The sequence below is a fragment of the Hibiscus syriacus genome, unplaced genomic scaffold (genome assembly GCF_006381635.1).
Source record: "Hibiscus syriacus cultivar Baekdansim isolate YM2019G1 unplaced genomic scaffold, ASM638163v2 tig00002237_pilon, whole genome shotgun sequence".
NCBI lineage: Eukaryota > Viridiplantae > Streptophyta > Magnoliopsida > Malvales > Malvaceae > Hibiscus > Hibiscus syriacus.
In genome coordinates this window covers 13,629,968-13,918,325 of record NW_024061918.1, presented here as the reverse complement: position 1 = coordinate 13,918,325, position 288,358 = coordinate 13,629,968, and positions in this window count along the sequence as shown.

The window sequence follows — 288,358 nt, the reverse complement described above, 5'->3', positions numbered from 1 at the left end:
CATACTCTTGTGAGTTATTTCTCTTCAAAGTTCTTTGTGAACTTTATCGATTAAACAAGAATAGTTCCTATACTTGTGGCGTCATTCCTTTCATTTTGATTCCTAAATTCCTAGATTATTATCTAGTGGGTTGAAGACACTATCACCACCCCTCAAGCAAGTTTGTGAAGACCGGGATTGTGCTTCATAGCATAGTTTCCTCTTTGGCGTGTTTGGGATACAAATCACCACCATCTCTATTTCATCATTTCCATCATCAACAACATCCATCAATCCATCAATTCCGCAGCCATCTTTATTATATCTTTATTTCATTTCCATTACTTATATTATCATCCATTTCTTAATTCCATCATTAATCTTATTTCCTTTTCTTATCTTATTTTGCAGCCCAAGCTTATAAATTCAAGGACATCAGTACTTGTCAATCCTAGATCGGGACACAATAAGGCTATCTACTCTTTTCCATTAAAGCGTGTAGATTCGCCTTACATCACTTTGAATAAGTGCTTTGAACGTACATGACCTGAAAAGAAAGATAATTCTCATAAGTAAAAACATGATTAAATACAAATAAAGGAAAATTGTACTTTCTGTTGGTGTTTGATGGTTGGTTAAAAATCATGTCTGTTGAAGACATGTTGCTTTGAATGATCATGTTCCTTGGCATCCCAAAAGTCATGTCCATTGGATCATGAAAATTCACGATTTTATGCTCTTGAAGGGTCATGTCCATTAAGCCTTTATGATTCACGTCTCTTGGCTCTTTTCCTTGACAAATTGTGTCTTTTGAATCATCCTTGTCATCACAAATTGATAAGATAACGCCACAGACATGAATTGAATTGCTGCAAAAATGAATCTAAATAAGTAAATGAAAAACTATTGACAAGATGAATGGACATATCAAACCAGGGTGGATGTTTAATGGGAGTTGGTTGCTGAATTCTTTTCATACTTGGCAATGCACTTGGAATTTCAACGAACACAACTCTTGGCACTTCAAGTGACGCTTCTCTTGGAACTTCAAACGACGTTATCTTTGAAACAACAAGAGATATGTTTCATTGACCACCAAAAGTAACAACTATTTGTTCTTCAAAAGTCACATCTTTTAGTCCTCCAAAAGCCATTATTCTTGAATCATCACCTTGAAAAGATACGTCTCTGAAATTACCCTGCAAAACAGAAAGAAGGATAGGAGAAGAAAGGTTAGATAAAATTTGTTCTTCACTCTCCTCTTTTTCTCCAAATTTATCTTTCTCATTTTCAACTCTAATGTTTTCTTCATCTACTCTTTGATTCTCATTATTTTCAACGTTTTTGAATGATTCCATTCTTTTCTTCAAATGGTGATGCTCTTCATTCACTTGACTAGGAGAAAGTGGTGTCAAAGTGAATTTCTTGCCATTATGGGTTATAGAAAATCTGTTTGTAAACCCATCATGGATTGCTCGTCTATCGAATTGCCATGGTCTTCCCAAAAGTATATGTCCAGCATCCATTGGTACAACATCACAAAGAACTTCATCTTGATATTTGCCAATTGAAAACGGGATGACAGCTTGCATTGTGACTTCTAACTCTTCATCTTCATTTAATCCTTGCAAAACATATGGACTGGGATGTTTGAATGTTGTAAGTCCCAACTTCGTGACCATGTATGTGCTTGCAAGATTTGCACAACTTCCTCCGTCAATAGCTACAAGACATACTTTACCATCTACATGGCAACGAGTGTGAAATGTATTCATTCTTTGCTGTTCATACTTCATTGAAAAGTTGAAAAATTGTCAGTGCAATAAAGAATGAAAATGTGTAAAAGGACCTTACCAAGAATACTCTTACAAAACCTCACAATAACACTCCAAAGAAAATTCAGATTGTACTCCACTCACTCTAGTGTTTGCACTCGGGGATATGATCCTTGGCTTTTTCTTGATCCCCCTTCTGATCTCACCCTATCGTTTGCCTTTTACCGCTCGATTCTCTTTTGTGGGTCCTTTTTAAGAACTAACTCAAGATTGAGCAAGTTTATTTAGTTTGTGCGTCGGTTTAGAAAGGAAATGGTTATGGTATAGAATGATAAAGGTAAGATAGAATGGTTACGAAAGGATAAGATAGTGAAATAAGAAAAGATGAAAGAATAAAGAAATGAAATGATAAGAAAAAGGAAGATAACTTACAACTCAAGTTGCAACACTTACTATCTTCCTTCACAAGAAACAACAAGGATACCTCCTTCAAGTTTGATGTTGGGCAGATTGTAATATGATTCTCTTTGAGTGTACTTTGCAACTTTGCTTAACTTTTTCTTTTACTTTGAATTTTCTTCTTTTTTTTCTTTCTTTTGCACTTCAAATTTGTTGTAGGAGTCTTTTCTTTTCTTTTTCTTTTCTTCTTTCTCGTTGCTTTTTGTTGTAGCACTTTGAATGTCAATCCACCAAAGCTCTGATTACTGCTTGATGTAAGGCTAACCAGGCTTCTTCAATAATGGAGAAGATGGCAACCTTGTTATTTCACGATCTAGGAGAGACACCAAATGCTACACCTTGAAATGAAAAGTAATCTGCACAAAGAAGAATGATTGGTTAAGTAAATGAGTAATTAAGAAAGGAAATGGAAAGAATTGAAATGGATAGAATAGTTATCAAAGAAGGGTTGCGGAAGTGTTATAGAATGATCCTTCAAGTGATGATGGATTCGGCCTCCAATGGTGGCGATGGACGAATGCTTTGTTGAGGATGAAGGATAATTTCAAAGATGAAGAAATGGAAATTTAGAAGTTGGTGATAATATAGGCGTGATATGGTGATGGAATATAGTGATTATATAGGCGTGATAATGGTGATGGACAGATTGTATCTTATAAAAACTAAGAAGGAACCAATGCTATTGATGTAAGGCTAACCAGGCTTCTTCAATAATGGAGAAGTTGGCAACCTTGTTGTTTCCCGATCTAGGAGAGACACCAAATCCTACACCTTGGATTGAAAGTAATCTGCACAAAAGAAGAAGAATTGATTAAGTAATATGATACTTAAGAAATGAAAAGTAAATGGAAATGGAAAGAATTGAAATGGATATAATAGTTATCAAAGAAGGGCTGCGGAAGTGTTGTAGAATTATCCTTCAAGTGATGATGGATTCGGCCTCCAATGGTGGTGATGGACGAATGCCTTGTTGAGGATGAAGGATAATTCAAAGATGAAGAAATGGAAATTTATAAGTTGGTGATAATATAGGCGTGATATGGTGATGGAATATGGTGATGATATAGGCGTGATAGTGGTGATGGACTATGGTGATGATATAGGCGTGATAATGGTGATGGACAGTTTGTATATTATAAAACTAAGAAGGAACCAATGCTATAAAGGAGCAAAGACCCGTTTCTTATAAGTTTTATAAGGGATGGTATGAAAGGACTTTGACCCACTAGTTATTTAAACTAGGAACCAGAAGTATTAAGGTGAAGGAATGAAGCCACAAGCTTTAGAAAGGCTTGCTTAATCGATATAGTTCTAAAAAGAACTTGAAGAGAGAATAATCTCACAAAGGATTTTTAATTGATCAAAGGGTTCTCTTACAAATGAATGCCAAAGCCTATTTATAGATTTGTAAAGGCTTGGCCGAATAGATATATGCCTTTTCAGCAAAGTACATGTCTTAAAACGAAAATAAATGATGCTTGGATGAGGGGAGATGTCTTTGGCCGAATGGTTCCCTTGTCTCTTCATCTTGGCGCCAATTTGAAACAAGATGATGCATTGGTCGAATGGTTAGAAGCCTCTTCATTTTGGCGCCCATTTCATCCACATGCATGGCACATGTGTGGGCTGTTCATGAGGCACTCACATGGGTGGCATAGGGACTTATGGTGTGGCTTCTTCTTGGTGATACAGTTCAACCTAGCCTCACTTGGATGGATGGTGAAGTCAAGGTTGTACCTTTGATTGTTTCGATCTAGGAAAGCAACAAGTATCTTACACAAACAAGAAAGCTAAAAAAATGGTTAAATGGAAGTAATGAAATGGAAAGATAAATAAGGCAGCGGAAAATATATATAAGTTGGTGATATGTTTAAAGGAAATAATGAAGTATGGTAATGGAAGTAGAATGAAGGTGATGGAGATGAATATGAAAAGTAGTATCTCAAAGAAGACTCAAAGAAGAACCAATGTTAAAGAACAAAGACCTAGACTTTATATTGCTTCTTTAAGGGATGGTAAACAAGGACTTTGACCCACTATCTATAAAGAGATAGGAACTAGAAGTATCAGGGTGACATAGATAGGGGTGACGCCACAAGCATAAGCTTGATAAGTCGATAAAGTTCACATAAGAACTAAAGAGAGAAACTCTCACAAATATTTGATTAAACAAAGTGAATTCCCTTCTATAAATGAAATGGAAAGCTATTTATAGGCCTAAGAGATGTCTAGAATGCACCTACAAGATTTAATGATTTAACATTCATGGATGAATGTTCATCCTTAAGTAGATACAATGTACGTCCCCTATGCAAGTTCTTGGACTAATAAAATAAATGAATAGTCATCCATTTAAGTGAATACATCTTCATAGCCGAATTCATCCTCTCTTGATGTGAACATGTTGGTTCATTTCCTTGCATGAATTTTCAGGAATGTTTCATTGTATGTTCGGCCCTGATGTGAGTACACCAACACCACCTTCAAAGGATATGGAAGTAATGCCACAAGGACCAATAACTCGATCAAGAGCCAAACTTTTCAGGGAAGCTCTTACTACCAAATGCATTAAAACCATTGAATCATTTAGAAATGCATCCCCAAACAATAGATTATATAATATGTTTTATGTTGACATATAATATAATCTATGAACCATATATTTATATCTTATATTACTTAGCTTATAAATGTTTTCTTTTGTAGGTACATGTTCGGCCACATCATGGGAGCTGACTTAAAGCTAGAATTGGAATCAATAAGCTAGGAAATCTTACATAGGATGACTCGGGAGATCATGAAGAACAAATGGTGAAAAGTTGCTAGCTGACCCCCGAGCTCCTAGCTCACTTGAGCTGGACTTTTGAGCTAGCTAGAGACTTCATTTCAGCTGGAGAGTTGCACCATCATCTTCACCACATAGAGCACTACAAATATGGTCTAGGTCAAATTTTATGAATTCGTACCTTTCCGCGGAGAGTTGCCATTCCGAGAAGTGCCTTTTCACAAGGAGCTATCCTATGACTTGTACACATGTCCTTCATCTATGGCCAGCTCAACTTCAGCTCAAACTCATTGGAAGTAGCTCAAATGATGAAAGGTTGTTTCACACAAATGTGACCTTTCATAATTAGTTGCTGCCCCATTGATGCCATGTCACCTAGACACATGTTTGATGCCAAGTCACGCCTAAGTTGCTGTTCATCTTCACGCCATGGAGGAGTCCACGCCTTAAGCATTCTACACCATCCATGTGAGTGCCACATGACCAGCCACCCATGTTCTTTGCATGTGAATAAAATAGGCAGCAAAATGAAGAGGGTCCTCTCTATTCGGCCTAAACATCATCAAGCTTCAAGTTGGCGCCAAGATGAAGAGATATGAGAACCATTCGGCCAAAGACATCTCCCCTCATCCAAGCATCATTTATTTTCGTTTTAAGACATGTACTTTGTCGAAAAGGCATGTATTTATTCAGCCAAGCCTTTACAAATCTATAAATAGGCTTTGGAATTCATTTGTAAACAACCCTTTGATCAATTATAAATCCTTTGTGAGAATATTCTCTCTTCAAGTTCTTTTTAGAACTATATCGATTAAACAAGCCTTTCTAAAGCTTGTGGCGTCATTCCTTCACCTTGATACTTCTGGTTCCTAGTTTTTATAACTAGCGGGTCAAAGTCCTTACTACCATCCCTTATAAAACTTATAACAAACGGGTCTTTGCTCTTTTATAGCATTGGTTCCTTCTTAGTTTTATAAGATACAATCTGTTCATCACCATCTTCCATCACTATTATCATGCCTATATCATCACCATAGTCCATCACCATTATCACGCCTATATCATCACCATATTCCATCACCATATCACGCCTATATTATCACCAACTTCTAAATTTCCATTTCTTCATCTTTGAATTATCCTTCATCCTCAACAAGGCATTCATCCATCACCACCATTGGAGATCGAATCCATTATCACTTGAAGGATCATTCTACAACACTTCCGCAGCCCTTCTTTGACAACTATTCTATCCATTTCAATTCTTTCCATTTCCTTTCTTAATTACTCATTTACTTAACCAATCATTCTTCTTTGTGCATATTACTTTTCAATTCAAGGTGTATCATTTGGTGTCTCTCCTAGATCGGGAAATAACAAGGTTTCCATCTTCTCCATTATTGAAGAAGCCTGGTTAACCTTACATCAAGCAGTAATCAGAGCTTTGGTGGATTGACATTCAAAGTGCTACAAAAAAAAAGCAACAAGAAAGAAGAAAACAAAAGAGAAAAGAAAAAGACTCCTACATCAAATTTGGAGTGCAAAAGAAAGAAAAGAAAAAGAAGAAAATCAAAAGCAAAAGAAAAGTGAAGCAAATTGCAAAGTACACTCAAAGAGAAGCACCATACAATCTGCCCAACATCAAACTTGAAGGAGGTATCCTTATTGTTTCTTGTGAAGGAAGATAGTAAGTGTTGCAACTTGAGTTGTAAGTTATCTTCACTTATTTACTATTTCATTTCCTTTTTCTTTCATCTTTTCTTATTCCATTACCTTATCATCTTTCTTAACCTTTTCTAGCCTATCCTTTATCATATACCCTAACCATTTCAAAACCGATGCACAAACTAAAGAAACTTGCTCAATCTTGAGTTAGTTCTTAAAAAGGACCTACAAGAGAGAATCGAGCGGTAAAAGGTAAACGAGAGGGTGAGATCAGAAGGGGGATCAGAAAAAGCCAAGGATCATATCCCCGAGAGCAAACACGAGAGTGAGTGGAGTGCAATCTGAAATTTTCTTGGAGAGATCACGTGAGGTTTTTGTGAGTGTGCTGGTAAGGTTTTAATTTATTCTTTTATTTTACTAACCATGTCACAAGATTTGTTTGATTTCCATTCAGTTTCAAGATAAGCTTTTGTCATCAAAAAGGCTTTAAGCACTCAAATCATAGAAGATATACCAAGAGGACTTCCACCTCTTTCAGGAATTGAACATCAAATCGATTTCATTCCTGGTGCCACCATACCAAATAAACCAGCCTATAGAAGTAACCCGGAGGAAACAAAGGAACTTCAAAAACAAGTTGGTGAGTTAATGGAAAAGGGTTACATTCGAGAAAGCCTAAGTCCATGTGCTGTTCCTATTTTTCTTGTACCAAAGAAGGATGGTTCATGGAGAATATGTGTAGATTGCCGAGCAGTTAATCAGATCACTTTCAAATACCGACATCCAATTCCAAGGCTTGACGATATGCTGGATGAACTAAGTGGTGCCACCATCTTCTCCAAAATTGATCTTAAAAGTGGATATCATCAGATTAGGATGCGAGAAGGAGATGAATGGAAAACTGCTTTCAAAACAAAGCAAGGATTGTACGAAGGATTGGTAAGTTTTAGGTGGTATATTTCGATGATATTTTGATTTATAGCCATACTTTGGATGATCATGTGCAACATTTGAGGTCAGTACTTGAAACTCTCTAAAAAGAGGAACTTTATGCTAACCTTCAAAAATGTTCTTTTTGCACTAACAAGCTTACATTCTTAGGATTTATCGTAAGTTCACAGGGACTTGAAGTAGATCTAGAAAAGATTAAAGCAATTCAGGACTGGCCAAGACCTACATCAATAAGCCAAGTCAGAAGTTTTCATGGACTTGCAAGTTTTTACCGGAGATTTGTGCCCAATTTTAGTTCTATTGCCTCTCCCTTAACTAGGGTAATTAAAAAGAATTCTACCTTTGAATGGGGCAAAGAACAAGAAGAAGCATTCACGGCCATCAAGGAATGCTTGGCTAAAGAACCGCTTCTGGTACTTCCTAATTTCGATAAAACTTTTGAAATAGAATGTGATGCTTCTGGAATTGGTATAGGTGCCGTTTTGACTCAAGAGGGACGACCAGTTGCATACTTTAGTGAAAAGTTAAGTGGTGCTTCACTAAACTATCCTATTTATGACAAAGAGATGTATTCTCTTATAAGGGCATTAGAGACGTGGCAACACTATCTATGGCCCAAGGAATTTGTCATTCATACTGATCACGAGGCATTGAAGCATATTAAAAGCCAACACAAACTCAACAAACGACATGCCAAGTGGATAGAATTTCTTGAGTCCTTTCCATACGTCATTCACTACAAGAAAGGTAAAGAGAATGTTGTTGCAGATGCCCTTTCACGAAGGTATGTTCTTCTTAACACCTTAAACTCTAAGTTACTTGGTTTTTCTTTCCTTAAAGATTATTATGCTAATGATCATGATTTTGGAGAGAAATACAAGTCTTGTGAAAAGGGAGCAGTAGAGAAATTCTATAGACATGATGGGTACCTATTCAAGGAAGAAAGGCTATGTATTCCACAAGGTTCCTTTTGAGAAGTATTGGTACGAGAACCACATGAAGGAGGGCTCATGGGACATTTTGGAATCGGTAAGACATTGGAAATCTTGAAAGAACATCTCTATTGGCCTAAGATGAAAAGGAATGTTGAATGGGTTTGTGATAGATGCATCGTTTGCAAAAAGGCTAAGTCAAAGGTCATGCCTTATGGACTTTACACACCTCTTCCCATTCCTATAGCACCATGGGTTGATATTTCCATGGATTTTGTGATGGGTCTTCCAAAAACAAGAAATGGGCGAGATTCTATATTTGTGGTGGTTGATCGGTTTTCCAAAATGGCCCATTTCATACCATGTCACAAAATCGATGATGCAACCCATGTGGCTAATCTATTCTTCAAAGAAGTTGTGAGATTGCATGGCATACCAAGGACCATTGTTTCTGACCGAGATGTCAAGTTCCTTAGCCATTTTTGGAGAACATTATGGAACAAACTTGGAACTAAATTGTTGTTTTCAACAACTTGTCACCCCCAAACTGATGGGCAAACGGAGGTAGTCAACAGAGTATTATCAACATTGTTGAGAGCCATCATCAAAAAAAACATAAAGACTTGGGAAGACTGCCTACCACATGTTGAATTTTCTTACAACCGGTCAGTACATTCAGCCACAAAAATTTCACCATTCGAGGTAGTGTATGGGTTCAATCCCTTAACTCCTTTGGACCTTCTTCCTCTACCTCAAGAACAAATGGTTCACAAGGATGGCAAGAACAAGGCTGAGTTCATCAAGAAGTTACATGAACAAGTTCGGCACAATATTGAGAGAAGAACAAAGCAGTATGAGCAACAAGCCAATAAGGGACGTAAGCCACTCCATTTGGAAGTTGGAGATTGGGTATGGGTGCATTTGCGAAAGGAAAGGTTTCCTACTAAAAGGAAATCTAAGCTTTTACCAAGAGGAGATGGTCCCTTTCAAATCATTGAGAAGATTAATGACAATGCATACAAGTTAGATCTTCCCATAGAATACAATGTAAGTGCCACCTTCAATATAGCAGATCTATCTCCAATCAAGGATGATGACAATTTGGGGACAAATCGCATAAAAGAAGGGGGGGATGATGTGAGTACACCAACGCCACCTTCAAAGGATATGGAAGTAATGCCACAAGGACCAATAACTCGATCAAGAGCCAAACTTTTCAAGGAAGCTCTTACTACCAAATGCATTAAAACCTTTGAATCATTTAGAAATGCATCCCCAAACAATAGATTATATAATATGTTTTATGTTGACATATAATATAATCTATGTACCACATATTTATATCTTATATTACTTAGCTTATAAATGTTTTCTTTTGTAGGTACATGTTTGGCCACATCATGGGAGCTGACTTAAAGCTAGAATTGGAATCAATAAGCTAGGAAATCTTACATAGGATGACTCGGGAGATCATGAAGAACAAATGGTCAAAACTTGCTAGCTGACCCCCAAGCTCATAGCTCACTTGAGCTGGACTTTTGAGCTAGCTAGTGACTTCATTTCAGCTAGAGAGTTTCACCATCATCTTCACAACATAGAGCACTACAAATATGGTCTAGGTCGAATTTTATGAATTCGTACCTTTCCGCGAAGAGTTGCCATTCCGAGAAGTGCCTTTTCACAAGGAGCTGTCCTATGACTTGTACACATGTCCTTCATCTATGGCCAGCTCAACTTTACTCAAACTCATGGGAAGTAGCTCAAATGATGAAAGTTTGTTTCACACAAATGTGACCTTTCATAATTAGTTGCTGCCCCATTGATGCCATGTCACCTAGACACATGTTTGATGCCAAGTCACGCCTAAGTTGTTGTTCATCTTCACGCCATGGAGGAGTCCACGACTTAAGCATTCTACACCATCCATGTGAGTGCCACATGACCAGCCACCCATGTGCTTTGCATGTGAATAAAATAGGCGCCAAAATGAAGAGGCTTCTCTCTATTCGGCCTAAACATCATCAAGCTTCAAGTTGGTGCCAAGATGAAGAGATATGAGAACCATTCGGCCAAAGACATCTCCCCTCATCCAAGCATCATTTATTTTCGTTTTAAGACATGTACTTTGTCGAAAAGGCATGTATTTATTCGGCCAAGCCTTTACAAATCTATAAATAGGCTTTGGCATTCATTTGTAAACAACCCTTTGATCAATTATAAATCCTTTGTGAGATTATTCTCTCTTCAAGTTCTTTTTAGAACCATATCGATTAAACTTGCCTTTCTAAAGCTTGTGGTATCATTCCTTCACCTTGATACTTCTGGTTCCTAGTTTTTATAACTAGCGGGTCAAAGTCCTTACTACCATCCCTTATAAAACTTATAAGAAACGGGTCTTTGCTCTTTAATAACATTGGTTCCTTCTTAGTTTTATAAGATACAATCTGTTCATCACCATCTTCCATCACCATTATCACGCCTATATCATCACCATAGTCCATCACCATTATCACGCCTATATCATCACCATATTCCATCACCATATCACGCCTATATTATCACCAACTTCTAAATTTCCATTTCTTCATCTTTGAATTATCCTTCATCCTCAACAAGGCATTCGTCCATCACCACCATTGGAGACCGAATCCATTATCACTTGAAGGATCATTCTACAACACTTCCGCAACCCTTCTTTGATAACTATTCTATTAATTTCAATTCTTTCCATTTCCTTTCTTAATTACTCATTTACTTAACCAATCATTCTTCTTTGTGCAAATTACTTTTCAATTCAAGGTGTAGCATTTGGTGTCTCTCCTAGATCGGGAAATAACAAGGTTGCCATCTTCTCCATTATTGAAGAAGCCTGGTTAACCTTACATCAAGCCCCCTTTGGAATGCATGCACCAAGTGCGAACGTGACTCATAGGCTCCCTTTATGCACTTGGATTTGGTGAATGAGTTTGAAAATAATGCATCCATCTCCCTTGAATATGAACAAGTCCTTTAGCCTCCTTGTATGATTTTACACGCCATAAATGGATTCATGAAGGTGGAAATGCATCAGGTGTGAACATGGCTCTTCATTTGGTGTAAATCCCGTACTTATTTCCAGCCTGCACTGTCTTAATTAATCTGGGTATATCTTGAGTTCCCAATATCGGATTGATATGATTCAAAGTACGTTGGAAAGCTAAGAGATAGGGGATTAAATGTTAAGAGACTTCATCACCCAAAGATACTCGGAACATGTTCAAAAATTACGATCAATCTGACTGACGTGAACTGTCCATCCAACTCTTCAATTGCCTTTAGTCTACTTAGCATCCAATGTACCTAGACAAAGTATGTAAACAAATAATTAGATAGGAATTGAGCTATTATAATTATGAATTCATTTTGCCACCTGTGTTATGAATGCAAATGAGCTAACTATGAATGCATATGCATTGAATGAGTTATATAAAGATGTGAATTAATAAGTCATGCATGAATATCATATATTATACATATAAATGACAGCATATAATATTCAAGCAAAAATTAAGAATAAGATAAACATATTCACGTGACATGTAATGCATAAATGAGTAAATAAATAATAAAATAAGGTAAGACTCCCTTAGAATCAACAAGGCAGAACATCCATGAAGTGATCATGTGTTGAAGAAGTTTGGTCCTTGGCATGATCGCATCACTTGGCGTGAATTTGAGCAGCAACTTAGGAATGACTTGGCATCAAACTTGCATCTAGGTGACATGGCATCAATGGGGCATAACCTATTTATGAAAGGTCACATTTGTGGAAGGCAACCTTTCATCATTTGAGCTACTTCCCATGTGTTTGAGCTGAAGATGAGCTGGCCATAGATGCAATACATGTCAATGAGTCTTAGGACAGCTCCTTGTGAAAGGACACTTCTCGGATTGGAAACTCTTCGCGAAAAGGTACGAATTCACAAAATTCGACCTAGACCATATTTGAAGTATTCTGTGTGGTGAAGATGACGGTGCAACTCTCCAGCTGAAATGAGGTCTCTAGCTAGCTCAAAAGTCCAGCTCAAGTGAGCTATGAGCTCGGGGGTCAGCTGGCAACTTTGTCCCAAAATGTTCTTGAACTGTCCTGGAGTTGTCCTAGTTAAGTTTCCACAGCTCTTGGACTCCAATGCTAGCTTTAAGTCAGCTCCCATCATATGGCCGAACATGCACCTACAAAAGAAAGCATAATATAAGCTAAGTATATAAATTATTATAAAGTAATAAGAATGTGCATATTATAAAGATGTGAACTATAGATTATAATAATAACTCATGCATCATATGATAATGAATGAATATTATTATTATAACTATAGATTATATGCATGAATATCAATCAATGATGCAAACCATAGGACATAATGAATGAATGCACATGTTATGATAATTCAAGCATAGTCTAATATGAAATTGTATGCTTATAATAATATATAGTGCATAAATAAGTAAATATAAGATAAAGTAAGGTAGAACTCCCTTAGAACCAGATTTGAATAACCTCCATGGTGTGATCAAATCATGGAGAAATTTAGAGCTAGACAGGATCACATCATCCTCCCCTTCTTTTGAGCGATTTGTCCTCAAATCGAAAGGTGACTTCTCCTTAGTGTCCTCCCATCTGATAAATGCAACAGGGATCTTTATGAAATGATTCTTTTCAATCATATCCTTTGAATAAGTGCTTTGAACGTACATGACCTGAAAAGAAAGATAACTCTCATAAATAAAAACATGATTAAATACAAATAAAGGAAAATTGTACTTCATGTTGGTGTTTGATGGTTGGTTTAAAATCATGTCTGTTGAAGACATATTGCTTTGAATGATCATGTTCCTTGGCATCCCAAAAGTCATGTCCATTGGATCATGAAAATTCACGATTTTATGCTCTTGAAGGGTCACGTCCATTAAGCCTTTATGATTCACGTCTCTTGGCTCTTTCCCTTGAAAAATTGTGTCTTTTGAATCATCCTTGTCATCACAAATTGATAAGATAATGCCACAGACATAAATTGAATTGCTGCAAAATGAATCAAAATAAGTAAATGAAAAACTATTGACAAGATGAATGGACATATCAAACCAGGGCGGATGTTTAATGGGAGTTGGTTGCTGAATTCTTTTCATAATTGGAAATGCACTTGGAATTTCAATGAACACAACTCTTGGCACTTCAAGTGACGCTTCTCTTGGAACTTCAAATGACGTTATCTTTGAAACATCAAGAGATATGTTTCGTTGACCACCAAAAGTATCAACTATTTGTTCTTCAAAAGTCACATCTTTTAGTCCTCCAAAAGCCATGATTCTTGAATCATCACCTTGAAAAGATACGTCTCTGAAATTGCCCTGCAAAACAGAAAGAATGATAGGAGAAGAAAGGTTAGATAAAATTTGTTCTTCACTCTCCTCTTTTTCTCCAAATTTAACTTTCTCATTTTCAACTCCAATGTTTTCTTCATATACTCTTTGATTCTCATTAATTTCAATGTTTTTGAATGATTCCATTCTTTTCTTCAAATGGTGCTGCTCTTCATTCATTTGACTAGGAGAAAGTGGCGTCAAAGTGAATTTCTTGTCATTATGGGTTATAGAAAATCTGTTTGTAAACCCATCATGGATTGCTCGTCTATCGAATTGCCATGGTTTTCCCAAAAGTATATGTCCAGCATCCATTTGTACAACATCACAAAGAACTTCATCTTGATATTTTTCGATTGAAAACGGGATGACAACTTCCTTTGTGACTTCTAACTCTTCATCTTCATTAATCCTTGCAAAACATATGGACTGGGATGTTTGAATGTTGTAAGTCCCAACTTCGTGACCATGTATGTGCTTGCAAGATTTGCACAACTTCCTCCATCAATAGCTACAACAAGACACACTTTACCATCTACATGGCAACGAGTGTGAAATGCATTCATTCTTTGCTGTTCATACTTCATTGAAAAGTTGAAAAATTGTCAGTGCAATAAAGAATGAAAATGTGTAAAAGGACCTTACCAAGAACACTCTCACAAAACCTCACAGTAACACTCCAAAGAAATTAAAATGTCACTCCACTCACTCTCGTGTTTGCACTCGGGGATATGATCCTTGGCTTTTTCTTGATCCCCCTTCTGATCTCACCCTCTCGCTTGCCTTTTACCGCTCGATTCTCTTTTGTGGGTCCTTTTTAAGAACTAACTCAAGATTGAGCAAGTTTCTTTAGTTTGTGAGTCGGTTGAGAAAGGAAATGGTTATGGTATAGAATGGTAATGGTAAGATAGAATGGTTATGAAAGGATAAGATAGTGAAATAAGAAAAGATGAAAGAATAAAGAAATGAAATGAAAAGAAAAATGAAGATAACTTACAACTCAAGTTGCAACACTTACTATCTTCCTTCACAAGAAACAACAAGGATACCTCCTTCAAGTTTGATGTTGGGCAGATTGTAATATGCTTCTCTTTGAGTGTACTTTGCAACTTTGCTTCACTTTTTCTTTTTCTTTGAATTTTCTTCTTTTCTTTTCTTTCTTTTGCACTCCAAATTTGTTGTAGGAGTCTTTTCTTTTCTTTTTCTTTTCTTCTTTCTCGTTGCTTTTTGTTGTAGCACTTTGAATGTCAATCCAACAAAGCCCTGATACCACTTGATGTAAGGCTAACCAGGCTTCTTCAATAATGGAGAAGTTGGCAACCTTGTTGTTTCCCGATCTAGGAGAGACACCAAATCCTACACCTTGGATTGAAAGTAATCTGCACAAAAGAAGAAGAATTGATTAAGTAATATGATACTTAAGAAATGAAAAGTAAATGGAAATGGAAAGAATTGAAATGGATATAATAGTTATCAAAGAAGGGCTGCGGAAGTGTTGTAGAATTATCCTTCAAGTGATGATGGATTCGGCCTCCAATGGTGGTGATGGACGAATGCCTTGTTGAGGATGAAGGATAATTCAAAGATGAAGAAATGGAAATTTATAAGTTGGTGATAATATAGGCGTGATATGGTGATGGAATATGGTGATGATATAGGCGTGATAGTGGTGATGGACTATGGTGATGATATAGGCGTGATAATGGTGATGGACAGTTTGTATCTTATAAAACTAAGAAGGAACCAATGCTATAAAGGAGCAAAGACCCGTTTCTTATAAGTTTTATAAGGGATGGTATGAAAGGACTTTGACCCACTAGTTATTTAAACTAGGAACCAGAAGTATTAAGGTGAAGGAATGAAGCCACAAGCTTTAGAAAGGCTTGCTTAATCGATATAGTTCTAAAAAGAACTTGAAGAGAGAATAATCTCACAAAGGATTTTTAATTGATCAAAGGGTTCTCTTACAAATGAATGCCAAAGCCTATTTATAGATTTGTAAAGGCTTGGCCGAATAGATATATGCCTTTTCAGCAAAGTACATGTCTTAAAACGAAAATAAATGATGCTTGGATGAGGGGAGATGTCTTTGGCCGAATGGTTCCCTTGTCTCTTCATCTTGGCGCCAATTTGAAACAAGATGATGCATTGGTCGAATGGTTAGAAGCCTCTTCATTTTGGTGCCCATTTCATCCACATGCATGGCACATGTGTGGGCTGTTCATGAGGCACTCACATGGGTGGCATAGGGACTTATGGTGTGGCTTCTTCTTGGCGTGAATTTGAGCAGCAACTTAGGCATGACTTGGCATCAAACTTACATCTAGGTGACATGGCATCAATGGGGCAGCAACTATTTATGAAAGGTCACATTTGTGGAAGGCAACCTTTCATCATTTGAGCTACTTCCCATGTGTTTGAGCTGAAGATGAGCTGGCCATAGATGCAATACATGTCAATGAGTCTTAGGATAGCTCCTTGTGAAAGGACACTTCTCGAATTGGAAACTCTTCGTAAAAAGGTACAAATTCACAAAATTCAACCTAGACCATATTTGAAGTGTTCTGTGTGATGAAGATGACGGTGCAAATCTCCAGCTGAAATGAGGTCTCTAGCTAGCTCAAAAGTCCAGCTCAAGTGAGCTATGAGCTCGGGGGTCAGTTGGCAACTTTGTCCCAAAATGTTCTTGAACTATCCCGGAGTTGTCCTAGTTAAGTTTCCATAGCTCTTGGACTCCAATGCTAGCTTTAAGTCAGCTCCCATCATATGGCCAAACATGCACCTACAAAAGAAAGCATAATATAAGCTAAGTATATAAATTATTATAAAGTAATAAGAATGTGCATATTATAAAGATGTGAACTATAGATTATAATAATAACTCATGCATCATATGATAATGAATGAATATTATTATTATAACTATAGATTATATGAGTGAATATCAATCAATGATGCAAACCATAGGACATAATGAATGAATGCACATGTTATGATAATTCAAGCATAGTCTAATATGAAATATATAGTGCATAAATAAGTAAATATAAGATAAAGTAAGGTAGAACTCCCTTAGAACCAGATTTGAATAATCTCCATGGTGTGATCAAATCATGGAGAAATTTGGAGCTAGACAGGATCACATCAGCTATAAGAGAGCAAAGACCCGTTTGTTATAAGTTTTATAAGGGATGGTAGTAAGGACTTTGACCCGCTAGTCATAAAAACTAGGAACCAGAAGTATCAAGGTGAGGGAATGACGTCACAAGCTTTAGAAAGGCTTGCTTAATCGATATAGTTCTAAAAAGAACTTGAAGAGAGAATAATCTTACAAAAGGATTTTAATTATCAAAAAGGTTGTCTTACAAATGAATGCCAAAGCCTATTTATAGATTTGTAAAGGCTTGGCCGAATAGATATATGCCTTTTCGGCAAAGTACATGTCTTAAAATGAAAATAAATGATGCTTGGATGAGGGGAGATGTCTTTGGCCGAATGGTTCCTTTGTATCTTCATCTTGGCACCAATTTGAAACAAGATGATGCTTTGGCCGAATGGTTAGAAGCCTCTTCATTTTGGCGCCCATTTCATCCACATGCATTGCACATGTGTGGGTTGTTCATGAGGCACTCACATGGGTGGCATAGGGACTTATGGTGTGGCTTCTTCTTGGCGTGAATTTGAGCAGTAACTTAGCCATGACTTGGCATCAAACTTGCATCTAGGTGACATGGCATCAATGGGGAAGCAACTATTTATGAAAGGTCACATTTGTGGAAGGCAACCTTTCATCATTTGAGCTACTTCCCATGTGTTTGAGCTGAAGATGAGCTGGCCATAGATGCAATACATGTCAATGAGTCTTAGGACAGCTCCTTGTGAAAGGGCACTTCTCGGATTGGAAACTCTTCGCGAAAAGGTACGAATTCACAAAATTCGACCTAGACCATATTTGTAGTGCTTTATGTGGTGAAGATGATGGTGCAACTCTCCAGCTGAAAAGAAGTCTCTAGCTAGCTCAAAAGTCCAACTCAAGTGAGCTATGAGCTCGGAGGTCAGCTGACAACTTTTCATCATTTGTTCTTCATGATCTCCCGAGTCATCTTATGGAAGTTTTCCTAGCTCATTGACTCCCATGCTAGCTTTAAATCAGCTCCCAACATGTGGCCAAACATGTACCTACAAAAGAAAGCTTTTATAAGCTAAGTAATATGAATTATTATAAAGTAATAAAAATGTGCATATTATAAAGATGTGAACTATAGGTTATAATAATAACTCATGCATCATACGATAATGAATGAATATTATTATTACAACTATAGATTATATGCATGAATATCAATCAATGATGCAAACCATAGGACATAATGAATGAATGCACATGTTATGATAATTCAAGCATAGTCTAATATGAAATTGTATGCTTATAATAATATATAGTGCATAAATAAGTAAATATAAGATAAAGTAAGGTAGAACTCCCTTAGAACCAGATTTGAATAACCTCCATGGTGTGATCAAATCATGGAGAAATTTGGAGCTAGACAGGATCACATCAAATCCTCATAAGACACGTCCTTTGGATGATAAAATGTCTCCCTTTGCCTCGCATCTCTTGGCTCTTTGAAGGTCATGTCCCCTAGCCTCCCAATTTGACAAGTTGTGTCGCTTGGAACATTCGAAAAATCAAAGAAAAAATCTACAATTACATGGTTAGAATAATCATCCTTGATCTTTCGTTTCATCAATAGGCATTCTCTAATGACCATGCCATCACAAATTGATAAGATAATATCATATACATGAATTGAATTGCTGCAAAATAAATCAAAACATGTAAAGGAAAAACTATTGTCAAGATGAATAGAAATATCAAACCAGGGTGGATGTTTAATGGGCGTTGGTTTCTTAATGATGGAAAACTCCATTTGTTGCTGAATTCCCTTCAATATGTGCAATGTACTTGGAGTGTCAACGAACACAACTCTTGGCACTTCAAGTGATGCTTCTTTTGGAACTTCAAGCGGCATAACTGTTGGAACGTCAAAGGACATGTCTTGTGGAATACCAAAGGTCACACCTATTGGTTCTTCAAAAGACATGTTTCTTGAATCATCAACTCGAAGTGATATGTCTATTGGATTATCCTGCAAAACAATAGGAAGAATAGATGAAAGAGTAAGGTTAGTTAAAATATGTTCTTCATTCTCCTCTTTATCTCCAAATTCATCACTTTCAACTCTCTCATTTTCAACGTTTTTTAATGATTCCATTCTTTTCTTCAAATGGTGCTGGTCTTCATTCACTTGACTAGGAGATAGTGGAGTCAAGATGATTTTCCTTTCATTGTGAAAGAAAGAGTATCGGTTTGTGAAACCATCATGAACAGCACGCTTGTCAAATTGCCATGGCCTCCCCAAGAGTAAATGACTCGTATTCATATGTACCAGGTCACATAGAATCTCTTCTTTGTAACTTCCAAGTGAGAATGGAACAAGTACTTGTTCAGTAACCTTCAATTCTTCATTGCCATACAACCATTGCAATTCATATGGGCTGGAATGTTTAATCGTTGTAAGCCCCAATTTGTTCACCATGTATGTGCTTGCAATGTTTGTACAACTTCCTCCGTCAATAGCTACAAGACACACTTTACCATTTACATGGCATCGAGTGTGAAATGTGTTTGTTCTTTGTTGTTCGTTCTCCATTGTTTGGAAAGATGAAAGATCATAAGACATTGTTAGTAGAAAAAAAAATTAAAACCTTACCAGCACGCTCTCAAAGCCTCACAATCTTCACTCAAAAGAAAATTAAGAGATCACTCCACTTAACACTCGTGTTTACTCTCGGGAATATAATTTGGCTTTTAACAATTCCCCTTCTGATCTCACTCTCTCAATTAGCCTTTTTCCACTAAATTTCTCTTGTTAAGTCCTTTGAAAAACTTACTCAAGATTAGAACAAGTTAATTCTTTCCTTGTGTGCGTCGGCTGCAAATAGGTTAGGGTAGAAAGAATAGAAGAAATGGAAAGGTAGAAGAAAGGATTTAAAGGTATTAAAAGATAAAAATGGTTGAAGACAAGGAAAATGAAAGGATAGAAAAGGAAGAGGTGACTTACAATTCAAGAAACAACACTTACTGCAACCTTTCTCAAGAAACAATAAGGTTATCTTCTCTTAGTGTATATAGGCCTCTTTGATGTACTTTGCAATGGTAGAGCACTTTCCTTGGCTTGCTTTCTCTTTTTGAACTTCTCTTTTTCTTTCCTTTTCTTTTTTTCTTTTTTTCTGATTTTTCTCTTCTTTTTGCACTCCAATTTATTGAAGGAGTCTTTTTCTCTTTTGAACTTCTTTTTTTGCTTTGCACGCCAATGACACTTTTATTGTCAATCCAACTATGCTCTGATTACCGCTTGATGTAAGGCGAATCTACACGCTTTGGTGGAAGAGAGTAGATATCCTTATTGTGTCCCGATCTTGGATTGACAAGTACTAATGTCCTTGAATTATAAGCTTGGGCTGCAAATAAGATAAGAAAAAAATATGTTTGGTAATGGAAGGATAAATAGAATAATAAGATAAGAAATGAATTTAAAAGAATGATATAGAGATGGTTGCGGAATTGATGGTCTTGTTGGTTGATGTTGATGGTGTTGATGGTGCAATGGTGATGGTGATGTTGTATCTCAAGCACGCCAAAGAGGAAACAATGCTAAGAAGCACAATCCCGTTCTTCACAAACTTACTTGAGGGGTGGTGATAGTGTCTTCAACCCACTAGATATCAATCTAGGAATTTTGGAATCAGGATGGAATGAATGACGCCACAAGTATATGAATTATACTTGCTTAATCGATAAAGTTCACAAAGAACTTTAAAGAGAAATAACTCACAAGAGTATGTTTTATATAAGAGATGAGATGATCACAAATAAAATGCACTAGCCTATTTATAGTTTTTAAAGGGTGTAGGCCGAATAGACACATGATGGTTCGGCCAAGGTTGAAACCCCTTTGAAAATACATGATTTTTGATGAAAATACATGATTTTAATGAAGATACATGCTCTTGGCCGAATGGTTATGTGTTGGTTCGTCCCTAAGGATGATTTGAATGCATTTGAAAGTTATTTGGGCGCCAAAATGAAGAGGAAAGAGTCTTTGACCGAATAGGAAGCATCCCTTGGTGTTTTGGCACCAATTTGATGTAACATGGAGTGTACATGCTTCAATGATGCACATGGCAGCCTACTTGAATGCACATGGGTCTTCTTGCAAGGCTTTGGTGAGGTTGCAACCATAGGATGATGTCTTGAAGTCCATGGGCAGCCTAGAGATGAACTAGCTTCAAGGTAAGCTAGGTGAGTGTCTTGGTAGCTAACTAGGTGAGTTATAGATTGATGAACTCAAGCTAGTTAGCTTTGGTCTTTTCAGCTCCTCAGCTACTCTCCCAGCTACTTCCAGCTACTTTTAGTCCACTTTTCAACAATTTGGTCCAAAGTTCTCCTCCAACTAGGTTCAGCTACATGCTAGCTCCTCCAGCTAAGTTAAAGCTCCTTAAGTGATGAAATGAGCTGCCATAACGTTCAAGAGCTAGTGTGAGCTGCTATGTTTATCCTTTTAGCTAACAAAGCTACCATAATATGCCTTGCTTTATGTTTCACCTATAGGAATTAACAAACAAACCAAGTAAGCAATGTGTGAGCTCATTTAAGGTAAAATGCATGCTGTCGTGAGGTGTTTGAGTGATATAAGCTATGAATGATCATCTAGAAGCTAAGATAACATGTATATAAGCTAGATAAAAGGCATAGGACGTTCATGAGCTTTAATAAAACATATATGAGCTAGAAAAATGATGCATGCATGCAAATGAGCTAAAGAATCATGGATTTAAAGCTAGTGAGCTAATGTAAACATAACATGAGCTAGAATAACATGACATGAGTTAATGAATGAATGAATACATGCTGCCATGATATCTAAATGATATACAAAAAAAATAAATGAATCTAAAACATATGTAAACATAATATAAAGCTAAGTAAAGATGTGAAAACATATGTTATGCATGAAAATCATATAGTTGCAAGTGAATGATAACATATGATTATTAAAGCATAGTTTAAGATTCAAATGTATGCTCATAATAATATATAGTGCATAAATGAGTAAATATAATATAAAGTAAGGTATAACTCCCTTATATTGAGCATGATGAATCTTCAATGATGTGAGTGTGTCATGGAGAAAGTTGGTGCTAGATATGATCACATCAATTGCCAATCCAGAAAAGAATTCAGTAACCATGATGTGAGTACACCAACGTCACCTTCAAAGGATATGGAAGTAATGCCATAATGACCAATAACTCGATCAAGAGCCAAACTTTTCAGGGAAGCTCTTACTACCAAATGCATTAAAACCTTTGAATCATTTAGAAATGCATCCCCAAACAATAGATTATATAATATGTTTTATGTTGACATATAATATAATTTATGAACCACATATTTATATCTTATATTACTTAGCTTATAAATGCTTTCTTTTGTAGGTACATGTTCGGCCACATCATGGGAGCTGATTTAAAGCTAGAATTGGAGTCAATAAGCTAGGAAATCTTACAAAGGATGACTCGGGAGATCATAAAGAATAAATGGTGAAAAGTTACTAGCTGACCCCCGAGTTCACAGCTCACTTGAGCTGGACTTTTGAGCTAGCTAGAGACTTCATTTCAGCTGGAGAGTTGCACCATCATCTTCACCACACATAGCACTACAAATATGGTCTAGGTCAATTTTTTTGGATTCGTACCTTTCCGCGAAGAGTTGCCATTCCGAGAAGTGCCTTTTCACAAGGAGCTTTCCTATGACTTGTACACATGTCCTTCATCTATGGCCAGCTCAACTTCAGCTCAAACTCATGGGAAGTAGCTCAAATGATGAAAGGTTGTTTCACACAAATGTGACCTTTCATAATTAGTTGCTGCCCCATTGATGCCATGTCACCTAGACACATGTTTGATGCCAAGTCACGCCTAAGTTGTTGTTCATCTTCACGCCATGGAGGAGTCCACGCCTTAAGCATTCTACACCATCCATGTGAGTGCCACATGACCAGCCACCCATGTGCTTTGCATGTGAATGAAATAGGTGCCAAAATGAAGAGGTTTCTCTCTATTCGGCCTAAACATAATCATGCTTCAAGTTGACGCCAAGATGAAGAGATATGGGAACCATTCGGCCAAAGACATCTCCCCTCATCCAAGCATCATTTATTTTCGTTTTAAGACATGTAATTTGTCGAAAAGGCATGTCTTTATTCGGCCAAACCTTTACAAATCTATAAATAGGCTTTGGCATTCATTTGTAAACCAACCTTTTGATCAATTAAAAATCCTTTGTGAGATTATTCTCTCTTCAAGTTCTTTTTAGAACTATATCGATTAAGCAAGCCTTTCTAAAGCTTGTGGCGTCATTCCTTCACCTTGATACTTCTGGTTCCTATTTTAAATAACTAGTGGGTCAAAGTCCTTTCATACCATCCCTTATAAAACTTATAAGAAACAGGTCTTTGCTCCTTTAATAGCATTGGTTCCTTCTTAGTTTTATAAGATACAATCTGTCCATCACCATTATCACGCCTATATCATCACCATAGTCCATCACCATTATCACGCCTATATCATCACCATATTCCATCACCATATCACGCCTATATTATCACCAACATATAAATTTCCATTTCTTCATCTTTGAATTATCCTTCATCCTCAACAAGGCATTCGTTCATCACCACCATTGGAGACCGAATCTATCATCACTTGAAGGATCATTCTACAACACTTCCGCAGCCCTTCTTTGATAACTATTCTATCCATTACAATTCTTTCCATTTCCATTTACTTTTCATTTCTTAATTATCATATTACTTAATCAATTCTTCTTTTTTTGTGCAGATTACTTTCAATCCAAGGTGTAGCATTTGGTGTCTCTCCTAGATCAGGAAACAACAAGGTTGCCAACTTCTCCATTATTGAAGAAGCCTGGTTAGCCTTACATCAAGTGGTAATCAGAGCTTTGGTGGATTGACATTCAAAGGGCTACAACAAAAAGCAACAAGAAAGAAGAATAAAAAAAAAAGAAAAGAAAAAGACTCCTACATCAAATTTGGAGTACAAAAGAAAGAAAAGAAAAAGAAGAATCAAAAAGCAAAGAAAAAGTGAAGCAAAATTGCAAATACACTCAAATAGAAGCACAATACAATCTGCCCCAACATCAAACTTGAAGGAGGTATCCTTGTTGTTTCTTGTGAAGGAAGATAGTAAGTGTTGCAACTTGAGTTGTAAGTTATCTTCACTTTCTTACTATTTCATTTCCTTTTCTTTCATCTTTTCTTATTTTTTTACTTTATCCTTTTCTTAACCTTTTTTATCCTACCTTTACCATAACCATTTCTATACTCTAACCATATTGTTTTAAGCCGACGCACAAACTAAGAAACTTGCTCAATCTTGAGTTAGTTCTTTAAAGGACCCACAAGAGAGAATTGAGCGGTAAAAGAAAAACGAGAGGGTGAGATCAGAAGGGGGATCAGAAAAAGCCAAGGATCATATCCCCGAGTGCAAACACGAGAGTAAGTGAAGTGCAATCTGAATTTTCTTAGAGAGATCACGTGAGGTTTTTGTGAGTGTGCTGGTAAGGTTTTAATTTATTCATTTATTTTACTAACCATGTCACAAGAATTGTTTGATTTCTATTCAGTTTCGAGATAAGCTTTTGTCATCAAAAAAGGCTTTAAGCACTCAAATCATAGAAGATGACCAAAGAGAAAACATCTTCCATACTCGTTGTCATGTAAACAACAAAGTTTGTTTTATGATCATCGATGGAGGAAGTTGTACGAATGTTGCAAGCACTCTTATGGTGGAAAAACTTGGCTTGAAGACTTCTAAGCATCCAAATCCATATAAACTTCAATGGTTAAATGATGGTGGGGAAGTAAGAATCACCAAGCAAGTTGTCACTCCATTCTCAATTGGCAAATATCAAGATGAAGTCCTTTGTGATGTTGTACCAATGGATCCTGGACATATACTTTTGGGAAGACCATGGCAATTCGACCGATGAGCAATCCATGATGGTTTTACCAACAGATATACTATCATTCATAATGATAAGAAATTCACTTTGACGCCACTATCTCCTAGTCAAGTGAATGAAGATCAAATTCATTTGAAGAAAAGCATGGAGTCAATCAAAAACAATGAAAGGAAACGACTAAAGCATTGAACATATATGCTGGAAGAAAGGAGATTCGGAAACATTTGCTGTCACATAAGGCTTTACTTGTACTAATGTACAAGGAAAGTCTACTTTTAACTAATCTCCAAGAAGGTTTGCCTTCTTCTGTTGTTTCTCTTTTACAGGAATTCGAAGCCATGTTTCCATAAGATATACCAAGAGGACTTCCACCTCTTCGAGAAATTGAACATAAAATCGATTTCATTCCTGGTGCCACCATACCAAACAAACCAGCCTATAGAAGTAATCCGGAGGAAACAAAGGAACTTCAAAAACAAGTTGGTGAGTTAATGGAAAAGGGGTACATTCGAGAAATCCTAAGTCCATGTGTTGTTCCTGTTTTGCTTGTACCAAAGAAGGATGGTTCATGGAGAATGTGTGTAGATTGCCGAGCAGTTAATCAGATCACTGTCAAATACCGACATCCAATTCCAAGGCTTGACGATATGCTGGATGAACTAAGTGGTGCCACCATCTTCTCCAAAATTGATCTTAAAAGTGGATATCATCAGATTAGGATGCGAGAAGGAGATGAATGGAAAACTGCTTTCAAAACAAAGAAAGGATTGTACGAATGGTTGGTTATTCCCTTTGGACTAACCAATGCACCTAGTACTTTCATGAGGTTAATGAACCATGTACTTTGGGCTTTTATTGGTAAGTTTTGTGTGGTATATTTCGATGATATTTTGATTTATAGCCATACTTTGGAATAGAATGTGATGCTTCTGGAATTGGTATAGGTGCCGTTTTGACTCAAAAGGGACGACCAGTTGCATACTTTAGTGAAAAGTTAAGTGGTGCTTCACTAAACTACCCTATTTATGACAAAGAGATGTATTCTCTTATAAGGGCATTAGAGACGTGGCAACACTATCTATGGCCCAAGGAATTTGTCATTCATACTGATCACGAGGCATTGAAGCATATTAAAAGCCAACACAAACTCAACAAACGACATGCCAAGTGGATAGAATTTCTTGAGTCCTTCCCATACGTCATTCACTACAAGAAAGGTAAATAGAATGTTGTTGTTGATGCCCTTTCACGAAGGTATGTTCTTCTTAACACCTTAAACTCTAAGTTACTTGGTTTTTCTTTCCTTAAAGATTATTATGCTAATGATCATGATTTTGGAGAGAAATACAAGTCTTGTGAAAAGGGTGCAGTGGAGAAATTCTATAGACATGATGGGTACCTATTCAAGGAAGAAAGGCTATGTATTCCACAAGGTTCCTTTCGAGAAGTATTGGTATGAGAAGCACATGAAGGAGGACTCATGGGACATTTTGGAATCGGTAAGACATTGGAAATCTTGAAAGAACATCTCTATTGGCCTAAGATAAAAAGGGATGTTGAACGGGTTTGTGATAGATGCATCGTTTGCAAAAAGGCTAAGTCAAAGGTCATGCCTCATGGACTTTACACACCTATTCCCATTCCTATAGCACCATGGGTTGATATTTTCATGGATTTTGTGATGGGTCTTTCAAAAACAAGAAATAGGCGAGATTCTATATTTGTGGTGGTTGATCGGTTTTCCAAAATGGCCCATTTCATACCATGTCACAAAACCGATGATGCAACCCATGTGGCTAATCTATTCTTCAAAGAAGTTGTGAGATTGCACGGCATACCAAGGACCATTGTTTCTGACCGAGATGTCAAGTTCCTTATCCATTTTTGGAGAACATTATGGAATAAACTTGGAACTAAATTGTTGTTTTCAACAACTTGTCACCCCCAAACTGATGGGCAAACGGAGGTAGTCAACAGAGTATTATCAACATTGTTGAGAGCCATCATCAAGAAAAACATAAAGACTTGGGAAGACTGCCTACCACATATTGAATTTGCTTACAACCGGTCAGTACATTCGGCCACAAAAATTTCACCATTCGAGGTAGTGTATGGGTTCAATCCCTTAACTCCTTTGGACCTTCTTCCTATACCTCAAGAACAAATGGTTCACAAGGATGGAAAGAACAAGGCTGAGTTCATCAAGAAGTTACATGAACAAGTTCGGCACAATATTGAGAGAAGAACAAAGCAGTATGAGCAACAAGCCAATAAGGGACGTAAGCCACTCCATTTGGAAGTTGGAGATTGGGTATGGGTGCATTTGCGAAAGGAAAGGTTTCCTACTAAAAGGAAATCTATGCTTTTACCGAGAGGAGATGGTCCCTTTCAAATCATTGAGAAGATTAAGGACAATATGACTTAAGGCGAATCTACACACTTGAGAGAAGAGAGTAGATAGCCTTATTGTGTCCCGATCTAGGATTGACAAGTACTGATGTCCTTGAATTTATAAGCTTGGGCTGCAAAATAAGATAAGAAAAGGAAATAATATTAATGATGGAATTAAGAAATGGATGATAATATAAGAGATAAAAAAAAATGAAATTTAGATATAAAAGAGATGGCTGCGGAATTGATGGATTGATGGATGTTGTTGATGATGGAAATGATGAAATGGAGATGGTGGTGATAGTATCCCAAACACGCCAAAGAGGAAACTATGCTATGAAGCACAATCCCGGTCTTCACAAACTTGCTTGAGGGGTGGTGATCGTGTCTTCAACCCACTAGATAACAATCTAGGAATTTAGGAATCAATTTGGAAGGAATGACGCCACAAGTATATGAATTATACTTGCTTAATCGATAAAGTTCACAAAGAACTTTGAAGAGAAATTAACTCACAAGAGTATGTTTTATATATGAGATGAGATGGGTACAAATGAAGGCAAGCCACTCTATTTATAGGAAATGAGAGGGCTTGGCCGAATGGTTACATGATGTTTCGGCTAAATACATGACTTTAGGAAGATACATAATGTTTTAAAATGAAAGATCAAGTCATTTGGGCTTGTGATGGTTCGGCTAACCCTTCATAAAGGGACTTGATGATTCGGCTAAGGATGGGAAGACATCTCCCTTGGCCGAATATGTATGTTGATTCATCTTGGCGCCATTTTCTCCCTTTGGCCGAATGGTGGTGTGCCTCTTCATGCTTGGCGCCAAAAGCTCTCATGTGTATGGCATGTGATGTGGCCGAATATGTATGGAGCCTCTAGCTCATGTTTCTTGATGATTTTAGCATCCAATAGGCGTGATCTCTTCACCGATGTGTTCCTTGTTGAAAAGGCATCTTCATGGGCAACATCATTCATGAAAGGTCACAATGTTTGAGAAATGTAACCCTTCATGTTTGAGCTACTTCGGGTGTGAATGAGCTGGTGGTGAGCTGACCATAGATGACTTGTAACATGATGAACGTTTGGGCAGCTCCTTGTGAAGAGGTACCTCTTGAAATGGCAACTATTCGCGAAAAGGTACGATTTCACAAATTTTGATGTAGGACATATTTGAAGTGTCCTAAGTGGTGATGATGATGGTGCAACTCCCCATCTGAAATGAGTTCATCTTGTAGCTCAAATCTTCAGCTCAATCCAGCTATGAGCTCGCAGCCTCAAAACAACTTTTCACCAAATTGCTCCTTAAGCTCCCCTGATCGTTCCTATGTAAGTATCCTTGCTTTTGCATGTTCCATTTAGCTCCAATGTAGCTCCCAAGTATTTGGCCGAATGTGCATACATGCATAACATAAAGAAATAAATTAAGTATATAAACTTATACAATGTAGTATATAATAATGTGGACTATAGTATATAATAACTTATATCTCATATATTAAGGATTAAGTTATTATAATATCCATAGATATTATATGTATGAAAATAACTATGAAATAAACATATATGTATGTAAAGTTAGAAAGTTTCTTCCCTTGTAAGGGTGGAATAGTCATGATAATCATGATGCTGAATTGGATCACATCACAATATATACAAGTTAGATCTTCCCGGAGAATACAATGTAAGTGATGTAAGGTACTTGTACCTTTTCAAATGATTGTGGATCTAAGAAGGAAGCAAAACAACCTGCAAAGTGAATGACTCAAAATAGAATGGTTAAGGGTGGTAGACGTATGGGTGAATTGGTAGGCTATTTAAATAATGAGTAATGGAAGCGGAAGATAGTTGATAAGGCTATGGTTATGGTGATGAAATAAAAGGATGGTTGTGAGGATAGTATCTTGAAGCGATCTCAAAGAAGAACCAATGCTAATAGAGCAGAGACCCATTCTTTATATTGTTTCTTCAAGGGATGGTGTTAAGTACTTTGACCCACTAGTTATATGAACTAGGAACCAGAAGTATCAAGATGAAAGGAAGGGGTTGACGCCACAAGTATAAAATACTTGATAAGTCGATAAAAAGTCACCAGGACTTAAGAAGAGAATAATCTCACTTTAATTGAATAAAAGGTCTGCTTACAAATGAAATAGGAAAGCCTATTTATAGTTTTTGAAGGGATTTGGCCGAATAGATACATGTTGGTTCGGCCAGCCCTTGTGCCTTCCTAAAATGACATGATTTTTGTGTGAAAATACATGACTTAATGCAAATACATGCTCTTGGCCGAATGGTTATGTGTTGGTTCGGCCCTAAGGATATTTTGAAAGCATTTGGAAGTTATTTGGGCGCCAAAATGAAGAGGAAAGAGTCTTTGGCCGAACAGCAAGCATCCCTTGGTGTTTTGGCGCCAATTTGATGTCACATGGTGTGCACATGCTTGAATGATGCACATGGCAGCCTACTTGAACGCACATAGGTCTTCTTGCAAGGCTTTGGTGAGGTTGCAACCATAGGATGATGTCTTGAAGTCCATGGGCAACCTAGAGATGAACTAGCTTCAAGGTAAGCTAGGTGAGTGTCTTGGTAACTAATTAGGTGAGCTAAAACTTAATGAACTCAAGCTAGTTAGCTTTGGTCTTCTCAGCTCCTCAGCTACTCTCCCAGCTACTTTCAGCTACCTTTAGTCCACTTTTCAGCACTTTGGTCCAAAGCTCTCCCCAGCTAAGTTCAGCTACATGCTAGCTCCTCCAGCTAAGTTGAAGTTCTCATTGTGTTCCACGAGCTGTCTTGATGTTTGTGAGCTAATTGTGAGCTGCATATGGATCCCAAATAATCTACCAAGCTTCCCCAACGTGTGCCATGCTCCAATGTACCTACATGTGCAAGGAAACAAGGTAATTTCATGGTATTGAGCCAAAACGAGCTAAATACCTTGCTGCCACGTTTGTTTATGGTAATGTGAGCTAAGTTTGATGGCCATGAGCTAAGTACATCATCTCCTAATATGTGTAAGATAATGTATAAGGCCTAAGAGTTAATATGAATGTAAATAAACTAATGAAATGCATTATAAGTATGCTGCCTTGATGTATATAATAATCATGCTTAATATGATAATAAAACTATCCTAACATGCTTAACATATTTAAATAACAATGTGTATCAATCATAAAGATGTGAATATGTTGTATGCATGAATATCATATAACATGGTATTCATGATAAATGATAAATGGAAACATGTAATAATAATATCCTAGGAAATGATATGTAATCATAGCATATATTTGAATGATATGAGAGACATGATCAAATAAGCATAGGATAGAAATAATAAGATAATAATTTATACTAACATGTGAATGCATGGTTATGATAGAAATAATGTATAAATGATATAATATAAGATAGGGTAAGGAAGAACTCCCTTAGAAGCAGTAGTTAAAAACGTCCATAGACCGATCAAGTCATGGAGAAAATTGGAGCTAGTTTGGATCGTATCATCCTCCCCTTCTTTAGAGCGATTTGTCCTCAAATCGAAGTAGTTTCTTATTGAAGACATTCTTAGTGTAGGAGAGATTGATTCCTCATGCTTTCCCCCAATAAATGATTTGCACGACATGTTTAACCTCTTGGCTTCGAATCTGGTAACTCCATGTCTCCTTGAATCATCTATCCTTTGATCTCCATTGAAGTGGACGTATTTGATGCACCAATCAAATTCAAAATGAAAAATGATCTTATCATCATATATTACTTGGACAACACCACTTATACGAATCCAATTGCTACGAAAGAAATCAAAATTAGTAAATGAAAATCTAATAACAAAATGAGTAGAGTTAGCAAACCATGGTGGATGTTTAATTGGAGCTGGTCGCTGAATTCTCCTAATAATTGGCATTGCACTTGGGATGTCAATGATTCCATTTCTTAGCACTTCAAGTGACACCTTTAATTGGAAATTCAATGGTATAACCCTCAAAACATCAATAGACATGTCTTGTGAATCACAAAGAGTCACACCTATTGGTTCTTCAAAGGTCACATCCTTTAGTCCTCCATAATTCATGATCCTGGATTCATCCTCCCGAAAAGATACATCTCTTGAATTGTCCTGCAAAACAATAGGAAGAATAGATGGAAGAGAAAAGTTGGTTAAAATATGTTCTTCACTTTGCTTCTCTTCTCTACACTCATCAATTCCAACTTTTGTCACATCAATATGATTTTTCGGTTGTTAAACTTGTTGCTCTTGCAAGACTTCTTTTTCAGTTCTCTTCATGGCTTTACTTTTCTGCCATTCTTCTATTCGAGATTTAAGTTGAGTTTGGTCTTCATGCACTAGATTTGGCATCATTGGCACCAATGTAATCTTCTTTTCATTATGGATGAATGAAAAGCGATTGGTGAAGCAATTATGTGTTGCTCGTTTATCAAACTGCCAAGGTCGACCAAAAAGAAGGTGGCTCGAACTCATGGAGACAACATCGCACAAGACCTCATCTTCATATTTTCCAATTGAGAATGGTACAAGTACTTGCTCTATGACTTTTAACTCTTCATCTTCGTTAAATCCTTGCAAAACATATGGCTTGGGATGTTTAAATGTTGCAAGTCCCAACTTCTCTATCATATATGTGCTAGCTAGATTTGCACAACTTCCACTATCAATGGTTACAAGACATACTTTACCATTGCTTACATGGCAACGAGTATGAAATGCATTCACTCTTTGTTGTTCGCACTCCATGGAAGAAATTAAAATTTTGTTAGTGAAATAAAAAAAATGGAAAATGTGTAAAAGGACCTTACCAGAGTATACTCTCACAAAGCCTCACGAGTCACTCCAAGAAAACTTGATGTCACTCAATCCACTCGTGTTTGTACTCTAGGACTTTAATGGCTTTTACTTGTCCTCTTCTGATCTCACACATGCTCCAGCCTTTTTCCCTCAATTCTCTTGTCTCAAGTTCTAATGAACTTTTATTCAAGACTATATCGAGTAATTTCACTTTTTTAGCGTCGGCTGCAAATGGTTAGTAGGAATGGAAAGCAAATATAATTGAAAATGTGGCTTAGAAATTAGAAAGAAGAGAATGAAAAGGGTTACTTACACAAGTCACTTCACAACCTTCTATCACCACAATCAATTTTAAAGGCTTACTTGAAAATGCTTCGTGATGAGAATTGTTGATGAGTGCTTCCAACTTTTCTTTCTTTTCTTTGCTTTTTTTTTTCTTCTTTTTGAGTGCTTTGACTTTTGAGTCCTTCAATTTTCTTTGCTGTTTTTTTTTCTTTGACTTTGCACTTCACTTTTGCACTTCTTTTTGTATTTTTCTTTTTGTTGTTGTTGCACGTTGCTTCTTCCACTAAAGCTCTGATTACCGCTTGATGTAAGGTACTTGTACCTTTTCAAATGATTGTGGATCTAGGAAGGAAGCAAAACAACCTGCAAAGTGAATGGCTCAAAATAGAATGGTTAAGGGTGGTAGACGTATGGGTGAATTGGTAGGCTATTTAAATAATGAGTAATGGAAGCGGAAGATAGTTGATAAGGCTATGGTTATGGTGATGAAGTAAAAGGATGGTTGTGAGGATAGTATCTTGAAGCGATCTCAAAGAAGAACCAATGCTATATAGAGCAGAGACCCATTCTTTATATTGTTTCTTCAAGGGATGGTGTTAAGTACTTTGACCCACTAGTTATATGAACTAGGAATCAGAAGTATCAAGATGAAAGGAAGGGGTTGACGCCACAAGTATAAAATACTTGATAAGTCGATAAAAAGTCACCAGGACTTAAGAAGAGAATAATCTCACTTTAATTGAATAAAAGGTCTGCTTACAAATGAAATAGGAAAGCCTATTTATAGTTTTTGAAGGGATTTGGCCGAATAGATACATGTTGGTTCGGCCAGCCCTTGTGCCTTCCTAAAATGACATGATTTTTGTGTGAAAATACATGACTTAATGCAAATACATGCTCTTGGCCGAATGGTTATGTGTTGGTTCGGCCCTAAGGATATTTTGAAAGCATTTGGAAGTTATTTGGGCGCCAAAATGAAGAGGAAAGAGTCTTTGGCCGAACAGCAAGCATCCCTTGGTGTTTTGGCACCAATTTGATGTCACATGGTGTGCACATGCTTGAATGATGCACATGGCAGCCTACTTGAACGCACATAGGTCTTCTTGCAAGGCTTTGGTGAGGTTGCAACCATAGGATGATGTCTTGAAGTCCATGGGCAACCTAGAGATGAACTAGCTTCAAGGTAAGCTAGGTGAGTGTCTTGGTGACTAATTAGGTGAGCTAAAACTTAATGAACTCAAGCTAGTTAGCTTTGGTCTTCTCAGCTCCTCAGCTACTCTCCCAGCTACTTTCAGCTACCTTTAGTCCACTTTTCAGCACTTTGGTCCAAAGCTCTCCCCCAGCTAAGTTCAGCTACATGCTAGCTCCTCCAGCTAAGTTGAAGTTCTCATTGTGTTCCACGAGCTGTCTTGATGTTTGTGAGCTAATTGTGAGCTGCATATGGATCCCAAATAATCTACCAAGCTTCCCCAACGTGTGCCATGCTCCAATGTACCTACATGTGCAAGGAAACAAGGTAATTTCATGGTATTGAGCCAAAACGAGCTAAATACCTTGCTGCCACGTTTGTTTATGGTAATGTGAGCTAAGTTTGATGGCCATGAGCTAAGTACATCATCTCCTAATATGTGTAAGATAATGTATAAGGCCTAAGAGTTAATATGAATGTAAATAAACTAATGAAATGCATTATAAGTATGCTGCCTTGATGTATATATAATAATCATGCTTAATATGATAATAAAACTATCCTAACATGCTTAACATATTTAAATAACAATGTGTATCAATCATAAAGATGTGAATATGTTGTATGCATGAATATCATATAACATGGTATTCATGATAAATGATAAATGGAAACATGTAATAATAATATCCTAGGAAATGATATGTAATCATAGCATATATTTGAATGATATGAGAGACATGATCAAATAAGCATAGGATAGAAATAATAAGATAATAATTTATACTAACATGTGAATGCATGGTTATGATAGAATATAATGTATAAATGATATAATATAAGATAGGGTAAGGAAGAACTCCCTTAGAAGCAGTAGTTAAAAACGTCCATAGACCGATCAAGTCATGGAGAAAATTGGAGCTAGTTTGGATCGTATCATCCTCCCCTTCTTTAGAGCGATTTGTCCTCAAATCGAAGTAGTTTCTTATTGAAGACATTCTTAGTGTAGGAGAGATTGATTCTTCATGCTTTCCCCCAATAAATGATTTGCACGACATGTTTAACCTCTTGGCTTCAAATCTGGTAACTCCATTCTCCTTGAATCATCTATCCTTTGATCTCCATTGAAGTGGACGTATTTGATGCACCAATCAAATTCAAAATGAAAAATGATCTTATCATCATATATTACTTGGACAACACCACTTATACGAATCCAATTGCTACGAAAGAAATCAAAATTAGTAAATGAAAATCTAATAACAAAATGAGTAGAGTTAGCAAACCATGGTGGATGTTTAATTGGAGCTGGTCGCTGAATTCTCCTAATAATTGGCATTGCACTTGGGATGTCAATGATTCCATTTCTTAGCACTTCAAGTGACACCTTTAATTGGAAATTCAATGGTATAACCCTCAAAACATCAATAGACATGTCTTGTGAATCACAAAGAGTCACACCTATTGGTTCTTCAAAGGTCACATCCTTTAGTCCTCCATAATTCATGATCCTGGATTCATCCTCCCGAAAAGATACATCTCTTGAATTGTCCTGCAAAACAATAGGAAGAATAGATGGAAGAGAAAAGTTGGTTAAAATATGTTCTTCACTTTGCTTCTCTTCTCTACACTCATCAATTCCAACTTTTGTCACATCAATATGATTTTTCGGTTGTTAAACTTGTTGCTCTTGCAAGACTTCTTTTTCAGTTCTCTTCATGGCTTTACTTTTCTGCCATTCTTCTATTCGAGATTTAAGTTGAGTTTGGTCTTCATGCACTAGATTTGGCATCATTGGCACCAATGTAATCTTCTTTTCATTATGGATGAATGAAAAGCGATTGGTGAAGCAATTATGTGTTGCTCGTTTATCAAACTGCCAAGGTCGACCAAGAAGAAGGTGGCTCGAACTCATGGAGACAACATCGCACAAGACCTCATCTTCATATTTTCCAATTGAGAATGGTACAAGTACTTGCTCTATGACTTTTAACTCTTCATCTTCGTTAAATCCTTGCAAAACATATGGCTTGGGATGTTTAAATGTTGCAAGTCCCAACTTCTCTATCGTATATGTGCTAGCTAGATTTGCACAACTTCCACTATCAATGGTTACAAGACATACTTTACCATTGCTTACATGGCAACGAGTATGAAATGCATTCACTCTTTGTTGTTCGCACTCCATGGAAGAAATTAAAATTTTGTTAGTGAAATAAAAAAAATGGAAAATGTGTAAAAGGACCTTACCAGAGTATACTCTCACAAAGCCTCACGAGTCACTCCAAGAAAACTTGATGTCACTCAATCCACTCGTGTTTGTACTCTAGGACTTTAATGGCTTTTACTTGTCCTCTTCTGATCTCACACATGCTCCAGCCTTTTTCCCTCAATTCTCTTGTCTCAAGTTCTAATGAACTTTTATTCAAGACTATATCGAGTAATTTCACTTTTTTAGCGTCGGCTGCAAATGGTTAGTAGGAATGGAAAGCAAATATAATTGAAAATGTGGCTTAGAAATTAGAAAGAAGAGAATGAAAAGGGTTACTTACACAAGTCACTTCACAACCTTCTATCACCACAATCAATTTTAAAGGATTACTTGAAAATGCTTCATGATGAGAATTGTTGATGAGTGCTTCCAACTTTTCTTTCTTTTCTTTGCTTTTTTTTTTCTTCTTTTTGAGTGCTTTGACTTTTGAGTCCTTCAATTTTCTTTGCTGTTTTTTTTTCTTTGACTTTGCACTTCACTTTTGCACTTCTTTTTGTATTTTTCTTTTTGTTGTTGTTGCACGTTGCTTCTTCCACCAAAGCTCTGATTACCGCTTGATGTAAGGTACTTGTACCTTTTCAAATGATTGTGGATCTATGAAGGAAGCAAAACAACCTGCAAAGTGAATGGCTCAAAATAGAATGGTTAAGGGTGGTAGACGTATGGGTGAATTGGTAGGCTATTTAAATAATGAGTAATGGAAGCGGAAGATAGTTGATAAGGCTATGGTTATGGTGATGAAGTAAAAGGATGGTTGTGAGGATAGTATCTTGAAGCGATCTCAAAGAAGAACCAATGCTATATAGAGCAGAGACCCATTCATTATATTGTTTCTTCAAGGGATGGTGTTAAGTACTTTGACCCACTAGTTATATGAACTAGGAACCAGAAGTATCAAGATGAAAGGAAGGGGTTGACGCCACAAGTATAAAATACTTGATAAGTCGATAAAAAGTCACCAGGACTTAAGAAGAGAATAATCTCACTTTAATTGAATAAAAGGTCTGCTTACAAATGAAATAGGAAAGCCTATTTATAGTTTTTGAAGGGATTTGGCCGAATAGATACATGTTGGTTCGGCCAGCCCTTGTGCCTTCCTAAAATGACATGATTTTTGTGTGAAAATACATGACTTAATGCAAATACATGCTCTTGGCCGAATGGTTATGTGTTGGTTCGGCCCTAAGGATATTTTGAAAGCATTTGGAAGTTATTTGGGCGCCAAAATGAAGAGGAAAGAGTCTTTGGCCGAACAGCAAGCATCCCTTGGTGTTTTGGCGCCAATTTGATGTCACATGGTGTGCACATGCTTGAATGATGCACATGGCAGCCTACTTGAACGCACATAGGTCTTCTTGCAAGGCTTTGGTGAGGTTGCAACCATAGGATGATGTCTTGAAGTCCATGGGCAACCTAGAGATGAACTAGCTTCAAGGTAAGCTAGGTGAGTGTCTTGGTGACTAATTAGGTGAGCTAAAACTTAATGAACTCAAGCTAGTTAGCTTTGGTCTTCTCAGCTCCTCAGCTACTCTCCCAGCTACTTTCAGCTACCTTTAGTCCACTTTTCAGCACTTTGGTCCAAAGCTCTCCCCCAGCTAAGTTCAGCTACATGCTAGCTCCTCCAGCTAAGTTGAAGTTCTCATTGTGTTCCACGAGCTGTCTTGATGTTTGTGAGCTAATTGTGAGCTGCATATGGATCCCAAATAATCTACCAAGCTTCCCCAACGTGTGCCATGCTCCAATGTACCTACATGTGCAAGGAAACAAGGTAATTTCATGGTATTGAGCCAAAACGAGCTAAATACCTTGCTGCCACGTTTGTTTATGGTAATGTGAGCTAAGTTTGATGGCCATGAGCTAAGTACATCATCTCCTAATATGTGTAAGATAATGTATAAGGCCTAAGAGTTAATATGAATGTAAATAAACTAATGAAATGCATTATAAGTATGCTGCCTTGATGTATATATAATAATCATGCTTAATATGATAATAAAACTATCCTAACATGCTTAACATATTTAAATAACAATGTGTATCAATCATAAAGATGTGAATATGTTGTATGCATGAATATCATATAACATGGTATTCATGATAAATGATAAATGGAAACATGTAATAATAATATCCTAGGAAATGATATGTAATCATAGCATATATTTGAATGATATGAGAGACATGATCAAATAAGCATAGGATAGAAATAATAAGATAATAATTTATACTAACATGTGAATGCATGGTTATGATAGAATATAATGTATAAATGATATAATATAAGATAGGGTAAGGAAGAACTCCCTTAGAAGCAGTAGTTAAAAACGTCCATAGACCGATCAAGTCATGGAGAAAATTGGAGCTAGTTTGGATCGTATCAGTAAGTGCCACCTTCAATATAGCAGATCTATCTCCAATCAAGGATGATGACAATTTGGGGACAAATCGCATAAAAGAAGGGGGGATGATGTGAGTACACCAACGCCACCTTCAAAGGATATGGAAGTTATGCCACAAGGACTAATAACTCGATCAAGAGCCAAACTTTTCAGGGAAGCTCTTACTACCAAATGCATTAAAACCTTTGAATCATTTAGAAATGCATCCCCAAACAATAGATTATATAATATGTTTTATGTTGACATATAATATAATCTATGAACCACATATTTATATCTTATATTACTTAGCTTATAAATGCTTTCTTTTATAGGTACATGTTCGGCCACATCATGGGAGCTGATTTAAAGCTAGAATTGGAGTCAATAAGCTAGGAAATCTTACAAAGGATGACTCGGGAGATCATGAAGAACAAATGGTGAAAAGTTGCTAGCTGACCCCCGAGCTCACAGCTCACTTGAGCTGGACTTTTGAGCTAGCTAGAGACTTCATTTCAGCTGGAGAGTTGCACCATCATCTTCACCACACAGAGCACTACAAATATGGTCTAGGTCAATTTTTGTGGATTCGTACCTTTCCGCGAAGAGTTGCCATTCCGAGAAGTTCCTTTTCACAAGGAGCTGTCCTATGACTTGTACACATGTCCTTCATCTATGGTCAGCTCAACTTCAGCTCAAACTCATGGGAAGTAGCTCAAATGATGAAAGGTTGTTTCACACAAATGTGACCTTTTATAATTAGTTGTTGCCCCATTGATGCCATGTCACCTAGACACATGTTTGATGCCAAGTCACGCCTAAGTTGCTGTTCATCTTCACGCCATGGAGGAGTTCACGCCTTAAGCATTCTACACCATCCATGTGAGTGCCACATGACCAGCCACCCATGTGCTTTGCATGTGAATGAAATAGGCGCCAAAATGAAGAGGCTTCTCTCTATTCGGCCTAAACATCATCATGCTTCAAGTTGGCGCCAAGATGAAGATATATGGGAACCATTCGGCCAAAGACATCTCCCCTCATCCAAGCATCATTTATTTTCGTTTTAAGACATGTACTTTGTCGAAAAGGCATGTATTTATTCGACCAAGCCTTTACAAATCTATAAATAGGCTTTGGCATTCATTTGTAAACCAACCTTTTGATCAATTAAAAATCCTTTGTGAGATTATTCTCTCTTCAAGTTCTTTTTAGAACTACATCGATTAAGCAAGCCTTTCTAAAGCTTATGGCGTCATTCCTTCACCTTGATACTTCTGGTTCCTAGTTTAAATAACTAGTGGGTCAAAGTCCTTTCAAACCATCCCTTATAAAACTTATAAGAAACGGGTCTTTGCTCCTTTAATAGCATTGGTTCCTTCTTAGTTTTATAAGATACAATCTGTCCATCACCATTATCATGCCTATATCATCACCATAGTCCATCACCATTATCACGCCTATATCATCACCATATTCCATCACCATATCACGCCTATATTATCACCAACTTATAAATTTCCATTTCTTCATCTTTGAATTATCCTTCATCCTCAACAAGGCATTCGTCCATCACCACCATTGGAGACCGAATCTATCATCACTTGAAGGATCATTCTACAACACTTCCGCAGCCCTTCTTTGATAACTATTCTATCCATTACAATTCTTTCCATTTCCATTTACTTTTCATTTCTTAATTATCATATTACTTAATCAATTCTTCTTCTTTTGTGCATATTACTTTCAATCCAAGGTGTAGCATTTGGTGTCTCTCCTAGATCGGGAAACAACAAGGTTGCCAACTTCTCCATTATTGAAGAAGCCTTGTTAGCCTTACATCAAACCAACTCCCATTAAACATCCACCCTGGTTTGATATTTCCTTTCATCTTGTCAATAGTTTTTCATTTACATGTTTTGATTTATTTTGCAGAAATTCGATTCATATCTATGGTATTATCTTATCACTTGGTGATGGCAAGGTCATTCGAGAATGCCTATGGATGAAACGAAAGATCAAGGATGATTATTGTAACCATGTAATTATAGATTTTTTCTTTGATGTTTCAAATTTACCAAGCGACACAACTTGTCAAATTGGGAGGCTAGGGGACGTGACCTTCAAAGAGCAAAGAGATGCGAGGCAAAGGGAGACATTTTATCATCCAAAGGACGTGTCTTATGAGGATTCTAAGGACACTTCCATTCCAAGAGTTATATCCTTTCATGATTCAATGAATACACCTATTGGAGGACCAAGGAATATGACTTTTGGGGACATGATCGTTCAAAGCAACATATCTTGTGATTCAAAAGACACCACTTTTGGCCAGCCAAAAGATGTGAACAGGGAGTATACCTTTAACTTTCTAATGATTAATATTTCCCTTACTTATAAAAGTCTTCTTTCTTTTCAGGACAAGGAGGTCCAAAGTACTTATTCAAGATTCATGACCTTTCACGAGGATCCTTTCATAGATCTTTTCAAAAGGAAATGTCTTGAACAATTTGCTATTGAATGGATATATTTTGAAGTCAAATCAGCAACATTTGAATGGAAAGACACTAAGGAGAAGTAACCTTACGATTTGAGGACAAATCGCCTAAAAGAAGGTGATGTATGGTACTTGTACCTTTTCAAATGATTGTGGATCTAGGAAGGAAGCAAAACAACCTGCAAAGTGAATGGCTCAAAATAGAATGATTAAGGGTGGTAGACGTATGGGTGAATTGGTAGGCTATTTAAATAATGAGTAATGGAAGCGGAAGATAGTTGATAAGGCTATGGTTATGGTGATGAAATAAAAGGATGGTTGTGAGGATTGTATCTTGAAGAAATCTCAAAGAAGAACCAATGCTATATAGAGCAGAGACCCAATCTTTATATTGTTTCTTCAAGGGATGGTGTTAAGTACTTTGACCCACTAGTTATATGAACTAGGAACCAGAAGTATCAAGATGAAAGGAAGGGGTTGATGCCACAAGTATAAAATACTTGATAAGTCGATAAAAAGTCACCAGGACTTAAGAAGAGAATAATCTCACTTTAATTGAATAAAAGCTGTAGTTACAAATGATGGAATGTTTTCCTATTTATAGGAAATGGAGAGACATGGCCGAATAAATACAAGATGATTCGGCCAGCCTATGTATCTCCCTATAAAGACATAATTTAAATGCTAAAAGAGAGGATGGTTCGGTCCTAGATGGAGGGAAATGATCCTTGGCCGAATAGTTCTTGTGTCTCCTCAAGTTGGCGCCAATTTGGATGGAAGATGATGCTTGGCCGAATAGGTAGAGGGCTCTTCATCTTGGCGCCTAAATGAGTTCACATGCAAGGCACATGAGGGCTGGTCATATGCACGGCACATGGGTGTTCTAGGAAGCCTTGTGGTGCACCCATGTGCATTGGATGATGGCTGGTCATGTGCTTCTTCTTATGCGTGCATGTGTCTCCTCCAAGCTAGCTTGAGTGTTGAGCTAGCTAGCAAGCATGGGGCTGTTTGTGAATGATCTTCCTAGCCGAGTCCTTTTGAGCTCCATAACAGTATGTTCAGCTACATTCAGCTACCTTTGTCATCACTTTTAGCAATTCAGCTTCAAGTAGTCCAACTAGCTAAGTTTAGCTAGCCTGAAGTTTCTCCAGCTGAATTGAGCTTCCCTTAGCATCCCATGAGCTGCCTTGTACTTTGTGAGCTGTTTGTGAGCTATATATGACGTCCAAATCATTCACCAAGCTACCTCAACGTGCATCACACTCCATTGTACCTATATGTGCAAGGAAACAAGGTAAGTTCATGATATTGAGCTAAAACGAGCTAAATACCTTGCTGCCATGTTTGTTTATGGTAATGTGAGCTAAGTATGATGGTCATGAGCTAAGTACATCATCTCCTAATATGTGTAAGATAATGTATAAAGCCTAAGAGTTAATATGAATGTAAATAAACTAATGAAATACATTATAAGTATGCTGCCATGATGTATATATAATAATCATGCTTAAATGAATGCAAGACTAATATAACATACTTAACATACTTGAAATAACATTGTGCATCAATTATAAAGATGTGAATGCATGAATATCATATAATATGGTATTCATAAATGATAAATGGAAACATGTAATAATAATATCCTAAGAAATGATATGTAATCATAACATATATTTGAATAATATGAAAAACATGATCAAATAAGCATAGGATAATAATATGATAATTTATACTAACATGTGAATGCATGCTTATGATAGAATAGAATGTATAAATGATATAGTATAAGATAGGGTAATGAAGAATTCCCTTAGAAACAGCTTTGAAGAACATCCATGGTGTGTTCAAGTCATGGAGAAAGTTGGAGCTTGTTTGGATCGTATCATCCTCCCCTTCTTTTAGGCGATTTGTCCTCAAATCGAAGTAGTTTCTCATTGAAGACCTTCTTGATGTAGGAATGATTGAATCCTTATGTTTTCCTCCAATAGATGATTCACACGATATGTTCAACCTCTTGGCTTCAAATCTGGTAACTTCACATCCTTTGATGGGAGGACACAATGTTTGGGAATCATCACATGTCCTTTGAACAGGAGAGACATAGCCCTTCACGAACCAACTTGATCCCTTTTCTTTATTCTTTGAATTATCACAATGCTTGGAAAGGACCTCTATATCTTCAATTCCTCCTTTTAATTCACCATGGTTGTTGGTGAAAAGGTTTGTCTCTTGGTTGGAGTCATCACGTCTCTTGGTGAAGATAAGTGTTTTTTGAATGACTTTTTGGGGCTGATTTAAATCATCGTGTCCTTTCTCCATTGTGCCTCTCCAAATGATTGCCTTGAGGGTTGGTATGATTTCTTCACCATAAGGATGAAACAAGTTGCAAAAAAATAAATCAAAGTTAATAAATGAAAAATTATTAACAATATGAATGGAAATAGCAAACCAAGGTGGATGTTTAATGGGCATTGGTTGTTTAATGATGAAAAACTCCATTGGTTGTTGAATTCCCTTCAATATGTGCAATGTTCTTGGAGTCTGAATGATCTCAACTCTTGGTATTCCAATTGGCTCATTCTTTTGAATTTCAAGAGGTACATCCTTTGAAATGTCAAAGGACATATCTTGTGCATCACCAAAAGTCACGTCTATTGCTTCTTCAAAAGACATATTTCTTGAATCTTCAACTTGAAGTGACATGTCTATTGGATTGTCCTGCACGTCAAAAGAAAGAATAGGAGTAGGATTAGATAAAATATGTTCTTCACCCTCATTTTCCTTTTCCTCTTTGCTCCCATATTCAATCCTTTCATTTTGTTTATTTTCAACTCTATCCACTCTTTTCTCATGCAAAAAATCTCTTTCAACTTTCTTCATGGCTTTAGCTTTCTCCCATTCCTCTATACGTGATTTTAGGGTAACCTGACATTCATGGACTTGATTTGGAAGCATAGGCACCAATATGATGATTTTCTTTCCTTGATGTTGGAAAGAGTACTTGTTAGAAAATCCGTCATGGGTAGCCTTCTTATCATATTGCCAAGGACGCTCGAGTATAAGGTGGCTTGCACTCATGGGAACCACGTCACAAAGGACTTCATCATTGTATCTTCCAATTGAAAAAGGAACAATAACTTGTTTGGTTACCTTGGCTTCCCCCACATCATTGAGCCACTGAAGTTTGTAAGGATGAGGATGCTTGGAAGTCTTGAGACCCAACTTTTCCACCATGTGAGTACTTGCTACATTTGTACAACTTCCTCCATCAATGATCACCACACAAATTTTATCTCCCACGTCACATTTGGTATGGAAGATGTTTTCTCTTTGTTCATCATCTTGACTTTGAATGTTCAAAGTCCTTTTGACTACAAAAATGTTGGATGGAAGAGACATGTTAGCAAATAAGGAAAAAAATTGAAATGTGTGTAGGACCTTACCAGAATATACTCTCACAAAGCCTCACGAGTCACTCCAAGAAAACTTGATGTCACTCAATCCGCTCGTGTTTGCACTCTAGGACTTTAATGGCTTTTACTTGTCCTCTTCTGATCTCACACACGCTCCAGCCTTTTTCCCTCAATTCTCTTGTCTCAAGTTCTAATGAACTTTTACTCAAGACTATATCGAGTAATTTCACTTGTTTGGCGTCGGCTGAAAATGATTAGTAGGAATGGAAAGCAAATATAATTGAAAAGGTGGCTTAGAAATTAGAAAGAAGAGAATGAAAGGGTTACTTACACAAGTCACTTCACAACCTTCTATCACCACAATCAATTTTAAAGGCTTACTTGAAAATGCTTGGTGATGAGAATTGTTGATGAGTGCTTCCAACTTTCTTTCTTTTCTTTGCTTTTTCTTCTTTTTGAGTGCTTTGACTTTTGAGTCCTTCAATTTTCTTTGCTGATTTTTTTTCTTTTTCTTTGACTTTGCACTTCACTTTTGCACTTCTTTTTGTATTTTTCTTTTTGTTGTTGTTGCACATTGCTTCTTCCACAAAAGCTCTGATTACCGCTTGATGTAAGGTACTTGTACCTTTTCAAATGATTGTGGGTCTAGGAAGGAAGCAAAACAACCTGCAAAGTGAATGGCTCAAAATAGAATGGTTAAGGGTGGTAGACGTATGGGTGAATTGGTAGGCTATTTAAATAATGAGTAATGGAAGCGGAAGATAGTTGATAAGGCTATGGTTATGGTGATGAAATAAAAGGATGGTTGTGAGGATAGTATCTTGAAGAAATCTCAAAGAAGAACCAATGCTATATAGAGCAGAGACCCAATCTTTATATTGTTTCTTCAAGGGATGGTGTTAAGTACTTTGACCCACTAGTTATATGAACTAGGAACCAGAAGTATCAAGATGAAAGGAAGGGGTTGACGCCACAAGTATAAAATACTTGATAAGTCGATAAAAAGTCACCAGGACTTAAGAAGAGAATAATCTCACTTTAATTGAATAAAAGGTGTAGTTACAAATGATGGAATGTTTTCCTATTTATAGGAAATGGAGAGACATGGCCGAATAAATACAAGATGATTCGGCCAGCCTATGTATCTCCCTATAAAGATATAATTTAAATGCTAAAAGAGAGGATGGTTCGGTCCTAGATGGAGGGAAATGATCATTGGCCGAATAGTTCTTGTGTCTCCTCAAGTTGGCGCCAATTTGGATGGAAGATGATGCTTGGCCGAATAGGTAGAGGGCTCTTCATATTGGCGACTAAATGAGTTCACATGCAAGGCACATGAGGGCTGGTCATATGCACGGCACATGGGTGTTCTAGGAAGCCTTGTGGTGCACCCATGTGCATTGGATGATGGTTGGTCATGTGCTTCTTCTTATGCGTGCATGTGTCTCCTCCAAGCTAGCTTGAGTGTTGAGCTAGCTAGCAAGCATGGGGCTGTTTGTGAATGATCTTCCTAGCCGAGTCCTTTTGAGCTCCATAACAGTATGTTCAGCTACATTCAGCTACCTTTGTCATCACTTTTAGCAATTCAGCTTCAAATAGTCCAACTAGCTAAGTTTAGCTAGCCTGAAGTTTCTCCAGCTGAATTGAGCTTCCCTTAGCATTCCATGAGTTGCCTTGTACTTTGTGAGCTGTTTGTGAGTTATATATGACATCCAAATCATTCACCAAGCTACCTCAACGTGCATCACACTCCATTGTACCTATATGTGCAAGGAAACAAGGTAAGTTCATGATATTGAGCTAAAACGAGCTAAATACCTTGCTGCCATGTTTGTTTATGGTAATGTGAGCTAAGTATGATGGTCATGAGCTAAGTACATCATCTCCTAATATGTGTAAGATAATGTATAAAGCCTAAGAGTTAATATGAATGTAAATAAACTAATGAAATGCATTATAAGTATGCTGCCTTGATGTATATATAATAATCATGCTTAAATGAATGCAAGACTAATATAACATACTTAACATACTTGAAATAACATTGTGCATCAATTATAAAGATGTGAATGCATGAATATCATATAATATGGTATTCATAAATGATAAATGGAAACATGTAATAATAATATCCTAAGAAATGATATGTAATCATAACATATATTTGAATAATATGAAAAACATGATCAAATAAGCATAGGATAATAATATGATAATTTATACTAACATGTGAATGCATGCTTATGATAGAATAGAATGTATAAATGATATAGTATAAGATAGGGTAATGAAGAATTCCCTTAGAAACAGCTTTGAAGAACATCCATGGTGTGTTCAAGTCATGGAGAAAGTTGGAGCTTGTTTGGATCATATCAGAAGGGGAGGATGATGTGATCATATCTAGCACCAACTTTCTCCATGACACACTCACATCATTGAAGATTCATCATGCTCAACATAAGGGAGTTATACCTTACTTTATATTATATTTACTCATTTATGAACTATATATTATTATGAGCATACATTTGCATCTTAAACTATGCTTGAATAATCATATGTTATCATTCACTTGCAACTATATGATTTTCATGCATAACATATGTTTTCACATCTTTACTTAGCTTTATATTATGTTTTAGATTCATTTATTTTGTTTGCATATCATTTAGATATCATAGCAGCATGTATTCATTCATTCATTAACTCATGTCATGTTATTCTAGCTCATGTTATGTTTACATTAGCTCACTAGCTTTAAATCAATGATTCTTTAGCTTATTTTCATGCATGCATCTATTTTCTAGCTCATGTATGTTTTATTAAAGCTCATGAACGTCCTATGCCTTTTATCTAGCTTATATGCATTTTATCTTAGCTTCTAGATGATCATTCATAGCTTATATCACTTAAACACCTCACGACATCATGCATTTTACCTTAAATGAGCTCACACATTGCTTACTTGGTTTGTTTGTTAATTCCTATAGGTGAAACACAAAGCAAGACATATTATGGTAGCTTGGTTAGCTAAAAGGATAAACATATCAGCTCACACTAGCTCTTGAACGTTATGGCAGCTCATTTCATCACTTAAGGAGCTTTAACTTAGCTGGAGGAGCTAGCATGTAGCTGAACCTAGTTGGAGGAGAGCTTTGGACCAAATTGTTGAAAAGTGGACTAAAAGTAGTTGGAAGTAGCTGAGGAGCTGAGAAGACCAAAGCTAACTAGCTTGAGTTCATCAAGCTATAACTCACCTAGTTAGCTACCAAGACACTCACCTAGCTTACCTTGAAGCTAGTTCATCTCTAGGCTGCCCATGGACTTCAAGTGATGTGATCCTGTCTAGCTCCAAATTTCTCCATGATTTGATCACACCATGGAGGTTATTCAAATCTGGTTCTAAGGGAGTTCTACCTTACTTTATCTTATATTTACTTATTTAAGCACTATATATTATTATAAGCATACAATTTCATATTAGACTATGCTTGAATTATCATAACATGTGCATTCATTCATTATGTCCTATGGTTTGCATCATTGATTGATATTCATGCATATAATCTATAGTTGTAATAATAATATTCATTCATTATCATATGATGCATGAGTTATTATTATAACCTATAGTTCATATCTTTATAATATGCACATTCTTATTACTTTATAATAATTCATATACTTAGCTTATATTACGCTTTCTTTTGTAGGTACATATTCGGCCACATGATAGGAGCTGACTTAAAGCTAGCATTGGAGTCCAAGAGCTATGAAAACTTGACTAGGACAACTCCGGGACAGCTCAAGAACATTTTAGGATAAAGTTGCCAGCTGACCCCCGAGCTCATAGCTCATTTGAGCTTGACTTTTGAGCTAGCTAGAGGTGTCATTTCAGCTGGAGAGTTGCACCATCATCACCACCACACAGAGTACTTCAAATATGGTCTATGTTAATTTTTGTGGATTCGTACCTTTTCGCGAATAGTTGCCATTCCAAGAGGTGCCTTTTCACAAGGAGCTGTCATATGACTCATCTTCATGTAATTCATCTATGGCCAGCTCATCTTTAGCTCAAACACATGGAAAGTAGCTCAAATGATGAAACGTTACCTTTCACAAATGTGACCTTTCATGACAAGCTGCTACCCATTGAAGACCATGACACCTAGATGCATATTGGAAGCCAAGTCACGCCTAGTTACTGCCATCTTCATTCCATGGACTTCAAGACACCATCCTATGGTTGTAACATCACCAAAGCCTTGCAAGAAGACCCATGTGCGTTCAAGTAGGCTGCCATGTGCATCATTCAAGCATGTGCACTCCATGTGACATCAAATTGGCGCCAAAACACCAAGGGATGCTTCCTATTCGGCCAAAGACTCTTTCCTCTTCATTTTGGCGCCCAAATAACTTCCAAATGCATTCAAATCATCCTTAGGGACGAACCAACACATAACCATTCGGCCAAGAGCATGTATCTTCATTTAAATCATGTATTTTCATCAAAAATCATGTATTTTCAAAGGGGTTTCAACCTTGGCCTAACCATCAAGTATCTTTTCGGCCTAAACCCTTTGAAAACTACAAATAGGCTATTGCATTTCATTTGTAACTCAACCCTTTGATCAATTAAAAATCCTTTGTGAGATTATTCTCTCTTCAAGTTCTTTTTAGAACTATATCGATTAAGCAAGCCTTTCTAAAGCTTGTGGCGTCATTCCTTCACCTTGATACTTCTGGTTCCTAGTTTAAATAACTAGTAGGTCAAAGTCCTTTCATACCATCCCTTATAAAACTTATAAGAAACGGGTATTTGCTCCTTTATAGCATTGGTTCCTTCTTAGTTTCATATGATACAATCTGTCCATCACCATCATCACGCCTATATCATCGCCATAGTCCATCACCATTATCACGCCTATATCATCACCATATTCCATCACCATATCATGCCTATATTATCACCAACTTATAAATTTCCATTTCTTCATATTTGAATTATACTTCATCCTCAACAAGGCATTCGTCCATCACCACCATTGGAGGCCGAATCCATCATCACTTGAAGGATCATTCTACAACACTTCCGCAGCCCTTCTTTTATAACTTTTCTATCCATTTCAATTCTTTCCATTTCCTTTCTTAATTACTCATTTACTTAACCAATCATTCTTCTTTGTGCAGATTACTTTTCAATTCAAGGTGTAGCATTTGGTGTCTCTCCTAGATTGGGAAATAACAAGGTTGCCATCTTCTCCATTATTGAAGAAGCATGGTTAACCTTACATCAAGCGGTAATCAGAGCTTTGGTGGATTGACAATCAAGTGCTGCAACAAAAGCAACAAAAAAAAGAAAAATAAGAATCAAAAAGCAAAGAAAAAGTGAAGCAAAATTGCAAATACACTCAAAGAGAAGCACAATACAATCTGCCCCAACATCAAACTTGAAGGAGGTATCCTTGTTGTTTCTTGCGAAGGAAGATAGTAAGTGTTGCAACTTGAGTTGTAAGTTATCTTCACTTTCTTACTATTTCATTTCCTTTTCTTTCATCTTTTCTTATTTCATTACTTTATAATTTCTTAACCTTTTCTATCCTACCTTTACCATAACCATTTCTATACCCTAACCATATTGTTTTAAGCCGACGCACAAACTAAGAAACTTGCTCAATCTTGAGTTAGTTCTTTAAAGGACCCACAAGAGAGAATTGAGCGGTAAAAGGCAAACGAGTGGGTGAGATAGAAGGGGGATCAAAAAAAGCCAAGAATATATCCCCAAGTGCAAACACGAGTGTGAGTGGAGTGACATTTTAATTTCTTTGGAGTGTTACTGTGAGGTTTTGTGAGAGTGTTCTTGGTAAGGTCCTTTTCACATTTTCATTCTTTATTTCACTAACAAATTTTCATCTTTTCAATGGAGTATGAACAGCAAAGAATGAATGCATTTCACACTCGTTGCCATGTAGATGGTAAAGTGTGTCTTGTAGCTATTAACGGAGGAAGTTGTACAAGCATTGCAAGCACATACATGGTGAACAAATTGGGGCTTTCAACGATTAAACATTCCAGCCCATATGAATGGTTTAATGACGAGGAAGAGTTGATGGTCACTGAACAAGTACTGGTTTCATTCTCAATTGGAAAGTACAAAGACGAGATTCTATGTGATGTGGTTCATATGAGTACAAGTCATTTGCTATTTGGACGACCATGGCAATTTGACAAACGGGCTATCTATGATGGATTTGCAAATCGCTATTCATTCATCCACGATAAAAGAAAATTTGTCTTGCCACCACTATCCTCTAGCCGAGTAAATGAAGATCAAAACACCTTGAGAGAGCGCATTGAAGCAATGAAGGAGGAACTTGAAGAAGAACATTTGGAAGAAAGTTCAAGTGAAGGAATGCAATTTGAAATTGAAAAAAAATGATGAAAATCAAAGAGTTGATGAAGAAGACTGATATAGTCACGTCTACACCAGATCCGGAGGTCATGCCACATGGTCCCATTACTAGGTCAAGGGCCAAACAATTCAGGGAAGTGCTCTTAACTAAGTGTCTTGAAGCTTTTAATTCATTTGATAACTTAACACTCTCTAATGTTATGTTATATAATGTTTTAATAGCTAAAGAGTAACTTAGTATGAATTCATATTACACATTGTTATCTTAATATGTTAAACATGTTAGGATAGTTTTATTATCATATTAAGCATGATTGTTATATATACATCAAGGCAGCATACTTATAATGCATTTCATTAGTTTATTTGCATTCATATTAACTCTTAAGCTTTATACAATATCTTACACATATTAGGAGATGATGTACTTAGCTCATGACCATCATACTTAGCTCCCATTACCATAAACAAACATGGCAGCAAGGTATTTAGCTCGTTTTAGCTCAATATCATGAACTTACCTTGTTTCCTTGCACATGTAGGTACATTGGAGCATGGCACACGTTGAGGTAGCTTGGTGAATGATTTGGACTTCATACATAGCTCACAAACAGCTCACAAAGTACAAAGCAGCTCATGGAATGCTAAGGGAAGCTCGGTTCAGCTGAAGAAGCTTCAGGCTAGCTAAACTTAGCTAGTTGGACTATTTGAAGCTGAGTTGCTAAAAGTGATGACAAAGGTAGCTGAATGTAGCTGAACATGTTGTTATGGAGCTCAAAAGGACTCGGCTAGGGAGATCATTCATAAACAGCCCCATTCTTGCTAGCTAGCTCAACACTCAAGCTAGCTTGGAAGGAGACACATGCACGCCTAAGATAGAACCCATGACCAGCCATCATTCCATGCGCAAGGCTACACCACAAGCATCCTAGAGAGACCATGTGCACGCCTTGTGACCAGACCACCATGTGATTGGCGTGTGACTTTATTTAGGCGCCAAGATGAAGAGTCCTCTTACCATTCGGCCAAGCACTCCTTTCTCTCCAAATTGGCGCCAACTTGAAGGGGTACAAGCACTATTCGGCCAAAGGATATTTTCCTTCAATTAAACCGAACCATCCTCTCTATTTGTAATTAAATTATGACAATTCATAAGAGGCACAAGGGCTGGCCGAAACCTCTTGTAATCATTCGACCATTTCCTTCCATTTCCTATAAATAGGAAAGCATATTTCATTTGTAAGGAGACCTTTTTATTCAATTAAAGTGAGATTATTCTCTTCTTAAGTCCTGGTGACTTTTTATCGACTTATCAAGTATTTTATACTTGTGGCGTCAACCCCTTTTCTTTCATCTTGATACTTCTGGTTCCTAGTTCATATAACTAGTGGGTCAAAGTACTTAATACCACCCCTTGAAGAAGCAATATAAAGATTGGGTCTCTGTTCTCTATAGCATTGGTTCTTCTTTGAGATTTCTTCAAGATACTATCCTCACAACCATCCCTTTATTTCATCTCCATAACCATAGCCTTATCAACTATCTTCCGCTTCCATTACTCATTATTTAAATAGCCTACCATTTCACCCCTACGTCTACCACCCTTAACCATTCTATTTTTGAGCCATTCACTTTGCAGGTTGTTTTGCTTCCTTCCTAGATCCACAATCATTTGTAAAGGTACAAGTACCAGTACATCAAGCGGTAATCAGAGCTTTGGTGGAAGAAGCAACGTGCAACAACAACAAAAGAAAAAAATACAAAAAGAAGTGCAAAAGTGAAGTGCAAAGTCAAAGAAAAAAAAATCAGCAAAGAAAATTGAAGGACTCAAAAGTCAAAGCACTCAAAAAAAAGAAGAAAAAGCAAAGAAAAGAAAGAAAGTTGAAGCACTCATCAACATTTCTCATCACCAAGCCATTCAAGTAAGCCTTTTAAATTGATTGTGGTGATAGAAGGTTGTGAAGTAACTTGTGTAAGTAACCCTTTCATTCTCTTCTTTCTAATTTCTAAGCCACCTTTTCAATTATATTTGCTTTCCATTCCTACTAACCATTTGCAGCCGACGCCAAACAAGTGAAATTACTCGATATAGTCTTGAGTAAAAGTTCATTAGGACTTGAGACAAGAGAATCGAGTGGAAAAAGGCTGGAGCGTGTGTGAGATCAGAAGAGGACAAGTAAAAGCCATTAAAGTCCTAGAGTGCAAACACGAGCGGATTGAGTGACATCAAGTTTTCTTCGAGTGACTCGTGAGGCTTTGTGAGAGAATATTCTGGTAAGGTCCTACACACATTTCAATTTTTTTTTATTTGCTAACATGTCTCTTCCATCTAACATTTTTGTAGTCAAAAGGACTTTGAACATTCAAAGTCAAGATGATGAACAAAGAGAAAACATCTTCCATACCAAATGTCACGTGAGAGATAAAATTTGTGTGGTGATCATTGATGGAGGAAGTTGTACCAATGTAGCAAGCACTCACATGGTGGAAAAGTTGGGTCTCAAGACTTCCAAACATCCTCATCCTTACAAACTCCAATGGCTCAACGATGTGGGAGAAGCCAAGGTAACCAAGCAAGTGATTGTACCTTTCTCAATTGGAAGATACAATGATGAAGTCCTTTGTGACGTGGTACCCATGAGTGCAAGTCACCTTATACTAGGACGTCCTTGGCAATATGATAAGAAAGCCACCCATGACGGATTCTCTAACAAGTACTCATTCCAACATCAGGGAAAGAAAATCATATTGGCACCTTTGTTACCAAGCCAAGTTCAGGAATGTCAAGTGACCCTCAAATCACGCATAGAAGAATGGGAGAAGGAAAAGAAGGCCAAAGAAATCCATACTCCAAAAATGAATATCTATGCCAGCAGAGGAGATATTCGGAAACATTTATCAACTAAGAAAGCTCTACTTATACTTATGTATAAGGAAAGTTTTCTTCTTACTAACCCTCCTAAAGGATTGCCTTCTTCTATTTCTAATCTTTTGCAGGAATTTGAGGATATGTTTCCTGAGGAAATTCCTGATGGATTGCCACCGATTAGAGGAATTGAACATCAAATTGATTTCATTCCTGGAGCCACCATTCCTAATAGACCAGCATATAGGAGTAATCCTGAAGAAACAAAGGAATTGCAAAAACAAGTCAAAGAACTCCTAAACAAAGGTTACATTCGAGAAAGCTTAAGTCCATGTGCTGTCCCCGTTTTGTTGGTACCAAAGAAAGATGGAACTTGGAGAATGTGCGTGGATTGTAGAGCAGTGAATCAAATCACTATCAAATATAGGCACCCTATACCTCGGTTGGATGATATGCTTGATGAACTTAGCGGGGCCAATATCTTCTCCAAAATTGATTTGAAAAGTGGCTACCACCAGATAAGAATGAAGGAAGGTGATGAGTGGAAAACTGCGTTCAAAACCAAACAAGGTTTGTATGAATGGTTAGTCATGCCTTTTGGCTTGACTAATGCCCCTAGTACCTTTATGCGTTTAATGAATCATGTCCTTCGGCCTTATATTGGTAAGTTTTGTGTTGTTTACTTTGATGATATCTTGATATACAGTAAGTCATTGAAAGATCATGTTGAACACTTACGATCTATTCTTAGCACTTTGAGAGAAGAACATTTATATGCTAATCTCAAGAAGTGTGATTTTTGTACTAATCAAGTTACTTTCTTAGGCTTTATTGTAAGTTCACAGGGATTATCAGTGGATCCAGAGAAGATTAAGGCAATACAAGAATGGCCAAAACCGGTTAATGTCAGTCAAGTTCGAAGTTTCCATGGATTAGCCAGCTTTTACAGAAGGTTTGTACCAAACTTTAGTTCCATTGCTGCACCCTTAACAGGGATTATTAAGAAGAATTCAAACTTCTCTTGGGGCAATGAACAAGACAAATCTTTCAACGAACTCAAAGATTGTTTGACAAAGGCCCCATTACTAGTCTTGCCAAACTTTGAGAAAACATTTGAAGTTGAATGTGATGCTTCCGGAATTGGAATTGGTGCTGTTCTAAGTCAAGAAGGAAAACCCATTGCCTATTTTAGTGAAAAACTAAATGGTGCAACTCTGAACTATCCAACATATGACAAAGAGATGTATGCACTCATTCGAGCATTGGAAACTTGGCAGCACTATTTATTGCCAAAGGAATTCGTGATACACACTGACCATGAAGCATTAAAGCATATCAAAGGACAACACAAACTCAACAAGAGACATGCCAAATGGGTTGAATTTCTTGAGTCTTTTCCCTATGTCATCCACTATAAGAGAGGAAAGGATAATGTCGTGGCAGATGCTCTTTCACGCAGGTATGTCTTACTTAACACTTTGGATTCTAAACTTCTTGGTTTTCATTCATTAAGGAACATTATGCTACTGATTTGGACTTTGGAGAAAGGTATAAGTTATGTGAAACAGGTGCTCATGATAAGTATTATCAGCATGATGGATATCTTTTCAAAGAAGGACGATTATGTATTCCACAAGGTTCCATAAGAGAAGTGTTAACCAAAGAAGCACATGAAGGAGGACTCATGGGACACTTTGGAGTTGAAAAGACTCTTAGCATTCTGAAAGAACACCTCTTTTGGCCAAAGATGAAAAGGTATGTTGAAAAGGTATGTGAAAGGTGTTTAGTATGTAAAAGGGAAAAATCAAGAGTCATGCCTCATGGATTATACATGCCTTTGCCAATACCAACCATGCCATGGATAGATATTTCAATGGACTTTGTTTTAGGTTTACCAAAAACAAAGAGTGGAAAGGATTCAATATTTGTGGTGGTTGATCGTTTCTCCAAAATGGCTCACTTTATACCATGTCACAAGACTGATGATGCTATTTTTGTTGCCAACTTATTCTTCCGAGAAGTGGTAAGGTTACATGGACTTCCTCGAACTATTGTGTCAGATAGAGATGTTAAGCTCTTAAGTCATTTTTGGAGGACTTTGTGGAGTAAAATAGGCACAAAACTGCTATTCTCTACTACATGTCATCCTCAAACGGATGGTCAAACTGAAGTAGTTAATAGAGTTTTATCAACGCTGCTACGATCCATTATCAAGAAAATATTAAGACATGGGAAGAATGCCTACCACACGTGGAATTTGCATACAACCGAACCATTCACTCGGCAACTAAACATTCTCCATCTGAGGTAGTGTATGGTTTCAATCCTTTAACTCCTTTGGACTTACTTCCTTTACCTTATGATCAGATAGTGAACAAAGATGGAAAGAACAAAGCAGAATTTGTTAAAAAACTCCATCAACAAGTCAAGGACAATATTGAGAGAAGAACAAGACAATATGAACAACAAGCAACAAAGGAAGGAAGAAGGTAACTTTTGACGTAGGAGATTGGGTTTGGATACACTTTAGGAAGGAAAGATTCCCAAACCAAAGGAAGTCTAAACTATTACCCCGAGGAGATGGTCCATTTCAGATTAAAGAAAAGATCAACGACAATGCCTATAAAATTGAATTGCCCAGTGAGTTTGGTGGCGTCAGTGCTTCATTCAACATCACTGACTTATCTCCCTTTGAGGATGGACACGATTTGGGGACAAATCGCTTAAAAAAAGGGGGGGATGATATAGTCACGTCTACACCAGATCCGGAGGTCATGCCACATGGTCCCATTACTAGGTCAAGGGCCAAACAATTCAGGGAAGTGCTCTTAACTAAGTGTCTTGAAGCTTTTAATTCATTTGATAACTTAACACTCTCTAATGTTATGTTATATAATGTTTTAATAGCTAAAGAGTAACTTAGTATGAATTCATATTACACATTGTTATCTTAATATGTTAAACATGTTAGGATAGTTTTATTATCATATTAAGCATGATTGTTATATATACATCAAGGCAGCATACTTATAATGCATTTCATTAGTTTATTTGCATTCATATTAACTCTTAAGCTTTATACAATATCTTACACATATTAGGAGATGATGTACTTAGCTCATGACCATCATACTTAGCTCCCATTACCATAAACAAACATGGCAGCAAGGTATTTAGCTCGTTTTAGCTCAATATCATGAACTTACCTTGTTTCCTTGCACATGTAGGTACATTGGAGCATGGCACACGTTGAGGTAGCTTGGTGAATGATTTGGACTTCATACATAGCTCACAAACAGCTCACAAAGTACAAAGCAGCTCATGGAATGCTAAGGGAAGCTCGGTTCAGCTGAAGAAGCTTCAGGCTAGCTAAACTTAGCTAGTTGGACTATTTGAAGCTGAGTTGCTAAAAGTGATGACAAAGGTAGCTGAATGTAGCTGAACATGTTGTTATGGAGCTCAAAAGGACTCGGCTAGGGAGATCATTCATAAACAGCCCCATTCTTGCTAGCTAGCTCAACACTCAAGCTAGCTTGGAAGGAGACACATGCACGCCTAAGATAGAACCCATGACCAGCCATCATTCCATGCGCAAGGCTACACCACAAGCATCCTAGAGAGACCATGTGCACGCCTTGTGACCAGACCACCATGTGATTGGCGTGTGACTTCATTTAGGCGCCAAGATGAAGAGTCCTCTTACCATTCGGCCAAGCACTCCTTTCTCTCCAAATTGGCGCCAACTTGAAGGGGTACAAGCACTATTCGGCCAAAGGATATTTTCCTTCAATTAAACCGAACCATCCTCTCTATTTGTAATTAAATTATGACAATTCATAAGAGGCACAAGGGCTGGCCGAAACCTCTTGTAATCATTCGGCCATTTCCTTCCATTTCCTATAAATAGATAAGCATATTTCATTTGTAAGGAGACCTTTTTATTCAATTAAAGTGAGATTATTCTCTTCTTAAGTCCTGGTGACTTTTTATCGACTTATCAAGTATTTTATACTTGTGGCGTCAACCCCTTTTCTTTCATCTTGATACTTCTGGTTCCTAGTTCATATAACTAGTGGGTCAAAGTACTTAATACCACCCCTTGAAGAAGCAATATAAAGATTGGGTCTCTGTTCTCTATAGCATTGGTTCTTCTTTGAGATTTCTTCAAGATACTATCCTCACAACCATCCCTTTATTTCATCTCCATAACCATAGCCTTATCAACTATCTTCCGCTTCCATTACTCATTATTTAAATAGCCTACCATTTCACCCCTACGTCTACCACCCTTAACCATTCTATTTTTGAGCCATTCACTTTGCAGGTTGTTTTGCTTCCTTCCTAGATCCACAATCATTTGTAAAGGTACAAGTACCAGTACATCAAAGACGTTGGAGTTGAAAACGAGAGAGTTGAAAAGAATGAATTTGGAGACAAGAAGGATAAACAACCTATTTTATCTAATGATTCTTTTTCTCCTATTCTTGATTTTTCTTTCATGCAGGATAATGAAAGTACTTCAAAGGATGAACCAATACAATTGTCCATCATGAACAAGCGTTCACTTCCATTCATAAGCATTAATGGGTTTGTTTTCTCTACTCTTTTGGAATTGATTTTCTTTTCTACTAATCTGATTGTGGTTATAGGAAATGAAAGAAGACATAAGTTTGAGAAAGAGTTGCACCGGAAGATGAGAGGAAACAAAGAAGATGATACAAAATTTGTTCCTACCATGCCTAGCTCGTTAATGGTTATTCCCATTGAATCAAAGGTGATCATTTGGAAAGATATAAAGGCAAAAGCACATGATGTTTCCTACCATCACCAAAGAGAAGTTGAAGGGATAAGCAAAGTTCAGAAGAGACATCCATGCACCAAAGGACATGTTGGTTACAAACAACACCAAGGAGATGTTCAAGAAACTAGTGTCTTTACAAAAAGACATGATGTTTCAAAACAACACCAAGGAGTTGACGTGATCTACCTACTTGAACGATTTCAAGGGTTAAGACTCTTCACCAACCATCATGATGATTCCAAGAGAGAAGACGAAGAGTTATATACCTTCTCCAAAGGATGTGTTGTTTCAAGTAAAAAGTTTGATCAAAAGACATTCTTCATCGATGAAGGATATGATGTTTCCAAAGGACATCAAGGAGGACTCCAAGAGACGCAAGTCTTTATAGAGAGAAATGTTGAACCAAAGCAACACAAACGAGATGGAACAATGAAATTGAAAATTTCATGGGGAGAATCTTCTCAAGGAGAACATAATGATTCAATCCTTCCTACATCAAGAAGGTCTTCAATGAGAAACTACTTTGATTTGAGGACAAATCGCCTAAAAGAAGGGGAGGATGATGTGATCCTGTCTAGTTCCAAATTTCTCCATGATTTAATCACACCATGGAGGTTATTCAAATCTGGTTCTAAGGGAGTTCTACCTTACTTGATCTTATATTTACTTATTTATGCACTATATATTATTATAAGCATACAATTTCATATTAGACTATGCTTGAATTATCATAACATGTGCATTCATTCATTATGTCTTATGGTTTGCATCATTGATTGATATTCATGCATATAATCTATAGTTGTAATAATAATATTCATTCATTATCATATGATGCATGAGTTATTATTATAACCTATAGTTCATATCTTTATAATATGCACATTCTTATTACTTTATAATAATTCATATACTTAGCTTATATTATGCTTTCTTTTGTAGGTGCATGTTCGGCCACATGATGGGAGCTGACTTAAAGCTAGCATTGGAGTCCAACAGCTATGGAAACTTGACTAGGACAACTCCGGGACAGCTCAAGAACATTTTAGGACAAAGTTGCCAGTTGACCCCCGAGCTCATAGCTCACTTGAGCTGGACTTTTGAGCTAGCTAGAGGTGTCATTTCAGCTGGAGAGTTGCACCATCATCACCACCACACAGAGTACTTCAAATATGGTCTATGTCAATTTTTTTGGATTCGTACCTTTTCGTGAATAGTTTCCATTCCAAGAGGTGTCTTTTCACAAGGAGCTGTCATATGACTTATCTTCATGTAATTCATCTATGGCCAGCTCATCTTTAGCTCAAACACATGGAAAGTAGCTCAAATGATGAAAGGTTACCTTCCACAAATGTGACCTTTCATGACAAGCTGCTGCCCATTGAAGACCATGACACCTAGATGCATATTGGAAGCCAAGTCACGCCTAGTTGCTGCCATCTTCATTCCATGGACTTCAAGACACCATCCTATGGTTGTAACATCACCAAAGCCTTGTAAGAAGACCCATGTGCGTTCAAGTAGGCTGCCATGTGCATCATTCAAGCATGTGCACTCCATGTGATATCAAATTGGCGCCAAAACACCAAGGGATGCTTCCTATTCGGCCAAAGACTCTTTCCTCTTCATTTTGGCGCCCAAATAACTTCCAAATGCATTCAAATCATCCTTAGGGCCGAACCAACACATAACCATTCGGCCAAGAGCATGTATCTTCATTTAAATCATGTATTTTCATCAAAAATCATGTATTTTCAAAGGGGTTTCAACCTTGGCCAAACCATCAAGTATCTTTTCGGCCTAAACCCTTTGAAAACTATAAATAGGCTATTGCATTTCATTTGTAACTCAACCCTTTGATCAATTAAAAATCCTTTGTGAGATTATTCTCTCTTCAAGTTCTTTTTAGAACTATATCGATTAAGCAAGCCTTTCTAAAGCTTGTGGCGTCATTCCTTCACCTTGATACTTTTGGTTCCTAGTTTAAATAACTAGTGGGTCAAAGTCCTTTCATACCATCCCTTATAAAACTTATAAGAAACGGGTCTTTGCTTCTTTATAGCATTGGTTCCTTCTTAGTTTTATAAGATACAATCTGTCCATCACCATCATCACGCCTATATCATCGCCATAGTCCATCACCATTATCACGCCTATATCATCACCATATTCCATCACCATATCACGCCTATATTATAACCAACTTATAAATTTCCATTTCTTCATATTTGAATTATCCTTCATCCTCAACAAGGCATTCGTCCATCACCACCATTAGAGGCCGAATCCATCATCACTTGAAGGATCATTCTACAACACTTCCGCATCCCTTCTTTGATAACTTTTCTATCCATTTCAATTCTTTCCATTTGCTTTCTTAATTACTCATTTACTTAACCAATCATTCTTCTTTGTGCAAATTACTTTTCAATTCAAGGTGTAGCATTTGGTGTCTCTCCTAGATCGGGAAATAACAAGGTTGCCATCTTCTCCATTATTGAAGAAGCCTGGTTAACCTTACATGATCAAGACATCATCCTATGGTTGCAACCTCACCAAAGCCTTGCAAGAAGACACATGTGCATTCAAGTAGGCTGCCATGTGCATCATTCAAGCATGTGCACTCCATGTGACATCAAATTAGTGCCAAAACACCAAGGGATGCTTCCTATTCGGCCAAAGACTCTTTCCTCTTCATTTTGGCACCCAAATAACTTCCAAATGCATTCAAATCATCCTTAGGGCCGAACCAACACATAACCATTCGGCCAAGAGCATGTATCTTCATTAAAATCATGTATTTTCATAAAAAATCATGTATTTTCAAAGGGGTTTCAACCTTGGCCGAACCATCATGTGTCTATTCGATCTAAACCCTTTGAAAAACTATAAATAGGCTAGTGCATTTCATTTTTAATGATCTCATCTCTTATATAAAACATACTCTTGTGAGTTATTTCTCTTCAAAGTTCTTTGTGAACTTTATCGATTAAGCAAGTATAATTCATATACTTGTGGCGTCATTCTTTCCATTTTGATTCCAAATTTCCTAGATTGATATCTAGTGGGTTGAAGACACTATCACCACCCCTCAAGCAAGTTTGTGAAGATCGAGATTGTGCTCCTTAGCATTGTTTCATCTTTGGCGTGTTTGAGATACAAATCACTACCATTTCCATTTCATCAACAATACCATCATCAACATCCATCAAGACCATCAATTCCGTAACCATCTCTTTCATTTCTTTCTATTTCATTTCCTTTATTATATATTCATTTCTTAAGTCCATTATTAATATCATTTCTTTCTTATATTTATTGCAGCCAAGCTTATAATTCAAGGACATCAGTACTTGTCAATCTTAGATCGGGACACAATAAGGCTATCTACTCTTTTCATCAACTTGTGTAGATTCGCCTTACATCATTATATCATCTCCTAATATGTGTAAGATAATGTATAAAGCCTAAGAGCTAATATTAATGCAAATGAACTAATGAAATGCATTATAAGTATGCTGCCTTGATGTATAAATAATAATCATGCTTAATATGATTATAAAGCTATCCTAACATGCTTAACATAATAAAATAACAATGTGCAAGATGTATTCATACTAAGTTATTCTTTAACTATTAAAACATTATATAACTTAACATAGGAGGGTGTTAAGTTATCAAATGAATCAAAAGCTTCTAAACACTTAGTTAAGAGAACTTCCCTGAATTGTTTGGCTCTTGACCTAGTAATGGGACCATGTGGCATGACTTTCGGATCTGGTGTAGGTGTGATTATATCATCCCCCCTTCTTTTAAGCGATTTGTCCCCAAATCATGTCCATCCTCAAAGGGAGATAAGTCGGTGATGTTGAATGAAGCGCTAACGCCACCAAACTCACTGGGCAATTCAAGTTTATAGGCATTGTCGTTGATCTTTTCTACAATCTGAAATGGGCCATCTCCTCGGGGTAGTAGTTTAGACTTCCTTTGGTTTGGGAATCTTTCCTTCCTAAAGTGTACCCAAACTCAATCTATCACGTAAAAAGTTACCTTATTCCTTCCTTTATTTGCTTGCTGTTCATATTGTCTCGTTCTTCTCTCAATATTGTCCTTAACTTGTTGATGGAGTCTTTTAACAAATTCTGCTTTGTCCTTTCCATCTTTGTTCACTAATTGATCATAAGGTAAAGGAAGTAAGTCCAAAGGAGTTAAAGGATTGAAACCATACTGATAGGGAAGCGGTGGCGGATTGATGAACGTTGCTCTTGTTGAAGAATCAAACCTAGGAAAAGCTCTAGACTCGATGAAGAACAATAAGGAATGAATGAGGAAGGTGGCGGCAATAGCTAGGGTTCTTTAGGGTTTCTTTTGGTACTGGAAACAAGATTAAAATAAGATAAACAAAAGATAAAGGAATTAAAAATAGAGAAAAATAATCAAGAAATCAAAGATCTCCCTTATGAAAGTGAACCATAAAGATGATTGATGGTGTGGATGGATATGGAAAATCGATGGATAATGTCCTATCGAGCCCTCCTAGTCGTAATGAAAAGGCAAACACGATAATATGGCTCTAACCAACCCTCCTAGTCGCGATGAAAAGGAAAATTGGAGTGTGAAGATTAATCTCCCTCACAAGAACTTGAAAGAACTCCAGGAGAAGAAGCTTCGAAGGCACAAGGCAATCAACACTTGCAAAAACAAACTCTCGTTGTATTATTGATCAAAGAAATCTGATTTACAAAGTTGAATGAAGCCTCCTTTATATAGTGGCTGAATTCTAAAGGTCCTAAGTAACTAAAGAATAAAATATTAATAAACTAAACATGTTTTAACTCTAATTCCTAATAAAATAATAATAACTAAAAATATTGTTTTAACCCAACCTTAATTCCTAATAAAATAATAAATCTGATCCTAAAAGATAATTAATCATCCTATATTAAATTATATTACAAATAATCAATATAAATATTGAAAATTCGTAATATTTACAAAATAACGTATTAATCCCGTATAGGATTTCCTGCATGCACCATCTTCAGTAAAATGGCCATATCTTGAGTTCCCGATATCGGATTGATGCGATTCAAGAACCGTTGGAAATATAAGAGACAGACGGTTGTATCTCCAGAAGACATGTCGACCGGATAACAACTGGATCCCCTTCAAAAAGTTGTTTCAAATATGCTTCTATTAGACCCTTTTGAATGAATGCTTGAACTACGATTTGAAGCTTGTCTTTAAGAAGTTTGGTCCGACCTCGTGTGATAGGGCCAAGTGGTATAGTAAATTCATCATCCTTAGCTTTAGGGCGTGTGGTGCATGTATCATCTTCCCCTTCCTTAAAAGGATTCGTCCACGAATCTGAAATATCAAAAGGAGATAAGTCAGAAACATTAAAAGATGCACTCACGTTATACTCACCGGGAAGATCAATGCGGTAGGCGTTGTCATTGATTCGTTCAAGAACTTGGAATGGGCCATCACCTCGTGGGTCTAGCTTGGATTTCCTTTGTGTCGGGAACCTTTATTTTCTCATGTGAACCCATACCCAATCTCCTGGTTCAAAGGTGACATGTCGTCGGCCCTTGTTAACTCGGTTTGTGATTGCCTCGTAGGTTTTCTCCATCTTGAGTTTGGCTTTGGCGTGAATGTCATTGACAAGGGAAGCCTTCTTTTCACCATCTAAACTGGCAACCTGATCTAAAGGTAAGGGAATAAGATCCAAAGTAGTTAGTGGGTTAAAACCATAAACTATTTCGAATGGAGAATAACCTGTTGTGGAGTGAATGGATCGATTATAAGCAAACTCAACAAAAGGTAAACATTCTTCCTAATTACGAGTATTCTTACCTACCACAGTTCTTAGCAAAGATCCTAGAATCCGATTTATTACTTCGGTTTGTCCATCAGTTTGAGGATGACAAGAAGTGGAATAGAGAAGTTTTGTGCCAATCTTACCCCATAATACCTTCCAAAAGTGGCTTATGAACTTAGTGTCACGATCGGACACAATGGTGCGAGGAATGCCATGAAGGCAGACTATTTCTCGAAAGAATAAATCAGCAATATGTGTGGCATCGTCCGTTTTATGGCAAGGAATGAAGTGTGCCATCTTTGAGAATCTGTCCACAACCACAAAAATACTATCTCGTCCTTTCTTAGTGCGGGGCAAGCCAAGTATAAAATCCATCGATAAATCGATCCAAGGAGAAGAAGAAATTGGTAAAGGCGTATACAAACCATTATGATTTACCTTTGACTTTGCTTGTTTGCACGTGATGCATGATGCACAAATCTTTTCCACTGTTTTACGCATGTGCGGCCAAAAGAAGTGTTCCATGACCATATCAAGTGTTTTGTGAATACCGATGTGTCCCATAAGTCCTCTGGCATGTGACTCGTGAACCAAGAACTCTCGCAAAGAGCCTTGTGGTATACACAACCTGTTCATGCGAAAAAGAAAGCCATCTACAAGATAAAACTTGTTAAAAGCACCTTTTACACATTGTTTATAAATCTTAGAAAAATCTGGATCGTTAGGATAAAGTTCTTTGATATGTGCAAAACCCATAACAGTAGCATGCATTCGAGTGATAAGTGTGTATCGTCGGGATAATGCATCAGCTACGATGTTATCTTTCCCTTGTTTGTATTTGATGATGTAAGGAAAAGATTCAATGAACTCAACCCATCGAGCATGTCGTTTGTTTAACTTACCTTGTCCATTTAACCATTTGAGTTATTCATGGTCCGTGTGAATGACAAACTCTTTAGGGAGAATATAGTGTTGCCACACTTCGAGTGCTCGAACGAGTGCAAGAAGTTCCTTGTCGTAGGTAGAGTAGTTCAATTGTGCACCTTTTAAGTTTTCACTAAAGTAAGCGATAGGTTGTCTTTCTTGCATGAGGACGGCACCAATGCCTATGCCTGAAGCATCACATTCTAGCTCAAAGGTGTTAGAAAAATTGGGAAGATGAAGAATAGGGGCAGAACATAACTTATCTTTAAGAAGTTCAAAAGCTTTTTGTTGTAGTGGTCCCCATTTGAATTCAACTGACTTTTTGATGATCTCGGTTAATGGTGCAGCAATGGTTGAGAAATCTTTGACAAAGCGACGGTAGAAACTTGCCAAACCATGAAAATATCTTACCTCGGTGATGGAAGTAGGCATGGGCCATTCTTGAATTGCCTTGACCTTCTCTTTATCTACATGAATACCCTGTACACTAACTATAAAGCCTAAAAACATAAGCTTATCACTGCAAAACACACACTTATCCATGTTAGCATATAAATGTTCTCGTCGAAGAACTTCGAGAACCATTCGAACGTGAATGACATGAGAATCAAAAGAAGATGAGTATATAAGAATGTCATCAAAGTAAACGACAACAAATTTACCTATAAACTCCTTAAGAACGTGATTCATTAATCTCATGAAGGTGCTTGGAGCGTTTGTGAGTCCAAAGGGCATAACAAGCCATTCATACAAGCCGAACTTTGTCTTGAATGCTGTTTTCCATTCGTCACATTCTTTCATTCGAATTTGATGGTAACCACTCTTCAAGTCAATTTTGGTGAAGATACTTGCACCATGTAGTTCATCCAACATATCATCTAGGCGTGGAATAGGATGCCTATACTTGATTGTTATCCGATTGATAGGTCGACAATCTACACACATTCGGAATGTGCCATCTTTCTTTGGAACTAGAATGATGGGAACCACACAAGGACTAAGACTCTCACGGATGTGTCCTTTTTGTAATAATAAATCTATTTGTCGTTCCAATTCTTTCATTTCCTCAGGATTGCATCGGTAAACGGAGCGGTTTGGTATGGTTGATCCAGGGATGAAGTCGATTTGATGTTCGATTCCTCTTGTAGGTGGTAAACCATCCGGTGGGTTTCTTAAGACATCTTGAAACTCCTATAATAGAGAAGAAAATACACTAGGCAAATCTGTGATGTTAGTGATAGTTGATAAAATGGAGTCCTTGAAACGGACTAGAATGCACAGCCTATTTTGAAAAAGGGTCTCTCTCATGTCTTTTGCACTCGCATAAATGTTTTGAGACACTCTTTTATTTTCACATTGAGGTTCACTCACCACTCGTGGTTCATTTGTTTGGCTTTTATCGGTTATGACCTCTTTTGCCTTTTGTTTCAAGTTCCCTATTTCCTTGAGAATTCGTTGTTGATCTATGAGAATCTCTTTGGGGGGTAGGGGGTTAAGTCGGAACGGTTTACCTTTTATTGGAATTGTGTAAATGTTCTTTCGACCATAATATGTGATGTCGTTGTCGTATTGCCAAGGCCGTCCTAGGAGAATTTGGGATGCTTGCATCGGAATTACATCACACCATACGTCGTCACAATACTTTCCCATCTTGATATTAACGAGGCATTGTTTAACTACCTTCATCTCGGCACTCTCATTAAGCCATCGTAAGAAATAAGGTTTCGGATGTCGTTGGCAAGGAAGTTTGAGTGATTCAACAACGTTGGAGCTAATGACGTTGACACAACTACCATTATCAATGATGATGGAGAATGGTTGTTCCTTGATTAGACAGCGTGTGTGGAAGATGTTGGAACGTTGTATGTCAGACTCGTCGGATGCTTGGATGTTCAATGTATGACGGATCACCAAGATTGTGCCATTGTACTCATCGCTTCCATAGTCATCACTATCTTCTTTGGCTTCGGCATGTGCTGGAATGTCAGCGATGTCGTCATCAGAGTCAGAATTGTAAGATCCATCACCTAGTATGGTTAAGGTCCTCATGTTTGGACAATTGCGGCTGATATGGCCTCTTCCTAAGCATTTAAAACACTTGATGTCTCTTGCTCGGGTGTCGTCTTTAGGGGCTGGAAGTGTCTCATTCTTCGCTGGCCGTTGTTTCTCTTTGTCGAGTTTGTCATCTCTCGACTTTTTTTGAGAAGATGGAGTAGAAGATGAGGAAGGATTTGAAGGATTACCTTGGTAAGAGAATGAAGTACCTTGGTAATGTTCTCTGAATCAGAATCTCCTTTGTATTTGTGCTTCGATTGTCATTGCTTTCTTTAGTGTATCTTCGAGGTTTTCGTACCCATGGAGATCAAGAAGATCAGTGATGTTTGAGTTTAAGCCGATGACGAATCATGACATGGTGTCCTCTTCTTCTTCAGTTATGTTAGCCCTATTGAGTAAGGACTGCATCTCCTTGTAGTAATCTTCAATTGAACTTCTACCTTGTCGAAGTCGGTGTAGTCGTTGTTTAACTTCTCGTGTATAATGTGTCGGTAGGAATCGGTTCCTCATTGTATGTTTGAGTTCGGTCCAAGACGTGATTGGTTGAATTTGGTAGTTGTCGATCTTTTTCCTTGTTTGCATCCACCAAGTGTGAGCATATCCTTCGAATTCCAAGGTGATGAGGGGAACTTGTTCAGCTTGGGGGCAGTCATGGTATGCGAACAAGAGATCAACTTTTCCTTCCCAATCGATGTACTTTTCTGGATCGTAGTCTCCTTTAAAAGACGGGATCCTAAACTTTGGTTTTGCAAAGAGTTTGGGTGTTTGAAAACGTGGTTGTGCTCGCCTGGGGGCCAAAAGTTCAGCATTGTTTGGCCTTGAATTTTGGTTTGGTAGATCCAGTTGTAGCTCTTGTCATTCTCTCAAGGCATTGTTAAGTTGATCAAATTGAGTTGTGAGTCGTTCAAGTGCGGCTAAGATAGTCGTAAGTGTCTCATTGTTATTGTCGCCCATCCTGCAATTATAACACTGAAAAGAGGATTTTAAAGTAGAATAAAAATAAAAGAAAATAAATTCAACAAAGCAAGAAACCTCACAAGTCACTCCAAGAAAGTAACACAATGAGAGGCAAGTAAGCCGATCTTGTACTCTTTAAAACTCACTTTACCAAGTAGTCTTTCATAGTTCGTATCGGAGTTTGATTACTAGCAAAGGCAATAAGAAAAACCTAAAAGCTCTAAGAGGCCAAACAAGGGTTAGACTCCAAGAGAACGAGAATGCAAAGAAGGAAGAAGTATGCAAACTCTTTAGTCCTACTAACACAAAGAAGATAATGTGTTAGATAATGCAAAAGAACAATAACAAGGAAAAAACAAAAGAACCTAAAGCACTAAGAGTCAAAGAAAAGGGACCAAACCAGAAAACCTAGAAAACGCTGGATCAACTTGAGAAACATTTTTGAAGGGGTTACCGGTGTCTAAAAATTCTGGAACAATTCTTGAATGTCTTTCGATGCGTCAAGCAACCACCTGTAAAATTTCAGAAGCAGATACCTTCAGTATTATCCAGTAGACTCTGTTGAACGGTGAGTCCTCAAACAATCTATTTTTCTTGATCCCTTTTTTTGAAGTTGTTATTGATCTCCAAAAATTATGATTTTTTGTGTGAATGATCTCCAATATATGAAGTTTCAATCTGGAAATTTTCACCATAAAATTACTCCTGTAGAACTTTCAAGAAATTCGACAATATTCTAGACCGAATCTGTCGATAAAACTTGAATGATGTATTTGAAGGCTCTAATGAACTATGATTGAAGTTAATTTTGGACTGGAGATTAAACTTAAGATGGATATGATATCTGCAGAAAATAAGCCCTAAATACCTTCGTTTGCAATTTTTTTGAAATTTTGGCTTTTTTTTTTGCTTTTTTGTTTTTTTTTTGCCTTTTTGCCTTTTTTTGTTTTTTTTGAAAAAAATAGAAAACTAACAATAAGGATTTGAATCTAAATTAAAATAAAATAAAAATAACCTGAAACGATGAATCTTCTCTGAACTAGCTCCGTTGGGGTACCTTGACGGTTTTGTGTGCAAGAACAAGCAAAATTGCTTGCTTCTTTCCAAGAATCGGCCCAGCTCTGATACCAATTGATAGGGAAGCGGTGGCGGATTGATGAACGTTGCTCTTGTTGAAGAATCAAACCTAGGAAAAGCTCTAGACTCGATGAAGAACAATAAGGAATGAATGAGGAAGGTGGCGACAATGGCTAGTGTTCTTTAGGGTTTCTTTTGGTGCTGGAAACAAGATTAAAATAAGATAAAAAAAGATAAAGGAATTAAAAATAGAGAAAAATAATCAAGAAATCAAAGATCTCCCTTATGAAAGTGAACGGTAAAGATGATTGATGGCGTGGATGGATGTGGAAAATCGATGGATAATGTCCTATCGAGCCCTCCTAGTCGTAATGAAAAGGCAAACACGATAATATGGCTCTAACCAACCCTCCTAGTCGCGATGAAAAGGCAAATTGGAGTGTGAAGATTAATCTCCCTCACAAGAACTTGAAAGAACTCCAGGAGAAGAAGCTTCGAAGGCACAAGGCAATCAGCACTTGCAAAAACAAACTCTAGTTGTATTATTGATCAAAGAAATCTGATTTACAAAGTTGAATGAAGCCTCCTTTATATAGGGGCTGAATTCTAAAGGTCCTAAATAACTAAAGAATAAAATATTAATAAACTAAACATGTTTTAACTCTAATTCCTAATAAAATAATAATAACTAAAAATATTGTTTTAACCCAACCTTAATTCCTAATAAAATAATAAATCTGATCCTAAAAGATAATTAATCATCCTATATTAAATTATATTACAAATAATCAATATACATATTGAAAATTCGTAATATTTACAAAATAACGTATTAATCCCGTATAGGATTTCCTGCATGCACCGTCTTCAGTAAAATGACCATATCTTGAATTCCAAATGAATGCTTGAACTGCGATTTGAAGCTTGTCTTTAAGAAGTTTGGTCCAACCTCGTGTGATAGGGCCAAGTGGTATAGTAAATTCATCATCCTTAGCTTTAGGGCGTGTGGTGCATGATACGATCAAAACTAGCTCCAATTTTCTCCATGACTTTAACACACCATGGATGCTCTTCATTGATGTTTCTAAGGGAGTTCTTCATTACCCTATTTTATATTATATCATTTATACATTCTATTCTATCATAAGCATTCATTCACATGTTAGTATAAATTATCATTATTTCCATCCTATGTTTAGTTAATCATGTCTTTCATATCATTCAAATATATGTTATGATTACATATCATTTCTTAGGATATTATTATTACATGTTTCCATTTATCATTTATGAATACCATATTATATGATATTCATGCATTCACATCTTTATAATTGATGCACAATGTTATTTCAAATATGTTAAGCATGTTAGGATAGTTTTATTATCATATTAAGCATGATTATTATATATACATCAAGGCAGCATACTTATAATGCATTTCATTAGTTTATTTGCATTCATATTAACTCTTAGGCTTTATACATTATCTTACACATATTAGGAGATGATGTACTTAGCTCATGACCATTATACTTAGCTCACATTACCATAAACAAACATGGCAGCAAGGTATTTAGCTCGTTTTAGCTCAATATCATGAACTTACATTGATTCCTTGCACATATAGGTACAATGGAGTGTGATGCACGTTGAGGTAGCTTTGGTGAATGATTTGGACGTCATATATAGCTCACAAACAACTCACAAAGTACAAGGCAGCTCATGGAATGCTAAGGGAAGCTCGATTCAGCTGGAGAAGCTTCAGGCTAGCTAAACTTAGCTAGTTGGACTATTTGAAGCTGAGTTGCTAAAAGTGATGACAAAGGTAGCTGAATGTAGCTGAACATGCTGTTATGGAGCTCAAAAGGACTCAGCTAGGAAGATCATTCACAAACAGCCCCATGCTTGCTAGCTAGCTCAACACTCAAGCTAGCTTGGAGGACACATGCACGCCTAAGAAGAAGCACATGACCAGCCATCATCCAATGCACATGGGTGCACCACAAGGCTTCCTAGAACACCCATGTGCCGTGCATATGACCAGCCCTCATGTGCCTTGCATGTGAACTCATTTAGGCGCCAAGATGAAGAGCCCTCTACCTATTCGGCCAAGCATCATCTTCCATCCAAATTGGCGCCAACTTGAGGAGACACAAGAACTATTCGACCAAGGATCATTTCCCTCCATCTAGGGCCGAACCATCCTCTCTTTTAGCATTTAAATTATGTCTTTATAGGGAGATACATAGGCTGGCCGAATCATCTTGTATTTATTCGGCCATGTCTCTCCATTTCCTATAAATAGGAAAACATTCCATCATTTGTAACGACACCTTTTATTCAATTAAAGTGAGATTATTCTCTTCTTAAGTCCTGGTGACTTTTTATCGACTTATCAAGTATTTTATATTTGTGGCGTCAACCCCTTCTTTTCATCTTGATACTTCTGGTTCCTAGTTCATATAACTAGTGGGTCAAAGTACTTAACACCATCCCTTGAAGAAACAATATAAAGATTAGGTCTCTGCTCTATATAGCATTGGTTCTTCTTTGAGATTTCTTCAAGATACTATCCTCACAACCATCCTTTTATTTCATCACCATAACCATAGCCTTATCAACTATCTTCCGCTTCCATTACTCATTATTTAAATAGCCTACCAATTCACCCATACGTCTACCACCCTTAACCATTCTATTTTTGAGCCATTCACTTTGCAGGTTGTTTTGCTTCCTTCCTAGATCCACAATCATTTGAAAAGGTACAAGTACCTTACATCAAGCGGTAATCAGAGCTTTGGTGGAAGAAGCAACGTGCAACAACAACAAAAAGAAAAATACAAAAAGAAGTGCAAAAGTGAAGTGCAAAGTCAAAGAAAAAGAAAAAAAAATCAGCAAAGAAATTGAAGGACTCAAAAGTCAAAGCACTCAAAAAGAAGAAAAAAAAAGCAATGAAAAGAAAGAAAAGTTGGAAGCACTCATCAACAATTCTCATCACCAAGCATTTTCAAGTAAGCCTTTAAAATTGATTGTGGTGATAGAAGGTTGTGAAGTGACTTGTGTAAGTAACCCTTTCATTCTCTTCTTTCTAATTTTTAAGCCACCTTTTCAATTATATTTGCTTTCCATTCCTACTAACCATTTGCAGCCGACGCCAAACAAGTGAAATTACTCGATATAGTCTTGAGTAAAAGTTCATTAGAACTTGAGACAAGAGAATTGAGGGAAAAAGGCTGGAGCGTGTGTGAGATTAGAAGAGGACAAGTAAAAGCCATTAAAGTCCTAGAGTGCAAACACGAGCGGATTGAGTGACATTCAAGTTTCCTTGGAGTGACTCGTGAGGCTTTGTGAGAGTACATTCTGGTAAGGTCCTACACACATTTCATTTTTTTCTTATTTGCTAACATGTCTCTTCCATCCAACATCTTTGTAGTCAAAAGGACTTTGAACATTCAAAGTCAAGATGATGAACAGAGAGAGAACATCTTTTATACCAAATGTCACGTGGGAGATAAAGTTTGTGTGGTGATCATTGATGGAGGAAGTTGTACAAACGTAGCAAGTACTCACATGGTGGAAAAGTTGGGTCTCAAGACTTCCAAGCATCCTCATCCTTACAAACTTCAGTGGCTCAATGATGTGGGGGAAGCCAAGGTAACCAAACAAGTTATTGTTCCTTTTTCAATTGGAAGATACAATGATGAAGTCCTTTGTGACGTGGTGCCCATGAGTGCAAGCCACATTATATTAGGATGTCCTTGGCAATTTGACAAGAAGGCTACCCATGATGGATTTTCTAACAAGTACTCTTTCCAACATCAAGGAAAGAAAATCATATTGGCGCCTATGCTTCCAAGCCAAGTTCATGAATGTCAAGTAACCCTCAAGTCACGTATAGAGGAATGGGAGAAAGCTAAAGCCATGAAGAAAGTTGAAAGAGAATTTTTGCATGAGAAAAGAGTGGATAGAGTTGAAAATAAACAAAATGAAAGGATTGAATATGGGAGCAAAGAGGAAAAGGAAAATGAGGCTGAAGAACATATTTTATCTAATCCTACTCCTATTCTTTCTTTTGTTGTGCAGGACAATCCAATAGACATGCCACTTCAAGTTGAAGATTCAAGAAACATGTCTTTTGAAGAATCAATAGAAGTCACTTTTGGTGATCCACAAGACATGTCCTTTGATGTTCCAACAGTTATGCCACTTGAAGTTCAAAAAGATGTGTCACTTGAAGTGCCACAAGTTGTGATCATTGAGGCTCCAAGTACATTACAACTGTTGAAGAGATTTCAGCAACCAATGGAATTTTTCATCATCAAGCAACCAACACCCATTAAACATCCTCCATGGTTTGCTATTTCCATTCATATTGTTAATAGTTTTTCATTTACTAACTTTGATTTGTGTTGCAACAACTTGTTTCATCCTTATGATGAAATACTACCAACCTTAAAAGCAATTATTCAGAGAGGCACAAAGGTGAAAGGAGTCATTCAAAGAACAATTATTTTCACCAAGCGACATGGTGACTCCAATCAAGAGACCAACCTTTTCACCAACAAGCATGGTGAATTAAAAGGAGGAATTGAAGATATAGAGGTTATTTCCAAGCATTGTGATGGTTCAAAGAATAAAGTAAAAGGATCAAGTTGTTTCGTGAAGGAATACGTCTTTTCCATTCAAAGGACATATGATGGTTCCCAAACATTGTGTCCTCCCATCAAAGGATGTTAAGTTACCAGATTTGAAGCCAAGAGGCTGAACATATCGTGTGAATCATTTATTGGAGGAAAACATAAGGATTCAATCCTTCCTATATCAAGAAGGTCTTCAATGAGAAACTACTTCGATTTGAGGACAAATCGCCTAAAAGAAGAGGAGGATGATACGATCAAAACTAGCTCCAATTTTCTCCATGACTTTAACACACCATGGATGCTCTTCATTGCTGTTTCTAAGGGAGTTCTTCATTACCCTATTTTATATTATATCATTTATACATTATATTCTATCATAAGCATTCATTCATATGTTAGTATAAATTATCATTATTTCCATCCTATGTTTAGTTAATCATGTCTTTCATATCATTCAAATATATGTTATGATTACATATCATTTCTTAGGATATTATTATTACATGTTTCCATTTATCATTTATGAATACCATATTATATGATATTCATGCATTCACATCTTTATAATTGATGCACAATGTTATTTCAAATATGTTAAGCATGTTAGGATAGTTTTATTATCATATTAAGCATGATTATTATATATACATCAAGGCAGCATACTTATAATGCATTTCATTAGTTTATTTGCATTCATATTAACTCTTAGGCTTTATACATTATCTTACACATATTAGGAGATGATGTACTTAGCTCATGACCATTATACTTAGCTCACATTACCATAAACAAACATGGCAGCAAGGTATTTAGCTCGTTTTAGCTCAATATCATGAACTTACCTTGTTTCCTTGCACATATAGGTTCAATGGAGTGTGATGCATGTTGAGGTAGCTTTGGTGAATGATTTGGACGTCATATATAGCTCACAAACAGCTCACAAAGTACAAGGCAGCTCATGGAATGCTAAGGGAAGCTCGATTCAGCTGGAGAAGCTTCAGGCTAGCTAAACTTAGCTAGTTGGACTATTTGAAGCTGAGTTGCTAAAAGTGATGACAAAGGTAGCTGAATGTAGCTGAACATGCTGTTATGGAGCTCAAAAGGAATCGGCTAGGAAGATCATTCACAAACAGCCCCATGCTTGCTAGCTAGCTCAACACTCAAGCTAGCTTGGAGGACACATGCACGCCTAAGAAGAAGCACATGACCAGCCATCATCCAATGCACATGGGTGCACCACAAGGCTTCCTAGAACACCCATGTGCCGTGCATATGACCAGCCCTCATGTGCCTTGCATGTGAACTCATTTAGGCGCCAAGATGAAGAGCCCTCTACCTATTCGGCCAAGCATCATCTTACATCCAAATTGGCGCCAACTTGAGGAGACACAAGAACTATTCGGCCAAGGATCATTTCCCTCCATCTAGGGCCGAACCATCCTCTCTGTTAGCATTTAAATTATGTCTTTATAGGGAGATACATAGGCTGGCCGAATCATCTTGTATTTATTCGGCCATGTCTCTCCATTTCCTATAAATAGGAAAACATTCCATCATTTGTAACGACACCTTTTATTCAATTAAAGTGAGATTATTCTCTTCTTAAGTCCTGGTGACTTTTTATCGACTTATCAAGTATTTTATACTTGTGGCATCAACCCCTTCATTTCATCTTGATACTTCTGGTTCCTAGTTCATATAACTAGTGGGTCAAAGTACTTAACACCATCCCTTGAAGAAACAATATAAAGATTGGTTCTCTGCTCTATATAGCATTGGTTCTTCTTTGAGATTTCTTCAAGATACTATCGTCACAACCATCCTTTTATTTCATCACCATAACCATAGCCTTATCAACTATCTTCCGCTTCCATTACTCATTATTTAAATAGCCTACCAATTCACCCATACGTCTACCACCCTTAACCATTCTATTTTTGAGCCATTCACTTTGCAGGTTGTTTTGCTTCCTTCCTAGATCCACAATCATTTGAAAAGGTACAAGTACCTTACATCAGTGCATGTATCACATACAGTACCTCAAATGGAGAAAATTTGGTTACCGAATGGATGGTTCGATTGTATGCAAACTCCACGTGTGGTAGGCATTCTTCCCACGTCTTGATATTTTTCTTGATGATGGATCGTAGTAGTTTTGATAAAACTCTATTAACTACTTCAGTTTGACCATCCGTTTGAGGATGACTTGTAGTAGAGAATAGTAGTTTTGTGCCGATTTTACTCCACAAAGTCCTCCAAAAGTGACTTAAGAACTTAACGTCTCTATCTGACACAATGGTTCGAGGAAGTCCATGTAATCTTACCACTTCTCGAAAAAATAGGTTAGCAACATGAATAGCATCATCGGTCTTGTGGCATGGAATAAAGTGAGCCATCTTGGAGAATCGATCAACCACCACAAATATTGAATCCTTTCCACTCTTTGTTTTTTGTAAGCCCAAAACAAAGTCCATTGAGATATCTATCCATGGCATGGTCGGTATTGGCAAAGGCATATATAATCCATGAGGCATGACTCTTGATTTTGCCCTTTTACATACTAAACACCTTTCACATACCTTTTCAACATACCTTTTCATCTTTGGCCAAAAGAGGTGTTCCTTCAAAATGCTAAGAGTCTTTTCAACTCCAAAGTGTCCCATGAGTCCTCCTTCATGCGCTTCTTTGGTTAGTACTTCTCTTATGAAACCTTGTGGAATACATAGTCGTCCTTCTTTGAAAAGATATCCATCATGCTGATAATATTTATCATGAGCACCTGTTTCACATAACTTATACCTTTCTCCAAAGTCCAAATCAGTAGCATAATGTTCCTTAATGAATGAAAAACCAAGAAGTTTGGAATCCAAAGTGTTAAGTAAGACATACCTGCGTGAAAGAGCATCTGCCACGACATTATCCTTTCCTCTCTTATAGTGGATGACATAGGGAAAAGACTCGAGAAATTCAATCCATTTGGCATCTCTTGTTGAGTTTGTGTTGTCCTTTGATATGCTTTAATGCTTCATGGTCAGTGTGTATCACGAATTCTTTTGGCAATAAGTAGTGCTGCCAAGTCTCCAATGCTCGAATGAGTACATACATTTCTTTGTCATATGTTGGATAGTTCATAGTTGCACCATTTAGTTTTTCACTAAAGTAGGCAATGGGCTTTCCTTCTTCACTTAAAACAGCACCAATTCCAATTCCGGAGGCATCACATTCAACTTCAAATGTTTTCTCAAAGTTTGGCAAGACTAGTAGTGGAGCCTTTGTCAAACAACCCTTGAGTTCGTTGAATGCTTCTTCTTGTTCTTTGCCCCAAGAGAAGTTTGAATTCTTCTTAATAATCCCTGTTAAGGGGGCGGCAATAGAACTGAAATTTGGTACGAACCTTCTATAAAAATTGGCTAATCCATGGAAACTCCGGACTTGTCTTACATTGATAGGCTTTGGCCACTCTTGTATTGCCTTAATCTTTTCTGGATCCACTGATAACCCCTGTGAACTTACAATGAATCCTAAGAAAGTAACTTGATTAGTACAAAAATCACACTTCTTGAGATTAACATATAGGTTCTCTTCTCTCAAAGTGCTAAGAATGGAACATAAATGTTCAACATGATCTTCTAATGACTTACTGTATATCAAGATATCATCAAAATAAACAACACAAAACTTACCAATGCAGGGCCAAAGAACATGATTCATGAGTCGCATAAAGATACTAGGAGCATTAGTCAAACCAAAAGGCATGACTAACCATTCATACAAACCTTGTTTGGTCTTGAATGCAGTTTTCCACTCGTCACCTTCCTTCATTCTTATTTGATGATAGCCACTTTTCAAATCAATTTTGGAGAAAATATTGGCTTCACTAAGTTCATCGAGCATATCATCCAACCGAGGTATAGGGTGCCTATATTTGATAGTGATTTGATTCACTGGCCTACAATCCACACACATTCTCCAAGTTCCATCTTTCTTTGGTACCAACAAAACGGGTACAACACAAGGACTTAAACTTTCCCGAATATAACCTTTGTCGATGAGTTCTTTGACTTGTCTTTGTAATTCCTTTGTTTCCTCAGGATTGCTCCTATATGCTGGTCTATTGGGAATGGTGGCTCCAGGAATGAAATCAATTTGATGTTCAATTCCTCTAATTGGTGGTAATCCATCAGGAATTTCTTCAGGAAACATATCCTCAAATTCTTGTAAAAGATTAGAAATAGAAGAAGTCAAGCCTTCAAGAGGGTTAGTAAGAAGAAAATTTTCCTTATACATAAGTATAAGTAAAGCCTTCTTAGTTGATAAATATTTTTGGATATCTCCTCTGCTGGCATAAATATTCATCTTTGGAGTATGAATTTCTTTGGCCTTCTTTTCTTTCTCACAGTCTTCTATGCGTGACTTGAGGGTCACTTGGCATTCATGAACTTGGCTTGGTAACAAGGGTGCCGATATAATTTTCTTTCCTTTATGCTGGAAAGGGTATTTATTAGAGAATCCGTCATGGGTAGTTTCTTATCATACTGCCAAGGACGTCCTAGTATAAGGTGGCTTGCACTCATGGGCACCACATCACAAAGGACTTCATCATTGTATCTTCCAATTGAAAAAGGTACAACAACTTGTTTGGTTACCTTGGCTTCACCCACATCGTTGAGCCACTGAAGTTTGTAAGGATGAGGATGCTTGGAAGTCTTGAGACCCAACTTTTCAACTATATGAGTACTTGCTACGTTTGTGCAACTTCCTCCATCAATGATAACCACACAAACTTTATCTCCCACGTAACATTTGGTATGGAAGATGTTCTCTCTTTGTTCATCCTCTTGACTTTAAATGCTCAAAGTCCTTTTGACTACAAGAATGTTGGATGGAAGAGACATGTTAGCAAATAAGGAAAAATTTGAAATGTGTATAGGACCTTACCAGAGTATACTCTCACAAAGCCTCACGAGTCACTCCAAGAAAATTTGATGTCACTCAATCCGCTCGTGTTTGCACTCTAGGACTTTAATGGCTTTTACTTGTCCTCTTCTGATCTTACACACACTCCAGCCTTTTTCCTCTCAATTCTCTTATCTCAAGTTCTAGAAAACTTTTACTCAAAACTATATCGAGTAATTTTTACTTGTTTGGCGTTGGCTGCAAATGGGTTAGTAGGAATGGAAAACAAAATATAATGAAAGGGTGGCTTATAAAAATAGATATAAGAGAAACAAAGGGTTTACTTACTGATGTAAGGCGAATCTACACGCTTTGATGGAAGAGAGTAGATAGCCTTATTGTGTCCCGATCTAGGATTGACAAGTACTGATGTCCTTGAATTTATAAGTTTGGGCTACAAAATAAGATAAGAAAATATGATTAATAATGGACTTAAATAAAGGAATAATAATATAAGTAATGAAATGAAATAAAGATAGGATAGAGATGGCTGCGGAATTGATGGTATTGATGGATGTTGTTGATGGTGGCAATGATGAAATGGAGATAGTGTTGATTTGTATCTCAAACTCGCCAAAGATGAAATAATGCTAACGAGCACAATCCCGGTCTTCACAAACTAGTTTGAGGGGTGGTGATAGTGTCTTCAACCCACTAGATAATAATCTAGGAATTTAGGAATCAAGTTGGAAAGAATGATGCCACAAGTATAAGAAATTATACTTGCTTAATCGATAAAGTTCACAAAGAACTTTGAAGAGAAATAACTCACAAGAGTATGTTTTATATAAGAGATGAGATGATTACAAATGAAATGCACTAGCCCATTTATAGTTTTTCAAAGGGTTTAGGCCGAATAGACACATGATGGTTCGGCCAAGGTTGAAACCCCTTTGAAAATACATGATTTTTTTATGAAAATACATGATTTTAATGAAGATACATGCTCTTGGCCGAATGGTTATGTGTTGGTTCGGCCCTAAGGATGATTTGAATGCATTTGGAAGTTATTTGGGTGCCAAAATGAAGAGGAAAGAGTCTTTGGCCGAATAGGAAGCATCCCTTGGTGTTTTGGCGCCAATTTGATGTCACATGGAGTGCACATGCTTGAATGATGCACATGGGTCTTCTTGCAAGGCTTTGGTGAGGTTGCAACCATAGGATGATGTCTTGAAGTCAATGGGCAGCCTAGAGATGAACTAGCTTCAAGGTAAGCTAGGTGAGTGTCTTGGTAGCTAACTAGGTGAGTTATAGCTTGATGAACTCAAGCTAGTTAGCTTTGGTCTTTTCAGCTCCTCAGCTACTCTCCTAGTTACTTCTAGCTACTTTTAGTCCACTTTTCAACAATTTGGTCCAAATCTCTCCTCCAACTAGGTTCAGCTACATGCTAGCTCCTCCAGCTAAGTTAAAGCTCCTTAAGTGATGAAATGAGCTGCCATAACGTTCAAGAGCTAGTGTGAGCTGCTATGTTTATGCTTTTAGCTAACCAAGCTACCATAATATGCCTTACTTTGTGTTTCACCTATAGGAATTAACAAACAAACCAAGTAAGCAATGTGTGAGCTCATTTAAGGTAAAATGCATGCTGTCGTGAGGTGTTTGAGTGATATAAGCTATGAATGATCATCTAGAAGCTAAAATAACATGTATATAAGCTAGATAAAAGGAATAGGACGTTCATGAGCTTTAATAAAACATATATGAGCTAGAAAATAGATGCATGCATGCAAATGAGCTAAAGAATCATGGATTTAAAGCTAGTGAGCTAATGTAAACATAACATGACATGAGTTAATGAATGAAAGAATACATGCTGCCATGATATCTAAATGATATGCAAACAAAATATGTAAACATAATATAAAGCTAAGTAAAGATGTGAAAACATATGTTATGCATGAAAATCATATAGTTGCAAGTGAATGATAACATATGATTATTCAAGCATAGTTTAAGATGCAAATGTATGCTCATAATATATAGTGCATAAATGAGTAAATATAATATAAAGTAAGGTATAACTCCCTTATATTGAGCATGATGAATCATCAATGATGTGAGTGTGTCATGGAGAAAGTTAGTGCTAGATATGATCACATCATCCTCCCTTTCTTTTAGGCGACTTGTCCTCAAATCGTAAGGTAACTTCCTTAGTGTCTTTCCATTCAAATGTTGCTGATTTGACTTCAAAATATATCCATTCAATAGCAAATTGTTCAGGACATTTCCTTTTGAAAAGATCTATGAAAGGATCCTCGTGAAAGGTCATGAATCTTGAATAAGTACTTTGGACCTCCTTGTCATATTTTGGTTGGCCAAAAGTGATGTCTTTTGAATCACAAGATATGTTGCTTTGAAAAATCATTTCCCCAAAAGTCATGTTCCTTGGTCCTCCAATAGGTGTATTCATTAAATCATGAAAGGTTATAACTCTTGGAATGGAAGTGTCCTTAGAATCCTCATAAGACACGTCCTTTGGATGATAAAATGTCTCCCTTTGCCTCGCATCTCTTGGCTCTTTAAAGGTCATGTCCCCTAGCCTCCCAATTTGACAAGTTGTGTCACTTGGAACATTCGAAAAATCAAAGAAAAAATCTGCAATTACATGGTTAGAATAATCGTCCTTGATCTTTTGTTTCATCAATAGGCATTCTCGAATGACCATGCCATCACAAATTGATAAGATAATACCATATACATGAATTGAATTGGTGCAAAATAAATCAAAACATGTAAAGGAAAAACTATTGTCCAGATGAATAGAAATATCAAACCAGGGTGGATGTTTAATGGGCATTGGTTTCTTAATGATGGAAAACTACATTTTTTGCTGAATTCCCTTCAATATGTGCAATGTACTTGGAGTGTCAACGAACACAACTCTTGGCACTTCAAGTGATGCTTCTTTTGGAACTTCAAGCGGCATAACTGTTGGAACATCAAAGGACATGTCTTGTGGAACACCAAAGGTCACACCTATTGGTTCTTCAAAAGACATGTTTCTTGAATCATCAACTCGAAGTGATATGTCTCTTGGATTATCCTGCAAAACAATAGGAAGAATAGATGAAAGAGTTAGGTTAGTTAAAATATGTTCTTCATTCTCCTCTTTATCTCCAAATTCATCACTTTCAACTCTCTCATTTTCAACTTTTTTGAATGATTCCATTCTTTTCTTCAAATGATGCTGGACTTCATTCACTTGACTAGGAGATAATGGAGTCAAGATGATTTTCCTTTCATTGTGAAAGAAAGAGTATCGGTTTGTGAAACCATCATGAACAGCACGCTTGTCAAATTGCCATGGCCTCCCCAAGAGTAAATGACTCGTATTCATATGTACCACGTCACATAGAATCTCTTCTTTGTAACTTCCAAGTGAGAATGGAACAAGTACTTGTTCAGTAACCTTCAATTCTTCATTGCCATGCAACCATTGCAATTCATATGGGCTGGAATGTTTAATCGTTGTAAGCCCCAATTTGTTCACCATGTATGTGCTTGCAATGTTTGTACAACTTCCTCCGTCAATAGCTATAAGACACACTTTACCATTTACATGGCATCGAGTGTGAAATGTGTTTGTTCTTTGTTGTTCGTTCTCCATTGTTTGGAAAGATGAAAGATCATAAGACATTGTTAGTAGAAAAAAAATAAAACCTTACTAGCACGCTCTAAAAGCCTCACAATCTTCACTCAAATGAAAATTAAGAGATCACTCCACTCAACATTCGTGTTTACTCTCGGGAATATAATTTGGCTTTTAACAATTCCCCTTCTGATCTCACTCTCTCAATTAGCCTTTTTCCACTCAATTTCTCTTGTTAAGTCCTTTGAAAAACTTACTCAAGATTAGAACAAGTTAATTCTTTCCTTGTGTGCGTCGGCTGCAAATAGGTTAGGGTAGAAAGAATAGAAGAAATGGAAAGGTAGAAGAAAGGATTTAAAGGTATTAAAAGATAAAATGGTTGAAGACAAGGAAAATGAAAGGATAGAAAAGGAAGAGGTGACTTACAATTCAAAACAACACTTACTGCAACCTTTCTCAAGAAACAATAAGGTTATCTTCTCTTAGTGTAGATAGGCCTCTTTGATGTACTTTGCAATGGTAGAGCACTTTCCTTGGCTTGCTTTCTCTTTTTGAATTTATCTTTTTCTTTTCTTTTCTTCTTTTCTTCTTTTCTTCTTTTCTTCTTTTCTGATTTTTCTCTTCTTTTTGTACTCCAATTTGTTGAAGGAGTCTTTTTATCTTTTGAATTTCTTTTTGCTTTGCACACCAATGACACTTTTGTTGTCAATCCAACTATGCTCTGATTACCGCTTGATGTATGGCGAATCTACACGCTTTAATGGAAGAGAGTAGATAGCCTTATTGTGTCCCGATCTAAGATTGACAAGTACTGATATCCTTGAATTTATAAGTTTAGGCTGCAAAATAAGATAAGAAAATATGATTAATAATGGACTTAAATAAAGGAATAATAATATAAGTAATGAAATGAAATAAAGATAGGATAGAGATGGTTGCGGAATTGATGGTATTGATGGATGTTGTTGATGGTGGCAATGATGAAATGGAGATGGTGTTGATTTGTATCTCAAACTCGCCAAAGATGAAATAATGCTAACGAGCACAATCACGGTCTTCACAAACTAGTTTGAGGGGTGGTGATAGTGTCTTCAACCCACTAGATAATAATCTAGGAATTTAGGAATCAAGTTGGAAAGAATGACGCCACAAGTATAAGAAATTATCTTGCTTAATCGATAAAGTTCACAAAGAACTTTGAAGAGAAATAACTCACAAGAGTATGTTTTATATAAGAGATGAGATGATTACAAATGAAATGTACTTGCCTATTTATAGTTTTTCAAAGGGTTTAGGCCGAATAGACACATGATGGTTCGGCCAAGGTTGAAACCCCTTTGAAAATACATGATTTTTTTATGAAAATACATGATTTTAATGAAGATACATGCTCTTGGCCGAATGGTTATGTGTTGGTTCGGCCCTAAGGATGATTTGAATGCATTTGGAAGTTATTTGGGCGCCAAAATGAAGAGGAAAGAGTCTTTGGCCGAATAGGAAGCATCCCTTGGTGTTTTGGCGCCAATTTGATGTCACATGGAGTGCACATGCTTGAATGATGCACATGGGTCTTCTTGCAAGGCTTTGGTGAGGTTGCAACCATAGGATGATGTCTTGAAGTCAATGGGCAGCCTAGAGATGAACTAGCTTCAAGGTAAGCTAGGTGAGTGTCTTGGTAGCTAACTAGGTGAGTTATAGCTTGATGAACTCAAGCTAGTTAGCTTTGGTCTTTTCAGCTCCTCAGCTACTCTCCTAGTTACTTCTAGCTACTTTTAGTCCACTTTTCAACAATTTGGTCCAAATCTCTCCTCCAACTAGGTTCAGCTACATGCTAGCTCCTCCAGCTAAGTTAAAGCTCCTTAAGTGATGAAATGAGCTGCCATAACGTTCAAGAGCTAGTGTGAGCTGCTATGTTTATGCTTTTAGCTAACCAAGCTACCATAATATGCCTTACTTTGTGTTTCACCTATAGGAATTAACAAACAAACCAAGTAAGCAATGTGTGAGCTCATTTAAGGTAAAATGCATGCTGTCGTGAGGTGTTTGAGTGATATAAGCTATGAATGATCATCTAGAAGCTAAAATAACATGTATATAAGCTAGATAAAAGGAATAGGACGTTCATGAGCTTTAATAAAACATATATGAGCTAGAAAATAGATGCATGCATGCAAATGAGCTAAAGAATCATGGATTTAAAGCTAGTGAGCTAATGTAAACATAACATGACATGAGTTAATGAATGAAAGAATACATGCTGCCATGATATCTAAATGATATGCAAACAAAATAAATGAATCTAAAACATATGTAAACATAATATAAAGCTAAGTAAAGATGTGAAAACATATGTTATGCATGAAAATCATATAGTTGCAAGTGAATGATAACATATGATTATTCAAGCATAGTTTAAGATGCAAATGTATGCTCATAATAATATATAGTGCATAAATGAGTAAATATAATATAAAGTAAGGTATAACTCCCTTATATTGAGCATGATGAATCATCAATGATGTGAGTGTGTCATGGAGAAAGTTAGTGCTAGATATGATCACATCATCCTCCCTTTCTTTTAGGCGACTTGTCCTCAAATCGTAAGGTAACTTCCTTAGTGTCTTTCCATTCAAATGTTGCTGATTTGACTTCAAAATATATCCATTCAATAGCAAATTGTTCAGGACATTTCCTTTTGAAAAGATCTATGAAAGGATCCTCGTGAAAGGTCATGAATCTTGAATAAGTACTTTGGACCTCCTTGTCATATTTTGGTTGGCCAAAAGTGATGTCTTTTGAATCACAAGATATGTTGCTTTGAAAAATCATTTCCCCAAAAGTCATGTTCCTTGGTCCTCCAATAGGTGTATTCATTAAATCATGAAAGGTTATAACTCTTGGAATGGAAGTGTCCTTAGAATCCTCATAAGACACGTCCTTTGGATGATAAAATGTCTCCCTTTGCCTCGCATCTCTTGGCTCTTTAAAGGTCATGTCCCCTAGCCTCCCAATTTGACAAGTTGTGTCACTTGGAACATTCGAAAAATCAAAGAAAAAATCTGCAATTACATGGTTAGAATAATCGTCCTTGATCTTTTTGTTTCATCAATAGGCATTCTCGAATGACCATGCCATCACAAATTGATAAGATAATACCATATACATGAATTGAATTGGTGCAAAATAAATCAAAACATGTAAAGGAAAAACTATTGTCCAGATGAATAGAAATATCAAACTAGGGTGGATGTTTAATGGGCATTGGTTTCTTAATGATGGAAAACTACATTTTTTGCTGAATTCCCTTCAATATGTGCAATGTACTTGGAGTGTCAACGAACACAACTCTTGGCACTTCAAGTGATGCTTCTTTTGGAACTTCAAGCGGCATAACTGTTGGAACATCAAAGGACATGTCTTGTGGAACACCAAAGGTCACACCTATTGGTTCTTCAAAAAGACATGTTTCTTGAATCATCAACTCGAAGTGATATGTCTCTTGGATTATCCTGCAAAACAATAGGAAGAATAGATGAAAGAGTTAGGTTAGTTAAAATATGTTCTTCATTCTCCTCTTTATCTCCAAATTCATCACTTTCAACTCTCTCATTTTCAACTTTTTTGAATGATTCCATTCTTTTCTTCAAATGATGCTGGACTTCATTCACTTGACTAGAGATAATGGAGTCAAGATGATTTTCCTTTCATTGTGAAAGAAAGAGTATCGGTTTGTGAAACCATCATGAACAGCACGCTTGTCAAATTGCCATGGCCTCCCCAAGAGTAAATGACTCGTATTCATATGTACCACGTCACATAGAATCTCTTCTTTGTAACTTCCAAGTGAGAATGGAACAAGTACTTGTTCAGTAACCTTCAATTCTTCATTGCCATGCAACCATTGCAATTCATATGGGCTGGAATGTTTAATCGTTGTAAGCCCCAATTTGTTCACCATGTATGTGCTTGCAATGTTTGTACAACTTCCTCCGTCAATAGCTATAAGACACACTTTACCATTTACATGGCATCGAGTGTGAAATGTGTTTGTTCTTTGTTGTTCGTTCTCCATTGTTTGGAAAGATGAAAGATCATAAGACATTGTTAGTAGAAAAAAAATAAAACCTTACTAGCACGCTCTAAAAGCCTCACAATCTTCACTCAAATGAAAATTAAGAGATCACTCCACTCAACATTCGTGTTTACTCTCGGGAATATAATTTGGCTTTTAACAATTCCCCTTCTGATCTCACTCTCTCAATTAGCCTTTTTCCACTCAATTTCTCTTGTTAAGTCCTTTGAAAAACTTACTCAAGATTAGAACAAGTTAATTCTTTCCTTGTGTGCGTCGGCTGCAAATAGGTTAGGGTAGAAAGAATAGAAGAAATGGAAAGGTAGAAGAAAGGATTTAAAGGTATTAAAAGATAAAAATGGTTGAAGACAAGGAAAATGAAAGGATAGAAAAGGAAGAGGTGACTTACAATTCAAGAAACAACACTTACTGCAACCTTTCTCAAGAAACAATAAGGTTATCTTCTCTTAGTGTAGATAGGCCTCTTTGATGTACTTTGCAATGGTAGAGCACTTTCCTTGGCTTGCTTTCTCTTTTTGAATTTATCTTTTTCTTTTCTTTTCTTCTTTTCTTCTTTTCTTCTTTTCTGATTTTTCTCTTCTTTTTTGTACTCCAATTTGTTGAAGGAGTCTTTTTATCTTTTGAATTTCTTTTTGCTTTGCACACCAATGACACTTTTGTTGTCAATCCAACTATGCTCTGATTACCGCTTGATGTATGGCGAATCTACACGCTTTAATGGAAGAGAGTAGATAGCCTTATTGTGTCCCGATCTAAGATTGACAAGTACTGATATCCTTGAATTTATAAGTTTAGGCTGCAAAATAAGATAAGAAAATATGATTAATAATGGACTTAAATAAAGGAATAATAATATAAGTAATGAAATGAAATAAAGATAGGATAGAGATGGTTGCGGAATTGATGGTATTGATGGATGTTGTTGATGGTGGCAATGATGAAATGGAGATGGTGTTGATTTGTATCTCAAACTCGCCAAAGATGAAATAATGCTAACGAGCACAATCACGGTCTTCACAAACTAGTTTGAGGGGTGGTGATAGTGTCTTCAACCCACTAGATAATAATCTAGGAATTTAGGAATCAAGTTGGAAAGAATGACGCCACAAGTATAAGAAATTATCTTGCTTAATCGATAAAGTTCACAAAGAACTTTGAAGAGAAATAACTCACAAGAGTATGTTTTATATAAGAGATGAGATGATTACAAATGAAATGTACTTGCCTATTTATAGTTTTTCAAAGGGTTTAGGCCGAATAGACACATGATGGTTCGGCCAAGGTTGAAACCCCTTTGAAAATACATGATTTTTTTATGAAAATACATGATTTTAATGAAGATACATGCTCTTGGCCGAATGGTTATGTGTTGGTTCGGCCCTAAGGATGATTTGAATGCATTTTGGAAGTTATTTGGGCGCCAAAATGAAGAGGAAAGAGTCTTTGGCCGAATAGGAAGCATCCCTTGGTGTTTTGGCGCCAATTTGATGTCACATGGAGTGCACATGCTTGAATGATGCACATGGGTCTTCTTGCAAGGCTTTGGTGAGGTTGCAACCATAGGATGATGTCTTGAAGTCAATGGGCAGCCTAGAGATGAACTAGCTTCAAGGTAAGCTAGGTGAGTGTCTTGGTAGCTAACTAGGTGAGTTATAGCTTGATGAACTCAAGCTAGTTAGCTTTGGTCTTTTCAGCTCCTCAGCTACTCTCCTAGTTACTTCTAGCTACTTTTAGTCCACTTTTCAACAATTTGGTCCAAATCTCTCCTCCAACTAGGTTCAGCTACATGCTAGCTCCTCCAGCTAAGTTAAAGCTCCTTAAGTGATGAAATGAGCTGCCATAACGTTCAAGAGCTAGTGTGAGCTGCTATGTTTATGCTTTTAGCTAACCAAGCTACCATAATATGCCTTACTTTGTGTTTCACCTATAGGAATTAACAAACAAACCAAGTAAGCAATGTGTGAGCTCATTTAAGGTAAAATGCATGCTGTCGTGAGGTGTTTGGTGATATAAGCTATGAATGATCATCTAGAAGCTAAAATAACATGTATATAAGCTAGATAAAAGGAATAGGACGTTCATGAGCTTTAATAAAACATATATGAGCTAGAAAATAGATGCATGCATGCAAATGAGCTAAAGAATCATGGATTTAAAGCTAGTGAGCTAATGTAAACATAACATGACATGAGTTAATGAATGAAAGAATACATGCTGCCATGATATCTAAATGATATGCAAACAAAATAAATGAATCTAAAACATATGTAAACATAATATAAAGCTAAGTAAAGATGTGAAAACATATGTTATGCATGAAAATCATATAGTTGCAAGTGAATGATAACATATGATTATTCAAGCATAGTTTAAGATGCAAATGTATGCTCATAATATATTAGTGCATAAATGAGTAAATATAATATAAAGTAAGGTATAACTCCCTTATATTGAGCATGATGAATCATCAATGATGTGAGTGTGTCATGGAGAAAGTTAGTGCTAGATATGATCACATCATCCTCCCTTTCTTTTAGGCGACTTGTCCTCAAATCGTAAGGTAACTTCCTTAGTGTCTTTCCATTCAAATGTTGCTGATTTGACTTCAAAATATATCCATTCAATAGCAAATTGTTCAGGACATTTCCTTTTGAAAAGATCTATGAAAGGATCCTCGTGAAAGGTCATGAATCTTGAATAAGTACTTTGGACCTCCTTGTCATATTTTGGTTGGCCAAAAGTGATGTCTTTTGAATCACAAGATATGTTGCTTTGAAAAATCATTTCCCCAAAAGTCATGTTCCTTGGTCCTCCAATAGGTGTATTCATTAAATCATGAAAGGTTATAACTCTTGGAATGGAAGTGTCCTTAGAATCCTCATAAGACACGTCCTTTGGATGATAAAATGTCTCCCTTTGCCTCGCATCTCTTGGCTCTTTAAAGGTCATGTCCCCTAGCCTCCCAATTTGACAAGTTGTGTCACTTGGAACATTCGAAAAATCAAAGAAAAAATCTGCAATTACATGGTTAGAATAATCGTCCTTGATCTTTTGTTTCATCAATAGGCATTCTCGAATGACCATGCCATCACAAATTGATAAGATAATACCATATACATGAATTGAATTGGTGCAAAATAAATCAAAACATGTAAAGGAAAAACTATTGTCCAGATGAATAGAAATATCAAACCAGGGTGGATGTTTAATGGGCATTGGTTTCTTAATGATGGAAAACTACATTTTTTGCTGAATTCCCTTCAATATGTGCAATGTACTTGGAGTGTCAACGAACACAACTCTTGGCACTTCAAGTGATGCTTCTTTTGGAACTTCAAGCGGCATAACTGTTGGAACATCAAAGGACATGTCTTGTGGAACACCAAAGGTCACACCTATTGGTTCTTCAAAAGACATGTTTCTTGAATCATCAACTCGAAGTGATATGTCTCTTGGATTATCCTGCAAAACAATACGAAGAATAGATGAAAGAGTTAGGTTAGTTAAAATATGTTCTTCATTCTCCTCTTTATCTCCAAATTCATCACTTTCAACTCTCTCATTTTCAACTTTTTTGAATGATTCCATTCTTTTCTTCAAATGATGCTGGACTTCATTCACTTGACTAGGAGATAATGGAGTCAAGATGATTTTCCTTTCATTGTGAAAGAAAGAGTATCGGTTTGTGAAACCATCATGAACAGCACGCTTGTCAAATTGCCATGGCCTCCCCAAGAGTAAATGACTCGTATTCATATGTACCACGTCACATAGAATCTCTTCTTTGTAACTTCCAAGTGAGAATGGAACAAGTACTTGTTCAGTAACCTTCAATTCTTCATTGCCATGCAACCATTGCAATTCATATGGGCTGGAATGTTTAATCGTTGTAAGCCCCAATTTGTTCACCATGTATGTGCTTGCAATGTTTGTACAACTTCCTCCGTCAATAGCTATAAGACACACTTTACCATTTACATGGCATCGAGTGTGAAATGTGTTTGTTCTTTGTTGTTCGTTCTCCATTGTTTGGAAAGATGAAAGATCATAAGACATTGTTAGTAGAAAAAAAATAAAACCTTACTAGCACGCTCTAAAAGCCTCACAATCTTCACTCAAATGAAAATTAAGAGATCACTCCACTCAACATTCGTGTTTACTCTCGGGAATATAATTTGGCTTTTAACAATTCCCCTTCTGATCTCACTCTCTCAATTAGCCTTTTTCCACTCAATTTCTCTTGTTAAGTCCTTTGAAAAACTTACTCAAGATTAGAACAAGTTAATTCTTTCCTTGTGTGCGTCGGCTGCAAATAGGTTAGGGTAGAAAGAATAGAAGAAATGGAAAGGTAGAAGAAAGGATTTAAAGGTATTAAAAGATAAAAATGGTTGAAGACAAGGAAAATGAAAGGATAGAAAAGGAAGAGGTGACTTACAATTCAAGAAACAACACTTACTGCAACCTTTCTCAAGAAACAATAAGGTTATCTTCTCTTAGTGTAGATAGGCCTCTTTGATGTACTTTGCAATGGTAGAGCACTTTCCTTGGCTTGCTTTCTTTTTTGAATTTATCTTTTTCTTTTCTTTTCTTCTTTTCTTCTTTTTTCTTTCTTTTCTGATTTTTCTCTTCTTTTTGTACTCCAATTTGTTGAAGGAGTCTTTTATCTTTGAATTTCTTTTTGCTTTGCACACCAATGACACTTTTGTTGTCAATCCAACTATGCTCTGATTACCGCTTGATGTATGGCGAATCTACACGCTTTAATGGAAGAGAGTAGATAGCCTTATTGTGTCCCGATCTAAGATTGACAAGTACTGATATCCTTGAATTTATAAGTTTAGGCTGCAAAATAAGATAAGAAAATATGATTAATAATGGACTTAAATAAAGGAATAATATAAGTAATGAAATGAAATAAAGATAGGATAGAGATGGTTGCGGAATTGATGGTATTGATGGATGTTGTTGATGGTGGCAATGATGAAATGGAGATGGTGATTTGTATCTCAAACTCGCCAAAGATGAAATAATGCTAACGAGCACAATCACGGTCTTCACAAACTAGTTTGAGGGTGGTGATAGTGTCTTCAACCCACTAGATAATAATCTAGGAATTTAGGAATCAAGTTGGAAAGAATGACGCCACAAGTATAAATTATCTTGCTTAATCGATAAAGTTCACAAAGAACTTTGAAGAGAAATAACTCACAAGAGTATGTTTTATAAGAGATGAGATGATTACAAATGAATGTACTTGCCTATTTATAGTTTTCAAAGGGTTTAGGCCGAATAGACACATGATGGTTCGGCCAAGGTTGAAACCCCTTTGAAAATACATGATTTTTTTATGAAAATACATGATTTTAATGAAGATACATGCTCTTGGCCGAATGGTTATGTGTTGGTTCGGCCCTAAGGATGATTTGAATGCATTTGGAAGTTATTTGGGCGCCAAAATGAAGAGGAAAGAGTCTTTGGCCGAATAGGAAGCACCCTTGGTGTTTGGCGCCAATTTGATGTCACATGGAGTGCACATGCTTGAATGATGCACATGGGTCTTCTTGCAAGGCTTTGGTGAGGTTGCAACCATAGGATGATGTCTTGAAGTCAATGGGCAGCCTAGAGATGAACTAGCTTCAAGGTAAGCTAGGTGAGTGTCTTGGTAGCTAACTAGGTGAGTTATAGCTTGATGAACTCAAGCTAGTTAGCTTTGGTCTTTTCAGCTCCTCAGCTACTCTCCTAGTTACTTCTAGCTACTTTTAGTCCACTTTTCAACAATTTGGTCCAAATCTCTCCTCCAACTAGGTTCAGCTACATGCTAGCTCCTCCAGCTAAGTTAAAGCTCCTTAAGTGATGAAATGAGCTGCCATAACGTTCAAGAGCTAGTGTGAGCTGCTATGTTTATGCTTTTAGCTAACCAAGCTACCATAAATGCCTTACTTTGTGTTTCACCTATAGGAATTAACAAACAAACCAAGTAAGCAATGTGTGAGCTCATTTAAGGTAAAATGCATGCTGTCGTGAGGTGTTTGAGTGATATAAGCTATGAATGATCATCTAGAAGCTAAAATAACATGTATATAGCTAGATAAAGGAATAGGACGTTCATGAGCTTTAATAAAACATATATGAGCTAGAAAATAGATGCTGCATGCAAATGAGCTAAAGAATCATGGATTTAAAGCTAGTGAGCTAATGTAAACAAACATGACTGAGTTAATGAATGAAGAATACATGCTGCCATGATATCTAAATGATATGCAAACAAAATAAATGAATCTAAAACATATGTAAACATAATATAAAGCTAAGTAAAGATGTGAAAACATATGTTATGCATGAAATCATATAGTTGCAGTGAATGATAACATATGATTATTCAAGCATAGTTTAAGATGCAAATGTATGCTCATAATAATATAGTGCATAAATGAGTAAATATAATATAAAGTAAGGTATAACTCCCTTATATTGAGCATGATGAATCATCAATGATGTGAGTGTGTCATGGAGAAAGTTAGTGCTAGATATGATCACATCATCCTCCCTTTCTTTTAGGCGACTTGTCCTCAAATCGTAAGGTAACTTCCTTAGTGTCTTTCCATTCAAATGTTGCTGATTTGACTTCAAAATATCCATTCAATAGCAAATTGTTCAGGACATTTCCTTTTGAAAAGATCTATGAAAGGATCCTCGTGAAAGGTCATGAATCTTGAATAAGTACTTTGGACCTCCTTGTCATATTTTGGTTGGCCAAAAGTGATCTTTTGAATCACAAGATATGTTGCTTTGAAAAATCATTTCCCCAAAAGTCATGTTCCTTGGTCCTCCAATAGGTGTATTCATTAAATCATGAAAGGTTATAACTCTTGGAATGGAAGTGTCCTTAGAATCCTCATAAGACACGTCCTTTGGATGATAAATGTCTCCCTTTGCCTCGCATCTCTTGGCTCTTTAAAGGTCATGTCCCCTAGCCTCCCAATTTGACAAGTTGTGTCACTTGGAACATTCGAAAAATCAAAGAAAAATCTGCAATTACATGGTTAGAATAATCGTCCTTGATCTTTTGTTTCATCAATAGGCATTCTCGAATGACCATGCCATCACAAATTGATAAGATAATACCTATACATGAATTGAATTGGTGCAAAATAAATCAAAACATGTAAAGGAAAAACTATTGTCCAGATGAATAAATATCAAACCAGGGTGGATGTTTAATGGGCATTGGTTTCTTAATGATGGAAAACTACATTTTTTGCTGAATTCCCTTCAATATGTGCAATGTACTTGGAGTGTCAACGAACACAACTCTTGGCACTTCAAGTGATGCTTCTTTTGGAACTTCAAGCGGCATAACTGTTGGAACATCAAAGGACATGTCTTGTGGAACACCAAAGGTCACACCTATTGGTTCTTCAAAAGACATGTTTCTTGAATCATCAACTCGAAGTGATATGTTCTTGGATTATCCTGCAAAACAATACGAAGAATAGATGAAGAGTTAGGTTAGTTAAAATATGTTCTTCATTCTCCTCTTTATCTCCAAATTCATCACTTTCAACTCTCTCATTTCAACTTTTTTGAATGATTCCATTCTTTTCTTCAAATGATGCTGGACTTCATTCACTTGACTAGGAGATAATGGAGTCAAGATGATTTTCCTTTCATTGTGAAAGAAAGAGTATCGGTTTGTGAAACCATCATGAACAGCACGCTTGTCAAATTGCCATGGCCTCCCCAAGAGTAAATGACTCGTATTCATATGTACCACGTCACATAGAATCTCTTCTTTGTAACTTCCAAGTGAGAATGGAACAAGTACTTGTTCAGTAACCTTCAATTCTTCATTGCCATGCAACCATTGCAATTCATATGGGCTGGAATGTTTAATCGTTGTAAGCCCCAATTTGTTCACCATGTATGTGCTTGCAATGTTTGTACAACTTCCTCCGTCAATAGCTATAAGACACACTTTACCATTTACATGGCATCGAGTGTGAAATGTGTTTGTTCTTTGTTGTTCGTTCTCCATTGTTTGGAAAGATGAAAGATCATAAGACATTGTTAGTAGAAAAAAAATAAAACCTTACTAGCACGCTCTAAAAGCCTCACATCTTCACTCAAATGAATTAAGAGATCACTCCACTCAACATTCGTGTTTACTCTCGGGAATATAATTTGCTTTTAACAATTCCCCTTCTGATCTCACTCTCTCAATTAGCCTTTTTCCACTCAATTTCTCTTGTTAAGTCCTTTGAAAAACTTACTCAAGATTAGAACAAGTTAATTCTTTCCTTGTGTGCGTCGGCTGCAAATAGGTTAGGGTAGAAAGAATAGAAAAATGGAAAGGTAGAAGAAAGGATTTAAAGGTATTAAAAGATAAAATGGTTGAAGACAAGGAAAATGAAAGGATAGAAAAGGAAGAGGTGACTTACAATTCAAGACAACACTTACTGCAACCTTTCTCAAGAAACAATAAGGTTATTCTCTTAGTGAGATAGGCCCTTTGATGTACTTTGCAATGGTAGAGCACTTTCCTTGGCTTGCTTTCTCTTTTTGAATTTATCTTTTTCTTTCTTTTCTTCTTTTCTTCTTTTCTTCTTTTCTGATTTTTCTCTTCTTTTTGTACTCCAATTTGTTGAAGGAGTCTTTTTATCTTTTGAATTTCTTTTTGCTTTGCACACCAATGACACTTTTGTTGTCAATCCAACTATGCTCTGATTACCGCTTGATGTATGGCGAATCTACACGCTTTAATGGAAGAGAGTAGATAGCCTTATTGTGTCCGATCTAAGATTGACAAGTACTGATATCCTTGAATTTATAAGTTTAGGCTGCAAAATAAGATAAGAAAATATGATTAATAATGGACTTAAATAAGGAATAATATATAAGTAATGAAATGAAATAAAGATAGGATAGAGATGGTTGCGGAATTGATGGTATTGATGGATGTTGTTGATGGTGGCAATGATGAAATGGAGATGGTGTGATTTGTATCTCAAACTCGCCAAAGATGAATAATGCTAACGAGCACAATCACGGTCTTCACAAACTAGTTTGAGGGGTGGTGATAGTGTCTTCAACCCACTAGATAATAATCTAGGAATTTAGGAATCAAGTTGGAAAGAATGACGCCACAAGTATAAGAAATTATCTTGCTTAATCGATAAAGTTCACAAAGAACTTTGAAGAGAAATAACTCACAAGAGTATGTTTTATATAAGAGATGAGATGATTACAAATGAAATGTACTTGCCTATTTATAGTTTTTCAAAGGGTTTAGGCCGAATAGACACATGATGGTTCGGCCAAGGTTGAAACCCCTTTGAAAATACATGATTTTTTTATGAAAATACATGATTTTAATGAAGATACATGCTCTTGGCCGAATGGTTATGTGTTGGTTCGGCCCTAAGGATGATTTGAATGCATTTGGAAGTTATTTGGGCGCCAAAATGAAGAGGAAAGAGTCTTTGGCCGAATAGGAAGCATCCCTTGGTGTTTTGGCGCCAATTTGATGTCACATGGAGTCACATGCTTGAATGATGCACATGGGTCTTCTTGCAAGGCTTTGGTGAGGTTGCAACCATAGGATGATGTCTTGAAGTCAATGGGCAGCCTAGAGATGAACTAGCTTCAAGGTAAGCTAGGTGAGTGTCTTGGTAGCTAACTAGAGTTATAGCTTGATGAACTCAAGCTAGTTAGCTTTGGTCTTTTCAGCTCCTCAGCTACTCTCCTAGTTACTTCTAGCTACTTTTAGTCCACTTTTCAACAATTTGGTCCAAATCTCTCCTCCAACTAGGTTCAGCTACATGCTAGCTCCTCCAGCTAAGTTAAAGCTCCTTAAGTGATGAAATGAGCTGCCATAACGTTCAAGAGCTAGTGTGAGCTGCTATGTTTATGCTTTTAGCTAACCAAGCTACCATAATATGCCTTACTTGTGTTTCACCTATAGGAATTAAACAAACCAAGTAAGCAATGTGTGAGCTCATTTAAGGTAAATGCATGCTGTCGTGAGGTGTTTGAGTGATATAAGCTATGAATGATCATCTAGAAGCTAAATAACATGTATATAAGCTAGATAAAAGGAATAGGACGTTCATGAGCTTTAATAAAACATATATGAGCTAGAAAATAGATGCATGCATGCAATGAGCTAAAGAATCATGGATTTAAAGCTAGTGAGCTAATGTAAATAACATGACATGAGTTAATGAATGAAAGAATACATGCTGCCATGATATCTAAATGATATGCAAACAAAATAAATGAATCTAAACATATGTAACATAATATAAAGCTAAGTAAAGATGTGAAAAATATGTTATGCATGAAAATCATATAGTTGCAAGTGAATGATAACATATGATTATTCAAGCATAGTTTAAGATGCAAATGTATGCTATATAATATATAGTGCATAAATGAGTAAATATAATATAAAGTAAGGTATAACTCCCTTATATTGAGCATGATGAATCATCAATGATGTGAGTGTGTCATGGAGAAAGTTAGTGCTAGATATGATCACATCATCCTCCCTTCTTTTAGGCGACTTGTCCTCAAATCGTAAGGTAACTTCCTTAGTGTCTTTCCATTCAAATGTTGCTGATTTGACTTCAAAATATATCCATTCAATAGCAAATGTTCAGGACATTTCCTTTTGAAAAGATCTATGAAAGGATCCTCGTGAAAGGTCATGAATCTTGAATAAGTACTTTGGACCTCCTGTCATATTTTGGTTGGCCAAAAGTGATGTCTTTTGAATCACAAGATATGTTGCTTTGAAAATCATTTCCCCAAAAGTCATGTTCCTTGGTCCTCCAATAGGTGTATTCATTAAATCATGAAGGTTATAACTCTTGGAATGGAAGTGTCCTTAGAATCCTCATAAGACACGTCCTTTGGATGATAAAATGTCTCCCTTTGCCTCGCATCTCTTGGCTCTTTAAAGGTCATGTCCCCTAGCCTCCCAATTTGACAAGTTGTGTCACTTGGAACATTCGAAAAATCAAGAAAAAATCTGCAATTACATGGTTAGAATAATCGTCCTTGATCTTTTGTTTCATCAATAGGCATTCTCGAATGACCATGCCATCACAAATTGATAAGATAATACCATATGAATTGAATTGGTGCAAAATAAATCAAAACATGTAAAGGAAAAACTATTGTCCAATGAATAGAAATATCAAACCAGGGTGGATGTTTAATGGCATTGGTTTCTTAATGATGGAAAACTACATTTTTTGCTGAATTCCCTTCAATATGTGCAATGTACTTGGAGTGTCAACGACACAACTCTTGGCACTTCAAGTGATGCTTCTTTTGGAACTTCAAGCGGCATAACTGTTGGAACATCAAAGGACATGTCTTGTGGAACACCAAAGGTCACACCTATTGGTTCTTCAAAAGACATGTTTCTTGAATCATCAACTCGAAGTGATATGTCTCTTGGATTATCCTGCAAAACAATACGAAGAATAGATGAAAGAGTTAGGTTAGTTAAAATATGTTCTTCATTCTCCTCTTATCTCCAAATTCATCACTTTCAACTCTCTCATTTTCAACTTTTTGAATGATTCCATTTTTCTTCAAATGATGCTGGACTTCATTCACTTGACTAGGAGATAATGGAGTCAAGATGATTTTCCTTTCATTGTGAAAGAAAGAGTATCGTTTGTGAAACCATCATGAACAGCACGCTTGTCAAATTGCCATGGCCTCCCCAAGAGTAAATGACTCGTATTCATATGTACCACGTCACATAGAATCTCTTCTTGTAACTTCCAAGTGAGAATGGAACAAGTACTTGTTCAGTAACCTTCAATTCTTCATTGCCATGCAACCATTGCAATTCATATGGGCTGGAATGTTTATCGTGTAAGCCCAATTTGTTCACCATGTATGTGCTTGCAATGTTTGTACAACTTCCTCCGTCAATAGCTATAAGACACACTTTACCATTACATGGCATCGAGTGTGAAATGTGTTTGTTCTTTGTTGTTCGTTCTCCATTGTTTGGAAAGATGAAAGATCATAAGACATGTTAGTAGAAAAAAAAAAAAACCTTACTAGCACGCTCTAAAAGCCTCACAATCTTCACTCAAATGAAATTAAGAGATCACTCCACAACATTCGTGTTTACTCTCGGATATAATTTGGCTTTTAACAATTCCCCTTCTGATCTCACTCTCTCAATTAGCCTTTTTCCACTCAATTTCTCTTGTTAAGTCCTTTGAAAAACTTACTCAAGATTAGAACAAGTTAATTCTTTCCTTGTGTGCGTCGGCTGCAAATAGGTTAGGGTAGAAAGAATAGAAGAAATGGAAAGGTAGAAGAAAGGATTTAAGGTATTAAAAGATAAAAATGGTTGAAGACAAGGAAAATGAAAGGATAGAAAAGGAAGAGGTGACTTACAATTCAAGAAACAACACTTACTGCAACCTTTCTCAAGAAACAATAAGGTTATCTTCTCTTAGTGTAGATAGGCCTCTTTGATGTACTTTGCAATGGTAGAGCACTTTCCTTGGCTTGCTTTCTCTTTTTGAATTTATCTTTTTCTTTTCTTTTTCTTCTTTTCTTTTTTCTTCTTTCTGATTTTTCTCTTCTTTTTGTACTCCAATTTGTTGAAGGAGTCTTTTTATCTTTTGAATTTCTTTTTGCTTTGCACACCAATGACACTTTTGTTGTCAATCCAACTATGCTCTGATTACCGCTTGATGTATGGCGAATCTACACGCTTTAATGGAAGAGAGTAGATAGCCTTATTGTGTCCCGATCTAAGATGACAAGTACTGATATCCTTGAATTTATAAGTTTAGGCTGCAAAATAAGATAGAAAATATGATTAATAATGGACTTAAATAAAGGAATAATAATATAAGTAATGAAATGAAATAAAGATAGGATAGAGATGGTTGCGGAATTGATGGTATTGATGGATGTTGTTGATGGTGGCAATGATGAAATGGAGATGGTGTTGATTTGTATCTCAAACTCGCCAAAGATGAAATAATGCTAACGAGCACAATCACGGTCTTCACAAACTAGTTTGAGGGGTGGTGATAGTGTCTTCAACCCACTAGATAATCTAGGAATTTAGGAATCAAGTTGGAAAGAATGACGCCACAAGTATAAGAAATTATCTTGCTTAATCGATAAAGTTCACAAAGAACTTTGAAGAGAAATAACTCACAAGAGTATGTTTTTATAAGAGATGAGATGATTACAAATGAAATGTACTTGCCTATTTATAGTTTTTCAAAGGGTTTAGGCCGAATAGACACATGATGGTTCGGCCAAGGTTGAAACCCCTTTGAAAATACATGATTTTTTTATGAAAATACATGATTTTAATGAAGAACATGCTCTTGCCGAATGTTATGTTGGTTCGGCCCTAAGGATGATTTGAATGCATTTGGAAGTTATTTGGGCGCCAAAATGAAGAGGAAAGAGTCTTTGGCCGAATAGGAAGCATCCCTTGGTGTTTTGGCGCCAATTTGATGTCACATGGAGTGCACATGCTTGAATGATGCACATGGGTCTTCTTGCAGGCTTTGGTGAGGTTGCAACCATAGATGATGTCTTGAAGTCATGGGTAGCCTAGAGATGAACTAGCTTCAAGGTAAGCTAGGTGAGTGTCTGGTAGCTAACTAGGTGAGTTATAGCTTGATGAACTCAAGCTAGTTAGCTTTGGTCTTTTCACTCCTCAGCTACTCTCCTAGCTACTTCTAGCTACTTTTAGTCCACTTTTCAACAATTTGGTCCAAAGCTCTCCTCAACTAGGTTCAGCTACATGCTAGCTCCTCCAGCTAAGTTAAAGCTCCTTAAGTGATGAAATGAGCTGCCATAACTTTCAAGAGCTAGTGTGAGCTGCTATGTTTATCCTTTTAGCTAACCAAGCTACCATAATAGCCTTGCTTTGTGTTTCACCTATAGGAATTAACAAAAACCAAGTAAGCAATGTGTGAGCTCATTTAAGGTAAATGCATGCTGTCGTGAGGTGTTTGAGTGATATAAGCCATGATGATCATCTAGAAGCTAAGATAACATGTATATAGCTAGATAAAGGCAGTTAATGAATGAAAGAATACATGCTGCCATGATATCTAAATGATATGCAAACAAATAAATGAATCTAAAAACATATGTAAACATAATATAAAGCTAAGTAAAGATGTGAAAACATATGTTATGCATGAAAATCATATAGTTGCAAGTGAATGATAACATATGATTATTCAAGCATAGTTTAAGATGCAAATGTATGCTCATAATAATATATAGTGCATAAATGAGTAAATATAATATAAAGTAAGGTATAACTCCCTTATATTGAGCATGATGAATCATCAATGATGTGAGTGTCATGGAGAAAGTTAGTGCTAGATATGATCACATCATCCTCCCTTTCTTTAGGCGACTTGTCCTCAAATCGTAAGGTAAGGTAACTTCCTTAGTGTCTTTCCATTCAAATGTTGCTGATTTGACTTCAAATATATCCATTCAATAGCAAATTGTTCAGGACATTTCCTTTTGAAAAGATCTATGAAAGGATCCTCGTGAAAGGTCATGAATCTTGAATAAGTACTTTGGACCTCCTTGTCATATTTTGGTTGGCCAAAAGTGATGTCTTTTGAATCACAAGATATGTTGCTTTGAAAATCATTTCCCCAAAAGTCATGTTCCTTGGTCCTCCAATAGGTGTATTCATTAAATCATGAAAGGTTATAACTCTTGGAATGGAAGTGTCCTTAGAATCCTCATAAGACACGTCCTTTGGATGATAAAATGTCTCCCTTTGCCTCGCATCTCTTGGCTCTTTAAAGGTCATGTCCCCTAGCCTCCCAATTTGACAAGTTGTGTCACTTGGAACATTCGAAAAATCAAAGAAAAAATCTGCAATTACATGGTTAGAATAATCGTCCTTGATCTTTTGTTTCATCAATAGGCATTCTCGAATGACCATGCCATCACAAATTGATAAGATAATACCATATACATGAATTGAATTGGTGCAAAATAAATCAAAACATGTAAAGGAAAAACTATTGTCCAGATGAATAGAAATATCAAACCAGGGTGGATGTTTAATGGGCATTGGTTTCTTAATGATGGAAAACTACATTTTTTGCTGAATTCCCTTCAATATGTGCAATGTACTTGGAGTGTCAACGAACACAACTTGGCACTTCAAGTGATGCTTCTTTTGGAACTTCAAGCGGCATAACTGTTGGAACATCAAAGGACATGTCTTGTGGAACACCAAAGGTCACACCTATTGGTTCTTCAAAAGACATGTTTCTTGAATCATCAACTCGAAGTGATATGTCTCTTGGATTATCCTGCAAAACAATACGAAGAATAGATGAAAGAGTTAGGTTAGTTAAAATATGTTCTTCATCTCCTCTTATCTCCAAATTCATCACTTTCAACTCTCTCATTTTCAACTTTTTTGAATGATTCCATTCTTTTCTTCAAATGATGCTGGACTTCATTCACTTGACTAGGAGATAATGGAGTCAAGATGATTTTCCTTTCATTGTGAAAGAAAGAGTATCGGTTTGTGAAACCATCATGAACAGCACGCTTGTCAAATTGCCATGGCCTCCCCAAGAGTAAATGACTCGTATTCATATGTACCACGTCACATAGAATCTCTTCTTTGTAACTTCCAAGTGAGAATGGAACAAGTACTTGTTCAGTAACCTTCAATTCTTCATTGCCATGCAACCATTGCAATTCATATGGGCTGGAATGTTTAATCGTTGTAAGCCCCAATTTGTTCACCATGTATGTGCTTGCAATGTTTGTACAACTTCCTCCGTCAATAGCTATAAGACACACTTTACCATTTACATGGCATCGAGTGTGAAATGTGTTTGTTCTTTGTTGTTCGTTCTCCATTGTTTGGAAAGATGAAAGATAAGACATTGTTAGTAGAAAAAAATAAAACCTTACTAGCACGCTCTAAAAGCCTCACAATCTTCACTCAAATGAAAATTAAGAGATCACTCCACTCAACATTCGTGTTTACTCTCGGGAATATTTTGGCTTTTAAACAATTCCCCTTCTGATCTCACTCTCTCAATTAGCCTTTTTCCACTCAATTTCTCTTGTTAAGTCCTTTGAAAAACTTACTCAAGATTAGAACAAGTTAATTCTTTCCTTGTGTGCGTCGGCTGCAAATAGGTTAGGGTAGAAAGAATAGAAGAAATGGAAAGGTAGAAGAAAGGATTTAAAGGTATTAAAAGATAAAAATGGTTGAAGACAAGGAAAATGAAAGGATAGAAAAGGAAGAGGTGACTTACAATTCAAGAAACAACACTTACTGCAACCTTTCTCAAGAAACAATAAGGTTATCTTCTCTTAGTGTAGATAGGCCTCTTTGATGTACTTTGCAATGGTAGAGCACTTTCCTTGGCTTGCTTTCTCTTTTTGAATTTATCTTTTTTTTCTTTTTTCTTTTCTTTCTTCTTTTCTGATTTTTCTCTTCTTTTTGTACTCCAATTTGTTGAAGGAGTCTTTTTATCTTTTGAATTTCTTTTGCTTTGCACACCAATGACACTTTTGTTGTCAATCCAACTATGCTCTGATTACCGCTTGATGTATGGCGAATCTACACGCTTTAATGGAAGAGAGTAGATAGCCTTATTGTGTCCCGATCTAAGATTGACAAGTACTGATATCCTTGAATTTATAAGTTTAGGCTGCAAAATAAGATAAGAAATATGATTAATAATGGACTTAAATAAAGGAATAATAATATAAGTAATGAAATGAAATAAAGATAGGATAGAGATAAGTAATGAAAGAAATAAAGATAGGATAGAGATGGTTGCGGAATGATGGTATTGATATGTGTTGATGGTGGCAATGATGAAATGGATGGTTTGATTTGTATCTCAAACTCGCCAAAGATGAATAATGCTAACGAGCACAATCACGGGTCTTCACAAACTAGTTTGAGGGGTGGTGATAGTGTCTTCAACCCACTAGATAATATCTAGGAATTTAGGAATCAAGTTGGAAAGAATGACGCCACAAGTATAAGAAATTATCTGCTTAATCGATAAAGTTCACAAAGAACTTTGAAGAGAAATAACTCACAAGAGTATTTTTATATAAGAGATGAGATGATTACAATGAAATGTACTGCCTATTTATAGTTTTTCAAAGGGTTAGGCGAATAGACACATGATGGTTCGGCCAAGGTTGAACCCCTTTGAAAATACATGATTTTTTTTTATGAAAATACATGATTTTAATGAAGATGCCTTGGCCGAATGGTTATGTGTTGGTTCGGCCCTAAGGATGATTTGAATGCATTGGAAGTTATTTGGGCGCCAAAATGAAGAGGAAAGAGTCTTTGGCCGAATAGGAAGCATCCTTGGTGTTTTGGCGCCAATTGATGTCAATGGAGTGCACATGCTTGAATGATGCACATGGCAGCCTACTTGAATGCACATGGGTCTTCTTGCAAGGCTTTGGTGAGGTTGCAACCATAGGATGATGTCTTGAAGTCCATGGGTAGCCTAGAGATGAACTAGCTTCAAATTAAGCTAGGTGAGTGTCTTGGTAGCTAACTAGGTGAGTTATAGCTTGATGAACTCAAGCTAGTTAGCTTTGGTCTTTTCAACTCCTCAGCTACTCTCCCAGCTACTTCCAGCTACTTTTAGTCCACTTCTCAACAATTGGTCCAAAGCTCTCCTCAACTAGGTTCAGCTACATGCTAGCTCCTCCAACTAAGTTAAAGCTCCTTAAGTGATGAAATGAGCTGCCATAACTTTCAAGAGCTAGTGTGAGCTGCTATGTTTATCCTTTTAGCTAACCAAGCTACCATAATATGCCTTGCTTTGTGTTTCACCTATAGGAATTAACAAACAAACCAAGTAAGCAATGTGTGAGCTCATTTAAGGTAAAATGCATGCTGTCGTGAGGTGTTTGAGTGATATAAGCCATGAATGATCATCTAGAAGCTAAGATAACATGTATATAAGCTAGATAAAAGGCATAGGTCGTTCATGAGCTTTAATAAAACATATATGAGCTAGAAAATAGATGCATGCATGCAAATGAGCTAAAGAATCATGGATTTAAAGCTAGTGAGCTAATGTAAACATAACATGAGCTAGAATAACATGACATGAGTTAATGAATGAATGAATGAATACATGCTGCCATGATATCTAAATGATATGCAAACAAAATAAATGAATCTAAAACATATGTAAACATAATATAAAGCTAAGTAAATGATGTGATCCTATCTAGCTCCAATTTTCTCCAAGACTTGATCACACCATGGATGTTATTCAAAGCTGGTTCTAAGGGAGTTCCTCCATACTTTATCTTATATTTACTTATTTATGCACTATATATATTATTATGAGCATACATTTGCACATTAGACTATACTTGAATTATCATAGTATGTGCATTTATTCATTATATCCTATGGTTTGTATCATTGATTGATATTCATGTATATAATCTATAGTTAATATTAATATTCATTCATTATCATGATGCATGAGTTATTATTATAACCTATAGTTCACATCTTTATAATATGCACATCATTATATTATATGCATATATAGTTTATATACTTATTTTTATTTCTTTATGTTATGCATGTAGGAATATTCGGCCAACACTTGGGAGCTACATTTGAGCTTAACTAAGGATAAGGAGCTAGGAAAACTTACATAGGATGACTCGGGAGATCATGAAGAACAAATGGTGAAAAGTTATCAGCTGACCCCCGAGCTCATAGCTCACTTGAGCTGAACTTTTGAGCTAGCTAGAGACCTCATTTCAGCTGGAGAGTTGCACCATCATCACCACCACACAGAGTACTTCAAATATGATCTAAGTCAATTTTTGTGGATTCGTATCTTTTCACGAAGAGTTGCCATTCCAAGAGGTGCCTTTTCACAAGGAGCTGGCTAAAGACTCATCTTCATGTAATTCACCTATGACCAGCTCATCTTCAGCTCATACACATGGGAAGTAGCTCAAATGATGAAAGGTTACCTTTCACAAATGTGACCTTTCATGACAAGTTACTAACCATTGAAGACCATGACACCTAGATGCATGTTGGAAGCCAAGTCACGCCTAGTTGCTGCCATCTTCATTCCATGGACTTTAAAACATTATCCTATGGTTGCAACCTCACCAAAGCCTTGCAAGAAGACCCATGTGCGTTCAAGTAGGCTGCCATGTGCATCATTCAAGCATCTGCACTCCATGTGACATCAAATTGGCGCCAAAACACCAAGGGATGCTTCCTATTCGGCCAAAGACACTTTCCTCTTCATTTTGGCGCCCAAATAACTTCCAAATGCATTCAAATCATCCTTAGGGCCGAACCAACACATAACCATTCGGCCAAGAGCATGTATCTTCATTTAAATCATGTATTTTCATCAAAAATCATGTATTTTCAAAGGGGTTTCAACCTTGGCCGAACCATCATGTGTCTTTTCGGCCTAAACCCTTTGAAAAACTATAAATAGGCTAGTGCATTTCATTTGTAATCATCTCATCTCATATATTAAAAATTACTCTTGTGAGTTAATTTCTCTTCAAAGTTCTTTGTGAACTTTATCGATTAAGCAAGTATAATTTCTTATACTTGTGACGTCATTCTTTCCAACTTGATTCGTAAATTCCTAGATTATTATCTAGTGGGTTGAAGATACTATCACCACCTCTCAAACTAGTTTGTGAAGACCGGGATTGTGCTCGTTAGCATTATTTCATCTTTGGCGAGTTTGAGATACAAATCAACACCATCTCCATTTCATCATTGCCACCATCAACAACATCCATCAATACCATCAATTTCGCAGCCATGTCTATCCTATCTTTATTTCATTTCATTACTTACATTATTATTCCTTTATTTAAATCCATTATTAATCATATCTTCTTATCTTATTTTGCAGCCCAAACTTATAAATTCAAGGACATCAGTACTTGTCAATCTTAGATCGGGACACAATAAGGCTATCTACTCTCTTCCATCAAAGCGTGTAGATTCGCCTTACATCAGTAAAGATGTGAAAACATACGTTATGCATGAAAATCATATAGTTGCAAGTGAATGATAACATATGATTATTCAAGCATAGTTTAAGATGCAAATGTATGATCATAATAATTTATAGTGCATAAATGAGTAAATATAATATAAAGTAAGGTATAACTCCCTTATATCGAGCATGATGAATCTTCAATGATGTGAGTGTGTCATGGAGAAAGTTGGTGCTAGATATGTTGCAAGTGAATGAACATATGATTATTCAAGCATAGTTTAAGATGCAAATGTATGATCATAATAATTTATAGTGCATAAATGAGTAAATATAATATAAAGTAAGGTATAACTCCCTTATATCGAGCATGATGAATCTTCAATGATGTGAGTGTGTCATGGAGAAAGTTGGTGCTAGATATGATCACATCACTTACACAATTCACTTTACAACCTTCTATCACCACAATCATATTTAAAGGCTTACTTGAATGGCTTGGTGATGAGAATTGTTGATGAGTGCTTCCAACCTTTCTTTCTTTCTTTTTCGAGTGCTTTCAATTTCTTCTTTTGAGTGCTTTTGTTTTCTTTGCTGATTTTTCTTGCTTTCTTTCACTTTTGCACTTCACTTGCACTTCTGTTTTTTTATTTTTCTTCTTTGTTGTAGTTGCACGTTGCTTTCTTCCACCAAAGCTCTGATTACCGCTTGATGTAAGGTAATTCTACCTTCTCGTTTGATTGTGGATCTAGGAAGGAAGCAAAATAACCTGCAAAGTGAATGGCTCAAAAATAGAAAGGTTAAGGTCGTAAACGTAAGGGTGAAGAGGTGGGTTATTTAATAATTACGAGATGGAAGCGGAAGTTGATGGATATGGCTATGGGTTTGGTTATCGAAACAATGGAATGGATGAGAGGATAGTATCTTAAAGAAGGCTTAAAGACAAACCAATGCTATAGAGAGCAGAGACCCAGACTTTATATTGCTTCTTTAAGGGTGGTTTAAAAGTACTTTGACCCACTAGTTATAAAGAACTAGGAACCAGAAGTATCAAGGTGAAAAGGAAAGGGTTGACGCCACAAGTATAAAACACTTGATAAGTCGATAAAAAGTCACCATGACTTAAGAAAGAGAATAATCTCACTTCAAATAAAATAAAGGTCTGGTTACAAATGATGAATGCTTTCCTATTTATAGGAAATGGAGAGACATGGCCGGATGGTTACAAGAGGATTCGAACAACCCTTGTGTCTCTATAAAATGACATAATTTAATGCTAAATGTCATAATGTTTCGGTTTAAATAGAGGGAAATAACCCTTGGCCGAATAGCTCTTGTGTCCCCTCAAGTTAACGCCAAATTGGAGAGAAAGGAGTGCTTGACCGAATGGTAAGAGGACTCTTCATCTTGGTGCCTAAATGAAGTCACACGCCTAGCACATGGTTGGCTGGTCACAAGGCATGCACATGGCTTCTCTAGGATGCTTGTGGTGTAGCCTTGTGCATGGAATGATGGCTGGTCATGTGCTCTCTCTTGGGTGTGCATGTGTCTCCTTCAAGGTAGCTTGAGTTGTGGAGCTAGTTAGCAAACATGGGCTGTTTGTGAACAAGCTTCCTAGCCGAGTCTTTGTGAGCTTCTTAACATTATATTTATCTACATTCAGCTACCTTTGACATCAATTTTGGCAACTCAGCTCCAAACAGTCCAACTAGCTAAGTTTAGCTAGCCTTAACTCCTCCAGTTGAATCGAGCTTCCCTTAGTGTTCCGTGAGCTGCCTTGTACTTTGTAAGCTGTTTGTGAGCTACATATGACGTCCAAATCATTCACCAAGCTACCTCAACGTGCATCACACTCCAATGTACCTATATGTGCTTAATATATTATAAAGTATCCTAACATGCTTAACATAATAAAATAACAATGTGCAAGATGTATTCATACTAAGTTATTCTTTATCTATTAAAACATTATATAACTTAACATAGGAGGGTGTTAAGTTATCAAATGAATCAAAAGCTTCTAAACACTTAGTTAAGAGAACTTCCCTGAATTGTTTGGCTGTTGACCTAGTAATGGGACCATGTGGCATGACTTCCAGATCTGGTGTAGGTGTGATTATATCAAAACCCAAGTACATGAAGGGAGCCTATGAGTCACGTTCACACTTGGTGCATGCATTCCAAAGGGGGCCGAATATACAATGAAACATTCCTCCAAATTCATGAAAGGAAATGAACCAACATGTTCACATCAAGAGAGGATGAATTCGGCTGTGAAGGTGTATTCACTTAAATGGATGAACATTCATTTATTTTATTAGTCCATGAACTTGCATAGGGGACGTACATTGTATATACTTAAGGATGAACATTCATCCATGAATGTTTAATCATTAAATCTTGTATGTGCATCCTAGACATCTCTTAGGCCTATAAATAGCTTTCCATTTCATTTTTAAGAACCAATTCACTTTGTTTAATCAAATATATGTGAGAGTTTCTCTCTTTAGTTCTTAAGTGAACTTTATCGACTTATCAAGCTTATGCTTGTGGCGTCACCCCTATCTATGTCACCCTAATACTTCTGGTTCCTATCTCTTTATAGATAGTGGGTCAAAGTCCTTGTTTACCACCCCTTGAAGAAGTAATATAAAGTCTGGGTCTTTGTTCTTTAACATTGGTTCTTCTTTGAGTCTTCTTTGAGATACTACTTTTCATATTCATCTCCATCTCCTTCATTTTACTTCCATTACCATACTTCATTATTTCCTTTAAACATATCACCAACTTATTTAAATTTCGCTGCCATATTTATCTTTCCATTTCATTACTCCCATTTAACCATTTTTTGAGCTTTCTTGTTTGTGCAGGATCCTTGTTGCTTTCCTAGATTGAAACAATCAAAGGTACAACCTTGACTTCACCATCCACCCAAGTGAGGCTAGGTTGAACTGTATCATATGGTAATCAGAGCTAAGGTGGATTGCAACAAGAACAAGTGAAAGCAACATCCTACCATTCAATAAAAAGAAAATCAAAAAGAGAAGTGCAAAAAAAAATCAGCAAGTTAATCCAAACATCAACAAGGGATTCCAAGTGAAGAAAAACTAAAGAAAAGAAACGAAGAAAGCAAAATAAAGAAGTGCCAAAGGTGGTGATAAGCAACATCATCATTCCAACCGATCCTAAAGAAGTCTTCAAGACCTATGATTGTTTCTTCTAGGAAGGTGGTGAGTATCTTTGATGTAAGGTAATCCTACCTTCTCATTTGATTGTGGATCTAGGAAGGAAGCAAAACAACCTGCACAAGTGAATGGCTCAAAACAGAATGGATAAGGGTGGTAAACGTATGGTTTAATTGGTAGGTTATTTAATAAATGAGAGATGGAAGCGGAAGATGATTGAAATGGTTATGGTTATGGAGATGAAACAAAAGGATGGTTGTGAGGATAGTATCTTGAAGAACGCTCAAAGAAGAACCAATGCTATAGAGAGCAAAGACCCAATCTTTATATTGTTTCTTCAAGGGATGGTGTTAAGTACTTTGACCCACTAGTTATATGAACTAGAAACCAGAAGTATCAAGATGAAAGAAGAGGGTTGATGCCACAAGTATAAAATACTTGATAAGTCGATAAAAAGTCATCAGGACTTAAGAAAGAGAAAAATCTCACTTCAATTAAAATAAAAAGGCCTAATTACAAATGAAATATAATGGCCTATTTATAGTTTTTGAAGGGACTTGGCCGAATAGGTACATGTTGGTTCGGCCAGCCCTTGTACCTTCCTAAAATGACATGATTTTTAATGAAAAACAAGACTTTAATGAAAATACATGCTATTGGCCGAATGGTTATGTGTTGGTTCGGCCCTAAGGATGATTTGAATGCATTTGGAAGTTATTTGGGTGCAAAAATGAAGAGGAAAGAGTCTTTGGCCGAATAAGAAGCATCCCTTGGTGTTTTGGCGCCAATTTGATGTCACATGGAGTGCACATGCTTGAATGATGCACATGGCAGCCTACATGAATGCACATGGGTCTTCTTGCTATGCTTTGATGGGGTTGCAACCATAGGATGATGTCTTGAAGTCAATGGAATGAAGATAGGCAACAATTACGCGTGAATTAGCTTCCAACATGCATCTAGGTGACATGACATCCATTGGGCAGCCTAGAGATAAACTAGCTTCAAGGTAAGCTAGGTGAGTGTCTTGGTAGCTAACTAGGTGAGTTATAGCTTGATGAACTCAAGCTAGTTAGCTTTGGTCTTCTCAACTCCTCAGCTACTCTCCCAGCTACTTCCAGCTACCTCTAGTCCACTTTTCAGTAATTTGGTCCAAAGCTCTCCTCCAGCTAAGTTCAGCTACATGCTAGCTCCTCCAGCTAAGTTTAAGCTCCTTATGTGATGAAATGAGCTGCCATAATGTTCATGAGCTAGTGTGAGCTGTTGTGCTTGTCCTTTTAGCTAGCCAAGCTACCATAATATGCCTTGTTTTGTGTTTCACCTATAGGAATCACCAAACAAATAAAATAAGCAATGTGTGAGCTCATTTAAGGTAAAATCCATGCTGCCGTGAGGTGTTTGAGTGATATGAGCTACAAATGCATGTCATGAGCTAAGTACATAATGATATAACATATGTAAGCTAATGTATAAGACCTATGAGCTAAAATGAATGCACGTGAGCTAACAAATGAATGATTAAGCATTCTTCCATTTCACGAATGAATTGAATCATGCTTAAATGAATGCAAGGCTAATATATCATACTTAACATACTTGAAATAACATTGTGCATCAATTATAAAGATGTGAATATGTTGTATGCATGAATATCATACAACATGGTATTCATAAATGATAAATGGAAACATGTAATAATAATATCCTAAGAAATGATATGTAATCATAACATATATTTGAATGATATGAAAGACATGATTAACTAAACATTGGATGGAAATAATAATATGATAATTTATACTAACACGTGAATGAATGCTTATGATAGAAAATAATGTATAAATGATATAATATAAGATAGGGTAATGAAGAACTCCCTTAGAAACAACTTTGAAGAACATCCATGGTGTGTTCAAGTCATGGAGAAAGTTGGAGCTAGTTTGGATCGTATCATCCTCCCCTTCTTTTAGGTGATTTGTCCTCAAATCGAAGTAGTTTCTCATTGAAGACCTTCTTGATGTAGGAAGGATCGAATCCTTATGTTTTCCTCCAATAGATGATTCACACGATATGTTCAACCTCTTGGCTTCAAATCTGGAAACTTCACGTTCTTTAATGGGAGGACACAATGTTTGGGAACCATTGCATGTCCTTTGAATGGAAAAGACATATCCCTTCACGAACCAACTTGATCCTTTTATTTTATTCTTTTAATAATCACAATGCTTGGAAAGGACCTCTATCTCTTCAATTCCTCCTTTTAATTCACCATGCTTGTTGGTGAAAAGGTTTGTCACCTGGTTGGAGTCATCACGTATCTTGGTGAAAATAATTGTTCTTTGAATGACTCCTTGGTGCTGATTTAAATGATCATGTCCTTTCACCTTTGTGCCTCTCCGAATGATTGCCTTTAAGGTTGGTACTACTTCACCATAAGGATGAAACAAGTTGCTGCAAAACAAATCAATGTTAGTAAATGAAAAACTATTAACAATATGAATGGAAATAGCAAACCATGGAGGATGTTTAATGGGTGTTGGTTGCTTGATGATGGAAAATTCCATTGGTTGCTGAAATCTCTTCAATAGTTGTAATGTACTTGGAGCCTCAATGATCACAACTTGTGGCACTTCAATTGGCACATTCTTTTGAATTTCAAGAGCTACATCCTTTGAAATGTCAAAGGACATGTCTTGTGGATCACCAAAAGTCATATCTATTGATTCTTCAAAAGACATGTTTCTTGAATCTCCAGCTTGAAAAAATATGTCTATTGGAATATCTTGTAAGGAAAAAGAAATAGTAGAAGAAGATTTGCTAGGTAAAATATGTCCTTCACTCTTCTTTTCTTCTTTACACTCATCCTTTCCAAATATGCCATTTTCAATTTGCTCCACTACTTGCAAATCATCCTTTTCAACTTCAACAGATTCATTTCCAATTCTTCTTGTCTCCTCAAAATATTCTTCTTCAATGGTATTTTATTTGATTTGCTCATTTCTCCTCATATCTTCAATACTTTTCTTTATGGCCTTCGTTTTCTCCCATTCTTCTATGTGTGACTTAAGGGTCACTTGGCATTCATGGACATGGCTTGAAAGATCAGTGCTAATATGATTTTCCTCCCTTGGTGTTGGAATGAATACTTATTGGAAAATCCATCATGAGTAGCCTTCTTGTCAAATTGCCAAGGACGTCCTAGTATAAAGTGGCTTGCACTCATGGGCACCACGTCACAAAGAACTTCATCATTGTATCTTCCAATTGAAAAAGATACAACAACTTGCTTGGTTACCTTGTCTTCTCCCACATCGTTGAGCCACTGAAGTTTATAAGGATGAGGATGTTTCAAAATCTTGAGACCCAACTTTTCTACCATGTGAGTACTTGCTACATTTGTACAACTTCCTCCATCAATGATCACCACACAAACTTTATCTCCCACGTGACATTTGGTATGGAAGATGTTCTCTCTCTGTTCATCATCTTGACTTTGAATGTTCAAAGTCCTTTTGACTACAAGAATATTGGATGGAAGAGACATGTTAGCAAATAAGGAAACATTTGAAATGTGTATAGGACCTTACCAGAGTATACTCTCACAAAGCCTCACGAGTCACTCCAAGAAAATTTGATGTCACTTAATCCGCTCGTGTTTGCACTCTAGGACTTTAATGGCTTTTACTTGTCCTCTTCTAATCTCACACACTCTAGCCTTTTTCCTCTCGATTCCCTTGACTCAAGTTCTAGAAAACTTTTACTCAATACTATATCGAGTAAATTTTACTTGTTTAGCGTTGGCTGCAAATGGGTTAGTAGGAATGGAAAGCAAAATATAATTGAAATGGTGGCTTAGAAATAGAAAGAAAAGAACAAAAGGGGTTACTTACACAAGTCACTTTACAACCTTCTATCACCACAATCAAATTTTACTTGAATGGCTTGGTTATGAGAATTGTTGATGAGTGCTTCCAACTTTCTTTCTTTCCTTTTCTTTCCTTTTCTTCTTTTTGAGTGCTGGAAATTCTTCTTTTGAGTGCTTTTATTTTCTTTGCTGATTTTTCTTGCATTCTTTCACTTTTGCACTTCACTTGCACTTCTTTTTGTATTTTTCTTTTTGTTGTTGTTGCACGTTGCTTTCTTCCACCAAATCTCTGATTACCACTTGATGTAAGGTAATCCTACCTTCTCATTTGATTGTGGATCTAGGAAGGAAGCAAAACAACTTGCACAAGTGAATGGCTCAAAACAGAATGGATAAGGGTGGTAAACGTATGGGTTAATTGGTAGGCTATTTAATAAATGAGAGATGGAAGCGGAAGATGATTGAAATGGTTATGGTTATGGCGATGAAACAAAAGGATGGTTGTGAGGATAGTATCTTGAAGAACGCTCAAAGAAGAACCAATGCTATAGAGAGCAAAGACCCAATCTTTATATTGTTTCTTCAAGGGATGGTGTTAAGTACTTTGACCCACTAGTTATATGAACTAGGAACCAGAAGTATCAAGATGAAAGAAGAGGGTTGACGCCACAAGTATAAAATACTTGATAAGTCGATAAAAAGTCACCAGGACTTAAGAAAGAGAAAAATCTCACTTCAATTAAAATAAAAGGTCTAATTATAAATGAAATATAATGGCCTATTTATAGTTTTTGAAGGGACTTTGCTGAATAGGTACATGTTGGTTCGGCCAGCCCTTGTACCTTCCTAAAATGACATGATTTTTAATGAAAAAACAAGACTTTAATAAAATACATGCTATTGGCCGAATGTTATGTGTTGGTTCGGCCCTAAGGATGATTTGAATGCATTTTGAAGTTATTTGGGCGCCAAAATGAATAGGAAAGAGTCTTTGGCCGAATAGGAAGCATCCCTTGGTGTTTTGGCGCCAATTTGATGTCACATGGAGTGCACATGCTTGAATGATGCACATGGCAGCCTACATGAATGCACATGGGTCTTCTTGCTATGCTTTGATGAGGTTGCAACCATAGGATGATGTCTTGAAGTCCATGGAATGAAGATAGGCAACAACTAGACGTGAATTAGCTTCCAACATGCATCTAGGGGACATGGCATCCATTGGGCAGCCTAGAGATGAACTAGCTTCAAGGTAAGCTAGGTGAGTGTCTTGGTAGCTACTAGGTGAGTTATAGCTTGATGAACTCAAGCTAGTTAGCTTTGGTCTTCTCAACTCCTCAGCTACTCTCCCAGCTACTTCCAGCTACCTCTAGTCAATTTTCAGTAATTTGGTCCAAAGCTCTCCTCCAGCTAAGTTCAGCTACATGCTATCTCCTCCAGCTAAGTTTAAGCTCCTTATATGATGAAATGAGCTGCCATAATGTTCATGAGCTAGTGTGAGCTGTTGTGCTTGTCCTTTTAGCTAGCCAAGCTACCATAATATGCCTTGTTTTGTGTTTCACCTATAGGAATCACCAAACAAATAAAATAAGCAATGTGTGAGCTCATTTAAGGTAAAATCCATGCTGTCGTGAGGTGTTTGAGTAATATGAGCTACAAATGCATGTCATGAGCTAAGTACATAATGATATAACATATGTAAGCTTTTGTATAAGACCTATGAGCTAAAATGAATGCACGTGAGCTAACAAATGAATGATTAAGCAGTCTGCCATTTCACGAATGAATTGAATCATGCTTAAATGAATGCAAGGCTAATATATCATACTTAACATACTTGAAATAACATTGTGCATCAATTATAAAGATGTGAATATGTTGTATGCATGAATATCATACAACATGGTAATCATAAATGATAAATGGAAACATGTAATAATAATATCCTAAGTAATGATATGTAATCATACCATATATTTGAATGATATGAAAGACATGATTAACTAAACATTGGATGGAAATAATAATATGATAATTTATACTAACATGTGAATGAATGCTTATGATAGAAAAGAATGTATAAATGATATAATATAAGATAGGGTAATGAAGAACTCCCTTAGAAACAGCTTTGAAGAACATCCATGGTGTGTTCAAGTCATGGAGAAAGTTGGAGCTAGTTTGGATCGTATCATCCTCCCCTTCTTTTAGGCGATTTGTCCTCAAATCGAATTAGTTTCTCATTGAAGACCTTCTTGATGTAGAAAGGATTGAATCCTTATGTTTTCCTCCAATAGATGATTCACACGATATGTTCAACCTCTTGGCTTCAAATCTGGTAACTTCACGTTCTTTAATGGGAGGACACAATGTTTGGGAACCATCGCATGTCCTTTGAATGGAAAAGACATATCCCTTCACGAACCAACTCGATCCTTTTATTTTATTCTTTGAATAATCACAATGCTTGGAAAGGACCTCTATCTCTTCAATTCCTCCTTTTAATTCACCATGCTTGTTGGTGAAAAGGTTTGTCTCCTGGTTGGAGTCATCACGTATCTTGGTGAAAATAATTGTTCTTTGAATGACTCCTTGGTGCTGATTTAAATGATCATGTCATTTCACCTTTGTGCCTCTCCGAATGATTGCCTTTAAGGTTGGTACTACTTCACCATAAGGATGAAACAAGTTGCTGCAAAACAAATCAATGTTAGTAAATGAAAAACTATTAACAATATGAATGGAAATAGCAAACCATGGAGGATGTTTAATGGGTGTTGGTTGCTTGATGATGAAAAATTCCATTGGTTGCTGAAATCTCTTCAATAGTTGTAATGTACTTGGAGCCTCAATGATCACAACTTGTGGCACTTCAATTGGCACATTCTTTTGAATTTCACGAGGTACATCCTTTGGGGGATTAAGTCTGTTAACATTTAATCCCCTATCTCTTATCTTTCCAACGCACTTTGAATCATATCAATCCAATATTGGGAGCTCAAGATATGCCTAGATTAATTAAGACAACGTAGGCTGGAAATAAGTACGGGATTTACACCAAATAAAGAGCCCAGTTCATACCTCTTCGATTGAGGACCTCTTCGATTGTACCGGATCTAGAACGAAGTAAGCAATTCCTCTATAGCAAAATTACTTGATAGTAATGAAGATGGTGGTGTTATATGGATATGGCTATGAACGAAATTGATTAAGGAAAGATGAATAATAGATGTGGTAATGGAATTTAGGATGCTGGAAATTGGATAATAACAAAGAACAAGGAAGAACTTATACTAAAGAGTATAAACCCGAACCTTATACGTTCAATGTTCAAGGACTTGGACCCGTTAGATAGTAATCTAAGAACCCAAAGTATCAAAGGATTGACACAACAAGATCAGACTTGAAATGTCAAGAAAGTAGTTCTAAGAAGAACCAATTTGAGAGAAAACCTCACAATGTTTTAATTCATCAATATTCTGATTTGCAAAATGAAATTACAAGGCTTATTTAATCTGTTTGAAACACCTAGCCAAATATCACATGGTGTTTTTGGCCAGCTATTAAATCTCACAAAATAACATATTCCAATGGAGCTTCACGTTATTTGCTGGATTGTGTGCACATGGCTTGTTTAAAGAATATTGTAGTATTGTGCAAAATAAATGCTGAGTATGTCCAACATTATTGATGTAAGGTACTTGTACCTTTTCAAATGATTGTGGATCTAGGAAGGAAGCAAAACAACCTGCAAAGTGAATGGCTCAAAATAGAATGGTTAAGGGTGGTAGACGTATGGGTGAATTGGTAGGCTATTTAAATAATGAGTAATGGAAGCGGAAGATAGTTGATAAGGCTATGGTTATGGTGATGAAATAAAAGGATGGTTGTGAGGATAGTATCTTGAAGAAATCTCAAAGAAGAACCAATGCTATATAGAGCAGAGACCCAATCTTTATATTGTTTCTTCAAGGGATGGTGTTAAGTACTTTGACCCACTAGTTATATGAACTAGGAACCAGAAGTATCAAGATGAAAGGAAGGGGTTGACGCCACAAGTATAAAATACTTGATAAGTCGATAAAAAGTTACCAGGACTTAAGAAGAGAATAATCTCACTTTAATTGAATAAAAGGTGTGGTTACAAATGATGTAATGTTTTCCTATTTATAGGAAATGGAGAGACATGGCCGAATAAATACAAGATGATTCGGCCAGCCTATGTATCTCCCTATAAAGACATAATTTAAATGCTAAAAGAGAGGATGGTTCAGTCCTAGATGGAGGGAAATGATCCTTGGCCGAATAGTTCTTGTGTCTCCTCAAGTTGGCGCCAATTTGGATGGAAGATGATGCTTGGCCGAATAGGTAGAGGGCTCTTCATCTTGGCGCCTAAATGAGTTCACATGCAAGGCACATGAGGGCTGGTCATATGCACGGCACATGGGTGTTCTAGGAAGCCTTGTGGTGCACCCATGTGCATTGGATGATGGCTGGTCATGTGCTTCTTCTTAGGCGTGCATGTGTCTCCTCCAAGCTAGCTTGAGTGTTGAGCTAGCTAGCAAGCATGGGGCTGTTTGTGAATGATCTTCCTAGCCGAGTCCTTTTGAGCTCCATAACAGTATGTTCAGCTACATTCAGCTACCTTTGTCATCACTTTTAGCAATTCATCTTCAAATAGTCCAACTAGCTAAGTTTAGCTAGCCTGAAGTTTCTCCAGCTGAATTGAGTTTCCCTTAGCATTCCATGAGCTGCCTTGTACTTTGTGAGCTATTTGTGAGCTATATATGACGTCCAAATCATTCACCAAGCTACCTCAACGTGCATCACACTCCATTGTACCTATATGTGCAAGGAAACAAGGTAAGTTCATGATATTGAGCTAAAACGAGCTAAATACCTTGCTGCCATGTTTGTTTATGGTAATGTGAGCTAAGTATGATGGTCAAGAGCTAAGTACATCATCTCATAATATGTGTAAGATAATGTATAAAGCCTAAGAGTTAACATGAATGCAAATAAACTAATGAAATGCATTATAAGTATGCTGCCTTGATGTATATATAATAATCATGCTTAATATGGTAATAAAACTATCCTAACATTCTTAACATATTAAAATAACAATGTGTAATATGAATTCATACTAAGTTACTTAGCTAATATTCTTATCATAAAATGTATTATAATAGCATATATTATAAAGCTAATAATAAGTAAATTCAATATAAAGATGTTCAAAAGTACTCTCTTTATAGATGAAAACGTGCTGATATCATCCCCCCCTTCTTTAGGGCGATTTGTCCTCAAATCGAGTTCATTCTGTCCTTGCATAGCTTCACGCCTCTTTGCTAATAGAAAGTATTCTTTGAACGTTTGTGTTCTTCCATTAGGTACCTTTTCGTAAGATTTCCTTTTAGGTCTTTCTTTGGAATATGATTTACCAACAGATACCTTTTGGGAATGATCTTTATCTAAGGATATCCCTTTTGGAAGTGACCTTTTACATGATTGGTCTTGAAAAGTGAGAAGAGAAAAGGTTTCATATGAAGGGTTACTTACCTTTTGAAGTCTAAACCCATTGGTGAAAAGTTGCGACTTTAAGTCCCAAACATCACCATTGTTCGTAGAAGACCCTTCATTTTTCAGCATTGAACCATCATGTTTCTCTATGAAGAAGTTTGGTTTCTTGTTTTGTTCCTCTTCATTCTTTGTTGGGGTTTTGTCTTTGCGCCATGCTTGTACACTCTTTCTCATATGCAACTGATCTTGTTGCACTTCTTTGGGCGTTAAAGGCATCAAGGTCACCTTGCGTCCATCATGCTTAAAAGTGTATTGATTGTGAAAACAATCATAAATAGCCCTTTTATCATACTGCCATGGTCTCCCAAGTAAAATGTGGCTAGCATGCATAGGGACAATGTCACAAAGCACCTCGTCCTTGTACCTACCAACTGAAAAAGGAATTAGAACCTGTTTGGTAACATTTAACTCACCTCCTTCATTGAGCCATTGGAGTTTATACGAAGTAGGATGCTTTGACGTTGTTAATCCAAGTTTTTCAACCATAAGAGTGCTGGCTACATTTGTGCAACTTCCTCCATCGATGATCATTGTGCAAACCTTATCCTTGACATGGCACCTTGTATGAAAGATATTGTTTCTTTGAATATCCTCTTGGGATGTTTGTGATTGTAGGCACCTCTTTGAAACAAGCATTTCACCATGATCTGCATTTTCTTCCGTTTCTTCGTCTTGTATTATTTCAGGTTCCTCGTCAAAAATAGGCTCATCAGAATCTGATACAATATCTCCATTGTCAAGTATCATCATGGCATTTCGGTTGGGACATTGACTAGCAACATGTCCTTTTCCAAAACATTTGAAACATTTGATGTCTCTGGATCTCTCGAAAGTGCTGGTTTACTTTTCTTTACCCTTGCTAGATTCGCCCATTTGTGTAGATTTGGGTATCTCTGCGCGATCCTTTGGTTGGATTGGAGTTTGTTTCCGGAAGGTAATAGGTTCTTGCTTCAATTTAGTGGTCGAATTTGGACTGCTCCTAGTGTAGGATTTCCTTTTGAGTTGTCTTTCAATTTTCATGGCCACATGCACCATCTCTTCAATTTCTACATAATGCTGAAGTTCAACAAGGTTAGCAATATCAATATTTAGAACAGATAAGAACCTTGCCATTGTTGCTTCTCTATCTTCATCCACATTGGCTCGGATCATGGCAATCTCCATCTCCTTGAAATAATCTTCAACGTTCTTGCTTCCTTGTTTCAGATTTTGTAACTTATGATAGAGATCTCGGTGATAGTGATTAGGAACAAACCTTTTTCTCATAAGGGCCTTCATTTCTTCCCAAGTTGTGATGGGGCGTTCACCATTTCGTCTTCTTGAACTCACCAACTGATCCCACCAAACTAAGGCATAGTCAACGAATTCCATAGCAGCAAGTCTAACCTTCTTTTGCTCCGTATAGTTTTGGCATTCAAAAATGTGTTCAATTTTGATTACCCAATCAAGATAGGCTTCTGGATCAGTTCGTCCTTGAAATGGAGGAATAGTCACTTTAATGTCGCTGAAGTTGTCATTTTGATTTCGATGAACATCTCTCCTTGCTACTGATGTTACTTCAGCCTCTTCCTCTTATAAGTCTTCTTCCATTCTAGGGCGATTTACTCTCCGATTGCCTAGAGATACTTCTAATTGATCCAGACGATCTTGCAAAGGCTCCAATTCTAATTTCAGCAATCTTGTCATTTCACGCATAATGGCCTGAGTCTGTAAATTAGGGGATTCTCTTTCTGGGGATCGTCCTGAACTCCGAGACATGGTTAATAAATAAGAAAAGAATAAGATGTGTAAAAGACCTTACCAGAATATACTCTCACAAAGCCTCACGAGTCACTCCAAGAAAACTTGATGTCACTCAATCCGCTCGTGTTTGCACTCTAGGACTTTTAATGGCTTTTACTTGTCCTCTTCTGATCTCACACACGCTCCAGCATTTTTCCCTCAATTCTCTTGTCTCAAGTTCTAATGAACTTTTACTCAAGACTATATCGAGTAATTTTACTTGTTTGGCGTCGGCTGCAAATGGTTAGTAGGAATGGAAAGCAAATATAATTGAAAAGGTGGCTTAGAAATTAGAAAGAAGAGAATGAAAGGGTTACTTACACAAGTCACTTCACAACCTTCTATCACCACAATCAATTTTAAAGGCTTACTTGAAAATGCTTGGTGATGAGAATTATTGATGAGTGCTTCCAACTTTTCTTTCTTTTCTTTGCTTTTTCTTCCTTTTGAGTGCTTTGACTTTTGAGTCCTTCAATTTTTTTTACCGATTTTTTTTTCTTTTTCTTTGACTTTGCACTTCACTTTTGCACTTCTTTTTGTATTTTTCTTTTTGTTGTTGTTGCACGTTGCTTCTTCCACCAAAGCTCTGATTACCGCTTGATGTAAGGTACTTGTACCTTTTCAAATGATTGTGGATCTAGGAAGGAAGCAAAACAACCTGCAAAGTGAATGGCTCAAAATAGAATGGTTAAGGGTGGTAGACGTATGGGTGAATTGGTAGGCTATTTAAATAATGAGTAATGGAAGCGGAATATAGTTGATAAGGCTATGGTTATGGTGATGAAATAAAAGGATGGTTGTGAGGATAGTATCTTGAAGAAATCTCAAAGAAGAGCCAATGCTATATAGAGCAGAGACCCAATCTTTATATTGTTTCTTCAAGGGATGGTGTTAAGTACTTTGACCCACTAGTTATATGAACTAGGAACCAGAAGTATCAAGATGAAAGGAAGGGGTTGACGCCACAAGTATAAAATACTTGATAAGTCGATAAAAAGTCATCAGGACTTAAGAAGAGAATAATCTCACTTTAATTGAATAAAAGGTGTGGTTACAAATGATGGAATGTTTTCCTATTTATAGGAAATGGAGAGACATGGCCGAATAAATACAAGATGATTCGGCCAGCCTATGTATCTCCCTATAAAGACATAATTTAAATGCTAAAAGAGAGGATGGTTCGGTCCTAGATGGAGGGAAATGATCCTTGGCCGAATAGTTCTTGCGTCTCCTCAAGTTGGCGCCAATTTGGATGGAAGATGATGCTTGGCCAAATAGATAGAGCGCTCTTCATCTTGGCGCCTAAATGAGTTCACATGCAAGGCACATGAGGGCTGGTCATATGCACGGCACATGGGTGTTCTAGGAAGCCTTGTGGTGCACCCATGTGCATTGGATGATGGCTGGTCATGTGCTTCTTCTTAGGCGTGCATGTGTCTCCTCCAAGCTAGCTTGAGTGTTGAGCTAGCTAGCAAGCATGGGGCTGTTTGTGAATGATCTTCCTAGCCGAGTCCTTTTGAGCTCCATAACAGTATGTTCAGCTACATTCAGCTACCTTTGTCATCACTTTTAGCAATTCAGCTTCAAATAGTCCAACTAGCTAAGTTTAGCTAGCCTGAAGTTTCTCCAGCTGAATTGAGCTTCCCTTAGCATTCCATGAGCTGCCTTGTACTTTGTGAGCTGTTTGTGAGCTATATATGACGTCCAAATCATTCACCAAGCTACCTCAACGTGCATCACACTCCATTGTACCTATATGTGCAAGGAAACAAGGTAAGTTTATGATATTGAGCTAAAACGAGCTAAATACCTTGCTGCCATGTTTGTTTATGGTAATGTGAGCTAAGTATGATGGTCAAGAGCTAAGTACATCATCTCATAATATGTGTAATATAATGTATAAAGCCTAAGAGTTAACATGAATGCAAATAAACTAATGAAATGCATTATAAGTATGCTGCCTTGATGTATTATACTAATCATGCTTAATATGGTAATAAAACTATCCTAACATTCTTAACATATTAAAATAACAATGTGTAATATGAATTCATACTAAGTTACTTAGCTAATATTCTTATCATAAAATGTATTATAATAGCATATATTATAAAGCTAATAATAAGTAAATTCAATATAAAGATGTTAAAAAGTACTCCCTTTATAGATGAAAACGTGCTGATATCAATTATGACGTGAATGGTCTTCATCCAACATTTGTGAGTGGTTATCTAGTCATCAAGTATGGGCTTATTAAAAGAAGACAAAGCTGGAATGTGCAGCATGGGTGTGTCTTATGGATTCTGGAATTGTTGTCTTGTGTCTTCCAACGTGTTTCTTGATCCAAGGACGTGCTTATGTCTCTATAATGCTTATCCAGGTTGTTTCATGCGTGTATCATGTCCCCATAACTTTATTTCCATGTTTTTGTGAGCTGTATGTTTTCCAAGTGCTCAAAACTGTCCAGCATGTGCGTCAGCCTCAAAAATTGTTTGAACAGATTGATATCATCATGTCCCATGCTCTACTGATTGGTGTGCTTCTTTATAATATTGCAACAATGTGTCACATGCTGTTTTGTCGTGCCTACATGTGCAAATAAGATGATAAGCAAGTATTTAAATGAAATGTGCTGGAATGAATCACTCACCTTGCTGCCGTGTATGTGTGTTCCATATTGAGCCATGAATGCATTAAATAATAACTAAAAATATTTAAATCTTAAAACTCAAATGAGTGCACATGAGTTATAGTGAAAAACATGCTGTAAAGTGAATGTGGGTGCACGTGAATTAACTAAACAAATGATGAACATGCTGTTATGCAAAACAAATGATGAACATGATGTTATGTGAATGTGAGTGCACGTGAATTTAACAAAACAAATTATAAACATGCTGTTATGTTGAATATAAATGCAAAAAACGTGCTTATCAATATGAATGCACATGAATGGTAATTATAATTAAATGAAAAACATGTTGTCATGTTGAATAAGAGTGCAAGACGTGTTTAAAAATGGGAATACACATGAGTTAATTAAAATAAAGGATAAACATGATGTTTTGTTTAATATGAGTGCAAGACGTGCTACATGATGATATGCATTAAAATATGCTTAGATGAATGCAAAACATAAACAAAACGTGAAAAATTATAAGTGTTAAAATGAAAACAATGAGCTACACGAATGCATGTATGCTAATATGATAAATGCTAATGAGCTAACAAATAATTAAATATGAATGCAAGACTTATTCTAACATGCTTAAAATAAATAACAATGCGTACCAAATATCATTTAACATGGTGTTCATAATAAATGATAAATGGAAACATGTAATAATAATATCCTAAGAAATGATATGTATTCATAGCATAGATTTGAATGATATGAAAAACATAATCAACTAAGCATAGGATGGAATGAATGATATAATGATTTACACTAACATGTGAATGCATGATTATGATAGAATATAATGTAAAAACGACATAATAAAAGGTAAGGTAAGAAAGAAATCCCTTAAAAATAGTAGTGAAAAACGTCCATGATGTGATTAAGTAATGTAAGGCTAACCAGGCTTCTTCAAATAATGGATAAGTTGGCAACCTTGTTGTTTCCCGATCTAGGAGAGACACCAAATGCTACACCTTGGATTGAAAGTAATCTGCACAAAAGAAGAAGAATTGTTTAATTAATATGATAATTAAGAAATTAAAAGTGAATGGAATTGGAAAGAATAGAAATGGAAAGGAATGTTATCAAGATGGGCTGCGAAAGTGTTGAATAAATCTCCTTCAAGTGATGTTAACTTCGGTCTCCAGTGGTGATGAAGTATGCCTTGTTTATGAATGAAGGATGATTTAATAGTGATGAAATGTTATTGGAATGGTGGTAGAGTTGGCGTATAAGTGATGGACTATGGTGATGTTATAGGCGTGAAAATGGTAATGGAAGGTGGTGAGGTGGTGATGAATAGATAGTATCTTATAAAACTAAGAAGGAACCAATGCTATAAGGAGCAAAGACCCGTTTCTTATAAGTTCTATAAGGGATGGTAGTAAGGACTTTGACCCTCTAGTTATATGAACTAGGAACCAAAAGTATCAATGGAAGGGATTGACGCCACAAACTTTAGAAAAGCTTGCTTAATCGATATAGTTCTAAAAAGAACTTGAAGAGAGAATAATCTCAAAAAGAGTTTGTATTATCAAAGGGTTGGTTTACAAATGAATGCCAAAGCCTATTTATAGATTTGTAAAGGCTTGGCCGAATAAATACATGCTTTTTCGGCAAAGTGCATGTCTTAAAACGAAAATAAATGATGCTTGGATGAGGGGAGATGTCTTTGGCCGAATGGTTCCCATATCTCTTCATCTTGGGGCCAACTTGAAGCATGATGATGTTTAGGCCAAATAGAGAGAAGCCTCTTCATTTTGACTCCTATTTCATTACATGCAAAGCACATGGGTGGCTGGTCATGTGGCACTCACATGGATGGTGTAGAATGCTTAAGGTGTGGACTCCTCCATGGCATGAAGATGAACAGCAACTTAGGCGTGTCTTGGCATCAAACATGTGTCTAGGTGACATGGCATCAATGGGGCAACAACTAATTATGAAAGGTCACATTTGTGTGAAACAACCTTTCATCATTTGAGCTACTTCCCATGAGTTTGAGCTGAAGTTGAGCTGGCCATAGATGAAGGACATGTGTACAAAGTCATAGGACAGCTCCTTGTGAAAAGGCACTTCTCGGAATGGCAACTCTTCGCGGAAAGGTACGAATCCACAAAAATTAACCTAGACCATATTTGTAGTGCTCTGTGATGTACTGGTACTTGTACCTTTACAAATGATTGTGGATCTAGGAAGGAAGCAAAACAACCTGCAAAGTGAATGGCTCAAAAATAGAATGGTTAAGGGTGGTAGACGTAGGGGTGAAATGGTAGGCTATTTAAATAATGAGTAATGGAAGCGGAAGATAGTTGATAAGGCTATGGTTATGGAGATGAAATAAAGGGATGGTTGTGAGGATAGTATCTTGAAGAAATCTCAAAGAAGAACCAATGCTATAGAGAACAGAGACCCAATCTTTATATTGCTTCTTCAAGGGGTGGTATTAAGTACTTTGACCCACTAGTTATATGAACTAGGAACCAGAAGTATCAAGATGAAAGAAAAGGGGTTGACGCCACAAGTATAAAATACTTGATAAGTCGATAAAAAGTCACCAGGACTTAAGAAGAGAATAATCTCACTTTAATTGAATAAAAAGGTCTAGTTACAAATGAAATAGGAAAGCCTATTTATAGTTTTTGAAGGGATTTGGCCGAATAGATACATGTTGGTTCGGCCAGCCCTTGTGCCTTCCTAAAATGACATGATTTTTGTGTGAAAATACATGACTTAATGCAAATACATGCTCTTGGCCGAATGGTTATGTGTTGGTTCGGCCCTAAGGATATTTTGAAAGCATTTGGAAGTTATTTGGGCGCCAAAATGAAGAGGAAATAGTCTTTGGCCGAACAGCAAGCATCCCTTGGTGTTTTGGCGCCAATTTGATGTCACATGGTGTGCACATGCTTGAATGATGCACATGGCAGCCTACTTGAACGAACATAGGTCTTCTTGTTATGCTTTGATGAGGTTGCAACCATAGGATGATGTCTTGAAGTCCATGGAATAAAGATAGGCAACAATTAGGCGTGAATTAGCTTCCAACATGCATATAGGTGACATGGCATCCATTGGGCAGCCTAGAGATGAACTAGCTTCAAGGTAAGCTAGGTGAGTGTCTTGGTAGCTAACTAGGTGAGTTATAGCTTGATGAACTCAAGCTAGTTAGCTTTGGTCTTCTCAACTCCTCAGCTACTCTCCCAGCTACTTCCAGCTACCTCTAGTCCACTTTTCAGTAATTTGGTCCAAAGCTCTCCTCCAGCTAAGTTCAGCTACATGCTAGCTCCTCCAGCTAAGTTTAAGCTCCTTATGTGATGAAATGAGCTGCCATAATGTTCATGAGCTAGTGTGAGCTGTTGTGCTTGTCCTTTTAGCTAGCCAAGCTACCATAATATGCCTTGTTTTGTGTTTCACCTATAGGAATCACCAAACAAATAAAATAAGCAATGTGTGAGCTCATTTAAGGTAAAATGCATGCTGCCGTGAGGTGTTTGAGTGATATGAGCTATGAATGCATGTCATGAGCTAAGTACATAATGATATAACATATGTAAGCTAATGTATAAGACCTAGGAGCTAGAATGAATGCACGTGAGCTAACAAATGAATGATTAAGCATTCTGCCATTTCACGAATGAATTGAATCATGCTTAAATGAATGCAAGACTAATATAACATACTTAACATACTTGAAATAACATTGTGCATAAATTATGCATGAATATCATATAATATGGTATTCATAAATGATAAATGGAAACATGTAATAATAATATCCTAAGAAATGATATGTAATCATAACATATATTTGAATAATATGAAAAACATGATCAAATAAGCATAGGATAATAATATGATAATTTATACTAACATGTGAATGCATGCTTATGATAGAATAGAATGTATAAATGATATAGTATAAGATAGGGTAATGAAGAACTCCCTTAGAAACAGCTTTGAAGAACATCCATGGTGTGTTCAAGTCATGGAGAAAGTTGGAGCTTGTTTGGATCGTATCATCCTCCCCTTCTTTAGAGCGATTTGTCCTCAAATCGAAGTAGTTTCTTATTGAAGACATTCTTAGTGTAGGAGAGATTGATTCCTCATGCTTTCCCCCAATAAATGATTTGCACAACATGTTTAACCTCTTGGCTTCGAATCTGGTAACTCCATGTCTCCTTGAATCATCTATCCTTTGATCTCCATTGAAGTGGACATATTTGATGCACCAATCAAATTCAAAATGAAAAATGATCTTATCATCATATATTACTTGGACAACACCACTTATACGAATCCAATTGCTACGAAAGAAATCAAAATTAGTAAATGAAAATCTAATAACAAAATGAGTAGAGTTAGCAAACCATGGTGGATGTTTAATTGGAGCTGGTCGCTGAATTCTCCTAATAATTGGCATTGCACTTGGGATGTCAATGATTCCATTTCTTAGCACTTCAAGTGACACCTTTAATTGGAAATTCAATGGTATAACCCTCAAAACATCAATAGACATGTCTTGTGAATCACAAAGAGTCACGCCTATTGGTTCTTCAAAGGTCACATCCTTTAGTCCTCCATAATTCATGATCCTGGATTCATCCTCCCGAAAAGATACATCTCTTGAATTGTCCTGCAAAACAATAGGAAGAATAGATGGAAGAGAAAAGTTGGTTAAAATATGTTCTTCACTTTGCTTCTCTTCTCTACACTCATCAATTCCAACTTTTGTCACATTAATCTGATTTTTCGATTGTTGAACTTGTTGCTCTTGCAAGACTTCTTTTTCAGCTCTCTTCATGGCTTTACTTTTCTGCCATTCTTCTATTCGAGATTTAAGTTGAGTTTGGTCTTCATGCACTAGATTTGGCATCATTGGCACCAATGTAATCTTCTTTTCATTATGGATGAATGAAAAGCGATTGGTGAAGCAATTATGTGTTGCTCGTTTATCAAACTGCCAAGGTCGACCAAAAAGAAGGTGGCTCGAACTCATGGAGACAACATCGCACAAGACCTCATCTTCATATTTTCCAATTGAGAATGGTACAAGTACTTGCTCTATGACTTTTAACTCTTCATCTTCGTTAAATCCTTGCAAAACATATGGCTTGGGATGTTTAAATGTTGCAAGTCCCAACTTCTCTATCGTATATGTGCTAGCTAGATTTGCACAACTTCCACTATCAATGGTTACAAGGCATACTTTACCATTGCTTACATGGCAACGAGTATGAAATGCATTCACTCTTTGTTGTTCATACTCCATGGAAGAAATTAAAATTTTGTTAGTGAAATAAAAAAAAATGAAAAATGTGTAAAAGGACCTTACCAGAGTATACTCTCACAAAGCCTCACGAGTCACTCCAAGAAAACTTGATGTCACTCAATCCACTCGTGTTTGTACTCTAGGAATTTAATGGCTTTTACTTGTCCTCTTCTGATCTCACACATGCTCCAGCCTTTTTCCACTCGATTCTCTTGTCTCAAGTTCTAATGAACTTTTACTCAAGACTATATCAAGTAATTTCACTTGTTTGGCGTCGGCTGCAAATGGTTAGTAGGAATGGAAAGCAAATATAATTGAAAATGTGGCTTAGAAATTAGAAAGAAGAGAATGAAAGGGTTACTTACACAAGTTACTTCACAACCTTCTATCACCACAATCAATTTAAAAGGCTTACTTGAATGGCTTGGTGATGAGAAATGTTGATGAGTGCTTCAACTTTTCTTTCTTTCTTTTTCTTCTTTTTGAGTGCTTTCAATCTTTTTGAGTGCTTCTTTTTCCTTTGCTGATATTTTTTTTTCTTTGACTTTGCACTTCACTTTTGCACTTCTTTTTGTATTTTTTTTCTTTTTGTTGTTGTTGCACGTTGCTTCTTCCACCAAAGCTCTGATTACCGCTTGATGTACTGGTACTTGTACCTTTACAAATGATTGTGGATCTAGGAAGGAAGCAAAACAACCTGCAAAGTGAATGGCTCAAAAATAGAATGGTTAAGGGTGGTAGACGTAGGGGTGAAATGGTAGGCTATTTAAATAATGAGTAATGGAAGCGGAAGATAGTTGATAAGGCTATGGTTATGGAGATGAAATAAAGGGATGGTTGTGAGGATAGTATCTTGAAGAAATCTCAAAGAAGAACCAATGCTATAGAGAACAGAGACCCAATCTTTATATTGCTTCTTCAAGGGGTGGTATTAAGTACTTTGACCCACTAGTTATATGAACTAGGAACCAGAAGTATCAAGATGAAAGAAAAGGGTTGACGCCACAAGTATAAATACTTGATAAGTCGATAAAAAGTCACCAGGACTTAAGAAGAGAATAATCTCACTTTAATTGAATAAAAGGTCTAGTTACAAATGAAATAGGAAAGCCTATTTATAGTTTTTGAAGGGATTTGGCCGAATAGATACATGTTGGTTCGGCCAGCCCTTGTGCCTTCCTAAAATGACATGATTTTTGTGTGAAAATACATGACTTAATGCAAATACATGCTCTTGGCCGAATGGTTATGTGTTGGTTCGGCCCTAAGGATATTTTGAAAGCATTTGGAAGTTATTTGGGCGCCAAAATGAAGAGGAAATAGTCTTTGGCCGAACAGCAAGCATCCCTTGGTGTTTTGGCGCCAATTTGATGTCACATGGTGTGCACATGCTTGAATGATGCACATGGCAGCCTACTTGAACGAACATAGGTCTTCTTGTTATGCTTTGATGAGGTTGCAACCATAGGATGATGTCTTGAAGTCCATGGAATAAAGATAGGCAACAATTAGGCGTGAATTAGCTTCCAACATGCATATAGGTGACATGGCATCCATTGGGCAGCCTAGAGATGAACTAGCTTCAAGGTAAGCTAGGTGAGTGTCTTGGTAGCTAACTAGGTGAGTTATAGCTTGATGAACTCAAGCTAGTTAGCTTTGGTCTTCTCAACTCCTCAGCTACTCTCCCAGCTACTTCCAGCTACCTCTAGTCCACTTTTCAGTAATTTGGTCCAAAGCTCTCCTCCAGCTAAGTTCAGCTACATGCTAGCTCCTCCAGCTAAGTTTAAGCTCCTTATGTGATGAAATGAGCTGCCATAATGTTCATGAGCTAGTGTGAGCTGTTGTGCTTGTCCTTTTAGCTAGCCAAGCTACCATAATATGCCTTGTTTTGTGTTTCACCTATAGGAATCACCAAACAAATAAAATAAGCAATGTGTGAGCTCATTTAAGGTAAAATGCATGCTGCCGTGAGGTGTTTGAGTGATATGAGCTATGAATGCATGTCATGAGCTAAGTACATAATGATATAACATATGTAAGCTAATGTATAAGACCTAGGAGCTAGAATGAATGCACGTGAGCTAACAAATGAATGATTAAGCATTCTGCCATTTCACGAATGAATTGAATCATGCTTAAATGAATGCAAGACTAATATAACATACTTAACATACTTGAAATAACATTGTGCATAAATTATGCATGAATATCATATAATATGGTATTCATAAATGATAAATGGAAACATGTAATAATAATATCCTAAGAAATGATATGTAATCATAACATATATTTGAATAATATGAAAAACATGATCAAATAAGCATAGGATAATAATATGATAATTTATACTAACATGTGAATGCATGCTTATGATAGAATAGAATGTATAAATGATATAGTATAAGATAGGGTAATGAAGAACTCCCTTAGAAACAGCTTTGAAGAACATCCATGGTGTGTTCAAGTCATGGAGAAAGTTGGAGCTTGTTTGGATCGTATCACTCTGTGTGGTGAAGATGATGGTGCAACTCTCCAGCTGAAATGAAGTCTCTAGCTAGCTCAAAAGTCCAGCTCAAGTGAGCTATGAGCTCGGGGGTCAGCTAACAATTTTTCACCATTTGTTCTTCATGATCTCCCGAGTCATCCTATGTAAGATTTCCTAGCTTATTGACTCCAATTCTAGCTTTAAGTTAGCTCCCATGATGTGGCCAAACATGTACCTATAAAAGAAAACATTTATAAGCTAAGTAATATAAGATATAAATATGTGGTTCATAACAATAACTTCATACATTCACAATATCATCATCATAACTATAATTATAATGTATGTAAGCTATTATCATAACTATGGTATAAAGAAAGATTAAGTTAAGGAAAATCCCCCTTTGAATTGATGTGAGGCTAACCAGGCTTCTTCAATGATGGAGAAGTTGGCAACCTTGTTGTTTCCCGATCTAGGAGAGACACCAAATGCTACGCCTTGGATTGAAAGTAATATGCACAAAAAGAAGAAGAATTGATTAAGTAATATGATATTTAAGAAATGAAAAGTAAATAGAAATGGAAAGATTTGAAATGGATAGAATAGTTATCAAAGATGGGCTGCGGAAGTGTTGAATAAATCTCCTTCAAGTGATGTTGACTTCGGCCTCCAATGGTGGTGATGAAGTATGCCTTGTTGATGAATGAAGGATGATTTAATGGTGATGAAATGGTAATGGAAGGATGATGTTATTGGCGTGATATGGTGATGGAATATGGTGATGATATAGGCGTGATAATGGTGATGGACTATGGTGATGATATAGGCGTGATAATGGAGATGGATTATGGTGATGAAAATAGTATCTTATAAAACTAAGAAGGAACCAATGCTATAAAGGAGCAAAGACTCGTTTCTTATAAGTTCTATAAGGGATGGTATTAAAGGACTTTGACCCTCTAGTTATTTAAACTAGGAACCAGAAGTATCAATGAGGGAATGACGCCACAAGCTTTAGAAAAGGCTTGCTTAATCGATATAGTTCTAAAAAGAACTTGAAGAGAGAATAATCTCACAAAAGGATTTTTAATTATCAAAAGGGTTCTGTTTACAAATGAATGCCAAAGCCTATTTATAGTTTTGTAAAGGCTTGGCCGAATAAATAGATGCCTTTTCGGCAAAGTACATGTCTTAAAACGAAAATAAATGATGCTTGGATGAGGGGAGATGTCTTTGGCCGAATGGTTCCCATAACTCTTCATCTTGGCGCCAATTTGAAGCATGATGATGTTTAGGCCGAATAGAGAGAAGCCTTTTCATCTTGGCGCCTAATTCATTCACATGCAAAGCACATGGGTGGCTGGTCATGTGGCACTCACATGGTTGGTGTTAAATGCTTAAGGCGTGGACTCTTCCATGGTGTGTAGATGAACAGCAACTTAGGCGTGACTTGGCATCAAACATGTGTCTAGGTGACTTGGCATCAATGGGGCAGCAACTAATTATGAAAGGTCACATTTGTGTGAAACAACCTTTCATCACTCGAGCTACTTCCCATGAGTTTGAGCTGAAGATGAGCTGGCCATAGATGAATTGCATGAAGATGAGTCATAGGACAGCTCCTTGTGAAAGGTCACTTCTCGGATTGGCAACTCTTCGCGAAAAGGTACGAATTTACAAAATTTGACCTAGACCATATTTGTAGTTCTCTGTGTGGTGAAGATGATGGTGCAACTCTCCAGCTGAAATGAAGTCTCTAGCTAGCTCAAAAGTCCAGCTCAAGTGAGCTATGAGCTCGGGGGTCAGCTGACAACTTTTCACCATTTGTTCTTTATGATCTCCCAAGTCATCCTATGTAAGGTTTCCTAGCTCATTGACTTCAATTCTAGCTTTAAATCAGCTCCCATGATGTGGCCGAACATGTACCTACAAAAGAAAGCATTTATAAGCTAAGTAATATAAGATATAAATATGTGGTTCATAATAATAACTTCATACATTCATAATATCATCATCATAACTATAAATATAATGTATGTAAGCCATTATCATAACTATGGTATAAAGAAAGATTAAGTTAAAGAAAATCCCCCTTTGAACATTGAGAAAGGTTGGAGATGCAAGTCTATTTTTGATGCTGAATCGGATCACATCATCCCCCCTTCTTTAAAGCGATTTGTCATCAAATCGAAGGGTGGTTTCTTTTCAACATTCCTCCATTCCATAGTTGCTGTTCCGTCAGAAATTGGGATCCCTTCTTTAGGCTCTTGAGTGAGATATGCCCATGTAATTTTGCTTTGAATATTGTGGTCCCTTGATATCCCAAAAGTGGTGTCTTTTAATACTCCAAGAGGCATGATCATTGGATTCTCATAGGTCACGTCCATTGGTTCTTCTAAAGACACATTCTTTGAATGAAAATTGATGTCCTTTTGCTTTTCAATGGACACATCTTTTGGGTTCCCAAAGGTCACGTCTCCTAAATCTTCCTTTTGGCAATTGGTGCCTCTTGGTAAATCCTGCAAGTCAAAGGAAAAATCTGCATGTTCAAAGTTAGAATAATCATCTTTAACCTTGCATTTTGTCAATAGACATTCTCGAATCAAGCACTTTGAAGAATAAGCACTTGTTTTTGGATCATTTTCTTCCACAGTTGTTGCTTTTCCTTTCCTCATAGCCTCAACACTCTGTTTCATTCTGACTTGATCATTCTGAACTTGCTTAGGCGTTAAAGGAGTTAGGATAAACTTCTTTCCTTTATGGCTGAATGAGTATTGATTGGTAAAACAATCATGAATAGTCCTTTTGTCATATTGCCATGGCCTTCCAAGAAGTAGATGGCTAGCGTGCATAGGGACAACATCACACATAACCTCATCTTTGTATTTGCCAATGGAAAAAGGAACTATCACCTGTTTGCTAACGTTGAGTTCTCCTCGTTCATTGAGCCACTGCAACTTATATGGATTTGGGTGCTTCATTGTTTTCAAACCAAGTTTTTCCACCATTATTGTACTAGCCACATTAGTACAACTTCCACCGTCTATGATAACAAAACATACCTTTTCATTTTTATGACATCGGGTATGGAATATGTTCTCTCGTTGTGCATTGTCTTCCGCAACTTGAAGATTCAAACTCCTTCTAATTACCAAGGCTTCTCCTTGATCAACGGGATCAGCAAGAGTTATTTCTTCATTGACTTCAATGGGTGCCTCTTCTTCCTCTTCTGGTTCTGATTCTATTTCACCATTTCCAAGTAAGAGCATGGTATTCCGGTTAGGACATTATGTAGCTATATGGCCCCTTCCAAGACATTTAAAACATCTAATGTCTCTTGATCGTTCAGTGGTTTGTTTTCCTCGGTTGGGGTCTTTACTTACTTGTTGAGTCTTTGAAGATTCAGCTTGTTCTTTAACAGGAGGAGTAGGTTTCTTTATGTTTGGACTCCATTTTGATGGTGTTGGCACAACATTACGAGATGTATGTCTCTTCTTCAGTTGCCTTTCAATCTTCATTGCCATTTGTACCATCTCATCTAATTCGATGTAATGATACAACTCTAAGGTATTGGCAATTTCGGGATTAAGTCCAGCAAGAAATCTTGCCATAGTTGCTTCACGATCCTCCTCAATGTTGACTCGGATCATAGCCACTTCCATCTCTTTGTAGTAGTCCTCCACACTCCTATGGCCTTGTTTAAGATTCTGTAACTTTTGAAACAAGTCACGGTGATAGTGAACAGGAATGAATCGTTTTTGATACATGCATCACAAGGTTCACATCAAAGGAAGAAGTAATAACTCTTCCAAATGATCCACTCGTCCAAGCTTTGGAAAAGAAGATCAGAACAGCAGCGCACTTGAGACGACTTTTTGAATGGGATCCTGATATTATTTGGTCGACATGTCTTCTGGAGATACAACCGTCTGTCTCTTATCTTTCTAACGGTTCTTGAATCGCATCAATCCGATATCGGGAACTCAAGATATGGTCATTTTACTGAAGACGGTGCATGCAGGAAATCCTATACGGGATTAATACGTTATTTTGTAAATATTACGAATTTTCAATATTTATATTGATTATTTGTAATATAATTTAATATAGGATGATTAATTATCTTTTAGGATCAGATTTATTATTTTATTAGGAATTAAGGTTGGGTTAAAACAATATTTTTAGTTATTATTATTTTATTAGGAATTAGGGTTAAAACATGTTTAGTTTATTAATATTTTATTCTTTAGTTATTTAGGACCTTTAGAATTCAGCCCCTATATAAAGGAGGCTTCATTCAACTTTGTAAATCAGATTTCTTTGATTAATAATACAACGAGAGTTCGTTTTTGCAAGTGCTGATTGCCTTGTGCCTTCGAAGCTTCTTCTCCTTGAGTTCTTTCAAGTTCTTGTGAGGGAGATTAATCTTCACACTCCAATTTGCCTTTTCATCATGACTAGGAGGGTTGGTTAGAGCCATTTATCGTGTTTGCCTTTTCATTGCGACTAGGAGGGCTCGATAGGACACTTATCCATCTATTATCCACAAATCCATTCGCACCATCAATCGTCTTTACCGTTCACCTTCATAAGGGAGATATTTTGATTTCTTTATTATCTTATTTCATCTTCCGTTTATTTATCTTTTGTTTATTTTATTCTAATCTTATTGCCTTGATTCCAGCACATAAAAGAAACTCTAAGAACCCTACTTGCTACCGCCACCTTCCCCTATTCGTTCCCTTTGTTCTTAATCGAGTCTAGAGCTTTCTAGGTTTGATTCTTCAACAAGAGCAACGTTCATCAATCCGCCACCGCTTCCCTATCAGTTTTCTCATAATACCTTTCATTTCATGCCAAGTTGAGACCGGTCGTTCTCCATTCCTCCTTCGGTTAAGGGTAAGTTGATCCCACCATATTAAGGCATAGTCTATAAACTCCATGGCTGCCAATCTTACTTTCTTCATCTCGGAATAGTTATGGCAACTAAAAACATGTTCCACTTTGCTTTCCCATTCAAGATAGGCTTCAGGATCAGTCTTTCCTTGGAATTGAGGAATTTTGATCTTAATGTTGCTCAAATTGTCATCAATAATGGCACGTCTAGGGCCTTGGAATGCTGCTTGTTCACCCTCATCAAAATTTTCTTGAACATCTTCTTCTGGAGGGGGTGGTTGTTGTTGCCTTCTATTGGCTCCATTATGTCGGGTTGGTGGTAAATCATGGCGTTGATCTATCTTTTCATGAAGAGCATCGAACTCTTCACGAAACATTCTCATCATTTCACCAATGAGTGCCTGCATTTGTAAGTTTGGTGTTCCTGCATTTCCTCGGGGACTTTGAGACATGGTTAGTGAAATAAAATAATTTAAAAACCTTACCAGCACACTCACAAAAACCTCACGTGGTCTCTCCAAGAAAATTCAGATTGCACTCCACTCACTCTCGTGTTTGCACTCGGGGATATGATCCTTGGCTTTTTCTGATCCCCCTTCTGATCTCACCCTCTCGTTTGCCTTTTACCGCTCAATTCTCTCTTGTGGGTCCTTTTAAAGAACTAACTCAAGATTGAGCAAGTTTCTTTAGTTTGTGCGTCGGTTTAGAAATGGTTAAGGTATAGGATATGGTTATGATAAAGTAGGATAGAAAAGGTTAAAAACAATGATAAGGTAATGAAAAGAAAAGATGAAAGAATAAGAAATGAAATAGTATGAAAGTGAAGATAACTTACAACTCAAGTTGCAACACTTACTATCTTCCTTCACAAGAAACAACAAGGATACCTCCTTCAAGTTTGATGTTGGACAGATTGTATGGTGCTTCTCTTTGAGTGTACTTTGCAACTTGCTTCACTTTTCTTTTGCTTTTGAATTTCTTCTTTTCTTTTCTTTCTTTTGCACTCCAAATTTGTTGTAGGAGTCTTTTCTTTTCTCTTTTGTTTTCTTCTTTCTTGTTGCTTTTTGTTGTAGCACTTTTAATGTCAATCCACCAAAGCTCTGATTACCGCTTGATGTGAGGCTAACCAGGCTTCTTCAATGATGGAGAAGTTGGCAACCTTGTTGTTTCCCGATCTAGGAGAGACACCAAATGCTACGCCTTGGATTGAAAGTAATATGCACAAAAAGAAGAAGAATTGATTAAGTAATATGATATTTAAGAAATGAAAAGTAATAGAAATGGAAAGATTTGAAATGGATAGAATAGTTATCAAAGATGGGCTGCGGAAGTGTTGAATAAATCTCCTTCAAGTGATGTTGACTTCGGCCTCCAATGGTGGTGATGAAGTATGCCTTGTTGATGAATGAAGGATGATTTAATGGTGATGAAATGGTAATGGAAGGATGATGTTATTGGCGTGATATGGTGATGGAATATGGTGATGATATAGGCGTGATAATGGTGATGGACTATGGTGATGATATAGGCGTGATAATGGAGATGGATTATGGTGATGAAAATAGTATCTTATAAAACTAAGAAGGAACCAATGCTATAAAGGAGCAAAGACTCGTTTCTTATAAGTTCTATAAGGGATGGTATTAAAGGACTTTGACCCTCTAGTTATTTAAACTAGGAACCAGAAGTATCAATGAGGGAATGACGCCACAAGCTTTAGAAAAGGCTTGCTTAATCGATATAGTTCTAAAAAGAACTTGAAGAGAGAATAATCTCACAAAAGGATTTTTAATTATCAAAAGGGTTCTGTTTACAAATGAATGCCAAAGCCTATTTATAGTTTTGTAAAGGCTTGGCCGAATAAATAGATGCCTTTTCGGCAAAGTACATGTCTTAAAACGAAAATAAATGATGCTTGGATGAGGGGAGATGTCTTTGGCCGAATGGTTCCCATAACTCTTCATCTTGGCGCCAATTTGAAGCATGATGATGTTTAGGCCGAATAGAGAGAAGCCTTTTCATCTTGGCGCCTAATTCATTCACATGCAAAGCACATGGGTGGCTGGTCATGTGGCACTCACATGGTTGGTGTTAAATGCTTAAGGCGTGGACTCTTCCATGGTGTGTAGATGAACAGCAACTTAGGCGTGACTTGGCATCAAACATGTGTCTAGGTGACTTGGCATCAATGGGGCAGCAACTAATTATGAAAGGTCACATTTGTGTGAAACAACCTTTCATCACTCGAGCTACTTCCCATGAGTTTGAGCTGAAGATGAGCTGGCCATAGATGAATTGCATGAAGATGAGTCATAGGACAGCTCCTTGTGAAAGGTCACTTCTCGGATTGGCAACTCTTCGCGAAAAGGTAGGAATTTACAAAATTTGACCTAGACCATATTTGTAGTTCTCTGTGTGGTGAAGATGATGGTGCAACTCTCCAGCTGAAATGAAGTCTCTAGCTAGCTCAAAAGTCCAGCTCAAGTGAGCTATGAGCTCGGGGGTCAGCTGACAACTTTTCACCATTTGTTCTTTATGATCTCCCAAGTCATCCTATGTAAGGTTTCCTAGCTCATTGACTTCAATTCTAGCTTTAAATCAGCTCCCATGATGTGGCCGAACATGTACCTACAAAAGAAAGCATTTATAAGCTAAGTAATATAAGATATAAATATGTGGTTCATAATAATAACTTCATACATTCATAATATCATCATCATAACTATAAATATAATGTATGTAAGCCATTATCATAACTATGGTATAAAGAAAGATTAAGTTAAAGAAAATCCCCCTTTGAACATTGAGAAAGGTTGGAGATGCAAGTCTATTTTTGATGCTGAATCGGATCACATCATGAATATTGAGAAAGGTTGGAGATGCAAGTCCATTTTTGACGATGAATCGGATCACATCATCCCCCCTTCTTTAAAGCAATTTGTCCTCAAATTGAAGGGTGGTTTCTTTTCAACGTTCCTCTATTCCATAGTTGATGTTTCGTCAGAAATTGGGATCCCTTCTTTAGGCTCTTGAGTGAGATATGCCCATGTAAATTTGCTCTGAATATTTAGGTCCCTTGATATCCCAAAAGTGGTGTTTCTTAATACTCCAATAGACATGATCATTGAATTCTCATAGGTCACGTCCATTGGCTCTTCTAAAGACACATTCTTTGAATGAAAATTGATGTCCTTTTGCTTTTCAATGGACACATCTTTTGGATTCCCAAAGGTCACGTCTCCTAAATCTTCCTTTTGGTAAATGGTGCCTCTTGGTAAATCCTACAAGTCAAAGAAAAAATCTGCATGTTCAAAGTTAGAATAATCATCTTTAACCTTGCATTTTGTCAATAGGCATTCTCGAATCAAACACTTTGAAGAATAAGCACTTGTTTTTGGATCAGTTTCTTCCACGGTTGTTGCTTTTCCTTTCCTCATAGCCTCAATACTCTATTTCATTATGACTTGATCATTCTGAACTTGTTTAGGTGTTAAAGGAGTTAGGATAATCTTCTTTCCTTTATGACTGAACGAGTATTGATTGGTAAAACAATCATGAATAGTCCTTTTGTCGTATTTCCATGGCCTTCCAAGAAGTAGATGGCTAGCGTGCATAGGGACAACATCACACATAACCTCATCTTTGTATTTTCCAATAGAAAAAGGAACTATCACCTGTTTGCTAACGTTGAGTTCTCCTCGTTCATTGAGCCACTGCAACTTATATGGATTTGGGTGCTTCATTGTTTTCAAACCAAGCTTTTCCACCATTATTGTACTGGCCACATTAGTACAACTTCCACCGTCTATAATAACAAAACATACCTTTTCATTCACATGGCATCGGGTATGGAATATGTTTTCTCGCTGTGCATTATCTTCCGCAACTTGAAGATTCAAACTTCTTCTAATTACCAAGGCTTCTCCTTGATCAACGGGATCTGCAAGAGTTATTTCTTCATTGACTTCAATGGGTGCCTCTTCTTCTTCAGGTTCTGATTCTATTTCACCATTTCCAAGTAAGAGCATGGTATTCCGGTTAGGACATTGTGTAGCTATGTGGCCCCTCCCAAGACATTTAAAGAACCTAATGTCTCTTGAAAGTTTAGTAGTTTGCTTTCCTCGATTGGGGTCTTTACTTACTTGTTGAGTCTTCGAAGATTCGGCTTGTTCTTTAATAGGAGGAGGAGTAGGTTTCTTTATGTTTGGATTCCATCTTGATGGTGTGGGCGCAACATTGCGAGATGTATGTCTCCTCTTCAGTTGTCTTTCAATCTTCATTGCCATTTGCACCATCTCATCTAGTTCGATGTAATGATACAACTCTAAGGTATTGGCAATTTCGGGATTAAGTCCAGCAAGGAATCTTGCCATAGTTGCTTCACGATCCTCCTCAATGTTGACTCGGATCATGGCCACTTCCATCTCTTTGTAGTAGTCCTCCACACTCTTATGGCCTTGTTTAAGATTCTGAAACTTTTGAAACAAGTCACGGTGATAGTGAACAGGAATGAATCGTTTTCTTATAATACCTTTCATTTCAAGCCAAGTTGATACCGGTCGTTCTCCATTCCTCCTTCGGTTAAGGGTAAGTTGATCCCACCATATTAAGGCATAGTCTATGAACTCCATGGCTGCCAATCTCACTTTCTTCATCTCGGAATAGTTGTGGCAACTAAAAACATGTTCCACTTTGCTTTCCCATTCAATATAGGCTTCAGGATCAGTCTTTCCTTGGAATTAAGGAATTTTGATCTTAATGTTGCTCAAATTGTCATCAACAATGGCACGTCTAGGGCCTTGGAATGCTGCTTGTTCACCCTCGTCAAAATTTTCTTGAACATCTTCTTCTGGAGAGGGTGGTTGTTGTTGTCTTCTATTGGCTCCATTATTACGGTTGGTGGTAGATCATGGTGTTGATCTATCTTTTCATGAAGAGCATCGAACTCTTCACGAAACATTCTCATCATTTCACCAATGAGTGCCTGCATTTGTAAGTTTGGTGTTCCTGCATTTCCTCGGGGACTTTGAGACATGGTTAGTGAAATAAAGTAATTTAAAACCTTACCAGCACACTCACAAAAACCTCACTTGATCACTCCAAAGAAAATTTCAGATTGCACTCCACTCACGCTCGTGTTTGCACTCGGGGATATGTTCTTGGCTTTTTCTGATCCCCCTTCTGATCTCACCCTCTCGTTTGCCTTGTACCGCTCGATTCTCTCTTGTGGATCCTTTTTAAGAACTAACTCAAGATTGAGCAAGTTTTTTTAGTTTGTGCGTCGGTTTAGAAATGATTAGGGTATATGATAAAGGATAGGCTAGAAATGGTTAAGAAAGATGATAAGGTAATGGAATAAGAAAAGATGAAAGAAAAGGAAATAAAATAGTAAATAAGTGAAGATAACTTACAACTCAAGTTGCAACACTTACTATCTTCCTTCACAAGAAACAACAAGGATACCTCCTTCAAGTTTGATGTTGGGCAGATTGTATGGTGCTTCTCTTCGAGTGTACTTTGCAACTTGCTTCACTTTTCTTTTGCTTTTGATTTTCTTCTTTTTCTTTTCTTTCTTTTGCACTCCAAATTTTATATAGGATTCTTTTTCTTTTCTCTTTTGTTTTCTTCTTTCTTGTTGCTTTTTTTGTTGTTGTAGCACTTTGTATGTCAATCCACCAAAGCTCTGATTACCGCTTGATGTAAGGCTAACCAGGCTTCTTCAATAGTGGAGAAGTTGGCAACCTTGTTGTTTCCCGATCTAGGAGAGACACCAAATGCTACACCTTGGATTGAAAGTAATCTGCACAAAAGAAGAAGAATTGTTTAATTAATATGATAATTAAGAAATTAAAAGTGAATGGAATTGGAAAGAATAGAAAATGGAAAGGAATGTTATCAAGATGGGTTGCGGAAGTGTTGAATAAATCTCCTTCAAGTGATGTTGACTTCGGTCTCCAATGCTGGTGATGAAATGAGCTACCATAATATTCATGAGCTAGTGTGAGCTGTTGTGCTTGTCCTTTTAGCTAACTAAGCTACCATAATATGCCTTGTTTTGTGTTTCACCTATAGAAATCACCAAACAAATAAAATAAGCAATGTGTGAGCTTATTTAAGGTAAAATGCATGCTGCCGTGAGGTGTTTGAGTGATATGAGCTACAAATGCATGTCATGAGCTAAGTACATAATGATATAACATATGTAAGCTAATGTATAAGACCTAGGAGCTAAAATGAATGCACGTGAGCTAACAAATGAATGATTAAGCATTCTGCCATTTCACGAATGAATTGAATCATGCTTAAATGAATGCAAGGCTAATATAACATACTTAACATACTTGAAATAACATTGTGCATCAATTATAAAGATGTGAATATGTTGTATGCATGAATATCATATAACATGGTATTCATAAATGATAAATGGAAACATGTAATAATAATATCCTAAGAAATGATATGTAATCATAACATATATTTGAATGATATGAAAGACATGATTAACTAAACATAGGATGGAAATAATAATATGATAATTTATACTAACATGTGAATGAATGCTTATGATAGAAAAGAATGTATAAATGATATAATATAAGATAGGGTAATGAAGAACTCCCTTAGAAACAACTTTGAAGAATGTCCTTGGTGTGTTCAAGTCATGGAGAAAGTTGGAGCTAGTTTGGATCGTATCAATCTTTACATAGTAAGTGAACCTTTCTTTCTTTTTCTTTCTTTTATAAGACCACCATTCATTATTTAATCTTTCTACCTTTCTATTTTTTTCTCTACGCTAATGAACTTTTCAGCCGATGTCCATAGCACTTGAATGGTCTCGAGTTAGTTATTTTAAGAACTTTACAAGAGAGGAATGAATGGAAAAAGGCTATTCGAGTGTGTGAGATCAGAAGGGGAATTACAAAAGCCAAAGACATATTCCCGAGTGAAACACGAGTACTTAAGTGGAGTGACATCACAATTTTTTTTGGAGTGACCGTGAGGTTTTGTTGTGTGAAATTTGGTAAGGTCCTAATTTTCACATTTCAATTTTTTTTACTAACAATGATATTTGATCTTTCTTCTTCCTAAGAAATGGAGAACATTCAACAAAGAGAGAATGCATTTCATACTCGTTGCCATGTAAACGGTAAAGATGGCAAAGTATGTCTTGTAGCCATTGATAGTGGAAGTTGTGCAAATCTTGAAAGGACATACATGGTCGAGAAGTTGGGGCTTATAACGTTCAAACATTCCAGTCCGTATGTTTTGCAAGGACTAGATGAAGATGAAAAGTTAGAAGTCATAGAACAAGTTCTTGTGTCATTTTCAATTGGGAGATATGGAAAAATGTTCCAACCTTTGGAACTTCAATGGACAAATGTGATTCACCAATTTCCAATGATATGGCCTTTGGAATAACCTTATTCAATGAACCTTATGAAAGGGAAGTTTCATATCTTTGACATTCGAAGTACATTCACTTCATATTCAATATTCAATGAACCTTATGAAAGGGAAGTTTCAATGAACCAAATTCCATTCATGAACCTTAGTGAATCTTGTACGTTCATTCACATTGTTAATGATGCTTCATGTTCTAACTTATTTCTATTTTACATCACATTGAATCATTTACATGGAAGTGTTCTTGCTTGTGATCATCAATTCAAGGAAAAGAAACGAGCATTATCCAACTATTCAAGATTCATAATATGGAAGGAAGCATTCAATTTGAGGACAAATCGCTCTAAAGAAGGGGGGAATGATGATATCATGCCAAGGTCCAAACTTCTTCAACACATGATCACTTCATGGATATTCTACCTTGTTGATTCTAAGGGAGTCTTGCCTTATTTTATTATTTATTTACTTATTTATGCATTACATGTCATGTGAATATGTTTATCTTATTCTTAATTATGCTTGAATGTTATATGCTGTCATTTATATGTATAATATATGATATTCATGCATGACTTATTAATTTACATCTTTATATAACTCATTCAATGCATATGCATTCATAGTTAGCTCATTTGCATTCATAACATAGGTGGTAGAATGCATTCATAATTATAATAGCTCAATTCATATCTAATTATTTGTTTACATACTTTGTCTAGGTACATTGGATGCTAAGTAGACTAAAGGCAATTGAAGAGTTTGATGGACAGTTCACGTCAGTCAGATTGATCGTCATTTTTGAACATGTTCCAAGCATCTTTGGGGGTTTAAGTCTCTTAACATTTAATCCCCTATCTCTTATCTTTCCAACGCACTTTGAATCATATCAATCCAATATTGGGAGCTCAAGATATGCCTAGATTAATTAAGACAACGTAGGCTGGGAATAAGTACGGGATTTACACCAAATAAAGAGCCCAGTTCACACCTCTTCGATTGAGGACCTCTTCGATTGTACCGGATCTAGAACGAAGTAAGCAATTCCTCTACAGCAAAATTACTTGATAGTAATGAAGATGGTGGTGTTATATGGATATGGCTATGAACGAAATTGATTAAGGAAAGATGAATAATAGATGTGGTAATGGAATTTAGGATGCTGGAAATTGGATAATAACAAAGAACAAGGAAGAACTTATACTAAAGAGTATAAACCCGAACCTTATACGTTCAATGTTCAAGGACTTGGACCCGTTAGATAGTAATCTAAGAACCCAAAGTATCAAAGGATTGACACAACAAGATCAGACTTGAAATGTCAAGAAAGTAGTTCTAAGAATAACCAATTTGAGAGAAAACCTCACAATGTTTTAATTCATCAATATTCTGATTTGCAAAATGAAATTACAAGGCTTATTTAATCTGTTCGAAACACTTAGCCAAATATCACATGGTGTTTTTGGCCAGCTATTAAATCTCACAAAATAACATATTCCAATGGAGCTTCACGTTATTTGCTGGATTGTGTGCACATGGTTTGTTTAAAGAATATTGTAGTATTGTGCAAAATAAATGCTGAGTATGTCCAGCATTATGACGTGAATGGTCTTCATCCAACATTTGTGAGTGGTTATCTAGTCATCAAGTATGGGCTTATTAAAAGAAGACAAAGCTGGAATGTGCAGCATGGGTGTGTCTTATGGATTCTGGAATTGTTGTCTTGTGTCTTCCAACGTGTTTCTTGATCCAAGGACGTGCTTATGTCTCTATAATGCTTATCCAGGTTGTTTCATACGTGTATCATGTCCCCATAACTTTATTTCCATGTTTTTGTGAGCTGTATGTTTTCCAAGTGCTCAAAACTGTCCAGCATGTGCGTCAGCCTCAAAAATTGTTTGAACAGATTGATATCATCATGTCCCATGCTCTACTGATTGGTGTGCTTCTTTAAAATATTCCAACAATGTGTCACATGCTGTTTTGTCGTGCCTACATGTGCAAATAAGATGATAAGCAAGTATTTAAATGAAATGTGCTGGAATGAATCACTCACCTTGCTGTCGTGTATGTGTGTTCCATATTGAGCCATGAATGCATTAAATAATAACTAAAAATATTTAAATCTTAAAACTCAAATGAGTGCACATGAGTTATAGTGAAAATTATGCTGTAAAGTGAATGTGGGTGCACGTGAATTAACTAAACAAATGATGAACATGATGTTATGTGAATGTGAGTTCACGTGAATTTAACAAAACAAATTATAAACATGCTGTTATGTTGAATATAAATGCAAAAAACGTGCTTATCAATATGAATGCACATGAATGGTAATTATAATTAAATGAAAAACATGTTGTCATGTTGAATAAGAGTGCAAGACGTGTTTAACAATGGGAATACACATGAGTTAATTAAAATAAAGGATAAACATGATGTTTTGTTTAATATGAGTGCATGACGTGCTACATGATGATATGTATTAAAATATCCTTAGATGAATGCAAAACATAAACAAAACGTGAAAAATTATAAGTGTTAAAATGAAAACAATGAGCTACACGAATGCATGTATGCTAATATGATAAATGCTAATGAGCTAACAAATAATTAAATATGAATGCAAGACTTATTCTAACATGCTTAAAATAAATAACAATGCGTACCAAATATCATTTAACATGGTGTTCATAATAAATGATAAATGGAAACATGTAATAATAATATCTTAATAAATGATATGTATTCATAGCATATATTTGAATGATATGAAAAACATAATCAACTAAGCATAGGATGGAATGAATGATATATTGATTTACACTAACATGTGAATGCATGATTATGATAGAATATAATGTAAAAACGACATAATAAAAGGTAAGGTAAGAAAGAAATCCCTTAAAAATAGTAGTGAAAAACGTCCATGATATGATTAAGTGATGTAAGGCTAACCAGGCTTCTTCAATAATGGAGAAGTTGGCAACCTTGTTGTTTCCCGATCTAGGAGAGACACCAAATGCTACACCTTGGATTGAAAGTAATCTGCACAAAAGAAGAAGAATTGTTTAATTAATATGATAATTAAGAAATTAAAAGTGAATGGAATTGGAAAGAATAGAAATGGAAAGGAATATTATCAAGATGGGCTGCGGAAGTGTTGAATAAATCTCCTTCAAGTGATGTTGACTTCGGTTTCCAATGGTGGTGATGAAGTATGCCTTGTTTACGAATGAAGGATGATTTAATAGTAATGAAATGTTATTGGAATGGTGGTAGAGTTGGCGTGAAAGTGATGGACTATGGTGGTGTTATAGGCGTGAAAATGGTGATTGAAGGTGGTGATGAATAGATAGTATCTTATAAAACTAAGAAGGAACCAATGCTATAAGGAGCAAAGACTCGTTTCTTATAAGTTCTATAAGGGATGGTAGTAAGGACCTTGACCCTCTAATTATATGAACTAGGAACCAAAAGTATCAATGGAAGGGATTGACGCCACAAACTTTAGAAAAGCTTGCTTAATCGATATAGTTCTAAAAAGAACTTGAAGAGAGAATAATCTCACAAAGAGTTTGTATTATCAAAGGGTTGGTTTACAAATGAATGCCAAAGCCTATTTATAGATTTGTAAAGGCTTGGCCAAATAAATACATGCTTTTTCGGCAAAGTACATGTCTTAAAACGAAAATAAATGATGCTTGGATGAGGGGAGATATCTTTGGCCGAATGGTTCCCATATCTCTTCATCTTGGCGCCATGATGATGTTTAGGCCGAATAGAGAGAAGCCTCTTCATTTTGGCGCCTATTTCATTCACATGCAAAGCACATGGCTGGCTGGTCATGTGGCACTCACATGGATGCTGTAGAATGCTTAAGGCGTGGACTCCTCCATGGCGTGAAGATGAACATCAACTTAGTCGTGACTTGGCATCAAACATGTGTCTAGGTGACATGGCATCAATGGGGCAGCAACTAATTATGAAAGGTCACATTTGTGTGAAACAACCTTTCATCATTTGAGCTACTTCCCATGAGTTTGAGCTGAAGTTGAGCTGGCCATAGATGGAGGACATGTGTACAAGTCATAGGACAGCTCCTTGTGAAAAGGCACTTCTCGGAATGGCAACTCTTCGCGGAAAGGTACGAATCCACAAAATTGACCTAGACCATATTTGTAGTGCTCTGTGTGGTGAAGATGATGGTGCAACTCTCCAGCTGAAATGAAGTCTCTAGCTAGCTCAAAAGTCCAGCTCAAGTGAGCTATGAGCTCGGGGGTCAGCTAACAACTTTTCACCATTTGTTCTTCATGATCTCCCGAGTCATCCTATGTAAGATTTCCTAGCTTATTGACTCCAATTCTAGCTTTAAGTCAGCTCCCATGATGTGGCCGAACATGTACCTACAAAAGAAAACATTTATAAGCTAAGTAATATAAGATATAAATATGTGGTTCATAACAATAACTTCATACATTCATAATATCATCATCATAACTATAATTATAATGTATGTAAGCTATTATCATAACTATGGTATAAAGAAAGATTAAGTTTAGGAAAATCCCCCTTTGAATATTGAGAAAGGTTGGAGATGCAAGTCCATTTTTGACGCTGAATCGGATCACATCATCCCCCCCTTCTTTAAAGCAATTTGTCCTCAAATTGAAGGGTGGTTTCTTTTCAACGTTCCTCCATTCCATAGTTGCTGTTTCGTCAGAAATTGGGATCCCTTCTTTAGGCTCTTGAGTGAGATATGCCCATGTAAATTTGTTCTGAATATTTAGGTCCCTTGATATCCCAAAAGTGGTGTTTCTTAATACTCCAATAGACATGATCATTGAATTCTCATAGGTCACGTCCATTGGCTCTTCTAAAGACACATTCTTTGAATGAAAATTGATGTCCTTTTGCTTTTCAATGGACACATCTTTTGGATTCCCAAAGGTCACGTCTCATAAATCTTCCTTTTGGCAAATGGTGCCTCTTGGTAAATCCTGCAAGTCAAAGAAAAAATATGCATGTTCAAAGTTAGAATAATCATCTTTAACCTTGCATTTTGTCAATGGGCATTCTCGAATCAAACACTTTGAAGAATAAGCACTTGTTTTTGGATCAGTTTCTTCCACGGTTGTTGCTTTTCCTTTCCTCATAGCCTCAATACTCTGTTTCATTCTGACTTGATCATTCTGAACTTGTGTAGGCGTTAAAGGAGTTAGGATAATCTTCTTTCCTTTATGGCTGAACGAGTATTGATTGGTAAAACAATCATGAATAGTCCTTTTGTCGTATTGCCATGGCCTTCCAAGAAGTAGATGGCTAGCGTGCATAGGGACAACATCACAAATAACCTCATCTTTGTATTTGCCAATGGAAAAAGGAACTATCACCTGTTTCCTAACGTTGAGTTCTCCTCGTTGATATAGTCACGTCTACACCAGATTCGGAGGTCATGCCACACGGTCCCATTACTAGGTCAAGGGCCAAACAATTCAGGGAAGTTCTCTTTACTAAGTGTCTTGAAGCTTTTGATTCATTTGATAACTTAACACTCTCTTATGTTATGTTATATAATGTTTTAATAGCTAAAGAATAACTTAGTATGAACACATCTTACACATTGTTATTTTTAATATGTTAAGCATGTTAGGATAGCTTTATTATCATATTAAGCATGATTATTATATATACATCAAGGCAGCATACTTATAATGCATTTCATTAGTTTATTTGCATTCATATTAACTCTTAGGCTTTATACATTATCTTACACATATTAGGAGATGATGTACTTAGCTCATGACCATTATACTTAGCTCACATTACCATAAACAAACATGGCAGCAAGGTATTTAGCTCGTTTTAGCTCAATATCATGAACTTACCTTGTTTCCTTGCACATATAGGTACAATGGAGTGTGATACACGTTGAGGAAGCTTGGTGAATGATTTGGACGTCATATATAGCTCACAAACAGCTCACAAAGTACAAGGCAGCTCATGGAATGCAAAGGGAAGCTCGATTCAGCTGGAGAAGCTTCAGGCTAGCTAAACTTAGCTAGTTGGACTATTTGAAGCTGAGTTGCTAAAAGTGATGATAAAGGTAGCTGAATGTAGCTGAACATGCTGTTATGGAGCTCAAAAGGACTCGGCTAGGAAGATCATTCACAAACAGCCCCATGCTTGCTAGCTAGCTCAACACTCAAGCTAGCTTGGAGGAGACACATGCACGCCTAAGAAGAAGCACATGACCAGCCATCATCCAATGCACATGGGTGCACCACAAGGCTTCCTAGAACACCCATGTGCCGTGCATATGATCAGCCCCCATGTGCCTTGCATGTGAACTCATTTAGGTGCCAAGATGAAGAGCCATCTCCCTATTCGGCCAAGCATCATCTCCCATCCAAATTGGCACCAACTTGAGGAGACACAAGAACTATTCGGCCAAGGATCATTTCCCTCCATCTAGGGCCGAACCATCCTCTCTTTTAGCATTTAAATTATGTCTTTATAGGGAGATACATAGGCTGGCCGAATCATCTTGTATTTATTCGGCCAAGTCTCTCCATTTCCTATAAATAGGAAAACATTACATCATTTGGAGGACACCTTTTTTTTCAATTAAAGTGAGATTATTCTCTTCTTAAGTCCTGGTGACTTTTTATCGACTTATCAAGTATTTTATACTTGTGGCGTCAACCCGTTCCTTTCATCTTGATACTTCTGGTTCCTAGTTCATATAACTAGTGGGTCAAAGTACTTAACACCATCCCTTGAAGAAACAATATAAAGATTGGGTCTCAGCTCTATATAGCATTGGTTATTCTTTGAGATTTCTTCAAGATACTATCCTCACAACCATCCTTTTATTTCATCACCATAACCATAGCCTTATCAACTATCTTCCGCTTCCATTACTCATTATTTAAATAGCCTACCAATTCACCCATAAGTCTACCACCCTTAACCATTCTATTTTGAGCCATTCACTTTGCAGGTTGTTTTGCTTCCTTCCTAGATCCACAATCATTTGAAAAGGTACAAGTACCTACACATCAAGCGGTAATCAGAGCTTTGGTGGAAGAAGCAACGTGCAACAACAACAAAAAGAAAAATACAAAAAGAAGTGCAAAAGCAAAGTGCAAAGTGAAAGAAAAAAAAATCAGCAAAGAAAATTGAAGGACTCAAAAGTCAAAGCACTCAAAAAGAAGAAAAAAAAAACAAAGAAAAGAAAGAAAAGTTGGAAGCACTCATCAACAATTCTCATCACCAAGCATTTTCAAGTAAGCCTTTAAAATTGATTGTGGTGATAGAAGGTTGTGAAGTGACTTGTGATATCATCACGTTTTCATCTACAAAGGGAGTACTTTTGAACATCTTTATATTGAATTTACTTATTATTAGCTTTATAATATATGCTATTATAATACATTTTATGATAAGAATATTAGTTAAGTAACTTAGTATGAATTCATATTACACATTGTTATTTTAATATGTTAAGCATGTTAGGATAATTTTGTTATCATATTAAGCATGATTATTATATATACATCAAGGCAGCATACTTATAATGCATTTCATTAGTTTATTTGCATTCATATTAACTCTTAGGCTTTATACATTATCTTACTCATATTAGGAGATGATGTACTTAGCTCATGACCATCATACTTAGCTCACATTACCATAAACAAACATGGCAGCAAGGTATTTAGCTCGTTTTAGCTCAATATCATGAACTTACCTTGTTTCCTTGCACATATAGGTACAATGGAGTATGATGCACGTTGAGGTAGCTTGGTGAACGATTTGGAAGTCACATACAGCTCACAAACAGCTCACAAAGTACAAGGCAGCTCATGGAATGCTAAGGGAAGCTCGATTCAGCTGGAGAAGCTTCAGGCTAGCTAAACTTAGCTAGTTGGACTATTTGAAGCTGAGTTGCTAAAAGTGATGACAAAGGTAGTTGAATGTAGCTGAACATGCTGTTATGGAGCTCAAAAGGACTCGGCTAGGAAGATCATTCATAAACAGCCCCATTCTTGCTAGCTAGCTCAACACTCAAGCTAGCTTGGAAGGAGACACATGCACGCCCAAGATGGAGCACATGACCAGCCTTCATTCTATGCGCAAGGCTACACCACAATCATCCTAGAGAGGCCATGTGCACGCCTTGTGACCAGACCACCATGTGATAGGCGTGTGACTTCATTTAGGCGCCAAGATGAAGAGTCCTCTTACCATTCGGCCAAGCACTCCTTTCTCTCTAATTTGGCGCCAATTTGAAGGGGTACAAGCACTATTCAGCCAAAGGATATTTTCTTCCATTTAAACCGAACCATCCTCTCTATTTGTAATTAAATTATGTCATTTTATAGAGGCACAAGGGCTGGCCGAAACCTCTTGTAACCATTCGGCCATATCCTTCCATTTCCTATAAATAGGAAAGCATATTTCATTTGTAACCAGACCTTTTTATTCAATTAAAGTGAGATTATTCTCTTCTTAAGTCCTGGTGACTTTTTATCGACTTATCAAGTATTTTATACTTGTGGCGTCAACCCCTTCCTTTCATCTTGATACTTCTGGTTCCTAGTTCATATAACTAGTGGGTCAAAGTACTTAATACCACCCCTTAAAGAAGCAATATAAAGTTTGGGTCTCTGCTCTCTATAGCATTGGTTCTTCTTTGAGATTTCTTCAAGATACTATCCTCACAACCATCCTTTTATTTCATCACCATAACCATAGCCTTATCAACTATCTTCCGCTTCCATTACTCATTATTTAAATAGCCTACCAATTCACCCATACGTCTACCACCCTTAACCATTCCATTTTGAGCCATTCACTTTGCAGGTTGTTTTGCTTCCTTCCTAGATCCACAATCATTTGAAAAGGTACAAGTACCTTACATCAACTTGTGTAAGTAACCCTTTCATTCTCTTCTTTCTAATTTCTAAGCCACCTTTTCAATTATATTTGCTTTCCATTCCTACTAACCATTTGCAGCCGACGCCAAACAAGTGAAATTACTCGATATAGTCTTGAGTAAAAGTTCATTAGAACTTGAGACAAGAGAATTGAGGGAAAAAGGCTGGAGCGTGTGTGAGATCAGAAGAGGACAAGTAAAAGCCATTAAAGTCCTAGAGTGCAAACACGAGCGGATTGAGTGACATCAAGTTTTCTTGGAGTGACTCGTGAGGCTTTGTGAGAGTATATTCTGGTAAGGTCTTTTACACATCTTATTCTTTTCTTATTTATTAACCATGTCTCGGAGTTCAGGACAATCCCCAGAAAGAGAATCCCCTAATTTACAGACTCAAGCCGTTATGCGTGAAATGGAAGATTGCTGAAATTAGAATTGGAGCCTTTGCAAGATCGTCTGGATCAATTAGAAGTATCTCTAGGCAATCGGAGAGTAAATCGCCCTAGAATGGAAGAAGACTTAGAAGAGGAAGAGGCTGAAGTAACATCAGTAGCAAGGAGAGATGTTCATCGAAATCAAAATGACAACTTCAGCAACATTAAAGTGACTATTCCTCCATTTCAAGGACGAACTGATCCAGAAGCCTATCTTGATTGGGTAATCAAAATTGAACACATTTTTGAATGCCAAAACTATACGGAGCAAAAGAAGGTTAGACTTGCTTCTATGGAATTCGTTGACTATGCCTTAGTTTGGTGGGATCAGTTGGTGAGTTCAAGAAGACGAAATGGTGAACGCCCCATCACAACTTGGGAAGAAATGAAGGCCCTTATGAGAAAAAGGTTTGTTCCTAATCACTATCACCGAGATCTCTATCATAAGTTACAAAATCTGAAACAAAGAAGCAAGAACGTTGAAGATTATTTCAAGGAGATGGAGATTGCCATGATCCGAGCCAATGTGGATGAAGATAGAGAAGCAACAATGGCAAGGTTCTTATCTGGTCTAAATATTGATATTGCTAACCTTGTTGAACTTCAGCATTATGTAGAAATTGAAGAGATGGTGCATGTGGCCATGAAAATTGAAAGACAACTCAAAAGGAAATCCTACACTAGGAGCAGTCCAAATTCGGCCACCAAATGGAAGCAAGAACCTATTACCTTCCGGAAACAAACTCCAATCCAACCAAAGGATCGCGCAGAGATACCCAAATCTGCACAAATGGGTGAATCTAGCAAGGGTAAAGAAAAGCAAACAAGCACTTTCGAGAGATCAAGAGACATCAAATGTTTCAAGTGTTTTGGAAAAGGACATGTTGCTAGTCAATGTCTCAACCGAAATGCCATGATGGTACTTGACAATGGAGATATTGTATCAGATTCTGATGAGCCTATTTTTGACGAGGAACCTGAAATAATACAAGACGAAGAAACGAAAGAAAATGCAGATCATGGTGAAATGCTTGTTTCAAAGAGGTGCCTACAATCACAAACATCCCAAGAGGATATTCAAAGAAACAATATCTTTCATACAAGGTGCCATGTCAAGGATAATGTTTGCATAATGATCATCGATGGAGGAAGTTGCACAAACGTAGCCAGCACTCTTATGGTTGAAAAACTTGGATTAGCAACGTCAAAGCATCCTACTCTGTATAAACTCCAATGGCTCAATGAAGGAGGTGAGTTAAATGTTACCAAACAGGTTCTAATTCCTTTTTCAGTTGGTAGGTACAAGGACGAGGTGCTTTGTGACATTTTCCCTATGCATGCTAGCCACATTTTACTTGGGAGACCATGGCAGTATGATAAAAGGGCTATTCATGATTGTTTTCACAATCAATACACTTTTAAGCATGATGGACGCAAGGTGACCTTGATGCCTTTAACGCCCAAAGAAGTGCAACATGATCAGTTGCATATGAGAAAGAGTGTACAAGCATGGCGCAAAGACAAAACCCCAACAAAGAATGAAGAGGAGCAAAACAAGAAACTAAACTTCTTCATAGAGAAACATGATGGTTCAATGCTGGAAAATGAAGGGTCTTCTACGAACAATGGTGATGTTTGGGACTTAAAGTCGCAACTCTTCACCAATGGGTTTAATCTTCAAAAGGTAAGTAACCCTTCATATGAAACCTTTTCTCTTCTCACTTTTCAGGACCAATCACGTAAAAGGTCACTTCCAAAAGGGATATCCTTAGATAAAGATCATTCCCAAAAGGTATCTGTTGGTAAATCATATTCCAAAGAAAGACCTAAAAGGAAATCTTACGAAAAGGTACCTAATGGAAGAACACAAACGTTCAAAGAATACTTTCTATTAGCAAAGAGGCGTGAAGCTATGCAAGGACAGAATGAACTCGATTTGAGGACAAATCGCCCTAAAGAAGGGGGGATGATATAGTCACGTCTACACCAGATCCGGAGGTCATGCCACACGGTCCCATTACTAGGTCAAGGGCCAAACAATTCAGGGAAGTTCTCTTAACTAAGTGTCTTGAAGCTTTTGATTCATTTGATAACTTAACACTCTCTTATGTTATGTTATATAATGTTTTAATAGCTAAAGAATAACTTAGTATGAACACATCTTACACATTGTTATTTTTAATATGTTAAGCATGTTAGGATAGTTTTATTATCATATTAAGCATGATTATTATATATACATCAAGGCAGCATACTTATAATGCATTTCATTAGCTTATGACCATTATACTTAGCTCACATTACCATAAACAAACATGGCAGCAAGGTATTTAGCTCGTTTTAGCTCAATATCATGAACTTACCTTGTTTCCTTGCCCATATAGGTACAATGGAGTGTGATGCACGTTGAGGAAGCTTGGTGAATGATTTGGATGTCATATATAGCTCACAAACAGCTCACAAAGTACAAGGCAGCTCATGGAATGCTAAGGAAAGCTCGATTCAGCTGGAGAAGCTTCAGGCTAACTAAACTTAGCTAGTTGGACTATTTGAAGCTGAGTTGCTAAAAGTGATGACAAAGGTAGCTGAATGTAGCTGAACATGCTGTTATGGACCTCAAAAGGACTCGGCTAGGAAGATCATTCACAAACAGCCCCATGCTTGCTAGCTAGCTCAACACTCAAGCTAGCTTGGAGGAGACACATGCACGCCTAAGAAGAAGCACATGACCAGCCATTATCCAATGCACATGGGTGCACCACAAGGCTTCCTAGAACACCCATGTGTCGTGCATATGACCAGCCCCCATGTTCCTTGCATGTGAACTCATTTAGGCACCAAGATGAAGAGCCCTCTCCCTATTCGGCCAAGCATCATCTCCCATCCAAATTGGCGCCAACTTGAGGAGACACAAGAACTATTCGGCCAAGGATCATTTCCCTCCATCTAGGGCCGAACCATCCTCTCTTTTAGCATTTAAATTATGTCTTTATAGGGAGATACATAGGCTGGCCGAATCATCTTGTATTTATTCGGCCATGTCTCTCTATTTCCTATAAATAGGAAAACATTCCATCATTTGTAACAGACCTTTTTATTCAATTAAAGTGAGATTATTCTCTTCTTAAGTCCTGGTGACTTTTTATCGACTTATCAAGTATTTTATACTTGTGGCGTCAACCCCTTCCTTTCATTTTGATACTTCTGGTTCCTAGTTCATATAACTAGTGGGTCAAAGTACTTAACACCATCCCTTGAAGAAACAATATAAAGATTGGGTCTCTGCTCTATATAGCATTGGTTCTTCTTTGAGATTTCTTCAAGATACTATCCTCACAACCATCCTTTTATTTCATCACCATAACCATAGCCTTATCAACTATCTTCCGCTTCCATTACTCATTATTTAAATAGCCTACCAATTCACCCATACGTCTACCACCCTTAACCATTCTATTTTGAGCCATTCACTTTGCAGGTTGTTTTGCTTCCTTCCTAGATCCACAATCATTTAAAAAGGTACAAGTACCTTACATCACTCGTTCATTGAGCCACTGCAACTTATATGGATTTGAGTGCTTCATTGTTTTCAAACCAAGCTTTTCCACCATTATTGTACTGGCCACATTAGTACAACTTCCACCGTCTATAATAACAAAGCATACCTTTTCATTCACATGGCATCGGGTATGGAATATGTTTTCTCGCTGTGCATTATCTTCCGCAACTTGAAGATTCAAACTTCTTCTAATTACCAAGGCTTCTCCTTGATCAACGGGATCTGCAAGAGTTATTTCTTCATTGACTTCAATGTGATGTAAGGTGAATCTACACGCTTTAATGGAAGAGAGTAGATAGCCTTATTGTGTCCCGATCTAGGATTGACAAGTACTGATGTCCTTGAATTTATAAGCTTGGGCTGCAAAATAAGATAAGAAAAGGAAATAAGATTAATGATGGAATTAAGAAATGGATGATAATATAAGTAATGAAAATGAAATAAAGATATAATAGAGATGGCTGCGGAATTGATGGATTGATGGATGTTGTTGATGATGGAAATGATGAAATGGAGATGGTGGTGATTTGTATCCCAAACACGCCAAAGAGGAAACTATGCTATGAAGCACAATCCCGGTCTTCACAAACTTGCTTGAGGGGTTGTGATAGTGTCTTCAACCCACTAGATATCAATCTAGGAATTTTGGAATCAAAATGGAAGGAATGACGCCTGATGTAAGGTACTTGTACCTTTTCAAATGATTGTGGATCTAGGAAGGAAGCAAAACAACCTGCAAAGTGAATGGCTCAAAATAGAATGGGTAAGGGTGGTAGACGTATGGGTGAATTGGTAGGCTATTTAAATAATGAGTAATGGAAGCGAAAGATAGTTGATAAGGCTATGGTTATGGTGATGAAATAAAAGGATGGTTGTGAGGATAGTATCTTGAAGAAATCTCAAAGAAGAACCAATGCTATATAGAGCAGAGACCCAATCTTTATATTGTTTCTTCAAGGGATGGTGTTAAGTACTTTGACCCACTAGTTATATGAACTAGGAACCAGAAGTATCAAGATGAAAGGAACGGGTTGACGCCACAAGTATAAAATACTTGATAAGTCGATAAAAAGTCACCAGGACTTAAGAAGAGAATAATCTCACTTTAATTGAAAAAAAAGGTGTCCTCCAAATGATGTAATGTTTTCCTATTTATAGGAAATGGAGAGACATGGCCGAATAAATACAAGATGATTCGGCCAGCCTATGTATCTCCCTATAAAGACATAATTTAAATGCTAAAAGAGAGGATGGTTCGGCCCTAGATGGAGGGAAATGATCCTTGGCCGAATAGTTCTTGTGTCTCCTCAAGTTGGCGCCAATTTGGATGGGAGATGATGCTTGGCCGAATAGGGAGAGGGCTCTTCATCTTGGCGCCTAAATGAGTTCACATGCAAGGCACATGGGGGCTGGTCATATGCACGGCACATGGGTGTTCTAGGAAGCCTTGTGGTGCACCCATGTACATTGGATGATGGCTGGTCATGTGCTTCTTCTTAGGCGTGCATGTGTCCTCCAAGCTAGCTTGAGTGTTGAGCTAGCTAGCAAGCATGGGGCTGTTTGTGAATGATCTTCCTAGCTGAGTCCTTTTGAGCTCCATAACAGCATGTTCAGCTACATTCAGCTACCTTTGTCATCACTTTTAGCAACTCAGCTTCAAATAGTCCAACTAGCTAAGTTTAGCTAGCCTGAAGCTTCTCCAACTGAATCGAGCTTCCCTTAGCATTCCATGAGCTGCCTTGTACTTTGTGAGCTGTTTGTGAGCTATATATGACGTCCAAATCATTCACCAAGCTACCTCAACGTGCATCACACTCCATTGTACCTATATGTGCAAGGAAACAAGGTAAGTTCATGATATTGAGTTAAAACGAGCTAAATACCTTGCTGCCATGTTTGTTTATGGTAATGTGAGCTAAGTATAATGGTCATGAGCTAAGTACATCATCTCCTAATATATGTAAGATAATGTATAAAGCCTAAGAGTTAATATGAATGCAAATAAACTGATGAAATGCATTATAAGTATGCTGCCTTGATGTATATATAATAATCATGCTTAATATGATAATAAAACTATCCTAACATGCTTAACATATTAAAAATAACAATGTGTAAGATGTGTTCATACTAAGTTATTCTTTAGCTATTAAAACATTATATAACATAACATAAGAGAGTGTTAAGTTATCAAATGAATCAAAAGCTTCAAGACACTTAGTTAAGAGAACTTCCCTGAATTGTTTGGCCCTTGACCTAGTAATGGGACCGTGTGGCATGACCTCCGGATCTGGTGTAGACGTGACTATATCATCCCCCCTACTTTTAAGCGATTTGTCCTCAAATCGAGTTCATTATGTCCTTGCATAGCTTCACGCCTCTTTGCTAATAGAAAGTATTCTTTGAATGTTTGTGTTCTTCCATTAGGTACCTTTTCGTAAGATTTCCTTTTAGGTCTTTCTTTGGAATATGATTTACCAACAGATACCTTTTGGGAATGATCTTTATCTAAGGATATCCCTTTTGGAAGTGACCTTTTACGTGATTGATCCTAAAAAGTGAGAAGAGAAAAGGTTTCATATGAAGGGTTACTTACCTTTTGAAGATTAAACCCATTGGTGAAGAGTTGCGACTTTAAGTCCCAAACATCACCATTGTTCGTAGAAGACCCTTCATTTTCCAGCATTGAACCATCATGTTTCTCTATGAAGAAGTTTAGTTTCTTGTTTTGTTCCTCTTCATTCTTTGTTGGGGTTTTGTCTTTGCGCCATGCTTGTACACTCTTTCTCATATGCAACTGATCTTGTTGCACTTCTTTGGGCGTTAAAGGCATCAAGGTTACCTTGCGTCCATCATGCTTAAAAGTGTATTGATTGTGAAAACAATCATGAATAGCCCTTTTATCATACTGCCATGGTCTCCCAAGTAAAATGTGGCTAGCATGCATAGGGACAATGTCACAAAGCACCTCGTCCTTGTACCTACCAACTGAAAAAGGAATTAGAACCTGTTTGGTAACATTTAACTCACCTCCTTCATTGAGCCATTGGAGTTTATACGGAGTAGGATGCTTTGACGTTGCCAATCCAAGTTTTTCAACCATAAGAGTGCTGGCTACGTTTGTGCAACTTCCTCCATCGATGATCATTGTACAAACCTTATCCTTGACATGGCACCTTGTATGAAAGATATTGTTTCTTTGAATATCCTCTTGGGATGTTTGTGATTGTAGGCACCTCTTTGAAACAAGCATTTCACCATGATCTGCAATTTCTTCTGTTTCTTCGTCTTGTATTATTTCAGGTTCCTCGTCAAAAATAGGCTCATCAGAATCTGATACAATATCTCCATTGTCAAGTATCATCATGGCATTTCAGTTGGGACATTGACTAGCAACATGTCCTTTTCCAAAACACTTGAAACATTTGATGTCTCTTGATCTCTCGAAAGTGCTGGTTTGCTTTTCTTTACCCTTGCTAGATTCGCCCATTTGTGCAGATTTGGGTATCTCTGCGCGATCCTTTGGTTGGATTGGAGTTTGTTTCCGGAAGGTAATAGGTTCTTGCTTCCATTTGGTGGCCAAATTTGGACTGCTCCTAGTGTAGGATTTCCTTTTGAGTTGTCTTTCAATTTTCATGGCCACATGCACCATCTCTTCAATTTCTACATAATGCTGAAGTTCAACAAGGTTAGCAATACCAATATTTAGACCAGATAAGAACCTTGCCATTGTTGCTTCTCTATCTTCATCCACATTGGCTCGGATCATGACAATCTCCATCTCCTTGAAATAATCTTCAACATTCTTGCTTCCTTGTTTCAGATTTTGTAACTTATGATAGAGATCTCGGTGATAGTGATTAGGAACAAACCTTTTTCTCATAAGGGCCTTCATTTGTTCCCAAGTTGTGATGGGGCGTTCACCATTTCGTCTTCTTGAACTCACCAACTGATCCCACCAAACTAAGGCATAGTCAACGAATTCCATAGCAGCAAGTCTAACCTTCTTTTGCTCCGTATAGTTTTGGCATTCAAAAATGTGTTCAATTTTGATTACCCAATCAAGATATGCTTCTGGATCAGTTCGTCCTTGAAATGGAGGAATAGTCACTTTAATGTTGCTGAAGTTGTCATTTTGATTTCGATGAACATCTCTCCTTGCTACTGATGTTACTTCAGCCTCTTCCTCTTCTAAGTCTTCTTCCATTCTAGGGCGATTTACTCTCCGATTGCCTAGAGATACTTCTAATTGATCCAGACGATCTTGCAAAGGCTCCAATTCTAATTTCAGCAATCTTGCCATTCACGCATAACGGCTTGAGTCTGCAAATTAGGGGATTCTCTTTCTGGGGATTGTCCTAAACTCTGAGACATGGTTAATAAATAAGAAAAGAATAAGATGTGTAAAAGACCTTACCAGAATATACTCTCACAAAGCCTCACGGTTACTCCAAGAAAACTTGATGTCACTCAATCCGCTCGTGTTTGCACTCTAGGACTTTAATGGCTTTTACTTGTCCTCTTCTGATCTCACACACGCTCCAGCCTTTTTCCCTCAATTCTCTTGTCTCAAGTTTCTAATGAACTTTTACTCAAGACTATATCGAGTAATTTCACTTGTTTGGCGTCGGCTGCAAATGGTTAGTAGGAATGGAAAACAATAATTGAAAAGGTGGCTTAGAAATTAGAAAGAGGAGAATGAAAGGGTTACTTACACAAGTCACTTCACAACCTTCTATCACCACAATCAATTTTAAAGGCTTACTTGAAAATGCTTGGTGATGAGAATTGTTGATGAGTGCTTCCAACTTTTCTTTCTTTTCTTTGCTTTTTCTTCTTTTTAAGTGCTTTGACTTTTGAGTCCTTCAATTTTCTTTGCTGATTTTTTTCTTTTTCTTTGACTTTGCACTTCACTTTTGCACTTCTTTGTATTTTTTTGTTGTTGTTGCACGTTGCTTCTTCCACCAAAGCTCTGATACCGCTTGATGTAAGGTACTTGTACCTTTTCAAATGATTGTGGATCAAGGAAGGAAGCAAAACAACCTGCAAAGTGAATGGCTCAAAATAGAATGGGTAAGGGTGGTAGACGTATGGGTGAATTGGTAGGCTATTTAAATAATGAGTAATGGAAGCGGAAGATAGTTGATAAGGTTATGGTTATGGTGATGAAATAAAAGGATGGTTGTGAGGATAGTATCTTGAAGAATCTCAAAGAAGAACCAATGCTATATAGAGCAGAGACCCAATCTTTATATTGTTTCTTCAAGGGATGGTGTTAAGTACTTTGACCCACTAGTTATATGAACTAGGAACCAGAAGTATCAAGATGAAAGGAACGGGTTGACGCCACAAGTATAAAATACTTGATAAGTCGATAAAAAGTCACCATGACTTAAGAAGAGAATCTCACTTTAATTGAATAAAAAAGGTGTCCTCCAAATGATGTAATGTTTTCCTATTTATAGGAAATGGAGAGACATGGCCGAATAAATACAAGATGATTCGGCCAGCCTATGTATCTCCCTATAAAGACATAATTTAAATGCTAAAAGAGAGGATGGTTCGGCCCTAGATGGAGGGAAATGATCCTTGGCCGAATAGTTCTTGTGTCTCCTCAAGTTGGCGCCAATTTGGATGGGAGATGATGCTTGGCCGAATAGGGAGAGGGCTCTTCATCTTGGCGCCTAAATGAGTTCACATGCAAGGCACATGGGGGCTGGTCATATGCACGGTACATGGGTGTTCTAGGAAGCCTTGTGGTGCACCCATGTACATTGGATGATGGCTGGTCATGTGCTTCTTCTTAGGCGTGCATGTGTCCTCCAAGCTAGCTTGAGTGTTGAGCTAGCTAGCAAGCATGGGGCTGTTTGTGAATGATCTTCCTAGCCGAGTCCTTTTGAGCTCCATAACAGCATGTTCAGCTACATTCAGCTACCTTTGTCATCACTTTTAGCAACTCAGCTTCAAATAGTCCAACTAGCTAAGTTTAGCTAGCCTGAAGCTTCTCCAGTTGAATCGAGCTTCCCTTAGCATTCCATGAGCTGCCTTGTACTTTGTGAGCTATTTGTGAGCTATATATGACGTCCAAATCATTCACCAAGCTACCTCAACGTGCATCACACTCCATTGTACCTATATGTGCAAGGAAACAAGGTAAGTTCATGATATTGAGTTAAAACGAGCTAAATACCTTGCTGCCATGTTTGTTTATGGTAATGTGAGCTAAGTATAATGGTCATGAGCTAAGTACATCATCTCCTAATATATGTAAGATAATGTATAAAGCCTAAGAGTTAATATGAATGCAAATAAACTAATGAAATGCATTATAAGTATGCTGCCTTGATGTATATATAATAATCATGCTTAATATGATAATAAAACTATCCTAACATGCTTAACAAATTAAAAATAACAATGTGTAAGATGTGTTCATACTAAGTTATTCTTTAGCTATTAAAACATTATATAACATAACATAAGAGAGTGTTAAGTTATCAAATGAATCAAAAGCTTCAAGACACTTAGTTAAGAGAACTTCCCTGAATTGTTTGGCCCTTGACCTAGTAATGGGACCGTGTGGCATGAAGTTTAATAATTCATTCACATTATGCTTACCGAATAGATATGCTTTGAATCTTCGCATGTATTATGGACTTTGATGCATGTATCATTCCCCCACTCCTCAAAAGGATTCATCCTCGAATCTGAAAATCCAAAAGAAAGAGATTTAGATGTGTTTAAAGAAAAACCATTGAAACATTTACCAGGATCAATGTGATGTGTCTTTATGCGTTTTAGTCGAGGTTTCTTCTTTGTAGGAACTGATTTCTTGTAGTCTTGAAATCCTCTTTTCCATACAAGTCTTGCAATATGATGTTTTGGTTGAAATTCAATATGGCGCCGGCCACTGTTGGCTTTCTGTATGATTATTTCAGATAATTTCTCCATGGTTTTATTCGTGTGTGGTGAGAATGAGTGTTTAAAAACCATGTCAACTGGTTTGTTAAAGTAATCCCTTAAGTCTTCTAAGTGTGGTTCATGAATTAATGATTCCCAAGAGGATATTTGTGGACTGTAGAACCTGTTTAGTTGGCAAGGAAACTCATATACAAGATAAAGCTCATTAAAAGTACTTTTAAAAGTATGGGTAGAAATATCAGAAATATCCAATTTATCGTGATATACATCTTTGATATGTTCAATTCTCGGAATAGTAATATGAGTTTGATAGGTAAGAGTATACCTTCGTGGTAGTGTATCGTCTACTGTGTTTTGCTTACCTCGGTATGATACGCACTTAAAGGAGTTGTGTTTAGTATGGATGACAACTTCACGAGCCTTACCTTGTAAGAAGGAGAAGAAGTACGTTACAATGTCATTAAAATGAGTAATAAAATACTTACCTTTGGACTCTCGTAAATCGTAACTCTTCATTAATATGACATAGTGATTAGGGCTTTCAGTTGGTAACCCGTCAGGAGGGTCACCTAGCACTATTCGACAACTCTTGGCGATAGAAGATGGTGTGTGATACGATCCAAACAAGCTCCAACTTTCTCCATGACTTGAACACACCATGGATGTTCTTCAAAGCTGTTTCTAAGGGAGTTCTTCATTACCCTATCTTATACTATATCATTTATACATTCTATTCTATCATAAGCATGCATTCACATGTTAGTATAAATTATCATATTATTATCCTATGCTTATTTGATCATGTTTTTCATATTATTCAAATATATGTTATGATTACATATCATTTCTTAGGATATTATTATTACATGTTTCCATTTATCATTTATGAATACCATATTATATGATATTCATGCATAATTTATGCACAATGTTATTTCAAGTATGTTAAGTATGTTATATTAGTCTTGCATTCATTTAAGCATGATTCAATTCATTCGTGAAATGGCAGAATGCTTAATCATTCATTTGTTAGCTCACGTGCATTCATTCTAGCTCCTAGGTCTTATACATTAGCTTACATATGTTATATCATTATGTACTTAGCTCATGACATGCATTCATAGCTCATATCACTTAAACACCTCACGGCAGCATGCATTTTACCTTAAATGAGCTCACACATTGCTTATTTTATTTGTTTGGTGATTCCTATAGGTGAAACACAAAACAAGGCATATTATGGTAGCTTGGCTAGCTAAAAGGACAAGCACAACAGCTCACACTAGCTCATGAACATTATGGCAGCTCATTCATCACATAAGGAGCTTAAACTTAGCTGGAGGAGCTAGCATGTAGCTGAACTTAGCTGGAGGAGAGCTTTGGACCAAATTACTGAAAAGTGGACTAGAGGTAGCTGGAAGTAGCTGGGAGAGTAGCTGAGGAGTTGAGAAGACCAAAGCTAACTAGCTTGAGTTCATCAAGCTATAACTCACCTAGTTAGCTACCAAGACACTCACCTAGCTTACCTTGAAGCTAGTTCATCTCTAGGCTGCCCAATGGATGCCATGTCACCTATATGCATGTTGGAAGCTAATTCACCTAATTGTTGCCTATCTTTATTCCATGGACTTCAAGACATCATCCTATGGTTGCAACCTCATCAAAGCATACAAGAAGACCTATGTTCGTTCAAGTAGGCTGCCATGTGCATCATTCAAGCATGTGCACACCATGTGACATCAAATTGGCGCCAAAACACCAAGGGATGCTTGCTGTTCGGCCAAAGACTATTTCCTCTTCATTTTGGCGCCCAAATAACTTCCAAATGCTTTCAAAATATCCTTAGGGCCGAACCAACACATAACCATTCGGCCAAGAGCATGTATTTGCATTAAGTCATGTATTTTCACACAAAAATCATGTCATTTTAGGAAGGCACAAGGGCTGGCCGAACCAACATGTATCTATTCGGCCAAATCCCTTCAAAAACTATAAATAGGCTTTCCTATTTCATTTGTAACTAGACCTTTTTATTCAATAAAAGTGAGATTATTCTCTTCTTAAGTCCTGGTGACTTTTTATCGACTTATCAAGTATTTTATACTTGTGGCGTCAATCCCTTTTCTTTCATCTTGATACTTCTGGTTCCTAGTTCATATAACTAGTGGGTCAAAGTACTTAATACCACCCCTTGAAGAAGCATATAAAGATTGGGTCTGTTCTCTATAGCATTGGTTCTTCTTTGAGATTTCTTCAAGATACTATCCTCACAACCATCCCTTTATTTCATCTCCATAACCATAGCCTTATCAACTATCTTCCGCTTCCATTACTCATTATTTAAATAGCCTACCATTTCACCCCTACGTCTACCACCCTTAACCATTCTATTTTTGAGCCATTCACTTTGCAGGTTGTTTTGCTTCCTTCCTAGATCCACAATCATTTGTAAAGGTACAAGTACCAGTACATCAAGTGGTATCAGAGCTTTGGTGGAAGAAGCAACGTGCAACAACAACAAAAAGAAAAAAAATACAAAAAGAAAAAAAATACAAAAAGAAGTGCAAAAGTGAAGTGCAAAGTCAAAGAAAAAAAAAATATCAGCAAAGGAAAAAGAAGCACTCAAAAAGATTGAAAGCACTCAAAAAGAAGAAAAAGAAAGAAAGAAAAGTTGAAGCACTCATCAACATTTCTCATCACCAAGCCATTCAAGTAAGCCTTTTAAATTGATTGTGGTGATAGAAGGTTGTGAAGTAACTTGTGTAAGTAACCCTTTCATTCTCTTCTTTCTAATTTCTAAGCCACATTTTCAATTATATTTGCTTTCCATTCCTACTAACCATTTGCAGCCGACGCCAAACAAGTGAAATTACTTGATATAGTCTTGAGTAAAAGTTCATTAGAACTTGAGACAAGAGAATCGAGTGGAAAAAGGCTGGAGCATGTGTGAGATCAGAAGAGGACAAGTAAAAGCCATTAAATTCCTAGAGTACAAACACGAGTGGATTGAGTGACATCAAGTTTTCTTGGAGTGACTCGTGAGGCTTTGTGAGAGTATACTCTGATAAGGTCCTTTTACACATTTTTCATTTTTTTTTATTTCACTAACAAAATTTTAATTTCTTCCATGGAGTATGAACAACAAAGAGTGAATGCATTTCATACTCGTTGCCATGTAAGCAATGGTAAAGTATGCCTTGTAACCATTGATAGTGGAAGTTGTGCAAATCTAGCTAGCACATATACGATAGAGAAGTTGGGACTTGCAACATTTAAACATCCCAAGCCATATGTTTTGCAAGGATTTAACGAAGATGAAGAGTTAAAAGTCATAGAGCAAGTACTTGTACCATTCTCAATTGGAAAATATGAAGATGAGGTCTTGTGCGATGTTGTCTCCATGAGTTCGAGCCACCTTCTTTTTGGTCGACCTTGGCAGTTTGATAAACGAGCAACACATAATTGCTTCACCAATCGCTTTTCATTCATCCATAATGAAAAGAAGATTACATTGGTGCCAATGATGCCAAATCTAGTGCATGAAGACCAAACTCAACTTAAATCTCGAATAGAAGAATGGCAGAAAAGTAAAGCCATGAAGAGAGCTGAAAAAGAAGTCTTGCAAGAGCAACAAGTTCAACAATCGAAAAATCAGATTGATGTGACAAAATTTGGAATTGATGAGTGTAGAGAAGAGAAGCAAGTGAAGAACATATTTTAACCAACTTTTCTCTTCCATCTATTCTTCCTATTGTTTTGCAGGACAATTCAAGAGATGTATCTTTTCGGGAGGATGAATCCAGGATCATGAATTATGGAGGACTAAAGGATGTGACCTTTGAAGAACCATAGGCGTGACTCTTTGTGATTCACAAGACATGTCTATTGATGTTTTGAGGGTTATACCATTGAATTTCCAATTAAAGGTGTCACTTGAAGTGCTAAGAAATGGAATCATTGACATCCCAAGTGCAATGCCAATTATTAGGAGATTCAGCGACCAGCTCCAATTAAACATCCACCATGGTTTGCTAACTCTACTCATTTTGTTATTAGATTTTCATTTACTAATTTTGATTTCTTTCGTAGCAATTGGATTCGTATAAGTGGTGTTGTCCAAGTAATATATGATGATAAGATCATTTTTCATTTTGAATTTGATTGGTGCATCAAATATGTCCACTTCAATGGAGATCAAAGGATAGATGATTCAAGGAGACATGGAGTTACCAGATTCGAAGCCAAGAGGTTAAACATGTTGTGCAAATCATTTATTGGGGAAAGCATGAGGAATCAATCTCTCCTACACTAAGAATGTCTTCAATAAGAAACTACTTCGATTTGAGGACAAATCGCTCTAAGAAGGGGAGGATGATACGATCCAAACAAGCTCCAACTTTCTCCATGACTTGAACACACCATGGATGTTCTTCAAAGCTGTTTCTAAGGGAGTTCTTCATTACCCTATCTTATACTATATCATTTATACATTCTATTCTATCATAAGCATGCATTCACATGTTAGTATAAATTATCATATTATTATCCTATGCTTATTTGATCATGTTTTTCATATTATTCAAATATATGTTATGATTACATATCATTCTTAGGATATTATTATTACATGTTTCCATTTATCATTTATGAATACCATATTATATGATATTCATGCATAATTTATGCACAATGTTATTTCAAGTATGTTAAGTATGTTATATTAGTCTTGCATTCATTTAAGCATGATTCAATTCATTCGTGAAATGGCAGAATGCTTAATCATTCATTTGTTAGCTCACGTGCATTCTTCTAGCTCCTAGGTCTTATACATTAGCTTACATATGTTATATCATTATGTACTTAGCTCATGACATGCATTCATAGCTCATATCACTCAAACACCTCACGGCAGCATGCATTTTACCTTAAATGAGCTCACACATTGCTTATTTTATTTGTTTGGTGATTCCTATAGGTGAAACACAAACAAGGCATATTATGGTAGCTTGGCTAGCTAAAAGGACAAGCACAACAGCTCACACTAGCTCATGAACATTATGGCAGCTCATTTCATCACATAAGGAGCTTAAACTTAGCTGGAGGAGCTAGCATGTAGCTGAACTTAGCTGGAGGAGAGCTTTGGACCAAATTACTGAAAAGTGGACTAGAGGTAGCTGGAAGTAGCTGGGAGAGTAGCTGAGGAGTTGAGAAGACCAAAGCTAACTAGCTTGAGTTCATCAAGCTATAACTCACCTAGTTAGCTACCAAGACACTCACCTAGCTTACCTTGAAGCTAGTTCATCTCTAGGCTGCCCAATGGATGCCATGTCACCTATATGCATGTTGGAAGCTAATTCACGCCTAATTGTTGCCTATCTTTATTCCATGGACTTCAAGACATCATCCTATGGTTGCAACCTCATCAAAGCATAACAAGAAGACCTATGTTCGTTCAAGTAGGCTTCCATGTGCATCATTCAAGCATGTGCACACCATGTGACATCAAATTGGCGCCAAAACACCAAGGGATGCTTGCTGTTCGGCCAAAGACTATTTCCTCTTCATTTTGGCGCCCAAATAACTTCCAAATGCTTTCAAAATATCCTTAGGGCCGAACCAACACATAACCATTCGGCCAAGAGCATGTATTTGCATTAAGTCATGTATTTTCACACAAAAATCATGTCATTTTAGGAAGGCACAAGGGCTGGCCGAACCAACATGTATCTATTCGGCCAAATCCCTTCAAAAACTATAAATAGGCTTTCCTATTTCATTTGTAACTAGACCTTTTTATTCAATAAAAGTGAGATTATTCTCTTCTTAAGTCCTGGTGACTTTTTATCGACTTATCAAGTATTTTATACTTGTGGCGTCAATCCCTTTTCTTTCATCTTGATACTTCTGGTTCCTAGTTCATATAACTAGTGGGTCAAAGTACTTAATACCACCCCTTGAAGAAGCAATATAAAGATTGGGTCTCTGTTCTCTATAGCATTGGTTCTTCTTTGAGATTTCTTCAAGATACTATCCTCACAACCATCCCTTTATTTCATCTCCATAACCATAGCCTTATCAACTATCTTCCGCTTCCATTACTCATTATTTAAATAGCCTACCATTTCACCCCTACGTCTACCACCCTTAACCATTCTATTTTTGAGCCATTCACTTTGCAGGTTGTTTTGCTTCCTTCCTAGATCCACAATCATTTGTAAAGGTACAAGTACCAGTACATCAGTGTGGGCCAGTCTCGTGTTGCTTTTACTTTCTCATCATTTACATGGATTCCCTGTGCACGAACTATAAAGCATGTGGAGTTGTTCAAGTCATGTTTCGTCATTAAGATGACGTTACGACTAAGGCTTTCATGGATGTATCCTTTTTGTAATAAATCTAACTCTTTGGTTTCTTCGAGATTGTATGTTTGACGAGGTATGATGGAACCTTGAATTAGATTGGTTTAGTGTTGTTTTCCTTTTTCCAGTGGTAATCCGTCAGGTGGATCACCTAACACTTCTCGAAAATCCTGTAACAAAGATGAAAACACACTAGGCAAATCCTTGTTAATGTTAGAAATCGAAACAATTGATTCTCTAAAACGAACAAGGATGAAAGGTTGTTTGTAAAGAAGGTTCTCTCTCAATTCTTTTGTACTCACACGTAGATTTTGAGTCACTCTTTTCTTCTCACAATTAGGTTCATTCACCTCCCATGGGTCATTATGCTTTTGGCTTTTGTAACTAGTGACCTCTTTTTCTTTTGCCCCTTTCTCAACTTTTTCTTTTTTTGATTTCCCTACCTCCTCACAAATTTGATCTTTAGGGGCTGGAAGTGTGTCATTCTTTGCTGGTCGTTCTTTCTCATTGTCAGGTTTGTCATCTCTTGGCTTTTTCAGAGAAGATGGAGCAGAAGATGAGGAAAGATTTGAATAATTTCCTTGGTAAGAGGATGAAGTACCTTGGTAATGTTCTCGAAATCTCCTCTGGATTTGTGCTTCGATTGTCATTGCTTTCTTTAGTGTATCTTCAAGGTTTTCGTACCCATGGATGTCAAGAAGATCAGTGATGTTTGAGTTCAAGCCGACGATGAATCTTGACACGGTGACCTCTTCTTTTTCGGTTATGTTAGCCCTATTGAGTAAGGACTGCATCTCCTTGTAGTAGTCTTCAACTGAACTTCTACCTTGTCAAAGTCGGTGTAGTCGTAGTTTAACTTCTCGTGTATAATGTGTCGGTAGAAATCGCTTCCTCATGGTTTGTTTGAGGTCGGTCCAAGAAGTGATTGTTGGAATTTGGAAGTTCTGGATCTTTTTCCTTGTTTGCATCCACCAAGTTCGAGCATATCCTTCGAATTGCATGGTGATGAGGGGAACTTGTTTAGCTTGGGGGTAGTCATGGTATGCGAAGATGAGATCAACTTTTTCTTCCCAATCGATGTACCTTTCCGGATCATTGTCTCCTTTGAAAGAAGGGATCATGAACTTTGGTTTTGCAAAGAGTTCGGGTGCTTGGAAACGTGTTTGTTCTCGCCTGGGTACCAAAAGTTCAATATTGTTTGGTCTTGGATCCTAGTTTGGTAGATCCAGTTGTGGTTCTTGTCGTTCTCTCACGATTTCATCAAATCTTTCAACTTGAGTTGTGATTCGGGCAAGTGTGGCTAAGATAGCCGTAAGTGTCTTGTTGTTAGTGTCGCCCATTCTGAAATCATAACACTCAAAAGAAAATTTTAAAGTAAAATAAAAATAAAAGAAAGAAAATTCAACAAAGCAAGAAACCTCACAAGTCACTCCAAGAAAGTAACACAACGAGAGGCAAGTAAGCCAATCTTGTACTCTTTAAAACTCACTTTACCAAGTAGTCTTTCACAGTTCGTATCGGAGTTTGATTACTAGCAAAGGCGATAAGAAAAACCTAAATGCTTTAAGAGGCCAAACAAAGGTTAGACTCCAAGAGAACGAGAATGCAAATAAGGAAGAAATATGCAAACTCTTTAGTCCTACTAACACAAGGAAGATAATGTGTTAGATAATGCAAAAGAACAATAACAGGGAAAAGCAAAAGAACCTAAAGCACTAAGAGTTAAAGAAAAAAAGGACCAAACCAGAAAACCTAGAAAACGTTGAATCAACTTGAGAAACGTTTTTGAGGGGGTTACCGGTATCCAAAAATTCTGGAAAAATTCTTTAATGTCTTTCTATGCGTCAAGAAACTACCTGTAAAATTTCAGAATCAAATACCTTCAGTAGTATCCAGTAGACTCTATTGAATGGTGAGTCCTCATACAATCTATTTTTCTTGATCGCTTTGTTCGAAGTTGTTCTTGATCTCCAAAAATTCTAATTGTTTGTGTGAATGATCTCCAATATATGGAGTTTCAATATGGAAATTTTCACCACAAAATTCCTCCTGTATAATTTTCAAGAAATTCGACAATATTCTAGACCGAATCTGCTGATAAAACTTGAATGATGTAGTTGAAGGCTCTAATAAACTCTGATTGAAGTAAATTTTGGAATGGAAATTAAAATTAAGATGGATATGATATCTGTAGAAAATCAGCCCTAAATACCTTCGTTTTCAATTGTTTTGAAATTTTGGCTTTTTTGTTTTTTTTGTTTTTGCCTTTTTTTTCCTTTTTTTTTTGTTTTTTTTAAATAGCAAACTAACAAGAAGGATTTGAATCTAAATTAAAATTAAATAAAAAGAACCTGAAACGATGAATCTTCTCTGAACTAGCTCCGTTGGGGTACCTTGACGATTTTGTGTGCAAGAACAAGCAAAATTGCTTGCTTCTTTCCAGGAATCGGCCCAAATCTGATACCAATTGATAGGGAAGCAGTGGCGGGTTAATAAATGTTGCTCTTGTTGAAGAATTAAACCTAGAAAGCTCTAGACTCGATGAAGAACAAAGGTGATGAATATGGGAAGGTGGCGACAGTCGCTAGGATTGTTTAGGGTTTCTTTTATGTGCTGGAATCAAGACAACACGATTAGAATAAAATAAACAAAAGATAAATAAATGAAAGATGAAATAAAATAATAAATAAATCAAAAGATCTCCCTTATGAAGGTGAACGATAAAGATGATTGATGGTGCGGATGGATTTGTGGAAAAATAGATGGATAAGTGTCCTATTGAGCCCTCCTAGTCGTAATAAAAAGGCAAACACGATAAATGGCTCTAACCAACCCTCCTAGTCGTGATGAAAAGGCAAATTGGAGTGTGAAGATTAATCTCCCTCACAAGAACTTGAAAGAACTCCAGGAGAAGAAGCTTTGAAGGCACAAGACAATCAGCACTTGCAAAAACGAACTCTCGTTGTATTATTAATCAAAGAAATCTGATTTACAAAGTAGAATGCAGCCTCCTTTATATAGGGGCTGAGTTCTAAAGGTCCTAAATAACTAATGAATAAAATAATAATAAACTAAACATGTCTTAACTCTAATTCCTAATAAAATAATAATAACTAAAGATAATATTTTAACCCAACCTTAATTCCAAATAAAATAATAAATCTAATCCTAATGCATCATCATATATTAAGTTATATTACAAATAATCAATAAAAATATTGAAAATTCGTAATATTTACAAAATCCCGTATTAATCCCGTATAGGATTTTCTGCATGCACCGTCTTCAGTAAAATGGCCATATCTTGAGTTCCCGATATCGGATTGATACGATTCAAGAACCCTTGGAAAGATAAGAGACATACGGCTGTATCTCCAGAAGATATGTTGACCAAATAAGATCAGGATACCATTCAAAAAGTCGTCTCAAGTCTGCTACTGTTCTGATCTTCTTTTCCAAAGCTTGGACGAGTGGATCATTTGGAAGAGTTATTACTTCTTCCTTTGATGTGAGCCTTGTGATGCATGTATCAAAAACACTTGAAACATTTGATGTCTTTTGATCTCTCAAAAGTGTTGGTTTGCTTTTCTTTACCCTTGCTAGATTCGCCCACTTGTGTAGTTTTAGGTACTTCTGCACGATCCTTTGTTTGGAATGGAGTTTGCTTTCGGAAAGAAATAGGTTCTTGCTTCCATTTGGTGGCCGAATTTGGACTGCTCCTAGTGTAGGATTTCCTTTTGAGTTGCCTTTCAATTTTCATATCCACATGCACCATTTCTTCAATCTCTACATAATGCTGAAGTTCAACAAGGTTAGCAATATCAAGATTTAGGCCAGATAAGAATCTTGCCATTGTTTCTTCTCTATCTTCATCCACATTGGCTCGGATCATGGCATTCTCCATTTCTTTGAAATAATCTTCAACGTTCTTGCTTCCTTGTATCAAATTTTGTAATTTTTGATAAAGATCTCGGTGATAGTGAGTAGGAACAAACCTTTTCCTCATAATGGCCTTCATTTCATCCCATGTTGTGATGGGACGTTCACCATTTCGTCTTCTTGAACTCACCAATTGGTCCCACCAAACTAAGGCATAGTCCACGAATTCCATAGCAGCAAGTGTAACCTTCTTTTGCTCCGTATAGTTTTGGCATTAAAAAATGTGTTCAATTTTGATTACCCAATCAAGATAGGCTTCTGGATCAGTTTGTCCTTGAAATGGAGGAATAGTCACTTTGATGTTGCTGAAGTTGTCATTTTGATTTCGATGAACATCTCTTCTTGCTACTGATGTTACTTCAGCCTCTTCCTCTTCTAAGTCTTCTTCCATTCTAGGGCGGTTTACTCTACGGTTGCCTAAAGATGCTTCTAATTGATCCATACGATCTTGCAAAGGCTCCAATTCTAATTTCAATAATCTTGTCATTTCGTGCATAATAGCTTGTTTCTGCAAGTTAGGGGCTTCTCTTTCTGGGGATCGTCCTGAACTCCGAGATATGGTTAGTGAAATAAGAAAAGAATAAGATGTGTAAAAGACCTTACCAGAATATACTCTCACAAAGCCTCACAAGTCACTCCAAGAAAATTTGATGTCACTCAATCCGCTCGTGTTTGCACTCTAGGAATTTAATGGCTTTTACTTGTCCTCTTCTGATCTCACACACGCTCCAGCCTTTTTCCTCTCGATTCTCTTGTCTCAAGTTCTAGAAAACTTTTACTCAAGACTATATCGAGTAAATTTTACTTTTTTGGCGTCGGCTGCAAATGGGTTAGTAGGAATGGAAATAAAATATAATTGAAAGGGTGGCTTAGAAATAGAAAGAAAAGAACAAAAGGGGTTACTTACACAAGTCACTTTACAACCTTCTATCATCATAATCAAATTTAAAGGCTTACTTGAATGGCTTGGTGATGAGAATTGTTGATGAGTGCTTCCAACTATTCTTTCTTTCGTTTTCTTTTTCAAGTGCTTTCAATTTCTTCTTTTGAGTGCTTTTGTTTTCTTTGCTGAATTTTTTTTTTCTTGCTTTCTTTCACTTTAGCACTTCACTACACTTTTTTTGTCTTCATTGGTGTTGTTGCACGTTGCTTTCTTCCACCAAAGCTCTGATTACCGCTTGATGTATGGCTCTTCTGATGCCTTGACAAATGATTGTGGATCTAGGAAGGAAGCAAAACAACATGCGAAAGTGAATGGCTCAAAACAGAATGGTTAAGGGTGGTAGACGTATGGTGAATAGGTGGGCTGTTTAAAATGAGAGATGGAAGCGGAAGATGGTTGATATGGCTATGGTTATGGTTTATGAAACAAAGGGGATGGTTGTGAGGATAGTATCTTAAAGAAGACTCAAAGAAGAACCAATGCTATATAGAGCAAAGACCCATACTTTATATTGCTTCTTTAAGGGGTGGTATGAAGTACTTTGACCCACTAGTTATAAAGAACTAGCAACCAGAAGTATCAAGGTGAAAATAGAAGGGGTTGACGCCACAAGTATAAATTATACTTGAAAAGTCGATAAAAAGTCACCAGGACTTAAGGAAGAGAATAATCTCACTTTGATTAATAAAAATGGTCTTCTTACAAATGAATTGTGATTTCCTATTTATAGGAAATGGAGGGGCATGGCCGAATGGATACATGGTGGTTCGGCCAGCCCTTGTGCCTCTATAAAATGACATAATTAAATGCTAAATGGCATAATGTTTTGGTCCTTTATGGAGGGAAATAATCATTGGCCGAATAGTCCTTGTGTCCCCTCAAGTTAGCGCCAAATTGAATGGGAAATGATGCTTGGCCGAATAGGGAGAAATCTCTTCATCTTGGCGCCTAAATAAACCACATGCAAGGCACATGGGGCTGTTCACATGCAAAACACATGGCTTGGCCGAATAGGGAGAGAACTCTTCATCTTGGCGCCTAAATGATCCTCATGCAAGACACATGGGGTCTGGTCATATGCAAGGCACATGGGTGTTCTAGGAAACCTTGTGGTGCAGCCTTATGCATGGAATAATGGCTGGTCATGTGCTTTCTCTCTTGGGCGTGCATGTGTCTTCTTCAAGCTAGCTTGAGTTGTGAAGCTAGCTAGCAAGCATGGGATGTTTGTGAACAAACGTCCTAGCTAAGTCCTTGTGAGCTCCTCAATATTATGTTCAGCTACATTCAGCTACCTTTGACATAACTTTTGGCAACTCAGCTCCAAATAGTCCAACTAGCTAAGTTTAGCTACCCTTAAGCTCCTCCAGCTAAACCGAGCTTCCCTTAGTGTTCCATGAGCTTCCTTGTACTTTGTAAGCTGATTGTGAGCTGCATATGAAGTCCAAATTATTCACCAAGCTATCTCAGCATTTATTATGCTCCAATATACCTACATGTACAAGGAAACAAGGTAAGTCCATGGCATTGAGCTGATATGAGCTAAATACCTTGCTGCCATGCATGAATATGGTAATGTAAGCTAAGTTTGAATGTCATGAGCTAATTATATCATCTCCTAATATGTGTAAGATAAGATATAAAGCCTAAGAGCTAATATGAATGCAAATGAACTAATGAAATGCATTATAAGTATGCTGCCTTGATGTATAAATAATAATCATGCTTAATATGATTATAAAGCTATCCTAACATGCTTAACATAATAAAATAACAATGTGCAAGATGTATTCATAGTAAGTTATTCTTCAACTTCATAACTAATATCCTTAGAATGATATGTAATATAATAGTATATATTATAAGGTTATTATAAAGTAAATGCATTAAAAGGATGTTCAAGAGTACTCCCTTTATAGTTGAAAACGTGCTTGCATCAGCCTTGTAGCCATTGATGGTGGTAGTTGTGCAAATCTTGCAAGCACATACATGGTGATGTAAGGCTAACCAGGCTTCTTCAATAATGGAGAAGTTGGCAACCTTGTTGTTTCCCGATCTAGGAGAGACACCAAATGCTACACCTTGGATTGAAAGTAATATGCACAAAAGAAGAAGAATTGATTAAGTAATATGATAATTAAGAAATGAAATAGAAATGGAAAGAATTGAAATGGATATAATAGTTATCAAAGAAGGGCTGCGGAAGTGTTGTAGAATGATCCTTCAAGTGATGATGGATTCGGCCTCCAATGATGATGATGGACGAATGCCTTGTTGAGGATGAAGGATAATTCAAAGATGAAGAAATGGAAATTTATAAGTTGGTGATAATATAGGCGTGATAATGGAGATGGACTATAGTGATGATAAAGGCGTGATAATGGTGATGGACTATAGTGATGATAAAGGCGTGATAATGGTGATGGACTATGGTGATGATATAGGCGTGATAATGGAGATGGACTATGGTGATGATATAGGCGTGATAATGGAGATGGAAGATGGTATTGGACAGATTGTATCTTATAAAACTAAGAAGGAACCAATGCTATAAAGGAGCAAAGACCTGTTTCTTATAAGTTCTATAAGGGATGGTATGAAAGGACTTTGACCCACTAGTTATTTAAACTAGGAACCAGAAGTATCAATGAGGGAATGACGCCACAAGCTTTAGAAAAGGCTTGCTTAATCGATATAGTTCTAAAAAGAACTTGAAGAGAGAATAATTGATGTAAGGTACTTGTACCTTTTCAAATGATTGTGGATCTAGGAAGGAAGCAAAACAACCTGTAAAGTGAATGGCTCAAAATAGAATGGTTAAGGGTGGTAGACGTATGGGTGAATTGGTAGGCTATTTAAATAATGAGTAATGGAAGCGGAAGATAGTTGATAAGGCTATGGTTATGGTGATGAAATTAAAGGATGGTTGTGAGGATAGTATCTTGAAGAGATCTCAAAGAAGAACCAATGCTATATAGAGCAGAGACCCAATCTTTATATTGTTTCTTCAAGGGGTGGTGTTAAGTACTTTGACCCACTAGTTATATGAACTAGGAACCAGAAGTATCAAGATGAAAGGAAGGGGTTGACGCCACAAGTATAAAATACTTGATAAGTCGATAAAAAGTCACCAGGACTTAAGAAGAGAATAATCTCACTTTAATTGAATAAAAGGTCTGCTTACAAATGAAATAGGAAAGCCTATTTATAGTTTTTGAAGGGATTTGGCCGAATAGATACATGTTGGTTCGGCCAGCCCTTGTGCCTTCCTAAAATGACATGATTTTTGTGTGAAAATACATGACTTAATGCAAATACATGCTCTTGGCCGAATGGTTATGTGTTGGTTCGGCCCTAAGGATATTTTGAAAGCATTTGGAAGTTATTTGGGCGCCAAAATGAAGAGGAAAGAGTCTTTGGCCGAACAGCAAGCATCCCTTGGTGTTTTGGTGCCAATTTGATGTCACATGGTGTGCACATCCTTGAATGATGCACATGGCAGCCTACTTGAACGCACATAGGTCTTCTTGCAAGGCTTTGGTGAGGTTGCAACCATAGGATGATGTCTTGAAGTCCATGGGCAACCTAGAGATGAACTAGCTTCAAGGTAAGCTAGGTGAGTGTCTTGGTAACTAATTAGGTGAGCTAAAACTTAATGAACTCAAGCTAGTTAGCTTTGGTCTTCTCAGCTCCTCAGCTACTCTCCCAGCTACTTTCAGCTACCTTTAGTCCACTTTTCAGCACTTTGGTCCAAAGCTCTCCCCCAGCTAAGTTCAGCTACATGCTAGCTCCTCCAGCTAAGTTGAAGTTCTCATTGTGTTCCACGAGCTGTCTTGATGTTTGTGAGCTAATTGTGAGCTGCATATGGATCCCAAATAATCTACCAAGCTTCCCCAACGTGTGCCATGCTCCAATGTACCTACATGTGCAAGGAAACAAGGTAATTTCATGGTATTGAGCCAAAACGAGCTAAATACCTTGCTGCCACGTTTGTTTATGGTAATGTGAGCTAAGTTTGATGGCCATGAGCTAAGTACATCATCTCCTAATATGTGTAAGATAATGTATAAGGCCTAAGAGTTAATATGAATGTAAATAAACTAATGAAATGCATTATAAGTATGCTGCCTTGATGTATATATAATAATCATGCTTAATATGATAATAAAACTATCCTAACATGCTTAACATATTTAAATAACAATGTGTATCAATCATAAAGATGTGAATATGTTGTATGCATGAATATCATATAACATGGTATTCATGATAAATGATAAATGGAAACATGTAATAATAATATCCTAGGAAATGATATGTAATCATAGCATATATTTGAATGATATGAGAGACATGATCAAATAAGCATAGGATAGAAATAATAAGATAATAATTTATACTAACATGTGAATGCATGGTTATGATAGAATATAATGTATAAATGATATAATATAAGATAGGGTAAGGAAGAACTCCCTTAGAAGCAGTAGTTAAAAACGTCCATAGACCGATCAAGTCATGGAGAAAATTGGAGCTAGTTTGGATCGTATCAATAATCTCACAAAAATATTTTAATTGTCAAAATGTTTTTTTTACAAATGAATGCCAAAGCCTATTTATAGTTTTGTAAAGACTTGGCTGAATAAATAGATGCCTTTTCGGCAAAGTACATGTCTTAAAACGAAAATAAATGATGCTTGGATGAGGGGAGATGTCTTTGGCCGAATGGTTCCCATAACTCTTCATCTTGGCGCCAATTTGAAGCATGATGATGTTTAGGCCGAATAGAGAGAAGCCTTTTCATCTTGGCGCCTAATTCATTCACATGAAAAGAACATGAGTGGCTGGTCATGTGGCACTCACATGGATGGTGTAGAATGCTTAAGGAGTGGACTCTTCCATGGTGTGAAGATGAACAGCAACTTAGGCGTGACTTGGCATCAAACATGTGTCTAGGTGACATGGCATCAATGGGGCAGCAACTAATTATGAAAGGTCACATTTGTGTGAAACAACCTTTCATCATTTGAGCTACTTCCCATGAGTTTGAGCTGAAGTTGAGCTGGCCATAGATGAAGGACATGTGTACAAGTCATAGGGCAGCTCCTTGTGAAAAGCCACTTCTCGGAATGGCAACTCTTCGCGAAAAGGCACGAATTCATAAAATTCGACCTAGACCATATTTGTAGTGCTCTATGTGGTGAAGATGATGGTGTAACTCTCCAGCTGAAATGAAGTCTCTAGCTAGCTCAAAAGTCCAGCTCAAGTGAGCTATGAGCTCGGAGGTCAGCTGACAAATTTTCATCATTTGTTCTTCATGATCTCCCAAGTCATCTTATGTAAGATTTCCTAGCTTATTGACTCCAATTCTAGCTTTAAATCAGCTCCCATGATGTGGCCGAACATGTACCTATAAAAGAAAGCATTTATAAGCTGAGTAATATAAGATATAAATATGTGGTTCATAGATTATATTATATGTCAACATAAAACATATTATATAATCTATTATTTGGGGATGCATTTCTAAATGATTCAAAGGTTTTAATGCATTTGGTAGTAAGAGCTTCCCTGAAAAGTTTGGCCCTTGATCGAGTTATTGGTCCTTGTGGCATTACTTCCATATCCTTTGAAGGTGGCGTTGGTGTACTCACATCATCCCCCCCTTCTTTTATGCGATTTGTCCCCAAATTGTCATCATCCTTGATTGGAGATAGATATGCTATATTGAAGGTGGCACTTACATTGTATTCTCCGGGAAGATCTAACTTGTATGCATTGTCATTAATCTTCTCAATGATTTGAAAGGGACCATCTCCTCTTGGTAAAAGCTTAGATTTCCTTTTAGTAGGAAACCTTTCCTTTCGCAAATGCACCCATACCCAATCTCCAACTTCCAAATGGAGTGGTTTACGTCCCTTATTGGCTTGTTGCCCATACTGCTTTGTTCTTCTCTCAATATTGTGTCGAACTTGTTCATGTAACTTCTTGATGAACTCAGCCTTGTTCTTGCCATCCTTGTGAACCATTTGTTCTTGAGGTAGAGGAAGAAGGTCCAAAGGAGTTGAGGGATTGAATCCATACACTACCTCGAATGGTGAAATTTTTGTGGCCGAATGAACTGATCGGTTGTAAGCAAATTCAACATGTGGTAGGCAATCTTCCCAAGTCTTTATGTTTTTCTTGATGATGGCTCTCAACAATGTTGATAATACTCTGTTAACTACCTCCGTTTGCCCATCAGTTTGGGGGTGACAAGTTGTTGAAAACAATAATTTAGTTCCAAGTTTGTTCCATAATGTTCTCCAAAAATGGCTAAGGAACTTGACATCTCGGTCAGAGACAATGGTCCTTGGTATACCGTGCAATCTCACAACTTCTTTGAAGAATAGATTAGCCACATGGGTTGCATCATCATTTTTGTGACATGGTATGAAATGGGCCATTTTGGAAAACCGATCAACCACCATAAATATAGAATCTCGCCCATTTCTTGTTTTTGGAAGACCCATCACAAAATCCATGGAAATATCAACCCATGGTGCTATAGGAATGGGAAGAGGTGTGTAAAGTCCATGAGGCATGACCTTTGACTTAGCCTTTTTGCAAACGATGCATCTATCACAAACCCGTTCAACATCCCTTTTCATCTTAGGCCAATAGAGATGTTCTTTCAAGATTTCCAATGTCTTACCGATTCCAAAATGTCCCATGAGCCCTCCTTCATGTGCTTCTCGTACCAATACTTCTCGAAAGGAACCTTGCGGAATACATAGCCTTTCTTCCTTGAATAGGTACCCATCATGTCTATAGAATTTCTCCACTGCACCCTTTTCACAAGACTTGTATTTCTCTCCAAAATCATGATCATTAGCATAGTAATCTTTAAGGAAAGAAAAACCAAGTAACTTATAGTTTAAGGTGTTAAGAAGAACATACCTTCGTGAAAGGGCATCTGCAACAACATTCTCTTTACCTTTCTTGTAGTGAATGATGTATGGGAAGGATTCAAGAAATTCTATCTACTTGGCATGTCGTTTGTTGAGTTTGTGTTGGCTTTTAATATGCTTCAATGCCTCGTGATCAGTATGAATGACAAATTCCTTGGGCCATAGATAGTGTTGCCACGTCTCTAATGCCCTTATAAGAGAATACATCTCTTTGTCATAAATAGGGTAGTTTAGTGAAACACCACTTAACTTTTCACTAAAGTATGCAACTGGTCGTCCCTCTTGAGTCAAAACGGCACCTATACCAATTCCAGAAGCATCACATTCTATTTCAAAAGTTTTATTGAAATTAGGAAGTACCAGAAGCGGTGCTTTAGTCAAGCATTCCTTGATGGTCGTGAATGCTTCTTCTTGTTCTTTGCCCCATTCAAAGGTAGAATTCTTTTTAATTACCCCAGTTAAGGGAGAGGCAATAGAACTAAAATTGGGTACAAATCTCCGGTAAAAACTTGCAAGTCCATGAAAACTTCTGACTTGGCTTATTGATATAGGTCTTGGCCAGTCCTGAATTGCTTTAATCTTTTCTGGATCTACTTCAAGTCCTTGTGAACTTACAATAAATCCTAAAAATGTAAGCTTGTTAGTGTAAAAAGAACATTTTTGAAGGTTAGCATAAACATCCTCTTTTTGGAGAGTTTCAAGTACTGACCTCAAATGTTGCACATGATCATCCAAAGTATGGCTATAAATCAAAATATCATCGAAATATACCACACAAAACTTACCAATAAAAGCCCGAAGTACATGGTTCATTAACCTCATGAAAGTACTAGGTGCATTGGTTAGTCCAAAGGGCATAACCAACCATTCGTACAATCCTTGCTTTGTTTTGAAAGCAGTTTTCCATTCATCTCCTTCTCGCATCCTAATCTGATGATATCCACTTTTAAGATCAATTTTGGAGAAGATGGTGGCACCACTTAGTTCATCCAGCATATCGTCAAGCCTTGGAATTGGATGTCGGTATTTGACAGTGATTTGATTAACTGCTCGGCAATCTACACACATTCTCCATGAACCATCCTTCTTTGGTACAAGCAAAACAGGAACAGCACATGGACTTAGACTTTCTCGAATGTACCCCTTTTCCATTAACTCACCAACTTGTTTTTGAAGTTCCTTTGTTTCCTCCGGATTACTTCTATATGCCGGTTTGTTTGGTATGGTGGCACCAGGAATGAAATCAATTTGATGTTCAATTCCTCGAAGAGGTGGAAGTCCTCTTGGTATATCTTCTGGGAACATGGCTTCGAATTCCTGTAAAAGAGAAACAACAGAAGAAGGCAAACCTTCTTGGAGATTAGTTAAAAGTAGACTTTCCTTGTACATTAGTACAATTAAAGCCTTATGTGACAGCAAATGTTTCCGAATCTCCTTTCTTCCAGCATATATGTTCAATGCTTTAGTCGTTTCTTTTTCATTGTTTTTGATTGACTCCATGCTTTTCTTCAAATGAATTTGATCTTCATTCACTTGACTAGGAGATAGTGGCGTCAATCTACATTTCTTATCATTATGAATGATAGTATATCTGTTGGTAAAACCATCATGGATTGCTCGTCGGTCGAATTGCCATGGTCTTCCCAAAAGTATATGTCCAGCATCCATTGGTACAACATCACAAATGACTTCATCTTGATATTTGCCAATTGAGAATGGAATGACAGCTTGCTTTGTGATTCTTACTTCCTCACCATCATTTAACCATTGAAGTTTATATGGATTTGGATGCTTAGAAGTCTTCAAGCCAAGTTTTTCCACCATAAGAGTGCTTACAACATTCGTACAACTTCCTCCATCGATGATCATAAAACAAACTTTGTTGTTTACATGACAACGAGTATGGAAGATGTTTTCTCTTTGGTCATCTTCTATGATTTGAGTGCTTAAAGCCTTTTTGATGACAAAAGCTTGTCTCGAAACTGAATGGAAATCAAACAATTCTTGTGACATGGTTAGTAAAATAAATGAATAAATTAAAACCTTACCAGCACACTCACAAAAACCTCACGTGATCTCTCCAAGAAAATTCAGATTGCACTCCACTCACTCTCGTGTTTGCACTCGGGGATATGATCCTTGGCTTTTTCTGATCCCCCTTCTGATCTTACCCTCTCGTTTGCCTTTTACCGCTCGATTCTCTCTTGTGGGTCCTTTTTAAGAACTAACTCAAGATTGAGCAAGTTTCTTTAGTTTGTGCGTCGGTTTAGAAATGGTTAGGGTATATGATAAAGGATAGGCTAGAAAAAAGTTAAGATAGATGATAAGGTAATGGAATAAGAAAAGATAAAAGAAAAGGAAATGAAATAGTAAATAAGTGAAGATAACTTACAACTCAAGTTGCAACACTTACTATCTTCCTTCACAAGAAACAACAAGGATACCTCCTTCTAGTTTGTTGTTGGGGCAGATTGTATTGTGCTTCTCTTTGAGTGTATTCGCAACTTTGCTTCACTTTTCTTTTTGCTTTTGAATTTCTTCTTTTCTTTTCTTTTGCACTCCAAATTTGTTGTAGGAGTCTTTTTCTTTTCTCTTTTGTTTTCTTCTTTCTTGTTGCTTTTTGTTGTAGCACTTTGTATGTCAATCCACCAAAGCTCTGATTACCGCTTGATGTAAGGCTAACCAGGCTTCTTCAATAATGGAGAAGTTGGCAACCTTGTTGTTTCCCGATCTAGGAGAGACACCAAATGCTACACCTTGGATTGAAAGTAATCTGCACAAAAAAAGAAGAATTGATTAAGTAATATGATAATTAAGAAATGAAATAGAAATGGAAAGAATTGAAATGGATATAATAGTTATCAAAGAAGGGCTGCGGAAGTGTTGTAGAATGATCCTTCAAGTGATGATGGATTCGGCCTCCAATGATGATGATGGACGAATGCCTTGTTGAGGATGAAGGATAATTCAAAGATGAAGAAATGGAAATTTATAAGTTGGTGATAATATAGGCGTGATAATGGAGATGGACTATAGTGATGATAAAGGCGTGATAATGGTGATGGACTATAGTGATGATAAAGGCGTGATAATGGTGATGGACTATGGTGATGATATAGGCGTGATAATGGAGATGGACTATGGTGATGATATAGGCGTGATAATGGAGATGGAAGATGGTATTGGACAGATTGTATCTTATAAAACTAAGAAGGAACCAATGCTATAAAGGAGCAAAGACCCGTTTCTTATAAGTTCTATAAGGGATGGTATGAAAGGACTTTGACCCACTAGTTATTTAAACTAGGAACCAGAAGTATCAATGAGGGAATGACGCCACAAGCTTTAGAAAAGGCTTGCTTAATCGATATAGTTCTAAAAAGAACTTGAAGAGAGAATAATCTCACAAAAGGATTTTAATTATCAAAAGGATTTTTTTACAAATGAATGCCAAAGCCTATTTATAGTTTTGTAAAGGCTTGGCCGAATAAATAGATGCCTTTTCGGCAAAGTACATGTCTTAAAACGAAAATAAATGATGCTTGGATGAGGGGAGATGTCTTTGGCCGAATGGTTCCCATAACTCTTCATCTTGGCCACAATTTGAAGCATGATGATGATTAGGCCGAATAGAGAGAAGCCTTTTCATCTTGGCGCCTAATTCATTCACATGCAAAGCACATGAGTGGCTGGTCATGTGGCACTCACATGGATGGTGTAGAATGCTTAAGGCGTGGACTCTTCCATGGTGTGAAGATGAACAGCAACTTAGGCGTGACTTGGCATCAAACATGTGTCTAGGTGACATGGCATCAATGGGGCAGCAACTAATTATGAAAGGTCACATTTGTGTGAAACAACCTTTCATCATTTGAGCTACTTCCCATGAGTTTGAGCTGAAGTTGAGCTGGCCATAGATGAAGGACATGTGTACAAGTCATAGGGCAGCTTCTTGTTAAAAGGCACTTCTCGGAATGGCAACTCTTCGCGAAAAGGCACGAATTCATAAAATTCGACCTAGACCATATTTGTAGTGCTCTATGTGGTGAAGATGATGGTGTAACTCTCCAGCTGAAATGAAGTCTCTAGCTAGCTCAAAAGTCCAGCTCAAGTGAGCTATGAGCTCGGAGGTCAGCTGACAACTTTTCATCATTTGTTCTTCATGATCTCCCAAGTCATCTTATGTAAGATTTCCTAGCTTATTGACTCCAATTCTAGCTTTAAATCAGCTCCCATGATGTGGCCGAACATGTACCTACAAAAGAAAGCATTTATAAGCTAAGTAATATAAGATATAAATATGTGGTTCATAGATTATATTATATGTCAACATAAAACATATTATATAATCTATTATTTGGGGATGCATTTCTAAATGATTCAAAGGTTTAATGCATTTGGTAGTAAGAGCTTCCCTGAAAAGTTTGGCCCTTGATCGAGTTATTGGTCCTTGTGGCATTACTTCCATATCCTTTGAAGGTGGCGTTGGTGTACTCACATCACATGGTTGAGAAGTTGGGGCTTATAACATTCAAACATCCCAGTCCATATGTTTTGCAAGGATTAAATGAAGATGAATAGTTAGAAGTTATAGAGCAAGTACGTGTGTCATTTTCAATCGGGGGATATGAAGATGAAGTTTTATGTGATGTTATTTCTATGAATTCAAGCCATCTACTCCTTGGACGTCCTTGGCAGTTTGATAAACGAGCATTGTATGATGGGTTCTCCAACAAATATTCATTCAAACACCAAGGGAGAAAGATCGCGTTGGTTCCAATGTGCCCAAATCAAGTCCATGAATGAAAAGTTATCGTCAAATCACGTATAGAGGAATGGAAGAAAACTAAAGCCATGAAGAAAGTTGAAAGAGAAGTTTCACGTGAGAAACAAATAATAGTGGAGGGAGATCATAATGAAAATGAGAAACTTGATGTGAGCAACGTTGGAGTCGAAAATGAGAAAGTTGAAAAGATTGAATTTGGGAGCAAAGGGGGAAGTGCGTGTAGAAGAGAAAATGAAAAGATTATAAGTGAGGTTGTGGTTAATAGATATGATGGAGTTGAACATGCACAAATCAAAGGAGAACATTTTGAGAAAACCAAGACATTTGGAGTTGAAAATGAGAGTGAAGATGAGTGTGTTGAAAAACATGAGCATGAAAGGAACGAATGCGAGGAGAAGGAAGTTTTGCTTTATACTAATCAATTTTTTTCTTCTATTCATTCTTTGAATTTGTAGGTTATTCCAAGATTGTTGATTCAAAAGCAAAGACTTGAACATGTGAAGCATTTTGAGCAAAGAAAACGATGCAAGATGAGAATGAAAGAATTTCCATTCAAAAGAACATCAAAGTTGTTCCTTTATGTACCAAGCATCGATTTGGGGACAAATCGCCTTAAAGAAGGGGGGATGATGTGATCCTACCGACCACCAAGTTCAAACAAAACATGCTCACAACTTTGAAGTTCTTCCAAGATGATTCTAAGGGAGTCTTGCCTTATTTTATTATTTATTTACTCATTTATGCATTACATGTCACGTGAATATGTTTATCTTATTCTTAATTTTTGCTGGAATATTATATGTTGTCATTTATATGTATAATATATGATATTCATGCATGACTTATTAATTCACATCTTTATATAACTCATTCAATGCATATGCATTCATAGTTAGCTCATTTGCATTATTAACATAGGTGGAAGCATGCATTCATAATTATCATATCTCAATTCCTATCTAATTATTTGTTTACATACTTTGTCTAGGTTCATTGGATGTTAAGAAGACTAAAGGCAATTGAAGAGTTGGTTGGACTGTTAACGTCAGTCAGATTGATCTACATTTTTGAACATGTTCCAAGAATCTTTGGGCGATGAAGTCTCTTAACATTTAATCCCCTATCTCATAGCTTTCCAACACATTTTTAATCACATTAATCTGATATTGGGAGCTTGAGATATGTCCAGATTACTGAAGACAGTGCAGGCTGGAAATTAATACGGGATTTGCAACCATTCATCTCCTTCAAAGGACTTATGCATGGGAGGAATTAATGAAGACATGCATGGACGAAAAAAGAATATTAAAATGAATTAGAACATTTGTGAGGAGGTGCAAGGATTCATTCAAAGGCTTTTAAATTCATCCATTCGTGCAAGAAGCCAAATAGTCATGTTCACACAAGGGGGAAGAATTTCAGCCAAGATACATTCATGAACATTCATCCATAGAAGACAAATCAACAAGTTCACACAAGGTGGGATGAATTCGGTCAAAGGATGTATTCCATTAAAAGATGAATATCCATTCATCAAAATTCATTCACCTAAGCCATGCTTTGTATCTACTTAAAGTATGAACACTCATCCATGAAGGTTCACTCATTAAATGTTTTGTATTCACACCATGCACTCTTAGGCCTATAAATAGCTTTCCATTCATTTGTAAAAGAAACCAATTGACTTTGTTTAATCAAATATTTGTGAGAGTTTTCTCTCTTTAGTTCTTAAGTGAACTTTATCGACTTATCAAGCTTATGCTTGTGGCGTCACCCCTATCTATGTCACCCTGATACTTCTGGTTCCTACCTCTTTATAGATAGTGGGTAAAAGTCCTTGTTTACCATCCCTTAAAGAAGCAATATAAAGTCTGGGTCTTTGTTCTTTAACATTGGTTCTTCTTTGAGTCTTCTTTGAGATACTACTTTTCATATTCATCTCCATCACCTTCATTCTACTTCCATTACCATACTTCATCATCCATCCAAGTGAGGCTAGGTTGAACTGTATCAACATTGTAATCATTGGAAGTTTAAATCACCAAGGAACATGATATAAAGCTCCATGCCTATTCTGACACACACATGCTATGCACATGAGAGCATTTGGCGCCAACATGAGGAGGCACATCACCATTCAGCCAAAGAGAAGCATTTGGCGCCAACATGAACAAGCATCACCATTCGGCCAAGGGAGATGCCTTCACATCCTTAGCCGAATCATCAAGTCTCTTTATGAAGGGTTAGCCGAACCAACACCAAGCCTATAGACATATTCTTTTATTTTGAAGCATTATGTATCTTCCTAGAGACATTTATCTAGCCGAAACATCATGTAACCATTCAGCCAAGCCCTCTCATTTCCTATAAATAGAGTGGCTTTCCATCATTTGTACCCATCTCATCTCTTATATAAAATATACTCTTGTGAGTTATTTCTCTTCAAAGTTCTTTGTGAACTTTATCGATTAAACAAGTATAGTTCCTATACTTGTGGTGTCATTCCTTCCATCTTGATTCCTAAATTCCTAGATTAATATCTAGTGGGTTGAAGACACTAACACCACCCCTCAAGCAAGTTTGTGAAGATGAGATTGTTCTTCATAGCATAGTGATGTAAGGCGAATCTACACACTTTGGTGAGAAGAGTAGATAGCCTTATTGTGTCCCGATCTAGGATTGACAAGTACTGACGTCCTTGAATTATAAGCTTGGCTGCAATAAATATAAGAAAGAAATGATATTAATAATGGTCTTAAGAAATGAATATATAATAAAGGAAATGAAATAGAAAGAAATGAAAGAGATGGCTGTGGAATTGATGGTTTTGATGGATGTTGATGATGGTGTTGTTGATGAAATGGAATTGGTAGTGATTTGTATCTCAAACACGCCAAAGATGAAACAATGCTAATAAGCACAATCCCAATCTTCACAAACTTGCTTGAGGGGTGGTGATAGTGTCTTCAACCCACTAGATATTAATCTAGGAATTTAGGAATCAATTTGGAAGGAATGAAGCCACAAGTATAAGAAACTATACTTGTTTAATCGATAAAGTTCACAAAGAACTTTGAAGAGAAATTAACTCACAAGAGTATGTTTTATATAAGAGATGAGATGGTCACAAATGAAGGCAAGACACTCTATTTATAGGAAATGAGAGGGCTTGGCCGAATGGTTACAAGTTGTTTCGGCTAGATACATGACTTTATGAAGATATATAATGTTTTAAAATGAAAGATTAAGTCATTTGGGCTTGTGATGGTTCGGCTAACCCTTCATAAAAGGCCTTAATGATTCGGCTAAGGATGGGAAGACATCTCCCTTGGCCGAATGGGCATGCTTGTTCATCTTGGTGCCATTTTCTTCCCTTGGCCGAATGGTGGTGTGTCTCTTCATGTTTGGCGCCAAAGGCTCTCATGTGCATGGCATGTGATGTGGCCGAATAGGCATGGATCCTTTAGCTCATATCTCTTGGTGATTTAAGCTTCCAATTGGTATGATCTCTTCATCCACGTGTTCCTTGTTGAAAAGGAATCTTCATGGGCAGCATCATTCATGAAAGGTCACAATGTTTGGAAAAGTAACCCTTAATGTTTGAGCTACTTTGGGTGTGAATGAGCTGGTGGTGAGCTGGCCTTAGATGACTTGTAACATGGTGAACGTTTGGGAAACTCCTTGTGAAAATGTACCTCTTGAGGTGGCAACTATTCGTGAAAAGGTACGATTTCACAAATTTTGACTTAGGACATATTTGAAGTGTCCTAAGTGGTGATGATGATGGTGCAACTCCCCAGCTGAAATAAGGTCATCTTGTAGCTCAAATCTTCAGCTCAATCTAGCTATGAGCTCACGGCCTCCGGATAACTTTTCACCAATCGTTCCTTGTGCTCTCCAAATCGATCCCATGTAAGTTTCCTTGCTGTTACATGCTCCATTTAGCTCCAATGCAGCTCCCAAGTGTTGGCCGAATGTGCCTACATGCGTAACATAAGAAAAATAAACTAAGTATATAAACTTGTATATTATAAAAATGTGACTATAGGTTATTTAATATTCAATATGTAACATATTAAACAACCTATTATCTAATGGTTCTTTCTCATTAAAAGATTTAAAAACATTAAGGCACTTATGCGAAAGTACTTCCCTGAATTGTTTTGCCTTTGCACGAGTGATAGGTCCTTTGGGCATAACTTCAGGATCCATTTGTGTAGTTGTGATCACATCATCCTCCCCTTCTTTTGAGCGATTTGCCCTCAAATCGTCATTGTATTCAAATGGAGAAAGATCTGAAATATTAAAAGTTGCACTTATATTGTATTCACCAGGTAGATCCAATTTGTATGCATTATCATTGATCTTCTTGATGATTTGGAATGGTCCATCTTCTCTAGGTAACAATTTGGATTTCCTTTGGGAAGGGAAAAGTTCTTTTCTGAAATGCACCCACACCCAATCACCTTCCTCCAATTTTAGTGGCTTGCGTCCCTTATTTGCTTGTTGTTCATATTGTCTTGTCCGTTTTTCTATATTGTCTCCAACTTGCTGATGAAGTTTCTTAACGAACTCTGCCTTGCTCTTGCCATCTTTGTTGATCATATGTTCCTGAGGCAAAGGAAGAAGATCTAAAGGTGTTAAGGGATTAAATCCATATACTACCTCAAATGATGACATCTTGGTTGTTGAATGGACTGCCCGATTATATGCAAATTCAACGTGTGGTAAGCATTCCTCCCAAGCTTTGATGTTCTTTTTTATTATAGATCTCAACAATGTTGATAGTACTCGATTCACCACTTCAGTTTGCCCATCTGTTTGAGGGTGACATGTGGTGGAGAATAGCAACTTTGTCCCAATCTTACTCCATAACGTCCTCTAGAAATGGCTAAGAAATTTGACATCTCTATCAGAAACTATGGTTCTTGGAACGCCATGTAATCTCACAATTTCTTTAAATATTGAATCTCGTCCATTCTTGGTCCTTGGTAATCCCATCACAAAGTCCATTGATATGTCAACCCATGGTGCTTGAGGAATAGGTAAAGGCATGTAAAGTCCATGAGGCATAACCTTTTGATTTTGCCCTTTTGTAACAGACACATCGTTCACATACCCTTTCAACGTCTCTCTTCATCTTAGGGCAATAGAGGTGTTGTTTCAAAATCTCCAATGTTTTTCTTACTCCAAAATGACCCATGAGACCTCCTTCATGTGCTTCTCGAACAAGCACTTCTCGAAGGGATCCTTGAGGAATGCATAGACGTCCTTCTTTGAATAGATATCATTTGTTCCTATAAAACTTTTCATATGCACCTTTCTCACAAGCCTTATACTTCTCTTCAAAGTCATGGTCAGTAGCATAACAATCTTTAATATACGAAAAACCAATTAACTTTGAATCAAGAGCATTAAGGAGAACATACCTTTGAGAGAGAGCATCAGCTACAATGTTTTTTCTTTACCTTTCTTGTAATGAATGACGTAAGGGAATGACTCCAAAAACTCCACCCATTTGGCCTGTCGCTTGTTTAACTTATGTTGGCCTTTGATATGTTTTAAAGCTTCATGTTCGATGTGTATGACGAATTCCTTTGGTAAAAGATAATGCTGCCAAACTTCAAGTGCCCTTATGAGAGAATACATCTCTTTGTCATAAGTTGGATAGTTTAACAAAGCACCATTCAACTTTTAACTAAAATATGCAATGGGTCATCCTTCTTGAGTCAAAACAGCCCCAATTCTGATTCCAGAAGCATCACATTCACTTCAAAAGTCTTATCAAAGTTAGGTAATGCAAGTAAAGGTGCCTTGGTTAAACATTCCTTCATTTCGTTAAAGGCATTTTGTTGTTCTTTGCCCCATGAAAAGATAGAATTCTTTTTAATGATCCCTGTTAAGGGGGCGGTAATAGAACTAAAATTGGGCACAAACCTTCTGTAAAAACTTGCAAGACCATGAAAACTTCGGACTTGACTGATTGAAGTAGGCGTAGGCCACTCTTGAATGGCTTTGATCTTTTCAGGATCAACTTCAAGTCCCTGTGAACTTACAATAAAGCCTAAGAAGGTTAAACTGTTAGTATAAAAGACACATTTCTTCATATTTGCATAAATCTTTTCATTTTGAAGGGTTTCAAGAACATACCTCAAATGTTGCACATGTGATTCCAAGTCATGACTATAAATAAGAATATCATCAAAATAAACCACACAAAACTTACCAATGAATGGTCTGAGTACATGATTCATTAACCTCATGAAGGTGCTTGGAGCGTTTGTTAATCCGAAAGGCATCACCATCCATTCATATAATCATTGCTTTGTTTTGAATGCAGTTTTCGACTCATCTCCTTCTCGCATTCTGATTTGATGATATCCACTCTTTAAATCAATTTTAGAGAACATAGTGGATCCACTCAATTCATCCAACATATCATCAAGTCTTGGTATAGGATGTCGGCATTTGATGGTAAGTTGATTGATAGAACGACAATCTACACACATTCTCCATGAACCATCCTTTTTGGGCACAAGTAACACCGGAACAACACATGGACTCAAACTTTCTCGTATGTATCCTTTGTCCATTAATTCTTCAACTTGTTTTTGAAGCTCCTTAGTTTCTTCAGGGTTACTTCTATATGATGGACGATTTGGAATGGATGCACCCGGTATAAAGTCAATTTGATGTTCAATCCCTCTAATAGGTGGCAATCCACTAGGAATATCTTCTAGGAATAACTTTTCAAATTCCTGCAATAAAGATGAAATAGAAGAAGGCAAACCTTCTGGAATGTTAGTCAAAATTAAGCTTTCCTTGTACCTAAGTACAATTAGAGCTTTGTAGGATAACAAATGTTTCCTAATGTCTTTTCCTCCAGCATATATGTTCATCTTCGTTGATTCCTCCTCCTTTATAGATTTGAAAACTTCAATGCTTTTCTTCAAAGCATCTTGATCTTCAGACACTTGATTTGGTGAAATAGGAGCCAATTGAATTTCTTTTCATTGTGATAGAAAGAGTACTGGTTTGTGAAACCATCATGAATAGCCTTCTTATCAAATTGCCAAGGCCTCCCTAGAAGTATATGGCACGCATTCATTGGAATGACATCACAAAGGACTTGATCTTGGTATTTCCCAATTGAAAAGGAAATGTTGACTTGTTTGGTGACTTTAACTTCTCCCCCATCATTTAGCCATTGTAGCTTGTATGGTGTAGGATGTTTAAGTGTCTTGAGTCCGAGTTTAGCCACCATTAAAGTGCTTGCAACATTGGTACAACTTCCTCCATCGATAATCATGAAACAAACTTTGTTGTTTACATGACATCTAGTGTGAAAAATGTTCTCTCTTTGATTATTATCCATGGACTGAATATTCAAGGCTCTTTTCACTACAAAAACTTGTCCTGAAACTTGAGACATTGTTAGTAGATAATAAAACAATATAAACCTTACCAGCACACTCACAAAGTCTCACAAATTCACTGATACATGCATCACAAGGCTCATATCAAAGGAAGAAGTAATAACTCTTCCAAATGATCCACTCGTCCAAGCATTGGAAAAGAAGACCAGAACAATAGCAGATTTGAGACGACTTTTTGAATGGGATCCTGATCTTATTTGGCCAACATGTCTTCTGGACATACAACCTTCTATCTCTTATCTTTTCAAAGGTTCTTGAATCGCATCAATCCGATATCGGGAACTCAAGATATAACCATTTTATTGAAGATGGTGGATGCAGGAAATCCTATACGGGATTAATACGTTATTTTGTAAATATTACGAATTTTCAATATTTATATTGATTATTTGTAATATAATTTAATATAGGATGATTAATTATCTTTTAGGATCAGATTTATTATTTTATTAGGAATTAAGGTTGGGTTAAAACAATATTTTTAGTTATTATTATTTTATTAGGAATTAGAGTAAAAACATGTTTAGTTTATTATTATTTTATTCTTTAGTTATTTAGGACCTTTAGAATTCAGCCCCTATATAAAGGAGGCTTCATTAAACTTTGTAATTCAAGATTTCTTTGATTAATAATACAACGAGAGTTCATTTTTGCAAGTGTTGATTGCCTTGTGCCTTCGAAGCTTCTTCTCCTTGAGTTCTTTCAAGTTCTTGTGAGGGAGATTAATCTTCACACTCCAATTTGCCTTTTCATCGTGACTAGGAGGGTTGGTTAGAGCCATTTATCGTGTTTGCCTTTTCATTGGGACTAGGAGGGCTCGATAGGACACTTATCCATCTATTTTTCCACAAATCCATCCGCACCATCAATCATCTTTACCGTTCACCTTCATAAGGGAGATCTTTTGATTTCTTTATTAACTTATTTCATCTTTCATTTATTTATCTTTTGTTTATTTTATTCTAATCGTGTTGTCTTGATTCCAGCACATAAAAGAAACCCTAAACAATCCTAGGGACTGCCGCCACCTTCCCATATTCATCACCTTTGTTCTTCATCGAGTCTAGATCTTTCTAGGTTTGATTCTTCAACAAGAGCAACGTTCATTAACCCACCACCGCTTCCCTATCAATTGGTATCAGATTTGGGCTGATTCTTGGAAAGAAACAAGCAATCTTGCTTGTTCTTGCACACAAAACCGTCAAGGTAACCCAACGGAGCTAGTTCACAAAAGATTCAGCGTTTCAGGTTCTTTTTATTTAATTTTAATTTAAATTTAAATTCTTCTTGTTAGTTTGCTATTTTTTAAAAAAAAACAAAAAAAGGCAAAAAAAACCAAAATTTCAAAAAAATTGCAAATGAAGGTATTTAGGGTTGATTTTATCCATATATCATATTTATTCTAAGATTAATCCCCAGTCCAAATTTCACCCCAATCGGAGTTCATTGGAGCCTTAAAATACATCATTCAAGTTTTGTCGGTAGATTCGGTTTAGAATCTTGTCGAATTTCTTGAAACTCTTACAAGAGGAATTTTGTGGTGAAAATTTTCAGATTGAAAATTCATATATTGAAGATCATTCAAACAAAAAATAAGAATTTTTGGAGATCAACAACACCTTCGAACAAAGCGATCAGGAAAAATAGATTGTTTGAGGACTCACCGTTCAACAGAGTCTACTAGATACTACTGAAGGTATTTGGTTCTAAAATTTTACAGGTGGTTTCTTGACGCATCAAAAGACATTCAAGAATTTTTTCAGAATTTTTTGACACCGGTAACTTCCTCAAAAACGTTGCTCAAATTGATCCAGCGTTTTCCAGGTTTCTGGGTTGGTTCTTTTTTTCTTTGACTCTTAGTGCTTTAGGTTCTTTTGTTTCTCCTTGTTATTGTTCTTTTGCATTATCTAACACATTATCTTTATTGTGTTAGTAGGACTAAAGAGTTTGCATACTTCTTCCTTCTTTGCATTCTCGTTCTCTTGGAGTCTAACCCTTGTTTGGCCTCTTAGAACTTTTAGGTTTTTCTTATCGCCTTTTCTAGTAATCAAACTCCGATACGAACTGTGGAAGACTACTTGGTAAAGTGAGTTTTAAAGAGTACAAGATCGGCTTACTTTCCTCTCGTTGTGTTGCTTTTTTTGGAGTGACTTGTGAGGTTTCTTGCTTTGTTGAATTTTCTTTCTTTTATTTTTATTTTACTTTAAAATTTTCTTTTGAGTGTTATGATTTCAGGATGGGCGACAATAACAACAAGACACTTACGGCTATCTTAGCCACACTTTCCCAACTCACGACTCAAGTTGAAAGATTTGATGAAACCGTGAGAAAATGACAAGAACCACAACTGGATCTACCAAACCAAAATCCAAGACCAAACAATGTTGAACTTTTGGTACCCAGGCGAGAACAACCATGTTTATAAGCACCCAAACTCTTTGCAAAACCAAAGTTCACGATCCCGTCTTTCAAAGGAGACAACGATCCAGATAGGTACATCGATTGGGAAGGAAAAGTTGATCTCATGTTCGCATACCATGATTGCCCCCAAGCTAAACAAGTTCACCTCATCACCATACAATTCGAAGGATATGCTCGAACTTGGTGGATGCAAAAAAGGAAAAAGATCCATAACTTCCAAATTCCAACAATCAGTTCTTGGACCGACCTCAAACAAACCATGAGGAAGCGATTCCTACCGATACATTATACACGAGAAGTTAAACTACGACTACACCAACTTCGACAAGGTAGAAGTTCAGTTGAAGACTACTACAAGGAGATGCAGTCCTTACTCAATAGGGCTAACATAACCGAAAAAGAAGAGGTAACCGTGTCAAGATTTGTCGTCGGCTTAAACTCAAACATCACTGATCTTCTTGATCTCCATGAGTACGAAAACCTCGAAGATACACTAAAGAAAGCAATGACAATCGAAACACAAATACAAAGGAGATTCCGATTCAGAGAATATTACCAAGGTATTTCATCCTCTTACCAAGGTAATCCTTCAAATCCTTCCTCATCTTCTACTCCATCTTCTCTGAAAAAGCCAAGAGATGACAAATATGACAAGGAGAAAGAACGACCAGCAAAGAATGACACACTTCCAACCCCTAAAGATCAAATGATAATTTGTGAGGAGGTAGAGAAAGTAAAAAAAGAAAAAGCTGAGAAAGAGGCAAAAGAAAAAGAGGTCACTAGTTTCAAAAACCAAAAGAATAATGACCCATGGGAGGTGAGTGAACCTAATTATGAGAAGAAAAGAGTGACTCAAAATCTATGTGTGAGCACAAAAGAATTGAGAGAGAACCTTCTTTACAAACAACCTTCCATCCTTGTTCACTTTAGGGAATCAATTGTTTCAATTTCTAACATTAACAAGGATTTGCCTAGTGTGTTTTAATCTTTGTTACAGGATTTTCGAGAAGTGTTAGGTGATCCACCTAATGAATTACCTCCGAAAAGAGGAAAATAACACCAAACCAATCTAATTCAAGGTTGCATCATACCTCGTCAAACATACAATCTCGAAGAAACCAAAGAGTTAGATTTGTTACAAAAAGGCTACATCCAGGAAAGCCTTAGTCGTGACGCCATCTTAATGACGAAACATGACTTGAACAACTCCACATGCTTTATAGTTCATGCACAGAGAATCCATGTAAATGATGAGAAAGTAAAAGCAACACGAGACTGGACCACACCATCTTCCATCGCCAAGAGTTATCAAATAGTGCTAGGTGACCCTCCTGACGGGTTACCACCTGAAAGCCCTAATCACTATGCCATATCAATTAAGAGTCACGATTTACGGGAGTCCAAAGACCGAGGTAAGCAAAACACAATAGACGATGCACTACCACGAAGGTATACTCTTACCTATCAAATGCATACTACTATTCCGAGAATTGAACATATCAAAGATGTATATCATAATAACTCGGATATTTCTGATAATTCTACCCATACTTTTAAAAGTGCTTCTAATGAGCTTTATCTTGTATATGAGTTTCCTTGCCAACTAAACAGGTTTTACAGTCCATAAATCTCCTCCCGAGAATTCTTAATTCATGAACCACACTTAGGAGACTTAAGGGATTACTTTAACAAACCAGTTGACATGGTTTTTAAACACTCATTCTCGCCACACAAGAATAAAACCATGGAGAAATTATCTGAAGCAATCATACAGAAAGCCAACAGAGGTCGACGCCATGTTGAATTTCAACCAAAACATCATATTACAAGACTTGTATGCAAAAGAGGATTTCAAGACTACAAGAAATCAGTTCCTATAAAGAGAAACCTCGACTAAAACACATAAAGACATATCACATTGATCCTGGTAAATGTTTCACAAGTTTTTCGTTCAACACATCTAATTCTCTTTCTTTTGGATTTTTTAGATTTGAGGACGAATCCTTTTGAGGAGTGGGGGAATGATACATGCACCAGAGTCCAGAATACATGCTTCTTTGGACTAATGTTTCTACTCGAACCTATTAGAAGAACAAAGTCTCGAAGATTCAAAGCATATCTATTCGGTAAGAATAATGTGAATGAATCATTAAACGATTCTAATGTTGCTCCCTTTAATGTTTCAGATTCGAGGTCGAATCTTTTTGAAGAAAGGGAGGATGATACATGCATCACAAGGCTCACATCAAAGGAAGAAGTAATAACTCTTCCAAATGATCCACTCGTCCAAGCATTGGAAAAGAAGACCAGAACAATAGCATACTTGAGACGACTTTTTGAATGGGATCCTGATCTTATTTGTTCAACATGTCGTCTGTACATACAACCGTCTGTATCTTATCTTTTCAACGGTTCTTGAATCGCATCAATCTGATATCAGGAACTCAAGATATGACCATTTTACTGAAGATGGTGCATGCAGGAAATCCTATACGGGATTAATACGTTATTTTGTAAATATTACGAATTTTCAATATTTATATTGATTATTTGTAATATAATTTAATATAGGATGATTAATTATCTTTTAGGATCAGATTTATTATTTTATTAGGAATTAAGGTTGGGTTAAAACAATATTTTTAGTTATTATTTTATTTTATTAGGAATTAGAGTTAAAACATGTTTAGTTTATTATTATTTTATTCTTTAGTTATTTAGGACCTTTAGAATTTAGCCCCTATATAAAGGAGGCTTCATTCAACTTTGTAATTTAAGATTTCTTTGATTAATATTACAACGAGAGTTCGTTTTTGCAAGTGCTGAATACCTTGTGCCTTCGAAGCTTCTTCTCCTTGAGTTCTTTCAAGTTCTTGTGAGGGAGATTAATCTTCACACTCCAATTTTCCTTTTCATCGTGACTAGGAGGGTTGGTTAGAATCATTTATCGTGTTTGCCTTTTCATTGCGACTAGGAGGGCTCGATAGGACACTTATCCATCTATTTTTCCACAAATCCATCCGCACCATCAATCATCTTTACCGTTCACCTTCATAAGGGAGATCTTTTGATTTCTTTATTATCTTATTTCATCTTTCATTTATTTATCTTTTGTTTATTTTATTCTAATCGTGTTGTCTTGATTCCAGCACATAAAAGAAACCCTAAACAATCCTAGCGACTGCCGCCACCTTTCCATATTCATCACCTTTGTTCTTCATCGAGTCTAGATCTTTCTAGGTTTGATTCTTCAACAAGAGCAACGTTCATTAACCCACCACCGCTTCCCTATCATTCACTCCAAAGAAATGATAGGATCACTCCACTCAACACTCGTGTTTACTCTCGGGAATATATATATTTGGCTTTTAACAATTCCCCTTCTGATCTCACTCTCTCAATAGCCTTTTTTTCCACTCAAATTTCTCTTGCTAAGTCCTTTGAAGAACTTACTCAAGATTAGAACAAGTTAATTCCTTCCTTGCGTGCGTCGGCTGCAAATATGGTTAGGGTAGAAAGAATAGAAGAAATGGAAAGGTAGAAGAAAGGATTCAAAGGTATTAAAAAAAAATGAAATGGTTGAAGACAAGGAAAATGAAAGGATAGAAAAGGAAGAGGTGACTTACAATTCAAGAAACAACATGATGTAAGGCTAACCAGGCTTCTTCAATAATGGAGAAGTTGGCAACCTTGTTGTTTCCCGATTAGGAGAGACACCAAATGCTACACCTTGGATTGAAAGTAATCTGCACAAAAGAAGAAGAATTGATTAAGTAATATGATAATTAAGAAATGAAAAGTAAATGGAAATGGAAAGAATTGAAATGGATAGAATAGTTATCAAAGAAGGGCTGCGGAAGTGTTGTAGAATGATCCTTCAAGTGATGATGGATTCGACCTCCAATGGTGGTGATGGATGAATGCCTTGTTGAGGATGAAGGATAATTCAAAGATGAAGAAATGGAGATTTATAAGTTGGTGATAATATAGGCGTGATATGGTGATGGAATATGGTGATGATATAGGCGTGATAATGGTGATGGACTATGGTGATGATATAGGCGTGATAATGGTGATGGACAAATTGTATCTTATAAAACTAAGAAGGAACCAATGCTATAAAGGAACAAAGACCCGTTTCTTATAAGTTTTATAAGGGATGGTATGAAAGGACTTTGACCTACTAGTTATTTAAACTAGGAACCAGAAGTATCAAGGTGAAGGAATGACGTCACAAGCTTTAGAAAGGCTTGCTTAATCGATATAGTTCTAAAAAGAACTTGAAGAGAGAATAATCTCACAAAAGGATTTTAATTATCAAAAGGTTGAGTTTACAAATGAATGCCAAAGCCTATTTATAGATTTGTAAAGGCTTGGCCGAATAAATACATGCCTTTTCGGCAAAGTACATGTCTTAAAACGAAAATAAATGATGTTTGGATGAGGGGAGATGTCTTTGGCCGAATGGTTCCCATATCTCTTCATCATGGCGCCAACTTGAAGCATGATGATGTTTAGGCCGAATAGAGAGAAGCCTCTTCATTTTGGCGCCTATTTCGTTCACATGCAAAGCACATGGGTGGCTGGTCATGTGGCATTCACATGGATGGTGTAGAATGCTTAAGGCGTGGATTCCTCCATGGCGTGAAGATGAACAACAACTTAGGCGTGACTTGGCATCAAACATGTGTCTAGGTGACATGGCATCAATGGGGAAGCAACTAATTATGAAAGGTCACATTTGTGTGAAACTACCTTTCATCATTTGAGCTACGTCCCATGAGTTTGAGCTGAAGTTGAGCTGAACATAGATGAAGGACATATGTACAAGTCATAGGACAGCTCCTTGTGAAAAGGCACTTCTCGGAATGGCATCTCTTCGCAGAAAGGTACGAATTCATAAAATTCAACCTAGACCATATTTGTAGTGCTCTATGTGGTGAAGATGATGGTGCAACTCTCCAGCTGAAATGAAGTCTCTAGCTAGCTCAAAAGTCCAGCTCAAGTGAGCTATGAGCTCGGGGGTCAGCTAGCAACTTTTCACCATTTGTTCTTCATGATCTCCCGAGTCATCCTATGTAAGATTTCCTAGCTTATTGACTCCAATTCTAGCTTTAAATCAGCTCCCATGATGTGGTCGAACATGTACCTACAAAAGAAAACATTTATAAGCTAAGTAATATAAGATATAAATATGTGGTTCATAACAATAACTTCATACATTCATAATATCATCATCATAACTATAATTATAATGTATGTAAGCTATTATCATAATTATGTTATAAAGAAAGATTAAGTTAAGGAAAATCCCCCTTTGAATATTGAGAAAGGTTGGAAATGCAAGTCCATTTTTGACGCTGAATCGGATCACATCACAACACTTACTGCAACCTTTCTCAAGAAAACAATAAGGTTATCTTCTCTTAGTGTAGATGGCCTCTTTGATGTATTTGTAATGGCAGAGCACTTTCCTTGGCTTGCTTTCTCTTTTTGAACTTCTCTTTTTCTTTTCTTTTCTTCTTTTCTGATTTTTTTCTCTTCTTTTTGTCTTTTCTTTCTTTTTGCACTCCAATTCTGATGAAGGAGCCTTTTTTTCTATTTTTCTTTTGTTTTACACGCCAATGACACTTTTATTGTCAATCCAACTATGCTCTGATTACCGCTTGATGTAAGGCGAATCTACACACTTTGGTGAGAAGAGTAGATAGCCTTATTGTGTCCCGATCTAGGATTGACAAGTACTGATGTCCTTGAATTATAAGCTTGGCTGCAATAAATATAAGAAAGAAATGATATTAATAATGGTCTTAAGAAATGAATATATAATAAAGGAAATGAAAGAGAAAGAAATGAAAGAGATGGCTGCAGAATTGATGGTTTTGATGGATGTTGAAGATGGTGTTGTTGATGAAATGGAATTGGTAGTGATTTGTATCTCAAACACGCCAAAGATGAAACAATGCTAATGAGCACAATCCCGATCTTCACAAACTTGCTTGAGGGGTGGTGATAGTGTCTTCAACCCACTAGATATTAATCTAGGAATTTAGGAATCAATTTGGAAGGAATGACGCCAAAAGTATAAGAAACTATACTTGTTTAATCGATAAAGTTCACAAAGAACTTTGAAGAGAAATTAACTCACAAGAGTATGTTTTATATAAGAGATGAGATGATCACAAATGAAGGCAAGCCACTCTATTTATAGGAAATGTGAGGGCTTGGCCGAATGGTTACAAGTTGTTTCAGCTAGATACATGACTTTATGAAGATACATAATGTTTTAAAATGAAAGATTAAGTCATTTGGGCTTGTGATGGTTCGGCTAACCCTTCATAAAATGCCTTAATGATTCGGCTAAGGATGGGAAGACATCTCCCTTGGACGAATGGGCATGCTTGTACATCTTGGTGCCATTTTCTTCCCTTGGCCGAATGGTGGTGTGTCTCTTCATGTTTGGCGCCAAAGGCTCTCATGTGCATGGCATGTGATGTGGCCGAATAGGCATGGATCCTTTATGATGCGATCATGCCAAGGACCAAACTTCTTCAACACATGATCACTTCATGGATGTTCTGTCTTGTTGACTCTAAGGGAGTCTTACCTTATTTTATTATTTATTTACTCATTTATGCATTACATGTCACGTGAATATGTTTATCTTATTCTTAATTTTTGCTTGAATATAATATGCTGTCATTTATATGTATAATAAATGATATTCATGCATGACTTATTAATTCACATCTTTATATAACTCATTCAATGCATATGCATTTGCATTATTAACGTAGGTGGAAGCATGCATTCATAATTATCATAGCTCAATTCCTATCTAATTATTTGCTTACATACTTTGTATAGGTTCATTGGATGCTAAGAAGACTAAAGGCAATTGAAGAGTTGGTTGGACAGTTCACGTCAGTCAGATTGATATACATATTTGAACATGTTCCAAACATCTTTGGGTGATCAAGTATTCTTAACATTTAATCTCCTATCTCGTAGCTTTCCAACGCATTTTGAATCACATCAATCCGATATCGGGAGCTTGAGATATGCCCAGATTACTAAAGACAGTGCAGGCTTGAAATTAATACGGGATTTGCAATCATTCATCTCCTTCAAAGGACTTATGCATGGGAGGAATTAATGAAGACATACATGGACGATAAAATAATATTAAAATGAATCAGAACATTGGTGAGGAGGTGCAAGGATTCTTTTAAAGGCTTTTAAATTCATCCATTCATGCATATTCATGCAAGAAGCCAAATAGTCATGTTCACACAAGGGGGAAGAATTTCAGCCAAGATACGTTCATGAACATTCATCCATAGAAGACAAATCAACAAGTTCACACAAGGTGGGATGAATTCGGCCAAAGGATGTATTCCATTAAAAGATGAACATCCATTCATCAAAATTCATTCACCTAAGCCATGCTTTGTATCTACATAAAGTATGAACATTCATCCATGAATGTTCACTCATTAAAGCTTTTATGTGTATCCTAGGAATATGTAGGCCTATAAATAGTTTAGCTTTCATTTTGTAAACTAATTCACTTTGTTTAATCAAATATTTGTGAGAGTTTCTCTCTTTAGTTCTTAAGTGAACTTTATCGACTTATCAAGCTTATGCTTGTGGCGTCACCCCTATCTATGTCACCTTGATACTTCTGGTTCCTATATCTTTATAGATAGTGGGTCAAAGTCCTTGTTTACCATCCCTTAAAGAAGCAATATAAAGTCTGGGTCTTTATTCTTTAACATTGGTTCTTCTTTGAGTCTTCTTTGAGATACTACTTTTCATATTCATCTCCATCACCTTCATTCTACTTCCATTACCATACTTCATCATTTCCTTTAAACATATCACCAACTTATATATATTTTCCGCTGCCATATTTATCTTTACATTTCATTTTTAACCATTTTTTTAGCTTTCTTGTTTGTGCAAGACACTTTTTGTTTTCCTAGATCGAAACAATCAAAGGTACAACCTTGACTTCACTATCCATCCAAGTGAGGCTAGGTTGAACTGTATCATATGGTAATCAGAGCTAAGGTGGATTGTAAACAAGAACAAGCAAAAGCAACATCCTACCATTCAATAAAAAGAAAATCAAAAAGAGAAGTGCAAAAAAAAAAAAACTAGCAAGTTAATCCCAACATCAACAAAGGATTCCAAGTGAAGAAAAACTAAAGAATGGAAACAAAGAAAGAAAAATGCAAAGAGGTGCCAAAGGTGACAAGCAACATCATCATTCAAACCGATCCTAAAAAAGTCTTCAAGACCTTTGATTGTTTCTTCTAGGAAGGTGGTGAGTATCTTTGCTTAGTAAGTGAACCTTTCTTTCTTTTTCTTCCTTTTATAAGACCACCATTCATTATTTAATCTTTCTACCTTTCTATTTTTTCCTCTACACTAACAAACTTTTCAGCCGACGTCCATAGCACTTGAAATGTCACGAGTTAGTTCTTTTAAGAACTTTACAAGAAAGGAACAAGTGGAAAAAGGCTAATCGAGTGTGTGAGATCAGAAGGGGAATTATAAAAGCCAAAGACATATTCCCAAGTGAAATACGAGTGCTTGAGTGGAGTGAAATCATAATTTTTCGAGTGACCGCGAGGTTTTGTTGTGTGAAATTTGGTAAGGTCCTAATTTTCACATTTCAAATTTTTTTTACTAACAATGATATTTAATCTTTCTTCTTCCCAAGCAATGGAGAACATTTAGCAAAGAGAGAATGCATTTCATACTCGTTTCCAGGTAAATGGTAAAGATGGTGATACATGCATCACAAGGCTCACATCAAAGGAAGAAGTAATAACTCTTCCAAATGATCCACTCGTCCAAGCTTTGGAAAAGAAGATCAGAACAGTAGCAGACTTGAGACGACTTTTTGAATGGGATCCTGATCTTATTTGGTCAACATATCTTCTATAGATACAACCTTCTGTCTCTTATATTTCCAACGGTTCTTGAATCGTATCAATCCGATATCGGGAACTCAAGATATGGCCATTTTACTGAAGATGGTGCATGCAGAAAATCCTATACGGGATTAATACAGGATTTTGTAAATATTACGAATTTTCAATATTTTTATTGATTATTTGTAATATAACTTAATATATGATGATGCATTATCTTTTAGGATTAGATTTATTATTTTATTAGGAATTAAGGTTGGGTTAAAATATTATCTTTAGTTATTATTATTTTATTAGGAATTAGAGTTAAGACATGTTTAGTTTATTATTATTTTATTCATTAGTTATTTAGGACCTTTAGAACTCAGCCCCTATATAAAGGAGGCTTCATTCTACTTTGTAAATCAGATTTCTTTGATCAATAATACAACAAGAGTTTGTTTTTGCAAGTGCTGATTGCCTTGTGCCTTCGAAGCTTCTTCTCCTGGAGTTCTTTCAAGTTCTAGTGAGGGAGATTAATCTTCACACTCCAATTTGCCTTTTCATCACGACTAGGAGGGTTGGTTAGAGCCATTTATCGTGTTTGCCTTTTCATTGCGACTAGGAGGGCTCGATAGGACACTTATTCATCTATTATCCACAAATCCATTCACACCATCAATCATCTTTACCGTTCACCTTCATAAGGGAGATCTTCTGATTTCTTTATTATCTTATTTCATCTTCCGTTTATTTATATTTTGTTTATTTTATTCTAATCTTATTGCCTTGATTCCAGCACATAAAAGAAACCCTAAAGAATCCTAGCTGCTACCGCCACCTTCCCCTATTCATCTCCTTTGTTCTTCATCGAGTCTAGAGCTTTCTAGGTTTGATTCTTCAACAAGAGCAATGTTCATCAATCCGCCACCGCTTCCCTATCAATTGGTATCGGAGCTGGGCCGACTTCTGGAAAGAAGCAAGCAATCTTGCTTGTTCTTGCACACAAAACCGTCAAGGTACCCCAACAGAGCTAGTTCAGAGAAGATTCATCGTTTCAGGTTATTTCTATTTAATTTTAATTTATATTCAAATCCTTCTTGTTAGTTTTCTATTTTAAAAAAAAAAACAAAAAAAAACAAAAAAAAAGAGGTGAAAAACAAAAACAAAAAAACAAAAAAGCTAAAATTTCAAAAAAATTGCAAAAGAAGGTATTTAGTTCTGTTTTCTGCAGATATCATACTCATCTTAAGTGTAATCTCCAGTCCAAAATTCAATTCAATCAGAGATCATTAGAGCCTTTAAATACATCATTCAAGTTTTATCAGCAGATTCGGTCTAGAATATTGTCAAATTTCTTGAAACTTCTACAGGAGGAATTTTGTTCTGAAAATTTCCAGATTGAAACTTCATATATTGGAGATCATTAACAGAAAAAATAAGAAATTTTGGAGATCAAGAACAACTTCGAAAAAAGCGATCAAGAAAAATAGATTGTTTGAGAACTCACCGTTCAACAGAGTCTACTAGATACTACTGAAGGTATTTGGTTCTGAAAATTTACAGGTGGTTGATTGACGCATGGAAAGTCTTTCAAGAATTTTTCCAGAATTTTTGGACACCGTAACCTCCTCAAAAATGTTGCTCAAGTTGATCCAGTGTTTTCTAAGTTTTCTGGTTTAGTCCCTTTTTCTTTGACTCATAGTGCATTAGGTTCTTTTGTTTTCCCTTGTTATTTTTCTTTTGCATTATCTAACACATTATCTTCCTTGTGTTAGTAGGACTAAATAGTTTGCATACTTCTTCCTTCTTTGCATTCTCGTTCTCTTGGAGTCTAACATTTGTTTGGCCTCTTAGAGCTTTTAGGTTTTTCTTATCGCCTTTGCTAGTAATCAAACTCCGATACGAACTGTGAAAGACTACTTGGTAAAGTAAGTTTTAAAGAGTACAAGATTGGCTTACTTGCCTCTCGTTGTGTTACTTTCTTGGAGTGACTTGTGAGGTTTCTTGCTTTGTTGAATTTTCTTTATTTTATTTTTATTTTACTTTTAATTTTTTTTTCGAGTGTTATGATTTCAGGATGGGCGAAAATAACAACAATACACTTACGGCTATCTTAGCCGCACTTGCACGACTCACGACTCAAGTTGAAAGATTTGATGAACTTACCAATACCGTGAGAGAACGACAAGAACCACAACTGGATCTACCAAACCAGAATCCAAGACCAAACAATATTGAACTTTTGGTACCCAGGCGAGAACAACCACGTTTCCAAGCACCCGAACTCTTTGCAAAACCAAAGTTCATGATCCCTTCTTTCAAAGGAGAGAATGATCCGGAAAGGTACATCGATTGGGAAGAAAAAGTTGATCTCATCTTCGCATACCATGACTACCCCCAAGCTAAACAAGTTCCCCTCATCACCATGCAATTCGAAGGATATGCTCGAACTTGGTGGATGCAAACAAGGAAAAAGATCCAGAACTTCCAAATTCCAACAATCACTTCTTGGACCGACCTCAAACAAACCATGAGGAAACAATTTCTACCGATACATTATACACGAGAAGTTAAACTACGACTACACCGACTTCGACAAGGTAGAAGTTCAGTTGAAGACTACTACAAGAAGATGCAGTCCTTACTCAATAGGGCTAACATAACCGAAAAAGAAGAAGTCACCGTGTCAAGATTCGTCGTCGCCTTGAACTCAAACATCACTGATATTCTTGACTTCCATGGGTACGAAAACCTTGAAGATACACTAAAGAAAGCAATGACAATCGAAGCACAAATCCAGAGGAGATTTCGAGAACATTACCAAGGTACTTCATCCTCTTACCAAGGTAATCATTCAAATCCTTCCTCATCTTCTGCTCCATCTTCTCTGAAAAAGCCAAGAGATGACAAACCTGACAATGAGAAAGAACGACCAGCAAAGAATGACACACTTCCAGACCCTAAAGATCAAATTTGTGAGGAGGTAAGGAAATCAAAAAAGGAAAAAGTTGAGAAAGAAGCAAAAGAAAAAGAGGTCACTAGTTACAAAAGCCAAAAGCATAATGACCCATGGGAGGTGAGTGAACCTAATTGTGAGAAGAAAAGAGTGACTCAAAATCTACGTGTGAGCAAAAAAGAATTGAGAGAGAATCTTCTTTACAAACAGCCTTTCATCCTTGTTCACTTTAGAGAATCAATTGTTTCGATTTCTAACATTAACAAGGATTTGCCTAGTGTGTTTTCATCTTTGTTACAGGATTTTTGAGAAGTGTTAGGTGATCCACCTGACGGATTACCACTGGAAAAAAGAAAACAACACCAAACCAATCTAATTCAAGGTTCCATCATACCTCGTCAAACATACAATCTCGAAGAAACCAAAGAGTTAGATTTGTTACAAACAGGATACATCCATGAAAGCCTTAGTCGTAACGTCATCTTAATGACGAAACATGACTTGAACAACTCCACATGCTTTATAGTTCGTGCACAGGGAATCCATGTAAATGATGAGAAAGTAAAAGCAGCACGAGACTGGCCCACACCATCTTCTATCGCCAAGAGTTGTCGAATAGTGCTAGGTGACCCTCCTGACGGGTTACCAACTGAAAGCCCTAATCACTATGTCATATTAATGAAGAGTTACGATTTATGAGAGTCCAAAGGTAAGTATTTTATTACTCATTTTAATGACATTGTAACGTACTTCTTCTCCTTCTTACAAGGTAAGGCTCGTGAAGTTGTCATCCATACTAAACACAACTCCTTTAAGTGCGTAACATACTGAGGTAAGCAAAAAACAGTAGATGATACACTACCACGAAGGTATACTCTTACCTATCAAACTCATATTACTATTCCGAGAATTGAACATATCAAAGATGTATATCATGATAACTAAGATATTTCTGATATTTCTACCCATACTTTTAAAAGTGCTTTTAATGAGCTTTATCTTGTATATGAGTTTCCTTGCCAACTAAACAGGTTCTACAATCCACAAATATCCTCCTGGGAATCATTAATTCATGAACCACACTTAGAAGACTTAAGGGATTACTTTAACAAACCAGTTGACATGGTTTTTAAACACTCATTCTCACAACACACGAATAAAACCATGGAGAAATTATCTGAAATAATCATACAGAAAGCCAACAGTGGCCGGCGCCATGTTGAATTTCAACCAAAACATCATATTGCAAGACTTGTATGGAAAAGAGGATTTCAAGACTACAAGAAATCAGTTCCTACAAAGAAGAAACCTCGACTAAAACGCATAAAGACACATCACATTGATCCTGGTAAATGTTTCACAAGTTTTTCTTTCAACACATCTAAATCTCTTTCTTTTGGATTTTCAGATTTGAGGAGTGGGGGAATGATACATGCACCAAAGTCCATAATACATGCTTCTTTGACTAATGTTTCTACTCGAACCTATTAGAATAACAAAGTCTCGAAGATTCAAAGCATATCTATTCGGTAAGCATAATGTGAATGAATTATTAAACTATTCTAATTTTGCTCTCTTTAATGTTTCAGATTTGAGGTTGAATCTTTTTGAAGAAAGGGAGTATGATACATGCATCACAAGGCTCACATCAAAGGAATAAGTAATAACTCTTCCAAATGATCCACTCGTCCAAGCTTTGGAAAAGAAGATCAGAACAATAGCAGACTTGAGACGACTTTTTGAATGGGATCCTGATATTATTTGGTCAACATATCTCTGGAGATACAACCATCTGTCTCTTATCTTTCCAACGGTTCTTGAATCATATCAATCCGATATCGGGAACTCAAGATATGGCCATTTTACTGAAGACGGTGCATACAGAAAATCATATACGGGATTAATACGGGATTTTGTAAATATTACGAATTTTCAATATTTTTATTGATTATTTGTAATATAACTTAATATATGATGATGCATTATCTTTTAGGATTAGATTTATTATTTTATTAGGAATTAAGGTTGGGTTAAAATATTATCTTTAGTTATTATTATTTTATTAGAAATTAGAGTTAAGACATGTTTAGTTTATTATTATTTTATTCATTAGTTATTTAGGACCTTTAGAACTCAGCCCCTATATAAAGGAGGCTTCATTCTACTTTGTAAATCAGATTTCTTTGATCAATAATACAACGAGAGTTTGTTTTTGCAAGTGCTGATTGCCTTGTGCCTTCGAAGCTTCTTCTCCTGGAGTTCTTTCAAGTTCTTGTGAGGGAGATTAATCTTCACACTCCAATTTGCCTTTTCATCACGACTAGGAGGGTTGGTTAGAGCCATTTATCGTGTTTGCGTTTTCATTGCGACTAGGAGGGCTCGATAGGACACTTATCCATCTATTATCCACAAATCCATTCACACCATCAATCATCTTTATCGTTCATCTTCATAAGTGAGATCTTCTGATTTCTTTATTATCTTATTTCATCTTCCATTTATTTATCTTTTGTTTATTTTATTCTAATCTTATTGCCTTGATTCCAGCACATAAAAGAAACCCTAAAGAATCCTAGCTGCTACCACCACCTTCCCCTATTCATCCCCTTTGTTCTTCATCGAGTCTAGAGCTTTCTAGGTTTGATTCTTCAACAAGAGATGTAAGGTACTTGTACCTTTTCAAATGATTGTGGATCTAGGAAGGAAGCAAAACAACCTGCAAAGTGAATGGCTCAAAATAGAATGGTTAAGGGTGGTAGACGTATGGGTAAATTGGTAGGCTATTTAAATAATGAGTAATGGAAGCGGAAGATAGTTGATAAAGCTATGGTTATGGTGATGAAATAAAAGGATGGTTGTGAGGATAGTATCTTGAAGAAATCTCAAAGAAGAACCAATGCTATATAGAGCAGAGACCCAATCTTTATATTGTTTCTTCAAGGGATGGTATTAAGTACTTTGACCCACTAGTTATATGAACTAGGAACCAGAAGTATCAAGATGAAAGGAAGAGGTTGACGCCACAAGTATAAAATACTTGATAAGTCGATAAAAAGTCACCAGGACTTAAGAAGAGAATAATCTCACTTTAATTGAATAAAAGGTCTCTGTCTACAAATGAAATAGGAAAGCCTATTTATAGTTTTTGAAGGGATTTGGCCGAATAGATACATGTTGGTTCGGCCAGCCCTTGTGCCTTCCTAAAATGACATGATTTTTGTGTGAAAATACATGACTTAATGCAAATACATGCTCTTGGCCGAATGGTTATGTGTTGGTTCGGCCCTAAGGATATTTTGAAAGCATTTGGAAGTTATTTGGGCGCCAAAATGAAGAGGAAAGAGTCTTTGGCCGAACAGCAAGCATCCCTTGGTGTTTTGGCGCCAATTTGATGTCACATGGTGTGCACATGCTTGAATGATGCACATGACAGCCTACTTGAACGCACATAGGTCTTCTTGCAAGGCTTTGGTGAGGTTGCAACCATAGGATGATGTCTTGAAGTCCATGGGCAACCTAGAGATGAACTAGCTTCAAGGTAAGCTAGGTGAGTGTCTTGGTAACTAATTAGGTGAGCTAAAACTTAATGAACTCAAGCTAGTTAGCTTTGGTCTTCTCAGCTCCTCAGCTACTCTCCCAGCTACTTTCAGCTACCTTTAGTCCACTTTTCAGCACTTTGGTCCAAAGCTCTCCCCCAGCTAAGTTCAGCTACATGCTAGCTCCTCCAGCTAAGTTGAAGTTCTCATTGTGTTCCACGAGCTGTCTTGATGTTTGTGAGCTAATTGTGAGCTGCATATGGATCCCAAATAATCTACCAAGCTTCCCCAACGTGTGCCATGCTCCAATGTACCTACATGTGCAAGGAAACAAGATAATTTCATGGTATTGAGCCAAAACGAGCTAAATACCTTGCTGCCACGTTTGTTTATGGTAATGTGAGCTAAGTTTGATGGCCATGAGCTAAGTACATCATCTCCTAATATGTGTAAGATAATGTATAAAGCCTAAGAGTTAATATGAATGCAAATAAACTAATGAAATGCATTATAAGTATGCTGCCTTGATGTATATATAATAATCATGCTTAATATGATAAAAAACTATCCTAACATGCTTAACATATTTAAATAACAATGTGTATCAATCATAAAGATGTGAATATGTTGTATGCATGAATATCATATAACATGGTATTCATGATAAATGATAAATGGAAACATGTAATAATATCCTAGGAAATGATATGTAATCATAGCATATATTTGAATGATATGAGAGACATGATCAAATAAGCATATGATAGAAATAATAAGATAATAATTTATACTAACATGTGAATGCATGGTTATGATAGAATATAAGGTATAAATGATATAATATAAGATAGGGTAAGGAAGAACTCCCTTAGAAGCAGTAGTTAAAAACGTCCATAGACCGATCAAGTCATGGAGAAAATTGGAGCTAGTTTGGATCGTATCATCCTCCCCTTCTTTAGAGCGATTTGTCCTCAAATCGAAGTAATTTCTTATTGAAGACATTCTTAGTGTAGGAGAGATTGATTCCTCATGCTTTCCCCCAATAAATGATTTGCACGACATGTTTAACCTCTTGGCTTCGAATCTGGTAACTCCATGTCTCCTTGAATCATCTGTCCTTTGATCTCCATTGAAGTGGACGTATTTGATGCACCAATCAAATTCAAAATGAAAAATGATCTTATCATCATATATTACTTGGACAACACCACTTATACGAATCCAATTGCTACGAAAGAAATCAAAATTAGTAAATGAAAATCTAATAACAAAATGAGTAAAGTTAGCAAACCATGGTGGATGTTTAATTGGAGCTGGTCGCTGAATTCTCCTAATAATTGGCATTGCACTTGGGATGTCAATGATTCCATTTCTTAGCACTTCAAGTGACACCTTTAATTGGAAATTCAATGGTATAACCCTCAAAACATCAATAGTCATGTCTTGTGAATCACAAAGAGTCACGCCTATTGGTTCTTCAAAGGTCACATCCTTTAGTCCTCCATAATTCATGATCCTGGATTCATCCTCCCGAAAAGATACATCTCTTGAATTGTCCTACAAAACAATAGGAAGAATAGATGGAAGAGAAAAGTTGGTTAAAATATGTTCTTCACTTTGCTTCTCTTCTCTACACTCATCAATTCCAACTTTTGTCACATCAATCTGATTTTTCGGTTGTTGAACTTGTTGCTCTTGCAAGACTTCTTTTTCAGCTCTCTTCATGGCTTTACTTTTCTGCCATTCTTCTATTCGAGATTTAAGTTGAGTTTGGTCTTCATGCACTAGATTTGGCATCATTGGCACCAATGTAATCTTCTTTTCATTATGGATGAATGAAAAGCGATTGGTGAAGCAATTATGTGTTGCTCGTTTATCAAACTGCCAAGGTCGACCAAAAAGAAGGTGGCTCGAACTCATGGAGACAACATCGCATAAGACCTCATCTTCATATTTTCCAATTGAGAATGGTACAAGTACTTGCTCTATGACTTTTAACTCTTCATCTTCGTTAAATCCTTGCAAAACATATGGCTTGGGATGTTTAAATATTGCAAGTCCCAACTTCTTTATCGTATATGTGCTAGCTAGATTTGCACAACTTCCACTATCAATGGTTACAAGACATACTTTACCATTGCTTACATGGCAACGAGTATGAAATGCATTCACTCTTTGTTGTTCGCACTCCATGGAAGAAATTAAAATTTTGTTAGTGAAATAAAAAAAATGGAAAATGTGTAAAAGGACCTTACCAGAGTATACTCTCACAAAGCCTCACGAGTCACTCCAAGAAAACTTGATGTCACTCAATCCACTCGTGTTTGTACTCTAGGACTTTAATGGCTTTTACTTGTCCTCTTCTGATCTCACACATGCTCCAGCCTTTTTCCCTCAATTCTCTTGTCTCAAGTTCTAATGAACTTTTACTCAAGACTATATCGAGTAATTTCACTTGTTTGGCGTCGGCTGCAAATGGTTAGTAGGAATGGAAAGCAAATATAATTGAAAAGGTGGCTTAGAAATTAGAAAGAAGAGAATGAAAGGGTTACTTACACAAGTCACTTCACAACCTTCTATCACCACAATCAATTTTAAAGGCTTACTTGAAAATGCTTGGTGATGAGAATTGTTGATGAGTGCTTCCAACTTTTCTTTCTTTTCTTTGCTTTTTCTTCTTTTTGAGTGCTTTGACTTTTGAGTCCTTCAATTTTCTTTGCTGATTTTTTTTCTTTTTCTTTGACTTTGCACTTCACTTTTGCACTTCTTTTTGTATTTTTCTTTTTGTTGTTGTTGCACGTTGCTTCTTCCACCAAAGCTCTGATTACCGCTTGATGTAAGGTACTTGTACCTTTTCAAATGATTGTGGATCTAGGAAGGAAGCAAAACAACCTGCAAAGTGAATGGCTCAAAATAGAATGGTTAAGGGTGGTAGACGTATGGGTAAATTGGTAGGCTATTTAAATAATGAGTAATGGAAGCGGAAGATAGTTGATAAAGCTATGGTTATGGTGATGAAATAAAAGGATGGTTGTGAGGATAGTATCTTGAAGAAATCTCAAAGAAGAACCAATGCTATATAGAGCAGAGACCCAATCTTTATATTGTTTCTTCAAGGGATGGTATTAAGTACTTTGACCCACTAGTTATATGAACTAGGAACCAGAAGTATCAAGATGAAAGGAAGAGGTTGACGCCACAAGTATAAAATACTTGATAAGTCGATAAAAAGTCACCAGGACTTAAGAAGAGAATAATCTCACTTTAATTGAATAAAAGGTCTCTGTCTACAAATGAAATAGGAAAGCCTATTTATAGTTTTTGAAGGGATTTGGCCGAATAGATACATGTTGGTTCGGCCAGCCCTTGTGCCTTCCTAAAATGACATGATTTTGTGTGAAAATACATGACTTAATGCAAATACATGCTCTTGGCCGAATGGTTATGTGTTGGTTCGGCCCTAAGGATATTTTGAAAGCATTTGGAAGTTATTTGGGCGCCAAAATGAAGAGGAAAGAGTCTTTGGCCGAACAGCAAGCATCCCTTGGTGTTTTGGCGCCAATTTGATGTCACATGGTGTGCACATGCTTGAATGATGCACATGGCAGCCTACTTGAACGCACATAGGTCTTCTTGCAAGGCTTTGGTGAGGTTGCAACCATAGGATGATGTCTTGAAGTCCATGGGCAACCTAGAGATGAACTAGCTTCAAGGTAAGCTAGGTGAGTGTCTTGGTAACTAATTAGGTGAGCTAAAACTTAATGAACTCAAGCTAGTTAGCTTTGGTCTTCTCAGCTCCTCAGCTACTCTCCCAGCTACTTTCAGCTACCTTTAGTCCACTTTTCAGCACTTTGGTCCAAAGCTCTCCCCCAGCTAAGTTCAGCTACATGCTAGCTCCTCCAGCTAAGTTGAAGTTCTCATTGTGTTCCACGAGCTGTCTTGATGTTTGTGAGCTAATTGTGAGGTGCATATGGATCCCAAATAATCTACCAAGCTTCCCCAACGTGTGCCATGCTCCAATGTACCTACATGTGCAAGGAAACAAGATAATTTCATGGTATTGAGCCAAAACGAGCTAAATACCTTGCTGCCACGTTTGTTTATGGTAATGTGAGCTAAGTTTGATGGCCATGAGCTAAGTACATCATCTCCTAATATGTGTAAGATAATGTATAAAGCCTAAGAGTTAATATGAATGCAAATAAACTAATGAAATGCATTATAAGTATGCTGCCTTGATGTATATATAATAATCATGCTTAATATGATAATAAAACTATCCTAACATGCTTAACATATTTAAATAACAATGTGTATCAATCATAAAGATGTGAATATGTTGTATGCATGAATATCATATAACATGGTATTCATGATAAATGATAAATGGAAACATGTAATAATAATATCCTAGGAAATGATATGTAATCATAGCATATATTTGAATGATATGAGAGACATGATCAAATAAGCATATGATAGAAATAATAAGATAATAATTTATACTAACATGTGAATGCATGGTTATGATAGAATATAAGGTATAAATGATATAATATAAGATAGGGTAAGGAAGAACTCCCTTAGAAGCAGTAGTTAAAAACGTCCATAGACCGATCAAGTCATGGAGAAAATTGGAGCTAGTTTGGATCGTATCAAGCAACGTTCATCAATCCACCACCGCTTCCCTATCAGATGGCAAAGTATGTCTTGTAGCCATTGATAGTGGAAGTTGTGCAAATCTTGCAAGCACATACATGGTCGAGAAGTTGGGGCTTATAACATTCAAACATCCCAGTCCATATGTTTTGCAAGGATTAAATGAAGATGAAGAGTTTGAAGTCATAGAGAAAGTACTTGTGTCATTTTCAATTGGGAGATATGAAGATGAGGTCTTGTGTGATGTTGTTTCCATGAATTCAAGCCATCTTCTCCTCGGACGTCCTTGGCAGTTTGATAAATGAGCATTGTATGATGGATTCTCCAACAAATATTCAATCAAACACCAAGAGAGAAAGATCATGTTGGTTCCAATGTGCCCAAATCAAGTCCATGAATGCCAAGAGACCCTTAAGTCACATATAGAGGAATAAGAGAAAACTAATGATGTGGATCTAACCAGGCTTCTTCAATGATGGAGAAGTTGGCAACCTTGTTGTTTCCCGATCTAGGAGAGACACCAAATGCTACACCTTGGATTGAAAGTAATATGAACAAAAAGAAGAAGAATTGATTAAGTAATATGATAATTAAGAAATGAAAAGTAAATAGAAATGGAAAGATTTGAAATGGATAGAATAGTTATCAAAGATGGGCTGCGGAAGTGTTGAATAAATCTCCTTCAAGTGATGTTGACTTCGGCCTCCAATGGTGGTGATGAAGTATGCCTTGTTGATGAATGAAGGATGATTTAATGGTGATGAAATGGTAATGGAAGGATGATGTTATTGGCGTGATATGGTGATGGAATATGGTGATGATATAGGCGTGATAATGATGATGGACAGATTGTATCTTATAAAACTAAGAAGGAACCAATGCTATAAAGGAGCAAAGACCCGTTTCTTATAAGTTCTATAAGGGATGGTATGAAAGGACTTTGACCCTCTAGTTATTTAAACTAGGAACCAGAAGTATCAATGAGGGAATGACGCCACAAGCTTTAGAAAAGGCTTGCTTAATCGATATAGTTCTAAAAAGAACTTGAAGAGAGAATAATCTCACAAAAGGATTTTAATTATCAAAGGGTTAAGTTTACAAATGAATGCCAAAGCCTATTTATAGTTTTGTAAAGGCTTGGCCGAATAAATAGATGCCTTTTTGGCAAAGTACATGTCTTAAAACGAAAATAAATGATGCTTGGATGAGGGGAGATGTCTTTGGCTGAATGGTTCCCATAACTCTTCATCTTGGCGCCAATTTGAAGCATGATGATGTTTAGGCCGAATAGAGAGAAGCCTATTCATCATGGCGCCTAATTCATTCACATGCAAAGCACATGGGTGGCTGGTCATGTGGCACTCACATGGTTGGTGTTGAATGCTTAAGGCGTGGACTCTTCCATGGTGTGTAGATGAACAGCAACTTAGGCGTGACTTGGCATCAAACATGTGTCTAGGTGACTTGGCATCAATGGGGCAGCAACTAATTATGAAAGGTCACATTTGTGTGAAACAACCTTTCATCATTTGAGCTACTTCCCATGAGTTTGAGCTGAAGATGAGCTGGCCATAGATGAATTGCATGAAGATGAGTCATAGGACAGCTCCTTGTGAAAGGTCACTTCTCGGATTGGCAACTCTTCGCGAAAAGGTACGAATTCACAAAATTTGACCTAGACCATATTTGTAGTGCTCTGTGTGGTGAAGATGATGGTGCAACTCTCCAGCTGAAATGAAGTCTCTAGCTAGCTCAAAAGTCCAGCTCAAGTGAGCTATGAGCTCGGGGGTCAGCTGACAACTTTTCACCATTTGTTCTTCATGATCTCCCAATTCATCCTATGTAAGGTTTCCTAGCTCATTGACTTCAATTCTAGCTTTAAATCAGCTCCCATGATGTGGCCGAACATGTACCTACAAAAGAAAGCATTTATAAGCTAAGTAATATAAGATATAAATATGTGGTTCATAGATTTATTATATGTCAACATAAAACATGTTATATAATCTATAGTTTGGGGATGCATTCTTAAATGATTCAAAAGTTTTAATGCATTTAGTTGTAAGAGCTTCCCTGAATAGTTTGGCTCTTGATCGAGTTATTGGTCCTTGTGGCATTACTTCCATATCCTTTGAAGGTAGCGTTGGTGAACTCACATCATTCCCCCCTTCTTTTAAGCGATTTGTCCCCAAATTGTCATCATCCTTGATTGGAGATAGATCTGCTATATTGAAGGTGGCACTTACATTGTATTCTCCGGGAAGATCCAACTTGTATGCATTGTCATTAATTTTCTCAATGATTTGGAAAGGACCGTCTCCTCTTTGTAAAAGCTTAGATTTCCTTTTAGTAGGAAACCTTTCTTTTCGCAAATGCAACCATACCCAATCTCCAACTTCCAAATGGAGTGGTTTTCGTCCCTTGTTGGCTTGTTGCTCATACTGTTTTGTTCTTCTCTCAATATTGTTCCGAACTTGTTCATGTAATTTCTTGATGAACTCAGCCTTGTCTTGCCATCCTTGTTAACCATTTGTTCTTGGGGTAGAGGGAGAAGATCTAAAGGAGTTAAGGGATTGAATCCATACACTACCTCAAATGGTGAAGTTTTTGTGGCTGAATGAACTGACCGATTGTAAGCGAATTCAACATGTGGTAAGCAATCTTCCCAAGTCTTGATGTTTTTCTTGATGATGGCTCTCAACAATGTTGATAATACTCTGCTGACTACCTCCGTTTGCCCATCAGTTTGGGGGTGACAGGTGGTTGAAAACAACAATTTAGTTCCAAGTTTGTTCCATAATGTCCTCCAGAAATGGCTAAGGAACTTGACATCTCGATCAGAAACAATTGTTCTTGGTATGCCGTGCAATCTTACAACTTCTTTGAAGAATAGATTAGCCACATGGGTTGCATCGTCGGTTTTGTGACATGGTATGAAATGGGCCATTTTGGAGAACCTGTCAACCACCACAAATATAGAATCTCGCCCATTTCTTGTTTTTGGCAAACCCATCACAAAATCCATGGAAATATCAACCCATGGTACTATAGGAATGGGAAGAGGTATGTAAAGTCCATGAGGCATGACCTTCGACTTAGCCTTTTTGCAAACGATGCATCTATCACAAATCCTTTCAACATCCCTTTTCATCTTAGGCCAGTAGAGATGTTCTTTCAAGATTGCCAATGTCTTACCAATTCCAAAATGCCCCATGAGTCCTCCTTCATGTGCTTCTCGTACCAATACTTCTCGAAAGGAACCTTGTGGAATGCACAGCCTTTCTTCCTTGAATAGATAACCATCATGTCTATAGAATTTCTCCACTGCACCTTTTTTCACAAGACTTGTATTTCTCTCCAAAATCATGGTCATTAACATAATAATCTTTAAGGAAAGAAAATCCAAGTAACTTAGAATCCAAAGTGTTAAGAAGAACATACCTTCGTGAAAGGGCATCTGCAACAACATTCTCTTTTCCTTTCTTGTAATGAATGACGTATGGAAAGGATTCAAGAAATTCTACCCACTTGGCATGTCGTTTGTTGAGTTTGTGTTGGCCTTTAATATGCTTCAATGCCTCATGATCAGTATGGATGACAAACTCCTTGGGCCATAGATAGTGTTGCCATGTTTCTAAAGCCCTTATGAGAGAATACATCTCTTTGTCATAAATGGGGTAGTTTAGTGAAGCACCACTTAACTTTTCACTAAAGTATGCAACTGGTCGTCCCTCTTGAGTCAAAACGGCACCTATACCAATTCCAGAAGCATCACATTCTATTTCAAAAGTTTTATCAAAATTAGGAAGTACCAGAAGTGGTGCTTTAGTCAAACAATCCTTAATGGCCATAAATGCTTCTTCTTGTTCTTTTCCCCATTCAAAGGTGGAATTCTTTTTAATTACCCCAGTTAAGGGAGAGGCAATAGAACTAAAGTTGGGCACAAATCTCCGGTAAAAACTTGCAAGTCCATGGAAACTTCTGACTTGACTTATTGATGTAGGTCTCGGCCAATCTTGAATTGCTTTAATCTTTTCCGGATCTACTTCAAGTCCCTGTGAACTTACAATAAATCCTAAGAAGGCAAGCTTGTTAGTGCAAAAAGAACATTTTTGAAGGTTGGCATAAAGTTTCTCCTTTTGGAGAGTTTCAAGTACTGACCTTAAATGTTGCACATGGTCATCCAAAGTATGGCTATAAATCAAAATATCATCAAAATAGACCACACAAAACTTACCAATAAAAGCCCGGAGTACATGGTTCATCAACCTCATGAAAGTACTAGGTGCATTGGTTAGTCCAAAGGGCATAACCAACCATTCGTACAATCCTTGCTTTGTTTTGAAAGCGGTCTTCCATTCATCTCCTTCTCGCATCCTAATCTGATGATATCCACTTTTAAGATCAATTTTAGAGAGGATGGTGGCACCACTTAGTTCATCCAGCATATCGTCTAGCCTTGGAATTGGGTGTCGGTATTTGATAGTGATCTGATTAACTGCTCTGCAATCTACACACATTCTCCATGAACCATCCTTCTTTGGCACAAGCAAAACGGGAACAGCGCATGGACTTAGGCTTTCTCGAATGTACCCCTTTTCCATTAACTCACCAACCTGTTTTTGAAGTTCCTTTGTTTCCTCCGGATTACTTCTATAGGCTGGTTTGTTTGGGATAGTTGCACCGGGAATGAAATCGATTTGATGTTCAATTCCTCGAAGGGGTGGAAGTCCTCTTGGTATATCTTCTGGAAACATGGCTTTAAATTCCTGTAAAAGAGAAACAATAGAAGAAGGCAAACCTTCTTGGAGATTAGTTAAAAGTAGACTTTCCTTGTACATTAGTACAATGAAAGCCTTATGTGACAACAAGTGTTTCCGAATCTCCTTTCTTCCAGCATAGATGTTCAATGCTTTAGTCGTCTCTTTTTCATTGTTTTTGAATGAATCCATGCTTTTCTTCAAATGAATCTGATCTTCATTCACTTGACTAGGAGATAGTGGCGTCAAAGTGAATTTCTTATCATTATGAATGATAGTATATCTGTTGGTAAACCCATCATGGATTGCTCTTCGGTCAAATTGCCATGGTCTTCCCAAAAGTATATGTCCAGCATCCATTGGTACAACATCACATAGAACTTCATCTTGATATTTACCAATTGAAAATGGAATGACAACTTGCTTTGTGATTCTTACTTCTCCACCGTCATTTAGCCATTGAAGTTTATATGGATTTGGATGCTTAGAAGTCTTCAGGCCAAGTTTTTCCACCATAAGAGTGCTTGCAACATTCGTACAACTTCCTCCATCGATGATCATGAAACAAACTTTGTTGTTTACATGACAACGAGTATGAAAAATGTTTTCTCTTTGGTCATCTTCTATGATTTGAGTGCTTAAAGCCTTTTTGATGACAAAAACTTGTCTCAAATCTGAATGGAAATCAAACAATTCTTGTGACATGGTTAGTAAAATAAAAGATTAAATTAAAACCTTACCAGCACACTCACAAAAACCTCTCTTGATCACTCCAAGAAAATTCAGATTGCACTCAACTCACTCTCGTGTTTGCACTCGGGGATATGATCCTTGGCTTTTTCTGATCCCCCTTCTGATCTCACCCTCTCGTTTGCCTTTTACCACTCAATTCTCTCTTGTGGGTCCTTTTAAAGAACTAACTCAAGATTGAGCAAGTTTCTTTAGTTTGTGCGTCGGTTTAGAAATGGTTAAGGTATAGGATAAAGGATAGGCTAGAAAAAGTTAAGAAAGATGATAAGGTAATGGAATAAGAAAAGATGAAAGAAAAGGAAATGAAATAGTAAATAAGTGAAGATGACTTACAAATCAAGTTGCAACACTTACTATCTTCCTTCACAAGAAACAACAAGGATACCTCCTTCAAGTTTGATGTTGGGCAGATTGTATGGTGCTTCTCTTTGAGTGTACTTTGCAACTTGCTTCACTTTTCTTTTGCTTTTGAATTTCTTCTTTTCTTTTCTTTCTTTTGCACTCCAAATTTGTTGTAGGAGTCTTTTCTTTTCTCTTTTGTTTTCTTCTTTCTTGTTGCTTTTTGTTGTAGCACTTTTAATGTCAATCCACCAAAGCTCTGATTACCGCTTGATGTGGATCTAACCAGGCTTCTTCAATGATGGAGAAGTTGGCAACCTTGTTGTTTCCCGATCTAGGAGAGACACCAAATGCTACACCTTGGATTGAAAGTAATATGCACAAAAAGAAGAAGAATTGATTAAGTAATATGATAATTAAGAAATGAAAAGTAAATAGAAATGGAAAGATTTGAAATGGATAGAATAGTTATCAAAGATGGCTGCAGAAGTGTTGAATAAATCTCCTTCAAGTGAAGTGTGTGATGAAGTATTCCTTGTTGATGAATGAAGGATGATTTAATGGTGATGAAATGGTAATGGAAGGATGATGTTATTGGCGTGATATGGTGATGGAATATGGTGATGATATAGGCGTGATAATGATGATGGACAGATTGTATCTTATAAAACTAAGAAGGAACCAATGCTATAAAGGAGCAAAGACCCGTTTCTTATAAGTTCTATAAGGGATGGTATGAAAGGACTTTGACCCTCTAGTTATTTAAACTAGGAACCAGAAGTATCAATGAGGGAATGACGCCACAAGCTTTAGAAAAGGCTTGCTTAATCGATATAGTTCTAAAAAGAACTTGAAGAGAGAATAATCTCACAAAAGGATTTTAATTATCAAAGGGTTAAGTTTACAAATGAATGCCAAAGCCTATTTATAGTTTTGTAAAGGCTTGGCCGAATAAATAGATGCCTTTTTGGCAAAGTACATGTCTTAAAACGAAAATAAATGATGCTTGGATGAGGGGAGATGTCTTTGGCCGAATGGTTCCCATAACTCTTCATCTTGGCGCCAATTTGAAGCATGATGATGTTTAGGCCGAATAGAGAGAAGCCTATTCATCTTGGCGCCTAATTCATTCACATGCAAAGCACATGGGTGGCTGGTCATGTGGCACTCACATGGTTGGTGTTGAATGCTTAAGGCGTGGACTCTTCCATGGTGTGTAGATGAACAGCAACTTAGGCGTGACTTGGCATCAAACATGTGTCTAGGTGACTTGGCATCAATGGGGCAGCAACTAATTATGAAAGGTCACATTTGTGTGAAACAACCTTTCATCATTTGAGCTATTTCCCATGAGTTTGAGCTGAAGATGAGCTGGCCATAGATGAATTGCATGAAGATGAGTCATAGGACAGCTCCTTATGAAAGGTCACTTCTCGGATTGGCAACTCTTCGCGAAAAGGTACGAATTCACAAAATTTGACCTAGACCATATTTGTAGTGCTCTGTGTGGTGAAGATGATGGTGCAACTCTCCAGCTGAAATGAAGTCTCTAGCTAGCTCAAAAGTCCAGCTCAAGTGAGCTATGAGCTCGGGGGTCAGCTGACAACTTTTCACCATTTGTTCTTCATGATCTCCCAAGTCATCCTATGTAAGGTTTCCTAGCTCATTGACTTCAATTCTAGCTTTAAATCAGCTCCCATGATGTGGCCGAACATGTACCTACAAAAGAAAGCATTTATAAGCTAAGTAATATAAGATATAAATATGTGGTTCATAGATATTATATGTCAACATAAAACATGTTATATAATCTATAGTTTGGGGATGCATTCTTAAATGATTCAAAAGTTTTAATGCATTTAGTTGTAAGAGCTTCCCTGAATAGTTTGGCTCTTGATCGAGTTATTGGTCCTTGTGGCATTACTTCCATATCCTTTGAAGGTAGCGTTGGTGAACTCACATCATTCCCCCCTTCTTTTAAGCGATTTGTCCCCAAATTGTCATCATCCTTGATTGGAGATAGATCTGCTATATTGAAGGTGGCACTTACATTGTATTCTCCGGGAAGATCCAACTTGTATGCATTGTCATTAATTTTCTCAATGATTTGGAAAGGATCGTCTCCTCTTTGTAAAAGCTTAGATTTCCTTTTAGTAGGAAACCTTTCTTTTCGCAAATGCAACCATACCCAATCTCCAACTTCCAAATGGAGTGGTTTTCGTCCCTTGTTGGCTTGTTGCTCATACTGTTTTGTTCTTCTCTCAATATTGTTCCGAACTTGTTCATGTAATTTCTTGATGAACTCAGCCTTGTTCTTGCCATCCTTGTTAACCATTTGTTCTTGGGGTAGAGGGAGAAGATCTAAAGGAGTTAAGGGATTGAATCCATACACTACCTCAAATGGTGAAGTTTTTGTGGATGAATGAACTGACCGATTGTAAGCGAATTCAACATGTGGTAAGCAATCTTCCCAAGTCTTGATGTTTTTCTTGATGATGGCTCTCAACAATGTTGATAATACTCTGTTGACTACCTCCGTTTGCCCATCAGTTTGGGGGTGACAGGTGGTTGAAAACAACAATTTAGTTCCAAGTTTGTTCCATAATATCCTCCAGAAATGGCTAAGGAACTTGACATCTCGATCAGAAACAATTGTTCTTGGTATGCCGTGCAATCTTACAACTTCTTTGAAGAATAGATTAGCCACATGGGTTGCATCGTCGGTTTTGTGACATGGTATGAAATGGGCCATTTTGGAGAACCTGTCAACCACCACAAATATAGAATCTCGCCCATTTCTTGTTTTTGGCAAACCCATCACAAAATCCATGGAAATATCAACCCATGGTACTATAGGAATGGGAAGAGGTATGTAAAGTCCATGAGGCATGACCTTCGACTTAGCCTTTTTGCAAACGATGCATCTATCACAAATCCTTTCAACATCCCTTTTCATCTTAGGCCAGTAGAGATGTTCTTTCAAGATTGCCAATGTCTTACCAATTCCAAAATGCCCCATGAGTCCTCCTTCATGTGCTTCTCGTACCAATACTTCTCGAAAGGAACCTTGTGGAATGCACAGCCTTTCTTCCTTGAATAGATAACCATCATGTCTATAGAATTTCTCCACTGCACCTTTTTTCACAAGACTTGTATTTCTCTCCAAAATCATGGTCATTAACATAATAATCTTTAAGGAAAGAAAATCCAAGTAACTTAGAATCCAAAGTGTTAAGAAGAACATACCTTCGTGAAAGGGCATCTGCAACAACATTCTCTTTTCCTTTCTTGTAATGAATGACGTATGGAAAGGATTCAAGAAATTCTACCCACTTGGCATGTCGTTTGTTGAGTTTGTGTTGGCCTTTAATATGCTTCAATGCCTCATGATCAGTATGGATGACAAACTCCTTGGGCCATAGATAGTGTTGCCATGTTTCTAAAGCCCTTATGAGAGAATACATCTCTTTGTCATAAATGGGGTAGTTTAGTGAAGCACCACTTAACTTTTCACTAAAGTATGCAACTGGTCGTCCCTCTTGAGTCAAAACGGCACCTATACCAATTCCAGAAGCATCACATTCTATTTCAAAAGTTTTATCAAATTAGGAAGTACCAGAAGTGGTGCTTTAGTCAAACAATCCTTAATGGCCATAAATGCTTCTTCTTGTTCTTTTCCCCATTCAAAGGTGGAATTCTTTTTAATTACCCCAGTTAAGGGAGAGGCAATAGAACTAAAGTTGGGCACAAATCTCCGGTAAAAACTTGCAAGTCCATGGAAACTTCTGACTTGACTTATTGATGTAGGTCTCGGCCAATCTTGAATTGCTTTAATCTTTTCCGGATCTACTTCAAGTCCCTGTGAACTTACAATAAATCCTAAGAAGGCAAGCTTGTTAGTGCAAAAAGAACATTTTTGAAGGTTGGCATAAAGTTTCTCCTTTTGGAGAGTTTCAAGTACTGACCTTAAATGTTGCACATGGTCATCCAAAGTATGGCTATAAATCAAAATATCATCAAAATAGACCACACAAAACTTACCAATAAAAGCCCGGAGTACATGGTTCATCAACCTCATGAAAGTACTAGGTGCATTGGTTAGTCCAAAGGGCATAACCAACCATTCGTACAATCCTTGCTTTGTTTTGAAAGCGGTCTTCCATTCATCTCCTTCTCGCATCCTAATCTGATGATATCCACTTTTAAGATCAATTTTAGAGAGGATGGTGGCACCACTTAGTTCATCCAGCATATCGTCTAGCCTTGGAATTGGGTGTCGGTATTTGATAGTGATCTGATTAACTGCTCTGCAATCTACACACATTCTCCATGAACCATCCTTCTTTGGCACAAGCAAAACGGGAACAGCGCATGGACTTAGGCTTTCTCGAATGTACCCCTTTTCCATTAACTCACCAACCTGTTTTTGAAGTTCCTTTGTTTCCTCCGAATTACTTCTATAGGCTGGTTTGTTTGGGATAGTTGCACCGGGAATGAAATCGATTTGATGTTCAATTCCTCGAAGGGGTGGAAGTCCTCTTGGTATATCTTCTGGAAACATGGCTTTAAATTCCTGTAAAAGAGAAACAATAGAAGAAGGCAAACCTTCTTGGAGATTAGTTAAAAGTAGACTTTCCTTGTACATTAGTACAATGAAAGCCTTATGTGACAACAAGTGTTTCCGAATCTCCTTTCTTCCAGCATAGATGTTCAATGCTTTAGTCGTCTCTTTTTCATTGTTTTTGAATGAATCCATGCTTTTCTTCAAATGAATCTGATCTTCATTCACTTGACTAGGAGATAGTGGCGTCAAAGTGAATTTCTTATCATTATGAATGATAGTATATCTGTTGGTAAACCCATCATGGATTGCTCTTCGGTAAAATTGCCATGGTCTTCCCAAAAGTATATGTCCAGCATCCATTGGTACAACATCACATAGAACTTCATCTTGATATTTACCAATTGAAAATGGAATGACAACTTGCTTTGTGATTCTTACTTCTCCACCGTCATTTAGCCATTGAAGTTTATATGGATTTGGATGCTTAGAAGTCTTCAGGCCAAGTTTTTCCACCATAAGAGTGCTTGCAACATTCGTACAACTTCCTCCATCGATGATCATGAAACAAACTTTGTTGTTTACATGACAACGAGTATGAAAAATGTTTTCTCTTTGGTCATCTTCTATGATTTGAGTGCTTAAAGCCTTTTTGATGACAAAAACTTGTCTCAAATCTGAATGGAAATCAAACAATTCTTGTGACATGGTTAGTAAAATAAAAGATTAAATTAAAACCTTACCAGCACACTCACAAAAACCTCTCTTGATCACTCCAAGAAAATTCAGATTGCACTCCACTCACTCTCGTGTTTGCACTCGGGGATATGATCCTTGGCTTTTTCTGATCCCCCTTCTGATCTCACCCTCTCGTTTGCCTTTTACCGCTCAATTCTCTCTTGTGGGTCCTTTTAAAGAACTAACTCAAGATTGAGCAAGTTTCTTTAGTTTGTGCGTCGGTTTAGAAATGGTTAAGGTATAGGATAAAGGATAGGCTAGAAAAAGTTAAGAAAGATGATAAGGTAATGGAATAAGAAAAGATGAAAGAAAAGGAAATGAAATAGTAAATAAGTGAAGATGACTTACAAATCAAGTTGCAACACTTACTATCTTCCTTCACAAGAAACAACAAGGATACCTCCTTCAAGTTTGATGTTGGGCAGATTGTATGGTGCTTCTCTTTGAGTGTACTTTGCAACTTGCTTCACTTTTCTTTTGCTTTTGAATTTCTTCTTTTCTTTTCTTTCTTTTGCACTCCAAATTTGTTGTAGGAGTCTTTTCTTTTCTCTTTTGTTTTCTTCTTTCTTGTTGCTTTTTGTTGTAGCACTTTTAATGTCAATCCACCAAAGCTCTGATTACCGCTTGATGTGGATCTAACCAGGCTTCTTCAATGATGGAGAAGTTGGCAACCTTGTTGTTTCCCGATCTAGGAGAGACACCAAATGCTACACCTTGGATTGAAAGTAATATGCACAAAAAGAAGAAGAATTGATTAAGTAATATGATAATTAAGAAATGAAAAGTAAATAGAAATGGAAAGATTTGAAATGGATAGAATAGTTATCAAAGATGGGCTGCGGAAGTGTTGAATAAATCTCCTTCAAGTGATGTTGACTTCGGCCTCCAATGGTGGTGATGAAGTATGCCTTGTTGATGAATGAAGGATGATTTAATGGTGATGAAATGGTAATGGAAGGATGATGTTATTGGCGTGATATGGTGATGGAATATGGTGATGATATAGGCGTGATAATGATGATGGACAGATTGTATCTTATAAAACTAAGAAGGAACCAATGCTATAAAGGAGCAAAGACCCGTTTCTTATAAGTTCTATAAGGGATGGTATGAAAGGACTTTGACCCTCTAGTTATTTAAACTAGGAACCAGAAGTATCAATGAGGGAATGACGCCACAAGCTTTAGAAAAGGCTTGCTTAATCGATATAGTTCTAAAAAGAACTTGAAGAGAGAATAATCTCACAAAAGGATTTTAATTATCAAAGGGTTAAGTTTACAAATGAATGCCAAAGCCTATTTATAGTTTTGTAAAGGCTTGGCCAAATAAATAGATGCCTTTTTGGCAAAGTACATGTCTTAAAACGAAAATAAATGATGCTTGGATGAGGGGAGATGTCTTTGGCCGAATGGTTCCCATAACTCTTCATCTTGGCGCCAATTTGAAGCATGATGATGTTTAGGCCGAATAGAGAGAAGCCTATTCATCTTGGCGCCTAATTCATTCACATGCAAAGCACATGGGTGGCTGGTCATGTGGCACTCACATGGTTGGTGTTGAATGCTTAAGGCGTGGACTCTTCCATGGTGTGTAGATGAACAGCAACTTAGGCGTGACTTGGCATCAAACATGTGTCTAGGTGACTTGGCATCAATGGGGCAGCAACTAATTATGAAAGGTCACATTTGTGTGAAACAACCTTTCATCATTTGAACTACTTCCCATGAGTTTGAGCTGAAGATGAGCTGGCCATAGATGAATTGCATGAAGATGAGTCATAGGACAACTCCTTGTGAAAGGTCACTTCTCGGATTGGCAACTCTTCGCGAAAAGGTACGAATTCACAAAATTTGACCTAGACCATATTTGTAGTGCTCTGTGTGGTGAAGATGATGGTGCAACTCTCCAGCTGAAATGAAGTCTCTAGCTAGCTCAAAAGTCCAGCTCAAGTGAGCTATGAGCTCGGGGGTCAGCTGACAACTTTTCACCATTTGTTCTTCATGATCTCCCAAGTCATCCTATGTAAGGTTTCCTAGCTCATTGACTTCAATTCTAGCTTTAAATCAGCTCCCATGATGTGGCCGAACATGTACCTACAAAAGAAAGCATTTATAAGCTAAGTAATATAAGATATAAATATGTGGTTCATAGATTATATTATATGTCAACATAAAACATGTTATATAATCTATAGTTTGGGGATGCATTCTTAAATGATTCAAAAGTTTTAATGCATTTAGTTGTAAGAGCTTCCCTGAATAGTTTGGCTCTTGATCGAGTTATTGGTCCTTGTGGCATTACTTCCATATCCTTTGAAGGTAGCGTTGGTGAACTCACATCAACTAAAGCCATGAAGAAAGTTGAAAGAGAAGTTATACATGAAAAACAAATAACTGTGGAGAGAGTTGAACATGCACAAATCAAAGAAGAACATCATGAGAAAACCAAGACATTTGGAGTTGAAAATGAGAGTGTGATTTTGTGTGAGAAATCCATTGGAGTAATTGAAAATGAGAGTAAAAGCATTGAGAGTGAAGATGAGTGTGTTGTAAAACATGAGAGTGAGATTGAAGATAGAATTCAAAACAAACATGAGCATGAGAGAAAAGAATGTGAGGAGAAGGAAGTTTTACTTTATACTAATCAATCTTTTCTTCCTATTCTTTCATTTGATTTGTAGGTTATTCCAAAGGCCATACCATTGCAAATTGATGAATCACATTTGTCCATTGAAGTTCTAAAAGTTGTAACATTTGGTATTCTAAAGCATATGCTCTTTGACATTCGAAGTACGTTCATTCTACACTCAAATTTCAAACAACCTTATGAAAAGGAAGTTTCAACGAACCAAATTCCATTCATGAACTTTAATGAATCTTGTATGTTCATTCACATTGTTAATGATGTTTCATGTTCTAACTTATTTCTATTTTGCAGCACATTGAATCATTTACATGGAAGTGTTCTTGCTTGTGATCATCAATTCAAGGAAAAGAAACGAGCATGATCTAACTATTCAAGATTCATAATGTGGAAGGGTACAAAGACTAAAGTTGGCAAGCCTTACCTACTTGAACGATTCAAAGAAATTCATGCATACCCTAAGAGGCATAATGATCTTCATTCATCCTTTCTTACACCAATGGATCAATAAATGACAAAAGCATTCGATTTGAGGACAAATCTCTCTAAAGAAGGGGGGGATGATACGATCATGCCAAGGACCAAACTTCACCAACACATGATCACTTTATATAACTCATTCAATGCATATGCATTCATAGTTAGCTCATTTGCATTATTAACGTAGGTGGAAGCATGCATTCATAATTATCATAGCTCAATTCCTATCTAATTATTTGTTTACATACTTTGTCTAGGTTCATTGGATGCTAAGAAGACTAAAGGTAATTGAAGAGTTGGTTGGACAGTTCACGTCAGTCAGATTGATCTACATATTTGAACATGTTCCAAACGTCTTTGGGTGATTAAGTCTTCTTAACATTTAATCTCCCATCTCGTATCTTTCCAACGCATTTTTAATCACATCAATCCGATATCGGAAGCTTGAGATATGCCCAGATTACTGAAGACAGTGCAGGCTGGAAATTAATACGGGATTTGCAATCATTCATCTCGTTCAAAGGACTTATGCATGGGAGGAATTAATGAAGACATACATGGACAATAAAATAATATTAAAATGAATCAGAACATTGGTGAGGAGGTGCAAGGATTCTTTTAAAGGCTTTTAAATTCATCCATTCATGCATATTCATGCAAGAAGCCAAATAGTCATGTTCACACAAGGGGGAAGAATTTCAGCCAAGATACATTCGTGAACATTTATCCATAGAAGACAAATCAACAAGTTCACACAAGGTGGGATGAATTCGGCCAAAGGATGTATTCCAATAAAAGATGAACATCCATTCATCAAAATTCATTCACCTAAGCCATGTTTTGTATCTACATAAAGTATGAACATTCATCCATGAACGTTCACTCATTAAAGCTTTTATGTGTATCCTAGGAATACTTAGGCCTATAAATAGTTTAGCTTTCATTTTGTAAACCAATTCACTTTGTTTAATCAAATATTTGTGAGAGTTTCTCTCTTTAGTTCTTAAGTGAACTTTATCGACTTATCAAGCTTATGCTTGTGGCGTCACCCCTATCTATGTCAACTTGATACTTCTAGTTCTTATCTCTTTATAGATAGTGGGTCAAATTCCTTGTTTACCATCCCTTAAAGAAGCAATATAAAGTCTGGGTCTTTGTTCTTTAACATTGGTTCTTCTTTTAGTCTTCTTTGAGATACTACTTTTCATATTCATCTCTATCACCTTCATTCTACTTCCATTACCATACTTCATCATTTCCTTTAAACATATCACCAACTTATATATATTTTCCGCTGCCATATTTATCTTTACATTTCATTTTTAACCATTTTTTTAGCTTTCTTGTTTGTGCAGGATACTTGTTGCTTTCCTAGATCGAAACAATCAAAGGTACAACCTTGACTTCACCATCCATCCAAGTGAGGCTAGGTTGAACTGTATCACTTTAGCTCATATCTCTTGGTGATTTAAGCTTCCAATTGGTATGATCTCTTCATCCACGTGTTCCTTGTTGAAAAGGCATCTTCATGGGCAACATCATTCATGAAAGGTCACAATGTTTGGAAAAGTAACCCTTCATGTTTGAGATACTTTGGGTGTGAATGAGCTGGTGGTGAGCTGGCCTTAGATGACTTGTAACATGGTGAACGTTTGGGTAGCTCCTTGTGAAAAGATACCTCTTGAGGTGGCAACTATTCGCGAAAAGGTACGATTTCACAAATTTTGACTTAGGACAAATTTGAAGTGTCCTAAGTGGTGATGATGATGGTGCAACTCCCCAGCTGAAATAAGGTCATCTTGTAGCTCAAATCTTCAGCTCAATCTAGCTATGAGCTCACGGCCTCCGGATAACTTTTCACCAATCGTTCCTTGTGCTCTCCTAATCGATCCCATGTAACTTTCCTTGCTATTACATGGTCTATTTAGCTCCAATGCAGCTCCCAAGTGTTGGCCGAATGTTCCTACATGCGTAATATAAGAAAACTAAACTAAGTATATAAACTTGTATATTATAAAAATGTGACTATAGGTTATTTAATATTCAATATGTAACATATTAAACAACCTATTATCTAATGGTTCTTTCTCATTAAAAGATTTAAAAACATTAAGGCACTTATGAGAAAGTACTTCCCTGAATTGTTTTACCTTTGCACGAGTGATAGATCCTTTGGGCATAACTTCAGGATCCATTTGTGTAGTTGTGATCACATCACATAGTTTCCTCTTTGGCGTGTTTGAGATACAACATCACCACCATCTCCATTTCATCATCAAAACCATCATCTTCATCCATCAAGACCATCAATTTCCGCAACCATCTCTATCCCATCCTTATTTCATTTCATTTCTTATCTTTATCATTTCATTTCTTATATTTATCATTTCATTTAATCTTCCTTTATTTAATCATTTTCCTTTCTTATCTATGTTGCAGCCAAGCTTATAATTCAAGGACATCAGTACTTGTCAATCTTAGATTGGGACACAATAATGCTATCTACATCTCTTCCATCAAAGCGTGTAGATCACCTTACATCAAGCGGAATTAGAGCATAGTTGGATTGACAACAAAAGTGTCATTGGCGTACAAAGCAAAAGAAAAACAGAAGAAAAGACTCCTTCAACAAAATTGGAGTGCAAAAAGAAAAGAAAAAGACAAAAAGAAGAATCAGAAAGAAAAAGAAATTCAAAAGAGAAAGCAAGCCAAGGAAAAGTGCTCTACCATTACAAGAACATCAAAGATACCATCCACACTAAGAGAAGATAAGCTTATTGTTTCTTGAGAAAGGTTACAGTAAGTGTTGTTTCTTGAATTGTAAGTCACCTCTTCCTTTTTCTATCCTTTCATTTTCCTTGCCTTCAACCATTTCTTTCTTTTAATACCTTTAAATCCTTTCTTCTACCTTTTCATTTCTTCTATTCTTTCTACCCTAACCTATTTGCAACCAACGCACACAAGGAAGGAATTAACTGGTTATAATCTTGAGTAAGTTCCTTAAAGGACTTAGCAAGAGAAATTTGAGTGGAAAAAGGCTATTGAGAGAGTGAGATCAGAAGGGGAATTGTTAAACGCCATAATTATATTCCCGAAAGTAAACACGAGTGTTGAGTAGAGTGATCTTATCATTTTCTTTGGAGTGAACTTGAAAGGTTTTGTGAGTGTGCTGGTAAGGTTTATTTTCATTTTATTCACTAATAATGTCTCAAGTTTCAGGAAAACATTTTGTAGTGAAAAGAGCCTTGAATATTCAGTCCATGCAGGATAACCAAAGAGAGAACATTTTTCACACTAGATGTCATGTAAACAACAAAGTGTGTTTCATGATTATCGATGGGGGGAAGTTTCACCAATGTTGCAAGTACTTTAATGGTTGCTAAACTTGGACTCAAGACCATTAAACATCCTACACCATACAAGCTATAATGGCTAAATGATGGAGGAGAAGTTTAAGTCACCAAACAAGTCAACATTTCCTTTTCAACTGGGAAATACCAAGACCAAGTACTTTGTGATGTCATTCCAATGAATGCGTGTCATATACTCCTAGGGAGGCCTTGGAAATTTGATAAAAAGGTTATCCATGATGGTTTCACCAACCGATACTCTTTCTATCACCATGAAAAGAAATTCATTTTGACTCCTCTTTCACCAAATCAAGTTTCTGAAGATCAAGACGATTTGAAGAAAAGCATTGAAGTTTTCAAATCTATCAATGAGGAGAAGGCAATGAAGATGAACATATATGATGGAGGAAAAGATATTAGGAAACATTTATTATCCTACAAAGCTCTAATTGTACTTAAGTACAAGGAAATCTTAATTTTGACTAACATTCCAGAAGGTTTGTCTTCCTCTATTTCATCTTTATTGCAGGAATTTGAAGAGTTATTTCCGGAAGATATCCCTAGTGGATTGCCACCTATTAGAGGGATCGAGCATTAAATTGATTTTATACCCGGTGCATCCATTCCAAATAGACCAGCATATAGAAGTAACCCTGAATAAACCAAGGAACTTCAAAAACAAGTTGAAGAATTGATGGACAAGGGATACATAAGAGAGAGTTTGAGTCCATGTGGTGTTCCGGTGTTATTGTGCCCAAAAAGGATGGTTCATGGAGAATGTGTGTAGGCTGTCGTGCTATCAATCAAATTACCATCAAGTACCGACATCCTATACCAAGACTTTATGACATGTTAGACGAATTAAGTGGAGCCACCATGTTTTCTAAAATTGACTACAAGAGTGGATATCATCAAATTAGAATGAGAGAAGGAGATGAATGGAAGACCGCATTCAAAACAAAGGAAGGATTGTATGAGTGGTTGGTAATGCCTTTCGGTTTAACCAATGCTCCAAGCACCTTCATGAGGTTAATGAATCATGTACTCCGTCCATTCATCGGTAAGTTTTGTGTTGTTTATTTTGATGATATTCTGGTTTATAGTCATAACTTGGAATCCCATGTGCAACACTTGAGGTACATTCTTGAAACCTTTCAAAAGGAAAAGCTTTATGAAAATATGAAGAAATGTGTCTTTTGCACTAACAGTTTAACATTCTTAGGCTTTATTGTAAGTTCACAGGGACTTGAAGTTGATCCTGAAAAGATCAAAGCCATTCAAGAGTGGCCTACGGCTACTTCAATTAGTCAAGTCCGAAGTTTTCATGGTCTTGCAAGTTTTTACAGAAAGTTTGTGCCTAATTTTAGTTCTATTGCCGCCCCCTTAATAGGGATCATTAAAAAGGATTCTATATTTTCATGGGGCAAAGAACAAGAAGATGCCTTCAACGAAATGCAGGAATGTTTAACCAAGGCACCTTTACTTGCACTACCTAACTTTGATAAGACTTTTGAGGTTGAGTGTGATGCTTCTGGGATCAGAATTGGAGCTGTTTTGACTCTAGAAGGATGACCCATTGCATATTTTAGTGAAAAGTTGAATGGTGCCTTGCTAAACTATCCAACTTATGACAAAGAGATGTATTCTCTCATACGGGCACTTGAAGTTTGGCATCATTATCTTCTACCAAAGGAATTCGTCATACACACCGATCATGAAGCCTTGAAGCATATCAAAGGTTAACACAAGTTAAATAAGCAACATGCCAAATGGGTGGAGTTTTTGGAGTCATTTCCTTACGTTATTCATTATAAGAAAGGTAAAGAAAACATTGTAGCCGATGCTCTCTCCAGAAGGTATGTACTCCTTAATGCTCTTGATTCAAAGTTAATTGGTTTTTTATATATTAAGGATTGTTATGCTACTGACCATGACTTTGAAGAGAAGTATAAGTGATGTACCCTTGTTTGGCTTCTAATGCCACTTGATGTAAGGCACTTGTGCCTCTTCAATTAATTGTGGATCTAGGAAGGAAGCAAAACAACCTGCATAAGTGAATGGCTCAAAAAGAGAGGGTTAAAGGTGGTAAACGTATGGTGAATAGGTGGGTTGTTTAAAATGAGAGATGGAAGAGGAAGATGGTTGATATGGCTATGGTTATGGCGATGAAACAAAGGGATGGTAGTGTGAATAGTAGCTTGAAGAAGTCTCAAAGAAGAACCAATGCTATAGAGAGCAAAGACCCAAACTTTATATTGCTTCTTCAAGGGGTGGTATTAAGGATTTTGACCCACTAGTTATAAGAACTAGGAACCATAAGTATCAAGGTGAAAAGAAAGGGGTTGACGCCACAAGTATAAAATACTTGATAAGTCGATAAAAGTCACCAGGACTTAAGGAAGAGAATAATCTCACTTATATTAATCAAAAGGTCTGATTAAAAATGAAATAGGAAAGCCTATTTATAGTTTTTGAAGGGACTTGGCCGAATAGGTACATGTTGGTTCGGCCAGCCCTTGTACCTTCCTAAAATGACATGACTTTTAATGAAAAAAACAAGACTTTAATGAAAATATGATGTAAGGCGAATCTACACGCTTTGATGGAAGAGAGTGGATATCCTTATTGTGTCCCGATCTAGGATTGACAAGTACTGATGTCCTTGAATTAATAAGCTTGGGCTGCAAAATAATAAGAAAGAGATGTGATTAATGATGGGTTTAAGAAATGAATAATATTATAAGTAATGGTATGAAAGAATAAGAATAGAGATGGCTGCGGAATTATGGGATTGATGATGGTCTTGATGAAGGATGTTGATGATGAAATGAAGATGGTGGTGATGTTGTATCTCAAACTCGCCAAAGAGGAAACTATGCTATGAAGCACAATCCTGGTCTTCACAAACTTGCTTGAAGGGTGGTGATAGTGTCTTCAACCCACTAGATAACAATCTAGGAATTTTGGAATCAAAATGGAAGGAATGACGCCACAAGTATATGAATTATACTTGCTTAATCGATAAAGTTCACAAAGAACTTTGAAGAGAAATTAACTCACAAGAGTATGTTTTATATAAGAGATGAGATGAGTACAAATGAATTGCACTAGCCTATTTATAGTTTTTCAAAGGGTTTAGGCCGAATAGACACATGATGGTTCGGCCAAGGTTGAAACCCCTTTGAAAACACATGATTTTTAATGAAAATACATAATTTTAATGAAGATAAATGCTCTTGGCCGAATGGTTATGTGTTGGTTCGGCCCTAAGGATGATTTGAATGCATTTAAAAGTTATTTGGGCACCAAAATGGAGAGGAAGGAGTCTTTGGCCGAATAGGAAGCATCCCATGGTGTTTTGGCGCCTATTTGATGTCACATGGAGTGTACATGCTTGAATGATGCACATGGCAGCCTACTTGAACGCACATGGGTCTTCTTGCAAGGCTTTGGCGAGGTTGCAACCATAGGATGATGTCTTGAAGTCCATGGACAGTCTAGAGATGAACTAGCTTGAAGGTAAGCTAGGTGAGTGTCTTGGTAGCTAACTAGGTGAGTTATAGCTTGATGAACTCAAGCTAGTTAGCTTTGGTCTTCTCAGCTCCTCAGCTACTCTCCCAGCTACTTCCAGCTACCTTTAGTCCACTTTTCAACAATTTGGTCCAAAGCTCTCCTCCAACTAGGTTCAGCTACATGCTAGCTCCTCCAGCTAAGTTGAAGCTCCTTAAGTGATGAAATGAGCTGCCATAATGTTCAAGAGCTAGTGTGAGCTTCTATGCTTATCCTTTTAGCTAACCAAGCTACCATAATATGCCTTGCTTTGTGTTTTACCTACAGGAATTAACAAACAAATCAAGTAAGCAATGTGTGAGCTCATTTAAGCTAAAATGCATGCTGTCGTGAGGTGTTTGAGTGATATGAGCTATGAATGATCATCTCGAAGCTAAGATAACATATATATAAGCTAGATAAAAGGCATAGGACGTTCATGAGCTTTAAGAAAACATATATGAGCTAGAAAATAGATGCATGCCGACAAATGAGCTAAAGAAACATGGATTTAAAGCTAGTGAGCTAATGTAAACATAACATGAGCTAGAATAAATGACTTGAGTTAATGAATGAATGAATACATGCTGCCATGATATCTAAATAATATGCAAACATAATAAATGAATCTAAAACATATGTAAACATAATATAAAGCTAAGTAAAGATGTGAAAACATATATTATGCATGAAATTCATATAATTGCAAGTGAATGATAACATATAATTATTCAAGCATAGTTTAAGATGCAAAAGTATGCTCATAATAATATATAGTGCATAAATAAGTAAATATAATATAAAGTATGGTAGAACTCCCTTATATTGAGTTTGATGGTTCTTCAATGATGTGAGTATGTCATGCAGAAAGTTGGTGCTAAACAGGATCACATCATCCTCCCCTTCTTTTGTGCGATTTGTCCCCAAATCGAAAGATGACTTCTCCAAATTGTACACCCATTCAATCATTGCTGGTTTGCTTCCATAGATCATCTTTATGAAAGGATTCTTATCAAGAGTAATATCCCTTGAATAGGTTCCTTGAATGTCCATGACCTGAAAAGATAAGAAACTTTCATAAGTAAGAGAATTGTTAATTATGAACAAGTGAAAATTGTACTCATGTTTGATTATGGTAATGTGAGCTAAGTTTGAATGTCATGAGCTAATTATATCATCTCCTAATATGTGTAAGGTAAGGTATAAAGCCTAAGAGCTAATATGAATGCAAATGAACTAATGAAATGCATTATAAGTATGCTGCCTTGATGTATATGTTATAATCATGCATAATATAATTATATAGCTATCCTAACATGCTTAACATATTAAAATAACAATGTGTAAGATGTATTCATACTAAGTTATTCTTTAACTTCATAACTAATATCCTTAGCATGATATGTAATATAATAGTATATATTATAAGGTTATTATAAAGTAAATGCATTAAAAGGATGTTCAAGAGTACTCCCTTTATAGTTGAAAACGTGTTTGCATCACAACTTCAGCAACATCAAAGTGACCATTCCTCCATTTCAAGGACGAACTGATCCTGAAGCCTATCTTGATTGCGTAATCAAGATTAAACGCATTTTTGAATGCCAAAAGTATATGGAGAAAAAGAGGGTCAGGCTTGCTGCTATGGAATTCTTGGATTATGCCTTAGTTTGGTGGGACCAATTGGTGAGTTACAGAAGACAAAATGGTGAATGTCCCATCAATACATGGGAAGAAATAAAGGCCATTATGAGGAAAAGGTTTGTGCCTACTCACTTTCAGCGAGATCTTTACCATAAATTACAAAATCTGAAACAAGGAAGCAACAGTATTGAAGATTATTTCAAAGAAATGGAGATAGCCATTATCCGAGCCAATGTTGATGAAGACAGAGAAGCAACCATGGCTAGGTTTTTATCTGGCCTAAATCCTGATATTGCTAACCTTGTTGAACTTTAGCATTATGTAGAGATTGAAGAGATGGTACATGTGGCCATGAAAATTGAAAGACACCTCAAAAGGAAATCCTACACTAGGAGCAGTCCAAGTTCAGCCACCAAATGGAAGCAAGAGCCTATTACCTTCAGGAAACCAATTCCAGCTCAAGCAAAGGATCATATAGAAGTTACCAAGACTAAACAAGTGGGCGAATCTAATAAGGGTAAAGAAAAGCAAACCAGTACTTTTGAGAGATCTAGAGACATCAAATGTTTCAAATGTTTTGGGAAAGGACATGTTGCTAGTCAATGTCCCAACCGAAATGCCATGATGGTACTTGACAATGGAGATATTGTATCAGATTCTGACGAGCATAATTTTGATGAGGAACCTGAAACAATGCAAGGCAAAGAAACTGAAGAAAATACATATCATGGTGAGATGCTTGTTTCGAAAAGGTGCCTACAATCACAAATATCCCAAGAGGATATTCAAAGAAACAATATTTTCCATATAAGATGCCATGTCAAGGACAAGGTTTGCACAATGATTATCGATGGACGAAGTTGCACAAACGTAGCCAGCACTCTTATGGTTGAAAAACTTGGATTGGAAACATCAAAGCATCCCACTCCATATAAACTCTAATGGCTCAATGAAAGAGGTGAGTTAAACATTACCAAACAGGTTCTAATTCCTTTTTCAATTGGTAGGTACAAGGACGAGGTGCTTTGTGACATTGTCCCTATGCATGCTAGCCACATCTTACTTGGAAGACCATGGCAGTATGACAAAAGGGCCATTCATGATTGTTATCACAATCAATACATTTTTAAGCATGATGGACGCAAGGTAATCTTGATGCCTTTGACGCCGAAAGACATACAACAAGATCAATTGCATATGCGAAAGAGTTTACAAGCATAGCGCAAAGACAAAACCCCAATGAAGAATGAAGAGGAACAAAACATGACACCAAACTTCTTCATAGAGAAACAAAATGGTTCAAGGCTGGAAAATAAAGGGGTTCCTATGAAAATTAGTGATGATTGGAATTTAAAGACAAAACTCTTCACCAAGGGTTTTAATCGCCAAAAGGTAAGTAACCCTTCATTTGAAACCTCTTCTCTCCTCACTTTTCAGAACCAATCACGTGAAAGGTCACTTCCAAAAGGGATATCCTTAAAGGAAGATCACTCTCAAAAGGTATCTTTTGGTAAACCAAATACCAAAGAAAGGCCTAAACGGAAATCTTATGAAAGGATACCTAATGGAAGAACACAACCGTTCAAATGATGCTTTCTTTTAGCAAGGAGACGTGAAGATATGCAAGGACAGAATGAACTCAATTTGAGGACAAATTGCCCTAAAGAAGGGGGATGATGCAAGCACATTTTCATCAATAAAGGGAGTACTCTTGAACACCTTTATATTGAAATTACTATATATTAGTTATATACTATAAGCTTTTATAATACAATTCATGATAAGAATTCTTGATATGTAGTTAAAGAATAACTTAGTATGAACACAACATGCACATTGATATTTAATCATGTTAGGATAGTCTTATAATCATATTAAACATGATTACCTTATATACATCAAGACAACATCATTATAATGCATTTTATTAGTTCATATACATTCATATTAGCTCTTAAGCTTCATGCATTATCTTACACATATTTTGAGATGATATAATTAGCTCATGACCTTCAAACATAGCTCAAATCACCATAATCATACATGACAACAAGGTATTTAGCTCATAACAGCCCAATATCATGGACTTACCTTGTTTTCTTACACATATAGGTACATTGGAGTATGATGCATGATGAGATAACTTGGTGGATGATTTGGACGTCATATGTAGCTCAAAAACAGCTCACAAAGTACAAGGTAGCTCATGGAACACTAAGGAAAGCTCGATTCAGCTGGAGGAGCTTAAGGCTAGTTAAACTCGCTAGTTGGACTATTTGGAGCTGAGTTACCAAAAGTGATGTCAAAGGTAGCTGAATGTAGCTGAACATGTTGTTATGGAGCTCATAAGGATTTGGGTAGGAAGCTTGTTCACAAACAGTCCATGCTTGCTAACTAGCTCCGCACTCAAGCTAGCTTGGTAGGAGACACATACATGCCCAAGATGGAGCACATGGCCATCCATCATTCCATGCACAAGGCTGTACCACAAGGCTCCCTAGATCACCCATGAGCATGCCGTATGACCATCCCCATATGCCTTGCATGTGGTCTCATTTAGGCGCCAAGATGAAGAGCCCTCTCCTTGTTCGGCCAAGCATCATCTCCCATCCAATTTGGCGCCAACATGAAGCGACACTAGAGCTATTCGGTCAAGGGTTATCACCCTCCATTTAAATTGAAACATCATCTCTATTTTGTAATTAATTATGTCTCTATAGGAAGGCACAAGGCTGGTCGAATCCCCTTGTAACCATTCGGCCATGCCTCTACATTTCCTATAAATAGGAAAGCACATATCATTTGTATTCAAACCTTTTGATTAATATAAGTGAGATTATTCTCTTCCTTAAGTCCTGGTGACTGTTATCGACTTATCAAATATTTTATACTTGTGGCGTCATCCCCTTTCTTTTCACCTTGATACTTCTGGTTCCTAGTTCATATAACTAGTGGTTCAAAGTATTTAATACAACCCTTGAAGAAGCAATATAAAGTCTGGGTCTTTTCTCTCTATAGCATTGGTTCTTCTTTGAGTCTTCTTTAAGATACTATCCTCACAACCATCCCTTTGTTTCATAAGCCATAACCATAGCCATATATACCATCTTTCGCTTTCATCTCTCATTTTAAACAACCCACCTATTCACCATATGTCTACCATCCTTAACCCTCTCTTTTGAGTCATTCACTTGTGCAGGTTGTTTTGCTTCCTTCCTAGATCCACAATCAATTGTTAAGGTTCATGATGTGATCTAATTCAGCATAAAAAATGGACTTGCATCTCCAACCTTTCTCAATAATCTAAAGGAAATTTTCTTTAACTTAATCTTTCTTTATACCATAGTTATGATACATTATATTTATAGTTATGATGATGATATTATGAATGTATGAAGTTATTATTATGAACCACATATTTACATGATTATATCTTTAAAATACTTAGCTTATATTATGCTTTCTTTTATAGGTACATGTTCGGCCACATCATTGGAGTTGACTTAAAGCTAGAATTGGAGTCATTGAGCTAAGGAAACTTGACTAGGACAACTCTGGGATAGCTCAAGGACATTTTGAGACAAAGTTGTCAGCTGACCTCTGAGCTCATAGCTCACTTGAGCTGGGCTTTTGAACTAGCTAGAGACCTCTTTTCAGCTGGAGAGTTGCACCATCATCTTCACCACACAGAGCACTACAAATATGGTTTAGGTCAAATTTTGTGAATTCGTACCTTTTCGCGAAGAGTTGCCAATCCGAGAAGTGCCCTTTCACAAGGAGCTGTCCTAAGACTCATCTTCATGTATTTCATCTATGGCCAGCTCATATTCAGCTCAAACACATGGGAAGTAGCTCAAATGATGAAAGGATGCTTCACACAAATATACCCTTTCATAATTAGTTGCTACCCCATTGATGCCATGTCACTGAGATACAAGATGATACATGCATCACAAGGTTCACATCAAAGGAAGAAGTAATAACTCTTCCAAATGATCCACTCGTCCAAGCTTTGGAAAAGAAGATCAGAACAGCAGCGCACTTGAGACGACTTTTTGAATGGGATCCTGATATTATTTGGTCGACATGTCTTCTGGAGATACAACTTTCTGTCTCTTATCTTTCTAACGGTTCTTGAATCGCATCAATCCGATATCGGGAACTCAAGATATGGTCATTTTACTGAAGATGGTGCATGCAGGAAATCCTATACGGGATTAATACGTTATTTTGTAAATATTACGAATTTTCAATATTTATATTGATTATTTGTAATATAATTTAATATAGGATGATTAATTATCTTTTAGGATCAGATTTATTATTTTATTAGGAATTAAGGTTGGGTTAAAACAATATTTTTAGTTATTATTATTTTATTAGGAATTAGGGTTAAAACATGTTTAGTTTATTAATATTTTATTCTTTAGTTATTTAGGACCTTTAGAATTCAGCCCCTATATAAAGGAGGCTTCATTCAACTTTGTAAATCAGATTTCTTTGATTAATAATACAACGAGAGTTCGTTTTTGCAAGTGCTGATTGCCTTGTGCCTTCGAAGCTTCTTCTCCTTGAGTTCTTTCAAGTTCTTGTGAGGGAGATTAATCTTCACACTCCAATTTACCTTTTCATCACGACTAGGAGGGTTGGTTAGAGCCATTTATCGTGTTTGCCTTTTCATTGCGACTAGGAGGGCTCGATAGGACACTTATCCATCTATTATCCACAAATCCATTCGCACCATCAATCGTCTTTACCGTTCACCTTCATAAGGGAGATATTTGATTTCTTTATTATCTTATTTCATCTTCCGTTTATTTATCTTTTGTTTATTTTATTCTAATCTTATTGCCTTGATTCCAGCACATAAAAGAAACTCTAAGAACCCTACTTGCTACCGCCACCTTCCCCTATTCGTTCCCTTTGTTCTTAATCGAGTCTAGAGCTTTCTAGGTTTGATTCTTCAACAAGAGCAACGTTCATCAATCCGCCACCGCTTCCCTATCAATTGGTATCAGATTTGGGCCGATTCTTGGAAAGAAACAAGCAATCTTGCTTGTTCTTGCACACAAAATCGTCAAGGTACCCCAACGGAGCTAGTTCACAAAAGATTCAGCGTTTCAGGTTCTTTTTATTTAATTTTAATTTAGATTTAAATCCTTCTTGTTAGTTTGCTATTTTTTTTTCAAAAAAACAAAAAAAAACAAAAAAGGCAAAAAAAAAAAGGCAAAAAAACAAAAAAAGAGCCAAAAAAGCCAAAATTTAAAAAAAATTGCAAACGAAGGTATTTAGGGCTGATTTTATCCATATATCATATTCATTCTAAGATTAAACCCCAGTCCAAATTTCACCCCAATTGGAGTTCATTGGAGCCTTCAAATACATCATTCAAGTTTCATCGGCAGATTCGGTTTAGAATCTTGTCGAATTTCTTGAAAATTTTACAGGAGGAATTTCGTGGTGAAAATTTCCAGATTGAAAATTCATATATTGAAGATCATTTAAACAAAAAATCAGAATTTTTGGAGATCAACAACACCTTCGAACAAAGCGATCAAGAAAAACAGATTGTTTGAGGACTCACCGTTCAACAGAGTCTACTGGATACTACTGAAGGTATTTGGTTCTGAAATTTTACAGGTGGTTTCTTGACGCATCAAAAGACATTCAAGAATTTTTCCAGAATTTTTTTGACACCGGTAACCCTCTCAAAAACGTTGCTCAAATTGATCCAGCGTTTTCCAGGTTTCTGGGTTGGTTCTTTTTTTTCTTTGACTCTTAGTGCTTTAAGTTCTTTTGTTTTTCCTTGTTATTGTTCTTTTACATTATCTAACACATTATCTTCATTGTGTTAGTAGGACTAAAGAGTTTGCATACTTCTTCCTTCTTTGCATTCTCGTTCGCTTGGAGTCTAACCTTTGTTTGGCCTCTTAGAGCTTTTAGGTTTTTCTTATCGCCTTTGCTAGTAATCAAACTCCGATACGAACTGTGAAAGACTACTTGGTAAAGTGAGTTTTAAAGAGTACAAGATCGGCTTACTTGCCTCTCGTTGTGTTACTTTCTTGGAGTGACTTGTGAGGTTTCTTGCTTTGTTGAATTTATTTTATTTTTATTTTACTTTAAAATTTTCTTTTGAGTGTTATGATTTCAGAATGGGCGACACTAACAACAAGACACTTACGGCTATCTTAGCCACACTTGCCCGACTCACGACTCAAGTTGAAAGATTTGATGAAATCGTGAGAGAACGACAAGAACCACAACTGAATCTACCAAACCATAATCCAAGACCAAACAATGTTGAACTTTTTGTACCCGAGAAAGAACAACCACGTTTCCAAGCACCCAAACTCTTTACAAAACCAAAGTTCATGATCCCGTCTTTCAAAGGAGACAACGATCCAGACAGGTACATCGAATGGGAAGGAAAAGTTGATCTCATGTTCGCATACTATGACTGCCCCCAAGCTAATCTTTTTGAAGAAAGGGAGGATGATACATGCATCACAAGGTTCACATCAAAGGAAGAAGTAATAACTCTTCCAAATGATCCACTCGTCCAAGCTTTGGAAAAGAAGATCAGAACAGCAGCGCACTTGAGACGACTTTTTGAATGGGATCCTGATATTATTTGGTCGACATGTCTTCTGGAGATACAACCGTCTGTCTCTTATCTTTCTAACGGTTCTTGAATCGCATCAATCCGATATCGGGAACTCAAGATATGGTCATTTTACTGAAGACGGTGCATGCAGGAAATCCTATACGGGATTAATACGTTATTTTGTAAATATTACGAATTTTCAATATTTATATTGATTATTTGTAATATAATTTAATATAGGATGATTAATTATCTTTTAGGATCAGATTTATTATTTTATTAGGAATTAAGGTTGGGTTAAAACAATATTTTTAGTTATTATTATTTTATTAGGAATTAGGGTTAAAACATGTTTAGTTTATTAATATTTTATTCTTTAGTTATTTAGGACCTTTAGAATTCAGCCCCTATATAAAGGAGGCTTCATTCAACTTTGTAAATCAGATTTCTTTGATTAATAATACAACGAGAGTTCGTTTTTGCAAGTGCTGATTGCCTTGTGCCTTCGAAGCTTCTTCTCCTTGAGTTCTTTCAAGTTCTTGTGAGGGAGATTAATCTTCACACTCCAATTTGCCTTTTCATCACGACTAGGAGGGTTGGTTAGAGCCATTTATCGTGTTTGCCTTTTCATTGCGACTAGGAGGGCTCGATAGGACACTTATCCATCTATTATCCACAAATCCATTCGCACCATCAATCGTCTTTACCGTTCACCTTCATAAGGGAGATATTTGATTTCTTTATTATCTTATTTCATCTTCCGTTTATTTATCTTTTGTTTATTTTATTCTAATCTTATTGCCTTGATTCCAGCACATAAAAGAAACTCTAAGAACCCTACTTGCTACCGCCACCTTCCCCTATTCGTTCCCTTTGTTCTTAATCGAGTCTAGAGCTTTCTAGGTTTGATTCTTCAACAAGAGCAACGTTCATCAATCCGCCACCGCTTCCCTATCACAAGATGGAAGCCAAATCACACCTAGTTGCTGCTCAATATAACGCCAAGGAGAAGCCACACCATAAGCACCCTATGCCGCCCATGTGAGTGTCTCATGACCAGCCCATACATGTGCTATGCATGTGGATGAAATAGGCGCCAAAATGAAGAGGGTTCTTTCCATTTGGCCAAACCATCATATTGCTTCAAGTTGGCGCTAAGATGAAGAGACAATGGAACCATTCGGCCAAAGACATCTCCCCTCATCCAAGCATCATCTATTTTCGTTTTAAGACATGTATCTAGCCGAATAGACACCTAATTATTCGGCCAAACCAATGCAAGCCTATAAATAGGCTTTGGCATTTCATTTGTAAACAACCCTTTGATAAATTAAACTCTTTATGAGATTATTCTCTCTTCAAGTTCTTTTGAGAACTATATAGATTAAGCCAACTTTTCTAAAGTTTGTGGTGTCAATTCCTTCCTTGATACTTCTGGTTCCTAGTTCTTATAACTAGTGGGTCAAAGTCCTTTCATACAATCCCTTATAAGACTTATAAGAAACGAGTCTTTGCTCCTTTATAGCATTGGTTCCTTCTTAGTTTTATAAGATACTATCTATAACATCACCATCTTCAATATCACGCCTATATCATCACAATCTTCCATCTCCATTTCGTGCCAATAACATCATCCTTCCATTACCAATTTCATCACAATTAAATCATCCTTCATTTATCAACAAGGCATACTTTATCACCACCATTGGAGGCCGGAGTCATAAACTCTTGAAGGATTCTTCTACAATACTTCCGCAGCCATCTTTGATAACATTTCTATTACTTTGATTTCTTTCATTTACCAATTCATTTCTTAATTATAAAATTACTTAATCAAATCTTCTACTTTTGTGCAGATTACTTTTAATTCAACGTGTAGCATTTGGTGTCTGTCTTCGATCGGGAAACAACAAGGTTGCCAACTTCTCCATTATTGAAGAAGCCTTGATGTAAGGCTCTTCTGATTCCTTAAAAAATGATTGTGGATCTAGGAAGGAAGAAAAAACAACCTGCGAAGTGAATGGCTCAAAACAGAATGGTTAAGGGTGGTAGGCGTATGGTGAAGAGGTGGGCTGTTTAATTGAGAGATAGAAGCGGAAGATGATTGATATGGCTATGGTTATGGTTTATGAAACAAAGGGATAGTTGTGAGGATAGTATCTTAAAGAAGACTCAAATAAGAACCAATGCTATATAGAGCAAAGACCCAGACTTTATATTGCTTCTTTAAGGGGTGGTATGAAGTACTTTGACCCACTAGTTATAAAGAACTAGGAACCAAAAGTATCAAGATGAAAGGAAAGGGGTTGACGCCACAAGTATAAAATATACTTGATAAGTCGATAAAAGTCACCAGGACATAAGGAAGAGAATAATCTCACTTTAATTAAACAAAAGGTCTGATTACAAATGAAATATAATGGCCTATTTATAGTTTTTGAAGGGACTTGGCCGAATAGGTACATGTTGGTTCGGTCAGCCCTTGTACCTTCCTAAAATGACATGATTTTTAATGAAAAAACAAGACTTTAATGAAAATACATGCTCTTGGCCGAATGGTTATGTGTTGGTTCGGCCCTAAGGATGATTTGAATGCATTTGGAAGTTATTTGGGCGCCAAAATGAAGAGGAAAGAGTCTTTGGCCGAATAGGAAGCATCCCTTGATGTTTTGGCACCAATTTGATGTCACATGGAGTGCACATGCTTGAATGATGCACATGGCAACCTACTTGAATGCACATGGGTCTTCTTGCTATGCTTTGATGAGGTTGCAACCATAGGATGATGTCTTGAAGTCCATGGAATGAAGATAGGCAACAACTAGGTGTGAATTAGCTTCCAACATGCATCTAGGTGACATGGCAACCATTGGACAACCTAGAGATGAACTAGCTTTAAGGTAAGCTAGTGAGTGTCTTGGTAGCTAACTAGGTGAGTTATAGCTTGATGAACTCAAGCTAATTAGCTTTGGTCTTCTCAACTCCTCAGCTACTCTCCCAGCTACTTCCAGCTACCTCTAGTCCACTTTTTAGTAATTTGGTCCAAAAATCTCCTCCAGCTAAGTTTAGCTACATGCTAGCTCCTCCAGCTAAGTTTAAGCTCCTTTTGTGATGAAATGAGCTTCCATAATGTTCATGAGCTAGTGTGAGCTGTTGTGCTTGTCCTTTTAGCTAGCCAAGCTACCATAATATGCCTTGTTTTGTGTTTCACCTATAGGAATCACCAAACAAATAAAATAAGCAATGTGTGAGCTCATTTAAGGTAAAATGCCTGCTGCCGTGAGGTGTTTGAGTGATATGAGCTATGAATGCATGTCATGAGCTAAGTACATAATGATATAACATATTGTAAGCTAATGTATAAGACCTAGGAGCTAAAATGAATGCACGAGCTAACAAATGAATGATTAAGGATTCTGTCATTTCACGAATGAATTGAATCATGCTTAAATGAATGCAAGACTAATATAACATACTTGACATACTTGAAATAACATTGTGCATCAATTATAAAGATGTGAATATGTTGTATGCATGAATATCATATAACATGGTATTCATAAATGGTAAATGGAAACATGTAATAATAATATCCTAAGAAATGATATGTAATCATAACATATATTTGAATGATATGAAAGATATGATTAACTAAACATAGGATAGAAATAATAATATGATAATTTATACTAACATGTGAATGAATGCTTATGATTGAATATAATGTATAAATGATGTAATATAAGATAGGGTAATGAAGAACTCCCTTAGAAACAGCTTTGAAGAACATCCATGGTGTGTTCAAGTCATGGAGAAAGTTGGAGCTAGTTTGGATTGTATCAAGCCTGGTTAGCCTTACATCAAGCGGTAATCAGAGCTTTGGTGGATTGGCAATCAAGTGCTGCAATAAAAGCAACAAAAAGAGAAAAAGAAATAAGAAAAAAGAAAAAGAAAAGAAAAAGACTCCTACATCAAATTTGGAGTGCAAAAGAAAGAAAAGAAAAGAAAAGAAGAAAATTCAAAGTAAAAGAAAAAGTGAAGCAAGTTGCAAATTACACTCAAAGAGAAGCATATTACAATCTACCCAACATCAAGCTTGAAGGAGGTATCTTTGTCGTTTCTTGTAAAGGAAGATAGTAAGTGTTGCAACTTGAGTTGTAAGTTATCTTCATTTTCTTACTATTTCATTTCTTTATTCTTTCATCTTTTCTTACTTCATTACCATATCTTTTTCTTAACCTTTTCTATCCTACCCTTGTCATAACCATTTATATTCCTAACCATTCTAAACTGACGCAAAAACTAAAGAAACTTGCTCAATCTTGAGTTAGTTCTTAAAAAGGACCCACAAAAGAGAATCAAGCGGAAAAAGGCATAAGAGAGGGTGAGATCAGAAGGGGGATCAGAAAAAGCCAAGACATATATCCTCGAGTGCAAATACGAGTGTGACTGGAGTGCAATATGAAATTTTCTTTGGAGTGATTAAGTGAGGTTTTGTGAGTGTGTTGTTAAGGTTTTTAATTTATTTTACTAACCATGTCTCAAAGCCCCAGAGAAAATGCAAGAACACCAAACTTACAAATGCAGGCACTCATTGGCGAAATAATGAGAATGTTTCGTGAAGAGTTTGACTCTCTTCATGAAAAGATAGATCAACGCCATGATCTACCACCAGGACGTAATAATGGAGCCCATAGAAGACAATAACAACCACCACCTCCAGAAGATGTTCAAGAAAATTTAGACGTGGAGAACAACCAGCATTCCAAGGCCCTAGGCGTGCCATTGTTGATGACAACTTGAGCAATATCAAGATCAAAATTCCTTAATTCCAAGGAAAGACTGATCCTAAAGCCTACCTTGAATGGGAAAGCAAAGCGGAACACGTTTTTAGTTGCCACAACTATTCTGAAATAAAGAAAATAAGATTGGCAGCCATGGAGTCATAGACTATGCTTTAATATGGTGGGATCAACTTACCCTTAATCGAAGAAAGAATGGAGAAAGACCTGTCTTAACTTGGCTTGAAATGAAAGGTATTATGCGGAAACGATTCATTCCTGTTCACTATCACCGTGACTTGTTTCAAAAGTAATAGAATCTTAAACAAGGCCATAGGAGTGTGGAGGACTATTACAAAGAGATGGAAGTGGAAATGATCCGAGTCAACATTGAGGAGGATCTTGAAGCAACTATGGCGAGATTCCTTGCCGGACTTAATCCCAAAATTGCCAATACCTTGGAATTGTATCATTACATTGAAATGGATGAGATGGTGCAAATGGCAATGAAAATTGAAAGGTAACTAAAGAGGAGACATACATCTCGCAATATTGTACCCACATCATCCAAATGGAGTCCAAACAACATCAAGAAGCCAACTCCTCCTCTTGTCAAAGAACAAGCCGAATCTTTAAAGAATCATCAAGTAAACAAAGACTTTAACCGAGGAAAGCAAACCACTGAACGTTCAAGAGACATTAGATGCTTTAAATGTCTTGGGAGGGGCCACGTATCTACACAATGCCCTAACTGAAACACCATGCTTTTACTTGGAAATGGTGAAATAGAATCTGAATTAGAGGAAGAAAAAGAGGCACCTATTGAAGTCAATGAAGAAATCACTCTTGCAGATCCCGTTGATCAAGGAGAAGCTTTGGTAATTAAAAGAAGTTTGAATGTTCAAGTCTCGGAAAATAATGCACAGCGAGAGAACATTTTTCATACCCGATGCCATGTGAATGAAAATGTATGTTTTGTTATTATAGATGGTGGAAGTTGTACTAACGTGGACAGTACAATAATGGTGGAAAAGCTTGGTTTAAAAACAATGAAGCACCCGAAGCCATATAAGTTACAGTGGCTAAATGAACGAGGAGAACTCAATGTTAGCAAACAGGTGTTAGTTCCTTTTTCCATCGATAAATACAAAGATGAGGTTATGTGTGATGTTGTCCCTATGCACGCTAGCCATTAACTTCTTGGAAGGCCATGGCAATTCAACAAAAGAACTATTCATGATTATTTTACCAATCAATACTCGTTCAGCCATAAAGGGAAGAAGATTATCCTTACTCCTTTAACGCCTAAACAAGTCCAGAATGATCAAGCCAAAATGAAGCAAAGTGTTGAGGCTATAAGGAAAGGAAAAGCAACAACCATGGAGGAAACTGATACGAGAACTAATGCTTATTCTTCAAAGTGACTCCCTTAGAATCAACAAGGCAGAACATCCATGAAGTGATCATGTGTTGAAGAAGTTTGGTCCTTGGCATGATCGCATTACAAATCAGCAACGTTTGAATGGGAAGAAACAAAGGAGAAGTCACCCTTCGATTTGAGGACAAATCGCCTTAAAGAAGGGGACGATGATGTGATCCTGTTTAGTACCAACTTTTTGAGTGACATACTCACATCATTGAAGATCCATCAAGATCAATCTAAGGGAGTTCTTCCTTACTTTATATTATATTTACTCATTTATGCACTGTATATTAGTATGAACATTGCACGTTAGTATTTAAATATGTTCAGCATGATAAAATAGTTTTGCATAACATGTTACATGTTTCATTCATTCATAAACTCATGACTTGCATGATAATTATCTCATATTAGTTTTGCATTCACATTCATAACAACATGTTTATCATTTATTTTGTTAATTAACATGCATTCACATTCATAACAACATGTTTATCATTTATTTTGTTAATTCACATGCATTCACATTCATAACAGCATGTTTATCATTTATTTTGTTAATTCACGTGCATTCACATTCATGGCAGCATACATAGCATTCGTGTGGTGCAATTTGCGTTCATATTAGTTCCTAGGTTTTAAAATAAGTTCACACGTGTTGTTTAATGGCATTTATAGTTAATATATAATGCATTCATAGCTTAATATGATACACACATGCACAACAGCAAGTTGTGTGATTTATTCCAGCACATTTTAATTAATTTACTTGTTTATCATTCCCTTGCACATGTAGGTACGAACATCATATAAAATCTGGTACAAAACATGATGTAAGGCTAACCAGGCATCTTCAATAATGGAGAAGTTGGCAACCTTGTTATTTCCTGATCTAGGAGAGACACCAAATGCTACACCTTGGATTGAAAGTAATATGCACAAAAGAAGAAGAATTGATTAAGTAATATGATAATTAAGAAATAAAAAGTAAATGGAAATGGAAAGAATTGAAATGGATAGAATAGTTATCAAAGAAGGGCTGCGGAAGTGTTATAGAATAATCCTTCAAGTGATGATGGATTCGACCTCCAATGGTGGTGATGGACGAATGCCTTGTTGAGGATGAAGGATAATTCAAAGATGAAGAAATGGAAATTTATAAGTTGGTGATAATATGGGCGTGATATGGTGATGGAATATGGTGATGATATAGGCGTGATAATGGTGATGGACTATGGTGATGATATAGGCGTGATAATGGTGATGGACTATGGTGATGATATAGGCGTGATAATGGTGATGGACTATGGTGATGATATAGGCGTGATAATGGTGATGGACAGATTGTATCTTATAAAACTAAGAAGGAACCAATGCTATAAAGGAGCAAAGACCCGTTTCTTATAATTTCTATAAGGGATGGTATGAAAGGACTTTGACCCTCTAGTTATATGAACTAGGAACCAAAAGTATCAAGGTGAAGGAATGACGCCACAAGCTTTAGAAAGGCTTGCTTAATCGATATAGTTCTAAAAAGAACTTGAAGAGAGAATAATCTCACAAAGGATTTTTAATTGATCAAAGGGTTGTTTACAAATGAATGCCAAAGCCTATTTATATATTTGTAAAGGCTTGGCCGAATAAATACATGCCTTTTTGGCAAAGTATATGTCTTAAAACGAAAATAAATGATGCTTGGATGAGGGGAGATGTCTTTGGCCGAATGGTTCCCATATCTATTCATCATGGCGCCAACTTGAAGCATGATGATGTTTAGGCCGAATAGAGAGAAGCCTCTTCATTTTGGCGCCTATTTCGTTCACATGCAAAGCACATGGGTGGCTGGTCATGTGGCATTCACATGGATGGTGTAGAATGCTTAAGGCGTGGATTCCTCCATGGCGTGAAGATGAACAACAACTTAGGCGTGACTTGGCATCAAACATGTGTCTAGGTGACATGGCATCAATGGGGCAACAACTAATTATGAAAGGTCGCATTTGTGTGAAACAACCTTTCATCATTTGAGCTACTTCCCATGAGTTTGAGCTGAAGTTGAGCTGGCCATAGATGAAGGACATTTGTACAAGTCATAGGACAGCTCCTTGTGAAAAGGTACTTCTCGGAATGGAAACTCTTCGTGGAAAGGTACGAATCCACAAAAATTGACCTAGACCATATTTGTAGTGCTCTGTGTGGTGAAGATGATGGTACAACTCTCCAGCTGAAATGAGGTCTCTAGCTAGCTCAAAAGTCCAGCTCAAGTGAGCTATGAGCTCGGCGATCAGCTAGCAACTTTTCACCATTTGTTCTTCATGATCTCCCGAGTCATCTTTTGTAAGATTTTCTAGCTTATTGACTCCAATTCTAGCTTTAATTCAGCTCCCATGATGTGGCCGAACATGTACCTACAAAAGAAAGCATTTATAAGCTAAGTAATTTAAGATATAAATATTTGGTTCATAACAATAACTTCATACATTCATAATATCATCATCATAACTATAATTATAATGTATGTAAGCTATTATCATAACTATGGTATAAAGAAAGATTAAGTTAAGAAAAATCCCCCTTTGAATATTGAGAAAGGTTATAGATGCAAGTCCATTTGTGACGCTGAATCGGATCACATCATCCCCCCTTCTTTAAAGCAATTTGTCTTCAAATTGAAGGGTGGTTTCTTTTCAACGTTCCTCCATTCCATAGTTGTTGTTTCGTCATAAATTGGGATCCCTTCTTTATGCTCTTGAGTGAGATATGCCCATGTAAATTTGCTCTGAATATTTAGGTCCCTTGATATCCCAAAAGTGGTGTTTCTTAATACTCCAACAGACATGATCATTGAATTCTCATAGGTCACGTCCATTGGTTTTTCTAAAGACATATTCTTTGAATGAAAATTGATGTCATTTTGCTTTTCAATGGTCACATCTTTTGGATTCCCAAAGGTCACGTCTCCTAAATCTTCCTTTTGGCAAATGGTGCCTCTTGGTAAATCCTGCAAGTTAAAGAAAAAATCTGCATGTTCAAAGTTAGAATAATCATCTTTAACCTTGCATTTTGTCAATAGGCATTCTCGAATCAAACACTTTGAAGAATAAAAACTTGTTTTTGGATCAGTTTCTTCCACGGTTGTTGCTTTTCCTTTCCTCATAGCCTCAATACTCTATTTCATTCTGACTTGATCATTCTGAACTTGTTTAGGCGTTAAAGGAGTTAGGATAATCTTCTTTCCTTTATGGCTGAACGAGTATTGATTGGTAAAACAATCATGAATAGTCCTTTTGTTGTATTGCCATGGCCTTCCAAGAAGTAGATGGCTAGCGTGCATAGGGACAACATCACACATAACCTCATCTTTGTATTTGCCAATGGAAAAAGGAACTATCACCTGTTTGCTAACGTTGAGTTCTCCTCGTTCATTGAGCCACTGCAACTTATATGGATTTGGGTGCTTCATTGTTTTCAAACCAAGCTTTTCCACCATTATTGTACTGGCCACATTAGTACAACTTCCACCGTCTATAATAACAAAACATACCTTTTCATTCACATGGCATCGGGTATGGATTATGTTTTCTCGCTGTGCATTATCTTTCGCAACTTGAAGATTCAAACTTCTTCTAATTACCAAGGCTTCTCCTTGATCAATGGGATCTGCAAGAGTTATTTCTTCATTGACTTCAATGGGTGCCTCTTCTTCTTCAGGTTCTAATTCTATTTCACCATTTCCAAGTAAGAGCATGGTATTCCGGTTAGGACATTGTGTAGCTATATGGCCCCTCCCAAGACATTTAAAGCACCTAATGTCTCTTGAACGTTCAGTAGTTTTCTTTCCTCGATTGGGGTCTTTACTTACTTGTTGAGTCTTCAAAGATTCGGCTTGTTCTTTAACAGGAGGAGGAGTAGGTTTCTTTATGTTTGGATTCCATCTTGATGGTGTAGGCGCAACATTGCGAGATGTATGTCTCCTCTTCAGTTGTCTTTCAATCTTCATTGCCATTTGCACCATCTCATCTAGTTCGATGTAATGATACAACTCTAAGGTATTGGCAATTTCGGGATTAAGTCCAGCAAGGAATCTTGCCATAGTTGCTTCACGATCCTCCTCAATGTTGACTCGGATCATGGCCACTTCCATCTCTTTGTAGTAGTCCTCCACACTCTTATGGCCTTGTTTAAGATTCTGTAACTTTTGAAACAAGTCACAATGATAGTGAACAGGAATGAATCGTTTTCTCATAATACCTTTCATTTCAAGCCAAGTTGAGACCACTCGTTCTCCATTCCTCCTTCGGTTAAGGGTAAGTTGATCCCACCATATTAAGGCATAGTCTATGAACTCCATGGTTGCCAATCTCACTTTCTTCATTTCGGAATAGTTGTGGCAACTAAAAACATGTTCCACTTTGCTTTCCCATTCAAGATAGGCTTCAAGATCAGTCTTTCCTTGGAATTGAGGAGTTTTGATCTTAATGTTGCTCAAATTGTCATCAATAATGGCACGTCTAGGGCCTTGGAATGCTGCTTGTTCACCCTCGTCAAAATTTTCTTGAATAACTTCTTCTGGAGGGGGTGGTTGTTGTTGTCTTCTATTGGCTCCATTATTACGGGTTGGTGGTAGATCATGGTGTTGATCTATCTTTTCATGAAGAGCATCAAACTCTTCACGAAACATTCTTATCATTTCACCAATGAGTGCCTGCATTTGAAAGTTTTGTGTTCCTGCATTTCCTCGGGGACTTTGAGACATGGTTAGTGAAATAAAGTAATTTAAAACCTTACCAGCACACTCACAAAAACCTCACATGATCTCTCCAAGAAAAATTCAGATTGCACTCCACTCACTCTCGTGTTTGCATTCAGGGATATGATCCTTGGCTTTTTCTGATCCCCCTTCTGATCTCACCCTCTCGTTTGCCTTTTACCGCTCAATTCCCTCTTGTGGGTCCTTTTTAAGAACTAACTCAAGATTGAGCAAGTTTCTTTAGTTTGTGCGTCGGTTTTAGAAATGGTTAAGGTATATGATAAAGGATAGGCTAGAAAAGGTTAAGAAAGGTGATAAGGTAATGGAATAAGAAAAGATGAAAGAAAAGGAAATGAAATAGTAAATAAGTGAAGATAACTTACAACTCAAGTTGCAACACTTACTATCTTCCTTCACAAGAAACAACAAGGATACCTCCTTCAAGTTTGATGTTGGGCAGATTGTATGGTGCTTCTCTTTAAGTGTACTTTGCAACTTGCTTCACTTTTCTTTTGCTTTTGATTTTCTTCTTTTTCTTTTCTTTCTTTTGCACTCCAAATTTGATGTAGGAGTCTTTTTCTTTTCTATTTTCTTTTCTTCTTTCTTGTTGCTTTTTTCTTGTTGTAGCACTTTGTATGTCAATCCACCAAAGCTCTGATACCACTTGATGTAAGGCTAACCAGGCTTCTTCAATAATGGAGAAGTTGGCAACCTTGTTGTTTCCCGATCTAGGAGAGACACCAAATGCTACACCTTGGATTGAAAGTAATCTGCACAAAAGAAGAAGAATTGATTAAGTAATATGATAATTAAGAAATGAAAAGTAAATGGAAATGGAAAGAATTGAAATGGATAGAATAGTTATCAAAGAAGGGCTCCGAAAGTGTTGTAGAATGATCCTTCAAGTGATGATGGATTCGACCTCCAATGGTGGTGATGGACGAATGCCTTGTTGAGGATGAAGGATAATTCAAAGATTAAGAAATGGAAATTTATAAGTTGGTGATAATATGGGCGTGATATGGTGATGGAATATGGTGATGATATAGGCGTGATAATGGTGATGGACTATGGTGATGATATAGGCGTGATAATGGTGATGGACAGATTGTATCTTATAAAACTAAGAAGGAACCAATGCTATTAAAGGAGAAAAGACCCGTTTCTTATAAGTTCTATAAGGGATGGTATGAAAGGACTTTGACCCTCTAGTTATATGAACTAGGAACCAAAAGTATCAAGGTGAAGGAATGACGCCACAAGCTTTAGAAAGGCTTGCTTAATCGATATAGTTCTAAAAAGAACTTGAAGAGAGAATAATCTCACAAAGGATTTTTAATTGATCAATGGGTTGTTTACAAATGAATGCCAAAGCCTATTTATAGATTTGTAAAGGCTTGGCCGAATAAATACATGCCTTTTCGGCAAAGTACATGTCTTAAAACGAAAATAAATGATGCTTGGATGAGGGGAGATGTCTTTGGCCGAATGGTTCCCATATCTATTCATCTTGGCGCCAACTTGAAGCATGATGATGTTTAGGCCGAATAGAGAGAAGCCTCTTCATTTTGGTGCCTATTTCATTCACATGAAAAGCACATGGGTGACTGGTCATGTGGCATTCACATGGATGGTGTAGAATGCTTAAGGCGTGGATTCCTCCATGGCGTGAAGATGAACAGCAACTTAGGCGTGACTTGGCATCAAACATGTGTCTAGGTGACATGGCATCAATGGGGCAGCAACTAATTATGAAAGGTCACATTTGTGTGAAACAACCTTTCATCATTTAAGCTACTTCCCATGAGTTTGAGCTGAAGTTGAGCTGGCCATAGATGAAGGACATTTGTACAAGTCATAGGACAACTCCTTGTGAAAAGGTACTTCTCGGAATGGCAACTCTTCGCAGAAAGGTATGAATGCACAAAAATTGACCTAGACCATATTTGTAGTGCTCTGTGTGGTGAAGATGATGGTGCAACTCTCCAGCTGAAATGAGGTCTCTAGCTAGCTCAAAAGTCCAGCTCAAGTGAGCTATGAGCTCGGGGGTCAGCTAGCAACTTTTCACCATTTGTTCTTCATGATCTCCCGAGTGATACTTTGTAAGATTTCCTAGCTTATTGACTCCAATTCTAGCTTTAAATTAGCTCCCATGATGTGGTCGAACATGTACCTACAAAAGAAAGCATTTATAAGCTAAGTAATATAAGATATAAATATGTGGTTCATAACAATAACTTCATACATTCATAATATCATCATCATAACTATAATTATAATGTATGTAAGCTATTATCATAACTATGGTATAAACAAAGATTAAGTTAAGAAAAATCCCCCTTTGAATATTGAGAAAGGTTGGAGATGCAAGTCCATTTGTGACGCTGAATCGGATCACATCAAAACAGCTTGGTTACACATCAAATAGCGTGGAACACTTGATAACAGCCTGTTGGAGCATTATAAAGAAGAACACCAATCAGTAGAGCATGGGACACGATGATAACAACTTGTTGAAGCATTTTGGAGGCTGACACACGTGGGGGATAGCTTTTAGTGGAACACTAAGGGGACACCCACTCAACAAAGCATAAACATCATATTAAACTTATCAAAAGAGAGGGGTAGCACGTGGGACACAAAACTAGCTGATCACAATCAGCCCATACTTGATGACTAGATCATCACTCACGCATGTTGGAGGAAGACCATACATGCTGCACATGTTCAGCATCTTTTCTTGCACAAGGCTACACTACAATATTATCTAAACACCCATATGCGCATATCCATCAAATAATGGAGAAACATGTAACTCCATTTGGGAGAAGAGTGTAGATAGCCTTATTGTGTCCCGATCTGGGATTGACTAATACTGATGTCCTTGAATTATAAGCTTGGCTACAACATAGATAAGAAAATGAAAATGATTAATAAAGGAAGATTAATGGAATGATAAAGATAATGAATGAAATGAAATAAATAAAGGATAGAGATGGATGTGGAATTGATGGTCTTGATGGATGAGATGATGGTATTGATGATGAAATGGAGATGGTGTTGTTGTTGTATCTCAAACACGCCAAAGAAGAGATAATGCTAAGGAGCACAATCCGGGTCATCACAAACTTGTTTGAGGTGTGGTGATAGTGTCTTCAACCCACTAGATATTAATATAGGAATTTAGGAATCGGGATGGAAGGAATATGATGTAAGGCACTTATACCTTAACAATTGATTATGGATCTAGGAAGGAAGCAAAACAACCTGTACAAGTGAATGGCTTAAAAAGAGAGGGTTAAGGGTGGTAGACGTATGATGAATAGGTGGGCTATTTAAAATGAGAGATGGAAGCGGAAGATGGTTGATATGGCTATGATTATGGCTTATTAAACAAAGGGATGGTTGTGAGGATAGTATCTTAAAGAAGACTCAAAGAAGAACCAATGCTATAGAGAGCAAAGACCCAGACTTTATATTGCTTCTTCAAGGGGTGGTATTAAGTACTTTGACCCACTAGTTATATGAACTAGGATCTATTAGTATCAAGGTGAAAAGAAAGGGGTTGACGCCACAAGTATAAAATAGTTGATAAGTTGATAAAAGTCACCAGGACTTAAGGAAGAGAATAATCTCACTTATATTAATCAAAAGGTCTGATTACAAATGAAATATGATGGCCTATTTATAGTTTTCAAAGGGATTAGGCCGAATAAACACTTGATGGTTCGGCCAAGGTTGAAATCCCTTTGAAAATACATGATTTTTGATGAAAATACATGATTTAAATGAAGATACATGCTCTTGGTCGAATGGTTATGTGTTGGTTCGGCTCTAAGGAAGATTTGAATGCATTTGGAAGTTATTTGGGAGCCAAAATGAAGAGAAAGGAGTCTTTGGCCGAATAGGAAGCATCCCTTAGTGTTTTGGCACCAATTTGATGTCACATGAGTGCACATGCTTGAATGATGCACATGGCAGTCTACTTGAATGCACATGGATGATCTAGGGAGCCTTGTGGTGCATCCTTGTGCATGGGATGATTGCTGGTTATGTGCTCTATCTTGGGCGTACATGTGTCTCCTCCTAGCTAGCTTGAATGTGGAGCTAGCTTAGCAAGCATGGGGCTGTTTGTGAACAAGCTTCCTAGCCGAGTCCTTGTGAGCTCCATAACAACATGTTCAGCTACATTCAGCTACCATTGATATCATTTTTGACAACTAAGCTCCAAATAGTCCAACTAGCTGAGTTTAGCTAGCCTTGAGCTCCTCCAGCTGAATTGAGCTTTCCTTAGTGTTCCATGAGCTGCCATGTTCCTTGTGAGCTGTTTGTGAGCTACATTTGATGTCCAAATAATCCACCAAGCTACCCCAACGTGTGCCATGATCCAATGTACCTACATGTGCAAGGAAACAAGGTAAGTCCATGGCATTGAGCTGATATGAGCTAAATACCTTGTTGCCATGCATGAATATGGTAATGTGAGCTATTATTGAAGGTCATGAGCTAAATATATCATCTTATAATATGTATGAACTAATGTATAAAGCCTAAGTGCTAAAATGAATGTATAGGTGCTGATAAAATGAATCATAATTATGCTTCCTTGATGTATATGTGATAATCATGCTTAAATGAATGCAAGACTAATATAGGATACTTAACATGCTTGAAATAACATTGTGGATATATGTTGTATGCATGAAATCATGTAACATGGTATTCATAATAAATGATAAATGGAAACATGTAATAATAATATCCTAAGAAATAATATGTAATCATAGCGTATATTTGAATGATATAAAGGACATGATCAACTAGGCATAGGATGGAATTATTATGATAATTTATACTAACATGTGAATGCATGTTTATGATAGAATAGAATGTATGAATAATATAATATAAGATAGGGTAAGGAAGAACTCCCTTAGAAACAACTTTGAATAACATCCATGGTGTGATAAAGTCATGGAGAAAATTGGAGCTAGTTTGGATCGTATCATCCTCCCCTTCTTTTATGCGATTTATCCTCAAATCGAAGTAGTTTCTCATTGAAGACTTTCTTGATGTAGGAAGGATTGAATCTTTATGCTTTCCTCCAATAGATGATTCACAGGAAATGTTCAATCTCTTGGCTTCAAATCAGGTAACTTCATGTTATTTATTGGGAGGACACAATGTTTGGAAACTGTCACATGTCCTTTGATTCAAAAATTGTGTCTTGTACTCCAAAGGTTTATCCTTTCAAAACATTGTATCTTTTCACTCTTGCTCCTTGAATCATCATGATGGTTAGTGAAGAAATTTAACTTTTGATCTCCTTCAAGCAAGTGGATAAAGTCAACATCTTTAAGTTTTGTATTCTTCCAGATGATAGCCTTTAAAAAGGTAGAAAATGCTTGCTTCACACCATCGTAGTGGCTAAATTTGATGTACCAATCAAACTCAAATTGACAAATGATCTTGTCATCATAGATTGATTGGATAACACCACTTATACTAATCAAATTGCTGCAAAATGAATTAAAGTTATAAAATGAAAAACTAATAAAAAAATGAATAGAATTAATAAACCATGGTGGATGTTTAATGGGCATTGGTTGCTTGATGATGGAAAACTCTATTGGTTGCTGAAATCTCTTCAATAGTTGTAATGTACTTGGAGCCTCAATGATCACAACTTGTGGCACTTCAAGTGACACATCTTTTTAAACTTCAAGTGGCATAACTGTTGGAATGTCAAAGGACATGTCTTGTGGATTACCAAAGGTCACACCTATTGGTTCTTCAAAAGACATGTTTCTTGAATTTTCTACTAGAAAAGATATGTCTCGTTGAATATCCTACAAGGAAAAAGAAATAGTAGAAGAAGATTTGTTAGGTAAAATTTGTCCACCACTTTGCTTTTCTTCTCTACACTTATCCATTTCAGATTTTTCAACCCCAACAGTATCATTTCCAATTGTTCTTGTCTCCTCAAAATGTTATTCTTCAAAGTTTCTTTTCATGGCCTTCGTTTTCTTCCATTCTTCTATGCGTGACTTAAGGGTCACTTGGCATTCATGGACTTAGCTTGGAAGCATCGATACTAATATGATTTTCCTCCATTGGTGTTGGAATGAATACTTATTGGAAAATCCATCGTGAGTAGCCTTCTTGTATAATGTGACTTGCACTCATGGGCACCACGTCACAAAGGACTTCATCATTGTATCTCCCAATTGAGAAAGGTACAACAACTTGTTTAGTTACCTTGGCTTCACCCACATCGTTGAGCCGCTGAAGTTTGTAAGGATGAGGATGCTTGGAAGTCTTGAGACCCAACTTTTCCACCAAGTGAGTACTTGCTACGTTTGTACAACTTCCTCCATCAATGATCACCACACAAACTTTATCCCCAATGTGACATTTTATATGGAAGATATTCTCTCTTTGTTCATCTTCTTGACTTTGAATGTTCAAAGCCCTTTTGACTACAAGGATGTTGGATGGAAGAGACATGTTAGCAAATAAGAAAAAACGAAATGTGTGTAGGACCTTACCGGAATATACTCTCACAAAGCCTCACGAGTCACTCCAAGGAAAACTTGAATGTCACTCAATCCGCTCGTGTTTGCACTCTAGGACTTAATGGCTTTTACTTGTCCTCTTCTGATCTCACACACGCTCCATCCATTTTGCTCTCAATTCTCTTGTCCCAAGTTCTAGAGGACTTTACTCAAAACTGTATCAAATAATTTTTTACTTGTTGGCGTCGGCTACAAAAAAGTTAGTAGGAATGGAAAGAAAAATATAATTGAAATGGTGGCTTAGAAAATAGAAAGAATAGAACAAAAGGGGTTACTTACATAAGTCACTTCACAACCTTCTATCACCGTAATCAATTTGAAAGGCTTACTTGAATGGCTTGGTGATGAGAATTATTGATGAGTGCTTCAACTTTCTTTCTTTCTTTTCTTTGTTTTTTTTCTTCTTTTTGAGTGCTGGATTTTTCTTTCTTTTGGAGTGCTTCAATTTCTTTTCTGATTTTTCTTGATTTCTTTGACTTTGCACTTCACTTGTACTTCTTTTTGTATTTTTGTTTTTGTTGTTGTTACACATTTCTTTCTTCCACCAAAGCTCTGATTACCGCTTGATGTAAGACACTTGTACCTTAATAATTGATTTTGGATCTAGGAAGGAAGCAAAATAACCTGCACAAGTGAATGGCTCAAAAAGAGAGGGTTAAGGCTGGTAGACTGGTGAATAGGTGGGTTGTTTAAAATGAGAGATGGAAGAGAAAGATGGTTGATATGGCTATGGTTATGGCTTATGAAATAAAGGGATGGTGTTGAGGATAGTATCTTAAAGAAGACTCAAAGAAGAACTAATGCTATAGAGAGCAAAGACCTAGACTTTATATTGCTTCTTCAAGGGGTGGTATTAAGTACTTTGACCCACTAGTTATATGAACTAGGAACCAGAAGTATCAAGGTGAAAAGAAAGGGGTTGACGCCACAAGTATAAAATACTTGATAAGTCGATAAAAGTCACCAGGACTTAAGGAAGAGAATAATCTCACTTATATTAATCAAAAGGTCTGATTACAAATGAAATATGATGGCTTATTTATAGTTTTCAAAGGGTTTAGGCCGAATAAACACTTGATGGTTCGGCCAAGGTTGAAACCCCTTTGAAAATACATGATTTAAATGAAGATACATGCTCTTGGCCGAATGGTTATGTGTTGGTTCGGCCCTAAGGAAGATTTGAATGCATTTGGAAGTTATTTGGGTGCCAAAATGAAGAGGAAAGAGTCTTTGGCCGAATAGGAAGCATCCTTTAGTGTTTTGGCGCCAATTTAATGTCACATGAGTGCACATGCTTGAATGATGCACATGGCAACCTACTTGAATGCACATGGGTGATCTAGGGAGCCTTGTGGTGCAGTCTTGTGCATGGGATGATGGCTGGTCATGTGCTCCATCTTGGGAATACATGTGTCTCCTCCTAGCTAGCTTGAATGTGGGGCTGTTTGTGAACAAGCTTCCTTGCTGAGTCCTTGTGAGATCCATAACAACATGTTCAGCTACATCCAGTTACTATTGATATCATTTTTGACAACTCAGCTCCAAATAGTCCAACTAGCTGAGTTTAGCTAGCCATGAGCTCCTCCAGCTGAATTGAGCTTTCCTTAGTGTTCCATGAGATGCCATGTTCCTTGTGAGCTGCATTTGATGTCCAAATAATCCACCAAGCTACCCCAACGTGTGCCATGATCCAATGTACCTACATGTATAAGGAAACAAGGTAAGTCCATGGCATTGAGCTGATATGAGCTAAATACCTTGCTGCCATGCATGAATATGGTAATGTGAGCTATGATTGAAGGTCATGAGCTAAATATATCATCTTATAATATGTATGAACTAATGCATAAAGTGATAGGGAAGCGGTGGCGGATTGATGAACGTTGCTCTTGTTGAAGAATCAAACCTAGAAAAGCTCTAGACTCGATGAAGAACAATAAGGAATGAATGAGGAAGGTGGCGGCAATAGCTAGGGTTCTTTAGGGTTTCTTTTAGTGCTGAAAACAAGAAAAGAAATAAGATTAAAATAAGATAAACAAAAGATAAAGGAATTAAAAATAGAGAAAATAACCAAGAAATCAAAGATCTCCCTTATGAAAGTGAACGGTAAAGATGATTGATGGCGTGGATGGATGTGAAAAATCAATGGATAATGTCCTATCGAGCCCTCCTAGTCGCAATGAAAAGGCAAACACGATAATATGGCTCTAACCAACCCTCCTAGTCGCGATGAAAAGGCAAATTGGAGTGTGAAGATTAATCTCCCTCACAAGAACTTGAAAGAACTCCAGGAGAAGAAGCTTCGAAGGCACAAGGCAATCAGCACTTGCAAAAACAAACTCTTGTTGTATTATTGATCAAAGAAATCTGATTTACAAAGTTGAATGAAGCCTCCTTTATATAGGGGCTGAATTCTAAAGGTCCTAAATAACTAAAGAATAAAATATTAATAAACTAAACATGTTTTAACTCTAATTCCTAATAAAATAATAATAACTAAAAATATTGTTTTAACCCAACCTTAATTCCTAATAAAATAATAAATCTGATCCTAAAAGATAATTAATCATCCTATATTAAATTATATTACAAATAATCAATATAAATATTGAAAATTCGTAATATTTACAAAATAACGTATTAATCCCGTATAGGATTTCCTGCATACACCGTCTTCAGTAAAATGACTATATCTTGAGTTCCCGATATCGGATTGATGCGATTCAAGAACCGTTGGAAAGATAAGAGACAGACGGTTGTATCTCCAGAAGACATGTCGACCGGATAACAACTGGATCCCCTTAAAAAAGTTGTTTCAAATCTGATGCTATTAGACCCTTCCTGATGAATGCTTGAACTGCGATTTGAAGCTTGTCTTTAAGAAGTTTGGTCCGGCCTCGTGTGATAGGGCCAAGTGGTATAGTAAATTCATCATCCTTAGCTTTAGGGCATGTGGTGCATGTATCATAAAGCCTAAGTGCTAAAATGAATGCATAGGAGCTGATAAATTGAATGATAATTATGATGCCTTTATGTATATGTGATAATCATGCTTAAATGAATGTAAGACTAATATAGCATACTTAAAATGCTTGAAATAACATTGTGGATATATGTTGTATGCATGAATATCATTTAACATGGTATTTATAATAAATGATAAATGGAAACATGTAATAATAATATCATAAGAAATGATATGTAATCATAGCGTATATTTGAATGATATGAAGGACATGATAAACTAGGCATAGGATGGAATTATTATGATAATTTATACTAACATGTGAATGCATGCTTATGATAGAATAGAATGTATGAATGATATAATATAAGATAGTGTAAGGAAGAACTCCCTTAGAAACAACTTTGAATAACATCCATGGTGTGATAAAGTCATGGAGAAAATTGGAGCTAGTTTGGATCGTATCAGAATGACGCCACAAGTATAGGAATTATACTTGTTTAATCGATAAAGTTCACAAAGAACTTTGTAGAGAAATAACTCACAAGAGTAATTTTTATAATGAGATGGGATGAGTACAAATGATTGCAAGCCACTATATTTATAGGAAATGAGAGGGATGGCCGAATAATTAGATGTGTATTTGTCTAAATACATGACTATTTGAAGGTGTATGATGCTTTGGACGAATGGTAAGGTGTTGGTTCGGTCTTAAGGATGCTTTGAATGTATTTGGAAGTTATTTGGCTCCAAAATGATGTGGAAGGAGTCTTTGGTCGAATAAGAAACATCCCTTGGTGTTTTGGCGCCTATTTGATGTCACATGGAGCACACATGCTTGAATGATGCACATGGAAGCCTATTTGAATACACATGGGTCTTCTTGCATTGCTTTGGTGAGGTTGCAACCATAGGATGATGTCTTGAAGTCCTTGGGCAGCCTAGAGATGAACTAGCTTCAAGGTAAGCTAGGTCAATGTCTTGGTAGCTAACTAGGTGAGCTATATCTTGATGAACTCAAGCTAGTTAGATTTGGTCTTCTCAGCTCCTCAGCTACTCTCCCAGCTACTTCCAGCTACCTTTAGTCCACTTTTCATTAATTTGGTCTAAAGCTCTCCTCCAGCTAAGTTCAGCTACATGCTAGCTCCTCCAGCTAAGTTGAAGCTTCTTAAGTGATAAAATGATCTGCCATAACATTCATGAGCTAGTGTGAGCTACTATGCTTGTCCTTTTGGCTTACCAAGATACCATAATATGCCTTGCTTTGTGTTTCACCTATAGGAATCAACAAACAAATAAAGTAAGCAATGTGTGAGCTCATTTAAGGTAAAATACAAGATGTCGTGAAGTGTTTGAGTGATATGAGCTATAAATGATTGTCTAGAAGCTAAGATAACATGTATATAAGCTAGATAAAAGGAATAGGACGTTCATAACCTTTAGGAAAACACATATGAGCTAGAAAATAGATGCATCCATGAAAATGAATTAAAGAAACATGGATTTAAAGCTATTGAGATAATGTCATAACATGAGCTAGAATAACATGACATGGGCTAATAAATGAATGATACATGCTGCCATGATATGTAAATGATATGAAAACATAATAAATGAATCTAAAACATACGTAAGACACAATATAAAGCTAAGTAAAGTTGTGAAAACATATGTTATGCATGAAAATCATATAGTATGCAAGTGAATGATAACATATGATTATTTAAGCATAGTTTAAGATGCAAATGTATGCTCATAATAATATATATATTATATAAATGAGTAAATATAATATAAAGTAAGGAAGAACTCCCTTAGATTGATTTTGATGGATCTTCAATGATGTGAGTATGTCATGCAAAAAGTTGGTGCTAGACAGGATCACATCATCCTCCCCTTCTTTTGGGCGATTTGTCCTCAAATTGAAAGGTGACTTTTCTTTAGTGTCTTTCCATTTAAACATTGCTGATTTGTCTTCAAAATATATCCATTCAATAACAACTTGTTCAAGACATTCCCTTTCGAAAAGATCTATGAAATGATCATTGTGAAAAGTTATGAACCTTGAATAAGTACCTTGAACCTCCTTATCCTAAAAAGAAAGAAAACTTTCATAAGTAAGGGAAGTATAAATCATTAGTATGTTAAAGATATACTCCATATTAATATCTTTTGGATGGCCAAGAGTTATGTCTTTTGAATCACAAGATATGTTGCTTTGAACAATCATAACTTTTGGCACTCCAAAAGACACATTCTTTTGTTCTTCAAAAGTCATGTCCTTTGTTTGAAGAGTCACATCCTTTGGCAACTAAAAATATAAGTCTTTTAAACTTCCATGGATCACGTCTCTTGGTTCCTCCATTGGACAAATTATGCCTTTTAGATTGTTCTGCAAATCAAAGAAAAATTCTGTAGTTTCATGGTTGGAATCATCCTTGATCTTTCGTTTCTTCCATAGGCATTCTCGAATGACCATGCCATCACAAATTTATAAGATAATACCATATACATGATTGAATTGCTGCAAAATAACTCAAAATTAGTAAATGAAAAACTATTGACAAAATGAATGGAAATATCAAACCAGGGTGGATGTTTAATGGGTGTTGGTTTCTTAATGATAGAAAACTCCATTTGTTGCTCAATTCCCTTCAATATGTGAAATGTACTTGGAGTGTCAATGATGTAAGGCTCTTATGATACCTTAACAAATGATTGTGGATCTAGGAAGGAAGCAAAACAACCTGCGAAGTGAATGGCTCAAAACAGAATGGTTAAGGGTGGTAAACGTATGGGTGATTAGGTGGGCTATTTAATTGAGAGATGGAAGCGGAAGATGGTTGATATGGCTATGGTTATGGTTTATGAAACAAAGGGGATGGAAGTGAGGATAGTATCTTGAACAAGTCTCAAAGAAGAACAATACTATAGAGAGCAAAATCCCAGACTTTATATTACTTCTACAAGGGGTGGTGTTAAGTGCTTTGACCCACTAGTTATATGAACTAGGAATCAGAAGTATCAAGATGAAAGAAAGAGGTTGACGCCACAAGTATAAAATACTTGATAAGTCGATAAAAGTCACCAGGACTTAAGAAAGAGAATAATCTCACTTATATTGATCAAAAGGTCTGATTACAAATGAAATATAAAGGTCTTTTTATAGTTTTTGAAGGGACTTGGCCGAATAGGTACATGTTGGTTCGGCCAGCCCTTGTACCTTCCTAAAATGACATGATTTTTAATGAAAAAACAAGACTTTAATGAAAATACATGCTCTTGGCCGAATGGTTATGTGTTGGTTCGGCCCTAAGGATGCTTTGAATGCATTTGGAAGTTATTTGGGCGCCAAAATGAAGAGGAAAGAGTCTTTGGCCGAATAGGAAGCATCCCTTGGTGTTTTGGCACCAATTTGATGTCACATGGAGTGCACATGCTTGAATGATGCACATGGCAGCCTACATGAATGCACATGGGTATTCTTGCTATGCTTTGATGAGGTTGCAACCATAGGATGATGTCTTGAAGTCCATGGAATGAAGATAGGCAACAACTAGGTGTGAATTAGCTTCCAACATGCATCTAGGTGACATGGCATCCATTAGGCAGCCTAGAGATGAACTAGCTTCAAGGTAAGCTAGGTGAGTGTCTTGGTAGCTAAATAGGTGAGTTATATCTTGATGAACTCAAGCTAGTTAGATTTGGTCTTCTCAACTCCTCAGCTACTCTCCCAACTACTTCCAGCTACCTCTAGTCCACTTTTCAGTAATTTGGTCCAAAGCTCTCCTCCAGCTAAGTTCAGCTACATGCTAGCTCCTCCAGCTAAGTTTAAGCTCCTTATGTGATGAAATGAGCTGCCATAATGTTCATGAGCTAGTGTGAGCTGTTGTGCTTGTCCTTTTAGCTAGCCAAGCTACCATAATATGCCTTGTTTTGTGTTTCACCTATATGAATCACCAAACAAATAAAATAAGTAATGTGTGAGCTCATTTAAGATAAAATGCATGCTTCCATGAGGTGTTTGAGTGATATGAGCTATGAATGCATGTCATGAGCTAAGTACATAATGATATAACATATGTAAGCTAATGTATAAGACCTAGGAGCTAAAATGAATGCACGTGAGCTAACAAATGAATGATTAAACATTCTGCCATTTCACGAATGAATTGAATCATGCTTAAATGAATGCAAGACTAATATAACATACTTAACATACTTGAAATAACATTGTGCATCAATTATAAAGATGTGAATATGTTGTATGCATGAATATCATATAACATGGTATTCATAAGTGATAAATGGAAACATGTAATAATAATATCCTAAGAAATGATATGTAATCATAACATATATTTGAATGATATGAAAGACATGATTAACTAAATATAGGATGGAAATAATAATATGATAATTTATACTAACATGTGAATGAATGCTTATGAGAGAATAGAATGTATAAATGATATAATATAAGATAGGGTAATGAAGAACTCCGTTAGAAACAGCTTTGAAGAACATCCATGGTGGGTTCAAGTGATGGAGAAAGTTGGAGCTAGTTTGGATTGTATCATCCTCCCCTTCTTTTAGGCGATTTGTCCTCAAATCGAAGTAGTTTCTCATTGAAGATCTTCTTGATGTAGGAAGGATTGATTCCTTATGTTTTCCTCCAATAGATGATTCACACGATATGTTCAACCTCTTGGCTTCAAATCTGGTAACTTCACGTCCTTTAATGGGAGGACACAATGTTTGGGAATCATCACATGTCTTTTGAACGGGAGAGACATAGCCCTTCACGAACCAACTTGATCCCTTTTCTTTATTCTTTGAATCATCACAATGCTTGGAAAGGACCTCAATATCTTTATTTCCTCCTTTTAATTCACCGTAATTGTTGGTGAAAAGGTTTGTCTCTTGGTTGGAGTCATCACGTCGCTTGGTGAAGATAAGTGTTCCTTGAATGACTTTTTGGGGCTGATTTAAATCATCGTGTCCTTTCACCATTGTACCTCTCCAAATGATTGTGATGTAAGGCTAACCAGGCTTCTTCAATAATGGAGAAGTTGGCAACCTTGTTATTTCCCGATCTAGGAGAGACACCAAATGCTACACCTTGGATTGAAAGTAATATGCACAAAAGAAGAAGAATTGATTAAGTAATATGATAATTAAGAAATGAAAAGTAAATAGAAATGGAAAGAATTGTAATGGATAGAATAGTTATCAAAGAAGGGCTGCGGAAGTGTTGTAGAATGATCCTTCAAGTGATGATAGATTCGGTCTCCAATGGTGGTGATGGACGAATGCCTTGTTGAAGATGAAGGATAATTCAAAGATGAAGAAATGGAAATTTATAAGTTGGTGATAATATAGGCGTGATATGGTGATGGAATATGGTGATGATATAGGCGTGATAATGGTGATGGACTATGGTGATGATATAGGCGTGATAATGGTGATGGACAGATTGTATCTTATAAAACTAAGAAGGAACCAATGCTATTAAAGGAGCAAAGACTCGTTTCTTATAAGTTTATAAGGGATGGTATGAAAGGACTTTGACCCACTAGTTATTTAAACTAGGAACCAGAAGTATCAAGGTGAAGGAATGACGCCACAAGCTTTAGAAAGGCTTGCTTAATCGATATAGTTCTAAAAAGAACTTGAAGAGAGAATAATCTCACAAAGGATTTTTAATTGATCAAAAGGTTTCGTTTACAAATGAATGCCAAAGCCTATTTATAGATTTGTAAAGGCTTGGCCGAATAAATACATGCCTTTTCGGCAAAGTACATGTCTTAACACGAAAATAAATGATGCTTGGATGAGGGGAGATGTCTTTGGCCGAATGGTTCCCATATCTCTTCATCTTGGCGCCAACTTGAAGCATGATGATGTTTTGGCCGAATAGAGAGAAGCCTCTTCATTTTGGCGCCTATTTCATTCACTTGCAAAGCACATGGGTGGCTGGTCATGTGGCACTCACATGGATGGTGTAGAATGCTTAAGGCGTGGACTCCTCCATGGCGTGAAGATGAACAGCAACTTAGGCGTGACTTGGCATCAAACATGTGTCTAGGTGACATGGCATCAAAGGGGAAGCAACTAATTATGAAAGGTCATATTTGTGTGAAATAACCTTTCATCATTTGAGTTACTTCCCATGAGTTTGAGCTAAAGTTGAGCTGGCCATTGATGAAGGACATGTGTAAAAGTCATAGGACAGCTCCTTGTGAAAAGGCACTTCTCGAAATGGCAACTCTTCGCGGAAAGGTACGAATCCACAAAAATTGACCTAGACCATATTTGTAGTGCTCTGTGTGGTGAAGATGATGGTTCAACTCTCAAGCTGAAATGAAGTCTCTAGCTAGCTCAAAAGTCGAGCTCAAGTGAGCTATGAGCTCGGAGGTCAGCTGAAAACTTTTCATCATTTGTTCTTCATGATCTCCCGAGTCATCTTATGGAAGTTTTCCTAGCTCATTGACTCCCATGCTAGCTTTAAATCAGCTCCCAACATATGGCCGAACATGCACCTACAAAAGAAAGCATAATATAAGCTAAGTATATGAATTATTATAAAGTAATAAGAATGTGCATATTATAAAGATGTGAACTATAGATTATAATAATAACTCATGCATCATACGATAATGAATGAATATTATTATTACAACTATAGATTATATGCATGAATATCAATCAATGATGCAAACCATAGGACATAATGAATGAATGCACATGTTATGATAATTCAAGCATAGTCTAATATGAAATTGTATGCTTATAATAATATATAGTGCATAAATAAGTAAATATAAGATAAAGTAAGGTCGAACTCCCTTAGATCCAGATTTGAATAACCTCCATGGTGTGATCAAATTATGGAGAAATTTGGAGCTAGACAGGATCACATCATCCTCCCCTTCTTTTGAGCGATTTGTCCTCAAATCAAAAGGTGACTTCTCCTTAGTGTCCTCCCATCCGATATATGCAACAGGGATCTTTATGAAATGATTCTTTTCATAAGTCATATCCTTTGAATAAGTGTTTTGAACGTACATGACCTGAAAATAAAGATAACTCTCATAAGTAAAAACATGATTAAATACAAATAAAGGAAAATTGTACTTCCTGTTGGTGTTTGAAGGTTGGTTAAAAATCATGTCTGTTGAAGACATGTTGCTTTGAATGATCATGTTCCTTGGCATCCCAAAAGTCATGTCTATTGGATCATGAAAATTCACGATTTTATGCTCTTGAAGGGTCACGTCCATTAAGCCTTTATGATTCACGTCTCTTGGCTTTTTCCCTTGACAAATTATGTCTTTTGAATCATCCTTATCATCACAAATTGAAACGATAATGCCACAGACATGAATTGAATTGCTGCAAAATGAATCGAAATAAGTAAATGAAAAACTATTGACAAGATGAATGGACATATCAAACCAAGGCGGATGTTTAATGGGAGTTGGTTGCTGAATTCTTTTCATAATTGGCAATGCACTTGGAATTTCAACGAACACAACTCTTGGCACTTCAAGTGACGCTTCTCTTGGAACTTCAAACGACGTTATCTTTGAAACATCAAGAGATATGTTTCGTTGATCACCAAAAGTAAAAACTATTTGTTCTTCAAAAGTCACATTATTTTCAACGTTTTTGAATGATTCCATTCTTTTCTTCAAATGGTGCTGCTCTTCATTCACTTGACTAGGAGAAAGTGGCGTCAAAGTGAATTTCTTGCCATTATGGGTTATATAAAATCTGTTTGTAAACCCATCATGGATTGCTCGTCTATTGAATTGCCACGGTCTTCCCAAAAGTATATATCCAGCATCCATTGGTACAACATCATAAAGAACTTCATCTTGATATTTGCCGATTGAAAACGGGATGACAACTTGCTTTGTGACTTCTAACTCTTCATCTTCATTTAATCCTTGCAAAACATATGGACTGGGATGTTTGAATGTTGTAAGTCTCAACTTCGTGACCATGTATGTGCTTGCAAGATTTGCACAACTTCCTCCGTCAATAGCTACAAGACACACTTTACCATCTATATGGCAACGAGTGTGAAATGCATTCATTCTTTGTTGTTCATACTTCATTGAAAAGTTAAAAAATTGTCAGTGCAATAAAGAATGAAAATGTGTAAAAGGACCTTACCAAGAACACTCTCACAAAACCTCACAGTAACACTCCAAAGAAATTAAAATGTCACTCCACTCACACTCGTGTTTGCACTCAGGGATTTAGTTTGTGCGTCGGTTTAGAATGGTTAGGAATAGAAAATGGTTATGATAAGGGTAGTATAGAAAAAGGTTTAGAAAAAAAAATATGGTAATGAAATAAGAAAAGATGAAAGAATAAAGAAATGAAATGAAAAAAAAATGAAGATAACTTACAACTCAAGTTGCAACACTTACTATCTTTCTTCACAAGAAACAACAAGGATACCACCATCAAGTTTGTTGTTGGGGCAGATTGTAATATGCTTCTCTTTGAGTGTATTTGCAACTTTCTTCACTTTTTCTTTGCTTTTGATTTTCTTCTTTTCTTTTCTTTCTTTTGCACTCTAATTTTGTTGTAGGAGTCTTTTCTTTTTCTTTTTCTTTTCTTCTTTCTCTTTACTTTTTTTTTGTAGCACTTTGAATGTCAATCCACCAAAGCTCTGATTACCGCTTGATGTAAGGCTAACTAGGCTTCTTCAATAATGGAGAAGTTGGCAACCTTGTTGTTTCCCGATCTAGGAGAGACACCAAATGCTACACCTTGGATTGAAAGTAATCTGCACAAAAGAAGAAAATTGATTAAGTAATATGATAATTAAGAAATGAAAAGTAAATGGAAATGGAAAGAATTGTAATGGATAGAATAGTTATCAAAGAAAGGCTGCGGAAGTGTTGTAGAATGATCCTTCAAGTGACGATAGATTCGGTCTCCAATGGTGGTGATGGACGAATGCCTTGTTGAGGATGAAGGATAATTCAAAGATGAAGAAATGGAAATTTATAAGTTGGTGATAATATAGGCGTGATATGGTGATGGAATATGGTGATGATATAGGCGTGATAATGGTGATGGACTATGGTGATAATATAGGCGTGATAATGGTGATGGACAGATTGTATCTTATAAAACTAATAAGGAACCAATGCTATTAAAGGAGCAAAGACCCGTTTCTTATAAGTTTTATAAGGGATGGTATGAAAGGACTTTGACCCACTAGTTATTTAAACTAGGAACCAGAAGTATCAAGGTGAAGGAATGACGCCACAAGCTTTAGAAAGGCTTGCTTATTCGATATAGTTCTAAAAAGAACTTGAAGAGAGAATAATCTCACAAAGGATTTTTAATTGATCAAAAGGTTTCGTTTACAAATGAATGCCAAAGCCTATTTATAGATTTGTAAAGGCTTGGCCGAATAAATACATGCCTTTTCGGCAAAGTACACGTCTTAAAACGAAAATAAATGATGCTTGGATGAGGGGAGATGTCTTTGGCTGAATTGTTCCCATATCTCTTCATCTTGGCGCCAACTTGAAGCATGATGATGTTTAGGCCGAATAGAGAGAAGCCTCTTCATTTTGGTGCCTATTTCATTCACTTGCAAAGCACATGGGTGGCTGGTCATGTGGCACTCACATGGATGGTGTAGAATGCTTAAGGTGTGGACTCCTCCATGGCGTGAAGATGAACAGCAACTTAGGCGTGACTTGGCATCAAACATGTGTCTAGGTGACATGGCATCAATGGAGCAGCAAATAATTATGAAAGGTCACATTTGTGTGAAACAACCTTTCATCATTTGATTTACTTCCCATGAGTTTGAGCTGAAGTTGAGCTGGCCATAGATGAAGGACATGTGTACAAGTCATAGGACAGCTCCTTGTGAAAAGGCACTTCTCGGAATGGAAACTCTTCGCGGAAAGGTACGAATCCAAAAAAATTGACCTAGACCATATTTGTAGTGCTATGTGTGGTGAAGATGATGGTGCAACTCTCCAGCTGAAATGAAGTCTCTAGCTAGCTCAAAAGTCGAGCTTAAGTGAGCTATGAGCTCGGAGGTCAGCTGACAACTTTTCATCATTTGTTCTTCATGATCTCCCGAGTCATCTTATGGAAGTTTTCCTAGCTCATTGACTCCCATGCTAGCTTTAAATCAGCTCTCAACATGTGGACGAACATGCACCTACAAAAGAAAGCATAATATAAGCTAAGTATATGAATTATTATAAAGTAATATGAATGTGCATATTATAAAGATGTGAACTATAGATTATAATAATAACTCATGCATCATACGATAATGAATGAATATTATTATTACAACTATAGATTATATGCATGAATATCAATCAATGATGCAAACCATAGGACATAATGAATGAATGCACATGTTATGATAATTCAAGCATAGTCTAATATGAAATTGTATGCTTATAATAATATATAGTGCATAAATAAGTAAATATAAGATAAAGTAAGGTAGAACTCCCTTAGAACCAGATTTGAATAACCTCCATGGTGTGATCAAATTATGGAGAAATTTGGAGCTAGACAAGATCACATCAGATTGCCTTGAGGGTTGGTATGATTTCTTCACCATAAGGATGATACAAGTTGCTGCAAAATAAATCAAAGTTAGTAAATGAAAAATTATTAACAAGATGAATGGAAATAGTAAACTAGGGTGGATGTTTAATGGGCATTGGTCACTTAATGATGAAAAACTCCATTGGTTGTTGAATTCCCTTCAATATGTGCAATGTTCTTGGAGTCTGAATGATCTCAACTCTTGGTACTCCAATTTTCTCATTCTTTTGAATTTCAAGAGGTACATCCTTTGAAATGTCAAAGGACATATCTTGTGCATCACCAAAAGTCACGTCTATTGATTCTTCAAAAGACATGTTTCTTGAATCTTCAACTTGAAGTGACATATCTATTGGATTGTCCTGCACGTCAAAAGAAAGAATAGGAGTAGGATTAGATAAAATATGTTCTTCACCCTCATTTTCCTTTTCCTCTTTGCTCCCATATTCAATCCTTTCATTTTGTCCATTTTCAACTCTCTCCACTATTTTCTCATGCAAAAATTCCCTTTCAACTTTCTTCATGGCTTTAGCTTTCTCCCATTCCTCTATACGTGACTTGAGGGTTACTTGACATTCATGAACTTGGCTTGGAAGCATCGGTGCTAATATGATTTTCCTCCCTTGATGCTGGAAAGAGTACTTGTTAGAGAATCCGTCATGGGTAGCCTTCTTATCATATTGCCAAGGACGCCCAAGTATAAGGTGGCTTGCACTCATGGGTACCACGTCACAAAGGACTTCGTCTTGGTATCTTCCAATTGAGAAAAGTACAACAACTTGTTTGGTTACCTTGGCTTCACCCACATCATTGAGCCATTGAAGTTTGTAAGGATAAGGATGCTTGGAAGTCTTGAGACCCAACTTTTCCACCATGTGAGTACTTGCTACGTTTATACAACTTCCTCCATCAATGATCACCAAATTTTATCTCCCACGTGACATTTGGTATGGAAGATGTTCTCTCTTTGTTCATCCTCTTGTCTTTGAATGTTCAAAGTCCTTTTGACTACAAAGATGTTGGATGGAAGAGACATGTTAGCAAATAAGGAAAAATGAAATGTGTGTAGGACCTTACCAGAATATATTCTCACAAAGCCTCACGAGTCACTCCAAAGAAACTTGAATGTCACTCAATCCGCTCGTGTTTGCATTCTAGGACTTTAATGGCTTTTAGTTGTCCTCTTCTGATCTCAAACATTCTCCAGCCTTTTTCCTCTCGATTCTCTTGTCTCAAGTTATAGAGAACTTTACTCAAGACTATATCAAGTAAATTTTACTTGTTTGACGTCGGCTGCAAAAAGGTTAGTAGGAAGGGAAAACAAATATAATGAAAGCGTGGCTTAGAAATAGAAAGAAAAGAACAAAAGAGGTTACTTACACAAGTCACTTTACAACCTTCTATCACCACAATCAATTTAAACGGCTTACTTGACTTGCTTGGTGATGAGAATTGTTGATGAGTGCTTCAACTTCTTTCTTTTCTTTTCTTTGCTTTTCTTCTTTTTAAGTGCTGGATTTTTTTTTCTTTTGGAGTGCTTCAATTTGTTTTCTGATTTTTCTTGATTTCTTTAACTTTGCACTTCTTTTTTGTATTTTTCATTTTGTTGTTGTTTCACGTTGCTTTCTTCCACCAAGGCTATGATTACCACTTGATGTAAGGCTCTTCTGATGCCTTAACAAATGATTGTGGATCTAAGAAGGAAGCAAAACAACCTGTGAAGTGAATGGCTCAAAATAGAATGGTTAAGGGTGGTAAACGTATGGGTGATTAGGTGGGCTGTTTAATTGAGAGATGGAAGCGGAAGATGGTTGATATGGCTATGGTTATGGTTTTTGAAACAAAGGGGATGGAAGTGAGGATAGTATCTTGAAGAAGTCTCAAAGAAGAACCAATGCTATAGAGAGCAAAGACCCAGACTTTATATTGCTTCTACAAGGGGTGGTGTTAAGTACTTTGACCCACTAGTTATATGAACTATGAACCAGAAGTATCAAGATGAAAGAAAGAGGTTGACGCCACAAGTATAAAATACTTGATAAGTCGATAAAAGTCACCAGAACTTAAGAAAGAGAATAATTTCACTTATATTGATCAAAAGGTTTGATTACAAATGAAATATAATGGCCTTTTTATAGTTTTTGAAGGGACTTGGCCGAATAGGTACATGTTGGTTCGGCTAGCCCTTGTACATTCCTAAAATGACATGATTTTTAATGAAAAAACAAGACTTTAATGAAAATACATGCTCTTGGCCGAATGGTTATGTGTTGGTTCGGCCCTAAGGATGATTTGAATGCATTTGGAAGTTATTTGGGCGCCAAAATGAAGAGGAAAGAGTCTTTGGCCGAATAGGAAGCATCCCTTGGTGTTTTGGCGCCAATTTGATGTCACATAGAGTGCACATGGCAGCCTACATGAATGCACATGGGTCTTCTTTCTATGCTTTGATGAGGTTGCAACCATAGGATGATGTCTTGAAGTCCATGGAATAAAGATAGGCAACAACTAGGTGTGAATTAGCTTCCAACATGCATCTAGGTGACATGGTATCCATTGGGCAGCCTAGAGATGAACTAGCTTCAAGGTAAGCTAGGTGAGTGTCTTGGTAGCTAACTAGGTGAGTTATAGCTTGGTGAACTCAAGCTAGTTAGCTTTGGTCTTCTCAACTCCTCAGCTACTCTCCCAGCTACTTCCAGCTACCTCTAGTCCACTTTTCAGTAATTTGGTCCAAAGCTCTCCTCCAGCTAAGTTCAGCTACATGCTAGCTCCTCCAGCTAAGTTTAAGCTCCTTATGTGATGAAATGAGCTACCATAATGTTCATGAGCTAGTGTGAGCTGTTATGCTTGTCTTTTTAGCTAGCCAAGCTACCATAATATGCCTTGTTTTGTGTTTCACCTATAGGAATCACCAAACAAATAAAATAAGCAATGTGTGAGCTCATTTAAGGTAAAATGCATGCTTCCTTGAGGTGTTTGAGTGATATGAGCTATGAATGCATGTCATGAGCTAAGTACATAATGATATAACATATGTAAGCTAATGTATAAGACCTAGGAGCTAAAATGAATGCACGTGAGCTAACAAATGAATGATTAAACATTCTTCCATTTCACGAATGAATTGAATCATGCTTAAATGAATGCAAGACTAATATAACATACTTAACATACTTGAAATAACATTGTGCATCAATTATAAAGATGTGAATATGTTGTATGCATGAATATCATATAACATGGTATTCATAAATGATAAATGGAAACATGTAATAATAATATCCTAAGAAATGATATGTAATCATAACATATATTTGAATGATATGAAAGACATGATTAACTAAATATAGGATGGAAATAATAATATGATAATTTATACTAACATGTGAATGAATGCTTATGATAGAATAGAATGTATAAATGATATAATATACGATAGGGTAATGAAGAAATCCCTTAGAAACAACTTTGAAGAACATCCATGGTGTGTTCAAGTCATGGAGAAAGTTGGAGCTAGTTTGGATTGTATCAGTCAACGAACACAACTCTTGGCACTTCAAGTGATGCTTCTTTTGGAACTTCAAATGGCATAACCTTTGAAATATCAAGAGGCATGTTTTGTGAATCACCAAAAGTCATGACTATTGGCTCTTCAAAAGTCACATCTTTTGATTTTCCAAAAGCCATGATTTTTGAATAATCTCCTTGAAAAGATATGTCTCTTGAATCATCCTGAAAAACAAAAGAGAGAATAGGAGAAGAAGTAAGGTTAGATAAAAATTGTTCTTCACTCTCCTTTTTTCCTCCAAATTCATTCTTTTCAACTCCAACGGTTTCTGTATCCACTCTCCGTTCATCATTTTCAACTCCAACATTTTGTTCAACTTCAAAATGCTTTTGATCATTTGAATTTTTCTCCCAACATTCTTCAGTTGCATTGTCTTTAAGTTGTTCTTTAATTGCTTCAATGTTCTTCTTCAAGGTGTTTTGATCTTCATTTACTCGGCTAGGAGATAGTGGAGTCAAGATGATTTTCCTTTCATTGTGAAAGAAACAGTATCGGTTTGTGAAACCATCATGGATAACCCGCTTGTCAAATTGCCATGGCCTCCCCAAGAGTAAATGACTCGTATGCAATGCACCACATCACATAGAATCTCTTCTTTGTAACTTCCAAGTGAGAATGGAACAAGTTCTTGTTTAGTGACCTTCTGATGTAAGGCAAACCAGGCTTCTTCAATAATGGAGAAGTTGGCATCCTTGTGGTTTCCTGATCTAGGAGAAACACCAAATGTTACACGTTGAATTGAAAGTAATATGCACAAAAGAAGAAGAATTGATTAAGTAATTTGATAATTAAGAAATGGAAATGGAAATGGAAAGAATTGAAATGGATAGAATGTTATAAAAGATGGATGCGAAAGTGTTGAATAAATATCCTTCAAGAGATGTTAACTTCGGCCTCCAATGGTGGTGATGAAGTATGCCTTGATGTAAGGCATTTATAGCTTAACAATTGATTGTGGATACAAAACAACCTGTACAAGTGAATGGCTCAAAAAGAGAGGGTTAAGGGTGGTAGACGTATGGTGAATTGGTGGGCTATTTAAAATGGGAGATGGAAGCGGAAGATGGTTGATATGGCTATGGTTATGGCTGATGAAACAAAGGGATAGTTGTGAGGATAGGATCTTAAAGAAGACTCAAAAAAGAACCAATGGTATAGAGAGCAAAGACCTAGACTTTATATTGCTTCTTCAATGGGGTGATATTAAGTAATTTGACCCACTAGTTATATGAACTAGGAACCAGAAGTATCAAGGCGAAAAGAAATGGGTTGACGCCATAAGTATAAAATACTTGACAAGTCGATAAAAGTCACCAGGACTTAAGGAAGAGAATAATCTCACTTATATTAATAAAATAGGTTTGAATACAAATGATATATGCTTTCCTATTTATAGAAAATGGAGAGGCATGGCTGAATTGTTACAAGGGGATTCGACCAACTTTGTGTCTTCCTATAGAGACATAAGTTAATTACAAATAGAGATGATGCTTCAGTTTAAATGGAGGGTAATAACCCTTGGCCGAATAGCTCTTGTGTCCCTTCATATTGGTACCAAATTGGATGGGAGATGATGCTTGGCCGAATAGGGAGAGGGCTCTTCATCTTGGCGCCTAAATGGGACCACATGCAAGGCATATGGGGGCTGGTCATATGGCACGCACATGGGTGTTCTAGGGCGTGCATGTGCTTCATCTTGGGCGTGCATGTGTCTCCTTCCAAGCTAGCTTGAGTGTGGAGCTTGTTAGCAAGCATGGGCTGTTTGTGAACAAGCTTCCTAGCCGAATCCTTATGAGCTCCCTAACAACATGTACATCTACATTCAGCTACCTTTGACATCACTTTTGGCAACTCAGCTCCAAATAGTCCAACTAGTTGAGTTTAGCTAGCCTTAAGCTCCTCCAGCTGAATCGAGCTTTCCTTAGTGTTCCATGAGCTGCCTTGTACTTTGTGAGCTATTTGTAAGCTGCATATGACGTCCAAATCATCCACCAAGCTTCCTCATCGTGCATCACACTCCAATGTACCTATATGTACAAGGAAACAAGGTAAGTCCATGATATTGGGCTGTTATGAGCTAAATACCTTACTGACATGTATGATTATGGTGATTTGAGCTATGTTTGAAGGTCATGAGCTAATTATATCATCTCAAAATATGTGTAAGATAATGCATGAAGCTTAAGAGCTAATATGAATGCATATGAACTAATGAAATGAATTATAATGATGTTGCCTTGATGTATATATGATAATCATGCTTAATATGATTATAAGACTATCCTAACATGCTTAAATATCAATGTGCATGTTGTGTTCATATTAAGTTATTCTTTAACTATATAACAAGAATTCTTATCATGAAATGTATTATAAAAGCATATAGTATATAACTTATATATAGTAAATTCAATATAAAGATGTTCAAGAGTACTCCCTTTGTAGGTGAAAACTTGCTTGCATCATCCCCCCTTCTTTAGGGTGATTTGTCCTCAAATCGAGTTCATTCTGTCCTTGCATAGTGTCACGTCCCCTTGCTAAAAGAAAGCATCCTTTGAATGGTTGTGTTCTTCCATTAGGTATCCTTTCGTAAGATTTCCCTATAGGAATTTCTTTGGAATTTGATTTACCAACATGTACCTTTTGAGAATGATCTTCCTTTAAGGATATCCCTTTTGGAAGTGACCTTTTACGTGATTGGTCCTGAAAAGTGAGGAGAGAAAAGGTTTTAAATGAAGGGTTACTTACCTTTTGGCGATTAAAACCCTTGGTGAAGAGTTGTGTCTTTAAATTCCATCCATCACCAATTTTCGTAGGAATCCCTTCATTTTCCAGCCTTGAACCATCGTGTTTCTCTATGAAGAAGTTTGGTGTCATTTTTCATTCCTCTTCATTCTTCATTGGGGTTTTGTCTTTGCACCATGCTTGTACACTCTTTCGCATATGCAACTGATCTTGTTGTACCTCTTTTGGCGTCAAAGGAATCAAGGTTACCTTGCGTCCATCATGCTTAAAAATGTATTGATTATGATAACAGTCATGAATGGCCCTTTTGTCATACTGCCATGGTCTTCCAAGTAAGATGTGGCTAGCATGCATAGTAACAATGTCACAAAGCACATCGTCCTTGTACCTGCCAACTGAAAAAGGAATTAGAACCTATTTGGTAACGTTTAACTCACCTCCTTCATTTAGCCATTGAAGTTTATATGCAGTGGGATGCTTTGATGTTGCCAAACCAAGTTTATCAACCATAAGGGTGCTGGCTATGTTTGTGCAACTCCCTCCATCAATGATCATTGTGCAAACCTTGTCCTTGACATGGCATCTTATATGGAAAATATTGTTTCTTTGAATATCGTCTTGGGATGTTTGGGATTGTAGGCACCTTTTCGAAACAAGCATCTCACCATGATCTACATTTTCTTCATTTTCTTCGTTTTCTTCGTTTTGCACTGTTTCAGGTTCCTCATCAAAAATAGGCTCGTCAGAATCCGATAAAATATCTCCATTGTCAAGTACCATCATGGCATTTTGGTTGGGACATTGACTATCAACATGTCCTTTCCCAAAACATTTGAAACATTGGATGTCTCTGGATCTTTCGAAAGTACCGGTTTGCTTTTCTTTACCCTTACTAGATTCTCCCACTTGTTTTCCTTTGGAAACTTCTATTTGATCCTTTGCTTGTGCTGGAATTGGTTTCCTAAAGGTGATGGGTTCCTGCTTCCACTTGGTGGCCAAATTTGGACTGATCCTAGTGTAGGATTTCCTTTTGAGTTATCTTTCAATTTTCATGGCCACATGTACCATCTCTTAAATCTCTACATAATGCTGAAGTTCAACAAGGTTAGCAATATCAGGATTTAGGCTAGATAAAAACCTTTCCATGGTTGCTTCTCTGTCTTCATCCACATTGGCTCGGATCATGGTTATCTCCATTTCTTTGAAATAATCTTCAATGTTTTTGCTTCCTTATTTCAAATTTTGTAATTTATGTTAAAGATCTCGGTGATAGTGAGTAGGCACGAACCTTTTTCTCATAATGGCCTTCATTTCTTCCCACGTATTGATGGGGCGCTCACCATTTCATCTTCTTGAACTTACCAATTGGTCCCACCAAACTAAGGCATAGTCCACGAATTCCATAGTAGCAAGTCTGACCTTATTTTGCTCCGTATAATTTTGGCATTCAAAAATGTGTTCAATTTTGATTACCCAATCAAGATAGGCTTCTGGATCACTTCGTCCTTGAAATGGAGGAATGGTCACTTTGATGTTGCTGAAGTTGTTATTCTGATTTCGATGAACATCTCTTCTTGCTACTGATGTTACTTCAGCCTCCTCTTCTTCGATTTCTTCTTCCATTCTAGGGCGATTTACTCTTCGGTTGCCTAAGGATGCTTCAAATTGGTTCATACGATCATGCAAAGGTTCCAATTCTAATTTCAGCAATCTGGCCATTTCATGCATAATTGCTTGAGTTAGCAAATTAGGGGCATCTCTTTCAGGGGTTTGTCCTGGAATTTGAGACATGGTTAGTGAAATAAGAAAAGAATAAGATGTGTAAAAGACCTTACCAAAATGTACACTCACAAAGCCTCACGAGTCACTCCAAGAAACTTGATGTCACCCAATCAGTTCGTGTTTGCACTCTAGGACTTTAATGGCTTTTACTTGTCCTCTTCTGATCTCACACACTCTCCAGCATTTTTCCTCTCGATTCTCTTGTCTCAAGTTCTAGAGAACTTTACTCAAGACTGTATCAAGTAAATTTACTTGTTTGGCGTCAGCTGCAAATGGGTTAGTAGGAATGGAAAACCAATATAATGAAAGGTTGGCTTAGAAATAGAAAGAAAAGAACAAAAGGGGTTACTTACACAAGTCACTTTACAACCTTCTATCACCACAATCAATTTAAACGGCTTACTTGACTTGCTTGGTGATGAGAATTGTTGATGAGTGCTACAACTTCTTTCTTTTCTTTTCTTTGCTTTTCTTCTTTTTTTGAGTGCTGATTTTTTCTTTCTTTTGAGTGCTTCACTTTGTTTTTTGATTTTTCTTGATTTCTTTGACTTTGCACTTCTTTTTGTATTTTTCTTTCTGTTGTTGTTGCACGTTGCTTTCTTCCACCAAAGCTCTAATTACCGCTTGATGTAAGGCTCTTCTGATGCCTTAACAATTGATTGTGGATCTAGGATGGAAGCAAACAACCTGCACAAGTGAATGGCTCAAAAGAGAGGGTTAAGGGTGGTAGACGTATGGTGAATGGGTGGGCTGTTTAAAATGAGAGATGGAAGCGAAAGATGGTTGATATGGCTATGGTTATGGAGATGAAACAAAGGGGATAGAAGTAAGGATAGTATCTTGAAGAAGTCTCAAAGAAGAACCAATGCTATAGAGAGCAAAGACCCAGACTTTATATTGCTTCAACAAGGGGTGGTATTAAAAACTTTGACCCACTAGTTATAAGAACTAGGAACCAGAAGTATAAAGGTGAAAAAAGGGGTTGACGCCACAAGCATAAAATACTTGATAAGTAGATAAAAGTCACCAGGACTTAAGGAAGAGAATAATCTCACTTATATTAATCAAAAAGGTCTTCTTACAGATGAAATAGGAAAGCCTATTTATAGTTTTTGAAGGGACTTAGACGAATAGGTATATGTTGGTTCGGCCAGCCCTTGTACCTTCCTAAAATGACATGATTTAAATGCTAACAGAGATGATGGTTCGGCCCTTGATGGAGGGAAATGATCCTTGGCCGATTAACACTTGTATCCCTTCACTTTGGCGCCAAATGGGAGGGAAGATGATGCTTGGCCGAATGGTTAAACGGCTCTTCATCTTGGCGCCTAAATGAACCACATGTAAGGCATATGGGGGCTGATCATATGCAAAGCACATGGGTGTTCTAGGGAGGCTTGTGGTGCAGCCCTTTGCATGGGATGATGGTTGGTCATGTGTTCCCTTCTTAGGCGTGCATGTGTCTCCTCCAAGCTAGCTGGAGTGTGGAGCTAGCTAGCAAGCATGGGCTGTTTTGTGAACAAGCTTCCTAGCCGAATCCTTATGAGCTTCATAACAGCACGTTCAACTATATTCAGCTACCATTGACATCATTTTTGACAACTCAACTCCAAATAGTTCAACTAGCTGAGTTTAACTAGCCTTGAGCTCCTCCAGCTGAATTGAGCTTCCTTAATGTTCCAAGAGCTTCCTTGTTCTTTATGAGCTGTTTGTGAGCTGCATAGGACGTCCAAATCATCCACTAAGCTACCTCAACGTTCATCAAACTCCATTGTACCTATATGTGCAAGGAAATAAGGTAAGTTAATGATATTGAGCTAAGACGAGCTAAATATCTTGCTGCCATGTAAGAATATGGTAATGTGAGCTATGATTGAAGGTCATGAGCTAAATATATCATCTCATAATATGTGTAACATAATGCATGAAGCTTAAGAGCTAATATGAATGCATATGATCTATTAAAACAAATTATGATGATGCTGCCTTGATGTATATAATGCAATCATGCTTAATATGATTATAAAACTATCCTAATATGCTTAAATATCAATGTGTATGTTGTGTTCATACTAAGTTATTCTTTAACTATTAAAACATTATATAACATAACAAGAATTCTTATCACGAATTGTATTATAAGAACATGTAGTATATAACATATATATAGTAATTTCAATATAAAGGTGTTAAAGAGTACTCCCTTTATTGATGAAAACGTTCTTGCAACACACATATTAATGGGTAAGTTATCATCATAATAACTATAGATAAAATATATGTAGATGAAAATAACTATATTAAAATATTTGAAATAAGCATATATATGTGTAAAGTTAGAAAGTTTCTCCCCTTGTAAGGGTGGAATATCCATGATGCTGAATTGAATCACATCATCCTCCCCTTATTTTAATCGATTTGTCCTCAAATCGAAAGATCTTATTTTCCTTGAGTCCTTCCATTCGATAAGTACCTTTATGAAAAGGTTCATATCTTTTCAAAGAATGCCTTGTAAGTTCTTGATCTGAAAAGAAAGAAAACTTTCATTAGTATGAATGTGATCAAACAAAATTAAAGTTAAGAAATACTTCCTGAAAAATGTAGGTTCAAAGTTCATGTCTATTGAAGACATTTGGTTTTGAACGTTGGTGCCCTTTTGTATTAAAAAAATCATGCCCCTTTCCATAGATAGATGCATTGATTCATGAAAGGTGATGACTCTTGGAATGGTGATGTCCTCATAAGTCACGCCATTTGGATGAAAAATCATTTCCCTTTAGTTTTCAATAGGCATGACTCTTGATTCTTTATGGATCACGTCCTTTGGATGAAGAGTTACCATTATTTTCTCTTCAATAGCCGCACCTTTTGGCTCTTGAAAAGTCATATCCTTTAGTTCACCAAATTGATGGATTGTGTTGCTTGGTTCATCCTGCAAATCAAAGGAAACTCTTGTATTGTTAAGGTTAGAAAAATCGTCATCAAATTTGATTCTTGTCAATAGACATCTTTGTAACTAGAACTTAGATGTACAAGCACTTATTTTTGGGCTGGTTTTCTCCTCTATTAACTTTGATTTTCCTTTCCTCGTGGCCTCAACACTTTGTTTCATCTTGATTTGATCAATTTGGACGTGTTTAGGCGTCAAGGGTATTAGGATGATCTTGTTCCCTCCATGGTTAAATGAATATTGATTGGTAAAACAATCATGAATGGTCCTCCTATCATATTTCCTTGGTCTTCCAAGGAGTAAATGGCTAGCATGCATAGGAACAAC